The sequence below is a fragment of the Eublepharis macularius genome, chromosome 9 (assembly GCF_028583425.1).
Source record: "Eublepharis macularius isolate TG4126 chromosome 9, MPM_Emac_v1.0, whole genome shotgun sequence".
In the NCBI taxonomy this organism is placed as follows: domain Eukaryota; kingdom Metazoa; phylum Chordata; class Lepidosauria; order Squamata; family Eublepharidae; genus Eublepharis; species Eublepharis macularius.
The window spans coordinates 59,196,160-59,484,517 of record NC_072798.1 but is presented as its reverse complement, the minus strand read 5'-3'; the positions used below and the strand labels follow the sequence as shown (position 1 = coordinate 59,484,517).

Below are 288,358 nucleotides of genomic sequence, written 5' to 3'. Positions count from 1 at the left end.
ATACAGGATTTTTCCTTTTCTGAAATTGGTGTTATGTTGGTCTGTCTGCATCTACATAAAAGCCTAACTTAGCTTATTAGGATCCAAAGAGAAGGAAGGAAAGTCCTGCCTAGAATTACTCTGAGAAGTGATGTTCCCAAGGCTTTCCTTACACTCATGTGTTTCAGATTATGTGTCCAGTCCTTAATTTGAAGAAGATTGTATAAAGCAAAAATAGAAGATCTAGGTCTAGATTACTAGGGAAACAAATCTGTAATTCTCCATCTACTGGTGTTTGAGGGAATAAAGCTAGAGAAGTGAACATCCTATCAGGTTCTAGCAGCTTAGAACTTCTGCCAGCTGAGTACATTTCACACCCCTGTGGTCAAATGAGGTTCCATTCCATACTGTACTCAATTTGAGTAGATAGCATAGGGCAAGTAGTAATGCAGCCCAAAGTAATCCAGCTGCCTCACCTCTTATTGATTCAACAGGTGAGCTTTGCTCAACATACAGACATACCTTCTTGTGAGTCATCATTTTGACATAGTTATAAAGAAGGCAAGTGCTGATTAGGAGTTTGCAAAATGAAACAAACAAGTCAGAAATACACCCAGAAGTCACTGTTTTATTTTGTTAAAGCAGCTTTCAGATCAGTGAACCAAATCCAGGAAACCAAATTATAACAACACCCCCACACCAATAAGTGTGTGTGTTTCGTTTTGGTTCTTACCTTGCTGCTGCAGCAGCAGCATCTTGTTTTTCTTAACGGCATTCACCAATCGGATCCCAAGGGTAAAGAGCCCTTACATTATTAACTAATTCAGTTGGAAGGATGGTGGAATTTGCTCAATGCACACAAATGCATCTTTTTTTCTCTGTTGCTACCCAGGCAACGGCATTGTCTCCCCATCAATTTGATCCTCATTAGGAGAGGTCCCTCCTGCCTACCAGCTTTGGAAATGTTTGGAAGGGTGAATGTCCAGACTTCAATTCAAAAGACACTTCCCTTGCAGTAAAGACTATTTAATAACATGGAACGTGCATCTGAGTAGACCTGTTTGGGGGAAATGTCATCTTTTGTTTTGCAGTGCTATCCAGGCACTGGTCTGTCTTCCCCACCTCCATCAGGGCACTCGGACACTTTGAGGAAAACTGCCGCTGGGGACAGGGTGCAACTAGTCTGTTCAATCAGTCAAACTTGATAAAAGCCCTTGAAGCCTTCAGTCATAGGCTGCAATTCTAAAGATACTTCTCTGGGAGTAAGCAGGGAAGTTCTGCCATTTAAAAAACAATTCTGCCTGCCTACTTATGGATTTGCAGCTGTCCAAAAATGGAAAACTTATGGGGGGGGGGAAACAGGTATTTTTAGGTGAGTGGGGTGGTCAGACAAACACACTGCCTGTCTGCGCCTGGGAGATGGAGACTGGTGGCAATTAATGCAAGAACATCCCCCTCATCATGGGAACAAAACTGCAAAGCACAAGTAAACATGGCTTCAACAAAAACAACAGGTTGCAAAGGTAATAATTTATTGGCACTATAAAAAAGAAAAACATGAACTTAACGCAGGATTGTTTTTAACGCTAATGCTACCCCACTACTCCATCGACAGTCAGATTTCCCGCCATAGTGTGTACCCACTAACAGACACCTTCAGGGTCTGTTGTTGTTGTGCGTGTGTAGTGTAACTGAAGAAAAAGTCAGTGAATCAATGGTTTAGGAGGACTATGTTCTGTGCAACTTTGGCGCCACTAAGTACAGACACAACTGCCCCAAATTGCCTGGAAGCCCCGATTGCAAAGAATGGGGCAAAACTCATAACAAAAAAACGAATGGATTAGATGTGAGCTGGCAACTCCCCAACCTGAAAAAAACCAATAACGGTACATTACCCCAGATCTGAAATGGAAACAGAAATTTTTTCAGTGTACACTTCTAGCACTGGCCGTGCATTAATTAAGACTCCTAGTGAAAACAGAGAAATTAAAATCCTTGTGTTGAGCAGAAAGCAGACTGGATTCCCATGAAGTTAATGGAAATAATCCTTCAGAAGAAAGTGTGAGAGAAGGGAATTGGAAATGATGGTCAGACTCAGAGCTTTCCTGGGTCTCCCTCTAGATAATAATAGCCTGTAGTCTTTAAATTGATTACTGTGAACATGTCACTCTGGTTCCAGTGAGAGGGCTCCAAAAGATGTGTTTTTTAGGACTGCTGCCAACATTAATTGCTGTTGCACAAGAGAGGACCAAAGGTCCTGTAAGCTCTTGTCCTGTGAGGCCTTTTCTGCATTTGGATTTTATGGCAAGTCAGTGCTGATTTGAGCAGTGTTAAAATACACCTGACCTGTATCATCTGCCCAGGGAATCCTTGTAGGCAATGGCTGCTTGGAAAAAATCCTGTTGCACTGATTTGTCTTCTTCTACTTCCAAAATGTGTAAGGGCAACAATGGCCACTTTTACTAACAGAGGCCGTCGTCACACGGCCACTTATTCTGTCAGTTTTGCACCAAATAGCGTCATCATTGCTATCGGCATCATAACAGATTCACCCATCACATCTCGTATGCTTCCGCTTCCAGTTGTTCAGGCAGAAGCACTCTCTGAACCGAAACAGACATGATGAGTTACTAGAGTTCAAAAGTGTAGGCATCCGTGCAGTTTAAAGTTTAACATTTACAGAGTGGCAAGGAGGGAAGTGCAGGTGTAGGGCACCTATCCTGCCGCTCTTCAGGTGGATCGCTGCATTTCCCCTTCTCCCACTCGCGTGGCCAGGAGCTACATAGCCTGCTCGCATGGAGCATCACTTCATCTCCCCCCCTCGTCTGGCCTGGCCCCTCCAGAGCAATGCCAGGCTGCACTGGGAGAGCGGGAGGAAAGGCCAGAGCATCACTGCATCTCCCCCCCACCTTGCTCGCCTGGCCCCTGCCTGAAGCTGTGTAGCCTGGAGCTGCATAGCCCGGCATCACTCTGCGGAGGCTGGGCGAGGGGAGGTGGAGTGACGCTCCATGCGACCGGGGAAAGGCAGAGCATCGGAGGGGGGAGAAGATGCAGCAATGCTCTGGGTGCCTTTCCTCCCACTCTCCCGGTTCAGCCTGGCGTTACTCTGCGGGGGCCAGGCTGGGCAAGGGGGGGGGAAATGAAGCGATGCTCCATGTGAGTGGGCTCTTTTAAATTTTTTTTCCTGTATTTTTTGCTATATCGCAATTTCCTGATATCAACATTGTGATAGTCCAACCTCAAACTCAAGCATGATAGGCAGCCGAGTTTTCCTGCCCATGAAGTGGCGAAAACATTGGTCGAGCCATTTTTTTTTCCAATGCAGATCATACAATAAGAGAATATACATTTACTTTGCATTTTGAATTAGGATGGGGAAAGGGCCTTCGGGCATTTCTTCTAGCATTACACAAGATCGTAATATAGCAATAAGGCTTATTTTTTTAAAAAAAAAATTAATTAGGTGCACGATTGCCGATCACAAAAGGGCTTCTGGGAGCGAGGGGCAGGAAAATCAACTGAAAATGTAGGAAGGATGAGCGGGGAAGTGAGCACTTTGGCATTGCGAAGCGTTCAGAGACAATCCTGGACGTTCACATGGAAGCAGATGAGAAAATGAATAGTGACCCGTTTGGGAAGGAGAATGATGATCTCACAACTGGAATGGAATAAGGTGGGCATTCGGCAGGAGATGTCGCTAGTTTGGCGCGAAATTTATGACCATGTAATGACAGCCAGAGCCTTGCCTTTGCAAAGACATAATGTATCCTGGGTGGCCATATGCAACACAAAGCAATCTTCATTCCAAAGATAAATGCTATATTAAGTAAGTATCCATTAGGGAGAAAGCTTATTGGTTAAAAATATGTATAATGTTTAAAACTGTGGTTTAAAACTTAGGAGGAAAAAGAAAATACACCCCCAACCAGAGATTTTTAATTGGGTGCAAAGCTGATTTTGCAATGTATTTATTAAACTTATAATAACTATTGTTAAGATTCTGTGCTCCAGATTTTTGAAGAGTCATCTTCAATTCCTTATCATCCAAGTGCCTTATTGATTTTGTTTACATTTGAATTGCAGGTTGGGGAATGCCATTTTAATTCCACCCACCGTAAAATCTCTCTTCATTTTTTTAAAAAATCGAACATATCAGATGGATGGATGGATGGATGGATGGATGGATGGATGGATGGATGGATGGATGGATGGATGGATGGATGGATGGATGGATGGATATCTGCGCTTATCCAGATCTTTCCTGTGCTAGTTTTCTGCCAGGAAACAGGGCAGCTGTGGTGGTGGAGGTTATATTGGACAGCAGTGCATTAAAAATATTCCTCCACTTGCAGTCTGAAGTGGCTACAATCCATTGACTTATTTCATCCATCTCAATCCAATGCATGCAGACTTGTTCAATGAACACAATCATCATAAAATATACTGTGGTTAACCTCTTGTGCAAGACCATTAATTATGAGTATGAAGGTAACTATGAATTGAGGGTTGCCAGATCCCCATACCCTCCCAGTGGGAGGGAGGTGCTTGGCACTCACCTCTTTGGAAGTCTTAGGCACTTGAACAAACCCATTTCCTGACACTGGAGGCCCGTGAAGGAGGAGACAGCAGTGGCATCAGCATCTGCAATCATTAAGCCACACTGCCACTCCTTTTCTTATGGGTTTGGATTTCCTGCAATGTGTTAAGCCAAGCCCATAGGACAGAAGAAGTATCACAAATTCCACGTTTGTTACACTAAGAAACTGGCTGAGCTTTCATAGTTCATCTGAATGGTCGACCTCTCCATCATTGTTTTCCAAAACGCTATCTTGCCATGATTCCTCTTTTGTTCCCGTTGCTCAAGACCATTGCTTCTTTTTAAAAAAATAATAAGACGAGAACTCAAGAATATGACAGCTGCAAATGCAAACCAGATTACACCTTAATTAATACCATTCAGGAAGCAATGTGTGCAGCTGTGAAAGGAGCGCTGACTAATCTAGACTGCCTTCATTTTTCTGTCTTCATTTTTCTAATTGCTTTAAAGAGCCATGGAAAGGATGTCACTTTTCAAGATGATGAAACATATTTGTCTTTGAAGGACCTTTCCCCGATGTTATTTGCTGCGCAGTATCTTATTATTATTTTCTAAACAGCAACAACAACAAGCCTGAAGCTATAGATAACATTATTTTCCTCAGAGGAGCTGCAAACAGGCAGTTCAAAATTCTCTTCACTTTGCACCCCAAGCAAATTGACGCTTAACACATTTCTTCTGTAATACAGGAGTTTAGGACCCAAACCCAAACTTTAACCATATTATCAGTTCCTTTTCAAGGTCAAGCCTAACACTATTTGTTTGCTTGCTTTAACTCTCTCCTTTCTACCTTTACTATTCGCTTTCACACATATAGCACCAACCACTGTAGTGCAGAGACCTTGCATGCACTTGTGGCCATTAACAAAACTGGCATTCAAGAAGGGCTAGATGAGGACATGCCTGACATTTTCTAAAATTATTCACAGAGAAACTTAATTAAAACAGAACAGCCACTGTTCTTGAGCTCCCTTCTTCCTTACATCGCAGAGAAAGCATCACGGGTGGAATAATTACAGGCTAGAATATATTACATTCAGTGCAGAGGTGTTATTAAAAGGACACGTCCTTGGAGAGTGATCATATGTTATTCATCCCAGTAGGGTTGCCTGCATTGCCTTGATAAATAATGGGAAGTTTTGAGGATGCAGTTTGGAGAAGATGTGATGTCTCTTCTGGGTAACAGTCTAGGAATTTCCCCTAATCTCTATGGTAAAAACTATAGAGACATGGGGAAATTCCTACAGCATCATTATGGAGACCACTTTCCACCCGTTTTCTTAAGAGTGAGGGGGGGGGGGTTGGCGCTGAGGGCAGGCATTTATTCACCACTTCAGGCAAACATCCCAATCATAATGTGTATATATACTTACAATGTGGTCTCAGCCACCAGACTGCTAAGAAGACTCCCTGAGCAAAAAAACATATAGCAGACAGTTCTGAGTGCCATTTTCTCTAAGGCACAAAAAGCTGTAGTCATCCTACCTTCAAATTGTTTGCTTGTGTGTTTGCTTACTGGAGACTTAGAAAAAACAGTAAAAACAGTTGAAAATTTCACAGGATTTTATTAATGGAACATCACTACTGTGACAAGCCTCTGAAACAATTCTTTCACCTTCTGCATATTGTTTCATAATTAGAAGGACAAGATATGCTTTTATTTTAAATGACAGCATATGTCTTACCAGTCTTCTGGCATATTTTAAAGGTCATCACGTCCTCCAGAGATCCATTTCCATTGTTGAGTTTCTACTGAAAAATTTCTGAAGTTTGCTTTAACTTCCCATAACAGTCCTGTTAGAATATTGCATACAATCTTTTACAGGATAATTTTAAAGGTTGCAAGTGTGACTTTGTGTTACTAAGAAACACAAAGTAAACTAAGAAAAGAGTAATCGGTCTGTGATTGAAATGAGGTTATTTGCACAGCCACCTCAGAAGGCCTGAAACACCACCAGATAAAAGGTCATGTGATTTCTGCTTGCCAGCATTACTCCTGCGACTATCTACAGCACGATTCCCTGAGACTAGCACATAAGTAGTACTAAACAGTACTGAACTGTGAGCGTTTGTATCCTATTTTTGTCATGAACCTGTTATATGACTTGTACAAGTTACTATCTATCAGTTGCTATGTACGTATGCTTCAGTAAAACAGGGCTATTTGCATTTTATTTGAAGGCTGATATTTACATGGCCAGCCACCTATGGTGAATTAAATTGCCTTCAGAGGCCCTGATGTGTCACCAACTCTGTAAGAACAACACCACATATGGAGTCACGGTGCAAGACTGCTGGTGTGGCTCTCTTCTGGTTCCAAGCCTTCAAAAGCCACTGGGTTTTTAACATTAGATATCACATGGGAAGCCAAAGTTCATACGATTTACAGCTGACCATTAAAAAAGCAGCAGAGACAGTGGAGAGGCATTCATAACGTAAACGAACGTTCCAGCCAATGTAGGTTCTGCGATTCCCATCAGAAATACAAAAACTCTTTTAACCCACTTGTGCGAAAAATGCCTGAAGAAATTAGTAATATCGGAGTAAACACTAGGCAATTAGTTGAAGCAAAATAAGTGATGAGTAAATGACGAGACCATTAGTAAACATTCATCAAAGCTCTGAACATCAGTTATGGAACCATGTTTATCTGTGATTTGGGAGTACTGCACAATTGCTGAGCTTTAAAGTGGCTATGATTAGTTTTCATTGAAAAGGCCGCTTCTGCCTACGCTTGACTTTCTCCCTCTAAAATTATTACAAGTGGAGCATTATCTTCATGGCTATTGTTGCAGAGGCATATAATGATAACTGTGAAATGTGGCAATCAAATGGCTCTGTGAGTGCTTCACGAGTTACATTTGGCAGAATGACTTCATTGCCTCAGAGTTTGCTATGAGACTCTGTTGATCTGACTCACAGTCGTGCCAGTTCCATTGGCAAGAGCGAATGAAAAACTACGGCAATCTTATTAGGTAAAATCACTTGGACTATGAACCACGATCACTTAACCCTCTTTGCTTAAAAACCGTATCTTATGAACAGCTATGGGGTATGATAGAGCATAAGTAAATCACAGCTTTAAAAAAAACTAGAAAATGGCTCTAGTATAAATGTTAAAATGTTATTGTTTGTTGAAAAAAATGTAGTTCCAAAGCAAAAGATATTGGAGCCAAAAATCCCAACACAATGTTATTGATGTTGAATTGATCTCCCATTTTTAATCACAACAGCCACATGATGCTCAAAATTTAATGCTAACTTTACAATTACTATGATTAATAAAATAACCCCAAACCAAAATAACCTAAGTACATAACAATTCCAGCAGTCTAATAACAGTCAACAACAATCAATTAATGCAACCATTTGTGCTGAGAGTCACCGTCTACAATATTCTTTTTGTATTTTTGCACTCTAATTACCTGGCTGCAAAACAAACCTTGACTTAATAGCAGGCAGTGTTCAGAGTGACCAATAATCAGCTATTATGATGCATTTATTTATTATTTGTTTAGCATATTTGTATCGTAACTCTCCAGAACTCCTGGTTGAGGTAGCAAGAACTTGTCAGATGCTTTTGATTATGATTCAGGATATATACTTTTATGTACAGTGTTTGCAATTGTATCTAGATATAGACAATGACACAAATAAGCCACTACTAGCATACAAATCTTACAAAAAACCATCTTTTGACACACCAAAACAGCTGTATCTGTTCACTTCTCTGTAATTCACTTCTCTGGTTAGTACTCTGGTTGTAGTTAACTTCTCCGGTTAGTATTCTGTATTTTTACAATTTCCCCAGTAAACAAAAGATCAGACAGGTAACACAGGCTTATATCCAACTGCATTCAGAAAATTGAGGGGCATTTAGAAAGGAGCTGTCTGTTCCCATCTCCCCCCCCCCCCCGCAGACCTCCACCATGTTGTTCTTGAGGGTCCGCCTGCTCCTTCCAGGAACATTCTGGGGCAATGGGAAGGGAGAATCACCAGGCATTGTCACACTCACTTAAGAAAACTTGAGGGTACTTGAATGTTTGAATCCAGGCCATTATTAATGAAATGTCAATTCAAATGCTCATCTAAAAAAAGGCTATTCTTGAAAACATTCCCAATTCTCAGCATTTCTTCTTCCAGAAAGTACTTTCAGAAATCACAGGATTTCACTAAGTTCCTTTAAAACTCAAAGCCAGTAACTTCTACAGCATAATCCCCAAGTTAATGGAATCAAAGACAACAATCTTCCATTGATATGAATAAGATTTATAGCAGCTTATTAAAGATTTCCAAGCCAAGGAAAAAATGCTTTCAGAATGCCCCACAGAATAATATTTTCACGCCACGTCAGCAAAGCATTTCAATAGATACTTCTTTATTTGAAATGGAATGCATATTGAAAAATAAATCACATCTCTCGGAAATCAGTTGAATCATATTTACACACATTTGTTTGATAACACTCATTTCAGCTCACAATAGGATATGCCAGAAAACATTTGGTACAACACTGCAGTTAATTTGTAAAAGCCATTATTTGCATACCATAAACTACAGAAGAGGAACTTCTTCTATAATGTAACAGAGAAATCATTGGGTAGATTCCCACCCCCCTTTTGAATACTAAAGGCATCTTCTTACATGCGCTCCTGGGCTTATTTTTTTTCACTGAATAATCCTTATTGTACAAGTTATATTTTTCACCAATACCCATTTCTAGTGCCAGTATAAAGCTGATTTTTCGCAGGCAAATCACTTGGCAGCCCGTTGGTAAACAGCCATTACATTCTGCTTCATTTATGCACCATTTTTCATGATGGTGAATACCACAAAGAATAAGTAAACTTTAAAAATGTGATTGAACAATCCCTCCAATAGTTATTAAAAGTCATCATTCTTTGATGAATTTTGGCCTTTCCTTATGAGTAGGTTTGTGTACATGATGGCTCCAATCTTTCATGGTGACAGAAAATGCAATCTGCAAACCTCTCTGTCAACTATACTTTGTATAATTGAGTATTTTCCTAATAGGCACAAATGACCAGAAATTTTTCCAAGACAGCTGTAATTGTTACTTGATTTCCAAAACACCTCTCTCAGCCCTACATATCTTATGTCCGTATTCCCTTACTGAGGTTAAATTGCTTATGAACCTCAACTGAGATTTATAGTGTAATCCTAGACATATTTACTGGGAAGTAAATCACCTAGGTTCCTAGTGACTGAGGGTTGGAAGCTAAATCTGTTTCTACATCCGTTCAAATCTCTCTTTTATTATCCAAAATGTACTACAAGAAACTTTATTTAACATCAAAGATTCAGCAGTGTCCTCAGTTACTCCACTGGGAATTGATTTTATAGGTAAAATAAAGCAAAGCCCAATGAGAACTATGTGAAGAAAAATAGCTACAGGCTATTCAAACAGGAAAAATATTTAAGGACCAAAACAAAAATCATTCTAGATGATAGTAAAGTTTGTCCTTTAGATAACCACTCAGCTGAAGACAACGAATAGTGACCCAGAGGTCACAGCGAAAGCCTGATTCCCTCTTATAGCTTTCCTACATCTTGTTCTGGGGTGCTTGCCTGCACAGGGTTTGATCTTTTCCTATAGGTGTTCCCTGTAACCAGTTATACATAGTACATGGCTTGCTCTTCAGGAGATAACATGCTTTGAATTTACAAGAAGATTTGAGCTGGCATGAAAAATTCTCCGAAAAATAAAGGCAGCCATTGCTATGACTGGAGAGTACTTCCCCCTCCCCCAATAGTATTTCATTGTAACAGTATGCATTGGCACCAAGAAACTCACTAAGATTTGAATATTTTGCTCCCAAACCTACTTCTGAAACATTAAATTTCAGTGCAGAAGTGGAAGCTCTAATGTATTTGAGCAGAGAAACCAAGGAGAGTAAAAATTATAATATAAAACCTGTTTCCAACTTCACTGGTGTCTTGGGTGATTATGCAAAAATTTCATTACATTTTGGATAATACCACATAAGGAAGCTAGGAACACTCACATCCTTCAACCAGTCTATACTTGCAATCACTGAGAGCTACAGCTAAAATTTTAAAAAAGAGTCATTCATAACTAGCAAGGATTAGGACTCAGAGGACTGCATTCAAATGCTTAATATTTCAAGGTACACCAGGATTGTCACTAATCTGAGGTTAATGGGGGCAAAATAAGTTTGCTTTTGCAGAATAAGACATGGAAGAAGAAAAGGAAAATCACATGGTATCCTTCAAAAGAAAACAGCTGGACTATCATTGCAAGTGTACCAATCTATGTTTTCTCTTATTCAGTTAAAACATACTGGAAATCTTGTATCTGAATGAACGACTTGACTTTTTAAGGAAGCTATTAGATGCCCTACTTGTACAATATTAAGACTTAAACAGTGCAATCCTATGCAGAGTTACTCCAGTCTAAACTCACTTATTTTAAATAGCTTAGACTGCAGTAACTTTGCATAGGATTACACTGTAAACACTACTGACATAAATATGAAGAGGAGCTAACCTTACTAAGCCAACCAACATACATCTTTTTCCACGGCTGAAATGTTCTATGTCCTTATAGGTTTCATTACGTTTTGTGTTTTTAAACAATCATTTCCAGATTTTTTTTCTTCAGTAGACTTAAAATGATGCAACTTTGCTTAGGATGGCACTGCCAGATGTTTATCCAATGGGAAAAACTGAGTGTGGAATATTAGAGGTTTATAGCAATTGAGCAAATCAAGTACAGTAACTTGGGAACAAAACTAAGCAGGTCTGCTAAGAAGCCCCATTTATTTAATGGGGCATACTCCCAAGAAAGTGTTCTTATGATTGCAACCTTTGAAAAACTTTAGAAGTATGGTCCCAAATTCAGACAAACAGTTCTCACCACTTGTTATACTATTAAAAATGTATTTTTAATTCAAATCCATCCTCCTTTATAGCCAATGGAGTTGAATTTCCTTAACACGCACATGAAATAGAAACCCGAATAAAGTGGCATACCCAAGTGTATTTACAATTAAATACAAAATATAATACTCTTCAGATGGATATGTAATAAAAATAAAAATAACATAGAGATCAAGTTCCAAGTTACTGTTTTCCTTGGAAAAGTGGCTGTTCTTCTGCATTATGATTGTGATAAAGACTTTTAACGCAGTGGGATATACTTCATACGTTGATTTCATGAGTCTTTCAGTTGTGGAAACTAAAACTGACGTCATATATATGAAAAATGAGCTGGAAAGTTCACATTTCAGTAAATTTCTTCATTTCACCTGCATCTTCTCTCTTCAATTTCCTCTAGCCTCCAAGGGTAGCAATATATACAGCCAATACAAGTGTACCCTGCATCTGATACATTTCTCGATGGTTTACATTCAGAAATATTTTGCAAACTTTAAAAAAACCCTAATAAATAAACATAAAAAACCCAAAATACGTTAGAGTTAAAATGACAGTACAATGTACGTCCTTTGGGGCCCAGCAGGTCAAATAATCCTCACGAGTAGTCATAATAACCTAAGGGAGTTGAAATGCTTTCCCAGAGCAGAGATGAACTGTACCCAAAATGGGAAGATTCCGGCAGTTGAATTGATGCTTTCCCATGTCGCTGTGCTATTTTCATCTGTCAACTTTGTGATCAATTGATCAAGGATCCACCTTGTTTGCAGATGCCTTTTGAATTCAACCTGTAACAATACAATACAGTGACTGAGCCATTTTTCACTTTAACAAGAGGCATCCCTCCTGCTTGCTACTTTAAACCCAACAGTGACAGTACAAAGCACAGAGGCTCTTTGCAAAGCATCCGCACAAAAGGCAACAACCTGAAAAAGCTGCTTGCAACACTCATCACACATCCCTTTATCCACCACTACCTCAGGTCCGATTCACCGTTTTCCTGTATAAACAGACAGTTCCAATTGCCCTTGGGCATATGCTTCCAAGAATAACCATAACATATGAAATGGGCAATCTCACATAAAACTGGCAACAATTTTTGAGTTTACAGTTGTCCTTGTGACCATGGGACTGCTATCAGCCATACACACGGTTGCTGGTGTGTATGTTTGGGTTGCCCTCCTGACAATACACTTAGTTGGAAATTGTTCAGAATGATCCCATGAACCAGTAACTAACCTGCTTTAGGATTCTTGGATGGGAGTGGGAGGAGAAAAATCAGAGGAGGCCTGGAAGTGGTGAGCAAGCAAAGACAAACACACTCACACACTTGTACAGCGAAAAAGTGGGTCAATTCTTGGTGTGCTCTAGAGACTTGGCTAGTTGAGACAGAATTCCAGAATTAAAAGATCCAGAGGAGTTAGTCATGTTAGTCTGTAGCAGCAAAATAGAAAAGACTAGACCAACTGCTTTTCTTCCTGAGATTTAATTACACATAATCCATTTCACAGATAAGGAGCAGATACTCTGCAGACAGTCAGTGGTTCACTGTTACTAGCATGGCAAATAAGGGAGCCTGCGTGGGGCAACATACTTCACAATGGAGAAACACCTGCACGTGGGAAAAGGCACGAACGGCCCGAGATCATCAAGCGCCTCCATCGCCCAGAGAAGCAGGCAAGGTGCTTGCGGGCTGAAACGCCCCTGCGATGATCTCCGCCCGCTCCGGCTTTCCCCGCAGAAAAGGCACCCCCTCCGAAGCCCCGCCAGGCAGGCTGCTGGCGAGCGAGGCGCAGCTCCCCAAGGGGTCCTCGCCCGGGGCAGCAGAGGGGCCGAGGCGGAGGCGGCGGGGCTTCCCGCGCGGGCGAGCTCGTACCTGGGGCGGCCGGCTAGGCGGAGTTGGAGGCGCTGCGGAGGCGGGGCCCGTGCTGCTGGACCAGGTGCTGCTGCTTCTGGCGGGTGGACTTGACGGCCAGGATGGCCTGCCGGTTCTTGTACTGCACCAGCTGCAGCGTGATCTCGGCGTTCCAGCCCTGCTCCTGCGGGCACCGAAAGTCGATCTCCTTGCCCTCGGCCATCACCACCGTGAAGTAGACGTACTTGCCCTTGCGCTCCACGCAGTCCACCGTCTTCATGGTGGAGAAGGGCAGCTCCTTGATCTTGGCCGCCTCGGCGCCGGGGGGAGCGGCCGCCGCCGCCGGCTCCTGCGGGGGCTGCTTGGGCGGGATGAGCAGCAGCCCTTCCGGGGTGAGGATGCAGCGCTTCTTCTTCCACAGCTGCAGCAAGCCGTCGCTGCGCTTCTCCAGCACGCCCTCCTTCACCGGCGTGCAGCCGCCCTCCAGCATCCTCCCGCCGCCCGCGGACTTGCGCCAGGCGGACGACGAGCGGCGACGGAGCCCCAGGCGCTTTCCGTGCTCGGCCGGCGGCAGCTGCGCCCGCCCGGCGTCCCTCAGTGCTGCTGAAGGAAGCTGCCCTCCTCGCGCCGCTTTTGAACGCGGCTTTCCCGGCCCAGCGCGACTCCCGGGCGGGGGAGGGGGCGGGCCCAGGGAAGCCCCGCGCTCGGCTCCGGCCTCGGGGCGGGGGCTCGGCGCCTGCCCCGCCTAGATCCCTTCGCTCGAGCCACGGGAGCTGCCGAGAACAAAGCGCTGCTCCGGCATTGGCCGCTCGCTACCCGGGAGCCCCAAGGCGCTTCCTACCGCCACTGCCGGCTCGGAGCTCGCTTTTTACGAGGCACGCAGAGACAGCAGCGGTGGACAATGGGCGCCCCCTCGGGGATTCACCGCCCTCTAGCAGTTGCTCCGCAGGAAAGCTGTGCTGTGCTCCCCCGCGCGCGCCCCCCGTTGCTAGAGATATGCGTAGGGGCTTTACAGCGAAAAGAAAACTGCCCTCCAGATTATCAGGGACCACGCACCGGTGAACGTTTTCCACGCAGGTCGGCAATCACGAACAAGCCCATTCTTACTGTATTTTTTTATTTTGGCAAAGAGTCCAGTAGCACCTTTAAGACTAACCAACTTTACTGTAGCAAGCTTTCGAGAACCACAGTTCTCTTCGTCAGATGCACCGAGGGTACGAAAAAACTGGCGAGATATATATAGGTGGTGAGGGGAGGGGGGAGTAGATGCAAATCAGTTGCTTATGATAATGAAATCAGTTTGCTTCTGATATTAGATTAGTTGCTTCTCATTATCAGAAGCAACTGATTTGCATCTACTCCCCCTTCCCATCCTATACATATCTGGCCAGTTTCTTCATACCTTCCAGGCATCTGACAAAGAGAAGTATGGTTCTCGAAAGCTTATGCTACAGTAAAGTTGGTTGGTCTTAAAGGCGCTACTTCCTTTACATGCTTAAATGGCACTTCCTTCACACGCTAAGCCACTTTCTGTACATCCTGTACCTTAGCTTGTAAGTAAAACACAGCATGAGCATTCATACTGTTACCTGACACAGGCCGACAGCTAAGCTACAGATGCAGGATACAGTAGAATGAACTGTAGCGCTTCAGTCTACAGCTTCCAGTTTGGGAGGTGGTCTTTTCCTAATAAACACCCTGCAAGCAGAAAAGTAGCACAGCACACAAGTTCTTTCTTTGCTGCCTTTGGCCCACGATGGCCAGGAGCTCCTTCTATCAGCTGCATCTGGTACATCAACTCTCTTATTACCAAGACTCAATCTGGTCATGCTGATCCACACTCTATGGATCATTGCAACTCTCTCTACGTTGGGCTGCCCCTGAAGATAACCTGGAAACCACAACTGGTTTAGAATGCAGCCAGCCACTGGAAATACGTTGCCCATTTTGAAGGCAACGTTGGCTACCAGTCTGTTTCTAAGTTCAATTCAAAGGTGCTGGTTCTGACCTTCATGACCTGGGACCTACATATCTGAAGAAGTCTCCTTCCATATGTCCCCGTGAACCAGCTACGGTCTTCTTGCAGCCATTTGTGGGCTACACAATTGCTTAAGGTGGCCCATTCGGCATCAGCCAGAGCCCAGGCTTTCTCCACTGTGGAGAACGTTTTCCACGTGGGTCGGCAATCACGAACAAGCCCATTCTGTGCTCTGTGGAATGGGCTCCCCACATAGGTGAGAGGGGGCATTCCTTGGAGATCATGAAGCACTGCAAAGCTTGCTTTTGCCTGGACTTTGGAGTAGGTGTGAAGGGAGACTTGAAAGTTATTTTATTTTGGTTTTACCTGGAAATATTTTAACTCTTATTGAAAGCTGCCCTGAACCACATGGAAAGGTGTGGTATAGATGTTTTAATAAACTTTCAATATACAGGGGAGATTCCACATTGTTAGGTGAATAGGTGTGTAAGTCTGTCAGGATTTGAGTCCAGCAGCATCTTAGAGAACCCAAGATTTGTGTCTGAAGAAGGGAGCTCTGACTCTCGAAAGCTTACACTCTGAAAATCTTGTTGGTCTCAAAGGCGCCACTGGACTCAAATCCTGCTGTTCCACAACTGTGATCCCCTCTCTGCAATATGAAATGGTAGTGTCTGTTCTGACACTTCATTGTCACATGTGCTAACCAGGCCAGGAAGATCAGCTACAAAGGTCATTGTTCAAAGGATCTGAAATATGTTCACCTACCTTTGCCTGGAATGCTAAGAGTTGGCAAGAAATTGCTTCTGCTTCCCATCCACCAACAGCTGGTTTGGATTTTAGAGCACTAAACTGACCTTACTCTTGTTTCATCACTCCTATTTAGACCATTTCAATTAGCAAGCTTATTATAAATGATTACAATTTAACTTTAAACAAACCTGTCAAAGAGTTCATAGGAGCTCTTCTATAAGGCTTCCTTCTATTACTCAAAGAACATAAAACTGTATTAATAGAAACATGAGAAAACCAGTCACTACAGAGAACGGTATAGAGGATACACCCTTATTACCACATACCACCAGTTTCTGAAATGATTCAGGAAACAGGATCAGTAATTAGGACTTTTTGTAGTATCAGGAAAAAACAGTTCTAGTGAAGTATTAGGTTATTTAAAAATATAAAGATTGTCAGAAGCCAACCAGATTATTTATCCTACACTACCTCACATGAGTAGGTGGGGGTGTAGAAGTGTACCTAGCTAACCATTTTAATCCTCCCCTTGCTCCAAGATCAAGGTGGCATACGTGACTCTGCTCCCATATTACCACAACAGCCCTGCTAGGTAGGTCAGTCTGAAACTGCTGACTATCCCTCAGTTACCCCAGCAAACTTCATGGCTAAATGGGGATTTGCAACCCTACTTCTAATCCAACTTGTTAACCCCTGCATTATGCTGGCTATCACTGGGGCACCTGATTTTTTTCATTAAAATTGAAGGACACATTTAACACAACCCCAAAGGTTTACTGTTCATTTGCAAGAGCAAGGTTTGCCTGCCCTCCAATGAGCGCTGCTCCTTTCATCTCTGTATGAGTCACCAAAGAGCAGCAAGTTATGCAGAGATATAACAGGAATCCTCATGTGAGACTGGCTGTGTTGCAAGGAACCAGTTCCAGCTGAGATGAGTCAGAACTGCTTTCTAAGCAAAGGCTGATTAGAAGGCAAGGGGGAAAAGCGAATTGTGGAGTTTAGCCACAATTCTTTGGAAGAGAGATGTACATGTAATGAACAATAAGGAATCCCCATTACTGGGAAAATTTAAAACCGAGAACTGGCAACTCTATTCTCTCCCTCTGCCTCAGCAGTCAGCCCTTTTCTTCTGACACTTTGCAGAGTTTTTCACATTACCATATCTATTATTTAATACATCAATACATATATAACCCCTTTTAGAGTTAGAAACAAAGATATGTCCACACCTTAGAAGTTTACAGGCTAAAGTTCAACACAGGAGGAGAGAAAGGAAGAGAACTGAAAGGAAAGGGCATTTGGTTTGGTTACATTACACTTAAGTTAAAGGATAAGAAAACAAGTACTTATCTCCCACATTTTACTAAAGGGAGGGGGAGTCACAAGAAGTTCAATTGTAGCACGGCTGATTTAACGGATTTTTTCATCAACCACTTCCCCACTTTGTGGAAAGCAAAGAACTTAGATCTCCTCCCAAAGTGGTACTGGTGCAATCTAATGTGTGTGCGCTCACCCTCTCCCCTCAGTAAAACAAGTTGGAGGCAGATTATTAATCCCCCTTACAGACAGCTTCTCCCTTAGCAGCAGTAAAGGACAACAGTTTTAAGAGATTAAGCCAAAGCTTTTACCAAAAAAAGTTTTTTTGGTTTTTTTAAGAGTCTGAAAACAGACCATGGAAGCATTCTGGGATAGCTGAGGTGTAAAGGGGCTGGGCCACACCGCATGGCTGGCTGGCTGAGTCTAAAGAACTGGTAACTCCATGGTGTACCTGTGGATTCAAACAAAGAGGAATGATATCAGCACTGTCATCCCTACTCCTGATGGATTTGGGAAAGCCTTGGATGCTCAAGGAGATAGGGGGAAGGGTGGGGAAGACTCTTTGAAATTTGTCCAGGGCTTCTGTCGATCTACCTGCTTCATGCTGTACAAGACTGATGTTTCCTTCCTGTAGGTGTAGGTGAATTAGCTGCTCTTGTACAAAATAAACAGACCAGCTGACTTTTGAGCTTCTTAAGAGGTGTCCAAAACCGGAACAAGTCTTACTATGCAGCTGTATGGAACTTCATTGCAATGACTGGTAGAGAGCAGTGTTTCATTGAGAAGTCTTAGTCGTTTGCTACACCTCAGCTACATACCTTCAAGTCAGCTCTTTATGATCTTTTAATATGTGAAAGACTTGAAAGGTACTTAGATGCCTTTTCAAACTTCTATGTAAAGATCTACTACCAAGCAGGGGAACCACATTTATAGTTCCTTTCAACTCTATTAAGTGTTCTTTTGCAACATTTGAGTAGTACAGAGGACTAGTTTTAAGTAATCCTGGCTGAACCTTTACACTCACCTGTGCACACACCATGCAGTTAATTTGTGCTGGGAACTGTGGCACACAGATGCCCTCTAGCGTCAAGCCTAAGTGCTGGCTCCCTTTGTGCTTTGCATAGTAATGTGACACACTGCTGTCTCTCACGCTGCTTGGCCTGTTCGCTTCACTGCTTGGCCTGTTCGCTTCACTGTGTAAAAACACTGTAAACACTTCCCCTAACACCTCATCTATTTTTAGTATATATTAGAATAATATTTCATATATCTGATAAAGTGAGATGTCGCCCACAAAAACTTATTTTTGTTTGCGGTAATACAAGATCAAAGAATCCTCAATTTAAAAGCATACGAAGACAACTTATTTCTCTAGGAAAGAAGAGTATGGAAAATTAGAAATGCCCATTTCTACATTTATCCTGAAAAGGAAATCCTGTGTCTAAAACCACACAGATGGGAAGTTATGCTTGGGATTCACAATGAAAGATTCATGGAAATTTGTTACCATGATAATATCAATAAATAAAACTAATCTATGCTAGATCATAGTGTAAGAAACATTCAGGGAACCTTTAGGACATCTGTTTTCATGCATTTGTAGTAATGAACCAGAGAGTGCATTCACACAACAGATGATCTCTTTTGCTCTTCCTGCTTCCTCTACTTGTCAGGAATCTCCTTCACCCCCACCTCTCGCCCTTAGCGGTTAAAATGAAAATATTTTAAAAACTCCACAAGATAAATATTTATCATGGTATTTATTGTATAATAATCACATTTCAAAGCTTAGTAATTCATATGAACCTAGCATATGAAATGCATTGGAACTGGCCTGATTCAAAGAGAGTTCAAATAACATTGCCAAACTAGTAATCAAGAAATGCTGATGAACCTGAACTGAACTTCAATTTTTAATGGTTTGACTTCCTGCTTTGTTCACCTTTATCTGCATCTTGCCCAGGCTCTTTCTGCAAAAGAACATTGTAAGGACTGTGCAAATTGTTCACATTGGTTGGAATACAGTATTGACTGACCTCAGGCAAAATCTGAAGGAATGCGTTCCTGCATGCAGGACATTTTGCACAATGAACTTAGGGAGAAATTATTGGTGAACTAGAATGAGCTAGTACCTAGAATATTGCCTTTATTTCATGAACTCACCCTCACCTCTTCTCTCATTAAGGCCTTTTCAACTAGTTTGTCTGGTTCAACTGAAGCAGTTTGTGCACCTACTTTTGCTGTTGTATTTCACTCATCCTGGAAACTTTGCTCTTGCTGGACAAAGTTCAGATAGTAACCCTGAGTAGCTCCTCCACAAGCAGGGAGAATTCCGGAAGGAAAGAACTGTTGGTCACAGCAACATCCAAAAATCTGAAATATTCCTGAATGCTTACAAGGACTACATTTAAGGACACATATGAAACCATAACTACTGAGAGAAACAAGACGATTGCTACCAGATAGCTAAAATTATGTTTGCTGCTGCTTCACTGCTTTCTCTATTAAAATATCTGTCTCAATGGTCAAGTATGCGTGACAATTTTAGAGGCTGTGTAAAAACAGCCAGGGCCTAAATACACCATTGCATGTACCCAAACAGTTGTGTACAAACCCCAGGACTTCTGTGATTTTCTCTTCAGATGGCAGCTCTTCACTGTGCATCACATGCCACTCTATACAGTACCCTAACTTTCAGAACCACTTTTTCAGATGGCACTAGAGTTGCTGTAAAAGTAGGGCTTCAAAATCCCCTGAGGGTTCAAAGTCACTTTCCACAACACATCTCTAGTTGTTACAGGTTAGATTCATTTTGAAACTTTGGCCAGATCTTTTTTTTTTTTCAGAATGTCCAATTTTGAAAATGTAAATGCCCCTCTTCCTCTCTGGCTGGATTTTTAAGATACCTTGGAGCTTACTGGGACATATCTGAGCTTGTCAACAGCAAAGATGTTCTAATAAAGGCTGGGCAAGCACATCAACTACATTTTCCCTTGATCCATCATCTGTAGTTCAACAGTTCTTAAAAAGTTCAAAATTGGCCATGCCAAAATTGGAATGTAAAAATAAGTTCTGCTCTTGCCTGTGTTGGTCACTTTATTGCTGGCTGAGGCACTTTTGGGGATTTGGCTGAAATGACCCTTAAACTTTATACACACACTGCTGTGTAAATATAATGTAAAGACTACCAGGAACTCGTTATAAGGAGTTACGCTAAACTCTTACTGCCTGCTCAATATGCACAGAAGCAGAATCCTCATTCTAGTAGAAAAAGACAAGTAAAGATCTTCAAAGAAAAACTGTTCGATGCTTAAGCAGCATGCAGCTGTGTTCCTCTAAGGTTATATAAATGTCAAACATCGTTTTAATCAAGCTGTAAGAGGTTGATAATTAACTTAAAAACCAGAAGCAGAGAAGAAGAAGAGGAGGCAGAGACAGTAGAAATCTTGTGGAAAGCCCCCTGAAATCATTTATGTAGAGTTTATCATCATCAACATGAATTGTGCAAGGACAACACCACTTCAGGCATGTCCATGGCTTGGCTAGGTATTCCTGATGGACTGGACGACTGTTTAGCAAATGCTTCCTATAGCTCTTAAGCCTTTAACAAGTTTTTGTTACTGTTGTTGTTGTAACAAGAAAAATATATTCACCCAGGGACACAACTAATTTCTGAAAATACTAGGTTTATTCACACCCCAGTGATAAACAACCTTATTATGATGTCTCTAGTTTTTTTTTTGTAGATCACTGTCACAAAATACAAAAACCTAGAGCATAAACAAGCAGACAGTTATGAATGTTCAGTGTGGTCTTGATGGAAATTAACAGATTATATGGATGTAATCAAATTCAAAAAATTCATCCATCTCCTAATTAGTACGAGTCACTGCCATTTCTATAACAAAGTAATGAAGGCACAGCTAGTGCAAGCAGACTTACACCCATTTAAACTACTGGGCTGAAAAATACTTTGGTTGGTTCTTCAGGAAAGGATCTTCTCTAAACAAATATTGGTCTCCGTCAACAGTTCTGATAATCTTCACAGCTGCAGTCTAATAGCTACATGACAACATACTTCACAAGAACCAAACTATATATAGCAATGAATTAACTATTCATGCTTTAGGGATTTACTGCATTCTACATATTGGCAGAAAAGTACTATTAAAATGCTAGGTACAAGGAACCTACATTTTGAACTGGTTCTGTCAGTTTGTTTTAACAAAATGTTCACTTAATTCTACCAAGATACAAAACATAAGGCTGTAAGTAACTAATAGTTGTGTTTAGGCTATTACAGTGCAGATAATCCTCAAGGCCACATACACACTGTTTCACTGCTGCTTGCATTCTGCTGGGTTTTGATCCTTCTGTTGGAAGAAAAAGGACATGTAAGTGTGAGCACAGCAAGTGTGCTAACAGGAGCCTGTATATGTCAAAGTTTCTGAATGCTACTGTCAAGGCATATACAAAGTGACCACTTACTTTAGGGTCATAATCCGGATCATTTTCTTCATCCGCTTCTTCTTCCCCCTCCTGAAATATACAAGATATATGAAGCAACTATACTTTTATTTGAGCTTCTGTACTATGTGAAGGAACTTTAGAGGATAGTCCATCATTCATGAGTATATTTGCATCTTATTTTGCCATGAAGTGTATAAATGCTAGACTTAAACCAACTAACAAGCAAATTGAAATGTATGTAGTCACAGCATGAAAGATTTGTCTTGCTCATAATGCTTGCATATGCACCAAGCACCCCCAATCCTTTTAAAATCTCTAAACTGGCTCACAATGTAGCATTATCTAACACAGAGTTAGGTAAAGCTTATTTTTATCTTAGTTGCAGCTCTTAGAGTACTAAATACCAACACCACCTCAAAAAAAAAAAGGTTTTTTCAAGGCAGTCTTAAAGTAGAAAGTAATGCAATTCTTGAGTTTGTCTGATCAATAGTCAATGGTTTATTCTAAATTATTTTTATTACTATGCTCATTGCATTTATTACCTTGAGCTTTTTAGCTTATGGTGAGTTTAAAAAGGTAGTTCCTGAAAGCCTATGTGCAAATACATTCCATGCCACCTTCTGGGAGCAACATTTTATTTTTTAGCTGCAAGGGTAAAGAAAATAATTGGGGGTGGGGGGAGAGATGTCTGAAAACCTCTGTGTAAGTTACTGGCTATTAGGTCAAGAAGTTTTTCAGGGACTAGGGTAATCCTCAAACACCACATTTCTTCCGCCCGCCCAAAGCTTCTCTGAACCTGGCCATTTGTGGAACCTTAAAAATCAGCCTCCAGGGTATCTGTATGAACTGTGTCTGGAATTCAATCAAAGAACAGACTGAAGCCAACAGCACATTTTGGATTTCTACAAAATACTATTTTACATTTGCTTTCAAAATTATTACTATAAAGAGCTTTTAAAGAAATGTTTTACAATGGCGTTATAACTGGAAAGTTGATTGACATTAAAGACTAGGGACAGGGGAGAGAAGAGTTTGTTCACTGCTAATGTTTAAATCTGAAAAGTTTACGACTCACCTCATCATCAGCCTCCTCACCCTCTTCATCATACTGGGAAAGGGGAAAATAGGGAAGGAGTCAGTAGTACAACAGCATACAGGAAGCCACTACACATACCTCTCTCAGGGCTACAGCTGTTTCTTATGTATGCTTAATGCTAATCTTCATACAGTTAATACTTGGCAAGAATACTGGGAGCTTCTACATGTTTGAAGCATATCCTTGACTACTTCAGAGTTGTAATTTCTCTTCTGCATCAGATCTACAAAACCTAGTTCAAGTTTGGACACTAAAAAAAATTCTGTATCAGACAGAAGATTACAGGAGCAGTAGGAAGAACTGAAGAGTTGAACAGCTGTTACAACATACTTAAGCTGTTCTGTGAAAATGGCAGTATTCTGGGCCGAAGCCAGCTCTTGTGTCATCTTGCCAACTCAAAACAACTTGGCACCGTATTTATCAGGGGCAGGTTTCATCACTCAGAGAAAGAGTAGTCTGTCAATTTAAGAATTAAATCTGATTTAGAACTGTTACATAAACAGATGCCATAATGCACTTAATTCAGTTTTCTGCAATCACAATTTGAGTATGTAGTAAGAAACCAATTCAAAGATTAAAGTCTTTAGGATTATGTAGACATATCACTAGGTGAAATGATGATCAATATTGTTTCATGCAAAATACAACACCAGTAGACATAGTAAGTTATTTTAGTCTAAAAATGTTAAAATATTAAGGACCGAGTCTTATACAACCTAAGAGATTTCAAACTGCTACTTGCCAACAAGGTGTGGTATCATATTCAGTTATTTCCAGGTCAGTCCAATGGTTCTGGTCTCTCATTGTCTTTTAAAAGAATGTTACTCATCTTATCTAACTTCCAATTTTTTCCCCATCATGTCTACATTTAAAAGTTGCTTCTTAAGTGCTTGCACCAGAGCACAATGCACACACACAATAGAGAACATCTGAAGGATGAATGCAATAACAAGGTTGTCATCTTCTTGTTTACACACACATGATCCTTTCGTGTACTCCAGCTTCGGCAGCAAATACAAAGTCTTTCACATATACAGTCTATCTCTGAACTCTCCAAATACCTATGACCAAGGAGGAGCAATGTTCCCCTTTTTGTTCAAGGTGAAAATAACATTCAGTTGAACTGTATTCATTAAAGTTCAGCTACCCAAGTTACATTACAATCACCTATACTAAGAGAAAGAACATAGGAATATAATAATGTTTTAATTGAAAACAAGTTCTAAAATTTTATTAATGAATCTGGGAAATCTCTTTATTTGCATAGTTAATTTGCACGGCTAAAAGAAGATTCAGAAGTTAATTTTTAGTTTGAGGTACCAACAGTATCTCATTGGCTCAAATTATGCTCTTTTTAACTTCAAGTTGCTATTGTAAAGGCAATCACTCTAGTAAGCTTATTTTGTTGTTCCCATAACCCTAATAAATCATGTCAATAACTGGAGAAACTGGTAGCTAGCTACAAATTATCTGTCCAAAATTAGCCTCCCCCCTCCTGAAGAAACTGGAAGCCCAAATTCAAGAGACTGAACACAGAATGCTAGAAAACGACTTTAACAGCTTGATTCTGTCTTTTCCCATTTAAAATGCTTTAAATTGAAATGGCTAAACTGGCCTGCAGAATCGGAGTAGACGTGTGCTTCTGAAGAGCCCTGGAATTTCTAAACTGAGCACTGGACAAAAACGTTATACATGATTGTGCTGGGCGGGAGGTGGCAGGGTCCAAAATCTGCCCCAAGATTATGAACTCTAATCCTGAATATTTTTTAAGCCTAATCATTTTGTCTACTAGTCACTAGAAGGAAAAGAACCCTTTGTTCTTTGCCATAACAGTGAAAACATGCTGAAGCTCAGCTCAGGCTCTGATTCAGCACCAGATATAAGATCCAGAACCCAATGCTACCACATTCTCTTGTCTCATTAATTATAATGGAACATAAATGCAAGTTAACTATATGCTGAACTGTGGCTCAGTTTAGGGCTGACACTACCAGTCAAGATAATTTTCAAAAAGTGTAACTTACATCATCATCATCATCTTCAATGGCTTCTCCTGTGAAATACAATACTGATCGTGGGACTATGCGCTCCCGTAGAAAATGACCAATTTCAAAATCAGCTGCAAGAATTGCTTCGGCATCATCATCCTGCATGAGTATATGAATGTCTAGTTCCATAAATCTGTCTCTAGCAAAGTTACATGTTTTACATACATTCCAGTTTAGAACCCAACTTTCCCAATTAGTCTGTACAGTTGATTGCACAAATTCTTGTCTGAAGCCTTCAGCACTCATTTAAAAGCTCGATTTTAGTTCGAAGATTTGCAAGGTGAACTAAATACATTTAAAACAAACCCACAGATGAAAACTGAAAATAGGAGGCTTCAGTTCCCAGGTGATTCAATGTAATTCTCCACCCCATTCAACGGGTCTTGTTCAGGAATATTTCTTATGCTGTAGCTTTGCCCACCAACCATCCTTTGTAGCCTTCTAGCAAGCATTTCTTTAGTCACCATATCATTCTATATTTCATTAAGACTTAAACAATTAAAGGATATACCGCTTTCCAGTTTTTTATTCCTGCTGTACAGGCTGATGGTACTCTAAATTTGACCAACTTACTAACATTGAGTTATAGTTGTGTTATTTGAACATGTATATGGTGACGGAAGGATTCATTAATTTTTATTCACACAAGTGGCTTCAGCTGCCCAAGTATGCTCACATAAAGGGCGAATGTGATCACATTTTTGCTCAGAAGCAGTTTCTGATGGGAGGCATGTTTCCATGAAAGCCCATATAAAGGCAGCTACAGCAACTCACATGAACCATCTTGATGGATCCTTAGATTCGTATTGGCAAGATACAATCTGTGATCTGAAGTGCATAATATTTAATGTTCCTCATTCTACCACTGAATTTAACTGCATCTCAAAGTAAGCCCATGTTTATTAATGTTTTTTCCAATTTTTCAAGAGGAAAATAAACCAAAAAGAACTTACCAAGTCTCCACTTTCTGGAACTGAAAGAATAAAAATAAATAGTGAGATTAGTTTCTTTTTTGAAAAAATTGATGTTATGCTACAATTAAAAAACAAGGCACTATTTACCTTCAGGAGGACTGAAAAAGTTGAAGAAAGAGTCATTGGAAACTGTTTTTGTCACTGTTCTAACTGTTCCACGCCCCTTGTGCTTCTGTTTCTTTTTGATGGTTTTCAAAGTAACATTCTTCCCCTTTTTCCAGTCTATTTGGCACCTAAGGGAAAATTTTATTAGCAAACTGCATATATGCTCATTTTACCTAATTTACTACATTAGTAGATTTAACTTGTGTATCACTGTACAGTTTGAAGTACAAAACAGTAATAATTCAATCATTTCAATAACAAGACCGTCTTAAGCCGGTTTTTACATTACACTCTCTTAACAAGAGTTGTCTAATACAAAGTAGAAAGTAGCATATGAATGAAAAGCATCAAATGAAATCAATACAATTTTTTAAAAATACTGCTTGAGCAGTTTCTCTCTACCTAAAATTCCCAACCTAGGTACAATCAACAAGGTTTCTAGGTGACCCAACTAACAATCCTTCCAATCTGACATCATCACATTAGACTATCAATTTTATACTTATAAACTGGGTATACTTACCCTGTACAGCCCATAATTTCAGGTCCATCGAAGGAGAAAGGATCGGAATCATCAGGTTCTGATCTCATTTTATATGTTTTTGTCAGCACTTCATTTGTGAAATATTCATTAGGTTCAAAGTGAAATTCTAATGTGAACGTCTTAAAAAAAAATAGAATGGCAGCGTTAGAAATGATGCACAGTTAGTCTCAACAGCGGCCAGAAGCCAATTTACTTGATAAAGAAAATACATTGTTTTGCCAATAACAACATTCAAATTACACTCGATTTATTCAATGCCCTTCAGGACAACTTAATGCCCACTCAGAGCAGTTTACAAAGTGTGTTGTTATTATCTTCACAACAATCACCCTGTAATATGGGTGGGGCTGAGAGAAGAGCTGTGACTAACACAAGGTCACCCAGCTGGCTTCAAGCAGAGGAGTGGAGAATCAAACCCAGCTCTCCAGATTAGAGTCCTTCTGCTCTTAATCACTACCTCAAACTGGTGTGTAACATGACATCCTGCTGCTCTTAACCACTACACCAAACTAGTGTGTAACAATGATGTTCGCACTTTTGAAGAAAGTTCCATCTGAATACAATGGATTGGTTTATCTCGCTAAAACCGTGAAGAGATCCTACCAGCTTGTCTGCTAGCATAAGAGGAAGGAGGGGAGATCTTACTAAATTTCTCTTCTCAAGGTAGCTTCATGATTCCCAGCATTGCCTTTTGGGAGTAAAAACTGACTCTTCTCTCCTGCGTGTACCAGTAGGATCCAACCCACAATACATCTCAAAACCCCAAAATATAGCAATCACTTTCTACATTACATCAAGTATCAGACTCCCTACTACCATTCCTTCTTAAAGAATTTGCATTCCTCTATCATCAGTTTTTAGAATAGGCCCACACCTACATGATAACCTGTAGCACTAGACCAGGTTATATACTGCGGTTCGGGAAAGGGTAGTAGGATTACATAAGAGCAGCCCTGCTGGATCAGACCAGAGGTCCATGTAGTCCAGCATGCTATTTTACATAGTAGCCAACCAGGAGCCCTGGTGGGCCAACAAACAAGGATTGCATGGTTTGAAGCAGGAAGAACCTTTTTTAAACAAGAAAACTAGTTAGCCTTCACAAGGTTAATGCTGGAGCCAACTGATGATCCTACTAGACAGTCACTATGCAGATCTTTTAAATAACACCTCAAATAATGCTTTTCAATTGAGACAGTTCACATGTTGAGTTTTCAAGTGGAAATGGACCACAATATAAAGTTTAAGAATACTGCAAGTACAGAACAGACTATATAATTTAAATCAGTCACACGTGATTAGTGCAAGTAAATGATACACAAAGAACACTGTGTTACGCCAATACCTAAAAATACATTTTCACCAAAAGAGCTTACCATTGGCTGCCCAGCCTCTGAAAACTTCACTTTAATATCTTTCAAGTGTTTCAGAATAGGTTCATCATGTTCCTTTAAAATAAAATTGCAGTTAATATTTTCTAGAGTTTATTTAAAAACGAACAAGATCAGAAATACAATGCAAGATAAGAAAACAAATACTTTGCAACAATGTTTGAAATTAAAATTCATATATTCCTATAGCTAGTCCACCGAATGGTAGCAACAGTCACATTTATTGGGTAATAGTTCTCATAATAAATCATGAACATAACTGCGTAGAAAGAAAAGTAGCTGATATCTAATTGTATGCTACATATTAAGGGAAGTGTGCATTTCAATATTCTATGCAAATATAGAATGTGGTACTGGGGGTGTATACTGTTTCCTGAAAAGGTCAATTCTCATTTTGCATTGTGTTTCTTGTACCTGCAACATACACTGAAAATGTGTGAATGTTTAGTGGAATCTCAGAAGTCCAGGTGCAACTAGACAAAATTCAGTGGTAGAGGTGTTGAAAGAAGGAACTCAAATAACAGTAGAATGGACTCAGGGTTTTTTTCTTACAGATATCTACTACTACAATATCCACAGTGTAATCCTAAGGAGCATTATATTCTTTTAAGGCTGTTGAAATTAATGCATTTAGAAGAACGTAGCTTTGCTTACAATTCTCTCCCAGTGAACTGATGAAGTTGTTAAGACAACAGATTTACAACAATCCAAAGGAAGTACTTTTTAGAAACAATGCAATTTCCCTTACAGAACATGACGACAGCCATTAGTTTTGGGGATGAGGGAACGCGTGTTTACGGAACAAACAAATTTTTCCAGCCGTTCAATGGCCAGGTTCATTGTTTCACAGACCCCATGCCAGTTTCAGCTCATCAGCTGAACCCAGCGCAGGGTCTGTGAAACTGACAGCCTCTTTCTCCTGCTGCCCCAGCTGTCAGTTTATCAGTTTCACAGACCCCACGTTGGAACAGTGTGGGGTCTGTAAAACTGACAGCCCGGGAAGCAGGAGAAAGAAGCTGTCATTCCACAGCCCCCGCACCGGTTCCAACGCGGGGTCTGTGAAATGACAGCCCCTTTTCCAGCTGCTCTGGCAGCAGGAGAAAGAAGCTGTCATTCCACAGCCCTCACGCCGGTTCCAACGCAGGGTCTGTGAAATGCCAGCCTCTTTTTCTGCTGCCAGAACAGCAGGAGAAAGAAGCTGTCATTTCACAGACCCTGCGCTGGTTCCAGTGCGGGGTCTGTGAAACTGACAGCTCGTTTCTCCTGCTGCCGGGCTGTCAGTTTTACAGACAGCCCAGGCAGCGGAAGAAAGGGGCTGTCTATTTCAAACGCCTTGCACTGGCTTCAGCAGCTGGTACAGGGCGGTTGAAATGCCACGGAACAACGAACCACGAACTGAGAAAAGGTCTGAAGTTCGTGGTTTGATGTTCTGTGGAATGCTACGAACCACGAATCACGTGGTTCTTTTGGGGGGGGGTTCGTGCCCATCTCTACCTCTATTAGATGGTGAAAACACAATGCTGTATTCATGCCCTCTTTCTAAGCTGACTTCCAAGAGATATCAGGATGGCCACTATAAGCAGGCCATTTCCAAATGAGCAGAGTTATTATATTCTTCTGACATAGAATTTTGATTTTTTTTTTCTTAAGAAAATGGTGCACAATACCCTGTTCACACCTAGAAGGAAAACAAGTAATCCGTTATTTCCGGATACATTCTAGAGTCAGTACTGCTAGAGAATTCTAGAAATTAAAGCTGAATTCCAGCAAAAAACCAAACTTGTAGTAATGACCAATAGCCAAACATTCTAGAAAGTTGAAATTCAGATAACCAGATCTATTTCAAAGTGTTATTACTTTTTTCTTCTCACCTGAACCATATCACTGAGCAAATCAACGTTCTTGAATACAGTCAGCCAAAATTCAGGAATTCCTTTAGGATCATCCTTTTCTTCATCTTTTTTCTCTTCTTCAAGCTTGGCCTTCTCTTTCATTTCCTCCTTGTTAAAATTAAGAAGTTACTCTTTCTAAAACTTGAGTGCATAGGCTAATCAAGATACAGTTTCTTTCCAGCACCCATCATGGAAAAGAAAACCTTTAGCTGTGTCCTACTAGGTCAACTGCTCAACAATATGAGTTTTAAGACAGGCATCTTAATATTGACAACTATTAAGAATCCATTTAAAGGCCCAAAGGGAGATTAAAGTATTTTAACACCTAGGATTTTCTTACTAAAACGCATTTTTTGCCTTCAAAACAGGCAAATCACTAACATGGAACCCACAGCAGTGTACATATATTCCCATTAAGTCACCCACCCTGGCACAGACCAGACCGAGTCTTGACTTAGGCAGAGTCTGCATTATGTGCCTTCTAACTACTTCCTGCTTCTGAATATTAAGGCATAACTTTTGCAAGAGTTTTGAAAATCATGTTCAGGTACTCACTGAAATCTCTTCTTCAACATCTGTTTTCCATTCACATTCTTCTTCAGTAGGTTCATAAACAGCATTGATGATTTCACTCCTCTGGAAGATTAATAGTTTAGTCTTTCAGGTCAACATGATTTTAAGTTTTACTTGAAACATGCAAAACCCATCACAGGACAAGACTACCAAATTACATTTTTACAAATACAAGTTGCAGAAGTACTGATCCAATAAAAAATCTGTCTCATCTGCCACTTGCATGCATGTATCTAGCATTTAAAATTAAGTTTACAAACATAAGCCGTTTAAGCACATACCTTGTCAAACAAAGGCTGATAAAGAGCAGCATATTTTCTTTCCAATTCATGAACTTCTTCATAGAATTTTGCTTCTATCTGTGCACATTTCACTTGAAGATTTTTGAGTGCATTCACACGTCTCTTTACTACTTTCGGCAAGCTGGGGGGAGAAGTTATACTGCACTGTTACACCAGCAGTGATATGTCATGTCCTGTTCAAAATGGGAAGCTTACTTCAAATAAATTGAGTTGAACTGTTTATTATTACTTTTTAATCCCTAAATAAATAGCACAGCCTAGACTGACACAATGACCTGTCAAGACAAAAGTATTATTTCAATGTACTTTTAAATGAAATTTTAGCTCTAAGCCTGAGCTTTCTTATTATTAAAAAGCAAGAAATAATGGTTTATGGTCTTCACACAAGTAACATCCTAAGTGCACACCACACAGATTAACAGTTAACAGCTGCTGCCCTTTCATTCAATTTAAATGGAAGACGACACTTTAGAAGACATTATTCAAAATTCTTTCCCCAAAAGTCCGTGAGCAAACCAAGCACTAAACTTTTGGGAGTTTAAGTGTTCTTCCACATCTAAAACCTCTGTAACCTCTGTAGTAATGCAATACATTCCAAAGCGAGAGTGCACTCTGGTGAAATTGATGTTTGGAAATGTATCAATTATAGTTCTTTGATTATATTTTAATTAGTGGCACAAGAATAACCATTAAAAATATAGCAAACAAATATGTTGGGGCATTGTGGATGGAATCCAGTTTTGTCCTCCTTATCCCTTTTTACTATGCTATCTAGCATTGTGTGTGTGTTATGTGCCATCAAATTACCTCTGACCTATGGCAACCCTGTGAATGAACTCCAAAACATCCTATTGTTAACAGACGTGCTCAGATCATGCAAACTGGAGGACGTGGCTTCCTTTATTGAGTTCCGTCATCTCCTTTTGGGTCTTTCTGTTTTTTTCCTGCCTTCCATGTTTCCTAGTATTGTTTTTTCCAGTGAGTCTTGTCTTATAATGTGACCAAAGTATGATAGCCTGTTAGCTTCTAGGGAGAATTCAGCCTTGATTTAATCTAGAACTTACTTACAGACAGCCATTAAACAACTGCAGATCTGCTCTTTACACACACACAACGTCAAAATTAGTTGGGGCTGTAGTTGCTACTGGTACCACACCAGACAAAGGTGTGTGTGCACGGGGGAGGGGGGATTCCTGTGATCACCTCCTTAGCTATTACAACACTGCTACACTATAAACAGCAGCATACTGGAGCCAAATTCCTATAACTACTTCACAACTCCTGTTTAGGACAAGATTTTCCATTTTTCCAAGGGATACAATTACCTGACAGAAACACACACAGCATACCACCAAAAAAAAAAAAAAAACACAAACCCCAAACATGTATATGCGTAAACTGCATTTGTACTGGTAGACCAAAGTTCTCACACCAACATTTTACTTGAAGTACTGAAACTATACATTTAATCCTCTTTATTCTCCTACAGCTTGATTTTCTTGCTACTTTTTATTTTGATCTCTACCTAGGATGAGCCTAAGGACAACTTAATCTGGTATGTATTTATATGCACAACTGTGAAACAGCCTGAACTGAAAAAGGAAGTGATCATTCTGCAGCTCTCATGTACTTTTAACAGTACAGAAACCAAGGAATATCCACCCTCCCCAAGATCACTGCAGTTACACTTTTTTTTTTGTTTACCAGAATTTTGTTTCTTTTTCTTTTTTTGGTTTGCACAAGTATAATTTTTTTTAAAATCACAGTTACTTAAAAACTGACATACCGGCATAGAAGTGCTTTGGAAAGCAAGCTAGTAAGTGACAAAATCTGTAATAGTGCTGCTGTGCTAACTTACATGTCAGAAAGATGGAAGGGATTTTTAAAATGTTCCACCTCTATTCCAAAACTTAAGTCTTGTAACTTATTATCAGTAAAACTTAAGCTTGGTTTCATTTTATATTTATTAACCACAGAAAAAGAAATCCAAACTACAGTACTGAAGTATGGTAAAACACTATGAGCCTGAAATTGTTATAAAGTGAGAATATTTTTTTTGTTATGAAGACTACTTAGAACTGGGATGAGCAATATTTGAGAACCAATCTAGCTGAAAAACAGGTCATAAAGAGTATTTCTCTACAAACCAGGATTTTAAAAATGCTTCTTACGCACGGCAGTACTACTGAACAAACTAAAAGTCATTAAGCCAACAATCATTAATATACCAACTGGCAATCAAATCCACTGAAACGGGAAATTAACTCATTGAAATCAATAGGACACCAAATTAAACATCTTATAACTGGGCTGCAGCTGACTAAGGATTTGGCCAACCAAGTCCACACGAATGCAGAAAGGAACTAACATCCAATAACAACTTACCAACTAGTACACACCCAAAAAAACTAGAGGAAGAACATCCATTTTCAGTATACCACATATACATTCATTCTCCAAACTTCAGTATTCTCTCACTTTTTGGTCTCAAAGCAATATGGAATAATCTAATGAACAGCATCTTTACAACAGCAATACTCAATCTGACTCACTGTCAGGAGGGGAGCAGGGAGGGAAAGAATGCTTGGGATGGGCATACAGGTCACAAGGACCAAAGAAAGACCTGAACAATTAAAACAAAGCACCAAACTGTGTACCTATATTACTCCTAAGATAAAGAGGAAATCTACTATTTACACAGACCTTTAAGAGAAACTTGTGCTGTTTGACCCATTATGGAACTGTGGTTCAGTAGTGCAATAAGCTAAAATGTTAGTATATTAAATATGACAGTATTATTCAGAAACTCGTTTTATGTTGGAGGACCTGTTGCATTTTCAGTCTTAACAACCACCACCACCAATTTATATACCACTCGTCAGGACAACTTAATGCCCACTCAGAGTGGTTTACAAAGTATGTTATTATCCCCGCAACAAAACACCCTGTGAGGTGGGTGGGGTTGAGAGCTCCAGAGAATTGTGACTAGCCCAAGGTCACCCAGCTGGCTTCAAGTAGAGGAGTGGGGAATCAAACCCGGCTCTCCAGATTAGAGTCATGCACTCTTAACCACTACACAAAACTGGCTCTCCAGTTTGGTGTGGGAGGAGAGTTTCAAACTTTTTTTTTAGAACAAACCCAGAGGATGCCGCCAATCCAAAAAGACTGAGAAACTGCTTGACAACAATGAGAAACTGCATACTATTCATTCATGAGCACAGCATTTCAAGAAGAACTAGCATAGTAGCATTAAATTTAGCACAAGAATTAGCTATCAAAAGTACAGGTAAACTAGGCAACTACTCAAAATGTTTAGTATCACTCAATGCTGATTGAATACTAATACAATGATGTACAATCAACAAAACCTCCACATTCTCAAAGTATTCATAACTTCAGTCCAGTCCATGCCAGTTAGTGAAAAATATAGGCCTCCCTCAAAATTAAGGAATTATGCATTTAACAGTTAATGCAAAGAAATGAGTTCACACACAAACACGTCACAAGAAACTTCCAGTATTTCAATCAGCCTTGAAATATTTCAGATACTTCTTACCTAATTCCCTATGCACTTCTTTGCTTCCCCTTACATCAAGCTATCTTAGAATCTTGGGATAACTGAAGGGCCTCTTAACACCTACAGCAAGAAGATTGAGAAAGCATCCAACGATGGTGCAGTATTTCTGCTGTGGCAAGTGCGTGATTAGGTCATGGTACAGCAAGCAGTAAATGGCAGCTGGCTAGCCCACCTGTTTGCCCAGAGATAATTACAGACCACTGGTAAACAGGAAGTTTTATACCTAAGCAAGAGTATTTTAATTTGATAAACACAGGGCTCTCTTATAAAAGGTTCCATGACCAAACAGTTATCAGTGTGTCAGCACCTAAGTTGTTTAAATTAAAGTAAATGAACAAAGATTAAGAGGAAGACTGACAAAAATAATGACATCTAAGAGAACTCTCAGATGAGATTTTGTTAAACTCTAGGAAGCAGCATAAGAAGTGGGTATGTCTAGCTTATAGGAGTAAGGTAGCATTTAAAGGGGGGGGGAGGTGTCTTTCCTGAGGAGTACCTGCATATTCCATGCATGAGTAGTTCTGTATCAACTCCACCTTATTGTTTATTAGAAAAAAGATCCTTAGATGGTGTTATGATCTTCACTTTCTTTAGGGTGGATTTTGCTTTAATCTTTCCCTTCACACCCTCTGGGTAGTTAGCTGCCACCAGGAATATTAAATTCCAATATATTTTATTTAAGTTTTCCCTTTGGTAACGTGTTTATGCGTCAGGCTCCTTCGTGGTTCTATGTGGCCCTGAGGATAGGAATGGGAGATAACTCTGGGATATAACAAAACAAAATAAAAGTTTATTTTTTAAGAAGCGTATTGGTTACATAAAAGTAGTTCTTAGTTCTTCTAGTTGCTTCATCCAAACTCATTCACACAGATCTCTTGTAAGGCTTCACACACAGTTAGCCTCTTTCTCTAGGCTCTATATTGCTCTCACAGAGAACTCCTCAGACAGCACACAGCTAGCCTGTTTTCTTTTCACTCTCAATCCTTTCTCTCTCAGGCGCACCCACAGTTTGCCTGCTTCAAATAGAATGAATATGTAGTCTCCCAGACACACTCAGTTCAGGCTTCCACTCAGGTTGCCTTTCCCTCACAAATACATGAACACACTCAGACTGCACACAGCTCACCTCTCTTGCCCTAACTGAATCTTTTTCCCTCCCTCAATAACTGAAAACTGCCTTCACTCCGCCCACTCTGTCATCAACCAATCGTATCACTCACTCATCTCTCTCTTTCACCCCCCACTCTTCACCTATCTCACCAAACATTTAAAGACACATGCACCCATTTCTTGAAATCATTACAGATGGTATCAGTTCAGAGAAGAAAAGGAAGCCTAAAAGATGTCTTTAAATCAAGCAAGCATGCAAGTATTAAAACTAAGTTAAAAAAATTATACACATAGCAATGCCAGTTTACATGCTACACAAGCAGCAGGGTAAGTGCATTTGAAGCAATGACAAGCTTTCTGACAATTTTCTTTAAAAGTATAGTATTTCAGTGGAAGTAGCATCATGAAACTCTGTAAGAACTTACTGATCTTGGATCAAGGATACTGCTGATTAGCAGGGGTTACTTAAATATGCTGTGAGAGAAGAAAAAGCAAGTTCACAGTAGATCAGAGGTCAACTATGGCCAGTAATCAGAGGGACGGGGCAAGCTATAGATTACACACAAGTATGTATGTTTTGTACAGAAAAGCAGCTTCTGAAGGCTGATTTTTCTTTTAAGCAAGAACGTGATCTGGAGTGCTTAACCACTTTTCTATGCCGTATGTCCAAGACCAGACCTACTCCTGGTCCCAGTGCCACCCCCAGACTCACCCTGGTTGCAACTGGTGAACATGCCACCGGCTGCAATCTTTAGTATACTAACTGCCCCAACAGCCACCAAAGTCCTCATAAGCTGCCGCTAACTGACTAGGTGAAGTGCTGGCACTGCACTTCATCAAGTAGCCCCTTTAAGGGGCTGTTGTCAGAAGCTGTGGCCAGGCCAGGCCCATCAGCAAAAGACAGGTGCAGGAGGGCAAGACAGACTGTTGGGCTTGCATTTGATTAAGCATGGCTTATATGGGGAGGGGGGGGCGGTTTCAAATAGCAGGCCAGAGAGGAGGCTCTAGGTTCTCTCCAGTCTGCAAAAGAGAGGCCTGGGAAGAGAAGAGGAATAAGATGCAGTCAATCCTTTCGTTCTCAGCATCTGAGTCCTTTTGCTGGCCTAGAGGCTCAGCTAGGGCCACAGGGGCAGAGTACAAGGCAGACTTCATCCTCCTGGATCCTAACACCATGGAGTTCCATTCACGGAAGGTACATATCTGGAACTTCACGAGGGGAAGCAGCTAAGGGACTATTTAGAACAAAACGCTGGATAGGAAAAGAGTCACACAAGCACACAACCCCACTCCCCCCGTCACCATCTCATAAATCTATTTCCGAAAAAATAAACTCAGCAGGACATCATTACTTTGCAGTTACATGTTATGTGGTATGCCTCAAGTTGATGAGATTCCAGGGCACAAGACTTTCAGCAGTTCATGGGGATGTAGGTTATTTTTGCTTTTTTAAAAAAACAAAAAAGCACAGCTCTTTTCCCAAAGACTGAGGCAGTGGTTTGAAATATATGTATTAAATATGAACCTATTTTCTCTTCTATTATTTCCCTGAAGGACAGAATAGCCAAAAACTCGTATCCTATTTGCCAGCTGGAAACAACACAGTCCAGCTAGCACCTATCAGGCCAAACCTATGGATCAGGAGATGGCGAATCTTAGCACTGTCAAGCTAAAGAACCCCTTTTCTAATCATGCAAAGCTACTCCAGTCTAAGCCCACTGAAATCAATGGGCTTACACTGGAGTAATCATGTATATGGCAAATGCCTTATTACAGCAAATGCCTTGTTTTCATTTGAGGCTAGTATTGTAGAAGCGTCTTCATAAACTCCTCAAGCCATGTTAGTGACAGAGGAGAGCTGCCAGCATAGCAGTGAGGATATATCTTACTTTTTATTTTATTTTACTCTCTTTATACCTTGCCTTTCCCCCTCAATGGGGACCCAAAGTGGCTTACATCATTCTCCTCTACTCCACTTTTTCCTCACACAAACCCTGTGAGATAGGTTGGGCTGAGAGTGTATGACACACCCAAGGTCACTCGGTGAGCTTCCGTGGTAGAGGAGGGAATTGAGCCTGGGGTGCCCACATCCTAGTCCATCACTCTAGCTGATACCACTACACTCGCTCTATGAAGCTACAGCTCAGGATCCACAACTTGTACTGTCACAAGGGACTAAAATCATGGCTCTATACTAATAAAGGCAGTAAATGAGACTTTTACAGAGCATGGCTATACCGGCATAGGATGCAGCAATATACTACATAGGATGTGCACTTCTTTCCTGAAATATGCCAATTCGTTTTTTCCTAATGATTCCCATGTTAAGCTTATTTTCTTGATACAAATGTTCTTTCATGCATTTTATTATGAAAGGCCTTGTTTCATGAGAGTGCCATTGCCTGTAAAAAAAAAAATCAACAGGTATAAGAGAGGGGCAAGCAAAGCAAAAGGGATACCAGGTATGTATTGTGAAGTTCAGACCAAGAAGGAAACAAGTACTGGGTTATATTACATGCTTCAAGCATGAAACTAAAAACCTACTACCAAGTAATCTCCTTGTGATGTTATTGTCTATTTTTCCCCAGTAACAGAATAACCCTAAGGTGGGCTCAGGTCTATTCAGTATAGCTTACTACTAGGGAAAGTGTTCCTGGGATTACCCTATAAATACCTTTGTTTTCTGACATCAGTCACTATTAATTCTCAGAAGCCAACTGCTTTTTTCTTGATTTACTTTGCCATCTCATGTTTCAATGTATTTTTATCCTAAAGGTGGCAAGAACCCTCATTATATATAACAAGAGGGAAGGACAGCAGAAAGGCCACAATACAACTAAAGATGCATCAACACTTTACCTTTCTATATATCCCGTAGGTGTTCCAACCAGACCATCAAGTCTTTCCTGAAGAGCTGCAAGAATCTGTGGATTCTGCATCATTTGGACAGTCAGCTGACGAGCTAAACAAATCCAAAAGGAGAGTTTTAAAACTATTCCAGTGCAGTATGTAATTGTTCTAGCCATACATTGAACAGGCTGTTCTTTGTTAATAAAGAGCTGCAAAATGCTAACATGTGTTGCTTTGTTACCTAGAAATCAAACCTGCCAAACAAGTTAATTATCAGGTCTATATAGAATCAGGGATTAAACATTTTACATAGACTGGACAGCCCACTGAAAGGATATATAAGATCCAAAAACTTACATTTCAGGCACAAAACTCTTTCTAACAAACAAAATTACAGCTAGTTTTGTTGGAAGAAGCTTAAGTAATACAGACAAAATAACTGCAATACAAGCTGGAAGACTATATTAGTAATTAATGTGGACAATAATAATATTTATGTTATAAGAACATAAGAAGAATCCAGCTGGATCAGGCAAGTAGCCCATCTAGTACAATTTTACACTGCATTCAACCAACCACTCTGGACAGCCAACAAACACCAGGGAGGCCAACGGTTTCCCCTGATGTTGCCTCCCAGCACTGATATCCTGCAAGTCTTCCTGGAAGAGACCTCTGTCCCGGACTCATACCAGTCCGGTTTCCGTCCGGGCCATGGGACAGAGACAGTGTTGGTTGCCCTCATGGATGACCTCCATAGGCACCTGGATCATGGCGGGTCGGCGCTGCTGATTTTGTTAGACCTTTCAGCGGCGTTTGACACGGTCGACCATGAGTTGTTGGCCCACCGCCTCGCCAACGTGGAGATTCAAGGGACGGCCTTGTGGCGGCTTGTCTCTTTTCTCCATGGTTGGGGACAGAGGGTGGCGCTGGGGGAGAGGTTGTCCACATGCCAGTCTCGGGTGTGTGGTGTCCCTCAGGGGGCAATACTCTCTCCCCTGTTGTTCAATCTTTATATGCGCCCCCTCGCCCAGCTGGTGCGGAGGTTTGGACTGGGTTGTCATCAATATGCAGATGACAGCCAATTGTATCTGCTGATGAGCAATCGAACTGACTCTGCCCCTGATGTCCTGTTGAGAGCTTTGGAGGCCATGTCTGGATGGGTGGCACAGAGCAGGCTGAAGTTGAATCCCGCGAAGACGAAGGTCCTGTACTTGGGCCATAGACTGTCGGAGGCAGGGATCCATCTCCCAGCCTTTGGGAGGGCACCACTTGTGCCCGTACCATCGGTCAGGAGTTTGGATGTGATCTTGGATTCCTCCTTATCTATGGAGGTCCAGATCGCAACGGTTGCCCGGGCTGCTTTTTTCCATCTTCAGCAGGCCAGGCAGCTAGCCTCCTATCTCTCATCCCAGGACCTAACAACAGTGATCCATGCAATGGTCACCTCCAGGTTGGATTACTGTAACTCTACGCAGGGCTGCCCTTGGGTATGATCTGGAGACTACAGCGGGTCCAGAATGCTGCTGCATGTGTTTTGACGGGTGTTCCTTACAGGACACATATTATACCAATTCTGCAGCAGCTCCATTAGCTCCCTGTGGACTTCTGGATTCGGTTCAAGTTGCTGGTTTTGACCTATAAAGCCCTAAACGGACTGGGACCAGCATACCTGAGGGACCGCCTCTCCCCGTATGTACCCCAGAGAACGCTCCAATCTGCTGGAAAACATCTGCTGGTGGTCCCTGGCCCCAGGGAGGCTCAGTTGGCCTTGACCAGGGCCAGGGCCTTTTCAGTCCTGGCCCCAACCTGGTGGAACTCTCTTCTGAGGACACCCGGACCCATCAGGATCTTGTATCATTTTGGCGAGCCTGTAAGACAGAGATGTTCCACCAGGCATATGGTTGAGGCCAGCATGAGATCCTTACTAAGCCAAGCCTCCCACCTGTCTCCCACCAAGTGTGGGTTTATAGAGTGTCCGCTGGCTGGCTGGCCGACGTATGGGTACAGCACGGGGCTATGTAGTGCCCTTCATTAGCTGACCCATGTATGAGTTGCAGTATGCTATCTGTTCGCTTCTCTCCCCCTGTACATTGATGAGCAGAAACCTGGAATTGACCCCGTCCTGAGACAGTTATTATCTGTGGATTTTATGGTATGAACTGTTGTTTTTATGAACTGTTGTTTAATATTTGTATTGTATTTTATAACTGTGGTACCTCGCCCTGAGCCTGCTTGTGGGAAGGGCGGGTTAGAAATGTAATAAATAATAATATCCAGAAGTTTGCTGTTTTGGGATATCTCTTTAATCATCGTGGCTAGTAACCATTAAAGGACCTAAAGGACCATTAAAGGATGCTTGGAAACAGGCTCAATAATGATGAAAGCCAGAATTACTCTCGCCTCACTCAGATACTGGCTCAGCATTAACTTTAACTCTCATGGTTTGGCCCACTTGATCCTATTGGACAGTTTCCAAGCAAACTGGCTGAGAGCAGTCCATAATAAGTTACATCTTCTTGGCCTTCCCCTCCCCCCAAGCTATTTTGGCTATGAATTGGGATCAGGCCAAGGCTGTACTGAAACAAAGACTAACATATAGAGAGAGAATCTGATTTGGCTAGATACCTGGCCTTCGTAGCTTCTGAGCAGACTAGATTTCGCCTGGCTTCCCCTGCCTATCTAACTCATATCAATGACCATGACCTCAGGAGAGCTTTTATATTAGCTAGGTACTCAGCTCTTCCTTCAGCAGTGCTAGAGGGTCAGTACAAGGGATCCCTTTTGTGCAGAGACTTTGCCAGTGTGACACAGGGGAAGTGGAAGCCATAGAGCACATGTTCTTTAGGTGCCCTTAGTACCAGATTGCACGTGCCAAATATATTGTACCTCTAACAAAGGCATTGTCAGGCTGGTCAGAATCAAACTGTATTAATTATTTGCTGTCTGATGAATCTCAGTCTATTACTGCTAATGTAGCCAAATTTTGTGCTGCTTGCTACATTATTCAAAAAGATCAAGTTCCCTCATGGTTGCAAATTGAGGATGTCTGTTTGCAAATTTCTTTCTGGTTTTTTAACAAGTCTACATACATGTACTTACTTTTTATCTATATATAGTTCTTTGTATAATTTTTACCTAATTGTTTATAGCCTGTTTACCTTTCGATGTATTTTATACTGGCACAGTGCCGTAATAATAAACTTTCACTTTGATATTAACCTAACTTGACTTTCATTGAAGTGGACTTCCACCTAGCACATCATTCAAGTGAATGCTCAGTTTTTGCATTTTTCTTCTGTTCTCAACTTTTCAAGCTATCTACATGTTCTGTCTGATGAAGAGAACCCATTTGATCAATGGCTGGTTTTTATATTTTCAACTGGAGGGTATCACTTTTCCTTCTTTCTAGAAAACTACTAGCCCCTCTAATCTATTCTAGTCTGCTGGGCCTTCTAAACAGGACATAGACAGGAGGCCTTAAGATCAGAACCCTCTTTTTAAAAATACACATCCAGCCTGATGAAGAATGCTGGAGAAATCAGGAGCCTGAGCACTGCTGTGTGTTATTTTGGCAGGTAACAAAAGGTATTAACATGGCAATCAATTGTTGTTACGCCTTTGCAAGAGCAGATGAAAGTGAACATTCCGCCAAGCGGTTTCACATTAAATTGAAAAAGCATCTCTTGAATAAATGATACAAAACAACTAAATAAGTTCAGCCTGGTTTGGGTTTTTTTTGCCATTACCCTTGCTGTTAGCATCCTCTCCAGTTTCTTCTTCTTCTACTTCTTCAACATCTTCCATATCTTGCTGGTCAAGTTCAGCCTGTTCTTTGCTATTAAAATCCAAGTCAAAAAAGAAAATTAATTTTTTTCAAAGGGTTTCAGCATTTGAGTTTCTTTAAAAAGTTACCAAATCAGATACAATCTGACAACCTTACAGTTAGGAAAACACTCCAAAAATACAAGTTTTTGAAACTGCTGCTCTATTTTGAAACTGCTGCCCTTGGGTGCACTTTCCCTGTTGCAGTGATATTGTTATAAATATTGAGCCTGGGGCTCTCATAGCATAAACACCTAAACCTGTAAAAAGCCACCACAGCTAAGGACAAATGCTTTCATAGTTCTATCCATGTTAACACTAAGTAACATTGTTGGGTATAAATAAGTTTCTTCCAGTATTATGCTTTCAATTGTGGATATGTGCAGATTCAAACATATACAGCTTGAGACCAGCATACCAGAAGGATCACCAACTCATTTATGAATCTACCCATCAATCCTCATAATCTTTGGAAGTCCTGCTTTTGGGGCATTAAAGCAGCATTTAAAATATATTTTATTCTACATGCTATTTTAATGTCTCAAATGCTTTACCACTGAAATGTTTTAATATTCTGACGTTTACTGCCTTGAGGATCCTACTGGAGTGGAAAGGTGGTAGAGAAACGTTAAAAATAAATAAAATGCAGTGAACTGCAGTTGGTGTTTGCACAGACTTCTGCCTTTTTAAAAAAAAAATAAGCTGCACTTAGTTAACAAGCGAATGAGATCTTAACAGGAACTGATTACATTCCATAACCGAAAATCAACTAAAAGCTGAAGGAAGCAGATAGCATGCCAAACCTCTGTATCAGAGGGAACAATATATCTGTATTCTTTATCAAAACTGCAGGATACAAATATATATTATAACCACAACACCAATGCTTCTGCAGAAGATCATAATAAAGGTTCTTAGAACACACTCCAAGAATGATAAATGATACTGGAATCTGACTTCTACAAGTTGACAGTTTGATTTTTATCTTCTTAATGTATTAAAAAACCAGTGAACAGTATACATATAGAATTTGCAATCTGGGTTCTACTTGGCTTCCACTGATTGATGATGCATCTTCTTCAAATAAATTTTCCCCTTACATTTTTTTCCAAATGCATATTACCTTGCTTTCGGCACCAAAAGCATAGTAACTGACATTGGGAGGAAGAAGTAAGACAATACAGTCTTTCTAATTTTACATCACCAACCAAGATCAAAAGAAAGGAGACAGGTTAAAACATAACACTATTGGGTTTAGATACATTTAACTATATCCCAAACATTCACTAGATCCAGAGTCTGACTCACATCCTGTACTCACTATGACAGGACTTAAGGGCATGTAATGTTCGTTAGTTTGCAATTTGTATGCAAGAGGGAAAACATGCTTGCATGTGACACCTCCACTTTTCCATATCTAGATATGACTAGGGTGTGCACACCGAAAATACTTGGATTTTCTGCTTCGGGTTTACCCAAAGCAGGAAAAACATTTGGAAATACCCCAAACCCGAAGCGGCAAGCCGCTTCGGATTTGAGTATCTGAATCGCTTTGGAATGCTACATAAAGATTCGGAGCATTCCAAAGTGATTCAGGGGCTGGGTTTTCCCCCCTGCAGCCTGCCAGCTGATAGTTTAAAGGGCGGGTGCTGCAGGGCTGCTCCCTCTGACACCTGGCAGAAGAAGCCTGGCGGTGACTTGATCTTCCCGGTGAGAGAGAGGGGGGAGATTTCCTCTCTCTCTTTTTCACCAGGAGGGCCAGCATGCTGGGCTGTTTCTCCATGGTCAATTTCAAATCTCTGACATGGAGGGGAAGCAGCCTGGCAGCACAGACCTTCCCAGTGAGAGAGAGAGGGAGGGGAAATTTCCTCTCTCTCTCTCTCTCACCGGGAGGGCCAGCGCGCTGGGCTGCTTCTCCCGTGCCCGGAGGGGAGGTGCAGGCTTATGCCTGCTTCCTCGTTGCCCCTTTCACCTGCCACTGATAGGACTGGGGATTTCCCCGGCCCCGTCAGTGGCGGGTGAATGGAGCACCTGGCGGGGACTCGCAGGCATTTGCCTGCATTCCCCCCGCCACTGTCATCCGCCACAGACAGGGCCAGGGAAGTCTCCACTCTCTGGCCCCGTCCGCGGCGGCTGACAGCGAGCGCCCGGCGGGGGCTCACAGGCATTTGCCTGCATTCCCACCGCCACTGTCATCCACTGCAGATGGGGCCGGGGAAGTCTCTGGTCCCATCCGCTGCGGCTGATAGCGAGCGCCTGACAGGGGCTCGCAGGCATTTGCCTGCGTTCCTACCGCCGCTGACATCCGCCACAGACGGGGCCAGGGAAGTCTCCGCTCTCTGGCCCCGTCCGCGGAGGCTGTCAGCGAGCGCCCGGCAGCAGTGGCTCGCAGGCATTTGTCTGGGGGCCTCGATGGACGGGAGCAGGGAATGGAGAGCAAACGGAGCGCCAGGCGGGGGGGTGCAGGCTTATGCCTGCATCCCCGTTGCCTCCTTCGCCCGCCGGTGTCGGGGCCGAGGAGTCCTGGCCCCGACAGCAGCGCCGGCACTCAGCCGCTCCTTGGGGATGCCCCCGACGAGCAGCTGATTCAGGGGGTTTATATGCCACTTTCCCTGCTTCTCGCAGCCACAGGGAAATGGGCGTTTAAACCCGAAGCTTCCCAAAGCATTACGAATGCTTCAGGAAGCTTTGCTTCGGGATTCTGGATTGGGGCCAGCATGCTGGCCCTGATTCGGAAATCCCTAAGCTTTCTGGATCGGGTTCGATTCAGATATTTTACCCGAATCGGATTCCCGAAGCACACACTCTTAGATCTGACCAGTATTTTTTCCTCCTGTGGAATCCATTATTATTATGAGCTGATTAAAAATATATGTATTTTTTCCCAGTGGGCACTGAAGCCACATCCTGTCCACCATAAATCCTGCTTAGCCATAAGTCTTAACCACCATAAAACCTGTTTTAAAGGCTCAGTTCCAAGAATAATTCAACTCCTACTATGCAGTAGCATTAAAATTTCCTAAATAAATAATTACAGCACTATAAAAATACAATGGTTATTTACCAAAAATTAAGAGAACATACTTACTTGTCAATGTCTGCCATTTTTCTAGATTTTTCCAACTCTTGATGGGGTGGAGAGAGAAGGGGGGAGAGAGAATATTACTTTACATTTAACTGATGAAACACCCTTTAGCAATTTTGGGCTGATTCCGCACACGTTGGATAATGCACTTTCAATGCACTTTATCAATCGTTTGAGGTGGATTTTATGTTCCGCACACAAAAAAATCCATTCCAAATGATCTATAAAGAGGATTGGAAGTGCATTATCCAACGTGTGCGGAATCAGCCACTCTGAGACCAACTTTTTTCTGCATATTTAAAAAAATGCTAACCGACTGAAAAAACTTTATTTCTTCAGTCTGATGTAGTTGTGCTTCGTACTCCCATCAAAAAACAATGCCTAAGACTAACTTGATCTTATTACCAGAACTTGACAGTCAAGCTGCTAACATTCAGGACTGATTCTCCCATTGTAGTAACAATCTAGGGGACTGCGTGAAACACTTTTGCGGGGCAGTCCCTTCACACAGTGGGATTGAGGTGTCTCATACTATTATCTGGATCATTCTTGTTTTTGTAGGAAAAGAGTCCATGTTGCCAATTCTTTTTTCCCCCCAACATCTCAATAACATGTCACATTTAACTTCTCTGCCATCCCCAAGTCTTATTATTTTGGCATCTCTTTGCTTCTGTGTCTTCCTAGGTGTTCCTTCCAAATCACAACATTTTTAAAAACTTTTTCCAACATACCTCACCTACCCATAAATATACAGTCATACATTAAAGAAACTCCATCCCCAAAAGCCTAAGGCTACCAAGTGCAAATCCTGTAAGATATGTAGGTTGTTTCACACCTCAATTACAAAGCCTCTTGAATAGAAATAATGTTTCATTTAACAAGCACAACATGAAATACTGTCCATGTAACCAAGTCTATGTAACATCTGAAGAGCGCATGGTAAGAATAAGGCAAAATAAAGTGACAAACTGATGTGTAGTAGCTCTGGAAATGTAAAGTCTTATTTTTTCAGTGAACAATGTCAATAACTCATTCAGTTACATGTCATAAAAGGAAGAAATCTGAACATGACTATAAGGCCCTGACTAGAAATGTGCACGCACAAAAACCTGAGTAAATCCACTGGAGATGCTGAACCAGAGGAAAAATTTGGTGTCCCTTGAACACCAAATTGATTCTCCAGTTTAGTAATATAGCAGAAATCGGTCAATTTCAACCATGATTTTCTATGGGTAACTCAATCCAGGGGCTATCTGGTGGGCCATTTCCACACCAGAGAATCACACATATTCCACTCAATCCAAATTGAAGCAAGGGACACTGCTGCAACTTAGCCAAACCGAACCAGTGTCATTCACATCACAGCAGCCAGGCTCTGGGTTCAGCCGGTGGTGGAACACCACAGAACAGAACCAAACAGTACCCAAGACAAACACAAGGTATTCCCTTGCTTCAGTTTGCTTCTGTTGGGCTAAGTTACAACAGCGTCCTATCCTTCAGTTAGGTTTGGGTGGAATGGCTGTGACTGTCTGGTGTGACGTTCGTCTCCTTGCTTCACACTCAGCTTGAATTTGGGAGTGCGTCTTGGCCATGGCAGCCTTGCCCTAGTGTGTTTCTGCAGTGGGAGTCTCTTTGAATTTTTTCCCATAGGAAACAATGGAATGGCTGGGGGAACCCGGTCCTGCCTTTTGCCCACCCCTTTATTCCCCTGTACCTGATTGGTTGAACAGCAACCAATCAAGTTTTTTTTCTGAATTGAAAAAAAATTAACTGGCAATGTCGCAACCTTGTTATCATAAGCCATCCTTCCTAAGTTTCCTCAGCTATCTACTGTGGAAACTGATCAGTTCTCAACCTATGGACTGAGGAAACTGACCATACCTCAAAGACTGCAGCAGAATTGGGGGATTTTTCTAGTGTAGAAATAAAAAACAGACACCACTTCAGTTCAACTCCCTCAACGTGTAGACTTAAAGAACTGAAGCAGGACAGGGCCAGAACTGATGGATAAAGCAGATCCAATCCTCAAACGTTGAATATATAGAAAGCCCAATGTAAAGTTCACCATGCAGAAGAGGCCAACATCACATTGGTCTAAAAAATAAATTCTTTCATTGTATTAGAAATAGAAAAAAGTCTAGAAACCTAGAAAATTGAGGCTCACATCCTCAAATCCATATACTTATAGCACAGGAAAAGATATCTGTTTCTGGCAGGAATTTAAGATATATTCCAGACCTGTACCATGTGCTTTGAAAAATATTCTTAACATCTGCCATTTACATTTCTGGGAGAGTTAATATTTATTACTATTACTGATTAAAATAACATATTTTGTAGCCAATTTCAGAGACAGACTGAAAATGCTCTTTAAAATCTTGGATCCCAAATTGGTGAGTCACTACAGAACACTATTTCAGAGAAATATTCTTTTTCATTTTTACTGTATTCCTCTAACTAAGTATTACTTAGGAGCAGTTATATAAACACATATGGAGAAATGCAAGTGTGCTCTAGATGGTTACAGCTACAGCTATTCCTGAACCATGATGGCTGCAAGTATTGCTCTAGATCACAGAAGTTGCAACTGGCAATTTCATGCACTGCCATTGTCCTTCGGTGCATCCTTCACCCTCAGCTAGGGTTGTGCACGGGGGGGGGGGGGAATTCAATTTTCCCACTTCGAGTTTACCTGAAGGAAGGTAAGAAGACGACCAGCCAGGAGACTCCCCCCGTAGGCCAGTTGAAGGCCGGGAAAGGCCCTGAAGCTTCCCAAAGTGACCTGAATCGCTTCAGGAACTTTTGATTTGAGGTTTCCAATTAGGAACCCCTGAATCTTTATGGAACAGGTCCAATTCAGGCATTTTTCCAAATCGGATACCCAAAGTGCACACCCCTAGCCTCAGCTAGCCTAGAACTGTTCAAAGCCAGCTGTAGTAGGATTCCAGGCAGCTAGCCCACATCTGCCTTTGGGTAGGATAGATATTTGGCTTCGGGGGGGGGGGGAGGATTCTACTAGGCAGGGAAGGAGGTTGCCATCGAGTTCTCAATGGGTTGTAGTATGGTTGCTCCAGATTCTTCTAGGTAAAGGGCAGGGCAGAGAAGTAAGTCTGAGCATCCATCACATTAGATTAACCAGCAAACCCCATGCCCATGACTGCTGGAAAACAAAACTTTTACCATACCACCTTACTCCAAAGTTATAACTTTGGACTTCTAAAGTGTCAGATTATTTTCTAGCCAGCCCTAACTAAACCAGGGGACCAATACTTTTATTACAATCTAAGCCCAGAGGAACATTACTGTCCCTTTACAGGACATATCATAGTGCATTAGTTTCTTATGGTCAAGAGCCATAAAAGGGTAGAATCTCAAAGACAATAAAGAAGACAAATATATAAAGTAAGTAGTTAAAAGGGCTGAAGGTTGGGTTCTGAAAGTGGGTTTTAAATCAGTTTAGAAGTTTACTAAAAATGATACATTGCATAGCTAATGATTTATGATGGAGAAGCAATAGTATATTCACGAGGAACATGGGACAGTTTTACCACCTGATAAAGTTCATACCAGCACACATCAGGAATCAGATACTGTAGATAAATGCTAGCTCCACCCTCCAAAACCTCCAAATACAGCAACCAACACCACATTTCAATAACCAGTTTCTCTGTCCCATCCATTCAAGCTTTCTGCACTGCACAGCAAGTCATTTAATATCTCACCGGAATTCTCTATCAAGCACTTTCATCTGAACACTAGGACAGTAAAAGTAGTGGCGTTCAAGAGACCTTCACCTGAGATTCTAAAAATCTTTCTGCCCTGCCAGAGTTGTTGGCACCAAGAAATAAGACTTGCTGACAGTGCCAAGGCTCACTCTGAAGTATCTTTTGGTAGCAACATTAAATTTCACATAAAAGTAAATGCCAAAATTCAAACTCTTGAATTTTTTAAAGTAAAATTCAGCAAAGGTTACTCTTCCATAAATGGCCATGGAATCTAAGAAACTCTAATCATCCTACATTTGAGGTTACATTAAATAAATTAAATGTACACCTTTCAAAATTCAGAAGTGACAAACAGAATTTTTTTATTGTTGTTCTGAAGCCCATTTATACCTCTGGGAATAAGTGAAATACCGATATAAAGGCATTTGCCACCTTGCAGTAGTGAGAATGTTTACATTATGTTGAGTGCTTTACATTTACTGTGCAGTGCCTTTATTTGCAGCTATTTTTTTCCATTTTCAGCAGATTCTTTTTTGTACCTCTTCTTTTAATGCTGCAAACTACGCCCCCTTTTAATTTCAATCTCCCTCTCATTATTTCCTCAGCCATAAAGGGGAATAGAGTGCATCCACTGCTATAAAAAGTAGCTTACGCCCCTGCATCTGTGTGATCTAGCAGAGAGGAACAGAGAATTTTTTTAACACTCAAGTAAGACTTGCTATTTATTTCTACGAAAAGTTTTTTGAAACCCAGTGGACAAGGAGCTTGTGTTATGTTCAGTCTAATTTTATACACACATACACTTTCTGCATGAAACATGAAATTTGGAGAGAACATTCTTTTCATGATGTAAACACCAACTAAGGAGGATTTTAAGAAATTCGCCCCCTAATGGGGTAAAATGTATTTTCCCATAGGGATACAGCTTCCCTGTGTGGCTGGCAGGCTGTTGCCTGCTTCCCCGCCCCCCGCCCACCCCACCCTCAACTGCCAGCTTGGCCACTCTTCCCTGATTGGGCCAGTCTTTCAAGGTCATTTGCATAAGCAGCCTGACTGGTCCTCATCCCAACATTTTAAACAGTATGCAGTTGCTATTGGGAGTCATTGAATGTGTCCTGAGGTAAAATGCACCTCCCAGTCTTCCCCTTAAAGTTCAAGAGGGCCACCAATCTCCCTGTGGGGCCTGGCTTTCCTGTGTGGCTGGCAGGCTGCTGCCTGCTTGCACTCCCCTTTCTCTGATTGGTCAGCTGTGGAATTCTGTGTTCTGAGGTAAAAATCAGGCCAAGAAAACTGCAGACAGTTGAAGAAAGATGGTACAAGATTCCTGAATAGGGATTTTATATAAAAGTCAGTATGGCAACTGAGTTTTTAAATGTTCATGGGGAGATGGTGCATAACCTTTCTAGGGCCATTTTGATGCAAACCTCTCACATGAACCTGCCAAAGTGCCCACCACACCATCCCTCCTTCAGTCCAACTCCACCTCACACCTCTCACAGCCATCACCTCTTATTGCCCCCAAGAAGCCTCCTGGCAGACGTCTTGTAAGATACACCAACGCTAAAAGAAGGAAGCAACTTAGAGATGTGGCAAAGAAATATCCACATCTTACTCCTGTAGTGCACCGAGCAGCAGTGGCCAAGTACCAGCAAGATCACCCCGAGGTGCACAGAGCGGCAGGGTCTCTCTATGAGCAAAGCAATCCTGGAAGACGTGCTCACTTCCATGGAAGGTCAAGGCTCACTCAGGCATGGAATATGATCCTTCACTACCTTCAAACTGCCTCTTAATCTCATCCATGCAGAAACACCCCTATTCAGCATCTCAAAACATGGAAGACGTGCTCACTTCCATGGAAGGTCAAGGCTCACTCAGGCATGGAATATGATCCTTCACTACCTTCAAACTGCCTCTTAATCTCATCCATGCAGAAACACCCCTATTCAGCATCTCAAAACAAAGCAACATGCCCAAGTGCACAACGGGTGTTTTGAGTCACAGAGTATAACCCTCAAAAATGTCAGGGGCAATGAGAGAGTGATGGGGGGAGTCATCATGTTGTTGGCTGGAGACTTCCGGCAGACTCTGCCAGTAGTCCCAAGGAGAATGCGAGTTGATGAGGTTATTGTGTGTGTCAAGGCATTGTATCTGTGTCCCCTCATCAGGTAACTCTCACTGAGAAAGAATATGAGGGTCCACTTGAGAGGCGTGGTGTCCGCTGGGGAATTCTCTCAACTCCTACTAAAAATAGGGGATGGAGAGTATCCCGAGTCCAAGGGAAAGGTAACCATCCCTGCAGACCTGGGCACAGTAGTGACGACCCTAGCAGACCTAACAGCCACTATATACCCTGATATCACCACTATCACAGAGAAATCCATGGACTGCCTGTGCAAGCATGTCATTCTGACCTCAAGAACGACAAGGCTGCTATCATTAATGAAACATAACTTCCTTGAAGGGGCAGAAATGAAGTACAGATCTGTGGACTCAGTGGTGTAAATGGATGACATGGTCCACTATCTTGTAGAGTTCCTCAGCATGCTCAACCCTCCTGGCTTCCCAACTCACAAGCTTCTCCTCAAAGTGAGGGCTCCAGTGATGCTACTCTGGAACCTCAACTCACCCAAATTCTGCAATGGCACCAGACTACGAGTGAAAGCTCTCCACAGGAACGTCATCAAGGCCACACTGTTCACTGGCAGTGCTCAGGGGGAGTCAGTGTTCATACTACCCATACCACTCATACCATCAGAGAACCCCTTTGAGTTTAAGAGACTGCAGTTCCCCCTCAAGGCCTGCTTTGCTATGACCATCAACAAGTCCCAGGGGCAGACATTGAAGGTGGCAGGAATTGACTTGAGGGAGGACTGCTTCTCATATGGGCAGTTCTACATGGCCTGCTGCAGACTGAGCTCACCCAGCAACCTGGTGATCCTAGCACCTGAGGGGAAAACCACCAATGTGGTCTACAAAGAGGTCCTTCAGTAGAAAAAAAAACGATTGTACATATTTTTCACTTTATTGCACTACAATCTTTTCCTTTTAAAAATCTCTTCAATAAATGTTAGATTTCAAAATTCACTTCATCAGCTTCGCTTTATTCAAACATCTTTGTGAAGCTCAGGTACTATGCTATTATACTACAAAACCAACTAAAAAAAACCCCGCAAACCAAAAAATGTTACATACCCATAAATGTAACTGGATTTAAAGCAGTTAAATACTGTAGAGAAGCACGGGTACACACACATACTAACTCAAAAGTACATTTCTACTGGGTTTAATGGGGATTACTGTGATGTAAAAGAGCATAGGATTGAAGCTAGGAAACTTCCTTATACAAAGTCAATCCAGTGGTCTATACAGCACAGCACTATCAGAGGACTGCATCCCCAGCTTTTCGCCTAGAAATACACAAATGTCCCCATTTTTTCCACTGCAAAATGGGGAAAGTATACACTTTTAGTGAGAAAAAAATGCCTTAAGAAGCATTTCATCCATTCAAAGGAGGGAGGGGAGACTTCATAGATTTTTTTTAATGATCTCAAAAAAAATTCAATTTTGCCTTCAAAAACATAGGAGTCCTCAAGAAAAAACATCCCCCTGCCTCCCCAGGTTTTTCCGGTGGGGGGGGGAGAGGTCTGGGCTTTTGACATCTCTACAAGAGAATTATTGGAGGGTGGACAATGTCCTTGACACTGTATGGAAATGTCCTTGATATTGATTGTAATAATTTCACACTACATAATCCATCTTGAATCTCAGTGAGAAACGTGGACTGTAAATGACATAAAATAAATAAAACAGACACTGACATATTGTGCTATAACAAAGATCCAGAGGAATTAGCCATGTTAGTGTGCAGTAGCAAAATAGTAAAGAGTCCAGTAGCACCTTTAAGACTAACCAACTTTATTGTAGCATAAGCTTTCAAGAGCCACAGCTCTCTTTGTGAGATGCATAGAGGGTATGACGAACTGACCAGAGATGTAAAGGTAGTGAGGGGAGGGGGGAGAGGGTGCAGGGACTGAGGGTCATGTAAATATAAATAAGTTACTAGAAGTCATGAAACAGGCAGAATGCCTGGATTATGCTATGACAGATTCCCAGCAGGATTCTTTAAATTCTGTTAATGAGAAAATCCAAATGTTGCAGAGGTATCAATTTTCCCAAGAATGGCTGCAAATGTGGGTCTGTTTTCATCTTTTCAGCCATCCCTGGAAGTTAAAAGAGTGCTGCTGGGTCAGTCCCAAAAGTCAATGCTCACCAACCCCCCCGACGTTGGCTTCTTAGGGGTATTAGAGCATGGCCACTAAGGCTAACCACAATCGATGCTTCTCTTTCACCTAGGAAAGGATACAAAGGGTTGACCTGAGCAGTCTCAACAGAGGGAAAATTCCTCCCTCCCTATCTGTTCCTCACTTCCTCTCTTCACCTCTTTGCTGCTATTCCTCCACCTCCTTCCCCCACCCTACTATTTTTATTGCCACCACCTCCTCTCCCATCTCTTCTCCTGTCATTGCCATATTCTCCTCCTGTCCTTAGGCGATCATTTTAAAATGTCCAGTAGAGATGCCAATCATGATCTTGAGGAATTGCAATATTGCGCCAGTAGCTACCCTGCCAAGCCTGCTGGAGGTGGTGGTGGACTGGGCCTTGGAGCACTCCAGGTTATTGGTCCTGGATGACTTGTGTCCATGTTGATGATGCCGCCTCTGTGCAGGCTTCAGACCTGGTGTCATCCATAGAAGCACTGGGACTTTCCCAAATTGCTTCAGTTCCCACACATCAAGCAGGCCACATGCTAGATTTGATCTTTGGGATGGGGATACAGGTGGACCTAGATGCCGTTGAAGCAGTGCCATAGTCGGACCATTTTGTCCTGAAGGCTTGTTTGGGAGCACCAACCCCCTCCTGCATAGGCAGCGAGCTAATTTATGCTCGCACACAGAGACTAATGGATCCAATTGGTTTCCAGGATGCTCTGCAGGATCTGATGCCTACTGGTGGTTCGTTGGATGAGCTGGTAGGGGGTTGGTATGACCGTCTCTCTGAAGCCATCGACGAAATTGTTCCCCATCACCCTCTCCGTTCCTGCGCTACACTGGCTCCCTGGTATACGGAGGAGCTACGTCAGATGAAGCAAGATGGCTTGAGCAAGTGTGGCAGCGGAATCGGAGCGAAGAGACAAGATCATCTTATAGAGCGTTTACAAAAGCCTATGAGGTGGCCATGAAGGTGGCAAAGAAGGATTTCTATGCTGCCTTCATAGCGTCTGCAAGCTCACGCCCGGCAAAATTTTTTCAAGTGATTCGGTCTTTGGTCTCCTTTCTCAGGGAGACCTCCAAATTAAAAATTCGGCTATTAACTGTGAGGCTTTGGGGAGCTTCTTTGCAGATAAAATTTTGTCTCTCCACCATGATCTGCCAGCCACAGTTGATACAGTAAGGGAACCGGAGGCCCCTTGGCCATCTTCCGGCCCTTATTTAGATCACTTCAGTCTGGTGTCCCGGGAGGAAGTTGACAGGATCCTGCAGCAGGTGAGGCCCAACGCATGCTCCCTGGACCCCTGCCCTTCGTGGCTGGTAAAGGCCAGTGCAGACAGGTTGGAGGCCCAATTGGAGACTATTATCAATCAATCACTGAGCTCCAGGGGTTTCCCTGCAGCGCAGAAGAAAGATGTGGTGAGGCCTCTCCTGAAAAAAAATCTTTGGATCCCACCAGTCCATCCAGTTACCAACCAGTCTCGAACCTCCTGTTTCTGGGGAAGGTGACTGAACAAGCGATGGCAGAACAATTGCAGATTTTCCTAAATCCAGAGGAGTTAGCTGTGTTAGTCTGTAGTAGCAAAATCAAAAAGAGTCCAGTAGCACCTTTAAGACTAACCAATTTTATTTTATTGTAGCATAAGCTTTCGAGAATCAAGCTCTCTTCATCAGATGCCTGATCCGAACTGATCTTTTCCTAAAAGATTCTTCCATCCTGGACTCATTCCTGTCCAGTTTCTGTCTGGGACACAGGACAGAGACAGTACTGGTCGCCCTCACAGACAAACTATGCAGACATCTGGATCGAGGCGGGTCAGCGCTGCTGATTTTGTTGGATCTTTCAGCAGCATTTGACACAGTCGACTATGAACTGTTGACCCACTGCCTCACCAAGCTGGCGATCCAAGGGATGGCCTTGTAGTGACTCGTCTCATTTCTCCACAGTCAGGGACAGAGGGTGGCGCTTAGGGAGAGCTTATGTGCACGCCAGCCTTTCATGTGTGGTGTTCCACAAGGGGCGATACTCGCCCCTTTGTTATTCAACCTGTTCATGCACCTCCTTGCCCAGCTGGTGCGAAGTTTCGGACTGGGTTGTCACCAATATGCGGATGACACCTAGTTGTATCTGTTGATGGGTGGCTGGCCTGACTTTGCCCCTGATGTCCTAGAAAAAGCTTTGGAAGCTGCAGATGGATGGGTAAAGCAGAGCCAGCTGAAGCTGAACCTGGTAAAGACGGAGGTCCTGTACTTGGGCCAAGGGCTGCCTGATTTGGGAATCCAGCTCCTGACCTTTGATGGGGCACCATTAGCACCTGTCTCATTGGTCTGGAGTCTTGTGAGTGATACTGGATTCCTCCTTATCGATGGAGGGCAAGGTCACGGCAACTGCCCAGTCTACGTTCTTCCATCTTCAACAGGCCTGGCAGCTTGCGCCCTATCTGGCAACCCACGATCTAACTACAGTGATTCATGAAATGGTCACCTTCAGAATAGACTACTGTAACTCGCTCTATGCAGGGCTTCCCTTGGGTTTAACCCGAAAATTACAGGGGGTCCAGAACGCTGCTGCGCATGTCCTGATGGACACACCTTACAGGGTACATATTACTCCCATCCTACAGCAGCTGCACTGGCTCCCCACTGAATTCCAGATTAGATTCAAGGTTTTGATTTTAATCTTAAAAGCCCTAAACAGACTGGGGCCAGCATACTTGCAGGACCATCTCTCCCTCTATGTACCCCAGAGAGCATTAAGATCAGCAAATAAGAACCCACTGGTGGTCCCTGGCCCCAGGAGGCCCAGCTTGCTTCAACCAGGGCCAGGACATTTTCAGTCCTAGCCCCAACCTAGTGGAACTCTGTGTCAGAGGACACCCGGGCCCGCCAAGATCTTATACCCTTTTGGCAGGCCTGTAAGACAGAGATGTCCCGCCAGGCGTATGGTTGAGGCCAGTCTTTGATTGTTTAGGAGCCTCCCTACTGGTTTCCCACCAGGGGGGCAACGAAATCATCTGCCCCCTATAAGCGCAGTGACCAGATTATAAACTGTGCCCGTCCTACCCCTTCTGTTCTGTTCTGCTTATTTACATAATGATTGGGGAATTGGAAGGGAGCCGCCATCCGAAATGCTGTTTGCATGTATTTATGGTTGTTTTTTGGTTTTAACTGTATTAATATGTCTTAATACCTATTGGACATTTTATTGTAACCCGCCCTGAGCCCATTCGCAGGGAGGGCAGGCTATAAATCGAATCAATAAATCTATCAATCTATACAGACATTACTTCTCGGGTTTTAATTCTCTTTTTCTAAAACTTTTTAAAAAAACCTTTAGTTTTATGTCAACCTAGGGGTTCCCCTTGGTTTGTAGAAAAATGCCTCCTGTCTGCACTTGGGTTTTTGATCCACCCTCTGGTATCATGTTTCGAATTAGTTATAAAGATTCATCTCTGGGTGATAGTACTTTATCAACAGCAAGTGTCTCTAACTGATCTAAGCAGGAACCAGAGTTTGGAGGCAGAAGGATCATTTTAGAACTATGGGCAATAAAGCATCACAGCACTCACGGCTGTATTTTGGCAGAGGGATACAACCATCATGCATCATGGGAAGAACCTGCGAACAAAGTTTTATTTCTTCTTTCAACAGATGTTGACCACATGGTGAAGTAACCAGGACTACATCTAGGTTTATAATATTGGCTTATGTTCCTTTTCCCATTCAGCTGGTGACAGGGACGGTATTATTAAATCCCAGTTACTCAAAACACAGACTGAATGCTATTCAAGTATTCTGACCTGCAACATCCTTTAAGAACCACTTCTGTTGAGCTTTTCTTTTATGACCCTTTACACACAGCCTCCCAACATAACCCTCTCTTCCCAGGCTTAGGGCCATAGGTAGGTAAGGCAGTCAAATTGCCACCTGTCTTGTTTTTCTTTAACACTGGGTCTACTCTTTCCCAGACATGTCACCACACAGAGTAGCCCAGTTCCCTTTGTCACCCTTCACCCCGCTACTGCACAAAGATATCGGAGTCAGGGAACCAAACACTTCTTTCACTTATATGCTGCCACCACGTAGTTAACTAAATTCACTGGTCATAGCCAGAAAGGTTGGTATGTATGTATATTTATGCAATTTTCCGAGATACTAGGCTTCCAGTCAACAGGGTTTAAACAAAGAAAAGGAGTTTACTTACAACTTCAACAGCATTTGTATGACTCAAACACAGAAACATTAACTGTCTTCAACTGTTAAGTCTTGTCCCAACATTCTGTCAGCTCCCACTGGCTGCCTCTGGGAGAGGTAGAACTGGACATGTCCATGACACTACATATTAAAATATAATTATCTCAATTCTGGTAAAGAATAGAGATGCTGGCAAAATTTGTGCTCCTAGAATTTGGAGTACAAGCTCAGAATGTCAGTCTTCAAAGTGAGACAAAATTCCCAGCCGCTGGATTCTTCTACAGCTCAATGATAAATCCATTCTAGAAAACACGTTCACCTCTCTTCTTTGACCCCATCTGACATCAGTCCTCCAGATGGACAATAACTGGTGGTAATGGAAGTCAGTTGAGACAGAAGGGAAAGTTCTTGTAGCATCTCTACATTTTTCTTGTCCTCTTCCATCTCCCAAATGGAATGAATGTGACGTAGCCAGTGGGACCAGAGCAAGGACAGGAAGAATGAAGGGACGCTGTAAGAATTCTCCATACTCTCAACCACTTGCCACTGCCATCACTTCCACCCACCCACTCCAATCAGGTTATATACAGGGACTGAAAGGTAGAATTCTGGAAGGGGCACCTAGAACCCCACAGCACTCCTGTAGGGTTCTAGGTGTTTTGTCTAAGCTGCAATCTGAGATGAGATGCAGGGACCTTGCCCATCTCTAGTTAAGCATTCCCAGTCCTCCTAAGGCAACCCAAGCAACCACACATCGACAGGTTTTCCCAATGTAGAAATGTGCGTTGCCTGAGAACCCAAGTACAAGTATACTAGCACACAGGAAACAAGACAGTCAACCAAAGGCATCACAGAGTCCTGATTTTCACCCCAAAGCATGTGTGCTGGAGTCATTATAGGGAAGGGACAATCTGTCTTTATTTCATACATCCTCATCTAGGCCCCCCTCTTCTGTTCAGTCAAGGAACTACTGGGGGGGGGGAATAATGAAATGCACAAAACCCCACCCCCGTTTCCCATTACAGCCTAACATACTGAAAACTCATGCATGCTCTTGGCTCTGGGTATGCCCTATGGATCAACTTAGTTGCACAGTGGGCATTGTGCCTATGGTGGATTAATTTAGGGCAATATATATGCAGCATGCATAGACATTTAAGAACAAGCTGCTATGTGATGCTGCCTAGGAAGGCTAACTGAAAGTTTCACTTAGTACACAGCACAGTAGCCTCATATAAGGAAGAAATCTTTGCATTTCTAAAAACTGGACTACCTGCTTAGTCACTTTGGGACCAAACAAAGTTGTGCCCTCCCTGTCCTACATACCTCCTATCAAAGATATTAGTTTTATAACATACTTATGCTGCCTACTTATTCTGCATTTGTTGTGACTAGCTAGATCCTCTAGTTTTAAGTTATTTTATGAACTCACTTTTATCATGCATTTATTACTTTCATCCATGGGTGGTGTTTTTTAAAGGTTTCTTTTTGTGGTCTTTTTACATTTTCAACCATTTTATTTGTTCACTGTATTTTTATTATTATTGTTAACTACCTTGAGAATCTAGGTAGATGTGTAGAGTACAAATGCTCAAAATAAATGTAATTTTAAAAAAGACACAAATATAAGCACATCTTCAGGTAGTTAAGTCTGAAGATACAAGCAGTACCCTACTTGTGAAAGATGTACAAATAGTACAGCTCCACTCAATTTAATGGGGCACAAGTATAAATACACAGGACTAGACTGTACCATAAAACTCTTATATTGACTAAATTGTTTATCCGTCTAAACTACAGTAATAAGTGGAGCATCTGAAGTCCTCACCACAACCTGTAATTTATCCATAACTTGATGGGGCATAAATTGCATAGATACATTCTGTACATGCATCCTCAATCACCTGAATATTATTCCCATTATACAAAGGAGGAACCAAAGATGAAAACAGTATGCAATTCCTTCTCCTTGGACCAATTCAATTCACAAATTGGTGGACAAACTTTTGAACTCTCTAGAGTTCTTCATCATTCTGAATGTTAAACATAAAAAACCCACAAAGCTTAGCTATCAGAGAGAAGTAAATCCTATTGTCTTTTATCACCTAACAATGGGGCTTTGATTATGGGCTACATGCCCTCTAATCACTACATAACACTACCTGATATTGCTGGGGTATACCTTGCATACCACATCCAGCATTTTTAATGTTAAAAAAGTACTCTGCCTTACAAGGGATAATAGTCCTAGACATCTTCATAAGTGCTGGTGAAAGATCCAAATTACATCTAGCTTTTATATTTTCAAAATGACAGCAATACTTTAACATAACTAGAGACTTGTCTCTAATGACAGTCATTGTGAATGGTCACTATACTTATCCTATACTTTTGAGTTTTGCAGATGTGCCAGAGTGTACTTCTTGTATTTCACAGCCATTTGTTCATATTTTCATTTATCTATCTACATTTATTTTATACATCCATCTTGGGACTCCAGCCCAAGAAATCTTATGCTTCAATAAATCTATAAATCCTTAAGTGCCGCTGGACTAGGTACAACATGGGGGTTTTTTTGCACCTAGTAATGAATGATTAACTTATGTGCTCCATCTGAAGATGGTTGCAATCCAGAGTAGCTCTTCATCATCATATCTTTTTCTCCACACCTTCCATTATTTGGCTGTGCAGAACATTCAGTCAACTGAAGGATATCTTGAAAACTTGCTCACTAATTTGTGATGTTTTGAGCAATCCTAAGTAGTCGTATTTGTCTACACCACTGTTTGGATTGTTTGCAACAGACCACTGCTGCAAATTGTGATTTTTGAAACTGAAAGTGACTTGCCCAAAAGGATCCATCAAACCTTCAGCACATCTTTACAGTGCTGTATGTTTGGTGTCTGGCTGAAGAATATTAAAATTTCTTCCAGTTTAAAAGCAATACATCTATTTTGTGACATAAGCTTTTGCAGGTAAGAACCCACTTCAGCAGAAATGACCTCTAATTCTTATGTTATTATAAAGTCTTATAGTACCACAAAGCTCATCATTTTGTCTAAAGCAAACTAATGCATTACCAATGCGGAATTTACTTAAATGTATCTAGAAATGGGGACAGTTGTTAAGAGTTGGTCCTCCAATGGCTCTGTTCAAGTAATAAAGCTCAGAAGAAAGGAAGAATGCAAGAGGGGCAGACTGAAGTAGCAGTTTTGAGTTTTATACTAGAAAGAAAAGAGCAACATACACTGCTGTGAGCTCACTGAAGAACTTTGTAGTAGAGGATCTCCGTCTCACAGGGTTTAATGCAGGACAGTGAATCTACTACCCCACATGAGTACTTGTTTTCCTCCATCTGTGCTCTGCTTGCCCATTTACAAAAACATCAGGACTCCACAGCCCTCTTCTCCAAAGTGAACAAACCAACTCAGGTATGCATTGCCCCTGGAACTTCTCGCTGCCGAGAAATGAACAGAACATACAATAGCAATGTACTGCTGCACGCTGCAGCAATTCCGTTTGAGGCCTAAATACATCAGGTTTATCATTGCTAGGCAAACAATAAGCAGCCTAGAAGATATTCTTCCATCACTATTTATGTGAAGATCTCTGAACAAATGGGTCATTAAAATAAGACTCTCAGTACCCTGAGACCCACTTCTTAAGAGTTGTGAACAAGTTCTTAAAATCTTGATATGCTTAGTACTAACTATCGATTCCAGCTCATTTTGCCAGAGGTCTTGGGCCTTAGCACAGTTCTCTGAGCATGTGCATCCTTGCTGGATAAGAGTAAAGTTTGCAGAAAGCAATCATGACTTGAAGACTTCAATTCCTCAAAAAGATCTTTCTCTTACCAGACTATTACAGAAGTCAGTAACTTACTATTTTTGCTCCAGACACAAAGTTCACCTTTAACCTACAATAGGACAGCCTCATTTAATTTTAAACCTTATGCATCCTGGCTACTTCTGACTCCACAAATGTTAGGAAAAAACGGTAGCAGGGACTGGGTTGGACTGAACCTAGTGATACAGATATAAGAAAACTTTGCCTTAAATTGCCTGCTTCAAGTCTCTAGCTAGCATCAAGTACGGCCTTATGGTTAAAGAGCAACGGTAATCTAGTGTCAGTACATTTGCAGTGACTTCAAAATTACCAAGTCTACCCTATGAGCCACAAACTGTACAACTGCTGTGCATATTGAATCCTGGAAAAAAAAAGTGAAACGCAAGGGTTCCCCCCCCCCCCCCACACACACACACCTTTTTAATGACTATCTGCCCCAACTCTTTAAATCTCGGGGGGGGGGAAGCATGCCCGAGAAGGGAAATGGAGGGCAGGCAGGGATCATTACCTGGCGAAGGCGGCCCAAGACTTTTTCACCGGGGGAAGAGGGCTGGCCTCTCAGAACCGACTGCATCGGTCTTGCCGCTCAACCAAAGACCCTGGTGGAGCACCAGCAGCCGGGAAAACCCAGGCACCTTCCTGCCACAACACGCGCCCCCTGGGCCCTGTCCAGATAGGCTGTCTCCCGGGGCTCGCCGCAGCGCCGATCGGGTTTCTCTCTCCGTGGGCTGCCATGGCCGCCCCCCGCGGCGGATTTCATTCAGGGCTCCCTTCGACAACTGCGCGTCAGAGGCATTTCCTGAACGCCTCCGACGCTGTTTACGCTGTACCGACCGCGGAGAGGGGAAGGAGCGGGGGCCGCCCAGCCCTGTCCCCACGTGCGCGCTTGAGCCCCGGACTAGGCCCGGCCGAGCCAAGGCAGAGTGGGCCGCCTGGCCGCTGCCCCGAGGCGGGGCGACCCTACGAGTCCCCCCACCCTTCCCGCCTTCCCCTCAGACCGCGGCCGCCCTCCACCGGCAGCGGACCCGGGGAGGGCGCCGCCTCTGCTCCTCCGCCGCCGCCTCGCTTCATCCTCCCCCACGCTGGCCCACCGCGGGGCTCCCCAGCGGCCTCCTGCCGACCATCGTCCCCGCCCCGGCCCTGCGGGCAGCACGGGCCCCCCAGCCGCCGGCCACGCGCCACGGGTACCTGCACGAGGCCGGGTCTCGCAGTGACTCAGGAGCGAGAAGAAGCACCGCGCGGCTGGCGGCAAAAAGACCCAGGCTCCCGCCGCTCGCGCTCATATAGAATTAACGTCACCACGTAGCACTCCCCCCCTTCCTCCTCCTCCCCGCGCGCCCCTGTCTCCAGGCAACGTCGTGCGCGCCCGCCCGCCCCTTGCTGCCTAGTGACAGGCAACGGTCTTTCCTCGCGCCTGCCCATCGCTCCGCCAACCAAGCTCCGGCCCAGCCTCGACCCAGGCGGGCCGGCCAGGCTTACCGCGGGCAGGCCACGTGCGCTCGGATCCCGCGAGGGGGAGGGCAAAGGCAGAAACTGACCAGACGAGCCCGGTGAGGTGCCCTCCGCCAGCCTCAGGAGTCGCGGCGCGTCGGGCGTTGCCGGCGACTGTCCTTCCACCCAGACTGAGTAGGCCCTTGTGCATACACACAGCGGTGCGACACACGCACACAACATCCCCCTCTGCCCCCGACCTCTGTTGCCAGCAGCCTCTGGGGACTCCCGATCGTGCTTGGCTTGGCTTGTTCTCTCCTGTATGGAGAAAATCCAATACCTTCTGCTCATAATCTATTAGATGTAAAATTTATTTTTTTAAATGTTGCTTCATTTATACCCCACCGTTCTCCCCAAAGCCGTTTACAGCATTCTCGTGTCTGAAGAAGGGAGCTCTGGAAAGCTTATATCCTGAAAATCTTACCCGGAAAATCTCAGAGGTGCCACCGGACTCACATCCAGCATTCTCCTGGTAGCTGAAGTGGCCTTGGCTATGTGTATTAGTATTAAATTTCAGCTTTCAGTCTGCTGAAGGGATATTGTCAAAGAGTTATACACTTTTTTTGATATCTTACAATGGATGCTTTTGAGCATGGACAGAGTGCCTTCAACACAGCCAGCGGCTTTACACCTAGGAAGCAGGCAGAATGGCTGCCAGGTATGGTTTAAGCCTCACCATCCATTAAATGCTGCATACATTTCAGGGTTTAGTTTTAAACAGGGCTCCCTAAAGCTCAGCACTAGAAACGGCTTTCAGTATTTAGGCTTATCCCTGGGGTCTGTGGTGCAGTAGTTAAGAAAAGTTCCCTGGATCCATGCTGGCCTGAGTCAGCTTGGGGGAGTGGTTTAGACAATCATCTTCCAGAAAACTCCCCCAAAAACAGAGAGGAAGGGGGCATATGTAATTTGGGTAGTAAAACTGCATTCACCTCCAATTTCACATTTATTATTGAATTACCTTCATGGCTTGGTTGTGAGCTTTCCAAAAGCAACTGTTGTGCAGGAAACAGTACTGTTGGTATAGAAGAACCCTTGGCCTGATCCAGCAGGGCTTTCTTCTCATGTTCTTATCTCTCACAGCAGAAAGAGAGAGACTGAGGTAGACATTGCAAGGTCCTTAAAACCAGAGCATTGCTTCCAGTGGAACACTTCATTTGTGAGATGTACACACACATATAAACCTAGATGGCATGCAATCAAGATTACCCCGGAATATGAACGTTCCCAATATCATAAAACTGCAAATACCTGAAATTTTTCACAATTTCAACCATACTCGTTATCATGATGGCAGTCACTTCTGTATCTGTGCATTTGTGAAGCCTTCTCATAGGATTTTACATTTTGGTATTTCATTTTTGAAAATTAGATCTAGCTGTACTATGCTAGGCCCACCTCAAACCTAACTTGCAGTTTAACAGAAATTGAATTGGCCAGTTTTCTACTTGCGTTAATGGAATCCCGCCTTCTGTTTGGTTAACCAAATGGTCTCCTCCACTCCTCCTTATAATGGAGGAGATAACAGCAAAACCAGTTTTAAATTTTTTGTTCATTATTTGTTTCCATCTTGGAACTACTTTGATGGCTTCTGGTGAACTTGAAGAGTCCTCTCCAATTTCAGCTAAAATCACCCAAGTTGTCATGAGGGAAACATGCAGGGACAAAAGGGATTTACCTTGATTTTGCTCCTTGCTTGGCCTCTCCTGCTGCCTTCACTTCTCCCTTCAATGTAGTTACAACATTGCCCCCTTGGTTTTCCAGCACATACATGGTAGGCAGTCAATCACTGTGTTTGGCCCTAGTATATTTTTAAATGAATGTTATGTACTATTTATGTTTTTAATGGTAATGTTGATTAATTGTGCAGTGTGTTTTGTTGTGATCCGCCCTGAGCCCACTAGTGTGGGGAGGGCGGACTATAAATTGAATAAATTAAGTTAAATTAGTCCGTGCCAGGTTTGCATCTTCTGAGTATTGGCAGCTCTAACAGGTGCACTAGATCTTATTCATATTTACTCAGAAGTAAATACTACTTTGATCAATGAAACTTACTGTCAAAGGGTTGTAGCTAAGATATATATTTTAACAGGATGGGCTTATCAATAGAATTAACTATATAACCCATAATGTTATTAACTGTAATATTCACAATTGGGCCATACCTCTGAGTCCTGCTCCTTCCTGACACACTTCCAGCACTGCCCATTTCTGACCCATATGTCAGTGCAGCAAGTTTATACCAGCAGAACGTTGGAAGGCACTACATTGGTGTCTTTGAGTTATGCAGGTATGTCTCCGCTTTACACCAGCATGGAGCTCAACTGCCAATTTACGTAGTTTACAGACAAGCCTTAGAACTGTGCTGCCAGACTTTCAGAGGACCTAAACAACACATGGCAGTATAAAATCTGAAAGCTATGGAAAAGAAGCAGTGAAGACCAATGGTTTCTTCAAAGAAGACTGCAGCCATAAGATTCTATAGCTATTGTGAATACATTCTTTGCTTAATTCCACGATTCATGGTTTACTAATGTAGACATTACGATTCTTTGATGCCTTACGTTTTGAAACTCAGGTCCTATTACAAAAACTTAATTAAGTTAAAGAAAAGGGACTATGCTAAATCTCAATGGACTGAGCTAGAATTAGCCGTATTAAAGAATACTGAAGCTCGTTTTGGGGACATTGTCTCTCGTGGTATAAGTGGCCCCTCTTGGCAGATTGATGCGCATATCCCTCCCAAAGTTTGGGTTCAGCATTTTAGCAAGGTCTTTGGGTCATGTGCACTGCTTTTTACGGCCACTACACCTCAGCCACAGAGCCTTACCCTAGATATTATAGACCTGCCTGAATGGGACCCTGTCTCAGAGAAAGAAATTAAAGGCTTAATCTGTTCATTGGCTTCTGGAAAATCGCCTGGAGAAGATTTGATTCCCCCAGAATTTCATAAAGCCTTTCCTGAGTGGTGGTGGTCTGTGCTAGCTTCAGTTTTTACACAAATTAATAATACTGGCATAATACCTCATGGTTGGAAGCTAAGTATTATTTTTCCTGTCTATAAGAAAGGAAATAAAGCAGACCCCCCCCCCCAGAATTATAGACCAATAAGCCTACTTGACAAAGCAGCAAAGGTATGTAGTAGATACTTACTGCTTAAGCTCGAGGATTGGGTCATTGAGAACTCTATTATCCATCCTCATCAAGCAGGCTTTAGGAAAGATCTTTGCACTGTCGATCATTGCCAAACTCTGTATCAATTGGCTTATGCTGGCTTAACCGGACCCAGAAAATACATGTAACGTTTGTGGATCTGGCCACTGCTATTGACAGGAGTAGACTGGCAAAAACTAGCAGAATTAAACATCGATAAATGGCTGCTGTTTCTGCTATGTGAATTGCATTCAGACATCTGGGCTCAAATCAGAGTGGGTGTGTTGGGATCTCAAACTAACAAAATCCCAATTCTCAAGGGTGTGAAGCAGGAATGTGTGTTGGCCCCACTATTGTTTAACTTATATATGAATAATATAGTTGACAGGTTATCGGGCCCACAATTTTTTCCACCCTCTCTTGGCGAGCAAAAAATTTCAATTCTACTATACGCCGATGACATGGCATTGATATCTCTTACCAAAATTGGGATGAGAAGGCTACTTCAGCAATTAGGATCGTATTGCAAGGAAGAAACCCTTAATTTTGAAAAAACTAAAGTCATGGTTTTCAGGAAAAGGGCCCAAATTTCCTCCTGGAATATACTGGACAACCCAATAAATCAGTGTAGCTTCTTTAAATACAACAAGGTGCACCTTGCTGTATTAAAATTCTGGAAAAAAAACAAAACCGCCAGATTGGATACATTCAGACATCTGGCATTCAAATTAATGCTTTCTAAGGACTTGGTGCGCCATCGCTTTTTTTCCAACTGATTAGGCAGATACTCCATCCCTGATGATCTCAACTCCTCAGCAAATAACTTACACCTTTGAGATTGTGTTTACGTGGGTGATGCTCTGATAGATAGACAGGCGATCTTGAATTCACAGTCAGCCCCTTGGTTTAAATTGCTTAAGTGTAATCATTTTAGATCTTCTTACCTAGTCAATATTGCAAACTACAGTCTTAGAGCAGCCTTTACATCCCTTCACTTTGAATCAATGCCAACCGTAGTTTTAGCAGGTCGCTACAGTAAAATACCCAAGGATCAGCGTTATTGTCCCTGTGGAACACCCGCAATTGAGGACTTACCCCATTATATTCTTAACGGCCATTATATGTTCATCCCAGGACTAAATTTCTTTCTGAGATCTTGTCCGACCTTTGTGCCTACTCAGACTCTGAGAAGATTGTAATTTTATTAGCCGATTCTGATGTTAATATATCTTAGAAAATGGCCTCATATGCCCTGGCTGCAAAAAAAATAAGGGCTAATGCTGTTCTTAGGGGATTTACTCAACACTGAATATCGAGGATACTTATTGCTGCTACTAACTGTGTATATATTTGTTCTACCCAAATTTGACAACTGAAAACAGTCCATTGGCTGTATTTAATTTTAAATTTTATTTCTTTTAATCATGTTATATTAATTTTAGTTAATTCTATGTCTCTTTGATTTTACTCCCTGTTATCTGTGATTTGTAATGGCCTATGGCTAAATACAAATAATTTTTTTTTAAACTAATGTAGACAATCATCTAACCATGCAAGAAATCTGGAAAAGCCTACTGTTTGGTAGACTCCAACCATTGCCCCATGTGTGTAACAGAAAAAAAGCCATGTTTACTATAATACTGATGACTGAAGAGCCACATAGTAGAAAGCCCTACCAATGCAGTAAGATGTCTCTCAATATTGGCTTATTTCTCTATGACTGTTGTGAGACATCAGACAAGGTGTGCTAGTTTTTCCTGGGTCCTTAAAATGCTGCATAGGTAATCAAGATAATAATTCAGTTAAGTATTCTCGGTATATTCTCCATTGTTTCCTTCCTGAATGACCATATTTTCAAAGAGGCACGTCAGGAACTCATCAGGAAACAGATTAAGAAGCATCAATGAAGCTATACTAACCTATGATTTGTTAGGGAATTCATCTCTACATGTGTTTAAATGACGTTCCCTCCCTTCTTTTTCTTTGCACTTCTTTTGTGTTGGTGAAAACCAAGTGGATTTCCTCACATAGCACACAAAGCAAAACACAGAAATTTAATATATAAAACATTTGAAACATGCTGCAGGTGGACATAGTGAGACAGAGCAACTACAGGACTGGTTGACACTCCTTCATCTCTGGGACCCTAGGCAAATGCCTAGGTGCACCTAGTGGGTGGGCCAGCCCTGCCTCAGAGGCCCCTAGGTGATCTCCCATTTTCTGGAAGAGAGTGCTGGGAGGAAACAGGGGGATACACCTTTTTCACATTATTTGTAAACTTGCTGGTGTCAGGAGTGCATAAATGTTACTGTGCTCCATTCCCTCCTCCAAGAAGAAGGTGTGTACGCTAACAAGAGAGGAGGGCATGCTTCATGGATTGGGTGATAGAAAACATCTTCCTAAGACTCCTTATATCTGGAACCAGTCCTAATCAGCACAGTCAGCAGTACAACTCTGTGTGCCACTTAGGATTTCCCATCTTTTTGCTCTTGAAGTCCTGCCTTGTTCACATTTCTGTTAATCAATGTGGTTACTACAGGACTGCACTGTGAAGGCAAGTGATTCTATACCTACTGCCAGCTGGGAAGATGAATGGTAACTGGACGTTGTAGAGGGAAGGAAACAGAGGGATAGATGGGCTACAAAGACCCTGGAGTTGCTCAGCAGTTATTTACAAAGCTGCTACAATGTGTTAATTTATGCCTGTCATGAAAATGGTCTTGAAAGAGTTCCATGTTTCACTTGAAGATGAGTTGCAGTTATGGATGACAAAATACTGACTCGGGGAAAAAAGCAACTGCGCAAATTTGTTTTGACCATGTCTAGAACACATTCACCTTGAAATAAAATGGGCTCAAGCTAAGTCATACTGTGAAAAATAATGTTTACATTGTAGCAGGATCAATAACTATATCATCTTAGTGCAGTCCAATTGACTGCAGTTGAAACTACAGATATTATTCCACTATTAAACTGAAAACAACTTTTCAAAATATCCTTTCTGTGTTTGTGAAGTAGCCATAATTCAGTAACTGGAACAAAGTGGGTTCCTACATATAATTAGGATAGCAAAAAAGTGACTGGAATGTCATCTCACATCTTACCACCAAGGCTATTTCCATATGTCCTTAAAGGGACAGTCTACTCACTGAAAGCTGGTGGCTTTTCTCCTTCACTCCACACATTTCCAATTTCACAACAGTAACAGGCTGTTTTGCTTCTGTTTTTTCAGTGCCTTTTCTGAGAACACAATTTCCCACACTTTCCTGCATCCTCAAAAAGACAGAAGCCAAACAACCTGCTACCATTTTAAAATCAGAGACGTGAAGGAGAAAAGTGACCAGTGTTCGATGAGTGGGCCATCCCTCTAAAGAAGTGTGGAAATGGCCCAAGTGTTGAACAATTGTGTCTCTTGAGAAGAGAGAAGGATGATGTAATAACTGATCCATAACAACCGTTCTACATATTAAGTGTTAAGTTACTTCCAGTACCATCCTAAACAAGGTTAATAATGTACTAACAGTGTGCTTATATACTGCTCTTCTAGATAGATTAGTGCCCACTCAGAGTGATGGACATAATATTATCCTCACAATGCAGCTGGGGAGCTGGGACTGAGAGAAGTGACTTACCCAAGGTCACCTATTGAGCCCATGGCAGTAATAGGATTTGAACCAGCAGAGTGCTGACTCATAAGTGCAATATCTCTGCAATAGTAGAACAATCTTGAAGAAAAACATGTAAATTATGCACTGTGAATGCGCGTGTGTAGGGCTGAGCTCTAATCATATAGAAAGACTGATGAGCCATAGGAATACCTAGGAAAAAATTATGTTCAAATATCACCAGCATATTTCCATTAGTTGGTAATGTCCCACCAAGCAAAATCTTGGAGGGGGTAACTTTTGAGAAGAAAAATGTATTTGAAAATCTTTCTCATATAAAATGGTACTTGTTTTATTCTGAAGCAGATTAGCAGCACAATCTTAAACAGATCCACCTTTCTAAGTCTATTGAAGTTAATGGGTTTAAGCATTGCAATGTAAAACAATGTTTCATGGAGGCTATTGATATCTTACCTTGTACTATTAATTGAACAGAAGTGAAATAGGATGTGCAATTTATAAACAAAATCAGAAAAAATATATAATAAATGATAAAACCCAGCTTCCACACTGTCACTGAGTCTTTCACACCCAAGAGATAAGGAAATATATAAACTGATAGCTGTAGCTATCTACTACCAATGATGTTCTCCTAAGACTTTAGGGGGAAGGAAAGTGGTGTTTCTAAAGGAGCACTTATCCATCCTTTCTCCTGGTAACACTGTCCTTGGTGTGAACAGTTGCATCAACTTCAGTTCAGACTAGGGTTGAGAAATTCATAGAGATTTGAACCTGGGGAGGGTGGATTTGGGGAATGAACCTCAGAAGAGATGTGATACCATAGAGTTTGCCCTCTGAAGAGGCCATTTCCTCCAGCAGAACTGATCTCTGTAGTTTGGAGATCTGTTGTAATTCTGGGAGAACTTAAGGCCCCAGCTGAAGGCTGGCAACCCCAATTGAGATATCAGACAATGAATTCTGCAACTTTCCCTTCACTGAAAACAATAGGTAAATCATAGCACTGTGAGTCTGCATTCACACATGGCACCCAAAACACTTGGCTGGTGTGCATGGGGGGAAACAGAAAGGCAGTTCTAAATGCACTTGTACTGGCTTTGTGGATAAATGGTTGGCCATGCAGGAATGTTGATTTATAATATTTCAAGTTTCTTGTGTTTTAATAATGGAGTAACAGAGTAGTAACTTCATTGCTAAAGTACTGAGTACCTACTTTTCACTTGTATACTTCCTACTTTCTTGGTTGAATGATGTACAGGAAGCCCAACAAACTAGTAAATCCTTAAGATTATACTATTTGCTCAAGGTTAGGAAGAAAGACAAAATTCTTTGATTGTGTGAAAGGTTCACCTTTTCACACTTAATGGATCTTTAGCCAACACTGATCAAATGCCTCTTCTTTTTCTTGCTTTCCGTGATCTGGGAACTCATATCCTCTGATGTACTGCTGGGATAAATTATTAATTGCTATTATAATGAAGCAGGCTCTATTTTTGAAGTGTGCTTAATTTTACTGCCTTTTTACTTTGTTCTTTCAACTACTATGTTAAGAGGAATTCTTATCACTGACATCTCAACCCTCTAGTTTCTAGTTTTTGCATGGGTCACATAGATTTTTCTATTCAGATTAATATTATGTTTGTTTCTTATCAGTAGAAAGTATTTTTGCATAGCCTGGACCTATATATTCATAATGCAACTTTAGATGAAAATATCCCAATTGCATCTTGCAAGGAAGCTGATGTTAGAGTTAATTTTAATGTTTGCTCAAATGTTTCATCTTGCATAATTTTCATGCTTATTTCTTTTTCTTCTGGTAAGCTGCTTGTAAATTATTCATTCTGTTACATTGGATCTTTTCCATATTGAAGGTTATTCACAAATGATGGCTTCCTATCAAAGTGGAATTTAATTATACATCATTCATAGGAAGAAAAGATTCTTTGTGCTTAGCTTTTGGCCTATTTGCAGTGCCATCATAAGCAGAATTATACCCAAGTTCACTGAAGTCAATGGACTTGGAAGTGTTTAAGTTTGCTTAGGATTGCACTGTTGGAATGAAAAAGTGAGTGGCTGAATGGGAGCTTCCAAGGCAAAGTGGAAATGTACATAATTCTGTTAGCATAATAGTGGACACCTGTGTTAGTGGCAGTTGCTGACAGACTTGGGGCAGAAATCCAACAAATTATGAGAATCAGTAAAAATACAAAAAGGAAGCACCTGTCCCTTACCTTGTGTGACAGGATGGCTAAATTTAATTATGTGCGGGAGTTGTAAGGCTGTTGAGCCACTTTAGGAACCATGTACAGGGATTGGTACATACCTGGGGATTCTGATCATTACTGCAATGGAATGTGCTGATTAGGCTGACGTTGATGGCTGGTTATGTTGTTACTGGAGGAATACATGATTGCTAATAACGGAAATATTCTGAATAGGCTGTTGCTGGGACAACCAACTAACTAGCCAAGCATATTAGTGACAAATAAAAGAAAGAATAGAAAAGGCAAACATCTGTGCAGGAGTTGATCAGAGAGAACTGAACTGAGAAGAAAAGGAAGAACTCCAACAGACAATATCAATTGTGCAAAATGCAACGGAAAGGCAGTTTCCCTGGTTAAGTATCCATCACACTGTAAGCAGATAAACACAGTGTTTTGCTTCTGCAGCCCCATAAAAAAAGGAGTACAAGTACTAACTGGAGTAGAAGATGATGATGAGAGAGACTGGTGAGATTAAGTTTGTAGACTATGTTAAACTTGCATGCTTTGTTGCTGTATAAAACGGAAAGTATCCTTCCTAGTTGTGTTCTGAGGGCTACATGCCTTAAGGGGACTACATTACCATTCAGTTTTCTGTAACATTCAACTGCAACAATCCAGGGAAGACACATGGCTGATCCAGAACTTCACCCTATTAAGGTATGTCATACGTTACTGCTTGAATCAGTAGTGTTTTTCTCTGTTTGTCAATTACATTGAATGAAATTGCTGTTACATGAAGAGAGAGAGAGAGAGAGAGAGAGAGAGAGAGAGAGAGAGATTCATGCTGCTTATGTGGAGATATCTATGCAATACACGCACACAAAGACATATCTTGTCCTCTGCATTGTTAAAGCTTTGGAATACAGCTGACTGGGTGTTACTCAGCAGCAGTATCCAGTGCATCAGAAATGTCAAGGAAAGCATTTCTTTCTGACTTACTCTGGCTATCAGATGTCTGTGCTGATAGCAAATATCCAGCTGAAATGATTTTTACAGCCTTGGAAAACATCCATACAGAAAAAGTAGTCAAGTATTCCAAAACCTGATGGGTTGTGAGAATGCTTGTAGAAAGTTAGCCAGGTTGGTTTTCAATTTATCAAAACCCTATCCCTGATCAAACTGATCAACAAAAGAATGAATAAAAAAATGGTTCTTTCCCAAATCCTCAAAGAATACTCTTGGAAATAAGAGCCATTGATTTCAGTAGAATAACTTGGTAACATATATGTTGGCTCTCCTATGGAGATATACAGGATCATGTGGAAGGGCTAGTATGCCAGCTCATCATCAGAACAAGCGAAACACTCCAGAACTACATCAGGCAACACATTGTAGACTCTGCTACCATCACCTGCTAGAGCATAATAGCAGCATGCAAAAGTGAAGTCCTTGCTTCCTGGGTTCCCAGCAGCTGTTGACATTGAAAAACAGACAACAAGCTCCTTTTAAAATGGCAGTGGATTGTTTCTTTGGTAACAAAGCCAGGAAAAAGCAATGTTCTGGTTGCTCACGAAGGTGTTTCCTGTACACATATCCTTTCTTTGGCTCCTAGACTTAGGACTGTTGGACTAGAAGTGTTTTAACATTCCCAAAGACAAAAAGTGAGGTGACATCAGAAGTTTGTATCTAAGTATCCACATAATATTCCTGTCAGTCGTGTGTGTGTGTACATTATTTCTAAGTTCAGGTTCTGGTGTTTGTATTGTCATGGCCTTTGATCTGAATGAGCAGTTTTGCTATTCAAGTGAGTTTATAATCACAGTCTTATCCTATTCACATGTATTCAAAGTTAGTCCTACTGAATTCAGCAAGATCCCATCTAACTATGCATAGAATAACAACTTTAGAGCAAGAGAATAAAGATGAAAACAATTGTATATAATTTTTAAAATGTCGTTTTTTTAAAAAAAACTATAAATATGTCTTTATATAAAAGTTATTTATAATTTATATTACTGTTACAATTTCATCAATGGGTTACTTTTTTAGTTTGTTTTCATATTATGTATTTTTTTAAAGTCTGAAAGCAAAGCAGCACAAGTACTTCTGAGATGGGTCAGACCAAGAATCTTCATGACCTGAGAAAGATGAATTAACAACTGCAAAAGAATTACAAGGATATGTCATCTCATATTGAAATTCCCTCTTAAATGTGATTATATAACTCAAACTAAGAATCTTACATAAGTTTCTTTTTGACAAATGTCTGAAGACAGGCAAAAAGATTTTATTTTCTGAAAATCTACAGTTTTGAAATCCTAAGCTTTATCTTAAAGTTGTGATGAAAATCAAACAGAAAAGGGGGATCGATCAACAAGGAAGACTGAGGTGGCTAGTAGAAGCAGGCAATGGCAAACCAACTGTTAATCTCTTTCCTTGGAAACCCTATGGGGTCTCTGTAAGTTTGCTGCAACTTTACGGCACTTTATTCATACACCTGAGACTGTAACAGGACCCCAAGATTTATAGACACCACCTAGAATATGGGGGGTCTTGGTCCCCTGGGACTGAAATGAGAATAACATGTTATCCTCCATTCCGCATTAGGGCTACCTGGCCAGTTTAATCCTTTGTTGACAATGGTCAAGTGGCTTGGATCCGATTCCGTTTTTGTCATGGAAGTGTGGGACCATCCTGTAATAATTTTCTGATTGTAGCAATAGTTTCTGACATCAGAAATGGAGCTCTGCTGGGGATCCACAATCTCACTGAGGAGGTCAGACTCCATAGCCCATAAATAACCGAGAGCTCTGGATTGTCCCCACTTTGGAACTGCATACCATCTGGAGACCTCAAGACCAGTGAGCCAGAGGTCAAGGACTCCTCCACTATTTTGTTACTGCAAGGACCTCTATATACTCTGAGGAACCTATTACAACCTCAGTAAAGTGTACTTAGCAAAGTTAGTGTACTGGTGTGCTCTTTCTTGTGTTTTATATTTTGCCCCCCTTTCCTACCCCTTTTGCATCCACCCACCATTTCTCCATTTTTCTATAGTAAACCTTCTTTCCATAAAGGCATTTTTGGCTTTCTTAGTACATTTATCAAGGATATTTCTCTGAAGCTCTTCCATATGGACCAGACCATTTGTTATAAGGTATTTTCCAGGATTTCCACCCTTTTACTTTGTTATTGTGCCAGAACTGAGCTGGAAAGGCACCTTCTCAGTGAGTCAGTCTAGATGTTCTCAGGAGGCACTTGAGGGCCAGCTGCCTGTTAGGAAGGTGCTTTCCAGGGAATCCATGGTCTAGGGAAGATTCCCAGCAGGGAAAGTCACCTTTCTCCCCTTTCTATCTGTAACATGGACCAGTCCAGCAAAACTAACCATATCCACTGTGACAGGGTATCTCCACCACCACCATGCAGTATTCACATAAGGGAGAAGAACAAGGCCTTAGCTGAAGATGTCAAAGATGTCACCCACATCATAGAGAGTTTTGGGAGGGACTAGTAGTATCCCAAATCAGACTGACTATAAAGTGAAATGCTGGACAGAACATCTCATCATGATGATGTCATTACCAAAGTGAGATTTTCTCTAGATTGTGCCTCATCGGAGACATCCTTTCCTTTCAACCTGAGGTAATTCACTGCACACAAATTGCAGGGAATTTGCAAGACACAGGAGAGGGTGTATAAGATGGAACTCCCAGCATCTTTTCTGGCTTGACTCCGAGTAGACCACTCTTCACACTGAATGGGGCTTAGAAGGGCCCCATGAAAGAGCTGCAGTGTGTGACAGGCCTGAAAATGACCATAGAGGCAGTTTTTGTAATATATCTGCAGGCCCATCTCCCCCTCCCAACAAGATTATCATAAGCATACTGGTCAGACTAAAATAAAATTTGTGTGTAACCCTTTATGCTCAAGATAGCTTATATTTATTATTGCATCCACAATATAACTACAGAAGAGAAAGAGGCAGTCCTGTGTTGGGCTAGGGCTGAACAAATACCCCAGCAAAGATAAAGATGGAGAGGCCATGAAGGCAGGGGCTAGGACTGGGAAGATAATGGTCCAAAGCCCTGCCTAGTCAGGAAGCTCACCTTGGCCAGGCCCTTTCCTAACCTACTTTGCTGGATTGGTGTGAGGATAAAATGGAGAAGAGGAGAATTATGCATGTCACCCTGAGCACCTCAGGGGAAGAAAGGGATACAAATGGATTTAGTGAATATAACAGTAGTTGTAAGACATTGTGCCGGGTGTGTGGAGAAGAAAAGGTAGTGGATGGAGGAAAAGAGGGGCTGGTGATGTGTGTTGTTGTTACACAGGCAGATCATTGCAGGATTTGTGGCAAATTTTCAGGAAGTGCTGCAGGTAAATCCTACAAAAGCACCATTTAATTAAGTGATTGCAGCAAGTCATTATGCCCTAAAAGAAGTTTTCTGCATTTAAAACAGATGTTACATCTTTAATGCTTAGGAACTGAACATGTAATCCCTCATTACACGAACACTGCCTTTAGTTACTCACGTTTTAAAATTTAATTTTGGTATAAAATCCTTCATTATTGATTTGCAAAGAGATATCTGCTTAATTAGAGAGAGAGAGCTGGTTCAGTCCCAGCACATTTCAGAATTTGACTGAAAGACTTTCAGACTAGCCACCAATAGTTTCAGTCTCTCCATATTTCATGGCTGAGGAAGCAGAATTCATTTGCTTATGCTGCACACCATTCTGCTGTCCAATGAAAAGTGACATGGGAGATCAGAGTTCAGATTCAGAGGCTCAAAACTATGAGGAACAAGAGTTGTTCCAAACAGTAGCCTGGCATCTTACCAACCACACTTCCCCAGTACTCTTTCGTTTGAAGAAGATATGCAGTGGGATGCTGTTATACTCCTGCCAGCAGCATCCAGAGCAGAAGTGTGAGGAAGCCAGAAGTAGTAACATCATGCCATGGTCCATTTTGAAGAAAATATTGCAGAGGAAACATGGAGAGGCAACCTAGGACTGTGGTGGCCACACACTGGTCCTAATGCCTGGCTTGGTCTTGAGCAATGTGTGCAGAACCAGAACATCCCCCTTTTGCCATGTACGGCTAGCAGGGCCATCCTAACCAGAGTTACACCTTTCTAAGCCCTTTGACTTCAGTGGATTTATGACAGTAACTCTGCTTAGGAGTGCACTGTTAACTGCTAGCACCTTTCTTGGGCTGGGCAACTCTTCTTTTCAAGGCAGAACAAGAGACAAACTGCCCCCCATCCCCTACCTACAGTACTGCTTTGACTCTTGGAGGGCAACAACCAGCAGGAATTTCCAGACAATCATTTACAAAGCCATCTAGACAAAATCAGTCTTTCCCAACTTAAAATCTATGGCACATCCTCATTGCTTAATTGCCTATTAATTGAGACTCATTAGTGCTAGTGGGAACAAGGTATGCCTAATTCTGATGATACAGATTAACTCAGGAGATGTGCTTCTCCAAGTCTGCCTTTGCAGAAGTAACAAATGGAAGGACAGTGGGGATATTTGCAGGAGATAATCTATGGATGGAATGGAGCAGCTTTAATTGCTCCTGTGCCTGCTGTTTCTCTCTTGTCAATGTATTTCCAGGCAATTTTCACCTCAGCCAGGAGAATTCTGGTCACTGGCTGTGAGGGGGAAAAATTAAACAGCCTGTAGTGCATTTGCAGAGAAGGACACCCCATTCTGCCTGCTCATTGTGGCACACAGATGACACTCGCCCTCACATTGTGTGTATATGTGTAAGTTTCTCATTTGCAAGGCATTTCAAAGCAAAGTTACACACTAAGTTTGCAAGTAAAATAATTTCAAATACCATTGGACTCTTCAGTCTGGATGAATGGCGCATGGGAATGAGGTAGGTTTCTTTGTGTTTAAAAGAGCTGGAGAAATGGATGTAGAAAGCAACAGCTTCCACATCCCACATTTCCATCCATAAATGAAGCACTTACATAATCTGCTGCGAAATGTCTCCCCTCTCCACCCCTCCCCTCCCCTCTTCCAAATGTCTGGAGCTTGCAGATAAAAAATGACAAGCTGGGCAGAAATTATTCAGGCTTCAGAAAGTACTACATCAAGTGTGATATGACAAAGCAGAATAAACTTGTTTCCTAAACAAAAAGAAATTGTACTTGATGAATCTCTGTATGGCCTTGACAATGATGTCTGCTTAATACATCACACTTTAGCAGAAGACATGCTCCAGATTTAACACATACTTGTACCTTGTAAAGTGATGCAGTCTGACATGTTGCACTGCACGTACATTATGGAAACACTGGATCTTTCTAATAAAGCCAGCATGGTTTCCTGCCTCAGTTGTTGGGACCCTGAGGGAACACACTAAATTTTTAACATTGTGCTAAAGGTGAAGTATAACGTAAATTTTAAATTAATAACAATGGAATTTATAAGAGTATTTTCAGCCTTTTTCTAATTCTAGTTCTAGTCTTTGAATCTGAAATGTATGAATTATTTTCTCTATTTCTTCCTATTCTGGTGGCTATATTTGACTTTTTAGATAGTCGCAAAAGACAGGTACTCAAATACATGCAACAGTAGTTTAGATACCCTATAAGGGTTTTTAATGCAAGGAACCATACATTCAAAACCCTGAGGAGGTAAAAGTTGTGTGTGGGGACTGGAGAGGGGAAATGGTAGGCAAGGTGAGGATAAAGCACCCATACTTCCCTCACCACCTTTACTCTCCTTGGAAACAGCTTTTTTCCCATCTAAACTGGAAATTTGAGCTATGATTGGATATATTTACATTGTGTGTGTGTTTTGGGGCCATGCAGTAATAATACATATCCAAGGGCATAGCAATAGTAGTGCCTAGCAGTGTCCTTGCCCTAACAAGTTTACTGTGTGCCCACCAATCACAACTGGCCCTACCCATCATATTGTGAAATCTTTTTTAAAAAAATGGCTTCTGAGATCACCCCCAGATTAGGGAGCAATCAAAGTATTTCCTAAATCAAACTGGAGGGGAAAGCATGTAATACTCTCTTATTTGGTCTCTTGTTCCTGTGTTTTGTATCTAAACCCTGCACTGAACATCAAAGCTGTCTCTGATTAATGGTAGCCAGGTCAGAAGGTAAGAGCATCCACCTAAAAACTATATATCCTCTTCCCTTTTTGTTTTTTGTAATGTTTCTGTTTTACAATGTTTTTGTTACAATGCAACAGAAAGCTTTTTGGTGCATAACTAACGTAAGCAGTCATCCTATACCCATGCGTGCAGCTGTGAAAAACAGATATCTTTACTGAAAGACTCTTTCATAGTGCTGTGTAATGTGGAGTGGATTCTGGTTTGAATGAGGCTATTGCTCTCAGCTTCCCCCTACCCCGCCTTCCTTCTTAAACAGCAATCAGAGGTGGTGGGTCACACTCTCTGCAAACCCAAGTGAACAATGAAAAAGACAATGCAGCCTTTAGAATTGACTATTGTGTATGAGTTGAGATATATTGTATGGCTGCTTGTGGTCATCAGAACTAAGTGCTTGAGGTTAAAAAAGAAAATGTTTTGAATACTAACTGAATTATGTGTCACAATTTTGTCCTGCTGTAGTGGTTTGGGGGGAAATGTACTATGGAAGCTTGTTAAACTGAGAAACTAGAAAATCTGATCTGGTCAGCACCTTTTCAGAAGGCCTTAGCTATCCCATTATCAGTGATGGGAGTACAGGGGGGTGAAGAGAGAAAGGATCCCACACCTTCCACTGAAAACTGCTCTTCTGATAGCAAAGTAGGGAAAGTTGCAGCTCCAGTTTGAGAATCACAGTTCTAGTATACATAATGTCTTCCTAACATACGAAGCCTTTATTTCCTCTCATCAGGATTACCCTTTTGGGTTTATGAACTGGTTCGTCCTGTGAAATATGTATTTTAAAAGGCCTCTTCCATCATCAGAATTATGAAGAGCTATTCAAAAATATTATACATTAATCTTCCTTTTATCTCTTTGGAAATGCATTTAGGCTGTGCCAGCTGTACAGCCCCACCTCCAACTGTTAAAGTTAAAAGATTTTGATAGGGCCCTGTCAGGGTTCCAGCCCAGCCTGCAGCGGCTTTCAGCAGGCACATCATCTCAGGATTTATGCAAAACATTTGCACAGTTTTTCTGGTGGAGAAAAATCAGTTCCACTTCATTCTTACTAGAAGTGTTGTGTCAATATTCCCTAGCAGAGATCGGGGCCTACGTAGCTCAGTGCATCAAAACCAGGTCTTATTCTTTCCTTTCTTATTTTAGTGCCTATAAATAGTGCATCAGGTATAATCAACATGACGCAGCATGCTGTGACAGAGGTTTATTTTTATAGACTGTGGATTTATGCTTTTTAAAAATTTGCTGTGATTCAATAGCTTTTTTTCCCTGAACATTTGCCTGAGATCTTGGCAGTTTGCATGAACGATGCTTTGTGATCTTATTTTTTTAAGAAACAAATGGTGAGAATGTCACAAGCCATTTCTTTTCAGCTTTTGTTCAATCATAAGAATAGAAGGGAGTTCTTTCTTATATCTACTGCTGTGCTAAAGCTATTTATCTCTGATTTACAGTGCAATCCTAAACAGAGTTATACCTTTGTAAGCACATTAACTTCCGTGGGCATAGAAGTGTAAATGTCTGCTTAAGACTGCACTGATAGACTACCAGCGGTTAATTTTTTAGAGAGGTGCTGGAGCTCTCCAGGATCATGTGAGAGAGTTCTTTCTAATATACAGAGGATTTTTTTATGATGCTATCTATATACCGCCTTTCTTAAAATTCAGGTAATTTATGTGATATATTTGCTGTTGCCAGCACGTGAATGCTAGTGTTTTTAATATTATCTTTGCACGTTATGAATAATTGCAAGCACTTTTAATACAGCCTTCTTGAGCTGAACAATCCCCCTCCTTTTCAGTGGCAGAACTTATATAACACCATAAATTGAGTTTGCCAAGGTGAATAACAGAAGAGAGCAAAGAAGGTTATTATTTGCTTGAATTCTCACATTTAATCGAAATGTTGTTAGGATCTGCCTCTGACTTCGAGGAGATGCATAAGAAAGTACATTTCCATAGTGTCCTATGTAAAGACTGACTGTCCGAACAAAATAAATACTGGATGTACAGGAATGTCCATGCATTGTCTGATCACTCTATTTAACCAGAAGCTGGAATTCCTTGCTAGTCAACGTCCTATGTACTCTGAGCTTATATTCAGAGGTGTGAGTGCTTTTCTAATCAACTCTGTTTGCTCAGCTATATCTTTGGAATTCAGCGATCAGACTGGGTGGTGCATCATGACAAGGTCTCACTTCCTGCATTAACATACCCGCACATCTCAGGGGCAAAATACATGTTACATGCAAATGCGTGTATGGAACCCCTGGCCATGAAAACAGGTTCAAGAGAGTGCAGTTCTGAGCAGGAGAGTTGGATATGGGGAGGTTTTTTCTTATGTGCCATTTTCACTTTAATTTACTATCCAAAGCTGTTTTTTCTCCTCCTTAAGAGAAATCTAAGTGCATCTTTGAAAGGATAGACATATATGTGGAACCTTTCGGGGTAAAACAAAGTAGCTTGGGGAAGAGGGGTGGCCTTTTCTCTGTAAATCTGACTAACATCCCTCTAAGGGTATGCCTAGAGATTGTGAGATTAAGCTGCATTAATCAATGTGTAAACAAAGGATTGCTTAAAGTGAAATGTTCACTTAACAGATGTACTCTTTCCCCCACATCACCAACACAGGCTGGAGATTAGAGCTCATTTAGGCCAGCAAGCAGGCAACCTTAGCTCACAGTGGGGTACTTGAGGATAATCTACAAATAGGAAAAGAACATGTACACACAATACACATACGCACACCTCAGGTATGAATGTGTGCAAGTGTTGATTTTGTCATGCATTGGAAGTGTATCAGTTGTGGGCATCGTAGTACATGTTCCTGTGACAAAAGACATTTGGTGATTTTCCATGCATGATTGTAATACATTTTGTAATATTTGTTCTACATGGAGTTTATCCAAGCAGCTTGCCTAAATCATGCATACATCCCAGCAGTATATTTCCATGTGTGCTTCACTACTGGCAGGATGTGTCCCTGTGGAAACTCCTGCACTTGTTTGATTATAGGGTCGGCCAGATCCAAACAATTTTTGATGACATGGGAAGGAAGCCTAATAGCATTAGACCATAGATAACTGAGTACTACATGCAAGAAGCATTGATCCCAGCAGTACTGAGATAAGAGAGCTGCTGTAGCATAGTGGTTAAGTGGTTGGGTTGTGATTGAATCAGCACTCTGCTAGTTTGAATCCCACTATTGCCAAGACCTCTGTAAGTGGAATGAGAGCCAGTTTGGTGTAGAGGTTAAGAGAGGGATTCTAATCTGGAGAACCAGGTTTGATACCCCACTCCTCCACTTGAAGCCAGCTGGGTGACCTTGGGTCAGTCACAGAGTGATTGTTGTGGGGATAATAATGACAAACCTCTCTGAGTAGGTGTTAAGTCATCCTGAAGGGTGGCATATAAATCGAATGTTTATTATTATTGTTGTTGTTGTTATTTAAATTATTCAAAATACAATCAACAATAAGCAGAGGTCACATATTATTGATTGGCCTTGCTAAGCTAATACAAGTTTCTACCAGAGATCTAAGTATCAACCAGATATTGGTGTAATATGTACGCTGTTCCAAGTAGTGCCATCTTTTGCAGTTCTGTAGGTGTTATGTCAGAAAACTGCAGTTTTTCCATATGAATTGCAAAGTTTTTCGAGATGGTTCCAAGTGCCCCGATGACAATGGGGACTACTGTTGCATTGTTCTTCCATAGTCGGGTGGTTTCTATTGCCAGATCTCTATATTTAATCATTTCTTCTTCTTCTTCTTTTTCTTTGACTCTGGCATCCCCAGGAATTGCAATGATTATCCAGACTTTTTTGATTTTCCATGACTGTTATGTCTGATGTATTACATTCAAGGTGCCGATCAGTTTGATGATGACGACGACAATGACTTATGTGGCCTTAGGTAAACCACTCTTCCCAGCCCAAGCTCCCCAGCTGTATTGTGGGAATAATAATAATGCTGAATCTGTTCATTGCTCTTGGTGGGCACTAATGTGTCTAGAAGACTGGTATATAAGTACAGGGGTGTTGTTGTTGTTAAGCATAGAGGCAGAACTCACAAGAAAACCAAGGCAAACCTTAGGAAACAGGCCTTACAAACCATAGCAGAAGAGAATAAATACAGAGGCAGACTCTATCCCAGGATGTTCCAATTGAATCAGGCTAAAATAGGCTTGCAAAGGAATGGCTGAAACAACCTGGTTAGTAGTTTTACCAAGAAGCATGTATAGCTGGGATCCTGTAAATTTTGTCAGGAATGTGTTCAAAGTTGAACTTACCTGTGACAATCAGATTTGAGCTGATAACCCCATCTATTCAGTTTGATACCTAATACCTGCTAAACAGTTAGGTGTGTAGCCATGTTGGGCTGCAGTAGAAAGCAGGACTTTAGTCCAGTGGCACCTTAACAACATTTTCAGAATGTAAGCTTTCAAGAGAGAGACTTCCCTTCTGTAGACACCTGCTTATTTGCATTGGGTAATTTCAAAACTGTGCATGCAGGAAAACACCGCCAGTCCAAACAGATCAGTAGCCATTAATGTTGCTAAGGACTACTTAGACACAAACAAAATATAGATTTTTTTAAAAAACAGTGTTTATTCATTACTGATTTATATGAATTGTGATTGATTTGTTAAAACAAATTTCTGCTGACTGAAGCACTGGCACAGCAAAAGAGGATAGGAGTAGAATTCGATCAAGCTTTGTGAGAATGCATATGCATGAAAAGCCAATTATACTGTGTAGCATTGTTAAAAAGGGATACAGTGAAGAAACCTGCAAAAAACCCATGAAACATGTCAATAAACAGATAAATAGTGTGACAAAAATTGTCTCCATGTTTGCAACTGGTGAGCAGGACGTAAGCACCAATTGGTGGGTGTTGAAGCATTGCTAATGTATAGTCTTCCTGAGTAACAAAGACCCAATGGGCTTTGGAAAGACAGTGATGTCAGTGGGGTTCAACCAGTCCAGAGTCTGAGAAACACACACACATTTGTACGGAAGCTCTTGAATGGCTCACCAGAAAGTGTGTACTGGGAGCTGTAACTTACACTCTTGAATCAATCCATTGATTCCTGAGGCAGCTAAGAAACCAACTTGGGGGCTCTTAATTCACATCCCAACTGTTCTGGCACCATACAACTAGCAGAATCATTATCTATCTTTCAGTACAACTGCATCATAACTAGAGATGGGCACGAACAGAAAAAAACCTGAACATTATGTTTGTTGTTCATTGCCATCCATGAACAGGGACTCACGAACAACCACAAACATGGCCCTGTTTACGAACATGTTCATGGTTGGCTGTTCATGGGGGCTAGCAGGCTCTCCTCCAGCCATCATCCAAGTCAAGATCCCTACTGCACCACTCCCAGAAACCTGATCTGAGCAGGCAGCAGGAAAGGTACCAATAATAAATAATAGCTTGGCCCCAGAGCCTGGCAGCAGCCCTGGAACTTGAAGGGGTAGATCCCTACCGCACCACTCCCAGAAACCTTACCTGAGCAGGCAGCAGGAAAGGTACCAATAATAAATAACTTGGTCCAGATCCTGGCAACAGCCCTGGAACTTGAAGGGGTAGATCCCTATCCCACCACACACAAAGAAAATTCAAGCTCCAATGCACTCTCTCTATCAAAATGCCAACAGCAGCTGTCTCTCCCTCTCCAAAGCCAGAGCTGGGAGCCCCCGCCCCTGGTCTTTGTTCCCTTGTAACAAATTTGGAGCTCCACACTTGAAAGGAAGACCTTCCTATCAAGCTAAATTGGGCTTAGATTGGGGTTTCCAGGGCAACAGCAGAAGTTCAAACAGAGTTCAGACAATCCTTGCCTAAGTTACCAAGGGAATTGATTGCAGGTGCCAGACTGTCTGGCTTGATGAACAGCAACAAATGAGGCTTGCAACGACCACCTGTTCGTTTAGAATCGGGCCTCACTAACAGCAGATTGGGCTGTTCGTAGGTTTTTTTAGTTCATATTGCTGCTCGTGCCCATCTCTAATCATAACCCAGAAAAACATAGAGAGCTGCTGTAGCATATTGATTAAGTGGTTGGTCTACATATCAACACTCTGCTGGTTTGAAGCCCACTAATGCTATGCGCTTAGAAGGTGGCCTTGGGTAAGCTACTCCTCTTAGTCCCAGCTCCCCAGCTGTATTATGGGGATAATAGTACCGCTGACTTTGTTCACCACTCAGAGTGGGGTACTAACCTGTCTAGAAGAGCAGTATATGTGCAGTTATTATTATTGTTGTTGTTATTGTTTATCCTGTTTCCTAGGAAGAGTTTTAACATTATAAACACAGATGTACGAGCTAATGCTAATTCCATCCTTGAAGTGGTGGAAGTGCCACATATGGTCTGTGAATCCATATGTGCTTTAAGCGCTGTCACGTTGCTCTTTATAGTGCAACTACTATTGTGCTGGAGGTCTGCAAAATCTTTTGATGTTAAGAGGGGTCTTCATACTTTAAAAAAGGCTGGGAACCCACTATCCTACTGTATGAATTCTGGAGATAGACACAGCTCCAAAGTAACTGGTGGTCAAACACATTGCTTGCTTTCCTGGCACACAAACATAGAAACTGGAGCCCTCTAGAGGTTTGGCATGGACCATACACAACAAACTCTAGGCTAGTTCCAACAGTGTCGGAGACCATCAATTAGTTTATTCAATTACATCTTTGAATTGATTAATCAGTTCCTTAAATATAAGTTGATATTTAATAAAACGTCCATGAAAATATGTTTTTAAGGAACTTGGAAGGGACTGTTTCTATTAGGTGAGAGCTATACAATTTAACTAATAAACCTGTTCACTGACTTGCTCATTAAAAAAGCTTAGTGTCACTGGATACCACCATCAGCACTGCATCTAACTTCTATAGCACAACACAGACAATACTGGGATTTTTAGTATATATGAAATGAAATGTCATGCATGCACTTTTCTGGAATCGTATATAAAACTGATCTTTAAAATCCTTGCAAAAAGATATTCCCTTGCCACTGTTGTTGTTATGTTCATGGGAATGACAAATGGTTGCCATAGCATAAGCCAAGAGGTGTGTGCACCTCAAGCACAATTCTACTATTTTAAAGAAAAGGTTATAGAGTGGAGGCAGAACAACTCCAGGAGTTCCTTAATGACTCATCTACCCTTGATTTATTCTAGTTTGGCTTCAGGCCTGACTGTGGAACAGAGATAGCTTTAATTGCTCTGTTGGAAATGTCTGTTTACAAGCTGGCAAAGGGTATGCTTTTTAATTATTGCCATATTTGTCAGCAATGCAGTTGGCCACTTGATTTTATTGGAACACTTGGAAGTAGGCAGGAAAGATCTGTCCAACTGTCTGAAGGTCATGTTAAGATATTCAGATGCCTTGGAATTTGGTCTGTGTAGTGCCACAGAGATCTGTGCTATTTCCCGTATTATTTGTATGATGTTTATATGAAATTGTTCACAGCTTTGGAACTGGATGGCATCAGTGTGCTAATGACATCTAACTGTGATACCATTATCTAAGCCTCCAATAGCAGCTGTCTCTGTCCTGAGCCAGTGCCTAGCCACTAAGGTTGTGGCTAAGGGACAGAAGGCTAACATGACACTCAGTCCAGACAAGATAGACGTAATGCTGGGTGGCAAGGCTGAGGTGATTTTACTGCCTATTTTTAATATGGTAAACTTGTTCCCATTGGACTCAACTGAGCTCAATTAGCTTGGAGGTGATTTCAGGTCCATTTCCTTTATTAAAGAAACAGATTGAGGTGGTAACAAAAAGAATCTTCTATCATGTATTGTCGAAGGCTTTCACGGCCGGAGAACGATGGTTGTTGGGGGTTTTCCGGGCTGTATTGCCGTGGTCTAGACCACGGCAATACAGCCCGTGGTCTAGACCACGGCAATACAGCCCGGAAAACCCCCAACAACCAATCTTCTATCAATTGCATCTAGTTTTAAGATGGCATCCTTCTTGAATGACTGCAAAGGGATAGCTATGTAAGTCTGTTATAACAAAAAAAAAAATTAAAAGTCCAGTGGCATCTTAAATAAAGACCAACAACATTTATTCCAATATGAGCTTTTGTGAGGAAACAGTTCACTTCAGATTTGTGAAAGGAAATCATACTGAGAATCCTGCTTAAGGAGAAGGTTACAAGGGGCGGGGTTAAAGCAGAGGCTGAATTATGCCATGAATCTTTCAAGTGTAGATTTTTTGTGGGGAAAAGAGGTAAAAAGGTTAAAATCATCACTTGAAAGATTCATAGCATAATTCAGTCTCTGCCTTAACTTTGCCACCTCTTACAATCTTCCCCTTAAGTAGGATTCCCAATATGATTTCCTTTCACATATCTGAAGTGAGCTGTTACTCTCAAAAGCTCATATTGGAATGAATGTTTTTAGTCTTTAAAATTCCACTGGACTTTTCTTTTACCCTTTTTGAACCCAGCAAAGCTGTCATAGTACATGATAGTAATCTGGAGGCTGGACTATTGTTAACATGCTCTATATGGTGCTGCCCTTATAAACAGTTTAGAAACTTCACTAGTGCAAACTACGGTAGCCCAAAATATGGAGCTGGCCATTTTGCTTATGTATGTTTTGAAAATTTTGCATGGCTTGTTGGTGAGATTCCAAGTTCAATTCAAGGTACTGGTGATTTCCTTTAAAGCTCAGTCTGTTATATACTTGCAAGACTCACTATCTGTCCCACTATCAACCCATATGAAAACATCATTTCTCAGATCAAAATCTATTGATCATTCATTCCTTCTGGTAGGTTGTTAAGTTGGCCATTTACAAATCAAAGAGTAACAGAGGTCAGGAAGGTGCCTGTGTTGTTGAGATTCCACAAACTGGATAAGATAAAAAAAAATACTTGTAACTATTTTATGGAATTTTAATTATATTCTGTCTTATTCTCATTGTAACCCCCTGAGCCCAGTTTTCAGATAAAGTTTTTTAAAAAGTGCTCTACATAAATAAATTCTGAAGCTATTAATGTAGATGCTGAGCATTAACATAGGAAGCAACCAAACACAAGAGGCTACCCCCAGTGGTAACAGTCCCAATACACAAAATACAGGGGGAAAGAAAGTCAATCACATGAAAATATTATGTGTACAAATACAAAATCTTTTTATACAAGTGTTTTGACATCAACAAAAATAAATAAATGCAATTGAAATTAGTACTCAGTACACCTTATACAGAAAACGAACAGCTCAGTCTACAGCGTCCTCCAAGATAAAGTCTCAAAGTTCTGTGTCAGTTTCACCTAGACGCTGAAGGTATTGACAAATAACCACCTCCTGAATGAACCCTCTATATCCAGGGATGGAACCAATTTGTCAAGAACTGTCCCTTACTGACCAAATGGACCCGACAGTCACAGGTAAGTATATTCAATAGTGATCCTCAAATACTCCTTCTTTAATTGTATTTTTTCTTTTCTATTGCAGATGGGTGGAACCACGAAGATGTCATGGGTCCCCCAAAGGGGTTCCCCCACCCTACAAGCGGCCAGCAAAGTTGGCTTGTTTCGTGCTCTATCCACTTCCTCAGGGGCCAGATATTACTCCACCAATGAAACACTTTTCTGCAAATAAACATAATTACAAAATACAATAATAACTGCTCTCTCTTCATAAATATCAAATACATACTTGGTAAACATAGCATAGCAGTCAATGACTCACCAAAGAATCACCAAAGTCAATCTCTCGTGCATACCTATTCAGCACACAGCAAGATGGTCAGAGTAACCACCACACCCTTAAATACCTAATAGCCAACACTATTTTAAAGTGACAGTTTCGCTCCAGTAAGGACAATTATTGCATCAGATTAAAATGACAGTACCACAATACATACAATTATTGCATGTAATAATTGTATGTCACTTTAAAATAGTGTTCAATTGCATTTATTTATTTTTGTTGATGTCAAAACACTTGTATAAAAAGATTTTGTATTTGTACATATAATATTTTCATGTGATTGACTTTCTTTCCCCCTGTATATTTTGTGTATTGGGAGCATTAAAATAGGACAAATCATGACTCTGCTTTTTTTGTTGTCAAAGTGGTTGCTTTGCTTTCAACTTGATAGATGTGAAAGTAGATCAAACTTTACTGATTCATCTTCCTGAAAGCAGCAAGACTGATGGGCCACATTGTTTTCTGATACTAAACTGATTAGCTTATTTTTCCCTCCTTGCTGCAAGCTGTTCCTTTGATTTAGAAATGCAGCATTCTCAAAACTGGCATCTGCCAGGAAGTCCTTGCCACAGTAGCTGAAAGCACTCTCCAAAAAGTTGTCTGACTAAAAGCACGAGCGATAATAATGCTTTGAAGTCAACTCCCAGACTTTGTCCTCTGCAGCAGTATGAATTAAAAGCGCAATCCAAGATCCTGGCTATAGCCTGGTTTTAAAATGCCCTATGCCCTTGGATCAATTTTATCTTTTGAAACATCATTGTGCCTCTAATTCAGCTCAACCCCAATTGATTGGCTCAAATGTGTGAATAATATTTAATGTTGTAACAGTGAGTCTTTCAAGCACTTCACATAAATTGTAACAGTAATTCTTACAATAACCATGTAAAGTAGACTGGTATTATCCCCATATTGCAAATGCAGAGGTGAAGATTTTGAGGCTGAGAAATAGAGATTTGAAAAAAGCTATCTAGTGGTTCAGGGTTCATGTGAGATTTCAGTTGGGGCTCTGTAGTTCACAGTTTTAGACAGTCTCTGGCTTCTAGTGGCTTTCTTTTCTGAAGGAATCTGGTAATCTTGGTGTTAAAGCTCAACTATGAAGTACTAGGGTGATGCAAACCTAAGAGCATGTCTGTACTAGCACCTGGACACTGGACAGCCAGCACTGGCAGCCAGCACTGCACAGATTTTTCCCAGGAAGAGGCTGCCGGGGGAGGGAAAAATGGATAACTGAAGATGGGGGCGGGAGGAGCAGATAAAAGCTAGTTGGCTGGTGAGTAATGTGACATCACAGCATCCACCTCATATGAATATCAAGCTGTTTCAAATATAAGCCAAAGAAAAAGAAAAAGGCAACCTTTCAGAACAACCAATATAAAGTGTAACCACTAGACATGGGCACGAACCACATTACGAACCAAAAAAATCCCACGAACCGCCTGATTGTCTGTTCACGAACCAGCGGTTTGTGAGGATCCATGGCCAATGAACCAGTGTTCATTGGAAGCCCGGTTTGTTGCGTTCGCCCGCAGTTCGTGAAGCCAGACAATCAGGCACCATCAATCAATTCCCTTGGAAACGGAGCTGGGGGAATGCCTGAACTCTGTGTGCACTCCTTCTGTCACCCTGGAAACCCGAATTGAAGCCCAGCTTACCTTGATTGGCAGGTCTTCCTTCCAACCATGGAGCTGCAAATTGGTTACAATTGGTTACATGGGAGAAGACACCCGGGGGGAAGGGGGGGTGTACTGTAGCCATGAGCACTCCAATCTCATCCCTGCAAACCCTGATAGGCAGTTCTGGCGGCCAACCCCTTGTACACTGGGCCAACGTCAACTGGTGGCTCTAACTGTATCGAATGGGAGTTTCCTGGGGGCCTTGGATTGGAGAGGATATAACTCCAAGATCCCTATTGCAATCTTGACCAAACTTGGGTGCTGGCTGGAGGAGAGCCTGCTAAACACTCCCTAGGAATATGGGCTCTCTAAGTCCAACGGGGGCTGTTCCGATGCCCACGAACCACAAACCTCGAACTGGTTCATCAGTGGGAAATGTTCGTTGAGGTTCACTGGTTTGGGTTCGTCATCGGCACCAAAACATGAACCACTGGTTTGTTAAATTTTTTGGGTTTGTGCCCATGTCTAGTAACCACACAGAAGGGAGAAACCTGACACCCACAAATAATGAAAAATAATTACAAAATCTATTTGGAAATATACAAAGATACCCCAGAATATAAATAAAGTTAATGACTACTCCTGAGAATACATGAATAGAAAAAATACACAAGATCTGAATTACATAAAAGAGCCACAATTTGAAAAGCTGGCGCCCTAATGAATAACGTATATGATGGCTGCTAGCAGAGTGTTTCAAATGATAAATAAATGTTATTCTTATCTTCAAAAATGTGGAATATGCTGTTTTTTTCTCATAATGCCACCACTGAAATACAAAGCTGAAATTCACCAGGCACTATCATATTTGTGCACAATGCAAGCTCCCAGTATGCCTGGAACAGCCCCCAAGCTGCCCCTGAAACTGAATTCAAAGCATCCGCAGAGGAATTCAGCGCTCCAGCAGCAGAGAGTTGGAGAAGCATCCATACACACCCCGCCCTCCTCCACCAAGTGCATGTGCCAAAAGGAGACTTCACTAAAGATGTGGTTGCTCACTTGCAGCGCCGGATCTAGGGTTGCCTGCACCCGGGGCAACCCTAGGTTGACCACCTTGCGTGCGCGTACAGTGCGCTCATGCTCCCCGCGCTGCATGATGATGTCGTCATCACACAGGGCGGAACAGCGGAGGCAGCGTGCGGGGCTGGGAAGCTGCCCGCGCCATTTGCCTCCTCGCAGACGAATGGCGCGGATGGCCTCGCAGCCCCCCGCACTGCTTTCACCTGCCCTGCAGGACAGGGGGTGGCCAGCTTGCTGCGCACCCCCTGCCCTGAAGGGCAGGCAAAAGGCAGCGTGGCCACCTGTGCCATTCACCTGCTCTGCAGGACAATGGGCGGCTGGCTTGCTGCACACCCCCCTGCCCTGCAGGGCAGGCAAAAGGCAGCGCAGCCACCCGCGCCATTTGCCTGCCCCACAACTTCCAACCCTAGCCTGAATTACCTCAGGACACCCAACTGACACAGAGATGTGTACAGTGCCCATATTACATGACCTCATTTAAATGGTATATGGGTTGTCCAGGTATAAAGGTAACCTCTATAGTAGGTTTTACCTTCACTGGCTACCTTATTCATCCAAATCACTACATTTGGGGATCCTTTCTCGAGTCTCACAGGGAAGAGCATCCTAACTGCGTTCCCTCAGGACAGGTCATATAGTTTTCTTTTGCACACATATTAAACACAATAGAGAAACTTAAAGTTCACAGTCTTATTTTAACTTAGGTTGTTGCCATGCACAAGTGAAGCTATCTCTTTTTCTTATGGAACGTGTGCTGGTCAACATTCCTTCCTTAGCGTATATTTGCTCTGTTGTAGTTTTTCTAGCGTTTGCATTAGTAACTCTTCCTTTGCTTCTGTATGTAATTTTGTCAAAGCCTCGCATTGAGTTAGAGACTGGCATTTACCTCTGCCTTGCTGATGAAAAGCTGGAAGCCTTGGTTGTTGTGGGTTTTCCAGGCTGTATTGCCGTGGTCTTAGCATTGTAGTTCCTGACGTTTCGCCAGCAGCTGTGGCTGGCATCTTCAGAGGTGTAGCACCAAAAGACAGAGATCTCTCAGTGTCACAGTCACTGTGTCACTGTGACACTGAGAGATCTCTGTCTTTTGGTGCTACACCTCTGAAGATGCCAGCCACAGCTGCTGGCGAAACGTCAGGAACTACAATGCCAAGACCACAGCAATACAGCCCGGAAAACCCACAACAACCATCGTTCTCTGGCCATGAAAGCCTTCGACAATACTGGAAGCCTTGTTGATTTACTGTAGTTGAAGTAGTCCAGGCATTAATTGTTACATTTGTGGCCCTTCATTTGCATGTTTACCTGACTCTAGTAAATCCTTTTTAATCATTGTTAAATGAATTGACTCAGTGATTTGTTGTTGGTCAGGTGATGTTGATTCCCCATCAGATAGGTTGTAACAGAGGAAGGTCAAGAATAGACATGGGCACGAACCGCATTACGAACTTCAAAAACCCACGAAATTGGCGATTGCGCGATCGTGATCCAGCAGTTTATGATTGTCCTCAGCCATTGAACCAGCGTTCGGAAGAAGCATGGTTCAGTGCGTTTGGCCACGGTTCGGGAAGCCAGACAGTCAGGCGCCATCAATCAATTCCCCTGGAAACGGAGCCGGAGGAATGCCTGAACTCTGTCTGCACTCCTTCTGTTGCCCTGGAAACCTGAATGGAAGCCCAGCTTACCTTGATCGGCAGGTCTTCCTTCCAACCATGGAGCTGCAAAGCGGTTACAAGTTGTGAGAAGACACCCAGGGGAGGGAGGGGGTGTTCTGTAGCCACGGGCACTCCAATCTCATCTCCACAAACCCTGATAGGCAGCTCTGATGGCCAAACACAGACCTCCTGCATTGCTCTATGGGACCTCAGCTTATAAAAAGCACTGCGATCACAGTTCTGGTTTCACTTTCAGCAAGTAGTGGAGTGGGATGGAGCTCTTGCTTGTATTTGCTAGCTTTTGGGGAGAGACAGAGAGAGTATAATTGAGCTGGGATTTTTGGGATAGGCATCTATCTCCTCTGGTGCTATCAGGTCCTGGGGCCAAGCTCAGTGGGCTCCCTCCCATCCTCCCTCGGGTGAGGACCCACGGTTGCTCGGGGATCTTCCCCCTCCCCCTCCTCATGATGACAGGTCCTCTCTCTCCCATCCTTCCCGGCAAGGCAGGAAGGTGGGTACTGTTGGCTGCCGCCGCACTGTTCCTTAGTGGGACCCTCGGGTGAGGACCTGTGGTTGCTGGGTGATCAGGCCCCCGTCTGAATGACATGTCCTCTCCCTCCCACGTCGGGAATACCAGCGTGTTCCTCTTTGGCCTGGCGGGAGGGTACATGGGGGGTGCCGCTGGCGAGCTGTATGAGGAAAGGTAATATTATAATAATGATATGAAATCTGCCTGCAGATGGCTTCTTTGAACAACCTCCTCGTGTAGCTGGATGGTGTTTGTCTGCAGTTAGAATCTTGGGAGATCATCCCACATGAGTCATCTCATTAATAACAATTATAACAATAACAACAACAACATTCAATTTATATACCACCCTTCAGGACAACTTAATGCCCACTCAGAGCAGTTTACAAAGTATGTTGTTATTATCCCAACAACAAACACCCTGTGGGGTGGGTGGGGCTGAGAGAGCTCCAGAGAGCTGTGACTAGCCCAAGGTCACCCAGCTGGCTTCAAGTGGAGGGGTGGGGAATCAAACCCGGCTCTTCAGATTAGAGTCTCACGCTTTTAACCACTACACCAAACTGGCTCATCAATACAATGTGCCATTTCAACATGTCATATTGGCGATTTTGCAGATGTAACCCACTAGTCTTAAGGTTACTTTCCGTGTTATAAACAGAAATCAGAGGTACAGAATGTATCTCTTAAAATGTATGGAAGTATAATGTGCAAAGGCTATAATGTGTATCTTTTTTTAGAAAGAAGGCATACACCTTCTGATGTTTTACCCCATGTGAATTTGCTGTGGGATATAGAAATATTTTGTGTTTCATTCTTCAGATCTTAAGACATTGTCCTACTTCTAAAAGTAAATGAGAAGCAACCTTTTACTACTAGAAATCCAGGAGACTGAATGAAGTTATTGAAAGAAGATAGAGTTGCTTTCTTTTAATATGTTCAAGGACAGATCAAATGCAAACATGTGTATGTGTAAAGCGTTGCCAAGTTGTAGCCAACTTATGATGACCTTATAGGGTACGTAAAGGCAAGAGACTAACAGAAGAGGTTTGTCATTGCCTGCAACTGCTTAGCAAACCCTGAACTTCTTTGATGGTTTCCCATCCAAGTACTAACCAGGGCCATCCCTGACAAGATCTGGCTAGCCTGGACCATCCAGGTCAGGACTAAGATTGCCAGGTCATGCATGACATTAATTGGTATGTGTGTGATGACATCACTTCCCAGGAAAACTCAGAAGTGACAGTAGGTAGCTCCAGGAATCACCATTTGGAGCAGCATCAGGCAATGGGAGCTCGGAGCTTGGCCGCTCCGGCCAGGGCAAATGTAAACATACCAAAGAGCAAATTACTTTGGTCTTTTGAGAGCTCCCTTTATATGGAGGTATCATAGAAGTAGCAAACATAAATTACACAGTTGCTAGAGATGACTGATTCATGGGACTTCTTATCAAAGTTGTGGGCAGGAACATAAGACTCATGGTTACCGCTTTATTGGGACAACCAGTTGTGTGCAGCCATGTCTTCTATATTTGTGCCAGTATTGTGAAACTGCTCTTTTGTATGTACTTGAGCAGAAGATGGCTAAAATAATCAAGAGTCATGTAGGCACAGCTTCAAATAAGCAGCTAACCATACATAGTACTGCCTGGGTATTAGGGATTTCTACCATCTAGGCCATCAGAAAAAAATATATTCATTGGGGTTTCTGGCATACTGAATCCTACCTCAGTGCAGGAGACAAAATGTTTTGGGAGGTACTCTCTAGACCTTTGTCTAGTGCAGGGAATGTAATTGCTGCTAAATTAGGTCTTTCCTTTGCTGCAGACTGAAAACAGGAATCATTTTTCTGCTGGATCAGACAAGAGAAGTCCAATTACATTCATCTTGCTGAAAAGTTTCCTTTGTCCTCAGGAGCAACAAGGTGACAAGAGACTAAACCTGGACATGAAGTCAAAATAATATATTTCATATAATTGAAGTTGCATCTGATAACAGGACGCACACAGTTCCTATCAGGCTAATGCACAATCAGTGAAGCCCTTTAAATAAGTGAACATCCAGTAAAAACAATTAAGGGAACTTACTGAGAATATTAGCTGAACAGCATCAGTTTCTTAAGAATCTGGAAGTTTTCACTTACGCAGCAATGCAAAGCAGGTTTCTCTTCCACAAGTCTGTTAAAATCTATTCTTTAATTACACACACACAAACTCCTCTATCTCTGTCTCGGGACTGGGAAAGAACCATTTTACAAAGCTGCTTTTTCCTTCCCTTCTATATCACTTTCCCCTCTCTGGTGCCCACTCATGCCGTTTTAATATTTTCAGTCAACCCAAGGCACTTAACCCTATGAGAATAATGCTAATAGTATGCATCCTACCACTGTGTGTATGGAACACCTGCATTTTCCTGCATTCCCCTCTCTTCCAGCAGTCCCTTGAAGCGCCCCAAAGGTTCATTCCCAGAGCTGTGGCAGAGTAATGGCTGTGCAAGTTGAGGAAAGGGGGCTGGAATAAAGAAAGGCAAGAAGGTGAAATAGACTCTCTCCTTCATCTGCAAACACAGCTCTGCTGAGGAAAAGGGTTGATTGCATTCCCTTATCCATCCTAACTCCAGCTCACCAACCCACATGGCTGGTTCTCTGCACAGATCCCATGACCCCAGAGTAGGAAGGGGCTGCAGGAATGGAAAGACAAAAAAAAAAGCCCACTGTGTGCCTTCTGAGTACACCCATAATTTTATGTGCTGATGTTACAATTAGAGATGGGCATGAACCGGAAAAAACCGAACCATGCGGTTCGTGGTTCGTCAAATTTCATGAACTATGAATCACAAACTTTCACAAACTTGGTTCGTTTGGTTCATGAAAACGTCACATCCAGGTCAGAAAATCTTCACTTCCGGGCCAGCAGAAGGTCTGCAGGAAGTCCATCCCCTGTTGCCTAGGAAACTGATTGATTGGCACCAGGCTGTCTGCAGTCACGAACCAAAAAATGAACCAAACGAACCAGCCTAAAGTTCATGGTGGTTCATCAGAAATGGGATCTGATGAACCGCGGTTCGCGAACCATGAACCAGCCTGGTTTGTGCTTAATTTTGGTTCGTATTTCGGTTTGTGCCCATCTCTAGTTACAATACTACATACACCAAAATCTCCCTACTAGGATCAGACAAAAGCAAACCCTGTAGCATAGCATAGATTGGGCTGTAAAATCTGCATTTTGTCACAGAAAAGACACAGCTGCAGAGGGGGTGTGGAATAAGTCACTGCAATCCTTTTCAATACTTTTTAAAAAGTTGCTTGCAATGGAAGCCAGGCTGCTTAGTACTTGGAGGTGGAAGCAAAGGTAGAATAAAGGTGGGAGGAGGGAGGAAAGAAAGACGAGGGATGGACTTGGCTGACCCTTGTGAGTCACCTCCCTTGCCCAAAAGAGCAAGCTGATCTTTTGCCCAAGTAGATAACTCTGGCTTAGCATGTGACAATTGGTGGGGCTGGTGCCTGAGCATCTGGTGTGACCTTTTGGCACTTGGGGAGTGGCCGCAGGACTCTTCATTGTCTCCGTTAGTGTTGAACTGAGAGAGAGTGAGCATGACAGCTCTCCTCCATTGCAACTGGGGAAGTAGTTCAAGTGGTGGAGTATTTGCTCTGCATACAAGAGGAAAGGGAATGTCTGTATTGTCTACACCTGGTGTTAGAGTGCAGTCACAATTTTTTCTCTCACTCAGCAGAAAAGTAAAAAATGAAGTCTAGTGTAGGTAAGGATAAAGTATTGGACACTGGAACAAAAAATCCCAAATTCAAATATATGCTAATGGAGACTGAACTTGCTGAAACTGAGAGGGAACTTGGGATCATAGTAGTAGCTCAATGACAGTGTCTATCAGTATGCTACAACTGAGAAAAAGGCAAACTATATGCTGAGGATTATTAGTAAAGGGACTGAAAATAAAACATCCAATATTGTTATGACTTGTATAGATCTATGGTGTGGTCTCACTTAGAATACTGTGTGCAGTTCTGGTCACCATATCTTTAAAAGCTGCAGAGCTGTAAAAAGTAGAGAAGAGGGTGACCAAGATGATTATGGGGTTTTGGAGCACCTTCCCCAAGAGGAAAGACTGAAGAGTCTGAGGCTTTTCAGTTTATATAAGAGATGACTAAGGGGGGGGGGCATGATAGAGGTTTATAAAATTATGCATGAGATAGAGTGGGCAAAGAGAACTAGTTCTCCATCTCCAAAAAGAATAGAAGTTGAAGAATGAAGTTGATGAACAGAAGATTCAGGACAAACAAAGGAAATACTTTACACAGGGAGTGATTAAAATGTGGAGTTCTCTGCCAGACCTTCCTTGCCATGGTAACTAGAGGGAACCTCCACATTCAGGGGCATAAACCTCTGAATATCAGTTCCAGATGTCAAGGGAAGGAAACATCAAGTCTGTATGTCTTGTTGTTGGCCTGCCAGAGTAAGTGGTTAGCCACTGTGTGAGACAGGATGCTGGACTGGATGGACACTGATCTAGGGATGCCATTCCCCCACTGGGGGTGGGGCATCCCCCACCCACCCTCCACCCCCTGCTTCTACTCACCTGGCCAGTGGAAGAGGAAAGGTGGGGGAACACCATCCTGGGCACACTCCTGGGGTGGCACAACGACATCACCTCTGGGAGTGACATCATCACATTGCTCCTGGGAGAGCTCCGGCACTTCTTATTAGACTGATTTTGACTACAAATGGGCTGAATTGGACTCATTTGGGGCCCCAATCAGCCCGCTGAGAAGTGCATGTGTGCTCCTGCACCTGTGCGATAATGTCGCTTCCTGCTGAAAGTGTAGGGGGACCTGGCACCCCTACACTTATCTCATCCAGCAGAGCTATTCTTATGTTCTTAACAGCAACCAGATTACCATGGAAAATCACCCTGATGTGGCAGCAGCCCTGCTTATAGTAAAGGATACTAAAGGTAAAGGTAGTCACCTGTGCAAACACCGAGTCATGATACTAAACCTGAAAAAATAAAAAAGAGTTTTGTGGCTCCTTAAAACTCAACACATTTTTCTTCTAGCAGAAATTTTTGTGGACTACAGCCCACTTGTGGTTAGTCCTTAAGCTGCCACAAAACTTTTTTGTTTTCGCTGCAGCAGACAAACATAGCCCTTGGGAATTGTGGAATTTCAAAGGAAATTAAACATTCTTAGCTGCTGCACTTTTGGCTGCTGCTGGTACCTTTTATGCTTTTTTAGATTTGGAGTGCAGAGAAGCATACTGTTAAAATTGCTAGAGAGCTACATTTTAGCATGAGGTCCAGGTTACATAATGGGTTTATGATAGGGATAATCATGTGAGAAACCTTGTGAGTGCAAAGTTCATGCATTTGATTTGGGCAAATCTTATGATTCAAAAGTCATACAGGCTATACATATTCACCACAGTTAATTTTCTGGCAGAGAGAATCTGATTCCCTTTAAAAAAAAATGCAAGCACTGAATAAAATAAAGCAGATATGTTACGATAAATAACAGAGGAAGCTGTGGGTTGGTTCCAGCTCAGCATTTATTTGGCACTTGGACTTCCTTCCAACTTTCTTGGAAGAGAACTGGGGGGTATTTCAGGGCGCTTGCGGGGGGCTAAGACAGTCACATTGTGCAGGCAGAAGCCTCTGTGCTTTCTGGGGTAGGGGAAAGGCACATTATAACTCATGAAGGTATGCAGGTAGGATACCTGCCCACTCACTTGGAGTTGCTGTACCAACTATAACAAGGGTCCCTTATCATTTAAGAATTCATTTATTTGCTTACATTTGCAGTTTTACAGGAGCAAGAAAATGGCTCATGAGATCACATGGCATTCAATCTCAAGCCAAGCTGAAAGGCAGAGTTGAAGAGGACAGTTCCTAGTTCAACCAAAGGGGGGTGGAATATTGATAATAGATTTCATTGATGTTTGGGGGCATGATGTCTTATATACAATTTCTTTAGGTTAAAGATTGCAAGTGCTGAACAATATTTGAATATTTAATAATAATTACAAAATCCAGAGCATTTGAATATTTAATCATAATTACAAAATCCAGAGCCTCTTTACCAAAAGCCTAGCAGTTTAGTTAAAATTCCTCATATTAGCACTACCATAGTGGAGTTCTCTCATTCAGCAATTTAGCTAAATCACGCTTAGCAGTGAAACGGATGTCTCATACATTAATTAAGCAATATAAAATCAGATCAGGAAGGATGGAGTTAGAGATGCATCTCCCTGGAACTTGTCTTACATACTATCCAATTATTAGCATTTCAAAGTTAATCTGCCAAGCAACTCTCAAAAGACTTCTCTGCAGGCAATAAAAGAACTTTATTGAAAAGTGTCTAGTTATCATGAGATTACACCATCTTTGCCAGGAATAATGTTCACATGCAAGCACCAAACGTATATAGGCTTTCAAAGCACAGGCAAATTCTAAAATCCTCTCCACCCAGTCTAACAGTCAGCTAAACTCAGTGGGAAAGCATCAAAGCGGGGAAAACAACCAAACTGATGTATGGGATTTTCAAGGTCATGGTGTTTGGTGCAGTTCAGAGGAGCATACAGATAACAGCAGGAACAAACACCTCCCTTGCATAGTTTCACATCATGGGTCTGAAAGACAAGTTGAGTAACATTTGCAGTCCAGTCAAAGAATAGTCTCAGCATTTAGCCATAACTATAACATAAAGCATTAGACTACAATCATAACAGCAGGAGGTTGCTGGGTATGACAGGTGATGCTAAGCACCTGACACTGATTCCCCATTTTAGCCCCATTGGAGAAATTCTCTGTATATTAATTTCTATCTGTCGTTTTGGGACCTGCCAGCAGCAGCATTGATGCGCCTCCTGCTGGGACTGGAAAACATGGATGCTCTTTCAAAATGGCTTTAGGTTCTCACATACAATTAAGCCTATATTAGGTTAAAAAAACAAGAAAATCACAAAATGAGTAAGGCAGAGAAAGCTTGGAAGATTCACTTTTCGATTTTAACATATTATCATGTAACCCTGAAATGCAGATAGATGCTCATATTCATCTGCAGCTGTAGATTAAAGCTTCCTAAAAATAGAAACAAAGAAAAGATATCCCTGGCTCAGTGTTAAATGCTATTGATGCAATCAGTGCTGTTATGCATGCTCACACACAACTGATGATTCAAAGGATGTGTCTATATGGAAGTCTGCCACATTGCCAGTCTTCTGTCTTCACATGCAGATATGGTAGACATACAACAATAGAACACGCTATACATGTGCAGTGTTCTGGGTGCTTCCCCAATCCGGGCTAAGGAATGTGCTTAAAGAAAGATGCGGTTTGTTTGATGTGGTTAACCCTTCCATATAGCTAAATAGTTGTTTGTGTGCTTGTAGCCATCAGGATGGTTTCAGCAAGAAATTGGAAGATGTGTTTTAAACTGAATATTGAATTGGTTGTGTGGTTGAATTGCCAAGTGCTTGGATAAGAAATTTTTGTCACAGCCTGAGATCTTTAGGAGGAAAAAAGATTGTAGGAGCACAGAAGCACAGGAAGCTACTTTCAGAACATTAGCAGGAATGTTATAGAAGATAATATAAAAGAAACAACACCAAGGGCTAAGTAAGTTGTACAAGTCATTGGGTTCACTTTGACATTTCTTTCCAAGGAATGGACACAAGCCAAACTGGAACTTTGAAACAGAGGGTGGCCAATGCATTTCTCCCCATTCCCTGGGCCTTGGCTTGCCTCTCTCTCTCTCTCTCTCTCTCTCTCTCTCTCTGTTTTAAAGCTTTTAACTCTTTCTTTTCCAGCTGGGTTTTTATTTGACTGATCCTGACATTTGAGTTCTCATGTGTGCTGTCTTGCACCTTTAACCGATCACAAGGTGGTTGTTGTGGGTTTTCCGGGCTGTATTGCCGTGGTCTTGGCATTGTAGTTCCTGACGTTTCGCCAGCAGCTGTGGCTGGCATGTTCAGAGGTGTAGCACCGAAAGACAGGGATCTCTTGGTGTCACACCGAGGTGCATGCCCTCTTGATCACAAGGCGCATGCCCTCTTCCCGGGCCAGTGTCTGCAGTGTTCTGAATCAACGTTCTGCATCATAACAAGGGCAACGTCAGTTTTTGCTTTGTCTTGTTTTACTTCTTCCTCCATATTTACTGCTCTGCTCTTTGGTGGCTACAGGGACTGTCACCACTGAGAGAAGCCAGCAAGTCAAAAGGCAGTCTTGAGCCATACCTTTATTCATCAGTGAGCTGAACTAGTGATTTTAGTTCTGTGGTCCAAAGAAAGCTGAAACTTTTGTTCTGGAGAAAAAGGTGAACATTAAGGTGGACTGATCCAAAGTTTAGATTGAATTATGCAGATCAGCAAACATTGCAACTTGTCAGAAAGCCAATTCAGTGTATTCGGTTCCTACACAGACTGAAACCTCAGAACTACAAATGACTCAGGCTTGGGTATAAGCATACACAAGCTATTATTCACTGCTGAACAGCATTTTAAAATAGAAACCCTGTACAAAGATCAATGCTCCTCCATTTCCTAAGTTAATTTAAATCCACACCCAATATTAATGAAAATGTGCTGGATCTAAGAAAAATTACACCTGATATGGTTTTTCCTTCTATAGGAAGAACACTTTCATCAAAGCAGAGAGACTCTGGAAAAACAAAAAAGGGACTTACAACTCTTAAAATCTACCCAATTTATTTTCACATATTTTTGTTGTCTAGATCCCAACCGACCGACTGACCGATCAACCCACCAACCTATCAACCAACAGCTAAAAATGTAGAGTGAGGCTAAAAGGCCATGAAATGTAAGTGGTACCGTCTATATTCTTCTTTATACAATGCTCAAATGTGCAAATAATAAGTATACTTATCATTTATACCTGAAGGAATAGGTATCAGTCTTCCTCCACTTGCCAAGCTAATTCTGAGAGGAAAACATCCTGAGACCTAATCAAACTTCCTAATAAATTCAAATTCACCAATTTTATGCAGAAGTGTGACTCCATGTTTTATCTCCTGTTACTGTTGCTGTGAAAGGTTCCTATGCTTAGCGTGAGCATACTTGAATTTTGCACAGAAATTTCAGACTGCGCATCTTTCAATTCATGGCCTTTTGATCCTATTGTTTACATTTTCTTCTCTAGACCCCATGAAAAGCTGTTTATGAAAAGCTGACAGCAAACCTTATTAAATAGCACCTTAAAGACCAACTAGATTTCCAACATATGATCTTTTAAGAGTCAAAGCTGACAAAGGTCACTTTGACTCTTGAAAGCTCATGCCTTGGAAATTTAGGCCCTTTCCACACATCCTTAAAGGAATGACCCACTCATCGAACACTGACAGCTTTCCCCCTTGACTCCAGACATCTCCTTTTTCAAAATGGTTGCAGGCTGTTTGGCTTCTGTTTTTTTGGGCACATTTCTGGAAGTGCACTTTCCCACAGTCCCAGAAAAGGCACTGAAAAATGGAAGCCAAACAGCTTGCAATCGTTTTGAAAACAGAGACATCTGGAGTCAGGGGGAAAGCCGTGAGTGAGCTGTCCCTTTAAGGACGTGTGGAAAGGGCCTTAGTAAGGTGCTATTGGACCCAGATCTTGCTCTTTGACTGCAGATCAAAATGGCTACCCAACTCAAACAAACCTTATGTATCTGATAAAGTGGGTCCAACAAAAGCTTATACCATAATAAACCTGTCAGTCTTTAAGGTGCATGTGAGTGAGAGGGAAAATGGTTTCAGAACTCTAACCTAGGTTCCATCATGTTGTTTTATCAAGCTCCAAGTATCCCACTTGACTGGCACCCATCTCTTTCTATGTAGACCAGCTTCCAAGGGATCTTCTCATCTCTTTCTGGTAGCCTCTAAACAACAACAGTCAGATCTGTGCAGCAATGATTCGACAATGTATGTTATCACCAAGCCTAAATTAACCTCTGTTATTCATAGGCAGGCTGGTCAAGATGACCTTATTTAAAGGGCAAGAGGGGGACTTCTGTTGTTCTGGAATCATCAGTTGCCTACTGAAAATATATCTTTGGAGTCTTTATCAATGCTGTAGGTTATTTAATGAGGGAACTGTTTTCTATTACTGTTTAATAACTTTGTTTGATATCATTACTAGTGATTATTTATTCTTGTGATTATTTCAAGAAAAAGGTATATAAAAGATGTATTTTAAAAGCCAGAAACAACTGAGAACTATTAAAAGTATTCCGATTCTAGCTTCTTCCCTGAATCTGTTGGTTCAGTGGCTTTGAGGTAGAGCTGAGAATAAACGTTCTTCTTCCATGCCCTCCAGACATTTTTGGAATGCTTAGCAGCATATCAGCAACTACAAAGGACTGATATGTTTGATAATTGGCACTATTTTGCATAGCAAAGCTAAGAGTAATATAATGGCATCTCAAAGATACCCCCTGCAGGTAAAATGGATCTTCTCTTTAGGCACCAGATGAAATTATTGTAGATCTTGCTTTTATGACAGATGACAAATCCTCATACTTAAGTGAAGCTCCACGACATTGTCCATTCCATCCATTTTTCTTAGGTGTATAAATGCTGAGGTACATTTAGAACTGGTGCTTTTCGTTACTATTTGGACATGGTGATGATTTTCAAGTAGCTCATTCTCATTCATTTCTGCCATCTTAGCTAGACACACTTTGGATCTCTTAAGCACTGTCAGTTGCAGTTAATACTAAGGACACAGGACAGGACCACACTGTAAGCTGCCAAGGGCACAGCAATGCAGAGGCTCTTTGCAGATTTGTGTTAAATAAATTCATGTTAACGTGTTGTTTCTCCTGCTTAAAATCGCAGGGGTGATTCACACATTTCACGTCCTTGTGATAATCATGAGAGTTTACAGTCAGACATGTTCAGGGAGTTCCTTGTGACTACAATGCACAGTGGAAAAGGGCTTAGGCCTTCCTCCTTGTGCTGTTTCCCAACCTGAAATAGCTCCTGGAAGCCACCATTTGCCCTGTTGAGGAAACTTACATATATTGATGGCTACGTATAAATTTCCCCAATGGGATACTGGCTCCCCAGGATATTTCAGGCCAGGAAAATGGCAGGGAGTTAGAAGCTTAAGTCCTCTCTTCCCATGTATCATGATCCACGTCCAAATCAGGACCGGATGGACCTAGGAAATAAGTTTCAAGCATAGAAAAACAGGGTTGTACATACCTGTAACTACTGTTCATCGAGTTCTTCTGTGCAGACACACATTGGGACTGCACATGTGCAGGTCTGTCAACGGAGAAACTTATTAGCTTTTTTAGAGCTCCGTTAGGGGCCGCTTCTCCCTGATCACATAGACTAACCATTTTTCCTGCCAAAAATGGGTCCCGTGACCTAGGAGGAGCGACCCCCTCTCCCTCAGTTCTCCTCAGCTGCCGCGAACGCAACTAGTTACCACCAGACAGTTCACAGTGGGGCAGGAGGGAGGGATGTGTGTCTGCACAGAAGAACTTGACGAACAATAGTTACAGGTATGTACAACCCTGTTTTCATCTTCATTCTTCTGTGCATCCTCACACTGGGAAGTTTACCAAGCAATACACAATAAGGAGCGGAGTGAAACTCTCCAACTCAATTTTGTTTACATCATAAGAATATCACTGAAAAACATTCTCAGCATATTAAACTATTAATAAATACCTCAAGAACATTCTTAACTCACCCCCCTTTTTAGGCTGTTCAACACAAACAGCAAAGTCGAACCATCAAGCAGTTATATACATACAGATGTATTGAAAATATAAGCATAATAAAATACTCTACAATGGTAATGTAACACCTTGTGTTCATCTGATTTCATTACCCTTACACATACACCATAAAATACAAATATTGGCTTGTATATCATACAAACAAGTTCAACACAGCCCTTGTCACTGCAACGTCCTGTGTGACATCCATGTCCGTTGCATAGTGCCCAGCAAAGACCAGGTTGCAGCCCTACAGACATGAGCTACTAGCACCCCCCGCAGAAAAGCAGCAGAAGCCGCTTGCACCCTGGTAGAGTGGGCTCTGAGCTGTAGCAGACATTCTACGCCCACCTGTTGGTACGCTCTCTAGATTGCTGATACAATCCACTGTGATAAGGTTTGGACTGAAGCCCGCTTCCCTTTATTAAGCTCACCAAAAAAAAAAGATGTGTGTCTGCGCAAAACTCATTACTATTCAAATAAAAGGATACTATTCAAATAAAAGGATAAGGCTCTTTTTAAATCCAAGGAGTGCAATGCCCTCTCTGCTCCCAACTCTGGAGAAGGATAGAAAACAGGAAGGATAATCTCCTGGGAAACATGGAATGGTGAGACCACTTTAGGTAAAAACTGTAAACTAGGCCTAAGTACCACTTGTCAGGATAGATTCTTAAGAAGGGGGGGGGTCTGCCCTGAGTACAGAAAGCTCACTCACCCTCCATGCAGAAGTTATAGCTACCATGAAGCACACCTTCCAAGACAACAATTCTAAAGGACATGTAGCCAAAGTCTCAAAAAGTTTTAGCATAACTTGTGAGAGCACCAATGATAGTGACCACTGGGGAACAGGGGGTGTGACAGGTGGATGAAGATTAAACATCCCTTTCAGGATTTTTTTAGAAGTTGGGTGAAAGAACACTGTATGCCCTTTAAATTGTTAATGACTGGCTGAAATAGCTACCAGGTGAACTTTCAAAGAAGAGGTGGCCAAACCTGTGGATTTCAACGAATACAAATAAACCAAGATGTCATATAATGAACATGTAGATGGTGACAGGCATTTCTTGTCAGCCCAATACACAAAGCGTGTCCACTTTGATGAATAGGACCTCCTAGTAGAAGGCTTCTTGGCATTCAAGATCACATTTTGCACCTCTTGAGAGCAAGTTAGGATTGGGGTATATACGCTAGGATGTCAAGTGGAGTTTCTCTGGGTTGTGGTGAAACAAGTCTCTCCATGTTAGGATGTCTGGGACCACAGGTAGTGTAATGTAAATCCGTTTGGACAGATCTAGTAACTTTGGCCACAAACAATAAACTTACCTTACCTTACCAATTTTGGCAACCAGATTTGTCTTGGCCAAAAGGGAATTACTAGAATGCAGTCCATGTTGAATCTTGCACAACACTCTTGCAATCAGGGGGAATGGTGGGACAGTACATTCGACCTGACCATGCGTGCTGAAAAGCATCCCCCATTGAGTTGGGGTCACTTCCTGCTAGGGAGAAAAACCGGGGTGCCTTTGCGTTGGCTGCAGGGCAAAAAGATCTACCTCTGGTATCCCCCACTGAGCAAGCACAGGCTTCAGATATTGGTTGCTTAAAGACCACTCATGATTGGTATTCAGTTGTCTGCTTAGCACATCCACTTTGGCATTGTCTGTACCAGCAATGTGTATGGCATGTACAGTAATTCTGTTGGCAATAGCCCATTCCCAGATGGCCACGGCTTCCGCACAAAGAGTGAATGATGCAGTTCTGCCCTGTTTGTTTAAATAATACATTGCTGTGGTGTTATCCGCCTGTACTTGAACTACCCTTCATTGAAGGAGAGCTGCAAAAGAGACAAGAGCAAAGCGGATTGCCTTCAGTTCTAAGACATTAATTTGCAGAGACTGTTCTTTAAGTGACCATTGGTCCTATACAGACCAGGACCCACAATGAGCACCCCAACCATAAGTAGAAGCACCAGTAGTTACTGCCCTATCACACTGTTTGGTTCCAAAGGGAACTCCCTAAAAAAGATTAGCTCCTACCAACCACCAATTTAGATAATTTACAACTCGTCCTGGAATAGAGAATTTGTGACTAGGAGAATGCACCCTAGCATCAAACCTCTTCATGAACCAATTTTGCAGTGGCTGCATATTTAAGCAAAAGGCACCACTGCAGCCATATGACCTAGTAATTTCTAGATCCTTCCTACCAATTGAAAGCGATTTCTAACAAACATGGAGACTGAATAACCTTTGACCTTTCAGGTGGAAGGGTAGCACTACCCCATGTGGCATCCAAAACAGCACCAATGTAGGCCACTGTCGTACCGGGTTCCAGTTTAGACTTGGCAAAGTTGATCACCAGTAGACATGGGCATGAAACGGAAAAAAACTGAAATGAGAATTTCGTGTTTCGTCACAATCCATGAATTACGAAATTTCACGAAATTAACATGTTTGCCGAAATGATTCATTAGTTTTGTGATTTGTCAGTACCTGGGGCATTTCAATGTCCCCCTTCATACCCGGAGATGCCAAACTCTCAGGGAGACTTCAGCAGGCTCTCCTCCACCCACCCTCCCAGTTTGCAATACGATGATCAGGAAGGTCAATGGGAAGGGTGGGAAGGGAAGTGCTGCCAGAGGCCTTAGAATCAAGCTAGGCCCCAGAGCAAAGCAAAGGCCTGAGAAAGGGGGGGTGGAGGAAAAAAGGCACACTCACCCAAAAGACCTTCCCAGCAAACTCCCAAATCCACTCTCTCTTCTCAAAAAGCTCCCAAATGTTTCCTAAAAGATCTCCACTCTTTCCAAAAGCTCCCAATTCCACTCCCTCACTCCCAAATTCCAGCAACAACAGATCCTCCCTCTCCTCTGTCTGTGCTGAAACTGAAAGCACGAGGCAGAGTTGTGCCTTAAATAAGAAATACTCACATAGAGCAGAACAGGAGCTCTCTTGTTGGCAGACAGACCTGCCCATCAGTTTGGAGGGAAGAGATTGGTGTTTCCATGGCTACAGAAGGCCCATCTCCTCAGTTGCCTAATCCGCTGCCCCTTGCTGTATAGGGCAAACTAGGAGATCTCCAGTTGGCAGGGAGATCTCTGCCTATCAGAGTTTTAACAACAACAACATTTGATTTATATACCGCCCTTCAGGACAACTTAAGGCCCACTCAGAGCGGTTTACAAAGTAAGTCATTATTATCCCCACAACAAAACACCCTGTGAGGCAGGTGGGGCTGAGAGAGCTCCAGAGAACTGTGACTAGCCCAAGGTCACCCAGCTGGCTTCAAGTGGAGGAGTGGGGAATCAAACCCGGCTCTCCAGATTAGAGTCCTGTGCTCTTTTGAGAGCTAAGATTGGGATTTCCAGGGCAACAAAAGGTCTGCAGACTTTCCTGGCCTCTGTTGCCTAGAGAATCAATAGATTGGCGCCAGCCTGTCTGGCATTACGAATCAACCACAAAAAAGTCGTGAATTTCATGAAAAACGGCCCCACAAATCACGTTTTTGCAAAGCATGAAATGACCCAATTTGTCACAAAATTTGAGTTCTATTTCAATTTGTGCCCATGTCTAATTTTGATGTGTAATTGTTATACTGTTTGTTGATGCACATTAGACAATATTGTAGCATAGGGCAAAATGGGAGCTCTCTCCAGTTGGTAGAGAGAGATGTCTATCAGGGTTTTGAGGGCTAAGACTGGGCAATGGAAGATCTGCAGACTTTTCTGCCCTTGGTTGCCTAGGGAATCAATAGATTGGCGCCGGCCTGTCTGGTGTTATGACTTGATCATGAAACACATGAAATAGCCCAAACGATTGTGGATTTCGTGAAACCTTGGCCCCCACGAAACACATTTCTCAAAGTGTGAGAGGACCAGTTTTGTCATGATATTTGTTTCATATTTTGATTCGTGCCCATGTCTAATTACCAGATCTTGTCTGAGACATGTGTCCACCAGAAGTGCTACATCTTGCACCAGCTTTTCCCTTGATGGGGCTGTAACTAACCAGTCATCTAGATACAGAAAGACAGAGCCACCTTGAGCCCTGAAATGTACCACCACCAGTGCCATACATTTAGTAAATACCCTTGGAGCAGTAGATAACCCAAAGGGTAATGCAGCATATTGAAAACCTCTGTAATGATATTTGAAGCAGAGATACTTCCTATTGTCCCTTCTGATTTCAACATGAAAGTATGCATCTTTAAGGTCCAGTACTGCAAACCTAACATTCTCATCCAACAAAGGGAATATAGCAGAGAGAGTTAACATTTTGAATTTAGAAATCGGGGAGTAAAAATTGTTGGAGGAAATGTGGAGAATTGGGAACGTTTAGTCACATGTGGTGGGATTGTCCTTTAGTAAAAAAGTTCTGGGATCAAATTGGTATGGAAATGTCGAGGATAGTGAGAAGAAGGGTAAGAATATCTAAAGCAATGGCACTTATTAATTTGGATGGAATAGGGCTAAGGTTAAGAGAGGAATCTAAGTGGATAAATTGGATGTTAGTAGCAGCAAGACAGGTTATAGTAAGGAATTGGAAAGAAGCTGAGGAACTGACGATTAATCACTGGAGGGGAAATATGAATAATATAATAGTTTTAGAGTACCTTACGATGAAGATACGTAGAATGAATGGGTTAAAGGTTAGGGAACAAGAGGAGAATTGGTTTAGAAGGATGGTGGGGTATTTAGAAACGTTTAAACAATTTGGGATGATTAGTTGGTTAATAGGAAATTGAGAGGTTAATTTAATTATAAGGCTAAGTGGAATGATCTGTAGAGCAATAGAGTTGTACCGGGAGTAATTGTGAATATGAAATAATATTGTATGGAATAATATTTATGTATCTACTGCCTGGAGGTCCCTACACGGGTGATGTTGGTGATGGGTTGTTATATTCAGAATAAAACAATAAAGTATTTTATTTAAAAAAAACATTTTGAATTTAGATACCTGAAGAAACCAATTAAGCCCTCTAAGATCTAAAATAGGCAGTAGGCCACCATCCTTCTTAGGGACCAAGAAAAACCTTGAGAAAAAAATTTGGATATGTTCAATCTCTTGGACTGCACCTTTTCCTAACAATTAAGCAATTTCAGTCTCAAGTTCCTTTAAAGTATTGTTCACAGCAGCAGAAGGCATAATGCAATCAGGAATCGCCACAAATTCCAGCCCATAACCACACTTAACAATGGTTAAGACTCAAGAGTCAGTTGTTATAGACTCCCACTGAGAACAGTAGGTGGACAGTCTCTCAGTGATACACGGGCTTTGGTCGGGTGTGGCTGGAACACGTCAGAAATGCTTTGCAGGCCCTTGGTTGTCCTTGCATTGAGAAGCCTGCTGAGAAAGTTTCTGTTTGTATTGTCCCTTCCTTCTGTACTGTTGGGATGATTGGTAGGGTTGTGAGAACTGACCCTGTGGTTGCTGATATTGCCTATACAGCCTGTCATACCTCTGGTAGGGATACTGATGTCTAGGAAAATACCTAGGCTTATATGTCAGTTGGTCTTGGACTACTCCTAGAGACTTTGCTGTTTGACGATTTTTCTTCTTTTGAGACAAAGTCTCATCTGTGGCCACAGCAAACAAGGTAGACCCTTCAAAGGGCATCTCCTCGACCTTGGTTCTGGTCTCAGGTGGTAAGGCCATGGATCTGAGCTATGAATGGCATCGGATTAATATGGCACCAGCATATGGCATACCCTTTGCAGATATTTCCACTGCATGGCAGTTAGCATTCATCTGCTGCTTTGATGCTCTTATGGCCTCAGTCTACAGTAGGGCAAACATTGCTTTCTTGTCTTCTGGGAGAGTAGTGACATATTCCGCAACCTTCTCCCGCAGATATAATTGGTAGCCATCCATAATAACTTGGTGGTTGCCGATCTACAAGTTCAGAGCTGAAATCGAGTATTGTTTTCTCCCATAAGTATCTATCTTCTTCCTTTCCTCGTCATCTGGGACAGAATGGGAGCCTTGTCTCTGTTTCTGAAACTTCTCTGTAACTAGAGACGAAGGAACCGGATGCTTAAAAAGGTAGGGCCATGTATCATGCTTCACTTTATACATGGCTTCAACTCTCTTAGAGGTGGCAGGGAGTTCAGCTGGTTTCTCCCAAGTCTTTAGAATTACCTCATCCAAGCCCTCCACAATAGGAAACCCAACAGTGGCTGGGGCATCACTGTAAAGTCTACCCAATAACTTGCCAGATAACTTGGGTGCTGACGAAGAGATATCTAGGTCTAATGCTTGAGCCATCCTGGCCATCTGCTCAGCATATAATCACAGGTCTTCATATGGAGACTCCAAAGACGGCACCACATTCTCATCGGGTGATGGTTCCAATACTTCGGATCCATGATCAGATGGTTCTAGAAGGTAATTGCCATCTTCTTCATCAGAATCATAGGAGTACTGGAGCTGAGCAGGAGACAGTGACGGGAGCCAAGCCTTTCCCAATGATGTAGACAGTCTTGGAACCAATGCATCAAAACTACAAGGCCCCCCTGTCCAGTGACAGTAGTGAGGAGGAGGAATACCACAAGACAAGTGATGTTTATGTTGAATCGACCCTCTTGGCTCCGAAGCACAAACACGCTTGGATCCATGCTCACTGTGATGACTTGGAGTCAGGGATCTCTCTACTGGAGTAGTACTTTGAACCCATCCTAATGATTCACCCACCGGAGCTGGCTCTGTGAACGATGTAGACTCAAAACCAAGCTCAGCGGTCCACAAATCGGAGTCAGTTGCCACTGGTGTCGGATCCAGCTATCTCAACTCCCCTTCTGATGTTGAGTGCTCTGAGGAATGAAGAAGGGGCGACGGAGTCCTGGGAGGAAGTGAGATGACATCGTCCTCCGACTGCTGCTCTCTGGATCGACTCCGATGATCATGGCCCCATTCTCAGTTCCAACTAGTCTTAGATGAATGCTTCATCTTTTTAAGCCTCTGCACAGGTGGCTCTGACGAGGGCCTCGGTTCCAATGAAGTGGGCGGAGCTGAAGTTTTTGCCTCTGTTGGATCCACCCTCAGAGTTGACTGCACAGAAGCCATGGATCCCGCTCTGGAACATCAATCCAGCGTGGCCGCGGGCTTGTCAGCTCTCTTAGCAGAACCAGCTGAGTGCCCCTCAAAACCCGAGTTCTGACCTGATACAGGGTCGGGTCTCGCAAAGACTTTATTCCACAAAGCAGCTTTAAGATGCTGGGCCCTCTCATTTCTGGCCTTGGTGGTAAATTGTTGGCAAAAGGAGCATGCACTCACTTTATGCCCTTCTCCCAGACACAGGAGACATGTCATGTTGATCCAACCTGGTCATCTTAGTACCACACTGGGTACATTGCTTAAATAATGATTTCTCTGACATCATGGAGAACTCACTGCAACTGCCCTCAACACGATAAACTTGAGGGAAAGGCACGTGGTCCAAAGTAACCAAAACCAGAGTCAAAATTCGTAAGCCAAAATCCAAGTCCAGTCCAAAGATCAGTTTGTCTGAAAATTTCCATTAGACAATCGATAAAGCACAAGAAATACTAGCGAGCTCGATTCCTCTCTTTGCAGTGGCTAAGAGAGAACTGAGGGAGAGGGGGTTGTTCCTCCTAGGTCACAGGACCCGTTTTTGGTGGGAAAAATGGTTAATCTATGTGACCAAGGAGAAGCGGCCCCTAACAGAGCTCTAAAGTAGTTAGTAAGTTTCTCCATCAGCAGGCCCATGCATGCGCAGTCCCAATGTGGGGATACACAGAAGAACAAAGATGGACTTGTAGCACGTGCCTGATCAAAAGTCTTCACGGTGGCCATGTGGACTTCATAAACTGTGAATTGGCCCCACAGTGTGAGTCAGTTTTTGGTTACATACTTGCACCCTACTATGAGAGATGTACCCACCCACACATAATCACAAACGTATTATTATGTACTACTTTTTACTTTCAGATATTATTTCACAGCATTCAGTTATCTTTTAAACTTCTGTTGCAGCATTTTGAAGCCTCTCTGAAAAAAACAAGTTTGTTGCTAAATAATATCAGAGTAATGGGTCAGTGAAAATTACAGAGTGAAGCTGAATTCCACAAGTCCTAGTGAAGCTAATATAAACATTCATTTTATCAGCAGGCAGGGAAGATTGGCAAAGTATTGCTATAATTGTTCCAAGAACTTCATTGTAAATATATTTTTAAAAATTTGAGTATCATTTCAAGAATGTTTAAATAGTGAAATTGCTCTGGCACTTCAAAAAAAGAGATGTTTACTCTGCTGACATACTGCAGGGGACATGCCACTTTCTTTTGCAGATTATTTAACAATTTGTTGTTGTTTCACACTTCACAGCAACATTTTCATATTTGTACTGCTGTTTTTTTTGCAATTCAAGGTTGCTTCTATATGGGGACTATTCCCAGTTCTGGACTCATTGCCTTTAGGAATGCAGAGGTATTTGCAGTGGCAATGGTATGTCCACACTGGGTTGTTATCGGGTTTACCCTCCCCATTGCTGTCATTCTCCTCTCCCCCATGTCACTAGAGGACATTTTTGCCAAGGAGAAATCTTAGGCATGAGAGAACAGGGAAGGGGGAAAGCATTGGATGTGGGCAGGGAGGTGTAGAAATCCACATTTACCCAGTGCTGCAGGAAACCTCATTTTAACCCCAATGTTCCCCTAAACTTTGGGTCAATGCAGGTTCTGGAAACAACAGCGCACAGGAGGAGAAACCATGCTATGGCGACAGGAGGATGACATTGTCTAGATGCGCTGAAAAACCGTGCTGCAGTGAGTGCAGGGTGAAGCAAATCATTTGTGGGAACCAGTACAAATTTCCAAAGTCTGGTAATGACTTTCAGTACTTTTGACAAATTCTACACCTACATCTGAAAGAGAAGAGCTGGCCGATATTTATAATTACTGCATGACAATACACAGTGGCCTTAGTGAAGAATAACCTCATCTAGAGCTCATAAGCTTGAAACAAAGAAGTGGACTACCACATAGTAACTTATAATGTGTACAGAATTTACAGTCTCATTGGATTAGATAAATATTTTATTTTCTATTTTCCAACACACACCCAAGAGTCTGCAGAGTCCCCTATCACTACACAGCAGCTGCAGAATGTTAAGGAGTGGTGGAACAAAATTTGTACCAAAAAGAGTGCTTAGTCCTTTCCTTACCCACTTGTTGCTTGCACCCCTCCGTTTTTCTCTTAACAGCTGGTTTCCAAAGGGGTTTGCCACATCTGGAGGAAAAATAATGAGGAGGAGGGGATGGCTGGGAAGTCGCAGAGAGGAGTCATGGAGCTGGAAGCCCACCCCCTCTTGCACACTGCAGGAGATTCAAAGCTAGAGCATTCTCAACAGATGGCAATCCGTCCTCCGCTTGGAATCCTTCAACAAAGGAGAATTGACTAATCCCCCAGGTAATGTGTTCCTTTGTTAAACCAGTTTTATAGTTAATGTTCAGTCAGTCTAACTTCCTGCAATTTGGTTAATTTGTTTATTTATACCTCGCTTTTTTCTCCAGTGGGCAGCTTTTTTGATTGAAGAGGGCTCCGATCGACAGAACTTTCTAATACTACTGGTTTCTGATTGCAGGGTGTAGATTCCTCTAGGAATGGTCGCAGTTCATAGAAACATATGTAAAAATGCAAATAAAACAAGCAAGGATAGTAGCTCCACACTTGCATAAAGCTGTCTTATACTGAATCAGACAATTGGTCCATGAAAGTCAGTATTTTCTACTCAGCCTCTCCAAGATCTCAGGTCTTTCACACCACTTACTGCCTAATCCATCTAACTGGTGATGCCAGGGATTTAGAATCCGAGACCTTCTGCATACAAAGCAGCAGCTCTTCTACTGAGCTACAGCCCTTCCCCTTTAATTATAGTGTTTTGAAATAATCTCACTTTCTACTGTACCCTAAAATTAGAAGGTAAACACAGAGGTTTACAGAGATGTCACTCATTCAAAGCAGATCCATAAAGCCTGCTAACAGGCAGAAAGTCAAGAGACGATAAATACTTCCCTTAGTTCTGAAGATTCCAGCTGTGTTAGTAACAGCAAAATGAAACAAAAGACCACTGGCATCTTAAAGATTACCATAATTTATTTTGAAGCGATCAACCCAGGAAAGTTTATGCTGGAATAAATTTGGTTAGTTGTTAAGGTGCCACTGGACTCCTGTTCTAAATTTCCCTGCACATAATCTAGATTTAAAAGCAAGAGCTCCATAGACCCTTTTGTTGCTACATTTTGAAAACATATTATGCATGTGTGGAAATGTCCTTGGTTAGTCTTAAAAGGTGCTACTGGACTCTTTACTATTTTGGAAATGTCCTTGATACTGATTGTACTAATCTCACACTATGTAATCTGCCTTGAGTCTCAGTGAGAAAGGCGGGCTATAAATGACATAAATAATAATAGCAATAGCAATCATAATAATAAATGTAAAACAAACTTCGTAGGGTGAGGGGGGCAGAATGCAGGCAGAAACTCGGCACGTGCAGCCTCACCCCGTGGAGATACACACATGAGAAAAGCCTCACCCTGTTGAATTGCTGCCTGGCATACTTCTGAAAGGCATAGCCCGACGCTGTAATTATAATGCACGCTTCCTCGCTGGGATCGGGCAGCCATATTCTCAAGCGGAGCCTCAAAGAAATCAGAGATTTCCTTGCGAAAACAAACACACACCCCGAAACTCAGTCGCAGCCCCAAGAGTTTCTGGGTGTCCTTTACTAGCTGCTATGAATTGTTAGCGTCAGAATGTCGAGAAACTTATCAAGATCTTTTCGAGACATTCATGGACAGCCGCTTAGCTTTAACAGCCCTTCCGACTTAGAAAGCCCACAACACCCTTTCGGGCCCAGCCGGAACCATTCGTACTTCCCCGGAAGTGACGCTACGCTGCCATGGCAACGACGACTCGAGCGACGTATGAGGGTGGGACGAGGGCGCCGCGTAAGCAAAATGACCGGCTTACTCGCCGTGGATTTCTTTTCCCGTTTATTTACTTTTTAAATCCCGGTGCAGAGGTGCCGGACACAACGAACCCGCCTTGCTGCCCGAAAGGGGCTGAGCGAAAGGGCGAGACAGGCAGGAGCCCGCCTGTATAAACAGGAATCCTGTTTGCCTTTTGCAGGTGCCTTATCAGCACGTAAAATTCAACGCCTCTCCATTATCCATAGAAGGGGCCTGCCGCTCAAAGGCCGTTCTCCCGCTTGCACGCCGGGGCGCGTCTCTTCAAGCTCCCCAGTCCACTGGCCTCAATGAAGCGCCGCCCTCCACGACTTCCTCTCGGAGGCGGAGGGGGCCCTTTGAACGGAGGGATGGACTGGCCCTTTCCTGCGACTGATCTGGGTACGGATAAAGGGGGGGGCGGGAACGAGGAGGGCAGGCTCTGCTGCACCTGCCACCTCCTCCTTTGTCTAAGGTAGAAACAGCCGTGGTTTAGATACAAGTTATATGGGGACAGAGTCAACTCTGTTCAGAGCAAGCAGGCAGGATCGTGTTCCTCCACCTGTATTAATACCCTGAAATACATCCAACGAAGGGACGTGTATACTTAGGCGGGCTTAAGTGAGGATAGGTACCGGGAAAGTTGCACCGTAGCTGCCGGAGTATGTCTCTGAATAAGTGCCACCTCACTGAATTTAACTAATGAAACGCAAAATGGAGAATTAAAAAAACCCTCTTATGGCAGGCATCAATGTACATCTCCTACCAGTTAAATCAATCAGCAGTCTTAGTGTGTCTTAAAGAGGAGGGCAGAGGGCTCCCCCCACCTCACTTCACCAGATGCATGAAGTTACCATTTTGTAGACAGCTTTATAGTCAAAGAAAAAAAGGGGGGGGGGGCTGCAACAGAAACCTGTCATAAGTCTAAGTCGAAAAACTCACCCTTGAACAGCAGCAATATTCTAACTAGCACATGAACCAATTTGATGATTTCTATGCTAGACATTGGTAAGAATATGCAGCACCTTGGATGTGAAAAAAAAAATTCATTTCAAAATTCCCCCACCATAATTTACTGGCTGCAGGAATACCTACTTTTTATTCTTTTGTATACACTACTGTGATGCTTCAGTGATGACAAAAGCTGTTCAGCACCCATGGAAGATGCAGCATACAATGCCAGTTTAATTTCCAATTAAGGAAAAACAGGCAGAGAGAAAGGATCTCCCAACTAGTGTGTATAAAAATTGTCATTCTGTTACTTAAAAACACATTTCATGGTTCTTTTAAAAAATGGAATCAGTTTCCTTTTAAACATACGATTGTTCAGTTGCAGAATGAGTAATATGTACATGGCAGAGTGAAATTCACTTCCTAGACACATTTTTCATTCACTTTTTATTTGTGAATGCCTTACATTACTTCTGAATAGCAGAACTATTTGAGAAAGAATATAGAAGAAACCCACAAGCAGTTTTGCCCTAAACATACCCCTTCACTCTGAAATTGACAGTATTACAGTTCCATCTTTACATATCTATGCTTCTTGAGACATTAGTGGCCCTCCCTAAGAGGCAGGAAGGGAAAATGTAGGTAGAGAAGAAAATTCAGCTGAGAATGACTAGAATGGCAAGCAGAATTAAAAACCAACGAGATAAATCCTTTGAATTAAAGCAAGACCCAAAGGTACAGCAGATCAGGACCAAGATGTTTGGAGCTGCATGTCCAAAAAGTTTGGTACTAGAATAGGAAAGAAAACTGGTTTGATAATGAGCAGGCAATCTGAATAACCCATCAGAAGAGTTTTGTACAAATGAGAAGAAATCAAATCAAGGCAATCAAGTGAGACCAGAGGAAAAAGCAAGACAGAATATTGGAATCATGGGGAAAGTAGCAAGAGTTTTTACAATTAACAATTTTGGGTACACAAACAACTCCATACATGTTTTAATCACAGCTCTTTATTTTTTTAATTGTACAAAACTATGACCAGTAAAATTTACAAATGGCCTTTTAGATAAGTTGTTGAACTTAGCTGTACAATTAAGCATGCAACACACAATTTCCAGTTCTTTCAAATAAATTACTGGTTTCTCTTATCATACTGCAGGCAGCATGATTTAAAAAACACACACACTACAGTGCAATAATGTGACAATCGATGCTATTTTACATGATATGCAGACACAAATAGGAATTAGTTTTCCAACATATATTTAATAAGTGCATTCACATTCTTTTTCTGTCATAACTTCTGACTTTTACATATATTATATGCATTGAACACTGGTCCTGTACAGCTTTAGTACAACAGCCCATTTTCAGTTAAAAAATATGTAACAGTACAAAACTCTAAGGAAAAGGGTTTTTTTTTAAAAGGGGGGTGGGGATAAAAATGTTTGAGGGGACTTTGTGACCTTCAATAACATGGAGTTCAAGAATAGTGAGAGAGTATGCATTTTAAAAAGTGCTTTCCAAGTTTTAGCCAAAGGTATAGAAAATTTAAATTCACTAAATGTGCCTCTTGGTTCAAGGAAGCCATTTGATTAGGGTTGAAGTAGTATTCCCCCCCCCCAAGTTTTATCAGTAGTTGAACAACTTTATTGTCTTTTATTCTTCTGAGTAATTCTTCTCCCCTCATCCCCCCCCCACACTTTTATTCACAATGGATTTTCTTAGGTTTACTCAGAAAGCAAAATAACCTGTCTGTGATGTTATGGTTTTATTATGGCTATTTCTGTAGTATCACAAACAAAGCATTGCAGCTTCATTGTACAATAATACACACTCCAAAATTGAGAGATCATGTTAAGCCATTACTAATAACTGGAAAAACCCTACCGTATCTTTTGGGAAAAGTTTAACAGATAATATTGGAAATAACAGTTTCCACTGAGGTTCATGAACAGAATTGGCACAAGCTTGACAGCATCTTTATATATACACACATCTTCTGTGTGAGTTCCATCAAGGCACTGTTACAATACTCAATCTTATGGCCTGACTCTCCAAAGATGCCCCAGAACTGAGGGTATAAGTTGAAACACAGTAATCATTCTTATAAGAGTACAGCAGTTAGGTATTTTATTTACAACAGGATAAAAACCATGAAGGAGCAAGAGCCTTGAAAAGCAAAAGGCTACTATCAAGGTAGACAAGACAAACGTATTTTAACTCTCATTTTATTTCATTAACCTTGAATTGGCAAGAAGATTTTCCCAAAGGCACAGGAGGATAGTGAACTGTAAAACTGTTTGATACATTGTAGAGGTACGCTTTCAGAATGAACTTTTCACGAAAAAACAAGCATGCTGTACCCTTATAAGGGATGTCTAACAGTTAAACCAAACCAACACATGGAATAGAGGAAATGTTACGTATTGCCTAGAAGTCTATTTTCTACTTTATACACAACATACTTAAATTTCCTTTTAGGTATGTTAATGGTTACATGGCATATTAAAGGCTTATAGTGCATTTCTTTTAAATATATAGCCATAAACATGGCAACAACAAGCAGTTCTGAGTATTTTCTATTTATATACAAGGAAGAACAAAAATTACTAGAGAAGAAGCAAGTGCTTTTAAATACTAAGGGTCAGCAGGGAAGCTACTGCCCTCAGTTCTACAAACTGTACAATCACAGTTTTTTAAACAACTATGCAGAAAACAGTCTACCTGAAAGAATTTAAGATCATATACACACATGGCTAAATATTATATATGAAGGAACATTTCATAAAATAGACCCATAATCAACCATCTCATATAAAAAGTACTCAGGCAATAAATTCCTTTTTTCCTGCTTGCACGGGAAATCAATATAAAAGAGCAAAGTAGTAATTCAGACTTTTAAGAGCTGTGCTTTTCCATATCAGAGACAGAACTAGATTAGACTACTATGATTTAACTCTGACTAAAAAGATTCCTAAAATAGAAACACCTGAAAGAAAGCCAATGAATACATTTTGTAGCTTCATCTCACACAGTTAAGGAAAACATATGAACAAGCACACAGAAAGAGAATGTAGCATGCCTGTACATTTGCAAATGGGGCCAAAGTCCTTTGCAATTGTTCAAGTGTTTACAAATCAGTATGACATTGAAACACAGATCTATTCATCTTATAGTTATTTGTTGGTGCTAGTGTTGCTTACTGACTTAATATGTCATCCCTTATTTTTCGACTACCAAGTAGAGACAGCATCCCAGCCTATCTGCAAAATTTCTGGATCATGGCTGCATAGACTCAAGTGTAGAACCATGTTAAATCTCTACTTGCACAGCACCTTGGAAACCACATCATAACCTGGCATGTTGAAAGTTAGTTGCTCTGTGTATTGATGGATAATCCTTAAAGAGAAAGATTTGGCAAGATGTCTAAAGGCAGTACAAATGGGTAAAATTAGAATACAGGCTTGAGATAGGCAAACATGAAACAGAAAGACACATCTAACTACGTTATTTCTATTGCTATCTTACTCTGCTTAAATAACTTTAGGCTGTATATCCTTTTTCTAAAAAAGTTGGTTAAAATAATCGATAACCTGTACAACATACACATGAGTTAGTGACAAGAATTATGTATACTCTGAAAGTACATTAATTACAAAAGATGTGAATTTCCTCTTATTTTGCCATGCATCAAAAGTAATATGTGTGTGCCATGCAGACACACAGTGAATACAGGAATAGCACTTGGGTTTACACTGATTTATCTTGTAGAATTTTTAAACAATTCAACTGGATTTTCAAAGATGTGCTATCACTTACAGAAATGTCCAGAATAGCAAATCTGTATTTCAGCCTATTAAAAAAAGGCTACTTTACTATGACTTCGGGTATCTCAAAGCAAATAGGCATACAATGATGGACTAACTGCCATTGAAAGCCATTCTTGAAATTATGTTATAATATTAACAGCATAACAATCTAGAAACAATTATATTCAATGGCTGCTGCTGGCCTGATAAGCCCCTCATTCATACTGAATGCATAATGCTTACTGTTAGCAAGAGATCTCATGTGCTATCCAAGAAGCTCTGTGTATCACCCAACAGGTCTTATCCTTTCTCCATATGAACTGAAGACACCACATCCATGTTCCCGCATTTAATATTAAACTTTCTCTGAAGGTACCTGGAGTATTTTTTTAAAGTTTTTAATTTATCACAAGGGGCTAATGTTGGGAAAGAAGTGGATAAAAGTGCTGCTGCACTCACAAACCTATCAGTGAGCTTTTCCAAACTGTCATCTTGCTATATTCTCTTATCTGGCCAGTGCTACCAATGGAACTTAATTTTCATAATCAAAGGATAACCACAGCTAAAAAGCAAGTCACTGAAATGTCATAGGATTAATGAAATGCTGTTGGACTAGTAATTTACCTCCATTTAATGGCAATGAACATATGAATAATTTATTCTTTGTAAGACTGAATTTCTCAAGTTGGCATCACTGTAAGTTTCCAAATGAACTGGGATCACAGTTTCTATTAAACTTGTGTTGTCAACATCACCAGTGAAGATTACTTTGTTATAACAAAAATGTTTCTTTGAATAACCAATCTGACATTTTCTGTACTTGTTTATATCACTGTAACATACAACACACTGGAATATGCAAGGCAGGTAGCTGGCATTTAAAAGTCACAACGAGTAAGGTACTGGCACATCTGTATTGTCCATGGTCATCTGGCTAGGACGGAATATCACAGACGTTGCTCCATGTGAGCACAAGTGTTTGAAGCAAAGGCCTAAATCTTACCCGCTGGTCTCTTGTCTTTCAGATAATATTGCATTATTTGAAGTCAACTCAAGCATAAAATATGGTCCCAGAAGAATATAATTTTTCCCATTTCATATATTCTTCTCCTCAGGCATTCTATTTAAACCAATAATTGATGATAAGCTGTAGGAGAATCATTAGCAAAATGAAGACATAGTGCTTGAACTGAAAAAAATTATCTTGAGTAGGTGGGTTTGAAGTCATTCGGGTTCGCAAAGCCATGATGTCCCTACAAAACATAAGAAAAAAGAGTAAGTTCATAATCTACTGATTCTGAAGTTGGCATTATAGAAGCTGCAATAATCTAGATACTGATAAAGGGTGGATTTTCAACTCTCCGCAGAGCTGGGGGGAATAAGGAGGGAGTGTGGCTTTCCACCTCCCTGTGATGCCAAGGGCTGCAAGGAACAGGTGAGGCTGAGGCCTGGACTTGGGCACACTCCAGCACTTCACCTTTTAAGGCTTTTGGCTGGCTTCAGAATGTAGAGAGGAAGGGAAGAGTTACTTTGGTCATGGCCTCCTCTGTACTCTCACACACTTCTCTCCAAGGCTCAGGGAGCTCATTAGCATCCCTCCCTCTCTTACAAGCCTACCTCCAGATCTTTTATAAGAGAATGTAGGACATGCACTGGCCCAGTTGGGGCTTCCTGACTACTTATGATGAGGAATGTTCCCCTCACAACCCTCCAGCCTTCTCCTGCTATAGCTGGAAGTGCCTGTGTCTCAAGTGGAGGTATGGAATGTAAGGAGCCATGGAGTCGGTCCGTGGTTCTCTTGCAGGACTGCCTGTTGCCCTGTCCAGCATTTCCCCCACCTCCACCAATCTGTGAAGGCCAGGAACCACACTGGACTGCTGCTGATGTGGTGTCTTCACTCCTCCCTTCTGTGCCTGACTCGTTAAATGTGAGGGTGGTGTGTTCACCCCTAGACGGATGAGGAGGGCAGGTGGTGGCTTCCCCACACTTTGTGGAGACAGGTGCCATACAACACAGGATGGGGCAACAAATTCATTCACTGCCTTGGGCACTTAAAATTGTGGGGTTGGCCCTGCTAACTGTCCTATGAAGTTGCTATTTAATTCAAAAGGCTTTAATGAGAAATTGGAGTATATCCTTATTGGAGTACATCCAATAAGGATATTGGAGTACATCCAATAAGGACATTTGACAAAGATGTTTAGGGCTGCAACTTTAACCAATTAGTAGTTTAATCACCTAAATCTTTAGGGCTGAGCCCTACAAAACATTTCTGCTAACTGTAGGTTTTCTTCCAATGTTGTACCCACAAAAATGCTAACATCTGTGGGAAAACTTTTGTCGGATCCAGTCCTAACCATGCAATCCTATGCAGAGTTACTCTATTCAAAACCTATTGATTTCAATGGGCTTAGGCCAGAGTAACTTCGTATAGGAAAGTTCTGTTTGGCAGTAACCCTAAGGGCACTTTCCTGGGTACTGTTGAATAGCATACTTGCTTCTGAGTAGACATGCATAGGATTTCTCCCTGAGTCATTTAACTTCAAGTCTCTGTGTTAAGGGGACACTTTCTAAACTTTTGAGATCATTTTTGTTTGGGTATGTTACTGCAATGGGTAAAGACGAAAACAAACACTGGTCTTTCCTTCTAATGGTGACTGCTTTTTTTTCCAAGTCATGCACATCCTGATACCTCAAAAGAGGCCAGTTTTTAGCTCATAAGCTGTCCCTCCCTGAACACACAACCGGGTACCCGCCTTTGCTCTCCCTTTTCTCAAGCTACCATTTCCCCTCCCCCTAATAACCGAGGATGGAATCCTTCCACAGAATGCTCAAAGAGTACCCCTGTATTGTTAGCTGTTGGATCCATATGACATGGTTCTCCTTTTTCCCTTTTAGGTTTTTCTGTTGCCCAGCTACCCCTGCATCAGATTCTTGGGCTGGCCCTCCAGAACAGATATCGCGTACTCCTGTCTTCTTTCCCCTGCACTTTTTCCTGCCTGTTTCTCACCCAAGTGGTACAGTTTTCCGAGACTCTTGGTACTTGATTGATTTCACATCCAGCTAGATAATTCCTCAGATTTGATGCAATCTACAAAGCTTCAACAGACTTGAGTTTTCATTTTTATCCTATTTGGGCTCCCTGTATATTTTTTTACAGTTTCCAAATTTAAGTTACTGCTTCAACACCAAGTTACAAAGATCCTTAACACTGGCATCTCAGTCACTGTTCTAATTGTTGTCTTTAAGGTCATTGGGTGTGGGGAAACATGTAAGAGTACTGTTCCTTGCAACATTTTTGTTGCAAGCCCGGAAAACCCACAACAGCCCGGAAAACCCACAACAACCATTTTTGTTTCAACTCATGGTAATGTATAAGCCAATGCCACTGAAAGTGAGAGGCTGTGAGGGGCAGGGAGAAAGTCTGGTTTATGACTATTGGTTCCAAAGGCCACCTTCACATGGACATGGACATGTGTCCAAAGAACATGTGTTCCTAACCACATGCAGTAATAAGCAGGAGGAGAGAGCAGCCAAGTATCCCTCCATTGTGCTTGTAAAGAAAAAAAAATGCCTCACCTTCACAGACTGATAATAACTGGTTGTTGAGCTAAGTATGGCAAACTATTAAAGGGGAAGGAGGGGAAGAGGTATTTTTATCAGTGGACAATATACTTTGATGGACAGCCAAAAGCAGCAGTGGCTGGAAGATGTTGAGGTCTGGAGACAGGATACTAAAACATTTGTACTCCAATGAAGTAATTTTGATGGGATTTTTTTTTACCTTAATGGTAAGAGACAAAAATCTCCGATGAAATAAGCTTACCTCCAAAAGTTACACAATCTCTTTCAAAACTGCTAGAAACTCCACCACAGTGGCATTAAAAATGCAATTTATCCACAGATTATCCAGTGTGGGACACATGCCTGTAATACTGTTCACTTACTATAAATTAAGAACCTGGAATACTGAACAGACAAGACCCATCTATATAGTCTTAACTAACTAAAATTATTGTACTTTCTAGTTATGACAAATGCTATTCTGCTAATAGCACATTCCTTTGCTTTTACCAAGCACAAAAAAAGATAAAGAGAAGAATCATACCAATCCAAAACATACAGTAAAGCTTCTGAAATAGAAACCCCAAGAAGTCAACAGTTTGGTCTTTTCACTGCGCTGTAGCTATGTTGGTAAAAAGAGTCATGAAGAAGAAACAATGTAGCCCATACATTCCTGGCCCGATCTTCAAATACAACACGCACAGGTGATTCTGTATCCTTTGTAACAACTGCTCAATCATGCCTCAGAGAGAAGGCATTCACACTTTGATGATTTAAGAGAACATTTTGGTACAACTTATTTAGTAAGTCCCTGACTCAAATAAGCAGTGTTGGTTTAAATTCAACAGGGCACCTATCTTTTAAGAAGTCACATACCGAGTGTCCTCCTACCTTCTAATTTCTTCCTGAGTTTCCCGTATAGATTCAATGGCACTTTGCAGTTCTCCAAGGTCTACCATCTTCTTCCGGATTCTTGTACTGTGCTTTAGTTGTGCTTGAAAAATCATTAAAAGCATGTAAAGTAAGTTAAAAATGTAAATCCCCCCAAAAGTATGTTAATACATCAAAAGTAACAGGTAACGCCTGTATTTTGTTATATATCAGGACAGCATAAAATAAATTTGTTATACTACAATACCCTCAATCTAAGGCAGAAGAAAATAAAGACTTGAGTATTAAGTATTAACATTACTATTAAACAATCAAGAAAGGAGCCACAGTACAACTTACCTTCACTTCCAGAAGAGTCCTGATTATCAGGTTCTGGTGAGGAGAAGCCACACTCTCCTTTTTTTGATGTAGCAGACCTCTTGATTTTTGCAACAGTAACCTGAAATTCATAACATTTATTTACTTTTTTTTTTAATTATATTTTATTCAACGTTTTCAATAATTTTTTTAAAACAACAAGAACCAATTAACAACATGGTATATTACATACAACAATCAGAAAAGTACACCTCCTGTTACATGGATCAATACTCAATATTCAGTTATTTGAGTGGCTGTTGTGTAACAAAAATATATAGGAAAAGCTCTGTTAAACAAAATTTTTCCAGGGTTGGTTACTGCTTAGTGGTGATCCTATTAATGTGCCAACTGGTATCATAAATATGCTAGGGAATAGTAGAGGTCATGTTTCCTGCTTGCATTTGTCATATTTTCATCTTTTGTTAAGTAATCTAGAATTGGGGACCATTGCTCCAGAAGGTGGGATTTATAGTTTTGGTTTTCCCTTTGGGCAAGTTGATCCGAAAGTTTTTCCATTATAAAATGGCCCCAAATTCGGGCTTGCCCATTAGAGATTGTCAGTGTGGATTTTTGTTTCCAATTAGAAGCTATAATTAGTTTTGCAATCGCTAATAATGTGAGCATTAGATTTATTCTGATTTTTGGAATCCGCTGTGGTACAACACATATATTTATTGCAATATACTTTCATCTTTGAAATACCAGGCAATTCAAAAGAACAGACACCCCCAGGACTGGGATTTTTTTCTGCCCAGGGCTTTTTTTGTTGGTTCTGGCCCCATACTACATTGATTTCTCTCCGGAGTTCTCCATGCACAGCCAAAATACCCTGATTCCATCTCCAAACTGCTTCCCAGACTTGCATTCCACATTCTGCATCTGTCGCAGAATTGATCTTTCTCTGGCCTTTCTGCAACTTTTCTTCCTGCACACATACCCCAATGTTGTTGTTTTTTCAACCAAGTCAAAACGGGCCTTTTTTTTTTTTGTAAAATAGTTTTTATTGGATGGGTCAATATAATACTTTTTTGAAGTGCAGAATGCTTTCTTCAGTGTGAGGCCTGGCCCAGGCTCTGCCTTTTCCCCGCCCCTTTATTCCCTTTATTGCATCCTGATTGGTTGTACAGATAAAATAAAATGGATAAATAAAACAGATCCGATCCTCAAAAACTGAACACACAGAAAGCCCAATGTAAAGTTCACCATGTGGAAGAGGCCTGACAGAAGTTATTTTGTGGGATTTATAACAAAGTTGATATAAATTTTAGTAGAATTATATTGATTTTGTTACATGATACAGCTTACCTGTTTGTAAGATGAGGAAAAAAGTGCAATTAAGATTTCACTATTTCCAAGTTAACAGACTGAAATCTTTTTTTTTTACAAAAAAAAATCAAATCATGAAGGAAATTTGGATTCTTTTAGCTCCATATCTGTATCTGATAAAAAGAAACTCCACCAAAACATACCATTGGTGTCCGATGTCTGACTTTTGTTTGGATGGCACCATCTTTTTCAAATTGTATCATATCATTTAATGGATCCCATGGTCTTGTACTATGGGTACAGGATGGATACAGTAGTAGTTAGAAAAAATAATTCCAAGAGAAGAAAGGAGATATCAACTGGTTACCCAGTTCAAAGAGAAGGATGCTGGCATCTCATACAAAAGGTCATTCATGCTGGTCAATTCTTCCCATGTTTCAGATGAAAATGGCCTCTATTATGTTAAAGTGTTCTTCAAGAACTATCAAATGTATCTTGAGAACATATGAGAATATGTAACATACATTCTTCATGATCTGAGAAGCCAATCTCAAAGAAGCTTACAAAAGTCAGCCATGATAAATTTTGTTACTGAACTGAGAAGAAGGGAGTAAATCTCAAGAGTAAGACTGAAATTAAAAGCACATTACAACTCATGCTTCTTTATGTGTGCAAGTGCATTGTGCACACATATATAAACATGTAAATAATTTCATCATTTCTCATCTCTAGTCACTGGACAAAACCTGCAGTATATCTTCAGAAAGGGCATAGGGTGAGACTAGCTGGTATCAGATTGCACACTTGGTATGCTGAGAAGAAAATGGACGCATCCCAATGAAAAGTAAAAAAAGAAGAGGTGGTAAAATATCTTTCACGTTTTAAATAATTTCTGTTAGTCTTAATAAAAGGTATTGCATGGCTTTCGTTTTGGCCAACATTGCTGCTTGCAACCTCTTTCTATATTGAGAATACCTGATGGATCTGATAATGAGAGGAACATATCAACTAAGGAAAAATAAACCTGAAAAAATGATTTTGTTTATAGCTTTTCCCCACAACACAAGGTAATATGATCAAATTTGGCTTCCATTGTCTTTCTATTTATGTACTAAGGGATATTAATTCCCACCATTGTTAATACCATGCTCTTCTACTGACCTCAGCCTTTAAGAGGATCTGGACATAAGACACACATTTAGCAAACTGTTCATTTTTAATGGGCTACTTCCATTTTCTGTTTCTTCTTCCCAGCATACCAGGGGTGCAATCTGATACCAACATGCCATGTGCTGTGCCCATTTTATTATTATTTTATTTACAATATTTATACCCTACTTTTCTGTCCTTATCAAGGCCACCGAGGTAGCTAACAGATTAAAAACATATATAATAGGAAAATATCTTAAAAACCATTAAACCCAAGAAAAAACCACATCACTCAAACAAAACCAACTTAAATACATACTTGCATCCTACCGACATCCTACAGGATGCCCAGACAAACATCATGGGTTGAAAGCTGTCCCCCCACCCCCACTGCTTCGTCCTGCCTGATGAAGTGTTCTGGAAAATTCAAAAAACTTGTACAGAGTTTTGTGTTATTTTGGTCTTAATAAAAGGTATTACCTGGCTTTGCTTCTGTATTTTGCTTTGCATTAATGCTGTTACCTGCAACTTCTTTCTGCTTCCTTAATAGTAGAATGGGAAAATCTCAGCCCTCACTGCTCTGGGGATGTACAATTTGTATCTGCCCCATTGGCCCTTTCAATCATTCATATTTACAATGTTATCAAAGAGACCATCATTTCAGCCTGAACAATGGAGCATTATAGAATGTTTGATATGTGAGTCTCTGTGTGAGTTAAATTTGTGCTGAATGCACGTGTAAACCATAATCAGGTAGTATTCAGACACACTAAACACACTACCAGCAGCTTGGGGACTGAAGCATTTAGGATATATCATCATGCACAAAGTGGTGGCAACACAGATTAACAAATTGAGCTATTTGGAACTGTCCTGCCCCTTACACAAAGCCACGTTTAATTACAGGAAGAAAACTGAATGAGGCCCTCCAGAAATTGGTCAGTGTTCAGCCATAAGGCGAAATTTAGCAGAACATAAAACCTTATTACACATTATGGTGTTTATTACAATCCCATGCTAAGCGTTCTTAAGTCTGTGCCAGACTGTGGCCTCAGCAAAATGCAACAAGTTCTTTCAGATTGGTTTGTTACTATCCCAAGCACCAAAAAGAAAACCTCAGTTCCCCAACTCACTCTGCAAATCTGTAATTCCATTCTCCTGTGAGTACATCTTGCTCAAATAGTCTACATATCCACTCTTCATCATGAGCTTTCCTTTCTTTGGCAGCTTTTCTCTGAGCGTCCTCCAAAATACATTTCTCCTGTGTTGCTTCTGCTTGGTCTTTGTTGATTATAGCACGAGTCACATGCTGCCAAAGTCTAATGGACAGACATAAATATGGAAAATTTAGAATTTGATCAAAAGATATTAAGCTTATTGCAAGCTTATATCTGTTGTATTAATACTAAAGAATTCTGCTAAGTTTCCCACATTTACCATTTTCTCCATTGTTATTTCCCTGCGTTAAGAATTTTCTCCCCGATGTGTAGAAAAGAGTTGCTCAAGTTCCTATATTCTGTTGCAGGTTAAACAAAGGCATGATTCCCACTCTCCGCCCTCTCTGTTTCAGCCATCAGCTGCTTTCCTGCATATTAATTTAGAAGAACACAAGCTCAGAGTAAACTTACTTCTCCGATTCAAAGTCACTTTGCTCCTCAAACTTCACTGTGAATCTTCTTAATCTGTGCTGTCTGATTTCAGGTGTTGGATTCCAGAATGTCTCTGAAACAGCTGTCTTTTTATCCCTAATAATAACTTCACTGTCCTGTAAAGTTTAATGTATTATATTACTTTAAGTAGCCAAAGAGTAAACAACTTAAAGTCAATATGAACAGAGTCCCTTTGAAAGTCACTTTTTGCAACCATGGGGTTTGTTATACCAGTTTGGCACATATGGCTGGGGACAGCTGAAAGTCACAGCTGAAAATAGATCTCCTTATTTCAGCACCAACAACATCATTTAAGGGCATGAATCTATTCACTTTCAGTCAGATTCTGACCTACTGAGTAGTATAGGAGTTTGTGTAACCTAATTCTAGGTAATCCATGAGTAGAATGTGATTTTTGTGATTTCAGATCAGCTTCAACATTTAGAAATAAAATCTTTTAGCCCACTAATGATGACCTGGTGACCCAGCAACAAGGTAACAGACATTCACTTGTGAGTTGATCTATTGCTAGGCCTATTACAATACGTCTACTGACTTAAGAATTGAAAGAAATAGTTTCAGTTGGAACATTAAATCTATTTAAAACAAAGAATTGTGTTATTGTATAATATGGCACGCTCTGAACTGGATAGCCCAGGCTAGCCTGAACTTGTCAGATTTTAGAAGCTAAGTTGGGTCAGCCCTGATTAGTACTTTGATGGGAAACCATCACATCATTCTAGGATCGCTACACAGACAGGCAATGGCAAACCACCTCTGAACATCTTTTGCCTTAAAAACCCTATGGGATCACTGTACGTTAGCTGCAACTTGATGGCAACCACCCCCAAACAGTATTGCATAATCACGTCTATAAAAGCATTCATATGGTGCTGAAAAAGCAAATATCTTGCTATTATATACAAGCACTAGCCACTGGGAACCGAGGAAGAATAAGTTTAGCATCAGTTAGTGTGTGTGAGCATATGGATTCAGGCTGGTCCAGCAATACTTTTTTTGCACAAGTTGTTACCCAGTTTCATCTGAGGCATAACCATGCGTTGTTTCTTGCAAGTAAACTTTCATTAGCCAGCAAAGATTTCAAGAAAAATCTAAGATACTTTGAGCTGAGTGGAACAAAAGCTGAATACAAACTTTTAAGTCCTTGACCTCCCTATTCCATGTTTATCTTACCAGCTTCTTCTGACAGAATCCTACTGAATCAAGTCTCCCTCATATCTTGTCTATCCTCTCAAATCCAGCACCAATTTGTTTTCCCTTGTAACAAAAGTCCTGTATGTTACCAGAATCTAAAAAAAAATCATACAGGATTTTTGTTAAGAATTTGTGTTGAGTCTCGTTTTGTCTCACAAATAATGATGAGCATTAGTTTGTATGGGGAAATAAGACTACATCTTATAAGAAAACAAAGCTACTACCAAACAGTACCCATATCCTCTAGGGAACATGCAAACATCCTGTTGTGCCATGACAAGATTTTTGCTTCTCTCTGTCTTGCAACTATGAAATCCAGTCTAATCAGTTTTAATTATTCAGTAGAGATTTTCTGTGACAAATTCCTCCCAATTTGCCAAAATCAATGGCAAAATTTTTGCTGGCTGTTCAAATTGAGGCAAAAGTTTCTAATAGTATGTAGTAGATAGTAAATATATCTATTTAAACAACGCCTTTGAGTTTACTCTTGTTTGATATTTTTATGTCATTTTGATTTTCTGGTTAAACAAACTGACTCTTCTTTAGATCTACTTTATACAGAGCTATATAGGAATGCAATAGAATAAGGAAGCTGGCAAAAATGAGCATTCCGCACATTCTATAAGGCTGGAAATGTACAGTGGACTACATAATTGAATCAGGAAACAGAAGGCTGGAGAGTGATTGAAGTGGATACTAAGGGACTGTGCAATGGTTCATGATATTTTATCTAAATAATCAAGCACCTTTGATATAACTGGAATATAATTATGGTACTTACCCAATGGCCTTCTAGAGTAGCCAAAACTTCTTTGCCCAGTTTAATTTTGCCCAATATTTGATTAACATTGTCATTGTTGCCTAAAAATGGCTATTAAAGAAGAGAGATTAAGAAGTCTAAGGAAGCTGTGCAACATTCAGTTATGTTATAAAACATTGAACTGTGTCTGAGGGTACCTCCAGGATACCTTTTTTTCCCCACTCCATTTCCGCCCAGATACTTCTCATGAAAGGAGGCATTGTACATATTTCTGTCATGTCATTCTAAATTCTTTCAAATACAATGCCTGTCAGTCATGCCCCTTTCAAGGGAAGTATCTGAAAAGAAACACTGTGCAACAAAAGAGTTATGTTAGAGGCACCCGACTCTTCTAAAAAAAAAAAAAAAACAGAAAGAGTAAAGCAACATGACCACTAATGTGTAACTTCATGTGGCAGCTACTATAAATTACTACAGTATTAAATTTAGCAAACTGGAATTTTCCCTACAGAAATATAACATGAGCTTTGTTTAAATGAACTGATTTCATTTCCTATAGTAGCTTGCAGCACTTTATACTGGTTCCTTCTCAATCCCCCAACCTCAGAAGTCCCCGTAGACCTTAAAACACAGATGGCTGGATGTTGGCATGGGGCTTCTGGGGGCTGCAATGAGGAAGGAGAAGCAGATGAAATGGCCCTCCAGTTCCTCTTCTGTTAGCGAAAATTCCTTCCATTCCACCAGTTGCTCAGAGCAGCACCAAGACCACATGTTTTTTTTTGTCTGCTTCTAGATGAAGAATAAGGGTGGTAAAGAACTGAATCTACATGTCTTGATGATTGTGCTCCACAGGATCCAACCCTATTGTTTCTGTTGCAATATAGTGGTTTTTATTTATTACTAATATTTATTGCTAATATAAATTGAAGAGGCATATGATTAATCAACTAAATTCTTTACTTGGTGAAATGTTGACTTTTTGAGTCAGAACTTTTCTTTAGGCTAGGGCTATAAAGAATTTTCACGGGTGAAAGGTCCTTTGTAGCATTTTAGATACTACGTGGTTCAATAAAAGTAGGTGCAATATGTTGTCAAAAGGCTACTAAGACTCTGAACCAACAGAAATGCTGCATTACTACATATAGATTACAGCCCAGATTCTAGAGGACCTAGTTATGACTGAGGCCTTTATAGCAAGCGAGTATATTGTCTATGGGAATTACTATTCATATGATTAAGCAAAAGCTTTGGTTACTAGTAAGAACTGCAACATAACACTAATTAGCTCATCCCTCATACCTTTAACAATAAAATGGTTAAGAAATCCAAGCTCACCCACCTTCAGTTTGAATTCAAGTGCAGCACTATATCCAGTTTTTTCACATGCAATGCTGACTGTTCCCCCAAGTTCTAGAGTCATTGTTCCATACAGAATTCCTGTAAGAAACAGAATTAGTTTTATCTCTAAGTTTTGGAATATGCATTTCTATCCTCTGGGTTTCCACACATAACTGAACTTCAAATTTTAAAGTTCAAGTCTGTTGTTAAAACAAAAGAAGGTTTAACTGAGAAGGGTTGGTTGGTTTATTTTTTTCTGATCCTCTAAGTGCAAGATGTCATCTTAGATCAAGAAAAGCAATCAAGTCAAGACTTTAAAAGCTGGAGTTTTTATTCCATTCAGGAAGCAAGGAACTTACTTACAATTCAACAGAAAAGAAATATGTAAGTTGATTAAATTATTTAAAAACTGACAATGGAAGGAGGGGGCAATTTTCACTGATACCTCTTACTTGCTGCAGGGCCTGTTCCTCCTCTCTCGTGCTATTCCTAGGATTCCCCTATCTCCCCCCAGGTGCAGCATTTCAAAAGGACATTTGGGGCTAGCAGCAGAAGGGGGGAAGTGAAGAGGGACTGCTCTGTTGATGGAAGGGATTTCTGTCATCAGATATTTTCTACAGGATCCAAGCCATATGATCAAGTATTCAGCGGACAATATTACTTCTAAATAAGCTGCTAAGTTCTGATGACCAATTTATTCTACCATTTTGTTCTCTTTGCAGTTAATTTTTAAAATTATTTTCAGATCAACTTAAGTACTGGGTTGGATCCAGACTAAATTTGTAATTTCTACCAGTTCTTTCTTTCTGCCGCAGACCCCTCCCATGTGATTCCTCAAGGTCTCCTAATCCTCCAACAGCAGCATCTCATGACGATCAGTGGGCTGGGGGAGGGTCCAATTTGTCAACTCTTGTACTTAATATTATCTTCTCTCCTACCTCCACAGGCCTCAGCCTCCATGCCCTGTTGGGCTTCCAGAGTAAATGACTGGCCACTGTGTGAGACAGGATGCTACACTAGATGGACCACTTATCTCATCCAGCAGAGCTCTTCTTATGTTCTTAAGTCTTGTTCTGTTGCAACTTCTTAGATATATCACGAATTCTCTCAAGTCCCACAGCTATGCAATCCCTTTCTGTTGGAGGCTCAAAGCCTATGTTTCTTTTAGAAATGGTACAAATTAATTGGGTTGGATCTTATGGCTAAGGTTAAACTTTTAATTTGGGTATAAGGTTTTTAGCATTTAAAGTTCAAATATCATGTACACCCCACATTAGTCAGTGTTAGAACACAAACAGAATACAGTTGAAGAAAAAGGCAGTCTTAGTGTAACAGAACCATATTTTTAAAAATACGTTTTTCAGAGTTCAAGATCAAATGGTATACACCAACCACACCATGACTCAGTGTGAAGGCAAGGGCTCTGGATTTATCTAGAGGTAGGAAAAAAAGTTCCACTGAAATGTGGGTTGAACTGCTCTTAGGAAGTGACTTGAGTCATTCTAAAATCCTGTTTGAAATCAGCTTTGTATAACATTTATAATTTCTAAACAGAAAAAACAATACCTTTACAATGTGCATATGGCATTGTCATTACATATTCCTCTCCTCTATTTAGAAACATCAGTCGACCTTCACCCTCCAGAATGGCAGACAAAGAATTCCCTGGAAACAAACAACAAAACTGATTGATTGATTGAACAGAACAGGACATTTCCCCAAAAGTAAATATATTTATTAGATTAAATCATTTCTATACAGCAAATAGTTTACACTGAATACCAATATTAAATTTAGAAAGAATCATACATGGGTCTTGACCACGGCTATATAGCCCAGAAAATCCACAACCACCATCGTTCTCCGGCCGTGAAAGCCTTCGACAATACATAGAATCATACATCATTAATTTTAATGTATTTAATAACAACAACAACAAGCACAATTTAATGCCACGCTCACAGCAATTTTCAAAGTGTTTTATTATTATCCTCACAACAATCACCCTGTGAGGTGGGGTGAGGCTGAGAGAGCTCTGAGAGAGCTGTGACTGACAAGGTCACCAAGCTGGTTTCAAGTGGAGGAGTGGGGAATCAAACCTGGTTCGCCAGATTAGAGTCCTGCCACTCTTAACCACTACGCCAAACAGGTTTATCACTTTCTTTTCTATGCACATTTACTTTACAAAACTAAAAAAGTAATTTTACACAGACGTATTGAAAAATAAATAGAAAGGATGCTAGCAGGTGCTTACCATAAAACTTGGATTTGGCCAAAATATTACCACTAAGGCAAAATCCATCTTTTCGGTTGCTTACATAGAAGGCAGATATTGGAGGATGATGAGACACCTGTTGAATGTAATATAAGTTAGTGACGTGTTGTGAAAATAAATGGAAGGAAAGGCAACAGAAAAAGTTATAATTTGAAATCTTAATCATTTCAGTTTTAGTTTGCCAAACAGTTTGTTAAACAGATTAAAACACCATCTTATAACTACTGGTACTTGATCTTACACAATCTTAATCATAACTATCAGAAATGGTCGATAGATTAAATATCTGGTTAGCATATAGATGGAAATTACTCGGCCATTAAAGGAAAAGCAATAGACACCTTGTGTTGTTCCAAGTGGAATACATCTCACTTCAGGTTTTTTCATTAGATTAAGCTTTGACTATCTATTGCAACAGTCCTCTGTAAGTATTTTCTTAGAAATGAGAATGAATACTTTTATTGTGCAGCAGTACAGTATAAATTATATCTTGGGAAATCTTTTGCCCAACTGTAGACTGTACTATGTTAGTCACATTTGAGCTTGTCAGCTTGAAAGCTCCATTTAAACATGTCTAATTCCCCAATGTATTTCAGTGCTTTAAATATGCAATTTGGCTTATACACAGAATTAATGCTTCAGAGTAAGTTCTTTCAACCATCGTTTGGACTTGTACACTTTAAGAGAATATGCTTGCTGTACCTAGATAGATCAGAGTGGTCTTTTTTGAGAAATACATTGCAAGATATTAAATGTGAGGTTTCAGTGCTCGCTCTGCTCCAAATAGGTCAATCATAATTGTCTTGGGAGATTGTCATCTTGCACCTTTCATGTCTCCTCTAATGTAAGGAAGATTTCCAAGCCTACAATGATTACTATATCTAACCTGAATCCCTAATACTGGATAAGGAAACAGATGAAATAAAACACTCTGCTAAACTGGAAATATTATGATAGTTATGTATTTTTCTTTGAGTATCTTAATCCATTTGGTGACCCAAAATTGAATTAATATCAGCACTCCTTCAAAGAAAATATTTAGCCACCTCTTTAATAATACCTGTTCAGCAATATAAAAAGTCTTGCTATTAGTCCTTGGATGAATCCACATGCAACGAAACGTCTCACCAAGTATAGGATTATAGGGCTTTTTTAATCCCTTAAAAAAAAAGAAACATTTTAATCAGTAAAAAATAGGTTTCAATTCCAAAAGCAAGTGCAGAAACATTTCCAAGAATCTACAATGAAAGGCCTACAGTGACATTGCCTCTTAGAATAAAATAAGATGCTTCAAGCTTTCGTTTTAGTGATGAATCAAAATTTACTTTAATTAAGCAAAATAGCATGCAGAGCATTACCTTTGGCTTTTTGTAGAATCCTGATAAATACCATTTCACAACTTGCTTCATACGCTGGTAAGCATTCTCTTCAAGGGCAGCTCTAGAAAAAAAGATCCACCAGATCTGTTACACAAATTTGAAAAAATGGTTGCCATCAACCCTTCAGCATACCCTGGATTTACAAATTGCTGTACATGGCTGAGATGGACAAAATGACAAGAAAACTTAAAGATGTTGATCCATGAGAACATATTGCAGACTGGGAGAAATTGAAACAATATCTAGAAAAAAATGGGATGTGAAAGGAGGATTGTGGCAGTTTGAGAATTATTAATATGTGACTTTATAAAGGGGAGAGAGAAGTAACTTTACCATTAATGGGGAAACTTAGCTATTAATTAATCTAAGCTAATATTAGTAATAAGGAGATTGTATTAAAAAAAAGATAGTTTAAACAGTGAAATGTAGATTGATATATTAGAAAATTGGAGATATAGAAGAATTTGAACATGCTTAGAATAAGTGATATAACATATATAGGATTTAGAAAAATTATGGTTAAGAGTAATTTGAGTAATAAGAGGGGCTTGGGGTTGGAAAGCTGTTGGAAGTCAGTAAGGAGGGGGGAAAGGGGGGGCTGATATAATTTAGATAAGACAGGGAATTTGTGTATTGAATAACATTGTATGTACTCACCAATAAAAATTAAAAAAAAAACCCTTCAGCATACCCTAAAACAGCTTGATCTTCCAGTTAGTTTTTAAACAACATTGCTGGGAAATGCCCAAGAAATTGAAATCAAACCTAAGCTTAAAAATACTGACACTTGTGACAGACTAAACTAGATTGTGGAAGATCAGCAATAATATCTCTTGTTTTTAACTGGGCTGAGGAAATGGCAAGTGGTTTAACCTTTCTCCCCCAATTTCTTAATCAATTTCTTAATTTAAAATTGGACACAGCTCTAAAACCACTATGGCTTGCAGAAGGAAAACATACATGGTACCAGGAGAGAGGAAACCAGCTGCCTTTTTACCTTTTGCAGTTGTGAGAAAAGTCCCACATTAAGGGCAGCTTCTTCCCAAAGCCTGTATAATCATTTTAAACAAAACGCTGAGATAAAGTTTGTTGTTGCAGAGGAATAATTAACTCACTCAGATAAGAAGTCTGCATGATAGTAATAGTCAGAGAGTTTGTCCAAGAAAGAACGCGTTTCCAAAATAAATGTAGGCAGCACCACTTTGGAGAGGTCCATTCCTGGGCGTACTTGTTTTAGTAATGTCCAGATCAAACTCTTGTTCTCTTCTGATACAGTTTCAGTTTGAGATGCTTCCCCTGCCTTGAACAAATGAACAAAAGTAAAGCCGAGTATTGACTGAGAAATCAGAACATTATTCATTTGGTGTAGTGGATGTAGAGCAACTACACTATTTGGTATAGTGGTGTAGAGCCAGTTTGGTGTAGTGGATAAGAGCATGGAACTCTAATCTGGAGAACTGGGTTTGATTCCCCACTCCTCCATTTGAACCCAGCTGGGTTACCTTGGGTCAGTCATAGCTTCTAGGAGCTCTCTCAGTCCCACCCACCTCACAGGATGACGGTTGTGAGGATAATAATAACACACTTTGTAAACCGCTCTGAGTGGGCATTAAGTAGACCACAGCAGTTAATTCCTTCATCCTGCATCAAAGGAGTTCAGAGGTTTTCCTTCCTTTGACAATGAAGCCATGTTGTCAACACCTTTATTGCACCCACCTATCTTATAATTTTATATTTAGCCTCAGACAAGATTAGAGAAGGAAGCACACCAGTACATGCAGGCTTGAGCTCCATTCAGACATCATACAAATTATTGTTCTTACTGACTGTCCAGATGTGGGCCAATCCGCTAACCGTGGTCAGCTAGGGTACATCAAACTAGGATAGGTAACCAGGTTTGAAGTTATTTTACTAACCACAGTTAGAGGCATATATATATCTATGGACATCCTAGCTTAATCTTGGCTTTTTTCCTGGAACTACTCTTGCTGCAAAGCAATCTGGGATACCAGTTAGGTTGCTGCAGAGAAGAACAAAAGACAGAAGGTGATGAAACCAGCATTTGTTGAGGCAAACCAAGATTTGAATTCTTGTATCCTGGTTTCACACTCAAGACCCTGAAAATGACTGAAAGACAGCAATCCTGTTTTCAAAGTCAAGAGCCCCTGGGAGAGAATATACCCCTAGAGTCTAATCAATCTACTTTGGTATACAGCTCTGATTAAGCCAAAGCAAAATCTCTCTCTCCCTCCCTCTCTCTTACAAACACATGTGCACAAATATTAGTTATTTTTAAGCCAGGTTAGAAGACTGGAGGTAGCCTGCAATAACTAGATTTTAGCTCAATGGCACTGATCACTGGCCTGTTGCCTATACTCTTGCTGCTCACTTCACATGCAATTACAGGTAAGCATTTGTTACCCTTATCAGTTCAGATCAACGACTGGATCAGATCTGCCTCTTAGCACTCTGATTTCTTTTTAAGCTCTGTATTAGCTCCCTGACTGGGTAATAAGTTACATCTGTTTTTATTGCACCCCTTTATGGGCACACTGAAACATTTTATCAGTGCTTCAGGAGTCAGGAAAAAGAAAGTTCTTCAATTTAAATATTTTCAGGTCTACAAAATCTGCTGACCTCTAACTTTTCTTTCCAGATTCAACATCAATAAAACACTACTTAAAAATAAAGCAGCTATTGTATAATATGTATTGTCGAAGGCTTTCACGGCCGGAGAACGATGGTTGTTGTGGGTTTTCTGGGCGATATTGCCGTGGTCTTGGCATTGTAGTTCCTGACGTTTCGCCAGCAGCTGTGGCTGGCATCTTCAGAGGTGTAGCACCAAAAGACAGAGATCTCTCAGTGTCACAGTGTGGAAAAGATGTTGGCAGGTCATTTATATCTACTCAGGAGGGGTGGGGTTGAGCTGAGTCATCCTGTAAGAGTTTCCCAGGGTGTGGAATGCTAATGGCGGGAGGCTTCACTGTATCCTGAGGAGGTTCTTTTTGCATATGGATTGGTGCTTGATGTGCTAATCTTCTCTGCAGGGCTATTGTCAGGTATAGAGTGTTTTGTTAGCCTGGTGTTTTTCAGAACTGGAAACCATGCTCTGTTCATTCTTAAGGTTTCTTCTTTCCTGTTGAAGTTTTGCTTATGCTTGTGAATTTCAATGGCTTCCCTGTGCAGTCTGACAAAGTAGTTGGAAGTGTTGTCCAGTATTTTGGTGTCCTGGAATAAGATACTGTGCCCTGTTTGAGTTAGGCTATGTTCAGCCACTGCTGATTTTTCAGGCTATGTGGCTGAATACAGTGAAGCCTCCCGCCATTAGCATTCCACACCCTGGGAAACACTTACAGGATGACTCAGCTCAACCCCACCCCTCCTGAGTAGCTATAAATGACCTGCCAACATCTTTTCCACACTGTGACACTGAGAGATCTCTGTCTTTTGGTGCTACACCTCTGAAGATGCCAGCCACAGCTGCTGGCGAAACGTCAGGAACTACAATGCCAAGACCACGGCAATACAGCCCGGAAAACCCACAACAACCATCTATTGTATAATAATTTTTTTACCTCCCCAAGCTCTTCATGAATCTCTTCCAAATAAGTTGTTTCCTTGACATGATCAGGTTCTGGGTCAATGTACGAGTCATCCTGTCGCTCTGATGTGTCAGAGTCACTTTCGCCCAAGCCATCATTGTCTGACTCATCACGATCATGATCATTTTCCTTATCTGATTTATCAGAATACATATCTGGATCTTTAAAATGATGCCTTTCCATTTCACTATCATTTAACCTAAAAAAAAAAAGAGAGAATTCAAACTGCTTTAGTTTATACAATTAAATAAGAAATTGTAGTACATGCCATTATATTCCACTGCTGTGTTTTTCAAATTATAATCCAAGTTAATTTACATTAGGCATGAACTAAGAATGCTTAAAGGAGTCATGCCCTTTGCGTTTGAATTTCTGAGATGTTTGTAAAGCTAACTAGTTGAGCTTTTTCTTTTGTGCTATCATAACTTCAGTATCTAAGTTAAGAAATCTGAATATAAAAATGGGTTGCAAATTTTATTGCAACCATACCTCTTTTTTATTTCTTACATGTACAGTCTACTTTATCCTTTAGACTCAGGGAAACCATCCCTGTTTCCAGGTGATTGAATTTGCATTTTTTACAAAAATAATTAACATACATAATGAGAACAAGAATTTAGAGCAAATATTTGCTCTTATTTTATAGGTGCAGACATATATATATGCAGAGATTTAATTTAGAATGCACTTAATTATTCAGTTATAACTAAGATAAGTTCTTTGATATATAAAAAATAGAAACATTTCTTCCAAATTCCATAAGTTAATTCAGAAATTTTCATATAAACATAACAGAGCATTTTAAGAAAGCACTCTGATAAGTTATCTTTGGATTGACTGCTACAACCATAGTGAGGGCTGTCAGTAGTAAAGTTTTTAGTAAGTGGTGGCATTGAGACACACAATTAACTCAACCAATCACCACTCTCTCTGTAGATCTTTCAGTATTCCAACTGTGCTGACTGAAGCAGGGGGATGTGTCAAGACATTCAGTGAGTAGTGAGCTAGCTCACTCGTAGGTAAAGTGGTAATTAATTGATTGATTGATTAGATTTTTAGCCCGCTCTCCCTGCAAGCAAGCTCTGGGAGGGTTACAATAATAAATAAATTATAATGGATAAAAACAATAAAATGAGATCTAAGTACAACATAAACTTCAATATTCCAGATGGGGCACCCTTCCCCTGCCCACCATACACAAAGGAAAAAAAGGAAGAGAAGGGTGGAGATGTGGTTTGGTGAAACTCTAACTCCCCAAGCATGGGGGGGGGGCAGATTGACCATATTCCCCCCCCCTGCACTGGTAGGAGACTGGCAGGGAGGCTAATGAGATGGATCCCGTGCTGGCCTCAATCATATGCCTGGCGGAACAACTCCTACAGGCCTGCCGAAAAGAATTGGCTCTGTACTTCAGTTATACTCTAGGGATCCAGTCTGGTGTAGTGGTTAAGAGCGGCAGGACTCTAACCTGTAGAACCAGGTCTGATTCTCCACTCCTACACTTGAAGCCAGCTGGGTAACCTTGGGCTAGTCACAGCTTCTTGGAGCTCTCAGCCCCACCCACCTCACAGGGTGATTGTCATGATGATAACAACACACTTTGTAAACTGCTCTGAGTGGGCGTTAAATTGTCCTGAAGGGTATATACAAATCAAATGTTATTATTATTAGATTCCTTGAGTAGGTACTCTGGTGAGGAGGGATAGATATTTTCTAAATAAATGATTAAGATAATTAAGAGAAAAATGTATTTTCTATGAGTTTTCTTAATTACAGCCTTTCTTCCAGTTCCCACACTTATTTGTTGTATGGTTATAACACTTGATTAAGATTGCTTACAAACAGTCGCAGATGTTTTAACTTTAATTCCAAGGGAAAAGAATTAATGAAAATGTTCTTAAAGCAGGGACCAGTGATAATATGTAGTGGAGGGCAGATTAGATGGAAGAAGCACACTTTGTCTGTTTGTCCAAAAGCCTTTCACCAAATCTTCCACAGAAAAGTGATACGTAGAGTGGGTAAGTACATTGGGGAAAGGGAGAAAAGACACAAAGGAATGAAAAGTTCCCTCTCGCCATCTTGCCTATCTCTACTACACAATAAAAGCACAAATTAATTCATAACTGTGCATACACTTAAAAGTATGCATCCATTTAGATATACTCATCAACACTATTGCAAATCTTCATACATGAATTCTTGAGGATGCTACAAATTAGAGTTTTAGATGCCATACATGGCTTATTTTTACTGTTAACTATTCTTCTGACACTTTAGACAGAATGGTTCTGAAAACAAAACAAATAGCTGAACCCATGTATTGTTCCCCAAATTTTTGGCAACAGGGAAACTAGCTTCCACAAAAATCAGAATCTTAACATGCATGTAAGTTATGAGAAGGTATGAGATCTCACAACCTGGCTTTTCCAAAATAAAGATGTTCAGATCTCAGTAACTACATAAAAGAACTTAGTAGTATTTATATATTGTTGCCACCACAAGACTGTATGATTGGGTTTCTCTTAGAAACAGAGGAGCACAAAAATATCTTGCTACAAAAACATTGAAGCAAAATACTGAAGAACAAATACGATGGCTTTTTAAAGGTGAAAAATTGTAAGTATGCATACCACTCCTAACATTGCAACGTTGAGGACAAAAAGAGTTCTACAATGCTAAAAGACTTATACAAAATGCCAGTTCTACTCTGAACAGGCTTCAGGATAATTTTGAAAAGAATAAAAAGTTTTGACTACTTACGGGAAGTTTTCACCACTATGTACATTGTTTGCACGGAGGAGGCCATAAAGAGAGACATGCGCAACATCTGTTGATGAGTTCAGGTCATGTTCTTTGCCTTCTCTAATCATAGTACGCTTGAGCAAACTTGAACATTTCAAAGCCAATTCCAGTGCATCCATCCAACACCTACCTAAAAACCAATATGTTTCAATAATACTTAATATTACTGTTTTCAGAACTGGGAGATGATACTTCAGGATATGCATTTCCAATGTCTGTGCTTTTAAAATCAAATTCAAATCCAGTAATATGTTAAGCAATGCGGGTCTGCGCAAGTTTGCCTAGGAACTGTAGTCAGAGACTCCTTCCCCTTTCTGTTTCCCTTCTCCATTTTTAAGAATGGGATGGTGGAGTAGCAGTGGCAGAGGCAGCCTCAGCAGCTCCTTCTGCCACTGCTCGCTGCTTGCCAGTTTCAGGAACCCTTCCCTGACTCTCTACCTCCTGTCCTCCTCCTGCTCTGACATGCCCCCCACCCCCGCCCCAAGCTCCCCAGAGTGGATCTTGAGCAGATCCGCTCTGCTCAGCTTTTCCTTCAAGAACTTGGGAGGCGGGGGGGGGGGCATGTCAGAGCAGCGGAAGGATGGAAAGACGGGAAGAAAAAGTCAACAAAGAGAACCTGAAGAGAGGAAAACCCAAGCAGATCTGCTCCGCTTGGCTTTTCTTCCAGCAGTGGCAGAAAGCAGGAGGCCAGGAGGATGGGAGGGAAAAGTCAGAAAAGAGAGCCTGAAGAGAGCTACTTGGAGGGTGGCTGGAGGAGAGCCTGCTGAAGTCTCCCTGCAAGTTTGGCATCTCTGGGTATGAAGGGGGCTGTTGTAGGGCCCCGGGATCTGATGAATCGCAAACCTAATGAATCATTTCGTGAAACAGGACAATTTCGTGAAAGTTGGTGGTTCGTGTTTTGTGGAATGCGACAAACCACGAAACTCAGGTTTCTTTTTTACCGTTTCGTGCCCATCTCTAAGAGTGAACATATCTTTTCATACACTTTAATCCATATATGCCATATGGTGAATATTTTGAACATTACAAGGGAAAAAATGAAGTGGGAGGAGGGTCAGAAAGATCTAGATTATAAGCAAGGTACAGGAAATGCATGGTGCCATAATTAAAAAAATTCTCTGAAGCTGCTTAGATCACCTTTCTGGCATATTTGTGGTTCCACCTTCCATGTTCATGATTTCTAATAAACTCTGAATTCAGGAACAGGGGCTCATGATTCCTTCCACTGTGTTTCAATACAGTACAGTGTTTAGCAGAATTATGAGATAACATTTATAATATGTAATATGACATACTTCACCTATAGTTCAAAACTCTCACATGCCTCATTCATCTGTGATATGAGCTTCAAAAAATACAATTAAGACTTGTAACTACTTTCAAAAGACAAAATATAAAATGTAATTTACCATCTGATTCTGAAGCTGCTCGGATAATCAAGTAACTGCTGGGTAATGGCTGTGTTATAGAGCCAACAGCTTCACCTTTAGGTCCCTTAAAATATAAACAAATAAAATACCGTAAGACTAAACTGTCCTTTAACAAGAAAAACATGCTTTGTCAGAAACAGCTAAAGAAGATGATTCACTGAGAGTTCTCTAACTGGAAAATGATTGTTACACTAAATATCAATTGAGGTTTCCATAAGAGCTGCTGTAGCACAGTGGTCAAGTGGTTTGGCTGCGAATCAGCACTCTACTGGTTTGAACCCCACTACTGCCATAAGCTCAGGAGGTGGCCTTGAGTAAGCCACTCCTCTCAGCCCCAGCACCCCAACTGTATTGTGGGGATAATAACAACACTAACTTGTTCACCACTCTGGGAAAGGCACTAAACTGTCTAGAAGAGTAGTATATAAGCACAGTTATTAGGTCGGCCCCTAGTTTACAAACAGAAGTCTTTAGGATTAAAATTTCAATTTGATTTCTTTAAACAGAAAAGTACCACACATGCAAATACCTTAAAAATGCCATTCCCATTTGTAAGGGGCAGTACTTTGGTGTAACTCATATTTATGGATTGCCTCAGAGTTTAAACATGTATTAATCATAATATTATTAATAATAAATAGTAGTTATTTTGTGCATTTCAAGCAAGGTACTTCAATGTAACACCCACTGATTTCCACTCATAAAAATCTGGGTTCAGGTTCCTCAGCTAGCCATTCCCCACTACTGCTGTGCGGCTGCAGGGAACCTGAGTTGGATCTGGAGAACCTGGACCCAACTCTTTAAAAACCTGTACACCTAGTTTGACCCTTAAACTCATACTAAACTGAAGTTACATCACAGTTAAGAAATTCTAGACTAGAAAGTCCTCCACATGTTAATGGTTTTGTGTTCCTGCTGCAGCAGCCAACTCAGCACCTCAGAGGACTTAACAGATCACTGTAATGCTCTAGCACATCAGCAATCTAGGTACTGTCAATTTTTAAAAAGCCCTGATGATGTGGGTGAGGAAATGGTGGCTGTAGGGGAAAACAGCAGTGAAAGGGACACCTAAGAGGGTAGCATCTTGCAAAGCACAGCATGCCTTCCATATGGAAGACAAACATTTTCTGGCTGCATACTGGCAGGAAACATTCAATCAGAGGTGGTTTAAGAATGTATAGAAAAAACAGGGAAACTAATGGCAGACAGTGGATGGGCACTGCTATTGTGTGGAACTTGGAAACAATCTGCAGCAGTTGGGAACCCAAACTGGAGCAAAAAGCCCGTGTAGGCATCATGTCAGAATAAATTAGCATAAATATTTCTACAGGAATTACTGAGTAACCTCATTTGAGTAGATTACAAGGATCTGATATAGAGACTCAACAGAATGAAGATCTCTATTTTGTTTTTCCCCCTTCTATTTATGCATATATTGTCTGAGCATATATTGCTCAGACAGCTTTTATGCAGTCCTTCATGTAAGTATTACAAAAATGTCTAGTCCACTGTACCTATCATCAAGGTAGTTAATAGAAATTTTTAAACTACTAAATGGAGTCACTGTGCTTCTTGAACCCACCACTAAGGAAATGGAATCATAGTACAGAGGATTCAATGATGTTTACAAAAAGGTTTTTAGTGCTAGTGTACAAAATTGCATTTTAATCTTGCTCTTCAAAACTCTACCATAAAACTCGACCCTCCAAAAAGTACCATGAAAGCAGTTTACTTTCATTCTCTGGTACAACCATAACACCAATTATTAGTCTGCCACTTTTTCTTACCTAACAGTATTTTTAGAGTTAATGAAATCTTTAAAAGTTCCTTCTAAAGATGAAGAATTTCCAGCTGATTCCTTTCAGTGCTGTGTTTTACAATGTCTATTCAATGTTTTATTCATCTTATCTTTCTTAACGTTGCAATTGCAATAAAGATTCCGCAACGCCACATCATTGCATGTGTTTCTTTGATACACCATGTAAGATAATACTCTAGGCAAATTAATATCAAACAACCACATATTCCAAACATCTATTTTTCAAAGCCAAAATGACTCCAATGGAAGTATCTTTACACTTCCAATAAAATGCAGGTTGCACTAACTCATGCTATAATTAGATGAAAGCAGACAGTTACTCACAAGCAACACTGGAGAGTAGAATATATTGAAACCAGATCACCTTTTCCAATGCAAAGCAACTGAACACTTAATTTTATCAAGGACACTAAAATGTCAGTAAGAGGAAAGGTAATATCATCATCTGAAAATACTTTGAGATCCTCAATATTTAACCATGTAGAAAGGTTTAGTGTGTCTTTGGTATAACATAACCATCTGCATTAAGAATATAGATTCACTTACCTTAACAGCCCAGATGGATTGCTCCAAAGGATGGAAAAGTTTGAAACAAAATCCATCCTTTTTCGAAGGCCGTTCAATGAGTTCACAAGCATTCAGAAGTACTGTTCCCACCCACTGGCCATTTTTAGGAGTTTTATAAATGAGCAATACTCCTGGTTTCAACACACACCAAAGTTTGGTCCAGCTTTTCAGTGTACCACGGATCTTTAAAAACAAAAGCAGCTTTTACTTCAGTTATTCTTTAATATTACAATTGTATACCATTGCTTTCCCACCTCAGGCAAAGAAAATCAGTTTTAAGATATAAGCAACCACATTGATTAAATTGAGGAAGAGAAATTTCTAAGTAACCATCAACATTTTATTGACCAGAATACATCTTATCGCCTACATATTTCTGAACTGCACTTCCATGGGGCCATTTTAGTCAGAAAAAAGGCTGGGGGCAGTGATGGGACACAAGCCCCCTGTACCTAGTCTGTCTGCACTGAAAATCTAAGTTTGAACCAGGAACTTTCACTGCATGTCTGCTTGTCAGAAGAACCCAAAAAAAGACCTGAGAACAGTGTACTATGTAGTCAGAATTACAATGTGCCAAATAAAGGTTGTACACATTCATGTAAACTGATGCAGAAAGCATCTCAACAGAAAATCATTGTGGTCTACTGCACGATTAGGCTAGAAAGGTTAATTTCTTCACTCAGCAGTGAAGCTCATCGGGTGGCCATGGATAAATCAGAGGATAAAATTGTTGTTGCAAGTTCACTGAAGGAAGGGTAGCATACAAATATAACAAGTAGATTAAAAATGTTAATCAGACCAGCCTATATAGGCAAATAGAGTCCAAGAAGCAACATCCCAGGCATTGTTTTACAGTTCAGGAAGAGTTACTTAATTGTTTTGTTGTCCACAACAGACATTGTCATAAACCAGCTTATGTTGACACCTATTGTACTTCTATGTCTTCTTACTAGAGGGAGATATAACACCACTGAAATTCACACTTATTCAACACCCCCACAATTTTATGCCTTTGCACATAAGGACGGGGAATATCTACAAAAGGGAACCTGGGTTAAAATACCAGTACTTTAATAATGTTGAGTTTGCTTTCATTAGTGGAACAGCTTGTAATTCACAACATATCTAATACAAACTGATCACCAACCCAGTTAGTCTCCTCAGATAGATGTGGCCATGGCAACCACAAATAAAGCAGCTATGCAACCCCCTGGTTCCCTATGCTTCAAGAATGGAACTTATGGAGTACAATTCTCTGTTAACGGAAAAGAGAACTCAGCGCCCAACTAGGATTTTAATTATCTTCAGCTCTGGAAGACGAACATTACACTGCAGCCACAACTTTCACTCATGTAGTACACAGGCTCTGACCTTCAACCAGTCAGCCATAACAATAACTGATGGGTCTGTAATTGTGCTCAGTAATTCTTTTGTGGCTCTTTTCTTCTCTTCCCTGTAATTTTTCTTTTGAACCTATAAAGAATAAAAGGTAAAAATCAGTGGACAGAATGTAGATTTGAATCAACAAGTGATAGGCTTACAAAAGTAAAAGTCAAAAAGCAACCAGAACTGCAAGAAGACTAGTGCAGCTTTTAAGAGTCCATTAAAGGCTACGCAGTTGTAGAATAGCTGTTAACATAAGCATTGTCATAAAAATACTCCCTTCTGATTTAATCAACCATCTACACAGACACAGGGTTTTTCTGCTGGGTTAACAACATCCCTTACCAAGAATGAAGGCGGTTACTGACATATTGGTCGCTTCCATACATCCTTAATGGAATGGCCTGCCAACAGAACTCTGGCGGGTTATCTCATTACACACATCATTGTTTCTCAGGTACGAGCAGGTCATGATGATCATGGTTTTTAAGCATTTTTTTGTGAGACCTGTTTTGGTCCGTCTTTAATTTTGATGCCACTTCTCCCATGCAATTATCTACCATATCAATGCATGTGGAGGCTTTTTTGCTCTTTTGAAGTGCCCTCCCACAAATCTCCAACCCCTTCTCTTGCCATTACCTTTCCCACACATGCATCTGGTTCTCATGCATGATTGTATAATCCCCCCACTTTCTTTACTTTTTTAAATGGTCCTTGTGATTATTACGATATCTATATATACAAAGGGAATCATACTGCAGTGCTTGTATTGGATCACTCAGCAATCAAACTGCCAGTTTAGGAACAACAGTGCGAACAGAATGCCATTTCTGATTTTATTTTAAACTAGTAATAATGCCCGTTGTATGGGAAAATACAACGGGCCCTAGCAGCACTTCCCCCTGTGCCTCCCCCCATGGCATCATCAGGGGGGGGATTGGGGAAGAGAGCAGGGGCTCCCTCCTCCAACCCCTCGGATGCTGCTTGGCTTGTGTGCGGCCCTCCCAAGGCCCCGCAGAGGCAGTGAGAACGCCAACCCCACTGCTGTGGTACCTTGGGAGGGCCTCGCCATGCTGAGCCTTCCCACAGCTGCACTGGGCCCTTCCAGGCCTCTGGATACCACAAGGAGACAGTGGGGAAACAAACCATTTTGCCCCTGCACTCACTTCTTATGCCTGAGTACTGCACCTCTGCAGGGATAAGGAGTGAATGGCGAGGGACACAGCTTGCCTTTTATATAGTAGGATATGGAATCACGCGATTGCACTACTGTACAGTTCACCTACTTATTAAACACCTTTGCATTTAAAACTTTGAGCGGGAGTACTATGCATGCCCACTTTCTACAGATACTGAAAGACAGGACAACAGTATAGCACAATCCCCCATACACTCAACAAAAGAAAAAGAAAACAGGAAAATTGGACGGGAATGCGCCTACGTCATTTGTGATGAGACACAGATAAAGAACGCATTTTCTGTTTTGGGACCTTTTTCTTTTCCGTGACAAACACCCACAAAACAACCATATGGACTAGGGATGTGCGCTTCGGGTATCTGATTTGTGTTTTTTACCTGAATCGGGCCCAATTTGGAAAGATTTGGTATTTCTGAATCGGGGCCAGCGATTCAGAAATACTGAAGCAAAGCTTTCCGAAGCAATCTGGATCGCTTCAGAAAGCTTCGGGACAGCCGGGAGCAGTACTTTGCTGGCTGTTTGCATTTGCAAACAGCGACAAAGTTCTGAGGCTAAATCAAGCTTCCCGTGCTTTCTTAGGAGAGGGGAGGGGGAGAAGGAGTGAGTGACTCACTACAACCTCCTCCTTACCCCTCCCATCTTGTAAAAAAAGGCGAGAAGCTTGAACAGCTTGCTGGCTGTTTGCAATGTATTGCAATGCAAGCAGGCAGCCAGCAAAGTTTGCAGAGATTCCCGCCTAATTTACAGGATGGGAGGGGTGAGGAGGGATGAGTGAGTACAAGGGGGAGGAGGGAGGGGGAGTTTGGAATGTCCAATCCCACTGCTGCATCCTCCTTCCAGCCAATGGATTCTCTGGAAGGAGATGCAACAGGGGATTTAAATTGGAGGCTTGCCTTTTGGCCAGCCCACAATTTTCCTTGGCCTACATAGAGACTTGAAAGTATTTCCACTGGGACTCCATTGTTGGATGGCCTGCTGGTGCTGGAGGACTTCACTGAGGAGGAGATGACTTCACCTGGAGGATTCCTGCCTGCCTGCCTGATCATTACTGAACTGCAGGACTGGTGAGAGAGTCAGTGACTCACAGGGTTTTCTCTGAGGGGGATTTTTTTTGGTTGTCTGGGTGGGGGGGGGAAAGAGGAGGGATTGTTTTTAAAAAGTTAATTTAAATTAATTTTTATTTTGAGGGGGGATTCTTGCATCTTTTGCGTGTGGGGGGAGGGCCTTTATTTAAAGGTTTATAGTTTAGTTGGGGATTTTATTTTCCAGTTGTTGCTGGGGGGGGGGGTTAAAGGTTTAAAGGGTTAGGGGCTTGACTGGCGGGAGGGAAACTGTTCCTGTTTAGTGTGTTTTAAAAGTTTGCTGTTGGGGGAGTTTGAGGGTTTTTTTACTGTTTTTGGTGGTGGTGGTGGGGAACTGTTCCTGCTTTGATTTGGTTTTAAACTTCACTGTTGGGGGTTTGAGTTCTGTTCCAGCTGTTGGTTGGAGGGGGGAACAGGTATTGTTGTGTGTGTGTGTGTGTGTGTGTGTGTGTGTGTGTGTGTGTGTGTGTGTGTGTGTATTTGGAAGTTGCATGTAGGGTTCAGGTGGGGGCTTGCTTGTGGGTTCTGATTTTATTTGCTGTGTGTTTAAGTGGTTGGGCCTGAGTTTTTAATTTCAATTTAATTTGGTTATTGCTTCTTTGCTCTTTGTGTATGTGTGTAAGTGTCTGTGTGGAGGAGTTGGGGTTCAGAGGGGGCTGGCTTGGGGTTTTAGGTCATTTTTACTGGTGTTAGTTGTTGTATTGCAGATTTTACAGTTGTTGTTTGAGTTGGTGTTCCTTATAGTTGGTGTTTTACAGTTAAGGTTTGTTGTTTGCTCATTGTCACTGTTGTTGTTCTGTTTGTTGGGTGGTTGTGTTTGCAGTTATAGCAGTGTTTGGTAAGTACTTTGGGTTTCTCAGAGAAATTAGTTTTGATTTAAATAGTGGACTTGTGAGTTAGGTAGGCTAGTGGTAGGCTTCTCTCATTGATTAATATTTGCCCTCTAAAATAGTTAGGGAACAAAGACTAGTTTTCCCCATTAAATAGGCTTCTGTAGGAGAAGAATCAGTAAGAGGTAGGTTGGGTTCTGTTCAAATATAAATAGGCTGTCCAATGGTAGTCCCTTAAGTAGGGTTTCCCTGCCCATGTCTGGCATCCTTGGAGCCAGGTCGGGCACATTTTTTGTACTGGGCTTTCCTTTATATTGGGATTTAGGGCCACTTTGATTTCTGAAGAAGAATTCAGCTGTTTGGTGTGCAGAGCTGTTTAAAAAGATATTTAACCGACCATCTCCAGTAGTAACAGAGCCACAAGAAACAGACTTAGAAACAGGTAGATAGGTTGTGAAACTAAATTGTAAATTTGGGGTTTTCTTTATAAAAACTTAACAACAGGTAGTTAGTGTAGGTTCAAGGAGGGGACAGAATTGCTGATAGAAAAGCTGAGAGGGGCCCCGGGAGAAAGGCCAGCGGTAAGTCTAGAGGGATGGAGGGGAGGGGGAATGCTGCAGCTATCCCCCCATCTGAGCAGAGGAGGCCCTCCCCTGCACTGCTGCCATTCACCAGGCTAGCTTCTGGTGACAGGAAAAGGGTTCACAAGGCCCTCTTTCCTGAGGCAGCTGCTGGAGGGCCACCCCCAACCCAGGTGTCTGAGGCAGCAGCCGGCACTGGGTGGGGGCCTGCTGCTGAGGCTCCCCCTTCTCCAGCTGTTGAGACCCAGCAGCTGGAGGAGGAACAGCATGTGGTGTCTCCTGGGTTGGACATGGGACACGTGACTTTTCCTGCGTTCCTGCTCACCCCAGGGACTCATCAGATGTTGGAGGAACTGCGGGAGGAACCCCTGATGGGCGGTCCTCCCCTGTTTTCTCTGAGGCCAGCAGCAGGCCTCTCACGGCTGTGTAGGAGGAGAGGGTGCTGGAGGAAGAGGAAGAGACTGTGGTGGAAGAACCCACATCTCTGCCCCTTCCTCCTCATCCATCTCCAACTGCCCAGCCGAGAGTGAGACATGGTGTGTCTCCCCCGAGCACCTCACAGGACGTGTCTCCTGGGGGGCCTGTAAGCGCCTCCCCTGTGCGGCGTAGGGCCCCCATTACCTCTGATATATGGAGTCATTTCCAGAGAACAGAGGACCCCCAGTTTGCCCAGTGCTGGCATTGTAGGCAACAGATCATCATGGGAGGGATGTGAAACATCTCTCCACATCTGGAATGCAGAAACACCTGAAGAGGCAACAACAGGTGGTGCTTCTTCGGGGGGACAGCTCAAGTGGCACCACATGGATGCCAGCTAGCCAGAAAGAGGCAGGCTCCTCTGGTACTCTCTCCCCACAGGTTCCTGTAGGGCAGGGATGCCAAGCCTCTCTGATGGAGACGCTTGGTACACAGGGCGCTATTGTGCCCAGAGGGGGGATCCAGAAGGTGACCCGGCATGTCACGTGCCACATTGTCAACATGATAGCGGTAGATGGTGAGCCGTTCTCCTTAGCTGACCACTTCGGCTTCCAGGGGCTGCTCTGTGATGCCTATCCCTGGTACATGATCACTGCTCACACGACGTCGAGTAGGACCGTGGTGCCCTCGTTTTTCAGGGCTGCCAGGGACCATGTGAAGGCACAGTTGTCCCGCGCTGCCGGGAGAACTGTGTACTTCACGTCTGACACGTGGACCTGCGCTAGTGTGCAGCATGCATACCTCTCACTTACTACCCACTGGTGGCAACCCGAAGACCTTCAGGGTGGGGGTGAGGTGTCCAGTGTTAGGCAGGGATGGATGGGAAACTGCCGGGCCAACTACCGCAAGGCCTTGCTCCATGCCGAGGTTCTCAACGTGTCGCACATGGCGGAGAACATCGCAGCCACCTTGAGGAGGGATTGGACAGCTGTATAAGTGAGGGCACCGTCACCATGGGATTCATGGTGATGCATGGCGGCCAAAACATGAGGGCAGTGGCGCAGCAGGTGAGCCATGAGCACATTTACTGTGTGGCTCACAAACTTCACCTAGTGGTAAAAGCTGCTCTTGCCCGAAACCCCAGGACCCCGCAACTCATGACCTCCAGTATCTCCTGCAGAAATGTCAGAGGCTCACAGGTCACTTCGCATGCAGTGTGAAATCCACTCACGAACTGCGCCAGAAGCAGGCCAGGGCAGGCGTGCCGGAGCATGTCCTGATCTCTGACATAGTCACTCGCTGGAACTCCACTTGCGCCATTCTAGAGCACCTGGTGGAGCAGAAGGCTGCCCTCAAGGTGTGGCTCTCAGAAAGCGATGCTTGGAGGCAGGAGGGTGAATTCAGCCAGGAGGATTGGCTCATCATCTCCCAGACAGTGGAGGTCCTGAAGCACTTCAAGGACTTCACTGTAACAGTCTTGTCTGGCACAGTGACCCTGGGTCTGGTCATTCCTCTGGTGCATACGCTCCAGAGTTCATTGGCCTCCTTTGTGGACCTAGGTGCACCATGTGCAGACATTGTTCCAGCGGTGCGCATGCTCATGAGAAGGCTGCAGCAGGGCATAGCTGCCAGGCTAACGCTTCTCACGCAGAAGGAGTCGTACATGTTGGCAACCATGTGCAATCCACACATTAAGGGCACTTTCGCCGAGTGGGACGGGAACCTCACCCAAGCCAGAACTGCCCTCTGTGTGCAGGTGAGGCATAGGTAGGCCAAGACGGGCTGCCTGTCATCAGAGGGGACGGGCAAGTGGCCCAGCCCTGTGGGTCCCTCTAACGCCCCTTCTGAACAGGTTCCCCCTGCGGCCACCACCAGAATGTCTATGCAGATGGAGATGCTCCGGCGGGTCCTCAGCCCCTCTGGGATTGTGAGTCGTGTGAGAGAGGATTCGGTGGAGGCAGTGGTCAGGGACTACCTTGTGGAGCCCTGCGAGTTGCTGTCCACCAATCCACTGAGCTACTGGGCCAAGAAGGAGGCAGTCTGGCTGGACCTGTCCCTCGAGGCGCAGCAGCTCCTCTCATGCCCTCTGATGAGTGTGGAGAGTGAGCACATCTTTTCTTAAGCGGGTGACATTGTCAGCCCACATCGCTCTCGCCTTCTCCCATGGAGAGCTGAGCAGTTGGTCTTCCTGAAGGTCAACTCTCAGCTCTTTGATTTCTCAGGAGTGAACTTCCACAGTGAATGAGGTGAGTCCTCCTTGTGGCCTGCATCCTCTGCGAGTCCAGGACCTGGGGAATCGCGCTCTTCTCTACAATAAACTTAGAAGTAGAAAGAAATCCAGCAGGAGGGTGGAATTCAGTGTCAAAGGGAATGCATCCTGCTATTTGCTCCCCCCCCCCCCGCAACAGGAAAAAAAATCCAAAATTGTCACAGACCCTGTGGGCACAAATTTATTCTGATAATTGATAACAGGCTCCAGAAATGTTGACTGCCACTGGAGGGAGAGACAGGTTAGATAGGGAATGGTTAGGTTAGGGACACACAGCAGGAAACTCAGAGTAGCAGCCGAACTTAGTTATGCTGCTGAAAAGAATGTTGTTTAATGTTGTTTAACGTTGTAAAACATTCTTGCTGTTAAAGTTAAAATGTTCATACATATTGACGGGGTGGGAGGTGTGGGGTTAGTAGGAATGGTGTGGGTGGGTGCCAGCTGATGATAAAGGCTACATCCCAACACTGCGTCACAGGTAGTTTCCAGTTCAGCCTGAAGCTGGTGGGGGTGGGGGGACCTCTGCAACCGTGCTCTGCAAACACCATTGTGTTGTGCTTGTGGATAGGTACTGTTCTGCTCTGTGGTGTTTCCCCACTGGCTGAACTGAGAGCCCAGCTGCAGGAAATGACAATGGTTCTGCTGGACTAAGTTGCAAGAGTTTCCCCCAGTTCAGTTTAATTTGGGTGGAATGGATGTGTGACACTATGGTTTGGTTCCCTTGGAATCACTATGGTTATGTTGGGGGGGGGGGCGTTATAAATGTTGTACTGCTGTAGTTGTATGCTGTCTCCTGCCCTCAGCCCAGGAACACCAAGAAATAAATTGTTTTTGCAAGCAATTGTGTATGTGTTTGATTCTCTGGTGTGAAGATAGTTTTGGTAGTACTGTCTAGGAGACTGCTGTGATATGTTGTGATGTGCCTTCCATGCTGTGTAACTTAAAGCCAAGAAATAAAATCTTTTTGCAAGTAATTAAATGGGTGTATGTTTGATTCTCTGTTGTGAGGATAGTTGTGGTACTACTGTCTAAGAGACTGTTGTGATGTGCCTTCCATGCTGTGTAACTTAAAGCCAAGAAATAAAATGTTTTTGCTAGTAATTCTTTTTTTTTTATATAAAATTTTTATTGGATTAGATTATATAGTCATAAAATACAAACATTCCCCCTTTATTAATATCTGCTTCTAACCCCCTCCCTTTCCTCCCCCCTTTTATTTGACTTCCAACAGTTTTCCAACCCTTTATCTATCTTATTGCTTACTTACATAATACCTCATGTAATCTATTAAACATACACTTAAACTCTCTTCTAAGCTTGTTCTTTTTTAAAAAAAAAAAACACAGAGCTACCATTAACCCCTCCTTTACTAAATCTTATATTCTAAATAACACATTGCTAGCATATATTAATAACCTTTATATTATTAGTATAACATTTTATCCATTTTCTATTCCCTTACCTAATCTCTTTACTCTCCCTCATATAAGTTAATCAATTTAACTTATAGTCTATATATTTCTTTAAACATTTCTTATTCTTATTCTCAATCTATTTTAATTATATAAAATATCTGTTATACTAAGAACTTAATTACAATAAAAATACCTAGCTAGCATGCTCATATATATTCATAATATCTATTCATAATAATACGTCTGCTATTTGGTACTGTGTGTAATAAAACAAAATTTTCATCTTAACCCTAATAATAGCTTAGAATTTGATATTTAAATCCCCCTTTCCCAGTAAAGCCACTTCTCTCTTCTTTTATAAAGTCTCAGTAATTTTCAAACTGCCACAGTTTCCCTTCCACATCCCATTTTTTCTCCAATTATTGCTTCAGTTTCTCCCAATCCATATTAAACTGTCCTGGATCAAGGTCTCTGAGCTTCCTTGTCATTTTGTCCATCTCTGCCATGTACAGCAATTTATTAATCCAACCTTCAATAGTTGGTACTTCTTGCTATTTCCATTTCTGCGCATATAAAAGTCTAGCCGCTGTTGTCATGTAAAATAACAATGTTCTATGTTGTGCTGGAATGTCTTCCATTCCCAAATTCAGTAGCAGCAATTCTGGGTTTCTATTAACTTGAAATTGTAAAATCTCATTAATCACTTCTATTATTCCTCCCCAGTATTGCTTAGCTACCTCACAGGTCCGCCACATGCGGTACAAAGATCCTTCATGTTTTTTACATTTCCAGCATTAATTTGACATGTTAGTGTTCCCTAACGCAATTTTCTTTGGTGTCAAATACCAGCGATATATCATTTTATAAACGTTCTCTTTAATATTTGTGCAAGTCGTTATCTTCAAAGTCGTTTTCCACAGGTATTCCCACGCCTCCATTGTTATCTCTTTATGAAAGTTTATCGCCCACTTCACCATTTGAACTTTAACTGTCTCATCTTCTGTATACCATTTTAAAAGTACTTTGTAAATCCTTGAAATTTCCTTTTTGCCCTCTTGAAATAACATCTCTTCTAATTCTGAATTCTCCATTCTCAGTCCTCCTTTCACGCAGTCCGAATTATAAAGATCTCTTATCTGTCTATATTGAAACCATCCATAACTTGAGGACAGTTCCTCTTGCGTCTTTATTCTTAATTTAGAGAATTCCAATAACGTTATCTCCTTATATGTTAAACACTGTTGTTCATTTCCAACAGTTCTTGGGTCTATTACTTCAAACGGAACCACCCACAAGGGGATTCCGTCCTTCATATAGTTTTTGTATTTCTTCCAAACAGCAAAAAGGCTTCTCCGAATATAGTGGTGCAAAAACATAGAGTCAGCTTTAACTTTATCATACCACAGGTATGCATGCCATCCGAATGTTTTTTTATATCCCTCCAAAGCCAGTAGCTTGCAGTCCTTCAACATCATCCACTCTTTTATCCAAGACAGGCAAATTGCTTCATGATATAGTCTTAAATTGGGCAGCTGCATTCCACCTCTTTCTTTAGCGTCCTGTAATACTTTCATTTTCACCCTAGGTTTCTTGCCTGCCCACACAAAGTCCGATAATTTCCTTTGCCATTTTTCAAATTGTTTAGTGTCACGAATAATTGGAATTGTTTGTAGCAGGAACATCACTCTCGGCAATACATTCATCTTTACTGCTGCAATTCTTCCCAACCATGACAAATTCAGCCTATTCCATTTAATCAGATCTTGCTCTATTTGAGTCCACAATTTCTCATAATTATTCTTAAATAGGTCTATATTCTTCGCAGTCAGTTCAACTCCCAAATATTTTACCTTATTCGTTACTTCACAGTCTGTTATCTCCTCTAGTTCCTGCTGTTTCTGTTTAGTCATATTCTTGCATACTATCTTGGACTTCTTTTTGTTTACATAAAATCCAGCCAAATCTCCAAATTCCTTAATTTTCTCCATCACCTTTGGCATATTCTCAATTGGATCGTCCACAATTAACATTATATCGTCCGCAAACGCTCTGACCTTGTAGGAATGCTCTCTTATTTTTATTCCTCGGATTGCATCATCTTCCCGAATTTGAATCATCAATATTTCCAATACTAAAATGAACAACAATGGTGACAACGGGCAACCCTGTCTCGTACCTTTACCTATTGTCAATTTCTTAGTTACATCTTCATTCACCACAATTGCTGCACTCTGGTCTCTATAGATTTCTTTCACAGCACGAATGAACTTTTCTCCCATTTGCAGCTTCTCCATAGTGGCAAACATAAAGTCCCAGTTCAAATTATCAAAAGCTTTTTCAGCATCCACGAAGAAAAAACCAACTTCTCTATCACAACGTTTATCATAGTATTCAATAGCATTTATAACTGTCCTTAGGTTATCTTTAATCTGTCTGTCTGGCAGAAATCCAGCTTGCTCCTCTGCAATAAATTCAGACATCCATCCTTTTATTATCTTCGCAAAAATTTTATAGTCATTATTCAGCAACGAAATTGGCCTATAGTTTTTTACATTGGTCAAGTCTTGTCCCTCTTTAGGAATCAATGAAATATTGGCTTCACTCCAAGTAACTGGAATCCTTTGATCTTACATAACTCCATTGATCACCTCTTTCAGAAAAGGCGCCAGTTCATTTGCCAGTACTTTATAAAATTTAGCTGTAAGTCCATCCGGGCCTGGTGCCTTTCCTAATTTTGTCGACCGTATTGCCTCTTTTATTTCTTCCTCCATCACTTCTCTATTCAATTTTTCTCTCCATCCCTCAGAGATTGCAGGGAGCCTCATCTTTCCCAGATAGTTCGCTATTGAATCATTATTAACTTCTTTATTTTGGTACAACTTTGCATAAAATTTATAAAAGGCTCTACTAATGGCTGACTGCTCCAGATAAGTTTTATTCTCCTCACAAATTTTATTTATAGTTCTTTTCTCCTTTCTTTTCTTCAATTGCCATGCCAAATATTTCCCAGGTTTATTTGCACCCTCAAACGACTTTTGATTCAGTCTCTTAAGATTCCATTCCATTTCTTTATTATTCATTGCCGTCAACTGTTCTTGAAGGATTTTAATATCCTGATATAGCTTCTTTTTCCCTGGTCTCTTCTTTAATTGACTCTCTTTGGCTTTTATTTTCTCCATAATCTCCAATCTCTTCTCCTCTCTTTTCTTCCTAGCTCTAGCATTTAAGTCCATTAGTATGCCTCTAGTCACCGCCTTGTAAGTGTCCCATACCTTATTTGTTGATACTTCATTGTTCATGTTATGCTGTATAAAGAACTTAGTCTCTCTTTGCAGCAGTTCCATATTTGCCCCTTCTTGCAATATATCTTCATTTATTCTCCAACCTCTCCTTTTTACTCTTTTCCCAAACCTCCACATGATTGGATTGTGATCTGAGCCTACCATTGGCATTATTTCAACGTCCTTAGTCCAAAGCACTAAATCTTTGGAGGCCCAGATCATATCAATTCGTGATAAAGTGGAGTGTCTTGCAGAATAAAATGTATATTGTCTACCTTTAGGGTTATGGCTCCTCCATACATCTTCTAAGGTTTCTTGTTCTTTTATTGCAAAAAAAGACTTTGGTAATAGTCCTCTTTTCTTTTGTGCAGTTACAGATTTTTTATCTTCGTCCAAGTTAGTAACTCCATTGAAGTCTCCAGATAAAATCATCTGATCATAAGATAATTCATCAAGTTGTTTCCCCAAATCCTCAAAAAAACTTTCTTTTGCTCCATTAGGTGCATATATTCCAATCACCAACAGTTTCTTTAAATTCCACGTAATTTCCACAGCTAAATATCTAGCTTCCACATCACTCACCACTAATTTTGGCTGCAATTCCTCTTTTATATACAACACCACACCTTTTTTCTTTTTTTTTGAAGCAGCCACAAATTCAGTTCCCAATTTTGCAAATTTTAAGTATTTAACATCCTGCTTTTTAATATGGGTTTCTTGCAAACAAACAATGTCACATTTTTGTTTTAATAGCCAATGAAAAATATTTTTTCTCTTATTGGGTGAATTAAGTCCATTTACATTCCATGATAAAGTTTTACACTCCATATTCATGATCTTGCTGTTGGTAAGTCCTTTTCATTGTCCCTAATAAACTTTTCCATCTCCAATTCAGATCTGATGCGTTTTTTAGCGCCACCAAATTCAAAGGATAGTCCTTCAGGCATTTCCCATCTGTATCTTATTTTCATATCCTTCAGAATCTGGCCTAGGTTTTTGTACTTTTTCCGGTCTAGCAGCACCGATCTGGGCAATTCCTTCATGATAATAACAGTCTTGCCGTCAACCTCTAATGGATCTTGAAATTGTTTACTTACAATCATTTTTCTTGTGTTTCTGGTCGTAAACTGCACAATTAAATCTCTTGGTAGTTTCCTCTGGGTCGCAAATCTTGAGTTTATTCTGTAAACCACATCTAGGATAGCCGCAACTTCCCCCTCCTCCTTCCCCAGGTACTCAGCCAGCACTTCTGTAATCTGTTCTTGGGCAGTCTTTCCTTCGGTTTCCGGCAAACCACGAAACCTTAACTGCTTCTCCATGTGTTTACTTTCTGCAACTGCCATTCTACCTCTCATCATCCTCATCTCAGTTCGTTGCGTGTCTGCTAGAGTGTCCACCGCGTTTTCTACCACATTAACTCTTTGCTGCGTGGCTTGCAAGTCGTTTTGTATCTTTTCCATACCTTTCGTCACTTCTGCCAATTCTTTTCTGAGTGTCTCTTTAAACTCTTTCGCCATCTCAGGTATCATGTCTTTAAGCTCCTTAATTCCTTCTGAAACTTTTTTATCTAAACTTTCAATTGCCGCCTGCCACTCCTTTTTCGACATTGTGGGGCTAGTTTTGCCTCGCTCCCACGTGTCTGCCCTTTTCCTCAGCTCCGTGGCGTTTTACTTTCCATACTTTTACTTTTAAAAGTCCCAAAATCACTTTGTTTCTTTAAAAAACCAATTACAAAGTCCAAAATGTCGGGCATCTTTTCTCTATGGTTCCTCTATGATTATTCCCTTTATTTGTAATCCAAGATGGCCTACTTCCTGTTCCGCTGAAGCCGCGACCCTTCCCCTTTCCAAAATGGCGTTCTTCTACTTCCTGTAGCACGGAGACGGCCGCTTCTCTCCAGCCTCTCTATCGTTGTGACGTACTTCCTGTTCCTCAGCCACACACAGCAGTTCTCGCGATGTTAAAACTTTCTCACAGTCCACTATCTCTTTGTCACCGCAGGTATGTAAAACAATAGTCAAATTTCTTTGATAACTTCATTATACTTAGTCCTTCTTTAAAAAATTTTCTTGCCGGGATTTCCCCTCCTTATACTCAGTCTGTCGCAGTTTTAAAATTAACTTTAATAGTTCATTTGTTAAGTTAATCTGTCCCGTTTCAAGAGATAGTGATCTTTACCTTCTTAGTCGATTTCTCGGGTTGTAATCACTGTTCCAATCTTCCATTCACATCAGTTCCCTTTGCCCCTGTTTGAAGCTTGGGCATGTAGGTCTTATGCCAACCGAATTGGCTCCGGAGCTACTGCAGAGATCTTGGCAAAACCTGTCTTTGGGTGGGACCTCAAGGGACGGGAGAGAGTCCGTTGCGCAGGACCCCCCTTCGCCCGAGATCAACGCGCCCTGAGGTTCTTGAGCGTACTAAGCCTGTTCTCCGCCTGAGAGCAGTTGGCTGCAGGCGATTTCGGCCCCTCCAGCCCTCAAAACAGCAGTCCGGACAGCTCATCTTTAAGAGCTGCGTTAGACCTTCATGGATCCCAAACCGGAAGTCTTTTTGCTAGTAATTCAATGGGTGTGTTTGTGATTCTCTAGTGTGAGGATAGTTGTGGTACTGTCTAGGAGACTTGTTGTGTGATGTGACACTAGTGTCATATGCCTTTAATGCTGTAACTGAAAGCTAAAAAATATTTTTTGTAATTAATTCAAAGTGTGTATGTGTGTGTGTGTGTGTGTGTGTGTGTTATTCTCTAGTATGAAGGTAAGTTCCCATCATAGGGAACAATGGGGAGTGGCTGGCCAGCCTGCTCTGGGGGTGGTGGGGAAATTGGGGGTGCATGTCTGTGGTTCAGGTGTGCTTTCCCAGGGACGAGTTTGCACTCAGGAGTGTGCCCCCTGCTGAGGCACCCCTGGCCTGTGCATAATTGCCCTGGGAAGGACAGTTTAAAAGTTCTCATCATAGAGATCAGTGTGTGTGTGTGTGTATTCTCTGGTGTGAAGGTAAGTTTCCATCTAAGGGAACAATGGAGAGTGGCTAGCCAGCCTGCTCTGGGGGTGGTGGGGAACTTGGGTGTGTGTGTCTGTGGTTCAGTTGTGCTTTCCCAGGGATGAGCTTGCACTAAGGAGTGTGTCCTCCACTGTGGCACCCCTGGCCTGTGCATAATTTCCCTGGGAAAGAGAGTTTAAAAGTTCTTGTCATAGAGAACAATGGGGAGTGGCTGGCCAGCCTGCTCTGGGGGTGGTGTGGAACTTGAAGGTGCGTGTCTTTGGGGCTGTGGGCCTGCTGGGGGGTAGATTGAAAGGGGGATTATGCCTGTGGCCATGGATACCACATTCCATGTGTTCCTGCTGTGGGCGTCTGTATTTTCCTACAACAGGAACCAATGGAGAGTGGCTGGCCAGTTACTGCAGGGGTGGTTAGTTTTTGGGGGGGGGGGGTTCTGAGGGGCTGCTTGGGGTGTGCAGTAGCTGGACTGTGGCTGCGGCCATTGGCAGCCACAATCCATGTGTTTCTGCTGTGTGGGAGTCTTCCCCACAGTAGAAATAAAATGGTGTGGTGGGAAAACCACCTTTGGGGAGAGCATGGTAGGACAGATAGGAACAGGTCCCCTGAAAATTGGGTTGCATTTTGCTTGCAAAATGCCACCCCAAGCCACCTAGAAAGCCCCTTTGTTTTTCCCCATAGGGAGAGCAGAGGAGGATAGGGGCACCTTCTTTGGAAGGCCATAAAATGGCCCCTCAAAGTGCAATCTCCCTGAAATGTGGGGGAGCGTGGGAGGAGAGGTAGGAGCCAGTCCCCTAAAAATTGGGTGCATTTTGCTTGCAAAATGCCACCCCAAGCCACCTAGAAAGCCTCCTTGTTTTCCCCATAGGGAATAATGGAGGATGGGGCACCTTCTTTGGGGGGGCCATAACATGGCCCTCCGAAGTCCAATCGTTCTGAAACTTGGGGGGTTGTTAGAGGAGAGTTAGGAGAAGGTCCCCACCAAGTTTAGTTTGCTTTGTAAAGTAAATGCCCCCCCCAGACTTCCGGAATGGCACAGTGCTGTCTCGGCAGCTGAGTTATGAGCTCAGTGCTGTGATCTTCCCGACTCCTTGGGACTCAAGAATTTGGGCCCCCAAGACCCCCCCCCCAGAGAGGGGGGTAGGCCAGAGCAAGGTGGGAGAGCTCAAGGGGACTGGCAACCCCCTGTGTAGCCCCCACACCAGCTCAAAGGCAAGGGCCGCGGAAGAAGCCCTATGGCTCTCAAACTGCGAACTCGGGGACTTTGAATAAGCGAAAATAAAGCAAAGATTCCTGACAAGATGATAAGTAAAGACAACTGAAGGACCGAAAAAGAGTGATTCTACTTGACATCTCTCCAGTAAGATAATTGTTTATGGCTTTATGAGGGCTATTCAGCTTGAGGAGGGGGGTTTCATTATCCTCCGGAGAAGCAGCTGTTTTATGACCCAGAGGAATGTCATTGAAGACATTGCAAAAAGTGTTTTCCTGGGAGAGAGCTGGGTAGCAAAAATCTTCTGAATTATAAGCAGCAAGAGCAAAGTAGCTTTTTATCTGTTTTAATAGATCTTTGGTGACTATCTGAAAGTGAGTGAATAAAATGGTGCTCCCTAAAGAAATATTATCAAAGCTGCAGCAAATCTCTAAGCTGTTGGATGACATATTAAGAAAAGCAGACGAGACACTTGGATTGAAATCAGATAAAGACAATGTGATAGATGCCAAATTAGAAGAAAACCTTGATGGGGCAGATTTATTTGAAAGAAAATTGGAGGAGAAACGACAACAAAGGTGAACAGAAAACCAGTCTCTTTCTGTGAAAGTACAAAAGCTGGAGAAGAAGGGGGAAGGGCATGGACAGAAGGCTGTGAGGAAGAGATCTAGTATATCACCTCTGTACGAAGCAAAAAGCACACAACGCACTTCACCTAAGAAATACATCACAAAGAGGAAGAAAGACAATCAAAGACATAGTAATGTATCCATCGACATCTTGCAAAAATGCTTGGAAGGCAAGAAGAGCTGTTTACGGTTGATTGTTGGAAAGAAAGGTTGCAACATTATTTTAGAGGGAGAAGGAAGAAGAAAAAAGATGGAACTTAAATCATGAACCTGGGCCTTTGACAACTGGATCAGAGGGAGTGGAGTAGAAGGGTTCTTGGAGGGAGAAGAGGAACAAAAATGAAATTCAAAGTATGACCCGGTAAACGGGTCTTGGGGGGTCTCTTATTTCCCCTCTTATTTCTTATTGATTTTTTTTATTTCTAGAAGATGGAATTTAAATTATGATCCTGGGGCTTTGATAATTGGATTAGAGGGAGTGGGGCAGAGGGGCTCTTGGAGTCCTCTGCTCCCCTTCTTATTTTTCTTTTTACTTTCCTTCTGTTGGAGCTCTTTTCTTTTCCTTAAATAAAAGTATTGTAGGAAAGAAGGAGCCGTAATACTGTTTTGGAGGGAGGGATAAGAGGAACAAAAATGAAATTCAAAGTATGACCCGGTAAACAGGTCTTGGGTGTCTCTTATTTCCTCTCTTATTTCTTATGTTTTTTATTGGAAATCTTTTTATTCCTTTAAATAAGGGGATGAGAATGATTTTGATATAAGATAGTTGGTAGGTTTAACAGGGGAAACACTAGGGAACTAGAGGGAACTTTATAACTGTGTGAATTTTTAAATTTAAATTATAGGTTAAGCTAAGTCTGCCTATATATTTGCTTTGTTTTTCTTCTGCCTTTATATAATGAAAATACAAGTAGTAAATCTTAGATGGCTTGAGATTTGATATATTAAAGATCGAGGGTAGGCTGTTATAAAAACTTTATTGTATAATTCTCTCCTTTAAGAAAATATTTAGTTAATGATATATACAAATAATGGGACTAATAATAGAATGTAATGATGTTCACTTCTACTTTCTGGGGTTTTTTTTCTTTTCTCCTTTCTGCTTTATTTCTGGAAAGACTAAGGGCTTAATACCCTGTGCTCAAGAATTAAAGGATTGAAATGTGCCTTAAAATGATGCTCACTTAAAATATAAATAATTGTTAGAAATGAGAAAGGAAATGGAATAGGTGGGTTAAAAAGCAAGAAAATTAAAAAGTGCTTGGAGAGATTTAAATGGACTGTGCATTATATAAAGAGAGAAAGAAGGGTGTGTGTGGTTATTCAGTGTCCTTTTCTATGGACTGATGTCTATATTGCAATTTTTTCTGAAATACTGATCATATAATGGATTATCCTGTACACGAATCTGAGACAAAAAAGTTCTCTTTTCTTTTTTTGTATTTTTTGAAAACTTAGTAAAACCTATATTATAAAGAAAATGCCTCCCCCCCAGGCTCCCGGAAAGCCGGGAGCATGTTCCCCATTGAAAATAATGGCCGAATCTTTACGAAGCAAACCTGAATCTTTCCGAATCGGGTAGCCACTTTGGAATTCCCTTTATTCCAAATTTTTTTCCCAAACCACCCTGGCCCTGCACACCCCTAATAAGGACGATGTATGTGAAAAGGGGAGTTCTTGAAGTGGATCGGGCAGACATGGCTTTGGGACAGGAAAAACCTGAAAAAATTGGAACACGTAGAAGCGGCCATTGTTGCCAAAGTATGAAAGATGTAAAGTAACAAAGATCAGTGAAGCTGTGTAACGTTCCAAATTTCACATCTATAAAACTTGGATGCTTGTATGTTCCTATACCACCACTAGATCAATAAATGCACAAGTTTTATACACACTGCATGTCTAACGTACAACTTGGCAAATTTCTTTAATGTATATTTTTTATTATTAGTTTTATGTTATTTTGAAGTCTCTTTAAAATTCGACTTCACAATCTCACAGAAGTCTGAGCTAGAAAAAAAGATGCCTTCTGTTATGATCTTCACTTTCTTTAGGGTGGATTTTGCTTTAATCTTTCCCTTCACACCCTCTGGGTAGTTAGCTGCCACCAGGAATATTAAATTCCAATATATTTTATTTAAGTTTTCCCTTTGGTAACGTGTTTATGCGTCAGGCTCCTTCGTGGTTCTATGTGGCCCTGAGGATAGGAATGGGAGATAACAATGACTGCTACTCTGGGATATAACCAAACAAAATAAAAGTTTATTTTTTAAGAAGCGTATTGGTTACATAAAAGTAGTTCTTAGTTCTTCTAGTTGCTTCATCCAAACTCATTCACACAGATCTCTTGTAGGGCTTCACACACAGTTAGCCTCTTTCTCTAGGCTCTATATTTCTCTCACACAGAACTCCTCAGACAGCACACAGCTAGCCTGTTTTCTTTTCACTCTCAATTCTTTCTCTCTCAGGCGCACACACAGTTTGCCTGCTTCAAATAGAATGAATATATAGTCTCACAGACACACTCAGTTCAGGCTTCCACTCAGGTTGCCTTTCCCTCACAAATACATGAACACACTCAGGCTGCACACAGATCACCTCTCTTGCCCTAACTGAATCTTTTTCTCTCCCTCAATAACTGAAAACTGCCTTCACTCTGCCCACTCTCTGTCATCAACCAATCATATCACTCACTCATCTCTCTCCTTCACCCCACTCTTCACCTATCTCACCAAACATTTAAAGACACATGCACCCACTTCTTGAAATCATTATACCTTCTCTTTTTTTCAGACAAATTTTAAAATATCTGTATACCCTACTTAAACAAAAGCAGACATCCATTAAGATCAAATATTATTCATGTGGACCTGAAATATTTCCATCGAAGATGAAGATGCAACTGACTGGTAACACATTTAGTTCAAGTTTTCCAGCAGAACTTGTTTTCAGAGTGGTGGACTATTTCAGTGCAAGTAACCACTTCTCATGTCTAGCAGCCATACCTGCTAGACATCTGCTTCCTCTATGGCAGAACTCACACTGAGATGGCAAACTTCAGTTTGGCCTGTATCATTTCACATGATCAAACATTTCACCATACAAAAACAGTGTAATCCAGTCTTAGGTTTACATACTTAGTGATATGTAGGTCTGTATGACAAAACAGGGTTAACATACCTGTAACTTATGTTCATCGAGTTCTTCTGTGCTGACACACATGGGGACTGCGCAGGCGCAGGCCAGCCGCCGGAGAATTTTCTATAGCTTCTATGGCTCCGAAGGGGCCGTTTGTCGCGCGCCTCAGGGACCGTTTTCCCGCCCAAACGGTCACATGCTCCTCCAGCGACCAACGGCCCCCTTCCCTCAGTTCTCCTTGCCGCCGCTTGACCAATACACTTTAGCCATAACACATTAAAAACACCAATTCCCGTTACAGCCATCACATTGTCGTGCATTGGAATTCACAGCGGGGTAGGAGGGAGGGTTGTGTGTCAGCACAGAAGAACTCAATGAACATAAGTTACAGGTATGTTAACCCTGTTTTCATCTTCGTTCTTCTGTGCCTCCACACATGGGAGTGTACCAAGCTTCACACAATAAGGAAGGTGGGGTGAAATCCAACACAATTTTATTAAAGAACAACAACAACAACAATGCATACATACATATATACATGTCTACAAGCTGTGCAGCAATATATACGCACCCAGTATTTACATATACACACACATAAACATATATGTATATACATATATCCACATAAACAGCATACCACCCAAGGGTACCCAGCAGGTACGCAAGGAACCCCATCCAAGACTCCCCTAGGAAAAAAGGGAGTGCAGGACAGCTTTGGCCAAAGCTACATCCTGCTCCGCATTGACATCTATGGCATAATGCCTTACAAAGGTGTCTGCGGAGGACCATGTGGCCGCTTTACAAATGTTAGCTAGAGGCACACCCCTGAGGAGTGCCGAGGAGGATGCTTGGGACCGCGTGGAGTGAGCCCTGACATGAAGTGGGCAAGTCACCCCAGCTAGGGAATAGGCCTTGCTAATGGCCGTTACAATCCACCTAGACAGGGTCTGTGAAGAAGCCCTGTTACCCTTGTCCTTGGCCCCAAAGCACACAAACAGGTGAGGACTCGACCGGAATCCTCTTGTCCTATCTAGATAATAGGCTATGGCCCTCTTCAGGTCTAGGGAATGGAGGGCCTTCTCCCCTTTCGAGGAAGGGTGAGGAAAAAACGCAGGCAACGCAATATCCTGCGAGAGGTGGAAAGCGGACACCACCTTAGGCAGGAAACCCAGGCAGGGACGCAGGACCACCTTGTTGGGATGAAACACCAGGAAGGGAGGGTCAGACCGCAATGCAGACAGCTCACTGACCCTTCTGGCCGATGTGACGGCCACCAGGAATGCCACCCTGTACGATAACATGTCCAAGGGGCAGGTAGCCAGAGGTTCGAATGGAGGCAACATAAGACGTGAAAGAACCAGGGACAGTGACCATTGAGGCACCGGCGCCGACACAGGCGGGTAAAGGTTGAACATGCCCTTAAGGAATTGGCGAGATTGTGGGTGAGAAAAAACTGTACCACCATCAACCCGGGTGTGAGCAGCAGATATAGCTGCCAGGTGGACCTTGAGAGAGGAAACCTTCAAGCCCAGGTCCCGCAGGTGGCACAAGTAATCGAATACAACCCCTAGGGGGCTGCTGGCAGGCACCACTCCTTTAGCAAATGCCCAAATTTCAAACCTGCGCCACTTGGCCGCATAAGAGCGCCTAGTGGATGGTCGACGAGCATTCAGGATGACCCTCTATACCTCGTCCATAAAGACTACAGGGGAGGAACGATCCGCCAAGCCGCCAGGTGCAGCTTCCTGGGGTCGTGATGGACTAAACTCCCGTTCAGGAGAAGGTCTTGCCGAGGGGGCAGACTCACATATGTCCGTTGGGACATCCGCAGGAGCTTCGGGAACCAAACCTGCCGTGGCCAAAAGGGGGCCACCAGGATGCAATCTGTCCCGTCCTCCTCCACTTTGCATAGGACCCTGGGAATCAAAGGGAACGGAGGAAACATATAATGCAAGCCCTGCGTCCACGTATACTGGAAGGCATCCCCAATAGAGAGGGGGTCGCTCCCTGCCCTTGAACAGAATGTCCGGGCCTTGGTATTCACCGCAGTTGCGAACACGTCTATCACCGGATGTCCCCACATCCGAAAGATCAGCCCAACGCACTCTACGTTCAGTTCCCACTCGTGGTCCAGCAGAAGGACCCTGCTGAGGGCATCCGCGCGGGCATTGTCCGACCCTGCCACGTGTATAGCACGAATTGTCACGCCATTCCTGATTGCCCACTGCCAAGTGAGCGTGGCTTCCCGGCACAGAGCCATGGACACTGTGCCCCCCTGGTGATTTACGTAGTACATGGCAGTCGTGTTGTCCGTCTGCACCAACACCTGGCGATTTTTCAAGAGTGCTGTAAGGGACACAAGTGCGAAACGAATGGCTCTTAGTTCAAGCACATTAATATGGAGGGTCTTTTCCCTCTCAGACCAGACATCTTGCACACACACATCACCACAATAAGCCCCCCATCCCAATAGAGAGGCATCAGTGGTAACTGTGACGTCAGGATGCTGATAACCAAAAGGGGTCCCTTTAAATAAGTGGTCATCAGCCAGCCACCAGTCCAAGGAGGATAGGATGACCCTCGGGACAGAGAACTTAAGGGACGGAGGATGCTGCTGAGCATCGTACCTCTGCACAAACCAGTTCTGGAGAGGGCGCATACGCAGCCTTGCGTAGGGCACAACCGAGGTGGCCGCTGCCATATGACCTAATAAGCACTGGATAGCGCGCACGGACTGGAAACGGTTCCTCTTAAACATGGACACAAGACCCCTTAGGGACCTAGCTCTCTCCAAGGAGAGCAGAGCCTTACCCTCCACAGAGTCCAACAGTGCACCAATGTAGGAAACTTTGCAGCAGGGCACCAGTTTGGATTTTTCAAAGTTTACCAAGAGACCCAGGCGTTGACAAGTGCTAAGTACCAAGCCAATGTCCTGCCCCAGCCTAGACTCTGAGTCAGCCACGATGAGCCAGTCATCGAGGTACGGAAAGATGGTACAGCCCTCCTCCCGAAGGAAGGAGACCACAGGGGCCACACATTTCGTGAACACTCGTGGGGCAGTGGATAAGCCAAAGGGGAGCACCTTATACCGGAAAACCCTTTGCCGGTAAACGAAGCTCAGGTATTTCCTGTGCTCTTCCCGTATTCCCACGTGAAAATATGCGTCCTTTAAATCAAGGACCGCAAACCAATGCCCCTGTTTCAGCAAGGCGATCACAGCCGCCAATGTAACCATTTTGAATTTGGTCACCTTGAGGAAGGCATTAAGGCCCCTCAGATCTAAAATGGGACGTAAGCCCCCATCCTTCTTGGGGACCAGGAAGAACCTAGAGAAGAACCCCCTTACAGAGTCCTCATAGGGCAATTCTTCCACAGCACCCTTGGCCAAGAGCGACACGATCTCCGCATCCAGCTCGGCCATAGTATTATTGACAGCTGTCAGGGGTGAACTGCATCTAGGCAGCTCAACGAACTCCAGCCCGTATCCCTTATCAACAATAGTTAAGACCCATGAGTCAGATGTTATTGACTCCCACTCAACGAGGAGTGGACTCAGTCTGTCCGAGAAATTCGGGGATACGGCTGGCGTGACCCGTCAGTACTGCCTCCCAACGCCCTGCTGATCTCTCTGCTGGGCCAGCGGCTGCGACGGGCGAGGTTTGAAGGGTCTACGCCTCCTCTGTTGCTGCGCAGGAGGGTAGGTCCGCTGCGGGTAGGCAGGATGTTGCTGGTAACCCGGCCGCTGCTGCTGGTATCTGCCCTGGTAGTGGTAAGGGCCGTACCGAGGAGCGTACCGTGGCTTAGAGGTGGGCTTGTCCGCAGGAGCCAGCCCCAAGGACCGCGCCGTCTGCCTGTCCTCTTTCTTCTTTTTAAGGGTCTCGTCGGTGGACTTCGAGAACAGCGAGTCCCCTTCAAAGGGCATGCTCTCCACCCTGGAACGCACCTCCTGGGAAAGGGCAGTAGACCGTAACCAGGAGTGGCGCCTGAGGACCACCGCCGAGGCCATTCCCCGAGCCGCAGTGTCGGCAGCGTGGCTCCCTGCATTCATCTGCTGCTTAGACAGCCTGACAGCCTCAGTCTGCAGCAGGGATACCACCGCCTTCTGCTCAGGTGGGAGGTCTCGAACATAGGATGCCAACTTCTCCCAGAGGTAGAGCTGGTAACCAGCCATAATCATTTGATAGTTGGCGATCCTCAGGCCCAACGAAGCAACTGTGTACTGGCGCCTGCCAAGCGAGTCAAGCTTCCTGCTCTCTTTATCGGCCGGCACAGATGTATGGCCCGACCACCGGGGGTTGAATTCCTCCGTGACCAAAGAGGAAGGTGGAGGGTGCTTCACCAACGCCTGCCAGGTGCCCTGCTTAATTTTATAAAGCTGCTCGATCCATTTGGACGTTGGAGGCTGGTCACAGGGCACCTTCCACACCCTTTCCACTATCTCCTCTATACCCTCGAGCATGGGGAAGCCGATGGACACCGGATTGTCCCCGTAGATCCTCTTCAGGAGCTTGTCCTTGGTCTGGGGGGCTGCTGAAGAGATGTCCATCTCCAGCGCCTGAGCCATCCGTGCCATCTGGTCCGAGTATATTCGCAGGTCTTCGTATGGCGAACCGGTGGCTGGTACCACATCGTCAGCTGGCGAAGGCTCGGACCAGGACTCTGACTGGTAGTCTCCTAGGCTCTCCACGTCTCCCTCGTCGGAACCGAGCTGGGATTCATCACCCTGGACTGGTGGGGGGAACCACGGTCGCCTCGATGTCGAAGGCCTCAGTTCCGATCCGGAGAAACCGGTGGGCGCCCCTTCCCACTGGCAGTGGTACGGCGGGGGAAGGCAGGAGGCCCGGTGATGTCGGGACGCAGTGGAACGGCCGGAGCCGACACTCTCCCCAGACCGACGCCGCTCACGGCCGGTACCAGAGGGGGAACGACGGGTAGGCGATGGTCGACTCCGACTCGGTGGCAGGCTCGGTTCCGGCCCCGGGGAACGACGGGCAGGTGATGGCTGACTCAGACGTGGCCGCGGGCTCGGCTCCGGCCCCGAGGAAAACTCGGCCTGCACCGTCTCAAAGGCCATCGGATCCGGCACCGGTTCCGAGACCCCCTCCGGTTCCGGGGAACCCAGATGAGGGGAAGGCGTGTGAGGAAGCACGATGACCTCCTCCTGCGGAGCGGGACGCGGCGACCGGTGATGCTTGGTCTTCTTCTTCTTCTTGGCTGGCTCCGAAGAAGACCTCGGAACCGATGCACTCCTCGACTTCGAAGGGGACCTCTGCTTCGACCGCTTCACCTTGATCGGAATCGAGCCGGTCGTCGGTTCCGACCAGGGACTCGGCACCAGGATCCTCGGTTCCGAAGCCGGTCTCGGATCCGACCTGGTGGAAGACGCGCTTCGGGGCAGCCGCGCCGAACCCTGCGCTGGTGAGGCCGTTCTCGACGCCGAGGCACTCGGGTCGGGGGACGCGATTTCGACCCCGACCTCGCGGAAGCCACTGAGCCAGCTCTAGATTGCCGTCCGGCAGAGGGGCTAGGGCCGGCCTTGGGGGGAGGTAACGGGGTGCCCTCGGACATGACCGTCTGCCACAGCGAGGAATTTAATCGGGCCTTGCGATCCTGCCGGGCCTTGTTGGTGAAACCCTGGCAAATCTTACAGGCCGACACATTGTGGGTCTCCCCCAAACAAAAGAGGCACAGTTCATGGCCATCGGTCTTGGCCATTTTCGTGTGGCATTGGAGGCAATGCTTAAAGAGAGCCTTTGAGGCCATCTTCAGGGGCACGCTAGAGAGAGGTCAAACAGTCCGGGTCGTATTTACCGAGTCCAGCCAAAGTCCAAATCAGTAAGCCGAAGAATAGTCGAGGTCCGAAGTCCGAAGTCAAAAAACCAAAGATCAATCAGAAGTCAGAAAAAGCACAAAGCACAGAGCAACGAAGCTCACGTTCTCTCCAAGCGGCGGCAAGAAGAGAACTGAGAGAAGGGGGCCGTTGGTTGCTGGAGGAGCATGTGACCGTTTGGGCGGGAAAACAGTCGCTGAGGCGCGCGACAAACGGGCCCCTTCGGAGCCATAGAAGCTATAGAAAATTCTCCGGTGGCTGGCCTGCGCCTGCGCAGTCCCCATGTGTGGAGGCACAGAAGAACGAAGATGAACAAGAAGTTGCATAGCTTCTTTTGCTGTTTTCCAAATCAGCACTAAAGGACTATCATTATGCTAGAAAAACTCTCGGTATCCTAAAGATTTAACATATCTGGGAAATCTTTTATGGTGGAAATTATGACGTGAGTTGAAACAGCAGTAGCACATCTTACAACTGTGAGTTATATCCTCTCATTTTGTGTGTTTGACCTTGCTTAATTTCCCTCATCACTGCAGTCTCCACCCCATATGACTTTTGTTCCACATGAGTCCTACTATTACTTTTTGAATGGTGAAGAAACTTCATGTTCCTCTTTCCATTCACAATAAAACCAGTAGGACATAGCACAGTGTTTCTTTGAAGCTCTAATCATCTTCCTATTTACTTTCACAGTCTATTGGAAGGTGAGATACTGAAAAGTTATGATTTGGAGACTTGTTGAAATGTTGTCTTGGAAAGAAACTCACCTTAAGGGACTCTTTCTTTGTGAGTTTGATCGTAGAGGAGGAGGTGGTGGTGGCGGCGGCAGCAGCAATCTCCTTCTCAGAGCCATTATAAAGCTTAGATTCTGACTGAAAGAATCAAAAGGAAATAACGAAATAAGTCAATTTTAAAGATCTTAAGCTGCATCTCTATACCTTACATCAATACAGACTGGAAGTATCTTCTAATGAAAGTAGGTTTGTTTTTCCATATGACAGTCTGAAGGAAAAGGAACACAAGTTTGAGAAAACACAGCAACTGAGCTTTACAAATACAAACAGAAATAGCTTTTTTGCCTAATACTCCAAGACAACTTACCCCTTGCCCCATGAAAACAAATACAAGACTTCTCCAGACTAATGTAATATTTTATCCTTGAATATAGTATACTGCTGTTATTCAAAACCACTATGACATCTAGCAACCCCTCAACCAATGCTAAGCTTCTAGCGTTCCATGTTCACCCCAGTAAGACACTTGAAACCTATACCTTAAAAAAACCCTGTATTAAAACCTAAGCCTTAATTTGTAGCTAGGCAATGCGCTACTGTGAAACTGCATGCTTTTTATTGATTCTGTCTTGAAAGGTCTAAAAATGGGTTCACTACTCAACAGGTGGAAAAAAACTGGATGAGAAGCGCAAATGAACTCCGTAAAGTTGCAGAACTATTATAGCAGCCAAGCTGTCACTAGGAATTCCGCAGTAAGCATCTGCTACTGACTAAAAATAAATTTTGGATCAATTACAAGATATTTATTTCTCTGTACCAAAACATTAGTTCTCCTAGCAAGACTTGCTTAATAGCAGGGCTTCCAGGAACCAAAAAGTCTGTTAAATGCATGAAAGCCTAATTGTTTCTCAAAACTCACAGATCTAAGTTTTTCAGCAAAAGATTCTGGTATAAGGCTAGCACACACAAATTCCCCAATTTATCAAACCCGATTACAGGTACACACATGTTTCATGCTCTTTTTCTCAAGAAAAGCACACATACTTATGCCTGGTGATGCTTCAGAAGTTGCTTTTCAGGAACCTCAACATCTGTTTCCAGAAAAGCACTGAAATACGGAAAATGTTTCCAAACTAAGCATCACTGTGCATACAAATGTTTTAGCATGTTTTTTAAGATTAGGGCCAAACTCGATGTACAGTGTACAAACAATCCAAGCCTCACGCATCTTCGGATAAAGCATAAGTGACAAACCTACAGCAATTCTTCTAGTTAAAGTTGCAAACTGCAAGATATGTCTCCCAACAGATTAGCTTAAAAGTGAACAGAATTCACTAGAGACACACCAAACAATCTTAAGTTTTTGAATAATCAATAGATTTAAACAAATATCACTTAATATTAATTTATAATAAAAACATCATTTTCTTTGATAACCCTGTATTACATGTAGAGGAGACACCTCCTGATAGTCTTAAATATCCTAAAAAACAAAATATATGCTATATAAACACTTCCTCATTCACCTTAGTGTCATCTGAGGTCACTATCATGGGTTTCATGAATGGCAGTCTAGGCTATGCGTGAAAAGGTTATAAGGTCATGACACAAATAGGACATGGCTCCTCTTCACAGCATAGTATTATTGGTAATAGTAGACCCAGCATCAACATATTGTACATGAATGATTTAAGTTAAAAAATGCCAACTTAAGTTGCAAAGCATGCATTTTTCTTAATTTAAACAGACATAGTACTAAGGAAAAAAAACTACTGCTAAACACACACTGAAATTTTATTAATTTATTGAGCCCAACTGGCAAATTTATGTATATGTAGCAAACTATTGTGCTTTTAATAGCCTCAATGTGCTGATACACTTACCTTGCTTTTTGACATAGACTGCAGGGAATCATCTTTACTCTGCGATGTGTCATCCTTTCCTTTGTCGAAACCTTCAAGAAAATTTAGATAGCTGCAATAAATCCACAGACTCCATACATCACTATTGGAAGTGGATTTCATGCATCATTAAATACACAAAACATATTTGCTTGTAATTCTCACTAAACATTTTCCCACCAATTAGAATGTTCCAGTGTTTTTAAATTAGAAATATATTGTTTAAAATTATGTTCCAGGGTAAAGAAGAGATTTCTTCCCAAATCAGGTACTCACAGCTCATTTTCTAAAGCAAATAAACACAAAGCTTCACAAAAATTGTAGTTAGCAACTTTCATCACTTCAAGTGCACTTTAAGAATTTGGAAATGCCTCAATTCAATTCTCATTTAGAGCCAAAAAAAATCAATTTCAAGCTGCATATAGCACAGTAAATTATTTAGGTAAGCTCAAACACAAGAAATTAGGTCACTTGAAATTCAAGGCACTAAAGAAAATAAGGCATTTTAAAATCAGTGTAAAGAGACCTTTTCTCATCAGTTACACAGTTTTGAAAAGTCCTTGTTTGGACTTTTTCAAATATAAGCATGGTATGTCATTACCAGGCCACCTCCAGTTTGGGACAGCTACAGCAAAGTAGTATCTTCTTAGGAGCCAAAAAGAAGAAAAAATGTTCCCAGATGTTTTGAAGTATCTTTAAAAACCAACCCATCCATATTGAGCAACAGGGTATTCAGGTATTACCATGTACACACAGGGATTGTAACTGACTGCAATCAAATCCTGATCTTCCCCCTCAGACTGCTCTTCAGATTGAAATCAGATCTATGGGAGATGAGCAGCCTGCCAAAGATCCACTCTTCTAGGTTCATATTTCTTCAGTCTACCAAGACTTGAAAAAAACCATGTTTTCAGTCCCATATATGTGTGCTTCTGCAACCCCAAGACTGAGAGTCCATGCAAAAAATAAACAATTATTCACTGAAAAAAGAACTTGTCTCTTCAACATGGGGAATTGATGCAGCAGATACATCAAGCAAATCCTTAGGGGGATACGTAATTATCTCCCACAACAATCATCTCCCTGTAATTATCATCTCCCCGTAATTATCTCCCACAACAACAGTCATGTATACATATATTCTCATCAGCATAAGCTAGTTCAATACAAGTTGCTATGTTCCCTATTAAGAACTTTCCACTGGCAGATCTCATTTAATCTACATCTCAAACTAATGTTTCTCAGCTGTCTCTTTTGCAAAATGACATTAAGCTCATCTAGAATGTTTTTTCACCGGAGACTTCCGGTTTGGGATCATGGTGGTCTGACACAGCTCAGGGAGCTGAGCTGTCCAAGCTGCTGTTTGTTTGGGCTGGTGGGGTGCAAGATCGCCCGCGGCCCCCTGCTCTCAGGCGGAGAGCAGGCTAGAACGCTCGAGACCCCGAGAGTGCGCAGTTCTTGGCTGAGGGGGGGTTCTACGCAACGAACTCCCTCCCAGCCTTGAGGTCCCACTCTAAGAAGGGTGGCAGAAATCTCTGCAGCGGCTTTGGAGTCATCGATTTGGCATAGGATCACCGTACCCAAGCTTTGGCAACTAAATTTGACTAATTTGAACAATCGAAACAGTGATTACAACCCATAAAAAGACTTGGCAAGGTAAAGATTGATATCTCTCTTACGAAATTAAAAATCGAGCAGAAGAGTTAAATTTAAGAGGAAAACAAAAGCGGAAAGATTTTAAAGACTAATTAACTGCATTCCGGCAAAAGAAGTGTCAGAAAAGAAGTTTTTATAAAAGAACTAGATCAGGAAAAAGATTATTGTTTACATACCTGCGGTCTAAAGAGATAGTGAACTGTGGGAAACGAGAAACATCGCGAGAGAATAGCTGTGTCAAGAAGGGGAAACAGGAAGTGCGTTAAAAACAATAGAGCTGCGGGCTTAAAGCGGCCCTGAAAGACGAGACGGAAAAGGAAGTGCGCCATCTTGGAAGAGGGTAAGGGCACGGCCTCTTCACAAATGGAAGTGTGCCATCTTTGAAAAGGGTAAGGGCAAAATTACGGACTAAAAACCATAGAGAAAAGACGCCCGCCATTTTGAACAGTTAAAGTGTAAAACTGTGAAGAAAACTTGGAAAGTAAGCGTTTAAACGTTAGAAATAAAATACCTAAGCCACGGAGTTGCGGAAGAGAGTGGACTCGTGGGAGCAAAGTAAATCAAGCCCCACGATGTCAAAAAAAGATTGGCAGTTGGCGCTTGACAGCCTTGATAAAAAAAGTGGTGGAAGGTAATAAGGAAATTAAGGACGTTATACAAGAGATGGTGAAAGATCTTAAAGAGACAATTAAATCCGAAGTGGCGGAGCTAACTAAAAGTATTGATGAGGTCAAGAAGGAGCTACAGACAACACAGCAGAAAGTTAATGAAGTGGAAGACAGATAAATTAACCACCTCATTTAAGACAGAAACCACAGGCTTAAAGGAAAGAGTGGCGGTGATGGAATGTAAATACATGGAGAGACAACTTAGATTTTGAGGCGTCCCGGAGGAGGAGGGGAAGTCAGCCCAAGAACAGATATCGGAAATACTTGCGGGATTTTTGAATAGAACGGTGGAAGACTACATGTTACTTGGATGTGGCGTACAGAATAAATTCAAGGTATGCAGCCCAAAAGAATCTACCAAGAGATATGACTGTGCAGCTTACTACAAGAAGAATGAAAGAAGACATCATTAGCAGGCAATTCCAAAATCCACTGGTAATTGGCGGAAAAAGGGTGAGAATAATGAAAGAGCTACCCAGAAGAACTTTGTTGGAGAGAAAGAAATATAGAGAATTGGTGCAAATTTTGAAGCAATTAAATATAAGATACAGATGGGAGATCCCAGAGGGTCTGAGTTTTGAATTTCAAACAGTCAGGAAAACTATTAGATCGCAACATGAGATGGAGATGAAAAAGACTTACCTAAAAGACCTAGAATTTGATTATGGCGTGCAAAGTGATATCTTGGAATGTAAGCGGACTAAATTCACCCTCTGAACGCAAAACTATTTTTCATTGGCTATCTAAGCAGCATTGCAACATAATTTGTTTACAAGAGACTCATGTTAAGAAACAAGATATAAAATATTTTAAAAATATTAAATTGGGAAAAGAATTTGTTGCTGCATCGAAACAGAAAAAAAGGGGAGTTGTTTTGTACGTTAAGGAGGAGCTGCAACCTAAAATGATATTTAGTGACTCAGAAGCTAGATATGTTGCGGTGGAAATTATTTGGAATTCCCAAAAAATACTAATGGTAGGAATTTATGCACCAAATGGAGCTAAAGACAATTTTTTCAAAGAGTTACAGAAACAATTAGACGGAGTAATTTACTCACAAATAATCTTGGCAGGTGATTTTAATGGAGTTGTGAACATACAGGATGATAAAAAAGAAGGGTACTAAAAAAAAAAGAGGACTATTGCCAAAATCTTTTTTTGAAATACAAAACCAGGAAAATTTGGAAGATGTTTGGAGAAGAAGTAACCCTAAAGTTAAGCAATATACCTATTATTCGGCAAGACATTCATCGTTGTCAAGAATTGATACGATCTGGACCTCTAAGGATTTGGCAATATGGTCTAAGGACGTAGAAATAATGCCTAAAATAGGATCAGATCATAATCCAGTTATGTGGAAATTTGGAAAGCGTATTAAAGAACAAAGATGGAGAATAAATGAAGACCTGATGCAACAAGAGGGTAATATAGAGCTGTTGCAGAAAGAGACCAGATTTTTTATACAGTATAATTTATGAAAAGAGGAAAGAAATTCAGGAAAAAATAAAAATCAAGGAGATAAAACTGGAAAAAAGACCAGGGAAAAAGACTTACCATGACTGGGTTGTATGCTATTATTGTGTGGTCTATGACCGTAATAAAGATTGACTGACCAGGGAAAAAGAAATTGTATCAAGAGATAAAGATCTTGCAAGAGCAATTAAAAGCAATGGAGAATAAAGAACTGGAATGGGAATTGAAGAAACTAAATCAAAAAACATTTGAAGGTGCTAATAAACCCAGGAAGTATTTAGCATGGCAACTGAAAAAGAAAGAGAAAAAAGGGTGATAACTAAAATTCAAGAAGAAAAAATGATAAATGGACCAACCAACCATAAGCAGAGCATTTTATAAATTTTATGCTAAATTGTATCAAAGTAAAGAGGTAAATTCAGACATCATTGACCAATACCTGAGTAAAATTAATTTACCCAAGTTATCAGAGAAATGGAAGGAAAGATTAAATGCTGAAGTAACAGAGACAGAGATAAAAGAGGCAATACAGTCGACTAAATTAGGGAAGGCGCCAGGTCCAGATGGAATAACGGCAAAATTTTATAAAACAATGGCAAAGGAAGTGGTGCCTTTCCTGAAAGTAGTGATGAATGAGATTTTAAAAGGGCAAAAAATTCCTGAAACTTGGAATGAGGCAAATATATCATTGATTCCAAAAGAAGATCAGGATTTATGTAATGTTAAAAATTATCGACCTATTTCGTTGTTAAATAATGACTATAAGATATTTGCGAAAATATTGGCGGAGAGGCTGAAAGAATGGCTGGTTGAATTCATTGCAGAAGAGCAAGCAGGATTTTTGCCAAATAGACAGATCAAGGATAACTTAAGGACTGTAATAAACGCAATAGAGTATTATGTTTGACACTGTGAGAAAGAAGTTGGCTTCTTTTTTGTTGACGCAGAGAAGGCTTTCGACAATTTAAATTGGAATTTTATGTTCACCACAATGAAAAAGTTACAGATGGGAAAAGAATTCATTCAAGCAGTGAGAGCGATATATAAAGACCAATGTGCAGCAATTGTAGTAAATGATGAATTAACTAAAAAATTAGAAATAAGGAAAGGTACAAGACAAGGCTGCCCACTGTCTCCACTGTTGTTTATTATGATTCTGGAAATTCTATTGATGCAGATACGAGAAGATGATGCCATAAAAGGTATAAAAATCAAGGAATTTACTTATAAAGTTAGAGCTTTTTCTCTAACTGCAGATGATGTAATGGTTATTGTAGAAGACCCAATTCAAAATATGCCGAGATTGATGGACAAGATAAAAGAATTCAGTGATTCTTTGTTAACAAAAGAAAATCAAAGATACTATGCAAGAACATGGTGAAACAAAGACAACAAGAATTAATGGAAATTATCAACTGTGAAGTAACACAAAGTATTTAGGAATAGAACTTACCGCAAAAAAATATCGATTTATTTAAGAACAACTATGAAAAGCTATGGCAGCAAATAGACAGAGACTTAATTAAATGGAACAAATTAAATCTGTCATGGCTGGGAAGAATAGCTGCAATCAAGATGAATGTGTTACCATGGATTATGTTTTTGTTGCAAACAATACTGATAAGAGATAATAAACAATTTGAAAAATGGCAAAGGAAAATTTCGGACTTTGTACGGGCAGGCAAGAAACCTCGAGTGAAGATGTAAGTTTTATGTGATGCTAAAGATAGAGGAGGACTGCAATTACCAAATATCAGATTATACCATGAAGCAGTATGTTTGGTGTGGTTAAGAGATTGGATGTTCTTGGAAAATTGTAAGCTCCTAACTCTTGAAGGATACAAGAAACTATTTGGTTGGCATGCGTATTTATGGCACGACAAATTAAAAGCAGATTCTATGTTTCTGCATCATTACATCAGACGAAGCCTCTTCACAATCTGGAAAAAATATAAAAAGTATTTGGGCGAGGGTATCCCCATGTGGGTGGTACCATTTGAAGTTAATCCGAGAACTATATATAATAAAGAACAGTGTTTGCCATATAAAGAGATTTTGAAAATGGAGCAAAATATGACAAAGATTAAAACAGAAGAAGAACTCTCTTCTCACTATGGATGGTTCCAATACAGACAGATTAAAGATTTATATGACTCGGACTGTCTAAAACGGGGGCTTAAATGGAAAAATTCAGAATTGGAAGAAAATATACTTCAAGAAGGCAAGAAAATGATATCTAAAGTTTATAAGATATTGCTAAAGTGGTATACAGAAGATGAAATTGTTAAAAGTTCAGATGGTGAAGTGGGCCATCAATTGCAACAGAGATGGAATCGTGGGAATGCTTGTGGAAAAATACATTGAAGATTTCAACCTGTACCAATATTAGAGAGAATGTATATAAGATGATATATAGGTGGTACTTAACGCCGAAGAAAATAGCATATGGGAATTCCAAAATGTCAGATAAATGTTGAAAGTGTAATAATCATGAAGGATCATTGTATCATATGTGGTGGACCTGTGAGGTAGCTAAACTGTTCTGGGGAGATATTATAGAAGTTATTAATGAAATTTTACAATTTTCAATAAAAAAGAACCCAGAACTGTTGCTGCTGAACTTGAACATGGAAGAAATCCCTATGCAATACAGAATATTATTATTCTACATGACAACAGCGGCAAGAATTTTATATGCACAGAAGTGGAAAACACAAGAAGTACCATCGATTGAAAATTGGATACAAAAATTGCTGCACATGGCAGAAATGGACAAAATGACGAGAAGGTTGAGAGATCAGAATCCAGAAGAATTTTTTAATGACTGGGGGAGACTAAAACAGTATTTAGAGAAAAAGTGGGACGTAAAGGAGAAATTATGGTTGTTAGAAAATTATTAATTTTGTAGACTGGAAGAGATATAGATCTTTACTAGAGAAGAAGAAAGATATACTATAATTGTTATTGTTAGATTGAGATTAAGGTATATCGAAATTATTAACATATTATCCAGTATAATAATATATTAGGATATGTAATAAAAGAATAGAGAAGTAGGTAATAGAATCTAACAGAGGGTTGGAAAACTGTTGGAAGTCCCAGATAAAGGGGGGAGGGAAAGGGTGGGGGGTATCAGAAATAAGGGTATTAATGAAAAAATTGTAATTGCAATTTATACACACCCAATACAAATTTTAACAAAAAAAAATAGAATGTTTTTTCACCAAGTTGCAATAGACTAACAAAACACATATACCAAGAAATTTTAAGTTTTGTGCGTGTTAGGCACAGGTTCTGCCCCCCCACCCCCGGAAATTTAATGTTTAAATGTTCAAATCTTTACAATATAAAACCATACAAATGAGTATCCTACTTATTTGAGACAATGCAGTACAGAAAGCAAAAATTATATGTTCCTTTAAGTCATTATTTCTCTAAATTCAATCATGTTTCATTGTTTCCTAATGAAGTCACATGCTGAGTTCTAATTAACTAGTTCGATTCTAGTTTAAGTCAGACAGCCATCACTAGTTCCAGTTCAAGCAAATAAAGATTTGATAGACATTGCAGTTCTGATTCAACTTGGAAAATTTCAATTATTTTTAGATGACGACACTGATCTTCATGTATAATATACACTAGGGTTGCCAGGTCCCCTTCCCTTTCCCCTCCTAGTTGGGGGGTTCAAAGCACTTACCTTATGAACTTCCCACATGCGCACAAAGCATGCACGTACTTCCAGGAATGACATCATCGTGCAGGCCCTGAGGGCACTTCCGTACTTCACACCAGGTCAATTTGACCCATTTGGGGCCCAAACTAGCCCAGCAAGAAGCAGGGAAGCACTCCAAGGGCCTGCACAATGATGTCACTCCTAGGAGTGACATCATCACACTGTGCCAGGAGCACTGTGCCAGGAGTCCTAGGAGTGACATCATCACACTGTGCCAGGAGCACACCCAGGGAGGTCCCTTCCCTTGCCTTTCCCCCCTGCTGGCCAGGTGAGTGGTGGCGGGGGGGGGTGGCGACTGGGAGCAGGGATCCTCCCCCACCGGGGGATCAGCAAGCCTAATATACACTATGTGAGTTTCTTGGTACTGAACAGTTAACCATACTATAAAGAAAAACTTATCATGTATAGAAAATGCTGAAACACAAAGAGCAGCTAACAGGAAAATAATATACTTGATACTGAAAAACGTTAAAATATTTATAATCCCACTTTCTCCAAAAAGTGTCCAAGAGGGTGAACAGTACAAAAACAATTCAATAAAAATGCAGTGTAAATGCATACAAATAGATAAAAAGTAGATAGAAGCATATGAATCACATTTAAGAAAACCTTTATGAACCACAAACACATCTATTTGCCAAACGTCTCCCTTCCTGAAGAGCACAGTTCATGGTGCCTTAAAATTTTATGTAGGTCTCCTGTTTGAAGTTCCCAGTTTCACATGTCCAAACTTAAGTTTCAACTTCCTTATTTTTCATATCACCTCTCCCCATAGTAATTAGGAAACTATAGCAAGGCACATACTTGGGGAACAAAGTGAACATAGGCAACAAAAGATGACCACACACACCTCCCCTGCATGGGAGTCTGCTGTTGCATACATTATCTACTCATACACTCAATCCCTACCCACAGTTGAAGCTTAAGCAAGCAGCCACTGGAACACAAGGCTCTTGAATGTGTTGAGCAGGGGGAAAAGAGAGTCTTCCCAGTCTTTTGTCCTTTCAGTGCCTGGAGCCAACTCTCTCCACAGTTAAAGGTGTTTAGCTCTAGTCCAGCAGGCAAGGAAGTTGTGTCAAGAAACGGACTTTACCTAATGTCAAGCTCTGCCTGGGGATTCTCCTAGACTACTTCACTTCATCAGACCAGGCTGGATGAATAAAAGGTCTTTATTATGAGATTACCACCATTAGAGCACAGTACAAAGCAATTGCCAGGAATACCAGGGTGAGGTACAGTGGGTTAGTTATATTCTCCCCATCCTCCCTTTTTTAATCAGAAGGCTTGGCGCGGGTTTCCTAGTGGGAAAGCTGGAAAGGGGAAGAGATGCAAACACCGAGGCTCCAAGGTCATTTGGCTGGTTCCCAGGCACCTCAAGCTCCATATCCCCCCACACCTACAGATAAGACAGTTGAGTGCAGAACAGAAGCAGCAGAGAAAATAGCAAAAGAACAGCAAAGCAATTATAAATTATCCATCCCCCACCGTAAAAGACATCACTGAGTATGGCAGGCAGGTCACAGGTCTGCCTGACTTTCCGTCTCCCCCAAAATAATTCAAAATCAAGCTTCTCTTGTTTTCTCAGTGTAACGTTTGTGAAAAGCATTGACCAGTTTGCGAGCCCTAACATCCTCCGCTTTGAACCACTCTTTGTGACTTTGGTTAAAGTGTTTCCACAGAATGAGATAAAAGAAGCTCCCCTTTTTTCCATTTTGAGTCCAAAATCACTTCAACTTCATGATGAGGCTGGCTGTCCACTATCGGGGGGGGGGGGAGTGACTCCTTGGTCTGGGTGCCACATGTCTGGATCTGGAGCTTTCTTCAAGAGGCTGAGATTGAAAAGAGGATATATATGTCTGAGATTCTTTGGTAGTTCCAGCCTGACGATTACTCCATTAATCACTTTCAGTATTTTAAATGGCCCCACAAATTTCCAACCAAGATTTTTGCTGGGTTGCTCTCCTTTCAGATTTTTTTGTTGACACATATACTTGGTCTCCAGGCTTTAGATCCCATGGGGAGAACGTTTTTGGTCTGCCTGTTTTCTATAATCCTCTTTGGGTTTTTCTAGAGTCCTTTTAATCAAGTCTCATTGTTCTATTATTGCCTTCCACCAGCTGCTAAGATCCTCCCCTTCTCCTTTCCCTTTCTCTTGAGGAGGGTCTTTAAGGAAAGGCATCGCTTTGCTGTCAAACCATTGGGTGACTTGAAAGGGAGATGCTCCTGTAGAGCTGTGGATGCTGTTGTTGTAGCAATACTCAGCAAATGCAAGTCCAATCATCCTGCTGGTAACTGATGTAACATCTTAAAAATTGTTCCAAAATCTGATTATTTCAGACTGCCCATCTGACTCTGGATGATATCCAGATGATAATCCCCAGGGTTATCCCCATTAGTTCCCTCCAGAATCTGGCAACAAACTGAGGGCCCCGATCTGAGATTACCTTATCAGGAAATGAATGGTGCCTTACTACATGCTGCATGAATAACACCAGCCCAGCACACCCAGACACTGCCTGGGAGTTTCCCTCACAGCTACAACATTTGAGGTGGAAGTGGGGCACATTGCTTCCCTTCCAATTCAGCAGCCCCCTGGCTAGGGCCCATCTGGTCTTGGAGGGGCCTTCATGGCTCTTCTGGTGGTTGCAGGGCTCTCCTGCCTCCGCTCTGCCTGGCTCCTTAGGCTCACGTGAGCCTGGCATCGCTCCTCCTGCCAGACTTGCTGCAACCAGATCCCCAGATGCGATCCACAGTCAGGCGGCCTGTTGCCGGGCAACCTCGTATGGGGCTGTTCTCACCGCAGCAGTGGCATTTTCTGGCCTCCCTCCTGTTGGAGCCATTCCTGTGGCAGCGGCTTTCTCCAACCTTCAGCTGGTTGCAGCAGTGGTACTGACAGTGGCTCCAGCTTCATCAGGGGCTCCTGCGTGTCCAGGCTGCTCCCTGGCAGGTGATGAGGGTAAATCCGGGGGGTGGGGGCTTGGCCGCTGGCCCCATATAGTTTGTATTCTTTTGAACTCTTCTAATAAACTTTATTAATTATACTATTACCACTGTGGTGTTATTTGGGTTTGGGGCTTCAACGTGTATCCAGTTCTTTGGCCTATTTTGGCTACAGCTACCTAAGTAATTGTTTTGTGGAACTCAATCTGCTAGTGTCCTACCATGCAGGACTGATCTTGTTAATACCCGGTAGGGCTGTGGACTTGTCTCTCAGTCTCACAGCTTAGGGCTATCAGAGAGATTGGTGGTGGCACATTATCCGAGGTAGTGAGGATTCACTGCCTATTGAATAGGCAGTGACCAGCACTCCAGCCCTCTTGTGGAAGAGGGGGATTGTGACAAGTTGCAGGCTCTAAGTGATCCAAGAAACCTTACCTGCAGGGAAGTTGCAGGTAAGGGTTGCTGGAGTCACTTAAGACCTTCCCCTTACTGGGATGAGAATGGAGCAACCTGGTGAATCAGAAGGATCATTGGAACTGCAGAGAAGGGCAAAGCTATGTCTGTGAAAATTTCCCAGTTCATCAAGGAGCTGTTAAAGGCACAGGAACTCTATTCTTGGGGGTGGGGTGAGGGGAATGGTAACTGGGTGCCACAATGCATTTTCAAGGCTCATTTGGAACCTCGAATCTGGGTTTGTCAAGACCTAAGAGAGTAAAAAATGAGAAGAAAACTGAATAATTGAACAGGAGAAGCAGCTAAACATCACAGGCCTTAAATGAAGCAAGAATATCTTTGCCTCGTGGTGAAATGACAAGAAAGACAGCATCAGTTGAATCCCTTGAGAAAGTCATGGTAACATCATGGAAACAATCTTATCTTGACCACCCACTTCTACTCAGTGGGTGAGGGAACCCCAAAAGAGACCTCTGTCACTCACTGAATGTTCAGGCAATATGGAAACTGGGAAGACTTCAAACATCCTGGTCTAAAATGATAAAGAGCTTTATACAGGTCAAAACCAGCACCATGATTTACACTTATCTTATGTATGTTGTTACTAACTATTCATTCCCCCAGTAGAAGTTTCGATCACTATAGTATCCTTGAATTATTTATCCAAAGTAGTGATAGCCTCTCAGTGACTTGGGAGCCATATGTTGGTTCCTTGCAGATAAGCCACATGATCCCAACTCAAAATCTTCCAGATAGCGACATGATGTCTCATTCCCAGATCCGTTTACTTTGGCAGGCTGATGAGTAAAGATGTATTCTCTAGGCTGGGAACACTTGCTATCCATGGGGAAAGCCCCTGGGGGTTTAGATGGGGTAAGAGGTGGCAAAGCTGGAGTAGGCCTTAGTATAACCACTTCTGCATCAACCACTGCAGGAGGAAGAGTCTGAGGTGATGGTGTAGGGCTGCCATCTTTGATTCCCAGGAGTCTAGATCTCAGTTGTTCTAATCTATCAGTGATCTCCACTTAATCTGAGGCTGGAAGGCTGCAAAAGAGCTAATCAAATCCTCCTCAAAAGTGTCTTCAGAGAGAAGATGCTTAGCATTTGTTTCAGTAGAGATGAGAGGATCAGCCCAACTAATTAAATCTTGGTGAGAGGCCCTAGCTGGAGATCCTTTGGAAGGATTAATCGCAGCTACTGGGCCAGGGTGGTGAGAGTTTTTCATGCTGAGAAGTGGAGTTAGTGTCATATTAGCGAAGACCTGTGTAGGGAAGATTCCTTTGGGTGTCAAAAGTCTTTTCTGCCAAAGAAGTACTAAGGAAATAGATAGACTGTCAAAAATTAATATCAGCTTACGTGCCTAATAAGTATCACTGAGAGTCTCTATTGATCTCAGGTCCAGTGGGCTAATTCTGTTGCCAACTAGCCTTCTCAGATGTTGTAACACATTACATTTTGTATTCCAGGGAGGGATAGGTCCATTACAGCAGCAAATGGTCAGGCAAATCTTGTGAGGCTGTAGAACTAGCTGGTAAGAGTTATCTGCTGTGCTAGACTGGAGGGAGTGGAGACCCATATAACTCCTTGATGCCTCTCCCAGACATGTCTTCTGAGCACTGGTCCCCATGCCACACACCCTACATTCCAGGAAAGTGGGCAACTTCTTTAGAAATTGAGATGATTTAAACATTATTATAGCCACAAGATAAAACCAATGGCTTCATTTTTAAAATACAGCACAAATTGTCCATGATGATTGTATCAAGATTGTAGATTCTGTGTATAAGACTGAACGAGACACACCACTGTTGAATACTAACCCACCAAACAGTATCTTGCAAGTAGAAAACTTAGCATGAAGAGACTTCAACCACTGTTTCTCCCGCAGAACTAGAGTGAACTTTTAACAGAAAGGTGTTTATTTTATAACATCCAGTCTAATAAAGAGTTCTGGAGAACTTGAAAGTTTCCACGCAGTTTTGCATCATAACTCAGACTTGCAAGCCTTTCCTGTCATTCCCGATATATAAGGGCTGGCTAATGTTTAACAGTAGTGGGGAGAAACTACGTTACACACTCTGAGGTATTAAAAGGGTTACAGTAGTTATAAGTTATTGTTTCAAGTGGTGTGCAGGACATATAGTAATTGACAGTTGGTACAAAATGCACTATTAAGTGATCTAGCGATGCAAAATTTAGGCTGCCCAGATTTGGAGACTCAAAATGCGACAACAACTAGGTGCTTAAAACAAACTGAAGTCAGAATACAAACTTGAACTAATTTGATTTCCAGATATCACAAGATATTTGTGCATAATTTTAAAGCAATCATCTACTCATCTTAAGTAGTTAAAATACACCATTACTGATAAACAGTGCACTGAAAGAAGATAGTTGCCTAAAGTCACTCAATGAGCTCATGGGCCAGCTGAGGAACTTCTGGCCCACTGCTGATCTTCTTCATCACTATATGATATCTGATTCAAACACTGACACGGAAAAAGGGAATCAGTATCCGGTCCAGATATTTTAAACCAATTTAGCTGCAGTTCATGAAGAATAATGTCAAAATCTTTTGCTTGTAATCTAACCCTATAAATGAATATAACTGCTTAACTTGAAAAAAAAGTTACTGTTCTAAATGGTTTCCTTTTCACATATAGTTATGAGATGATTAAAGTATCATACAGCTAGGGCACAGAGGGGGAAAGGTTTAAGTCCAGCCACCCAGAAAGGCTTTATAGTAAAGAAGTGATTTATGTTATGAAACATGCCCCCCTCCCAAACACACTATTTTACTCCTATTCAACCTCTTAGTATTCTTTCCTTTTAAAATATAATTAGTTCTATGCTTAACTACAAAGGGCTTTCTTTCACAAAGCTCCAAGAATTTAAGCCAAAAAGAAAACCACTTACCCTGTTTAAGAAGAATGGAAAGAATGGCAACAAGGACAACTGCAATGCCAAGGAAACCCAAAAAACTTCTAAGCTCACTTCAAGAGTATGCAGACTCTTCAACTCTGAAGCTAATTCATCTCCAAGTACTTAATATTAACGTTTTATTAGTTATAACAGCAACAACTTTCACATTTACAGTGTATTTCCATTGTGTCAAGACTGATTAAGTCCACTAGAACTGATGCAAACCCAATCCCCTTTCACATAAGGAGTTCAAAGTTATTAAAACAAGCAAAAATGAAAGAAGATAAATTTAGAGTAATCCATTTAACACTTTTAGAAATTGATAAATGTACAAAGGAACAGAAAAAGTAGTGAAAAAATTATCTAGTCCAGATTTCAAAATATCTATACAGAATCAGTTTTTGTATAATTTATTTAAAATATTTTTGTGGATATCTAAGTGTTTAGTGAATTCTTTTCAGCTGAAAAGTAATATACTAAAATTCCTGTCAAGTACCTTTCTGTTTATCAAGGACAAATCAGTGTCTCAGTCTGTAGTGGATCAGCTACATTTATATAAAAACCTGCAGCAAGTGCTTTGTAAGAAGACCACCTTACCAAATTGATGTTTAAAAGGCTGCATTTGGAAACAAAGATGAAAAGCATTTTTGTGACAATGTACAACACAAATAAGCGAGACAAAACAAACCTCGAAAGACTGGAGTAAGTTCATTGTATCCTCCGAATGAAGCATTCCGGACAAGTTTTCGACCATCAGCTCGCGGAGGAAGTGAAGCCCCAGCATATGAAGAAAACCTACGACGCAGCGGACCCTCTTCCTTCATGAGTAAGATGTTTTCTATAATGATTACTGTCATTCAGAAGGCTGGTTAGCATTAGCTGGATAGAACAAGAATGTTGCAAAGACAGCCTTTCCCCTCACATTCTGATTAGCAACATGAAAGAAGGAGACACACAAATGCAGTGCCATGTGCATACTTGGAATGAGGAGACCAGAGGGTGTTGAAGCCAACAGTAAAATTAAGAGAAGTTTACAACTTTAATTCAAACTGCTGTCAGAGTCTTAATAAGCTTAAAATGGCACTGCTTCTATCCCTTTATCACTGGCATTCTGAGTATACCTCAAATCAAACTTATTTCATATGTTCTGTAAGCACCTGCCAAGTATCTTGACAAAGTCTTTCAGAATTAAGAGGAAATTCTTTCAATGCCTGATCTTTCAAACCCTATTTAACTGCACACAGAGAAGCCAATGAACTAAAATGGTGAGATTTCTAAAATTACAAAAAACAATGAAAAGCATCACTAAGAATCTGAAAACGGGTTTCTTATTAAAAGGGATCCCTTATATTTGCAATATTTTTTGTTGAGATATGATGAGGTGTATTTGTTAACTGTAATTTCTATTAATTCTAAATCTATATAAACCTCTTCTGAAGAAATAAATTGTGTTACTGAATGAAGCATTACTGCAGACTGCCTCCATAATTGTTTTAAAGAATATCACCAAATGTTAAACCTTCTAAAATCATGTTCAATATTAAAACATCTATCTTTTAGCATAATTAGTGCTAAGAAACAACACAATTTCACTGATGACTTAGCTTAAGAGAAAAAGAGCATTTACAGTGCCATCCTAAACAGAGTTATTACTCTTCAAAGCCCACTAACTTTAATATTCTTGAAAGGGTGTGAGTGTGACTGACTACTTAAGACAACAGTGCTCGTCATTGAAAAGTTTGATACATTTGAGCATATGATAAATACAAGTCACAATAGTTTGCTTTATGCTGCACAACAGCAAGGCTCAATAAATTAAAATCAAATGCATCTTTTTGAATCCACAAGCTAATACTTTCCTCTAACAAAATTGGAACAGAATGAGTTTTTAAAACCTCTTTCTAAAATTGTACAACTATCTGGCATGCTCATATACAAATTATTTCTCTCATCAATTAGGCAGTCAGTTCTTCCAGCTTTACATTCCAAACATTCAATTTCATACAGTATATCTATCTTCATATGTAAGTGCTTTTTTCTTACAGTTTTCCACCAGTATTAATATTTCAATTTTGGGACCAAATGGCTTTTTTAAAAAACAGAAATCATTTCACCTGAATTCACAAAATCAAAGTTTCATTAAAAAAGATCATCAACTGCAAACAAATTACAGCATGACTTTATATCAGCCAGAATCTAATAAAATTAAATAGGCTGAAATGTAAGTTTGGATTCAACCACTTTCTCGACACATTTGTGGATATCCTGGTAAAAAATTCTCCTGAAAACCTGGCAAGTGTCAAGTTTGAGCTCCACTATAAGAGATTCTATTAATAGTATTCACTTGTTTGATTCATGTTTTTCATTACTACAGATCAAATGTTTTGAGGCAACACACAATATGATGTGCTCCTCCACAACCATATGGATAATTCAAATTCTGCCATGTCACACTATAGGACTAGAGTTTAGCTTCTCTCTCTCTCTAACTCCTGCTTTTCCAGCCAGAATGAAACCAGACTTGTGCAAAAATCTCCAAACAAGGAGAGACTCGCGATTGTGCATCTCCCATCAGATCTCATTTTGTACACACCATGATACCATTTCTTATGCATACAAGGGCACTAAGTTGTAGTACGGCAGTTTCAACAATGAAAAATAATGGAGATATGATTTTAGTTAATTAAATACTTAACCTTGTTTGTTCTGCTTCTGTATGTCTTGTGGGACATAATAAAGACTGACTGACTGACTGACTGGCAAGTGCCCTATTACACAGAAAACAATACTTGTAGCTTTGCAATTAATTATAATGATGCACATTAACACACACACAGATCTCAACTCTAAGGGTTGAACATACAAGGGAAGTATAGGGTTTCCTGGTAACACTAATACAGGGATTGGAAACATGTGAAAACCACTGGGTGGCAGATGCTTTCTCCCTACCATCACCACACATACCAATTTTCTCATACAAATTCTCCCAAGACATTTTTAGTTTATTTCTTCTTGTTAGCAGACTTTGAATCGAGACCTGGCACAGCATTTGCAGGAGAAAACGGGAACAAGAGGACTCTTTCTCTTGACATCCAATCTTCTACAAATGCTTCTGCCCCGCATTTTTATTAGAATGAGAAACACACATTTATTCAGGAAACATTCAAGAAGAGTTTATCTAAAATAAACATACTGCATGATATTTGAACCCAAAATATGGGATAAGTAGATTAATGGGAATGATTCTGTTAATGTTTCTAGTTAGGATATTTAAAGAAGATATGCAAGTGAAATGGCATAATTAATAGATTACATTTCTCAGTGTTTGAATCAGATTATAATTGATAATGCTATAACAACAACAACGTTCGATTTATATACCCGTATGGAATGAAAGTGTATGAAGTTTCTGAATGAATTAATTTATCTTGTTCCTGTCTAGTGGTCGGCAACCATAATACTGGGTTTCAGGCAAACTTATGAAGGCTTTTGAAGAAGCGTTGTTGCAGCGAAACGGGGGGTACCAACGTAGCCTGGCAAACCCATTGCCATTCTCCCGCCAGGAGCAATCCCTGGTTGTGCCTGTAAATGAAGTATTAAGTATTTGAAGTTTATAAAAGGACTCTAATTTGCAGTATAACGGTCTGTGTGGCTGGCCTTCTTGCTTCCTTTTTCCTCATTATTATCCCCACAACAAAACACCCTGTGAGGTGGGTGGGGCTGAGAGAGCTAGAAGCTGTTACTGACCCAATGTCACCCAGCTGGCTTCATGGAGGAGTGAGGAATCAAACCCGGTTCTCCAGTCCTGTGCTCTTAACCACTACACCAAACTGGCTCTCTCACCAAACTGGCTCTCTCTGATGTTGACTAATTGGAATATGCTACAATATTGTCTAATGTGCATCACCAAACACTGTAACAATTACACATCATAATTAGACATGGGCACAAATCAAAATACGACTCAAATTTTGTGACGAATCGGGCTGGTTCATGCTGCGCAAAAACGTGATTTTTCACAAAATCCATGACTTTTTTGGCCGATTCGTAAGCTTCATGGTTGATGCATAACGCCAGACAGGCTGGCGCCAATCTATTGATTCCCTAGGCAACAGAGACAAGGAAAGTCTGCAGACCTTTCGCTGCCCTGGAAACCCTAATTTTAGCTCTCAAAACCCTGATAGGCAGCTCTCCCTGCCAACTGCAGATCTCCTAGTTTGCCCTATACAGCAAGGTGCAGGGGATTAGGCAATTGAGGCGATAGGCTTCTGTAGCCATGAGAACACCAATCTCTTCCCTCCAAACCCTGATGGCCAGGTCAATTTGCCAACCACTAGAGTGCCTGTTCTGCTCTATGTGAGCATTTCTTATATTTAAGGCACAGCTCTCTCTGCCTCGTGGTTCAGTTCCAATAGACAGAGGGAGAGGGAGGAATTGTTGCTGGAATTGGGAGAGTGGATTTGGGAGCTTTTGGGAAGAGAGAGTGGAGTGGAGAGTTTTGGGGAAGCATTTGGCTTTTTGGGAAGAGAGGAGAGTAGATTTTGGAACTTCCTGGAAAGGTCTTTTGGGTGAGGGTGCCGTTTTTCCTCCAAGTTCCAACCCAACCCTCCCCATCTTCAGGCCTGTGCCTGGCTCTGTGGCCTAGCTTGACTTGAGACCTCCCTTATTTATTCTTTGCTTGTCTTTCTCTGGCATCTCTGAGTGAAGTGGGCTGTTGAAATGCCCCTGGTTCTGACGAATCACAAAACTAATGAATCATTTTGTGAAACGGGTCAATTTCATGAAAATTCATGGTTCATGATTCGTGAAACATGATGAAACACAAACCTCTCATTTGGGTTTTTTTCCATTTCGTGCCCATGTCTAATCACAATGTGAATCATTATACAGTATTTTTTCTCATCTCCACTGTTGATGCTTATTTCTGTTTTAAATTTCTGTTGTAAAGTAGTTTTTGGCTTGATTGGATAATGCAGTGCAACCTCATGCTCAGGCCTTGTTCTCAGTAAGGTAGTAAATCTCTGGCTGGACTGCATCTCTTCAAATGGCGTATTACATGAATAATATTCCCTCTCTCTTTCTCTCATGCACAGGTTTCTACACATAGCCTTGTGCTAAAGAAGCAAAGCTGCATGGTAATGGTTCGGCTCAGGAGATGAATGTTATTAGGGATAAACATCCTTACCCTGTGTGTATGTGCCCCTGGGAAAGAACTTGTAAAAGTTCTCATCATTGGGAACAATGGAGTGTGGCTGGTGAGCCTGTTCAGGGGGCGTTGTGGTTTTTTTTTAGGGGGGCGTGAGTTTGGTTCTCTGGGACTGTCTGGGGAGGAGCGTGTATTTGAGAGTGTGTCTCTGGTCATGGCACCCTTAGTCCATGTGTATCTGCAGTGAGAGTCAGCTTCGGAGTTTTTCCCCACAACAAGAACAAATGGAGTGGCTGAGGGCACCTTGTTCAGGGGCCCACAGAATTGGACCCTTAGGTTCAATCTCCCTGAAACTTGGGGGGGGGGGGAATCAGGAGTAGATCCCCTACAAATTTGGTGGATTTTGCTTGCAAAATGCCACCCCAGTCCCCTGGATAGCCCCAGATAGTTTTCCCCATAGGGAATAATGGAGATTTGAGTTTGCTGGGGGCACCTTCTTGGGGGGGTGTTATAAGGTGCTCTGTAATGATTTCAAGTAAATGTGTGCATGTATCTTTATATGCTTGGTATGAGATAGGTGAAGAGTGGGGGTGAAAGAGAGAGATGAGTGCGTGATATGATTGGTTGATGACTGAGAGTGTAGGCAGAGTGAATGCAGTTTATGTGGGAATTAGCAAGTGTTTTCTTTTCAGTCATGAAAGAGTTAAACTGTGTTACCTACTTCAGCACAGTAACCTTTATTGACATAAATAATACAGACGGAACAGAAGAGATGTTGTAGAATCAGTTCATAGGGCAGCACAATCGTGTCCCCAGACAGCAAAATTATCTCAAGATACAGCACAGTCGTAGGGGGCTTTATAAAATATTACCCTTGACTTCCACACATAAGCCAAGAATTCAGCAATGGATAGAGTTATTGCTGGACTCTTGTCTGCTTAGAAAAATTTTAGATCCTTATCCAAAAAATCCCTCTGCCCAGGTAAAAGAGGACAAATCAATAAACTACGCATAACAGAATATTTGGGGCAGCGAAAAAGAATATGTAAGATTGAGTCAGGTTCTCTCAGAGTACAGTCACACAGCCTATCCCTATATGGAATACCCCCGTATCTGCCTGTGACCACTGCTGAGGGAAAGAGATTGAACCTCGCTACCATAAAAGCCCTCCTAAACACTGGGTTTATCAGATCAGCAATATACGCCGCTATGGTGGCATGCGAGGAATAGAGGGACAGTGAATGAGGGGAGCAGACTCCGGAGCTACCGGCATTAATAGTCTGTGCCTCAATATTCCAAATTCTCCTCTAAATCACCTGCAGAATTGCCACCTCACCACTATTATATAAAGGCTCCAAGTTGATTCCTAAGGAACCAATCTTTTCCACTACAGCCTGTGACCAATCCGAAATAAAGGGATCAGTTAGAAGTTGAGCCATTAGACTGGTAGGGGAGGATCGAAAATGAAGACGGAGCCAAAATTTAATTGTAGTGATCCAGGCCCGAGATTCTATCAGGTGCAGATCCAATTCCTTACAGAGGGTAAACAACGACACTGAGTTGGATAAACCAAGGATCCTACGCAGGAAGACAGAGTAAATACGCTCGATTCTTTTAGTAAAGGACTGTATCCAAATAGGAATTCCGTACAACAGTCGAGAAATAACTGTTGCTTAAAAAATCTTAAGCACTGCTGGGACAAATTGATTGCCCTTTTGAAAAAAGAAACGAATCAAGGCTGCAGTCTTATTCTTGGCTAAACTTAGAGAGTGCTCTCTATGTGGGCACCAACTCAGGTTGTAATGGAATAGCACTCCTAAGTAGCGGAAAGATTTTACCTGCTGTATTTCTTTTTTCGCTATTAGCCAGTGGTTGCATTTCCAAGATTTAGAGAAAACCAAAATTTTTGTCTTGTCAAAATTAATAGAAAGAAAGTTCCGAGAGCAGTATGCATTAAACTCGGATAAGAGACGAATAAGGCCAATTCTTGTAAAGGAAAGGATAACCGCATCATACCTACTTAATTAGTAAACATACTTTGAATGTAACCATTAGAGCTTCGAATAAGATTCCCGCCACAGAAAGGGGAGTCATTAAGCATAATGAAGTAGGCTTAGGATTTTCTATTGGGCAGTTTGTTTATTGGGGGCAATTAATTGATGCTATGTACTGAAGTTTTATTGCTCTTTGTTCACTTCCACTTCTTCACTTCTTCTTGTCTCTTCTCTAAGTCATCTAGCAAGATGTAGTCAGCTTAGCAATTTATTATTTTCTCCAAATGTAACCCTAATTTTATCCTTTAGTAAAGTAATTTTACACAGCTACACTGGAGTGTGTTTGTGAATCTATTCTCATTATTTCTAATGCTCAATCTTTGCACAATCTCTGCTATATTTTCCTACAGTTTAGACTGAGAGTGAAGAGCAAAAGTCAGTCAGAAGAAAGTAGGCTAGCTGTGTGCTGCCTGAGTATGTCGAAGTATGTATGGAGCCTGAACTGAGTATGTTTGTGAAAGAACACTCAGTCAGGGAAAGAAAGGCCAGCTGTGTGCTGCCTGAGCAGGTTTAATATTTCTATGAATAATAGTCAGAGGAAAGCAGGCAAGCTGTGTGCAGCCTGAGTAACTTTAAGCACGTCTGTGAGAAATATAGAGTCATAGAAAGAGGCTAACTGTGTGTGAAGCCTTAGAAGAGATCTGTGTGAATGAGTTTAAATGAAGTGACTTTAAGAACCAAGAATTACTTTTATGAAACCGATACACTTCTTGAAAAAATAAAAGTTTATTTTGTTTTTGTTATAACCCGGAGTAGCTGTCATTGCTATATCTCATTCCTATCCTCAGGGCCACATAGAACCACGAAGGAGCCTGACGCTTATGCACGCTGCAAAAGGGAAAACTTAAATAAAATATCTTGGAATATAATATTCCTGGTGGCAGCAAACTACCCAGAGTGTGTTAAGGGAAAGATTAAAGGCAAAATCTACCCGAGAGAAAGTAAAGGGTCATAACATGCTCCCTGTAGTCCAATCTCACTGAAACTTGCAGGAGGGTCTTTAGAGGATAGTCAAGGTCTCCTGCACATTTGGTGAAATTCGGTCAAAGAATGCCCCCCCCCGGCACCGGGTAAAAGCCCAAATAGGGTTTCCCATAGGAATCAATGGCTGAATTTTACTGAATTTGCTCTGTAATAGCAAACTGAACTCGAGAATGAATTCTGTATTCAGGGAATATTGAATTATTTTTACAGTTCCGTATTACAAAACTGAATGTACCATTTTTTTTCCTGTGTACACCCCCAATAAATCCTTTCCTTCATTGACCATCTTGTTGCATTCAACAGATATGTTTGCATGCATTGTTTTGCCTCCTCTGCTTCCCATAACAGCAGCCCAACTACATTATTTTGTCTTATGGGGAATTTTTGCTGTTACATTCAACTGTTATTATATCTTCTAATATGCTTACTGGTTGACTGACAGCTTTTTCCATACTGGTAATTTGCCTTGGATTCTTGTGCGAAAGGCATTATCATCAACTGGGTTAAAGCCCTTCTTACTGACAAATAATTTTCCATACGCAGATCCTTTGGGGGGGGGGGGTAGGAAAGAACATTCACAATGAGAGTTCCCAGCTATAAACTGAAGTGGTACAGCCCAGGCACAGTTTTACAGTCTTAATGACAATTAGACTCAGGATGGGATCCTATCCTTGTTTTCCATTTATAGAAGGCATGCTTATCTGTGAAATGGGGCAGGTGGATTTTTGACAACCCATTCTCCCATTGCAGACCCCCACTTGATTGCTCCTGGAGGACTACTGACTCCAGGGATACAGAAGATTACAATTACCCTTCATCTAACACCTGCTAGATAGGATGAACACTTTAGTAATAGGATTCGTGGAAGAACACTATAGTATCTTTCACATATTATCTTTCTTATATTAGTTTTCAAATGAAGATAGATTTTCCCTATTAGCCATTCCCCCCACTCCTAGTTTTCCCCATGTTTCTCACCCTTTTCTCATAACAATTATATGTCTCTTTGTTTCTTCATCATGGGGACATAAACAAGGAAAAGAAGATGGATCAATCAAGACATCAGAGAAAGAAAAAAAAGTAAGGGCTGAGAAAGAGGGTTTGAGAGTGATTTTTGTCTTTCCTTCTCACCCCCATTCCATACACTCCTTCTTTCACACTTAGTGTTCTCCAATTTCCTTTCTGTCTTTTGTCTCACTTCATCCCCACTGTTGCAGCTTCTTTTACTGCCACATCACTCTACAAAATCAATATAATAGAAAAGAAAGGCTATTCAAATATAGCTTAGTTTCCATGTTCTATTCCTATTCAAATTTGGGAGTTCTCTTTGCATGCTCATTGTTGCAAAGTAAACTGAGCCCTAACAGTTTTTAAAATCACTCTTTATATTTTCTTCAGAGACAATTGCTTCCCACATTATTGATTACTATTTGTTTTACAAAGACTCATACTCAGTATTTGCTGTTCATTCATATTTCTTATTCAAACATATATTGAGCTGAGTACTATAAACTTCATACATTAATGCTTCTAAAACAGAAACTCAATCAGAATTCTTTAACAGTGCGCACACACACATTTTAAAACTGGAGTTTAATTCAGTGCTACAGAGAAAGGTCTCCAACAATAAATATAAGCTTCTCGGCCTTTTGGCTAAGATCAAGTGTGAAATACAAGCTGTAGTAACAGCAAAAAAGAACATGGTTTAGGAATAAGATCAACTACAAACACAAGGCACCTGAAGTTGATGCTGCACTATAAACAGCAAAAATCATCTTTTTGCTCTGGTAACAGTAGCAGACATTGAAAACATGGCCGATATGGTTCCCAAAACAAATTAACTCTATAGAAGGAATTGTGTGAATGTTTAGAGGAGGGGGAGGTTTGTTAATATGCTAATATGTGATGATACTTTGATAGTAATCTGATCAGACAGTAACCCTATACAATTTTGCTAAATCAACAAAACTACCTAAAAGACAGCTGTAAATAACTTCCCATTTCCCCACATGAATTGGCAACATGTGCTCCTCCTTACAGAATGTATTTGTCTGGAAAACAAAATGAGCTGCTAGCTGTCAAGCTGCAGCTGCATAATATGCAATTTATACAGCACGAATTGCTAAACCCATTTCTCTCCTCTGAAATCAACATCTGTTAGAGGTATACTTGCCTTCAGAGACGTGTCCAATTCCCAGAATGAAAATCCAAACCACAAAAAATTTATATTACAACAACAGCTAATGTTTTACAAACCACAAATTAATATTCTCCAGTTTGGTCATTTGACAGTATGAAAACAGGCTCAGTTTTGGACGAGGTACAATCCCTTTCGGTACATCAGGTTACAGTTCAAGCACTTTAATAAAGGCAGCCCACAGTTTATTACGTCTCACTTGGCTGTAGACTTGCATCTCAGCTGTTCTGTTTGCTAGCTCCTCCCATACACTTGTTGACTACTCAGATTTCAGTTATTTTAGCCCAAGCACCTTCTCTGAATTGCCAAGGACAACAGACTAGACTCAAGTCAGGCCAACCTAATCAAGGTTCTTTATCAAAAAAAGCTTGCATAGAAAAAATAGACTTTCAACTATTAACCACTACAATAAGCATATTAATACTATATACTGATTACAGTTTAAGATGTGTTACTTTTGAATGTGGTTGCTCTTTAAGAGTTCTTGTAATGTTTATCACAGAGAACCACAGGATACACCAATCTCAGAGTTAAAAAAAATGTTTTCTACAAAATGCTTTAAGCATTTATTATATTAGGAGGATCAAGATATCTAATTCTCAACTCAGCCAAGTCTGAGGATACTTAAAAGTTTGAAACTGCAGATGTGGACAAGAGAAATCTTCCTACGAACCTGAAAAACACAATAGCTTTGCAGAAAAACCTGAAATCGAATAAAACAAAATAAAATAAAATGGGAGGGTTAAAAGACCCCAAAATGATAAAAGGAGCATCTGTAGCTTTAAGAAATAGATGTCCTCAACAGCTGTTGCTAGGCAACTGCAAATGTTTTGCCAGCACTCCATGCTTGATTTCTGCCAGCATAAGATAGGGAGAGGGACAAGATCCTTTCTGTTTTGGCTTTTGAGAAAGGGCTCATCGTGTCTAAGCCCAGCAACTATCACTGGGCAACTTGCTATCACCTGACTTTCATGACTCAACCCAGGCCCAGCTGGCTGCTACCATTCAACAGCAGCCACTCCATGAAAGACAGTGTAGTGTTAACATTTCAGACTAGAACCTTGAATCTCCATTCTGCCTTGGAAACTCAGTTAATGACCTTGGGCCAGTCAGACACTCTCAGCCTAACTTACTTCACTGGCAGGAGCAAACATTGGGATACTTCACATAGGCCAATGGCATCCCCTCCCACACGTGGACCAGGCCAGCCTAGAAACAGAAGGACTAAGCCAGGCCCGCTCTCTGGCAAGATGAGGGAGGCAACTCCCAGCCTGTCGTCTACTCAAAACCAGAGAATCAGTGTCCAGCCTGCTTAAGGTATGGGAAGGGGTACCTGGCCCATCCAAGCCTCATTTGAGGCAAGGAAAGCAGAGCCCAACCAATAGGCTAGGCAGGCTCTTCCTCCTTCCCTCCCCCCTTTCGGAGGACAGGGGATGATCAGGCAGATTCTCTCTTCCTCTCTGCCTCTCTAGTGGAGGAGGAAATGTGATGCTTCCCTCGAGCCGTTCTGGGTTCACACTTGTAATATACAGACTAACATTCACTTTTGTATGCTACATGAACCTCCCTTATACTGAATCAGCCCCTTGGTCCATCAAGTTCTGTACTGTCTACTTAGATTGGCAGTGGCTCTCCAGGATATCAGGTTGAGGTCCTTCACATCTCCTATCCCTGGATCCTTTCAATTGGAGATGATAGGGTTTGAATCTAGGATCTGCACACCAAGCAGTTGTTCTAGCAGTGAGCTATGCCCATTCTGGACCTTGTCTGAACAATAACTAGCCATTGCATAACTTAATTATAGATCATTTGCAAAAAATCCTATTTTGATATATATATATATATATATCAAAAGTCAGTCTATCCCAAGCATCATTAGATATAAGGGAAATCATGCTTACCATATACATCTGGCATGTTTATGATGGTTAAAAGTACATATGCCTTAGCTTTCTACAAAAACTGTGAGTATACTGCAGTCTATGTTACTATGTATCTTAATTTTTGTAAACTGAAATGTAGCTGGGAAGGTCACAAATAGAACACAAATTTTGTAACAAATGAAAAATTGTTTTGGACAGAAACAGTCTCAAAATCACAATAGTTTTAGCTGCCTACTTAAACAGAGTTAAATTCCAACAATGAACACATCTAGCATATTAATTGTGGACAAGATTAGTCACTTTTAAGCAATTTATACTTGAAAATACTTTGTTTAACCACTTCAATACTATAGTTCATGTTGCGCATTTAGACAGAGAAAAACCTACTGAAAAAGATCATTTTACTCATTCCAAAGTTTTTTACTCACTAAAGTTTTCAGTGCTTCATGTAATTTTCAATTTTTCCATTGCAAAAAATAAATATTCTTTGGGGGAGAAATGTAGTTTTTTCCTCTTCTGACTTGGGCTTTCACATTGGTAATCAATATGTTTCTAAATGCCACTGCAAAAATCCATTCTTGCTGAGACATTATGTTGGTATCCTTTATATGGAGACATTGGACAGATGCAGCATCTGAATTGGCCCTCTCAAGCTCAGTAAATAAAATTAAATTTCATTCTTTTAAAAAACAGGTTATACTATGAGATCTTTTTTTCAAGATAGCATATTTTAAAAAGAGAAGGTGAAACAATCTTCTGGAGCTGAAGAGGAAATAAACAAACCCTCTGAGACCAATCTTTGCTGGCTCTGTAGAGAGGGGAAATTGACAAAGCATTCTGATCTGTCTTTTAAAACTGCTTCCTGGCTAACATTGTGATTCCCTTCACGTTAGTGTCCTCGTGTAATTCATCTCTTGTAGTTTAGCTCTTAGAAACTGCTACAGAAAACACAAAATCCAATCTCTGACCCTAACATTAGCCTTTCTTGAAAATATCCACAGAATCAAGTTCTACAGTTTTCTTTACTCCTTTAGGAGGCTACTCCAATAGGCAGTAAATTCTTCTTAATCTGCTGCAGAAGGCAACCAGGGAATTTAGTTAAATTCTTAAACCCAGGCAGGATAAACACAGCAAGGAAAAATAGGGTTGCCCTTACCTGTAACTGTTGTTCATCAAGTGGTCTTCTGTGCAAGCACACATTAGGACTGCACACATGCAGGCCAGCCAGGGAGATTTTCAGAACCTTCAAGAAAACTAGGAGCGCCCCTCCTCCCTTTGGTGCTTTCCTGCCAAAAACATCACATGACCAGGAAGAGGAGCGCTATTCCCTCCGTTCTCTCCGTGCCACCACCAGAGACCTCTCAGAAACTAAGGTTCTAGACAGTTCACAGCAGGAAGGAGGGATGTGTAGCTACACAGAAGACCACCTGATAAACAACAGTAACAGATAAGTGCAACCCTGTTTTCATCTTCATGGCTTCTGTGCAGTCCCGCATTGCCCGAGTTGCAAGCTCAGTTACTGAAGGAGGTCGGTGTGAAGCTCTCAAAGTAAGAGACTATAGAGGACCACCTTCCCAACAGATGCTTAGCATCTCATCGACATTCCCTCAGAGGTCCTTCTAAAGAAGCAGGACGCTCTCTAAAAGTGTCACTGCTAGAGAACAAGCAGGAATGCAGCAAGGGAAAAACAGCGCTCTAATGGGAGGATCCATGCAAGGTAACGGATGTTGAACAGACAGGCTCGAGAGAGAGAGTGTGATAGCCTCTACCAACCCACAAAGGAAGGGTTATGTGAGGATACTGCCAAGTCTCTCTTGGAGCTTGAATGACTAACAACAACTGATAATGTTGCGAGACATTAGGAATGAAAACCAATCCCTAGTAGGGAATCCTGACCAGGGCACTGCACACATTAATGCTGTGAAATGATATGAATTGGCGGGGGCATAGTTTAGAACCCACCATGTCCTCATTCCAAAGGTGGAAGTGCTGTACACTAAAAATGAAGCACTGGGGAGATGCAAGAGGTTATACTTCCTACTTTGGAGAGGAAGAGAAAAATGGACCTTTGGACACTTACTGTGAAGGGTCCTTCTCCTCTGAGGAAAGGAGGTCATCTTGGGTGATTCCCACTGTCCAATCAGGGAGGCAGGAACTAATTTTCTTCCTCTTCCTTTCTGGCATGTGGAATCACCTCTTCAGTTGAGGTGACTCCACAAAGTAATAACATTGAATTTATCATTCAGCAACTATCAATACTGAGAGAAAAAACACCTGTTGTGTTAACATGTACTGTAAATAAAGCATAACCCGGAGGAGGTAGAAGAATGAGGCAGCAGGGTAGAGGAGGACGAAGACCCAGGGAGGGCAAGATGTCCTCCTTTCCTCAGAGGAGAAGGACCCTTCACGGTAAGTGTTCAAAGGTCTGTTCTCCCTCTGAGGCGGAGGACATCTTGGGTGCTTCCAAAGCAGTTTCTACTTTCTGGGTGGGATGTGGTCTTCGTCCGAGATCATGTGCTGCAGTACTTTTCTACCGCAGGTGGTGTCCGCAGAATAATATAATTTAATTTCTAGCATCTCACCAAGGTCGAGATTGACGACCATGTTGCTGCCTTGCAGACTTCTTCTACAGAAGTGTTCCTCTGTAATGCTGCATTGGAAGCAGTGCTCCTCACAGAGTGAGCTGTTATTCCATTAGGAACCTCTACGATGAGAGCTTTGTGAACTTTGATAGTGTATGTTTTGTTATTGGCACCTACGGCTGCTGAAGGTATTACACGTAGAGGAGGCGTAATGGCCACTGTGATGTCAGGGCATCTGCTTGTGAGTGGAACAAACCTTGTCATGTACCTTGGTAGTTGATGGTTGTGTTGGGATGCAAACAGGTCCATGAAAGGTGTTGCGGAGTGCGATGTTATCCATTAGATGAGATCTTTCTTTCTTAAGGGACTATTCCACTTGCTGAATGGTCTACCTCCTCAGCCAGTCTGCCTGGACGTTGGATATGCCTTTGATCAAGACTAGGTGACCTTCCTCCCAGGTAAGTATCCTTGTCGCCTCCTTGTGCCACCTCGAGGTCTTATATCCTCCCTGCTTGTTTACATATGTCTTGTCTGCGGCCTCGTCCACACAGATCAGGATGTGTGAATTCACTATCTGATCTCTGAACAAGGTCAGACAAATTGCTCACATTTCCAAGACATTGATGTTGTTCTCAAGGGGTCATGGATCTTTTGATCTGAAGTGGTACCTGAATGGGAAGATCTGTCTTCTCCATGATCTGTTGTTAATAAGATCTGAGAAAGGTCTGAAGCAGTTTTGCATGTAGACAACCCCAAGGTATCGCCTTGTTGATGGCCACTAGCAAACCCATCAGTTTGGGTAGTGTCATGAGAAGTGATTTTCACTCTGATGACAGTCTCAGCCAGCTGTTTGGTCTTCCTGACCTCTTCTTTGGTGAGGGATAGACAACACTCTTTTGATGATTATACCCAGGTGTTCCAGCTTGTAAGAACTGAATGGAGAACTGAGTGTCATGGTGAGGTTTTTCTTTTGAACGTGATCTGATCAGGAGACCGTCTGGGTGCAAATGAACATGAACACCACTGTCTCTGAGACATATGATGGGGTTGATCAGGAGCTTTGTGAACACTCTTGGCGCGGTGGACAGGCTGAAAGGGATGGCTAAGAACTGCCAATTGATTTTTCTTCTGTACAAAATCTTAGGTATTGTTGATGGACTGTCAGAATTGGTACATGGAGGTATGCTTCTGTGAGATCTGTAGATAACATGTATTCTTCTGGTTGAATGGTCTCTGTGACTGAGCGAAGTTTCCATTCAGAAGTGATGCAACTTGATAAACTTGTTCAAAAAGTTGAGGTCTAACAACGCCCTCCAGTCCCCATTCTTTTTAGGGACTATGAAGAAGGTTGAGTAGACTCCCCCATCCTCTTTCATTGTGGGGAACATGCTCCACAACTTGAATGCCCAGGTGTTGGATTACAGTTGGAGTTAAGATTTTACATAGGGGAGAGATGACAAAATGTTCTGGTGGATAGCTTTCAAATTGTATGGAATAGCCTTGTGACACTATTTCTAAGGTCCAGCCATCTGCCTGCGTGTCAACCCAGGCTCACAGGGATGGCTTGCGAGTCCTGTCTTAGACAGCTTGGTATCAAGGTCGGATCTCTTGCCACGTATGAAGAACTGTCTGTTTGATCTTGGGACAAAGTAAGCATTAGCCTCATGATACAGCTGGGGAGCTGGGCCTGAGAGGAATGGTTTACCCAAGACCATGTGGTAAGTTCATGGCAGCAGTGAGCTTTGAACCAGCAGAGTACTGCAACACAGTTCAGTTACTTAACCACTATACTACAAGTGGGTTCTTGAAAGGACCCCCCCCTTATTAAAGGGATATCTAGATTAACCCCAGGATGGTCGCTTAGAATCCTGTCTGGACCTTAGTAGAGTGTGTTGTTAATAAAATGGCTGAAGGCCAAGGGATCGCCTCTCAGATTATTTGAAGGGGTTTTTTGGGCAACTGTGAGGATCCTCCCTCACTGGCGCCCTCTCCTGATGGCCTGCCATCCTACCAGCTCTCCAGGCAGGTGTCCTCTGGCCTCAGATGGGCAGAGAAGTGGGTTGCACCACCTTGTTCCTTCTCCTGCCCTGGGAGTAGCAGCACGCTCCAGCTGTCTCTCCCTGCAAAATTCTCCTCGGCCTTCATGGGAACCTGAATTTAAAGGCCTCCCCTGGCCCCACCTCCCTGGCTCTGCCCCCAATCACCACCCCATCTCCCTGACTGGCCCTGCTCCCAGCCTATCTGATAGGAGGGCTGAGTAGACTCTGCAGTCTCCTGGCCCCACCCACTCTATCCCCACCTAGGGTGGGGCATTTGGTCTGCTCTCTGCCTAGCTCACCCCTGCTGCTTCTGAACCCTCCCCAGTGGCTCCCTTGGCATTTGGGGGCCTGCGCCTGCCTGATGGCAACCTCCTGTGAGCCTGGATGGAGCCATCTGGGCAACTGCAGGAGACAGGTGAGTCTGCTGAGTGGCTGCAGGCTGTTCCCCAGAGTTGTGCCTGGGCGTCAGCTGCAACTGGCCTAAGGGTGAGAGAGGCCTGGAGGGGCTTCTGCAACTGAGGTACTGCCAGAGGCTGTGCTGCAGGGCTTAAAGGGGGTGTCTGCTGCTGCAGGGCTGGTGGTGAGGGTGGACAAAAGGCTGGCGTCACCAGACAGCAACACTTCATTTTGTTCTGGGTCTCAACCCAGATCTTTCCCAGGGCATCCGCAAATAGCTTATCTCTCTGAAAGTGGTATGCCAGGATGATATTTTTAGAGTGTAAAACTGCTGGCCAAGCTCTTAGTCAAGGGTGCCTACTTGTTACTGCTGCCGAGACCACAGTCCTGGAAGAAAAGGTAACTGCATCCAGGATGGTGTCTGCCTTGAAGGTACTGGCCTTTAAAATTCTGTTTGCCCCTTCAAGGGGGGCATCTATTGTTGTATCGGAGAAGTGGGATCAGTTTTCTGATCCATACTCCTGATGCTCTGGAGGCAATGGCTGTAGCCTTTATAGTCATGGCCATAACCTCGTGAGCTCTCTTCAGCATGACCTCTCTCTCCTTGTCTAAGATGGTCTCTGACTGATCATTGCTCATCCTCTGACAAGAGCCCAGATGACTGAAGTGTAGCCACTAGAGAGTCGATTGCAGGTACCTGCAACATCTCATAGCGAAGAAAGTTAGTGAGTACAGGGGCGGGGGGGGGGGGGGTTAACCACATTAGGGAATTGCTTATTGGCTGATGGTTTAGACCACTCAGCCTTGAGCTGTCTCCTAAAATATTCTGAAAATGGGAGGACCTTTTCTGGGGAATCTTCCCAAAGAAGAGAGACTTGTTTTCCTGGGGTCTGGATTAGTATTCTCTGTCTCTAAGAGTCCTCCTCCCCCGAGGGTAATTCCTGCAGCCCGAAGGCTGAGAATGTCTAGGTAGTAAATACTGGTAAAACCTCAGATTCCGACAGCTGGGCTGACTGTTCTGGCAGGGATATTTCCTCATCCTCCTCCACATCTGAAGGAATTCTTCCTTCTCCTTGCCATTACAGATGCTCTCTGAGGACGATCCCCCTATTCAGTGGGGATCCCTGTCTGTTAAACATTACAAGCTGCCTTATTCTGACTCAGACCATCGGTCCATCAAGGTCAGTGTTGTCTACTCAGACTGGCAGCAGGTCTGCAGGGTCTCAGGAAGAAGTTTTTCCCGTCATTTACCTGACCTTTTTAACTTGAGTTAGTGAGGAAAAAACCTGGATCCTTCTGCAGGCAAAGCAGAAGTTCTTTCACTGAGCCTCAGCCTCACCCATGAAGGAAGGAGGAGGAGGAGGTAGACACCACATCAATATTAACAGAGGTTTCAGCCCGGCAGAGATTATATATTTCTTCCCTCATGGTTAGTCTTGGGAAGTTAAAAAGTTCAATGACACAGTCAAGTTTGGGCCCTTCATACGTTATCCATCTGATGGGAGGAGTCCTGTTGTAAAGGCAGGGCTAGATCTGAAGAGAAAAAGCCTGCTGTGGAATCTCCAGCCAGGAGGCTGGCATGGGCACATTCACTGTGGTGCCAGAGCTGAGGAGATTCCTGTTGTCTTTTCCCACCAAAAGCCTGGGCTGAGGTAACAAGCCAACTCCAGCTGCAGAGCAGCACGCAGCTGCAGCCATCTCCCGATCAGTGGGACGGGCCTTTTGAAACTCTTCTGTGGCTCTGAGGCTGACTTGTAGCCAGGAGATCACACAAGCCACAGAGGCATGTTGGTGCTGACTCACTGCTGGGAGCACGTACAAGCCAGGAGGCATGTCGGCACCAGATTCATCATCGCATTCGATGTGAATACTGGGGAGTATTCCTCTCTGTTATCTAGGAAGCTGTCCTCAGAATCCCTGACGTCCATCTTGTAGGCAGCTGCCCCGTGATCCTCTCAGTCAGCCAGGGAGAGTAGTAAGAGACAGGAGAGGACAGCAAAAAGATAGGAAGGAACTATGAAAGTTTTAAGTCAACAGAGTTTGAAAGACAAAGGAAAGATTAAAAGAAAAGCAAAGGAGTAGGAATGGGACAGTGAAAGCGAAACTGAAGTCTTAATAAGAAAGTAGCAGAGCTAGTCTGCTACTAGACTGCTCTCCCTGGAGGCAGGAACAGAACTGAAGAGAGAGGGTGTCCCACATGCCAGACAGGAAGAGGAAGAAAATTAGTTCCTGCCTCCCAGATTGGATGGTGGGAATCACCCAAGATGTCCTCTTCCTCAGAGGGAGAATTTAGAATTTTGAGTCCCAAACATAATCAATAGCACAGGAAGAAGGGTCCAAGTCCTGCTATTGTCTCAGTAGAGACTCTTATCCACTTAGAAGTACAAGATTATAATAGTCTAGGAGCAGCAGTTGCTGCTCAGAAAAAACTGAGTCTACTATTATAGTGTAGGAAAAGGAGCTGACCAAAACTGCCAAAGCCATCAGCAGGAGTGAAAACATAGCAGAAATGCACCAGAATAATGAGAACAGTGAAGCAGGAGTGATGGGGCCAAAGTGCAAACAGTATGCACCATCAATAAACCTTGTGCTGCTTGCAGAACAATCTGCACAGCAAAAAAACCCAGGAGATAAAACATAAAAACCTTGCCAGTGGATTAGCAAGGGCATTCCTCAAATTGCAGGCCATGGACCATCATAGTGGGTCACAAGGTCAAATAGCCCATGCCTCCATCTAGGAGTTGATGCCAGTTAGTTGAGGAAACATTATTGCAATGCATTGCAATGACATGGAGCATTTACAGTAAAACAAGACAAAGAAAGGTAAGGTATGTCTAGTACTCCTGGTGAAAGTAGTAATAGTAGTATGACAAAGTCATTTAGCTGAAGACTAGGAGCTACCCGGAGGCACAACCTCATAGTAGGACCCCCCTACCCCAGGGGCAGCCCATGAGATGGCACTAAATCTGAGACACAGCATCATAAGAGTGCCCTGGAAAGAACAGAGCACTGAAAGCTTGTGAATGGTGCACATATGCTCTGTCTAGAAAAGAAGAAAACATATTTAGGTATCCCATGAATTGTGAAACTTAAACTGAAAACCACATTCTGCCAAGGTGACACATACAGGTATATAAGAACACAGAACTGCATTGTGAAGGTTAAAACACTGAACAAACTTAGTGAAATGTGGATCAAGTAAGACTGAAAAGGCAAAGGAAACTCTTCAATACAGAAAGCAGATTACAACATATAAGACAGCACAGTAACAGCAGGTATACTCAGCCATTTCAAGGTAAAGTGCCATCTTCTGGTCTAAATGAAAGTGATAGAATGCCCTTTTTTGCACTGATCATGCTTTGTAAAAAGTACATCTTTTACAAGAGCTCAAGCACAACTGAGTAATTTTCAGCTCATCACAACATTTCTAATGCAGAATCTCAGTGCAGAGAATTCAGATTGCAGATCTACCAACAGGCATCAACAGCAAAACTGATTTGAAGCATATAGGTATTGCATATGCTTGGAAGTTCCCTGCTGTCAAGCAAGGGTTTCAACATAGGGTATCAGGTCATGTGTCAATCTAATTAAGTCCACATTGCAAATGTGCTGTAAGTAAAAGCAGGTACCAAAAATGTATAACTTAATAAGCTCAACTGCACACTAAACCATATGAAAATATATGCAGTATATTACAGGAGTGAGCACTTAGAAAAAATGCTGAAAAACTCTGATTGACTACATAAATGGGAAACGCCAAGGTTGAGCATATTCCCAAGTACAATCTGTAAATTCATGGAAGATATTTCAAAATACAAGCAGTGCAGATCACCTAAGAAAGTGAAATAAGCCACAAACAATAAATCAAGTTGCATGAGCAACTTATACACATATAGACAGAAAACACTGTTCAGTAAAGAAATGGAGGAAAACAAAAGGAATAAGCAGTTTGGTTGGGGTAACAAGACAACATACAATGTATAAGATACCTGGGCACTGCAAGGAACTCACTGGCACCTACTGTGGCTTATCCACCAACTTTCTTGCCAGCTTCACTCCTCTGCATCTTCTGCTTCCTGTACACTAAAAGTGACTGTCTATGCTATTAAGAGAACCAATAGAAGCAAACTACAGCCTGCTGCCGCCACTGCCATCAGTGATACCGTCATCTGGTTGGGCTATGCCAGCCAGCCCAAGGCTGAGAACACTATCTGCCTGCCCAGGCACTTTCCTTGTATTCTCCCCATCACTGCTACTGAGCTGCTTGCCTCACCATTCCACAGGGGAAGGCTGAAAGCAATCTATGTTTTGTGATTTTTACCACTTCAGTCCAAAATTGCACAGTGCATTATTCCTAGATACACAGCCAATACTATTCTTAAAAGATGATGAACAGCACTTCTCTAATAGTCTAAGCTAGAGATACTCTCCTTCATTCATCGGGAAGAGCTTCCCAATAGTCTTTCTGTACCCCAGAGAGAATACCTATTTACATAAAGTGATTTTTTCCTTATTTATATTGATTTTTCCCACTCACTCCCCTCAAGCCATATGTCATCCTGCTTTTCAAAAAACATGTTCTTGGAATTCTTAAGAGTTACTAATTATGTAAAGATGACCCATGTTAATACAACCAAGAAATATGGGTTTTTTCCATTACTGAGAGTCCTTATAATTATTTCTAGAGTGAATTACGAGAAAATGTTCATAAACAGAGACATGAACTCCAGTTAGTTCAAAGTAAAATTCAGAGTTATCAATCTATTGAAGTGGAAAAGAGCAAGAGTCAAGTAGCACCTATAAGACTAACAAAATTAGTGGTAGGGTATGAGCTTTCGTGAGCCACAGCTCACTTCTTTAGATCTTCAATCTATTGTAGCATCAAAAACTTTAACAGAAAAACCCACATAGAAACATGAAATTTAAGACACTTAGGAAATGTTTTTACCACATCTAACTGAATACAAATGCAAACTGAAGAAGTGAGATTACAATGGCAAATCTCCAAACAGCTACTTCAGGAATATAAATTTATTCCTGGTGGGTTTTACAAACAAACAAAAAAAGAAGATGACACACTTTATATTTTTCATAACACAGAATACACTAATCAAGCCAAACGCACTTGCTTCTTACCATGGCTATGGGCAGTTCCTGGACTGAACGAAGGCTGGAATAGTTCTTTGGTTGGGGTAAGATATCCTTCTTTTCCCTGACGCTGGCTCATTTTTCCTGGAGTAAGTACATGAGACTCATCATTGTTTGTTACCACCGCTGAAAAACAAAGAAAATGCTCCCTCAGCATAAAAGCACAGAAAGTAGTAAAACAGCAGTAAGGTCCCGTCCCCCCCCTCATTCAATGAGTGAAACCATTGGCCAAGGGTATATCTCACAGACATGCCATGGATGCTTTATTTCTAAATTCAGTTCCTCCTCCTCATCTTCACTTGGCTAAGAGACAGATAAGCCTCTACAGGAGAGACAGACTTCTTCCTTCATAATGTACATACATAACCTCTCTTTCTTCCCTCAAAGCATACCAAGCTGCTACTACATTGCTAAAGTGACAAGGGTCTCTTCTGTTGCATTTACAATATCAAGGGAACTACAGTAGCACATGCCCTTCTTACGCTGCTTCAACAATATTAGAAGGTTTATATCATAATGGAAACAGTTACAGGGCAGCCTACTTCCCATTCCAGCACTGCGCTGACTCTTAAGGTGATGCTGGCATGGAAAGGAGGCACTTCTCATAACATCTAGATTTTCCATTGTTACTGAGTCTGACAGAGAGAGACTGCATTGATATGCACAACATTAAAGTTATATGGGAGGAGCAGTTTTCATAAAACTCCAAGTTCTGTGAAATTGGTGAAATTGGACAACCAAGTTTACTTTTAAAAAATCAAACACTGATTTCTCAACACAGCACTTTAGAGTCTTTATTATAACCTTAAAACATAGCTTTCCCCAACACTTTAAAAACAGAATAACTTCTAATTTACAAAATAACTGTACCTTTTCAGCTGTCAAAGATGCAGCAATATGTATGCGTTTTTAAAAGTCTTTCTACAGCTATAAGCCTCTTGATAAATGACCCAGCTAAGAGAACTTCCTAGAACCCAATCACAGTTACAATACAATAAAAGTACAAACTTTACAGAGCAGTAAGTGCTTCTGCGTAAGCTATGATTTGCTCCATTTTAATAGAGAACTCAGGTAACTTTGCAACAAGTGCATTCCTGTGTTTCCCCCTGATTTGTGCCTCAATATAAAAAAACCAAAGAGCGATTGAAGATTCTCAGTCAATGCTCCTCTTAATCCTTTACATTTTCCTCCTTCTTCCAGATTAATTTGGGTGATGCAAAATAAAAACAGAACCTCATTGGCACTTTAGACATTAGCTTATTCCAACATGAGCATTTATGAGTCAGAACTCACTTCCTCTAGAATTATATGGAGAGGCAGCCTATAAATCTCCTATTAAATAAATAGTCTCCTGTTGTCTCCCTCAGCCAGCCAACGTATCCTTGAATCAATGGTTAATTATCAGAAGGTTTTGCTTTCAGATGGTAGCACCGCTTTTCAGGTAAGGCAAAGCCATTCTCATTTGTTTAACTTTACTTGTATTACTGTTCTAGTAGTATTATGACATAAAGTGAATGGTAGCATTTCCTGAAAAGTTAATAGCAGAACCTAATACCCATCCCCACACAAAACACACACACTGATGATTAATAACTTATGAATGTCACAACCAGCCCAGGAAAGGACAGGAAGTAATCAGCTCGGAAAACAAAGGAATAGCAGGAAAGTTTCAAGAACAAATAGAACTTCTGCTAAACAATGTTCATGTGGTATATTAAGCATAGTGTTTCAATCCTGCTTCCAGAAAATTACAGAAGAGTGTAATAAGCCTTACAAGGGTTCCTTGAATCTAATTCAGGCCTATATACACATACCTGCAGTTTGAGACAATGCTATTTTTAACCCCATATCACACTGGTGAGGATTACACGTCCCAATATGCCAATAATAGATGTTTTGATGGTTGTTTTTTCCACTTCTGATCTTTCACACTACAGGGACTCATGTCATCTTCCACAGTATAATAGTGCCCTCCAGAGGTTTCATTAGGAACTGTACATTTCCTCAAGTTCCAGAGAGAAAGCATTAGGACAGATTTATACATGTAGGAGAATACTATTCTTCTACCTCAGTCTTATGCATGTGTAAATTAGGACAATCTTTTAAGCTACCATAAGACTCCTGTGGTATGCTGCAATAGGCCAACAGGCTGTGAGCCCCCCCCCCCCTTTGCTTTACTTAAACAACTTAAATGGTGCTAAGGTAAAATCAGTACATGCATAGACTTAAGGTCTAATATTTCAGACTAATGAGCGTTTCTTAATCTCTTCACACTTACTTAAATCTTTATGTTGGGAGGCTTTTGTTCCAGTGTTTCCCCAAATACTCTAATTTGACTGGATAGGGAAATTCTCCTCTCACTAGATCTATTACCTTTCTTTGGCCCGATTGGGAGTCTGTGCCAACTTCCCAAACTTCCTTGCCAACTTTCCCTCTGTTCTCCTGTCTGTGTTAAACTGCTCTCAGTCAGGACTGATTCTTGCAACTGTTAGTACCTGACTCCTCTCAGCTACGGCTGAAATCCGACTCCCTTCTCCCCAGCATCCAGTTCAGAAGTCTTTCTCTGTTCAGCTCATGCTATCCAGGCTCCTTGGAGTGGCCTGTTGCTCAAGGCTCTGTTTCTGTGAAGAATTAACCCTTCACAGTCCTTCAGCTGCTTGTACAGCTGTGAACAGTAAGGCCATAAATCACAAGTACAGTCAGATTTTCTTTTCAATGTCAGCTCATGTATATATAAGATGTATGTTAAGATAAGCATAGCGACCATTCACAACTGAACTTCGTATAGAAGTGTCACTGAATACACTTTTTGCATTTTAGAGTCTTTTGACTCCAGTGTTAGCAAATATTTTCTATGCTCACTTATATACATCATGCAAGGATACACTTCATGCATCTGTTGAAACAGATTCTAGTCTAAAAAAAAACAATGTCAAGATCTATTTTAAGTTGTCCAAAAGCATAATTCTACTTTGCCCCTTTGTAAACATTATGGCTATCTATATTATAAAAGTCTGATACAACACAGCACACTCAATAACTAGAGAAAATATTACTGCTTCCCCACAAAGAAACAACGTAAATCTGCCTGGAGTCTGGAAGTTTGAATCACCAATATGTACAGTGCCCCTATATGATGACTGCAACCAATGTGGGGATGTCCAATAAGGACCTGTAGCCTGGGAACTTTTATTTTGCTACTATTTTCATCCCAAGTTACAACAAACATACAAAGCAATACTAACTCCATGATTTTTGGGATCCTCAGACATGATCAACAGTGAACTAAAGAGGAGCACACAAACTGAGGGATGAGTTACTTGCCTCATCCTCATCCTTCCCCAGAATAGGGTAGCCAGCTCCAAGTTGGGAAATTCCTGGAGATCTGGGGAGTGAAAACTGGAGAAAGTGGGGTTTGGGGAGCGAAAGGACCTTGGCATGGCATAATTCCATAAGTCCACCCACCAAAGTAGCCATTTTCTCCAGGTGAACTGATCTCTGAGGCCTGGAGACCAGTTGTAATTCTGGGAGATCTCCAGAATTATGGAGAGTGCAGATTCCTCCACTGACCACTATCCTCGTAACTGGCTCAAGTTGGAGTGCGCTTCCCAATCAGACAGGCTTGCATGTGTGTTTATGGCTAATTCAGCTTTTGGCTAGGCACTCTGGCCCTTCAACAGGTTTAGTGGTTTCATCTACCACTCCATAGTGATCCAAAGCTATAGGTCTATTAGGGTTTGGAGGTGATGTTTGGCAGTTGTGGCATTTTGAAATGGAAGTAAGGTCCATTATAGTATTCTGGAGTGAGGCCTTATCCACAAGTATTTCTAAGGTAGCTATCATTTGGCCTTGAGGTTGGGTCAATGTCAAAGTATGCTGTTTATATCAGATTCTGCGCTCTGTGTGGTGGGAGGAACATCATCTTCTGAACAGCATCTGTCATGACTCCCAGGTGAAGTAGGTCGCCGAGAGAGTGCCAGATGGCTTTTGGACAAGTTGACTAGGAACATGTGTAGTGGTAGAAAGGACAGACCTATACAGATGAAGCTCTTAAGAGTAAGTTATCCAGAAATAGATAGACAAGAATCCTTCTGCAGTGGACTGCAGATGGCTACCAGAAATACTATGATTTTTGTCAACACTCTCAGGGTTGCCAATAAGCTGAAGGCTATCAGTTTGAACAGGATGTGCTGGTTTCTGATTGTGAACCTTAAGAAGTGATGGTGGTTTGGAAGGATTGGTATGAGCAGGTATGCTTTCATGAAATCTATAGAAGCCGAATAATCCCCCGAGCTGGAAAGCTTCTGCTATAGTCTTCAAAGTTTCCATCTAGAAATTTTTGTGCTGAGCAAAGTGTCTTCTGGTGCCCGAAGGAGGGAGTGCTGGTTCTCAAAACTTTAAACAATGAAAATCTTGTTTATCTCTAAGGTACAGCTGGACTCAGATTGTGCTGTTCTACATGGCTACCTACTATCAAGGGGTTCAGCCCCCTGCTTTGGCTACTGTTACAAGTGTTACCACAGCCCTCAAGCTCTGGCCACTCCTGGAGAAGGCTGAACACCCTTATTTGCTTGGGTTCTCAGTCTGGAGGATTTTGCACACGAATCGTCAGGCACTCAGACACAAGACTTTATACAAACAGATGTTTTATTAACTCAGAGGAGTGTATGCAAATAGCAGGAACCACTCCCTTTAAGGCACAAGCAAGAGGTATAAAAACAACAAACAGCTAGACTACTCTACTACAGCTGACTGACTAAAAACAAACTTGCTAACTTGCATTTCTGAAGAGGCTTGAGGCTCATACTCACAATCCATAACCCATGCCAGGCAGGTATTTGTCTCAGGCCTGACCTGGAGCAAAGTCTCTCACATGCTAACATAGCATGGAATAGTTCATGAACATCTCAGTGTGTGTGGGGGGGGGGCGTGGTTGCACGTCGTTTGAACAGCGAGGAGCTATCCTTTTCTAAGACTGCCAGCCAATCAGAGGCACCTTGTAATCAGCGTTGCTAGGCTGAGAAGGCGTACATGCAGAGCCCAAACTCCCTTGTCTCTCAAGGACACCAGCTCCAGGTGTAATTAATTACTGAGCTGCACATTCCACTCCTAGGGTGCCAGGCCAAACTGGGCCTGTAAGAACTTAGAAACTTAAACCATTTGCCTATGCAAATAGGCTCACTATGGCTCTGCTAGACACCTACCTAAAATTATTCTTGTATCAAATGACACTATTGATGGATTTCATGTCCAGAATGCCCCTCCAAGTCCCCAGTGTTTTGGGGAACCATAACAAAAACTGAATGTACACCACTGCCCATTTGCGACAGGTACAGCTTCTATAGCACCTACATGTAGAAGGTGATACACTACCTAATGTGTTCATTAGATATTTTGACGGAGGGAGAATGGAAATGATAGAAAGGAGAGGAACTCTATGTAGTATTCCCTGTTTTGAATTAATAGGTTCCCAGAGGACTCTGTCCACCTCTTTGCAGACTTCCTACTGCAATCCACCCTGTGTCAGGCAGGCAAGCCAGCCTGCCTGCCATAAATGTGAATGCATATCTACTGGGGGGATGGGCTTTCTTCTTGTAGTGTAGCTTTCTTCTTTCACTGTATCTTGGTTACACTTTGCAGAGAGGTGTTATCAGTCTGGGAAACGACTTTGGGAAATTAAGCTTTGCATCTTTTTCAGGACTTTCGCTGACTTCAACTGACTTGTTTGAACTAGGAGGAGGGGACGAGGGGTATAACCTCTCGGGGAAGACTTTGCTTCAGCATTCCAGGCAATCACTATGTATCAGTGCACTTCTAGGGAGTTTATCTGAATAAAGATCATTACTTCATACAGCCGTGTTGGATTAAGTGGGGAGTCTGAGAGAATCCCCTAGCCAGGCCTGACACCCTGTGCAAAGGCTTCCTAGCATGTATTTAAAAACCTAGGGAATATATCCTCGTATGCGAAGGATGCTTCATCCCCTCCCTCTTTGAGGGTGTTTTTTTTCCCAATTGGCACACTGAGTTCTATAATTTTCACTGCCCTGAGCGGTGGGAAGAGTTATCAGGGACAAATAGCCTCCTGTTTTGGGACTCTAGGTCAATGGAATGCTCATCAGAGGCTTCACTCTCCTATCTGTATGAATCCTCATTCATATCCTCGTATCACTTTGAAAAGGCCAAAGGCCTATAAGGGGAACCCTCCGGGGAGGGTAGCCTAGGAGCAACAGGACTCTTGCAAGCCACTTTAGTTGGCCAGGATCTGCCTGAGGGGGAGTGAGAGGGGCATACTCACTGTCAATACATGCTACAGTGAAAAGCGGAGGGGCAATTTCGATAGAGATGTTTTTTCCACACCACCACCACCACCACCACCTGCGTGTTTCCAACAGACCAGGTCCTTATCCATATAATGCCTCATCCAACATCTAATGGAGACAAGAACTTGTCTCTCTTCTGACTTCTGAATTAGTTCAGGTAAGCAAGGTGTATCCTGTCTTGCTCCTACCACATGCTGTGATAATGGCCCCAAAAGGTTTCTGCGTGGGGGGGGGGGGTGTCTCAAAAGGGCTGTTTCCACTCTATTCAGAGCCCAAATTAGACAGGCTGCAGCTGGTGATGCAGCTCATGTTCTCTGCTACATCTTCTGCAGAGGGAGCATTCAAGCAGGCGGTTCTTCTGTCCTGCAGTCTCAGGAGGATAGGAATCAAATCCTTAGTAGTTTGTGCCAGTGCTCCAGGGGCTTCCAACACTGTAGGCTAGCTAGCCACAGCCTGTTTTGTGCTGGTGTCAGTGGGCAAAGATGACAGCAGGTAGGAAGAAAAGGAGAATAGAGTTTTTGTTTTCTAAAGAAAATGAGTGTAAATAAAAAGATTGCAACGGGAAAGCTAGAGAAAATGTAGGATGAGAAAAAAGTGCAGTAGGAAAATGAAACAGACCTCTCAACAGAGGCAGGAAATGAACTGAGTAGGAGCAGCAGTGAGAAGAGGGGGTGAAGGATTGCAACTTGTTTCCTGCCTCAAAAGATGATGAGAACATCTCCCAAATATCAAAGTTATGTCCTCAGTTCCAGATGAGAACAACAGATTCTCCAAGTCTAAGTTAAAGGCACACCTAGAGAGCACCACTTTGAGAACAACAATTCCTTCATACTGCTAAGTTTGAACTTAGTTTTCCCATTCAACTAAAATGGTGGAAAACAGTAAAAACCTCTCATGCCTCCATTCTTTAAATTGATGTACCTCCACTATTCACATTATTTCAAAAGATCATAGGCCTGCTTTTCTGGCCTCATCTCAAAAATACCCCAAATAAAAAAAAATTCTGATACTAGAATCCAAGTTCTCTCATCTCTCACTTTCAGTAACTGAAAGCCCCACATGCCACACCAAAACTAGTTTGAGAAGTTGTTTCTGCTTCAAATGCATTTTGTTAATTGGTATGTATTTCTTCTGCTTGAAAAACACAAGCTTAAAGCTGCCTTGGGAACCCAAACTGAAAACTAGTTATATCCAACTCGGAACCTCAGCTTATATTGATGATAGCTTAAGATAAGTGTCTTATATAAACTAACATATCACTAAAGACCTCATCCACCAGCAATGCTAACTATAGTAACATATTTCAATTAGGTAAGAGAAGAGATCTTTAGAAGAACCGTGTCAGTTATCAGAGAAGGCTGTAACATGCCCCTTAATCTTCCGGCATTGTTTATTTATGGCACCAAGAAAAAAGTTGCCTATATATTTCAACTGCACTCTTCAGAGAGCTTACAGTATTTTCTCTATTAAAACATAAACACTAGATCAACATAGTTTTATAAATAAACTAAGGTCTATTATTTTTCAGCAATATGAAACTTTTTAAATGTAATAAATCCATATGGCTTGAAGGACAAGCTGGTTGCATTTCTGCTTTTAGAAAGTGAAAAAAGAGAAAAGACGGCAGGTCTGTAGATAGAACACAACTAATGCCACATCGTTTCAAAATTATAATTGGAATATCAAGATAATTTTTCTTAGAGTCACTGAATGCATCCTAAACTACCACACATTGGAATTTTGATCATCACAGTACTTTGCAAACATTCTGATGTAGGGAGGAGAGTTGTATATTTTTCAGATAATTGACAGCACAAAACATGTGTGCTTGAAAGTATTACAATGAAACGTAGTGGTTAAAATTACAACTAGTAGGCAATTTAACATAATTTGTTGCCAGATCTACTTACACGCAGGAGATATTGGGCATGGAAATCCCTGAAAATGTAAATAATTTCCTATAGATATTTCTCCATCAGTAATTGTTACATTACTGCTAATTTGGGCACACGATGTTTTTGAGGACTTAATGACTGTTTTAGGCAGAATAAATCTCATTCTGAGGTAACATTAACAACATATTTTATGGGAAACATGATTTCAAGCACATTTTTGAAGGGCCTTGCTGTCCAGTGATTTTTTTAAAATTAAAATTCTGGCTGTAGATACTTGTAAACACCCATCATTATGAAGCAACCCATTTGTTTTGGCACAAAATGCCCTAAATTTACAGTATTATGGTCTGAGTCAGAGCCCATTTTGTCAGCTACATGAACTGTTACACAATCTAGCCAAGTAGGTTCTGCTTCATGACAGCTTATGTCACAATACATGTCTTGGCAAAAGATACTCTGTTTCAGTTGTACTCAGTTAATATGGTTACACAGAATAATTTACCATTATTCTATGTGTACCCCTGAAAAAAAGCTATTTTAAATCATAGCAGCCTTTACAATTAGGCATACACACACTATGTACTGATATCCTTAAGCAGCTCATAAGAGTTTTTCCCCAGTTACTAGTGGGGAAACTAGCAGGTGTGTGTGTGGGGGGTAACAGCCACTTACCCCTGTTTGCAAGCTTTTTGATGACATCACTTCCACTGCAACCAGAAGTGGCAGCCCAAAACACAGTGTTTTCACACCAGACATGACATCAGCCAGGGAAGTGGACATGTTCATGCCCATTTCCCCAGCCTGCTAGCTGATGGTGGGTGATCTCCAGGTGGCCTGCCTTCTCTCACTGATCACCATCAATCAGCAGGAAGAAGCAGGAATCATCAGGGTATTGCTCACTACCAGCAGGCACCTGGGAACTCTATTAATGAATCCAAAATCTTGACACTGCAAGAAAGTATCCCTTCACAGGGATGTGTAGGGGGAAAAACCATTCACTTACTTGAGGGTCCCTGGGAGTCTTTGATCTCACCGTGATGCTGGAAGTGCAGTGCAATTGAGTACGCAGAACAGCAAACGAAAAAGCCCAGGCCAAAACACACACATTAAAAAAAAAATAAACCCAAAGGAGGCAGCCACAACAAAAGGAAAGAAGAGGAACAAGGGAAACAGTGTGTTAGTTAATAACTAAAAATACAGCATGTAACAGTTTTCATAAGTTCTACACGGCTTCAGATAGAGGAACTGAAGCAAAATAAAAACCCACAGAGACAAATATGCTTGAACAAGGTTATTAACAGATTTGCTATTGTTAGCGAAAGGCAGATTTCTCTCCACAAAGTTTATTACATATAGCTATGTACTACAAGATTCAAAATTAAAAATTAGGTTGCTGAGCTCATATACAGTTTATAAACAACAGCAATGCTGTTCCTGCAGCAGAATCATAAATTAAATACTTTACCTTCAGGCCAATACTGGCTAAATAAATGTTGCAGGATAGTAAGATTTCTGAAGCCAGATTATTGCACTGAGAAGGAAAAATAGAATCTTTTTGGGAAACACATGGATTTTGCTGGGTAAATATTATACAAAAGAGTTAAGAAAATCCAGCTTCATCCCTGGTTAATTTTTTCTTCAAAGCTTTTCATAAGCCATTACCTACTACAAGTGCTAGTGGAACAACAAGTTAGGGAAATCTTATTTCTATAGAGTGCAACACTGCCACATTTGAAGAGTTTTAGGAACTGTATAATACACATTTTTGAACTTTAATTTATACAGAAAATCATGCTACTATATACTATAACTGCTCCCTCTACTATTTTTGCATCCAGAAAAGCCATATGTCACAAATTCTTCCAATAAACTGCACATTTAAAAAGCAAGTACATCACCCCATTCATAGTGCATTTAAATTCTGATACCACCACTCCAAACAAAAACAAAAACTTTTATAGCACTTTGGAATTTATAGTGTGGGTGGCTGTGGGAGCCTATCAGTCCGAATGGAAGAACAGTGGTTGCTCAATCTGAAGTAGATTTCTAGTGCTTTCCTCCTTTTGTTAAAGCTGCAGAAATGCTACCTAGTTTAAACATGGTGTGTGATTTCAACATTTTAACAGTCACCAATGTAGCATAGTGGACAGAGTGCCCGGCCACGATCTGAGAGGCTCCAGCTTCAAAAACCACTGTTGTTAAGGAAGCTTGCTGGGTGATCCTGGGCCAGTCACACACCCTCAGCCACACACCACACAGGACTGTTGTGAGGATAAAATGGGAGACAGGAGAATGGTGTAAGCTGCTTTGGGTCTCCATTGGGAAGTAAATACATTCTCCCCTGGTAGTTGTATTGTTTTGGTTGAATGACCACTGAAGAGGATCTACAACTTGTCTTAGGACACTGTGACACATTGGTAAACAATGGCCATATCCAACCATCTGAGGACTGCATGGAATGTGACCTTCCTGCTTCCCTCACTTCTACAGTACTTTGACCCCCCCCTTTTGTTCCAGAGGGGCAACAGATCTTTAAAATCATCAGGGAGGGGAATAAGGAACTGCACTGGGAGCAGCAGAACTGCCACTTCAGAGAAGAAACTGCATGGTTAGATGTTCAACCATTCACCACTCAGTTTTCTTTTTGTAAATGAAAAGCACCTGCAGCATAAAACATAACCCCATCTACTGATTTTTCCACTACAGCACTTTTTTGACCCAGCCAATCTGACATAATGATTTTAAAAGTCTCATCAGTTTTGCACAGGAAAAGTGATGCAGAATGACCCCAAACAAAATATATGGACAACAGTTTGATACAAAATATGGGCTTGGAGACGATTTATCCAAAGAGATATGTTCTTGGAATAGTAAAATAATGCAGAATATCAAAAGTTTTTGTGATTAATAATAATGCTTTTCTTCACAATTAGTGAGCTAAGAGCTTGAGTTCAAAATAGTTTGTTACTAAATTAAAATAGCATCTTTATAAAGGAACAAAACGGGTGTTAATCAACTTGCAAACGAGGTAGCAAACATCTCAAAAAACACCCCACATTTCATTTCTTGTCAAGCTCTTCATATTCAAGCTCTCAGCATTTGAGTACTGTACAATACCATAGGCATAAACTTGCTTACTGATATTTTACTACCCCAAGATAGGCTGGAATTTGTGTACATACTGGTTGAGGAAAAGCTTTCAATAAACAGTTGCCTTAACAGCTATACATGAACATATCAACAGGGTCTTTGAAACAATGAAAATATATACCAGGTCATTTATGCCATCATACAAAAATATTATGGTAATATTTTTCTAAGGAATAAGATACTATACTTCAACTTCTATCATTTAAATTAAATCCTACCCCAATCTGTTGAAGTATGACTTGCCTCTGAATTTAGAGATCTCAAGCTTTCAAAATTGTTCCTTGAGAAACAGACAGCATGGATTTCAAATAAATCCTACCTGTCCAGGAAAGCTGTGTTTGAAAGACTTAAAATAATCTCAAACAGTAAGAGAGAAAATGCATTACTGAAGCATCCACAACAACGTTGGCCACCAGTGTTGTCCCTGTGTGAAGTGGGTTGCACTACAAGCAACAATTTTCTTTTTAGATTAAAAGATCAGACGGATGTTATCAGGAAAAATATCAGAAGCAGGTTCCATGTTGTTCGACAGGAGGTTTAGTTTTGTTTTTAAGGAGCCTATTTTTAGGTTCCTTCTTAATTCTTAACTATAAAGTAACCAGCGCCATTTTTGAAAATGCAAAAAAATTTAGAGGCTGAGAAGAAAGCTATCACAGATTACATGGGCCAGGTTGAAATTGGTATCACGTATTTGAGGGCAACATGGCATGTTTCTAAAAGAGACTGTTTAGTTAACAATTATAGCCGGGGGGGGGGGGGGAGGCAGCATGAAACAAAACTCTTTCCAAGTCCATGACCAAAATGAGATTATCATCTCTCATATTTAAGGGAAAAGATTATAAAAAGTACAGTATCTTAAACACAAATGGTGCAAATAAGTTTTACAATGCAACTATTACTAGATTAACTGGTACTTACCTAATAAAACATAGCCGCAAGAGAGTCTAGCCACTAATATCTCAATCAAGCTTATACAATGGAACAAATGCCAGCAAGAGAAACACTGAAGCAGGAAAGATGAGCGAAGCAGATAGAACCCAAGATTATTGCAATGGCAAGTATGTAAATATTTCAGCACTGCATAGCTAATCACTTTCAAGGTGCTCCTAAAGCAATAGGCTAACACACAAGCCTACTGAAGTTGGCTTTTGTTATCTTAAGTTCATTGATAAATAGTTTTTTTAATATTGACAGTTGTACATATTTTTAACACTGGGCTTGAAGAGATAAACAAGAAGCTAGTCTACAATTTGACTTATGAAACTATAACTTCTTTTTCACTCAGGTTACAGGTAAGATTTATTTTTTATTGTTACAGTTTACTCTTTATGATAAAGTTTATCACTAGAACTTTATCAATTAAGCAAAATATACAAACTACAAAATAAGGAGTTAGGCATATTCATGCATACATCTCTATGCACTGCAAGAAATGCCCTCCTGCCAATTCAGTCAATATGGCTGAAATGGACTGTCTCCATGTCAGGGCATATAAATAAGACATTAAAATTACCAGTGATGGAACATTTCAGTCTTGCTGGACATTCTATAATTTGGAAAGTTTCCATTCTTTAGCAAAGATGGTGGAGGGGGGGATCCCTTCAAAGAGACACTCCAGTGCAGACCTTGACAGATTTTCTTTGGCTCTGGGAGCCAGTAAAAAAAAAATTAGAAACAAGGCTCCTTTTTAGCCATCAGGGACTTGTATTTTAATGAACATTCTTAAAAATTGTTACCATAGAACCTAATATTAAACTATTCATAATTTTATGTAATTTTATTAAAGCTTTGACAAGAGTATATAAATAAATAGGGGATAACCCTACTTTTCCTCACTACAACTAAGGTAATTTCTCCCCAAGTTCTCATAATTATTGCTTTAAAACGCTCTACAACTGAATATTGGAGCCAGCATTGAAAGCAGCTAGTTAAGAAATGAACTCATCTGCCATCACTGAATAGTGTAAAGTTAACTAAACAAGAAGTGAAAAGAACTTGATGCACATGCATTATGTCATACAAACATTCTCTGATGTGAAAGGATACATTTGTAGATGCTACAATAAAATCACTGCTGAATATACTAGGAGCCACAACAAAATTTCTAGCTGCCAGGGATTTGTCAGCTTTGCTCCAGGGTGCAGCTAGTCATCTGAACAGGATCCTTTCAGATTTGATACTATCAAACTTCGGCTCAAGGGGCTGCTGGCTTTTTCACTGTAGAAAATATCTGAGTTTATATACTCTATTCAGAGTTTATATACTCTATTCAGCCTGCTCATCACCAGCTGAGAGTAAGTATGACTTACTCCAACTGGCTCTTCTACTCTTACATCTTCTTACAGTGCTGGGTAATCTTGCACCACTGTCATAGTATTTCCCTCTACAGAATTTGTATGCATGTAGCTATGTATGCCAACACTTTGTAAGAAGTTCTGGTCATACAAAATCTTATGACAATAGATTTATTAGCCTTTTAAGAGGTCATCAGGATTTGTTTCAACAAACTAAGAAGACTATCCCTCTTAAACTATGCAGTTGTTTGTCCGAGATGCCCCCTATAATCTCCACAAGACTTCAAGTGCAACAGAGCTTTAGCACAGAAGTACATTCATACATGATAATATTCTCTCTTACTTTCCACATACTTCAAGACAGGAAACCAGATTTTCAGGAAGGCACAGAGGTTGGATTCAAAGTGGTGTAGTGGTTAAGAGTAGAGATGGGCACGAATCGAATTACGACCCCAAAAAACACACAAACCAGGCTGGTTCGTGGTTCACAAACCAGTGGTTCGTGGAAGCTCGTTTCCACGAACTTCCACGAACTCGTCTACTGGTTCGTTTGGGTCATAAAGGGGCAGTTTAAATGGCCATTTCCCCAGGGAAATGGCCATATAAACTTTTCCTGAGGCTTGCAAGCAGCAGGTCCTTTTAAACTATCAGCTGACAGGCAGCAGGGGGGATTCCCCCCCTTGACGCCTGCCAGCTGATAGTTTAAAGGGACCTGCCGCTTGCAAGCCGCAGGGCCCTTTAAACTGCCCAAACCCCGCAGCATCCTCCCCATCCTCCCGCAGGGCAGAAGAGGAGGCCGAAAACGGCCGCAGCCGCAGCGGCGGCCATTTGAGGGGCGAGAAGGCCATTTTCAGCCTCCTCCGCCACCCTGTGGGCCCACACAGCAGCAGAAGAGGCCAAAAATGGCCTTCCCTCGTAGGAGGAGGGGAAGGATGCCACGGGCCCGCAGGGCAAGGTAAGTGTGGGGCTGGGAGCTGGGGTTTGGGCAGTTTAAAGGGCCCTGCCACTTGCAAGCGGCAGGTCCCTTTATCAGCTGGCAGGCGGCGAGGGGAGATCCCCCCACAGCCTACCAGCTGATAGTTTAAAGGAGCCTGCCACTTGCAAGGCAAGAAAAGGCCCTTTAAACTGTCAAATGCCCGTTTCCCTGCCATGGTTAAGTGGCCGGAAAGGGCATTAAAACCCCATGAACCACAAACTGGTTTGTAAACTTGCCCCAGTTCATGCCAGTTCATGATTCCTGGTTTGTGAAAACCCATGAACCACGAACCTCATGGTCTGTTTTTTGTGTGATTCATGCCCATCTCTAGTTAAGAGCGTGGGACTCTGATCTGGAGAACTGGGTTTGATTCCCCACTCCTCCACTTGAAGCCAGCTGAGTGACCCTGGGCGACTCACAGCTTCTAGGAGCTCTCTCAGCCCCTCTCACCTCACAGGATGTTGGTTGTGGGGATAATAATAGCATACTTTGTAAACCGCTCTGAGAGGGTGTTAAGTTGTCCTGAAGGACGGTATATAAATTGGTGGTGGTGGTGGTGGTGGTGGTGGTTACAGCATATAGTGCTATCTTTTATTGGGTCAGGTCACTGGTCCATCAAAACCAGTACTGTTTTACTGGCTAGATCTTTTCAACCCCAAAATTCTTTTAGCTCAAGACTGATCCCAGGTAAAATTATACAAAGTATGTCTCTACCACTGACCCGTAGGTTCTCCATTAACAAATTCTCTAGCAAGCCACAAACGCAACACAAGCTTCTCTGAACACTGGTATGCTTGTAGTTACTGAGAACAGGGATTATATAAATGATCTTAATGGAGCATTTGTACATAAATATAGGCATGTGATGCATGAGTACCCAAAATAATCTCATCTGAGCTTTTACTTGTCACACAATTGCCTACTACACCCTTCTTCACAGCAATCTGTGATGTGCAGGCCTGTTTGTAGCATATATGACAACTGCTCTTGCTGGATCAGGACACAAGGCTATTTTTTAAAAAATCTGGTTCATTTGAAATTTTCTATGCTGTGATTTTACACAAAAACTCATGGCAGCTCAATCTGTTATGAACTATTTCAAGGGAAAATATTCTAGTTGTGCAAGATTCTCTATTTCACAAACACTATTACTCAACTGCAGAAAATCCTCAGGTTCAAACTAAACTGATTTTTTAAAAAAAGAATATTGAGATCAAAACACACCAGTAAAAACACTAGTCCTTCATAGAAAGACAAAGAATTTCAAAAGACATAGACAAAACAGGCCTCTGGTCCCATGCCTGTGTGTGCAAAGTACCTTCCTTCATAACATCACTGGGATAAGCTCAATAGAGAGAACAGAACACTATATCTTGTCCCCGATCTAGCATTCCCTAACAGAAAAAAAAAAATTCTTAATAGCTTTTTGTTAGCTTTCATGAAAACTGACAAGGAAAACTTAGTGCTACAAAGTTTTACACAAGAATCTTCTTTAGCTAAGATATGCTATACGTAGGGCTTAAATATTTTCCTAACGCAAGTCTTTATAATTTACAACCCATCGAGCCAAACCACTTTATTGACAGAGGGGAGATCTATTGAGCCCTTGGTAGGCTAACCTGGGCCATTTCCACATGTCTTACCTTCCTGCAGAACATTGCGCAAAAGACCCGGAAGACAGCATCTTCTTGCGAGAAATCGCACCAGGAAGACGCTGTTACCCGGGAGTTTTGTGCGAAATCGTGCAAAACTCCCAGATAATGGCATCTTCCTGGAGTGATTTCGCACGAGAAGAAGCTATCTTCCGGGTCTTTCGCGCAATGTTCCGCAGGCAGGTAAGACGTGTGGAAACGGCCCTGAAGGTACAATTAGCAGGGTGGGTCACAAATTGCACAGCACAACAGGTTAACTGATAATGAGAAAAGAAAATATCTCCTATTCCTTTGTTCCTCTTTTAGAAAGGCTTCAGAAGTAATTCCTAATACGTGTTAACAGTATCAAAATACATACACTGGAGCAGTACTTTTCCATCTGAGTTAATACTAATTTGATCTTTGTAGAGATATATGTGACTTGCAGTAAATCATTCACTTGTTTATTTTAAAGTCACTTTCCAAAGTCAATGGTGACCATCTTTCACTAACTCATAAATCTGGTGTCATGAAAACAAAAGCAGACAAGCAGCTCTAAACTAAGGCTTAGCTGTTGTACATTCAGAAATTATATCACAGTTTAGATTATAAACTATGATTAACACAAACCATGATTTAGCATGATGTCTACACAACTACTGTTTTAATCCACTCGAGCAAACTACTACGGGGTGCAGACAATCAAATCAATTTGCACTTTTTACATTAGCCAGAGAAAAGTTGCAATTGCTTCACAGAAAGCAATACAACTTGCCTTTTTCCTTCACTGAATACTTGATGCTTGTAAAGGAAATACTCTGCTGAAAGTCCCCACGTCCTATGTAGCATGTAAGCCAGTTCCTGCCCATCTGCCTTTCTTTTCCACCTTCCCTACAGTAATCATGGCTTGGCCATTTAACTCACTAGGAAGGTTCCCAATGGGCTGCCAATTTCACTTAGCCAGCAGATGGGAGGAAAGTGTTGGTTCGCCTCTTAGTTCTATGAGACTGAGCGCAACAATTTGCTGTGTGGAAGGGGGGCATTCTGTATCGCGCAAGCCGTGTCTGAATGAGCAGCTCTTCCTGCAGTAGAGGTGTAAGTGCTTCATCCATCACAGGGGATGATGAGCTTGGATTCAGCTGGGTGAGAGGCAGGAAAAAGTGATGGCTGACCATGTGCCTGCTGTCACAGTCATCACTAGAGTGCAATTCCTTCCTGGGCAAGTTTAATGGCTCAATCCACCCTATCCTAAATACAACCTAATCTAAGCACAGGCAATCTTGAATAACCAAAGGAAAGAGAAAAGGGCGACCTGGCGGCAAAAGGGGTTAAAGAAGAGAAGTGACCAAAATCTTTAAGAAGTTAGTCAGACTCCAAATTGTCTTAAATTCCCTATGTTTGGTTAAAACATACAGAGGATATAGTACTTCTTAATTTTCTTTACACATGCTTATGAATCATTACCATGGATGTTTCTTACATCTCAGCAGTAACATCATGCAGAGGTTTTGGCATAACCACTATATACTGAGGAGAACAAAGAAAGCTGGCTGACAGTTTTTTCTCCTTACTTCACATGCGCTATTAAGGTATATTCTGGATACAGAATGTTCATCTTCGTTCTTCTGTGCCTCCACACATGGGGACTGCGCAGGCGCAGGCCAGCCGCCGGAGAATTTTCTAGAGCTTCCATGGCTCCAAAGGGGCCGTTTGTCGCGCGCCTCAGCGACCGTTTTCCCGCCCAAACGGTCACGTGATCCTCCAGCGACCAACGGCCCCTTCCCTCAGTTCTCTTCTTGCCGCCGCTTGGAGAGAACGTGAGCTTCGTTGCTCTGTGCTTTTTTGTGCTTCGTGCTTTATTCTGACTGATTGCTTGGCTTTTGACTTCGGACTTCGTGACCTCGACTATTCTTCGGATCTCGTTTCGGACTTTGTCGTGGACTCGGTAATTTGACTCGGACTGTTTTTGACCTTCCTTTCGCGTGCCCCTGAAGATGGCCTCAAAGGCTCTCTTTAAGCATTGCCTCCAATGCCACACGAAAATGGCCAAGACCGATGGCCATGAACTGTGCCTGTTTTGTTTGGGGGAGACCCATAACGTGTCGGCCTGTAAGATTTGCCAGGGCTTCACCAGCAAGGCCCGGCAGGAGCGCAAGGCCCGACTGAACTCCTCCCTGTGGCAGAAGGTCATGTCCGGAGGCGCTCCGTTGCCCTCCCCCAAAGCCGGCCCTAGCCCCTCTGCCGAACGGCATTCAAGAGCTGGCTCAGTGGCCTCCGCGAGGTCGGGGTCGAAACCGCGTCCCCCGAGTACCTCGGCGTCGAGAGCGGCCTCTCCAGCGCAGGGACCGGTGCGGCCGCCCCGTAGCGCGTCATCTACCAGGTCGGATCCGAGACCTACGTCGGAACCAAGGATCCTGGTACCAAGTCCCCGGTCGGAACCGACGTCCGGATCGGTTCCGATGAAGCCTAAGAGGTCGAAGCCGAGGTCCCCTTCGAAGGTGAGGAGCGCGTCGGTTCCGAGGTCTTCTTCGGAACCGGCGAAGAAGAAGAAGAAGGCCAAGCATCATCGGTCGCCGCATCCCGCTCCCCAGGAGGAGGTCATCGTGCTTCCTCACACGCCTTCCCCTCATCTGGGTTCCCCTGAGCCAGAAGGCATCTCCGTGCCGGTGCCGGATCCGATGGCCTTCGAGACGGTGCCCGCAGAGTTCTCGTCGGGGCCGGAGCCGAGCCCGCGCCGTCGGAGCCGACCATCTCCTGCCCTTCGGTCGCCGAGGCTGGAACCGAGCCCGTCTCCTCGTCGGAGTCATCCGTCGCCTATCCGTCCGTCTCCACCTCCGGTCGGTCGTGAGCGGCATGGTTCCGGGGACAGTGTCCGATCAGTCCGGTCCACTGCGTCCCGGCATCGACAGGCTTCCTACCTCCCCTCGCCATACCGTTGCCAATGGGAAGGGGCACCTGCGGGCTTCTTCGTGTCGGAACCGAGGCCTTCAACATCGAGGTCGGCGTGGGCTCCCCCTCCACTCCGGGCTCAGGAATCCGAGCTCGGTTCCGATGAGGAGGAAGTGGAGAGTTTTGGCTACCAGTCGGAGTCCTGGTCCGAACCGTCGCCAGCTGAGGAGCTAGTGCCATCTGCGGACTCGCCATTCGAGGATCTCCGCATCTACGCCGACCAGATGGCAAGGATGGCCCAGGCTCTAGAGATGGATATCTCTTCAGCAGTCCCCCAGACCAAGGACAAGCTCCTCAAGCGTATTTACGGGGATAATCCGGCGTACGTTGGGTTTCCAATGCTCGAGGGTATTGAGGAGATCGTGGAGAAGGTGTGGCAGGTGCCCTGTGATCAGCCTCCAACATCCAAGAGGATTGAGCAGCTCTACAAAATCAAGCAGGGCACCTGGCCGGCGTTGGTGAAGCACCCTCCACCTTCCTCCTTAGTCACGGAGGAATTCAACCCCCGACGGTCGGGTCACTCCTCGGTGCCTGCCGATAAGGAGGGCAAGAAGCTGGATGCCATGGGCAGGCGCCAGTACATTGTCTCTTCACTGGGTCTGAGGATCGCCAACTACCAGACCATCATGGCAGGGTACCAACTGTACCTCTGGGAGAAGTTGGCGTCCTATACCCGAGACCTCCCGCCTGAGCAGAAGGCTGTCGTCTCCCTGTTGCAGACAGAGGCTGTTAGGCTGTCTAAGCAGCAGATGAATGCTGGGAGCCACGCTGCTGACACTGCTGCTCGGGGAATGGCTTCGGCGGTGGTCCTCAGGCGCCACTCCTGGTTACGGTCGACGGCCCTGTCCCAAGAGGTGCGTTCCAGGGTGGAGAGCATGCCCTTTGAGGGGGACTCGCTGTTCTCCAAGTCCACCGATGAAACCTTGAAAAAGAAGAAGGAGGACAGGCAGACGGCGCGGTCCTTGGGTCTGGCTCCAGCGGACAAGCCCTCCTCCAGGTCACGGTACGCTCCCCGGTTCGGCCCTTACCACTACCAGGGCAGATACCAACAGCAGCGGCCGGGCTACCAGCAGTATCCTGCCTACCAGCAGCGGCCTTACCCTCCCGCACACCAGCAGAGGAGGCGTCGGCCTTTCAAGCCTCGTCCTGCACAACAACCGGCCCAGCAAAAAGATCAGCAGGGCGCCGGGAGGCAGTACTGACGGGTCACGCCAGCCGTATCCACGAACTTTTCGGACAGACTGAGTCCACTCCTCTCTGAGTGGGAGTCGATAACATCTGACTCATGGGTCTTAACTATTGTTGAACTGGGATACGGGCTGGAGTTCGTTGAGCTGCCTAGATGCAGTTCACCCCTGACAGCTGTCGATAACACTATGGCCGAGCTGGATGCGGAGATCGTGTCGCTCTTGGCCAAGGGTGCTGTGGAAGAATTGCCCTATGAGGACTCTGTAAAGGGATTCTTCTCTAGATTCTTCTTGGTCCCCAAGAAGGATGGGGGCTTACGCCCCATTTTAGATCTGAGGGGCCTTAATGCCTTCCTCAAGGTGACCAAATTCAAAATGGTTACGTTGGCGGCTGTGATCGCCTTGCTGAAACAGGGTGACTGGTTTGCGGTTCTTGACTTAAAGGACGCATACTTTCACGTGGGGATACGGAAGGAGCACAGAAAGTACCTGAGCTTTGTTTACCGGCAGAGGGTTTTCCGGTACAAGGTGCTCCCCTTTGGCCTATCCACTGCCCCACGAGTGTTCACTAAATGTGTGGCCCCTGTGGTTTCCTTCCTACGGGAGGAAGGCTGTACCATCTTTCCGTACCTCGATGACTGGCTCATCGTAGCTGACTCAGAGTCTAGGCTGGTGCAGGACGTTGGCTTGGTACTTAGCACTTGCCGACGCCTGGGGCTCCTGGTGATCTTTGAGAAATCCAAACTGGTGCCCAACTGCAAGGTGTCCTATATTGGGGCACTGTTAGACTCTGTGGAGGGTAAGGCCCTGCTCCCCTTGGAGAGGGCTCGGTCCCTAAGGGGTCTGGTGTCCATGTTTAAGAGGAACCGATTCCAGTCTGTGCGCACTATCCAGTGCTTACTAGGGCATATGGCAGCGGCCACCTCTGTGGTGCCCTTTGCTAGGCTGCGTATGCGCCCTCTCCAGAACTGGTTTGTGCGGAGGTACGATGCTCTGCTGCACCCTCCGTCCCTTAAATTCTCTATCCCGAGGGTCATCCTCTCCTCCTTGGAATGGTGGATGTCTGATGACAACTTGTTTAAAGGGACCCCCTTTGGGTATCAGCACCATGACATCACGGTTACCACTGATGCCTCTCTATTGGGATGGGGGGCTTACTGTGGTGATGTGTCTGTGGTGATGTGTCTGTGCAGGATGTCTGGACTGACAGGGAAAAGACCCTCCATATTAATGTGCTTGAACTAAGGGCCATTCGTTTTGCACTTGTGTCTCTTACAGCACTGCTGAGAAATCGTCAGGTCTTGGTGCAGACGGACAACACGACTGCCATGTACTACGTGAATCAGCAGGGGGGCACAGTGTCCATGGCCCTGTGCCGGGAAGCCACGCTCACTTGGCAGTGGGCTATCAGGAACGGCGTGTCGCTCCGTGCTATTCACGTGGCTGGGTCAGACAATGCCCGGGCAGATGCCCTCAGCAGGGTCCCATTGCTGGATCACGAGTGGGAACTGAACGAAGAGTGCGTTGGGCCGATCTTCCAGATGTGGGGTCATCCAGTGATAGACGTGTTCGCCACTGCGGCGACCACCAAGGCCCACACGTTCTGTTCCAGGGCAGGGAGCGACCCCCTCTCTATTGGGGATGCCTTCCAGTTTACGTGGACGCAGGGCTTGCACTACATGTTTCCTCCATTTCCCTTGATCCCCAGGGTCCTGTGCAAGATAGAGGAGGACGGGACAGATTGCATCCTGGTGGCCCCCTTCTGGCCCCGGCAGGTTTGGTTCCCGAAGCTCCTGCGGATGTCCCAACGGACATATGTGAGTCTGCCCCCTCGGCAAGACCTTCTCCTGAACGGGAGCCTAGTCCACCACGATCCCAGGAAGCTGCACCTAACGGCTTGGCGGATCGTTCCTCCCCGATAGGCTTTACTGACGAGGTACATAGGGTCCTCCTGAATGCTCGTCGGCCATCCACTAGGCGCGCTTATGCGGCCAAGTGGCGCAGGTTTGAGCTCTGGGCACTTGCCAGAGGAGTGGTGCCTGACAGCAGTCCCTTGGGGGTTGTGTTCGAGTATTTGTGCCACTTGCGTGGCCTGGGCTTGAAGGTGTCCTCCCTCAAGGTCCACCTGGCAGCGATATCAGCTGCTCACACCCGAGTTGAGGGTGCTACGGTGTTTTCTCATCAACAATCCCGCCAGTTCCTTAAGGGCATGTACAATCTTTACCCACCTGTGTCGGCTCCAGTGCCTCAGTGGTCGCTGTCCTTGGTGCTCTCACGTCTCATGTTGCCTCCGTTTGAGCCTATGGCTACATGCCCCTTGGATATGCTATCCTACAAGGTAGCATTCTTGGTGGCCGTCACATCGGCCAGAAGAGTCAGTGAGCTGTCTGCACTACGGTCTGACCCTCCCTTTCTTGTGTTTCATCCCAACAAGGTGGTCCTGCGTCCCTGCCTCGGGTTTCTGCCCAAGGTGGTGTCCGCCTTCCACCTCTCGCAGGATATCTCACTGCCTGCGTTCTTTCCTCACCCTTCCTCTAGGGGGGAAAAGGCCCTCCATTCCCTAGACTTGAAGAGGGCCCTAGCCTATTACCTGGATAGGACGAAGGGATTCCGCTCCAGTCCTCACCTGTTTGTATGTTTTGGGGCCAAGGACAAAGGTAACAGGGCTTCTTCACAGACCCTGTCTAGGTGGATTGTGACGGCTATAAGCAAAGCCTATTCCCTGGCAGGGGTGGCTTGTCCGCTTCATGTCAGAGCCCACTCCACGCGGTCCCAAGCATCCTCTTCGGCACTCCTCAGGGGGGTGCCCCTGGTTAATATTTGCGAAGCAGCCACATGGTCCTCTGCAGACACTTTTGTCAGGCATTACGCCGTCGATGTCAATGCAGAGCAGGATGTATCTGTGGCTAAGGCTGTCCTACACTCCCTTTTTTCCTGAGGGAGTCTTGGGAATGCTTTCTTGGCGTACCTGTTAGGTGCCTTTGAGTGAATGTGTGTATATATGTACCTTGGGGTGTATACTTATGTAAATATTGAGTATTTATGTGTCCTTACACAGTTTTTTACATAGATGTGTATATGCATATCTGTTTGTTGTTGTTCTTGTTTGTTCAATAAAATTGTGTTGGACTTCACCCCCGCCTTCCTTATTGTGTGAAGCTTGGTACACTCCCATGTGTGGAGGCACAGAAGAACGAAGATGAAAACAGGGTTAACATACCTGTAACTTATGTTCATCGAGTTCTTCTGTGCTGACACACAACCCTCCCTCCTACCCCGCTGTGAACTCCAGTGCACGATAATGTGATGGCTGTAACGGAAATTGGTGTTTTTAAGGTGTTATGGCTGAAGTGTGTTGGTCAAGCGGCGGCAAGGGAGAACTGAGGGAAGGGGCCGTTGGTCGCTGGAGGATCACGTGACCGTTTGGGCGGGAAAACGGTCGCTGAGGCGCGCGACAAACGGCCCCTTCGGAGCCATGGAAGCTCTAGAAAATTCTCCGGCGGCTCTCCTGCGCCTGCGCAGTCCCCATGTGTGTCAGCACAGAAGAACTCGATGAACATAAGTTACAGGTATGTTAACCCTGTTTATTAATGACAGACGTTTTTCCAACAATAAACTATGCAAATTTATGACACAACCAATAAAAATATATTAATGTTTAGTAAAAGTACAATTTTAAGAACACACTGAATGTTGGGTATCCTTACTTTCTTATTCACAGCAAGCAATTCCTTAGAGAAATCCTTCGCCACATGATTAGAAAAGTCAAAAAAGTCAGCATGAAGATACTGACAACACTAGCAATTGTGGAAGATTGTATTTATACTTCAGTTTACTGAACTTTACAGAAATTCTCAAGTCAACCATCAGATTTTTTTGCACCATTGCTACATGTTGAGACAATTCTTTAAAGAAATTTACAGAATACTTGTTTAAGTATTTGTTTACAAATATTAGAACAGGAGAGACTACAATCATGTATATTGGATACGGGGCTCCCATGTTGTAATAATTATGTTTTTTAAAAACAGGGCAATCACTCTCACTTATACTTCTTCCACACTACCATAAAGTAATTTTTTTTCTTTCTTAACTAACTAATGCAGCGGCACAGCTCTTGACCAGGATGCCGTTCTGGGCTCATATGACACCTGTCTTGTGCCAGCTGCACTGGCTCCCAATGAAGTTCCAGATCAAGTTCAAGGTGCTGGTCTTGACCTTTAAGGCCTTTAGTGGGCTGGGACCAGTATACCTTTGGGACCAGTCTCACCCTATATACCCCAGAGGACACTTCGTTCAGAAGAGAAACATCTTCTGGAGATCCCTGGCCCCAAGGAGATCCGCCTTGCCTCGACCAAGGCCCAGGCCTTCTTGGCCTTGGCCCCAACCTGGTGGAATTCTCTATCTGAGACAACTCAGGCCCAGCAGGATCTTTTAGCATTTCGCCGGGCCTGTAAGATAGAGATGTTCCACCAGGCTTTTGGTGGTTGAGGCAGGCAGGCCTCCTCTCGGCCCGCCTGCCTCAACCACAATAGCTCATTGCTATGCATTAGCCTCCGTAGACCCAATGATCTTGCAGGACTATGAAATCCGCTGTCTGTTTAAATTTGCTGCCAGTTTTAAATTGCTTTTAGCTATATGTTATTTATTGTATATTTTATTGTGTTTTAATCGGATTGTGATCTGCTCTGAGCCTGCATTGCGGGGAGAGCGGACTATAAGTCTAATAAATAAATAAATATTTAGTTATTATGCATACAAAGGAAAAAATTGGTTAGCATTTTTTCCAGGTAAAACTGATTAAAACTGCTTCTCCAAATAACCGTATGCTGATGTATACAGTGTCAATTGTCTGAGCCAATGCAGTTTCATAACATGCATTTTCTCTTTAAGACCAGAAATGATACAAAAAATGCTCACTATAAGAATTTCACATTTGGGTTTTATTCTGTTTTATTTCTGATATTGATTGTTTTACAGGAGGGGCTGTGGCTCAGTGGAAAAGCATCTGCTTTGAATGCAGAAGGTCCCAGGTTCAATCCTTGGCATATCCAGTTAAACTAGGAAGTAAGTGATGTGAAAGACCTCTACCTAAAACTCTAGCACGCTGCTGCCAATCTGAATAGACAATATTTACCTTGATGTACCAATGGTCTGATTCAGTATAAGGCAGCCATGTTTGCGTGTGTGTTTCTGAAGCTAGAAAACCAAACTAAAATGTCATATTACACAAACCAGATAGCTTTAGGAAAGTAATAAAATATTAATTTAAAAATTAAAGTGTTGATAATACACACTATTTTAGCTTTCCTTGATAAAAAGGAAGAACTATAAAGTTCTTAGCAAGCCCTGTAGCTTCTGTTCCTTGGAAGTAGGGGGAGGGAGAGAGAAGGGGGAAAGAGTTCCTTACTCTAGATTCACTAGCTGAGGAAACTGCTATGTACATACTCACCGAAGCTTTATCAGTCTCCCCATCAGCCATAACCGCATCCATGCTGAAGCAGAGCTTGTTTGTCTTTCATTCAAAGTTATTCCATTCTGCAAACTGTGGGGGAAGAACATTAACAGAGATACTAGTTATAACCAACACTTTCCAACTATCTTTTGAAGAGCAATAGAGTAAGGCAAGTAATATTATTTAAAATAGCAATTTACTAGACAATAAAAGATGTAATATAACAATGGACAGCTAACAATTAAAGCAAGTCAATTAAATTAAAAATTACATTTCTTTTTAAAAAGCAAAAAAAGAAAGGATATCTTTTATGCAAAAGAACCCTACAAGTCAATGAGTAAGACCTAGGGCTGTGCTATTCGGGTTTCGCTTCGGGTAAAGATACCCGAAGCAGACCCAATTCGGCAAGCTTCAGTATTCCCAAAGCGGGGCCAGCATGCTGGCCCCGCTTTGGAATACCAAAGCAAAACTTTCTGGAGCATTCGGAAATGCTTTGGAAAACTTCAGAGCTTGTTTAAAGGTCCCCGCCGCTGCTTGCAAGCAGCGGCAGGGGCCTTTAAACATCAACCCCCCCACCTCCCCCCACCTACCTTGTGGTGGCTCTGGGCCAGCTTCTCTGCCGCTGCCGCACTGCAGCCTGAGCCTGTGGGGTGGTGGGGAAGGCAAGAGCTGCCTCCTCTAGCCCGTCCTGCCCCTCAAATGGCCACGGAGCGGCAGCGGCAGCACAGCGGCCATTTGAGAGGCAGGAAGGGCCGGAGGTGGCAGAGAAACCCCTTCCTGCCCCTCAAATGGCCGGCGTGCCACGGCCATTTGAGGGGCAGGAAGGACCAGAGGAGGTGGCTCCGGCCTTCCCCACCACCCTGCAGGTTCGGTCAGCAGCAGGGCGGTGGCAGAGGAGCCGGCTGGCTCCAGGCCACACTGCCTTGTGCTGCTGCCACTGCTGCCACAGCAGCAGCAGCCCGCCGCCCAGCTGATGACCCTCCCGCCACCAGGTAAGTGGATGGGGGTTGGATGGGTCTCCCCAGGTTTGGTGGGGGTGGAGGGGTCTCCCCTGGGTTGGGTGGGGGGTGGAGGGGTCTCTCCAGGGGGGTGGGGGGTAGAGGGGTTGCCCCAGGGAGGGTGGGGTGGTGGTGGTAGGGAGTTCCCCCCCCTCACTTCAGTATGCTCCGAATCTTCATGGAGCATACCGAAGCAATTCCCGAACCCCGAATCGGTTTCCTGCTTCGGGTAAACCTGAAGCGGGAATACCGAATCTTCCCACCCGTGCACAGCCCTAGCTAGACCCTATGAAGCTAGAGCACAACAGTGGTCATGGATATGGAACCTTTTCCCCTCTCCCCCTTCCTGCAGCAATCCGCCACCCCTCCCCCCATCAAATCTATGAAGAGCTGATGCTAGAAATCAATACAGCCATGCTGTCCAGGATTCGGTCACATAGACAAAACTGACATCATTTTCCTTCTGTGAGGGTTCTGTTAATACAACACCAAAGGGCAACTTTGCATGGCTTCCAATCCTAACAGCAGCCTTCCTCCCTCCCCTTCAGCCACATCAATTTTTGCCCAAGCAGGTCCTGTGATTTTGAATATCAGCTTTTCAGAAGTCTCATCAGGAGATACTGGAGAAGGGTGTTGTAGGAAAAATCCTTGACCATGAGTGCTTTTTTGCTAGCGTATTTTACAGGATCCCCCCCAATACAAATAATCAAATGTCGCTCATTTCAGTAACTTGTAGCACACAAAAAATATAATGTGACTTGCAATTTATAGTAATGGCTATAGTAAATATGAGAGGGAAATGCTTGGTTATTTAAATAGAAGAGAATTCTGACAGTAATATAGTAGGCCTGAATGATTTTCATGATTCTTAGCTGATGTTACTAATTTTTAACAAATCCAAGGGGGGAGGGCAGAGAAAGCATACAAGGTGGAGATTCTGCAAGAAAATGGCAAGCAGCTGGTTTTGAAGAAACAATTTGCTGCCTGCCTTAGAATCTTGTTTAGGAGACAGCACAGAAATGTTTTAAATACCTACATACATACAGTAATTGTTTCATATATCACATGCACATTATCCTAAAGTGTTCTTTATTGATAAGTCACAAAGGAGAGTGTGACAGAACATAAGATTATACCTAGAACAGGGTAAATCTCATCTAAATTACTTCCATGTGTTCCCTTGTTACATACTGCATGTCATATTCAAGGCATTGTCCCTATGTTTCAAACTTGAGAGCTAAAATGAAGGTACTCTCATCTCATCATGTAAATAAACTTCACATAAACACTCTTGTGTGGAAAGTTCCACGGCATCAGTTTATCATCAACATCACCAGCTCAATTTTGAACATCCTATTTACTAAATTCGGCAGCAGAGCTACTTGAATTTCTGCCATACATAAAACAGCTTGCAAAAGCCTGTGGCATCCTGTTAAACAGAGCCAGGGACTGCTTCTTCATCCCATGTTCTATCCGCCTCACCAAGGTTTTATGATCTGTGATCCAACATCACAGAATTGCTGGGATTCTACTTTAACTACCTAAATTACTAAAAAGAACAAGCTCCTACACTTAACCGCCACAATTTAGCCAGGAAGCCCATTTACCACCCATCTCCTCAACCTAGTTCAACCAAGGTTTTAAGGTAGCACCTAAGTTGTCTTACTGCTGCACCCTTACTTCAATGTTATGCCATGAAGCAGCTAGCCCGCTAGTGTTACAAGTGATTCAGCCAGCAGGGATGCCATACCCCTAGTCCACAGGAGGATATAGTCCCTCCAGACTGCAGGGAACCCAGGCCTTGCTGGCTGCTCTCCTTTCCAGCTATGTCAGCCAGCAGACTCCTCCCCTACTTCCTCAACATCCATTTCTTGACACCTTCCCAAGCTTACCCCTGAGGACTTTACTCTAGAGAAAGCTAGTGCTGGCTGTTATTCCCCCTGTTTGTTCCTTAGTCATCCCTGAGGGCCTTCTCTGTCCTTCCTTCTGCTCTGAGCTGTGCTGTTGCTTCTTTTAGGGCTGCACCTATGTTCTCTCCAGACAGAGTATAAACACAGCTCTAGAATTCTCTGTAATAGATCTAAACAGTATTATCTAATTGCATTCAATGCACTACAATCCTATTTTTGCCATGATACACTGAGAATGACTAATATCAGAAAAAGAATACCATCTGAAATCTTTTCTTAGAGTCCACAGGAGGATATAGTCATCAAAACATTATCTTCAATACACAAAAGAAATATCAAAGAAATTGTATACTCATTGAGGTTAAAGAACCACGGAAGGAGGAGAAAAGCATTCCAACAAGAAATTCTCTGCTTGTGGAAAGCATACATGCTAGTGAAATACATCAAAATCCCATTGCATATCAATATATTTCTAGGCCATAAAGGCTATACATGTTTACTTACTAGCAGGATGCTGCAAATTGTGCCACAAATGTGTTTGACTGCCAAATTTATTCTGTTTGAAGGTATCGAACAGATGCGATCTAACTACCCAGTTTGTTTGGCTTGTGTCAAACATCAGCAAATGCCTGCCAAACAGGTTTGATGGGCATGTGTGTGTTTTGCAAAACTGCATGTACAAAGGCTCTGATGATTCAAACAACTTATCTACTTAGATGAGCACGAAGGAGTAGGATTTTATTAAAATGCAGCATTTATTTATGACTGATTTGTCTATTTAAATCACTGCCTGCTGACTGGAGCAGTCATGCAGGAAGAATGGGGGGTGGGGTTTAAGTAGAATTCAAACTGGCCAGTGTGGGAATGCACAAAAAGCCAACTGAGGTGTACTGCATAGTTAGGAAGGACTATAGCGAAGTAACCGGTCAAACTGTCATTAAAGGGTAGATGAACAGTCAAACCAATCACTGAAAAATCATCTCCTGGTTATGAACAGTGTGTGAGCTGAACTGGCAGGCGTTCAAGCAGCCCTATTCACTACTAAGTTTACTGTACTCATTGGATTTTGCTCTTAAGAATGCGTCTATAGGATTTAACTCTAGAGAGCTGCCAAAGTTTCATCTGAAATGACACTTGAGATGAATGACTTTAAACCTATCCCTGTTAGAATCTATAGCTTAAAACCCTGGCAGCTTTCTCAAGCCAATGGCAGGCAGCATACATATGTCTATAAACAAACCAAAAGTGGAACAGTATGGTGATTTTATAGCACAGTGGAAACACAGCTTGCAGCCAAAACCAGGGCCGGATTGAGGGGGGCAGGGGGGGTAGTCTGCCCCCAACACTGCCAAGGAGGGGGCACCAGGTGCAGCTGCTAGCTGCTGGGAGCGTGCGGGCAGCAGCACGGGCGGCCTCCCAGCCCCCCATGCTGCCTTCCGCCTGCCCTGCAGGACAGGGGGCAGCCAGCTTGCGAGGCAGGTGAATGGCACGGGCAGCCTCCCAGCCCCCCGCGCTCCCTCCGCCAACTCCGCGGCACGCCAGGGTACCCAGCTTGCCGCGTGAGCAGCACGCTCCACCCTGCATGATGACATCACGAAAGTGACGTCATCAAACAGTGCTGGGAGCGCATGCGCGAGGGGCCAGACTTGGGTTGCCCTGGGCACCGGCAACCCTAGATCCAGCCCTGGCCCAAAAGGCATACACTTGTAGCATCAGGTAGCTACACTTGTTGTTATAATACCATGACAGTTTAGATCACACCCATACTGTTAAGATGCAGATGTTATCTCCTACCCCATCCTCACAAGTTCAATGTAGAAACAAACAGGGAAAGAAAGTTTATAAATCGAGGATTTCTGCAAACTAACGATAAAGACCGGTTGCTAGAATGTAATCAGAATCTACAAGTAAGGAAAATACAACTACCTGTTCATAACGTAGCATTTCCACATCTGGGGATGAAAAAGGCACTAATAGTTTCATATTATAGTAGGTAGCTCCTTTCATATGCAATCAAAAATAGAGAACCGTGTAGGATAGGAATGCAGAATATAAACTGGTAAACTAAAGGGGACTCTAAAAATATAGAATGCATATCACTATACTTTGTTCACTGAACATATTTACTTAACCTCATCGAGATTAAAGAGCATATAAACAAAAGACCATTAATTTAGCTATACCAATCATTCATCTAACAGAAGGGTATTTATACATGTGTAGCAATTAGGCTTAAGTGAAAAGAAAACCAAGCAACACCTCCTACACTTTCAATATGCAACTACCATCTGTTTTTAATACTGTTTATAGCCAGTTTTCATAATCCACTGACCCTCCCCCCAAAATAATAAATCCAAATATTTAATGTAAAGTAAACAGCACACATTGAATCCTGGAGAAGAGCAAAGGAGGAGACAGCTCCCACACCCAACGACAGGCAGACTTCCACTGATACAGTAAATAAGTTACTTGTCAAGTGGAAAATGCAATATTTAGCAAGAATTGTGAAGTCTAATGCAACAAAAGCTTGCGACACTTCAAAACTTGCACTTTCATCTTGGACCTCTCTTACCAAGACAAAACAATTGCATTTTCTTTCTGAACCACAGGGATAAAACGTAGCAGCCTTTTAAAAGGCAAGAGTGCCTCCCTCCTGTTTCTCCACAGATTTAGAAAACCGAGCAAATAAACCATCTAACAGGTAGCACCCAACATTAATGTTTAGTTAAAAAACTAAAGGGAATTCATTTTCCTTTAGCTGCTGCAGATTAGACATACATGTAGAAACCTGAACACACACACACAAACACAAATCTCAGTAGGTTACTGGCAACTGCTTGATTTAAACAGGTGGGTTTCATTTCCTTTTGCACAATTCACCCAACTGTTTGATAAACAAAAGTGTTTTCTGCTTATCATTGTTTATAAACAAAGCATGTTTCTTTAGCATTCAGAATAATAAAGGCTCTGGTTCAAGCAGGATTTGCTGGACAGCCCCACCCTATTTCTAAGAACAGTTTTCAACTGTAGCATTACACTAAAAAAATATGGATTTAATCCAACATAATAACAAAGAAAATGCTCTGGGGTGCTGAGCAAAACATGATTCCTAAACTGCTGTCAACTCCAGAAAATATTTTCATGGTTCAATCTGTGAATCTGAACTTCCAAAAGGTACTCTCATTTCATGCCATACTTCACTGGAGTGTGCAAGATCTACAAATACATTTTCAGCTTGACATGGTAACCTTCTCCAAAACCAACATATTAAGATGTTTAAAATGTCACCAGACATCCAAAAGTCAATCCATGTTTTGTATACTATAGACATTTAGCTATAAAACCTAAACTCTCAGCTATAAATTGAGGTCACTAGTTCTGAAGGCAATAATTGTTCAAGGCACCCCAAATGCACTAATCAGCAACAATCATACTTTTTAACTTGGTAAATGTATTTGTGAAAAGTGCAAGGAAGAAAGGAAGGCTTATTTGACATTCTACAGGTTTTTGTAGATGCTACGAAATGGTGAAGTCTCTCATTTCCCAATTGTTGCTAAAGCACAGTTCAAGAGAGATAGTACCCCATCCTCTGGAAAAGCAGGAGTAATGCTGGAGGCCCCCATAAATTTGGGGTGATTTTGCATGGTGAGCAAAAGTTCATAGTAAACATGACACCTCCCTTTTTTAAGTATAAAAAGACAATAGAGAATCTTCCTTCAATGAGAGTAGTTCCTGAATGGAACCAAAATATCATGAAAATTTATTTTTGAGGGGTAGGGTGTACTCTAGTTTATACATTATATGCAGCCTGGCTTTTGCTTTAACGCACCTCTCTACAGCTTTCAATCATGCATGCAAATACTTTTCATTTATTTTTTACAGTGACTTCTTCTTCCACCATCTTTGCAAAACATAAAATCTAAAACAACCAATCAGTTCCAAATTAATAAAAATCATAAAACCATTCACACAGAATATAGTCTCAGAGGTCCTACAGTATTATTTTCAGCAGGAAATAATTATATAGATCTGTGTGTTAGGTAAGCATTAGTTAAAAATCATGCTATATTCATCTTTCTCTGCAGAACCAAGAAATTATTTATGGAGATAAAAATGTTATTGTATTATGTATTTAAAATATTAACATTTACCTTTTTGAAAAGCTTGAGGCTGCTTACAATTAACACATCTTAAAACAAAATACAACAAAACAGCCACAGAATACATAAATAACACCAGCAGAAATGTATTACCAGCAGATAACAAAAATAAAACTAATTACCAACTAGCAAGCCTCATTAGAACGAAGGCAATATACAACTGACAGGCAGGCCAACTAAAAGCCATCAGCAAAAGGCTCTACAAAAAGAGTTTCAGGCAGGTAGCCATGCTAGTCTGCAGTAGAACAGAAATATTCTAATCTAGTAGGGCCTTAAAAGACCAACAAAATTTTCAAGGTATAAGCTTTTGAAAGTCGAAGTTCCCTTTGCCACTTTTCTAAAGGCTGGGAGGGAGCAAAGGTGTTTGACTGTGCAATCCTATGCAGAATTAGAGATGTAAATGTTTGGAAATTTTAGAGCAAAAAAGTTATCTTCCTTTTTTGGGAAAAACCAAATTGAAACATATGCAATACTTCCCTATCAAACCTACATCTAACTGTGGCTTTACCATAAAATGCATCTTTCACAACTTAAGTTAGCAAATAAAGTTGTATTAATTAGCATATTTATGGAATGTAAAAGTATTAATTCCTTTGTTTTTTACAAGCAAAACTTCAAATACATCCAATGCTAAAAAAGATAGCTACAAACTGTGTTACCCTATGATCTCTTAGCACATTTTACTCATAATAATAGACCTGCTTTTATAAGTTTTTTCAATGCTCCAAGATTTCTAAAATTTTGCAAAGGGAAAAAGCAGTTTTTCCCAGAATTTTTCCAAGATTTTTTTCCTGAGCCTTCAAATCTTAACGCAGAATTACTCTAGCCTGCGCAGGATTACACTGTTGCTCATCTCTATCAAGCTAGTCCAAAGAATCTGAGCTGCGACAGAAAAAGCTCAATAACACATTCCAGGGGAGCACAGGACAAATAAGCACTGCTGTGCCGGAAGAGGTGGCCTTGTGCATGTAAGGGTCACAAAGAGTTTGAACTAGCACTTTGAACTGAGTCAGAAGCACACGATAATCAGTTTAGTGGTTTTATTAACTACAGAAATAAGCTCCACAACAGCTCAATCCAAAAGATGAAAATTCTGTATCACTTGAAGCTTCCAAGTACAGCACATTACTATAATCCAACACGTAGTGGCAGTTTTAACACAGGAACCTGAAAACAGTGATCTGTGAAAGACTTTTTATTTGAGAACAGGAGCAAGCTCCAAATAAACAAAGATACACAGATAAATAAACAAAGATACACAGAGACAAGGTGACACAGCTATGGATCTAGCATAACAAGCAATATACATGAGGGCAACACAGTGAAAAAATAGTATAAAGTGTTATTGAAAAAGTTATTGAAAAAGTCAAAACATCTTCCTCAGGAGTTGCAACACAGATAACACCTGAAAATAATAAATCACCACCATGAAGCTCTTTGGTGGAAAAGCAAGCACCTCCAAAGGTGTGTTGCAACTCCTGAGGAAGACGTTTTGAAACTAGTTCTTTGCCTGGCTCCTTGTAGAGTCGCTGGGGTCTTGTGCCCCCAGGCTTTCTTCCTGACACCTGTAAAAAAGAATGCAAGTACCTTTAATATGAAAACAATTTTATGACTTTATATGTAAGCATTCACCTTGTACTCCATTACTTTGGTTGGTTGTATTGGTTGCCGCTGCCTGCTCTGATTGTATTACTATGGTACTGTAGCATGTTACAGTTTAATTGACTATACATTTGTTGTTACTTTTTCAATAACACTTTATACTATTTTTTCACTGTGTTGACCTCATATATACTGCTTGTTTTGGTACTCCCTTGAGGGTTGCTCCTGTTGCTTTTATGGATCTAGCATAGGCAAGACGATGCTAAAGCACTTATGGGCTGTACCAGAACATCTTATACACCTTTACAGACAAAGAAATTCTGATGTAAAGGAGAGATAAACCACATGGTTATACTCTTATCTCTTGTGCTCAGACAGAACTTCAAGTTCACTGTTCCTGGCTTTATCTATCCACACTGTCTGTTTGATTTATCTTATGTTCCTTATTAGGACAGAACATGAAATTTGCAATCTCTGGTGTCATATGTGACAAGCATTTTTACAAAACAAAGGACATGTTAAAAACAAAGAGGAATGCATTTTAATAAAGTGGCTACATTAAACATTATAGGATACAGAAGCCAAATTTGGAGAGAAGGGTAACCTTCACACCAGATGTAAGACAGCACTCCTAACTGAAAGCCAGTTTGGAGTAGTGGTTAAGAGTGGCAGGACTCTAATCTGGAGTGGGGTTTGATTCCCCACAACAAACGTAAAGAACAGAATATTGCATGTCTGTTTCCCGATGACCAGCCTCAATAAAATGGGGAACATTTGTAAATACAGAGACCCCAATTTTGTCAAATGGGACCTTTTTAGGAAAGAATCTTGGTGGATTCATAAATTAAATAGTGTATGCCCATTTGGGTTCAATATAAATTATCTTTTCTGTTATGTGTGATGGCTTTCCCCTTGTATTACTGGCCCTTTAAATTGTACAGTTCATTCTTCTATAATAAATTCATGGCGTTTGAGAACAGAAACACACACCCAACAGCCTTGGAAACTTATAGGAACTGTCTGTTTACTATGTTTGTGAGTATATTTCCAGGTTGCTTTTTTGATTTACTGTTTTGAGAATACTGTTTAAATTTCATTGTCATTATTTACAGCATATAACTGCTGTGGTGAAGAAAGACTGAAACAGGAAGATTTGCTAGCCCCACTCTTCTTGCATGGATGGAAAAAACTTTGGGAGAAAGGCAGAAGTTCTCCCTTCCCCAGCGGCAGCTTTCCAAGCCCATTTGGGCTCTCCTTTTTTATACGAGCCATTCCCCAAAGCTGCTGTGTGTCTGCGCAAGCCCTGATTGGCTCCATGGAGAATTCATGAAGGAAGTAACATTTAGAGTGACCCTAAGGTAAGATGAAAAGGAAGCAAAAAGATTAAAAGGAAATCAGATACAGGAAAGAGGGAAAGAGAGAGGATAACTATGTAACTTAGAACAGAGGTCAGAGTGCACACCACACTACAATTGCTGCTGATCTGGGGAAATACCGTCCTACTCAAAATACTTCAGAAAGGCATCCAGTATACATTTAATATATGAGTTACTCTCAATAAGCCAGTTCCACCATAAGCCACTTCCAAGTCATTGGTATCTATTGGACCTTTATGACCAATCACTTAGCAACCAAGTTTCATGAGGACATTCATTTTTTTTCCTCTAAGAAGCACCCTCTCTTCAAGTGTCTAGATTCCTAGATATCATTTATTTTCATATTAAGTTATTTATTTACAAACGGTCCTCCAGAAAAATAACAATGGCAAATTACTCACTTGGGATTCCTCAGCAGCATAGCAAGTTCTTTAGATTCCAACAGCTGAGAAAGAAGTGCAGTTCAGGAGAGCTCATAACCTTTATCCTAATGTACAGTTATTTTGGATAGGTTAAAATATTTCTGATATCTAGATAAGGCACGCTATTTCTCCCTTTACTCTTCATCAAAAAAGCTATCTTGGAATAGGAGAATGGGCATACTGATCAGCTGCAAGGCAAGTGCTTAAATCAAAAAAGATTTGCAACATAAGAATTACCCCACTGGATCAGAACAAGGAGCCACCTAGTCCAGAACTTGAACTTGTCAAATACTCCTGAAAAGCTGGTGAAGACTGTCATATCTTACAGATTGCACCCAGCATTTGTTGTCCAGGTAGTAAAATCTAGAAGCCAAATGTTGCACAACATTTTGTAAGGGCGCATCATACCACTGGAAGAACAAGACTGCCAGGGAGCTGAACTGGAAACTTCTTGTATACAAATGAAAAAAATGTACCCCTAAGCACCAGGACTTTACTTTAGAAATTAAAGGTCATTGTAGACACACAAAGAACCTGAATAACCTTTGCTCCTGCTCGTTCCTAGAAATATGTAGCTGTGGGCAAACCAGTCATTAAGTCATAGCCTTACAATTCCTTTTTAACGGAAACTGAATACCACCAGCCAAAAATACACTGGATGGATATAACCATACTGCCAGCTCTCTCTTTGCCATGATCAGAGTGCCAGCACACTCCCTCTCCCTTGCATCTCTCCTTCAAATGAAAACACCAGCCCATCCTAGACAAGAGTTCTATCAGCATTAGCAATCCTCTGTTTCCTCTGAAACAGGATAAGAAGTTGGGAACTCTGGGAATTATAAAGTATTGATAGCAGTAATTATGATTAATGTCACTTCCAGTGTGACTTTTAGCTATAAAGAAAGGAAGGGGGAAATTCATGCACAGAAGGGTAAAGAAATGCACGGTCCCATGGCCGATTTCCAGTCTTTCAGCCTTGAGACCACGGAAGAAATGACTATATTCACTGGGGTTAATGCATGCCTAGGCCCCTCCAAACTTCCCACAAACACCAAATCAAAAGGCACAGTGAACAAGGACAGAACAAAAAAGGCAGCAAGTACAGAGCAAAGCATTATCAACTGCTAGGCAAAAACAAAGTTTAAAAGCAAAATATAGATACAACTGCTCACAAAAACCATGTCAGCAACTACACAGTACAAGGGGTACTCTGCGCACTTCCATATGCTCTGCTGACAAATTCTTTTATCAGAACTGAAGCCCATTCAATCTCCTCAGGATGTGGGAAAAGGAAAGGAAGAAGCACAATGCAGAAACACCAGAACTATATTTAGCACAGAGGCCACCAGTAGTTTATTGTTACTCATTTCTCAGTCTATGAGGACAAGAAAACTAGAAGAATATCAATAGTGATATACCCATTGTTTGATATGTGTAAATGTAAAATACACTTTTTTTAGCAAATGCACTGTGAGTTTTAAGCAATATTTTCTTCCAGATACTGCTTCCTCTTTTGTTCCAAATTCTCAACTAATTGGAATTGATTTGTATTTGATGTGTTTTACAATTGCTGCTCTAAATTTGCTTATTAACATTCTTGAAAGAGTGGTTTTTTATTCTATTTCTAAGCCATTTCAAGAACCATTATTCCATTTCTAAACCAGTTTATGGTGGGGCACTAATTTTTAAAAGGCCAACAGTTTGTTTGCATAACATATTGTTAGCAACTGTATTTATGGTGTACAGAAGCCAGTTTTTGAATTGTCTAGAGCTCATAATTATTTTTTTTAAATCTGACTGCACTTTCACAAGCAAATGCTTCTCAAACATCAAAAGTTCACAACAAGCTTTCTTGCTACTCGGTCAACAAGATTAGTGCAAGATACTTAATAACAGAAAACCATATTCCAGAATTCTCTACTTATATGCCAACAGTTCTTTCCACTGAACATTAAAAGTTTGAAATAAGTTTAACCAGGAATAAATTAACCAGTTTCAATGTAATTTCCAAGAACAAGCAGCAAAAATAAAATAAAATAATGAAAAATGTAACTATTTCCAAAATGCACATTCACAGTTAAGATTAATAGAATTTACTTCCATATAAATCAAACTTTATCTTACAGCTTTCCAAAGACAACTTCTAGTGTTAAACTGATAAAATGTTAACTTTCACAGTAAGTACTTACAGACTAATGTCAGCATTTCTCATTTTTTTCTAGAGGAATAAAGAAAAATTAAAGTAATAATTTTCAGTGTAACTTTTGGAAGGCTTGATATTTGTGAAACAAGAACAAAGTAATGCTTCCAAAGTTTCCTCAGGATGAACATTTTTGTTAAGACTACTTTCCTTTCACAGAATGGCTACTGCATCAGTTCTATACAAAGCACCACCATGGCACATTACCATTCAACCAGTGTCAGGGGGCAGGACAATCCCTGTACATGGGGACAACCAAGAAGAATTCATTGTCTTGGAGTTGCTCCCCTTTAAAAGAACACTACCACCTTGCCTAATTGATTGGTGGCAAGCTGGGAGGGCTCAAAAGGGAGAGAGGCCAGGATGGAGACAGAGAGCTGACAGACACCATTCCCAAACTTACAAGTGGCCAGAGATGATCCGGGGCTAAAGAGGATGCTGTCAACTTCTCTTCTCTGCCTGTGTCAGAGAAAGACAGGAAAAAATAGGAGGTTGAGAAACCCTTCCCTTCTTAGTTTTGAGGCCTTACAGGCACCCAAAAGACACCTCCTTCTCCAGTCAGGCAGGATGAGCCTATTTAGAAGCCTCACGATCAGAAACTGCACTGGACCATGACTAGGTAAGCAGCCTCCACAAACAGTTATATCTACTCTTTTAAAAAAATCTTAGTGACATAATAGAAATGTAAGCAATCAAGATTCTAATCCAGTAGCACCTTAAAAATCAACAAGATTTTCCATGTATAAGCTTTCAAGAGTCAAAGCTCCCTTCTTCAGAATGTTTATTTATTATTAAAACTAGCTTGATACCTGTGCTTCGCTATGGTATTTAACTACTTTAAATCCAGTTATAATACTTATGGGTATGTAACAATATGTGAACTTTTAGGGGAAGACTTGGAGGTGCATTTTACCTCAGGGCACATTCAATGACTTTCAACAGCTGCTGCATACTGTTTAGAATGTGGGGGGTGAGGACCAATCAGCCCGCATACACAAATGAACTCTTGTGTTCCAACTGTCTCTGAGGGGGGATAAGGTGTGGAATGTTGTGAGCCCCAATCAGCCCGCATATGCAAATGACCTTAAAGGCTGGCCCAAGCAGGGAAGAGTGGCCGAGCCGGCAGTGGGTAGGGGCACAAGCAGGCAGCAGCCCGACACACAGGGAAAACACATTTTACCCATTTCTACCCCCTTAGGGGACAAATTTCTTAAAATCCCTTCTTAGTGGGTGTTTACATCATGAAAGGAATGTTCTCCCCAAATTTCATGTTTCTAGGTTCAGGGGTTTGGGCTGGGCATTGATGAGTCAGTCAGGACACTTGTCTTTATATATATATGGGAACTGGCAGACAATATTAAGCGTATCAGTGGGGAGCGAGGGCAAGGGGGTTTTCAATCCTCAACAGGAGACCAGCAGAGGAGCCCGCCTCTGCCACGACATCAACTATATGCCTGGCGGAAGGATAGCAAATCTTGCTGGGTCCTAACATCAACAGACAAGAGTTCTTCCAGGTCGGTACTAGGACCAAAAAGGTCTTGGCCCTGGTCGAGGCCAAGTGAGCATCCTTGGAACCAGGGATCACCAAAAGCTGTTTCTTGGCCAAATGAAGTGCCCTTCAGGGAACATATGATGAGAGGCGGTCCTGCAGATATGCTGGTCCCAGTCAGCTAAGGTATTGTGGGCAGGGTGGCCAGGTGCAGGTGGTCTTGCCTGGCATGGAGCAAGGTGGTCAGGTGCACAGGTTGTGGGAGAGTTGGTCTGAAGTCAAGGCACAGAAATCCAGCTGATAGGCATGTTGTTTCAGGGCAAGTCCGTTAAGCAAGGTCAGGGGGGTTCAGAGGGTCTGATAACAGTAAGTCCAAACAATCAGACAAGAGCTAGGTCTACACGGTCCAAGGTCACTACAATTCAGGCAAGGTTTCAGGCAGTAGTTGCAGTGTCAAGAGTATAGACTTGTTGCTTCCACACCCTGCAGCTCTCTTGTGCTGCCCTTCATAGTCAATGTGCTGATCATAGCCAGCTGAGTGAGAGCTCATTGCTTGCACATCATCACTCCCTAGAAGCAGCTGGTGCTGGCTCAGGAGGTGAGCTCTTCATCGCCTTTCCTACAGTTTCATCCTCTGCTGCTGCCTGCGGCTTCCCCTAGGTGGGGCTGAGCTAGAAGAGTGGGAAGACCTGGGCCAGGTTTCACCAGTGGCGTGTGAGCTTGAGGGTGCTGGTACTTCAGCTGTTGCCAGTGAGCTCTGCTGGCAGCTGTTCTTCCTGATTGCTGGTGTTGGGGTTGCTTGCCTGGGATTTCCCTCCTCCCGAGTAGTCTGTGGCTACACTCGGCTCTACTTCTTCTGAGGAGTCCTCACTGGCTATACTAGGCCCCATTGCTCCTGCATAGTCCTCACTGGAACTCAGTTCTGGCTCTGGGTCAGGCTGACCTGTGACACCAGGTCTTTGTAGGTTAACTCCAAAATCTTGAACCTGATCTGGAACTTCACTGGGAGCCAATGCAGCTGGTGCAGAACCATTGTTATGTGTGCCCTATATGGTGTTCTCATAAGGACATGCAGAGCGTCATTCTAGACCAGTTGTAATTTCCAGACCAGACCCAAGGGAAACTCTGCGCAGAGCAAGTTATAGTAATCTAATCTGGAGGTGACCATTGCCTAGATCACTTTAATTAGTTCATCAGTTGAGAGGTAAGGGACAAGCTGCCTGGCCTGACACAGATGGAAAAAGGAGACCTGGCAACCACTGTGACTTGGGTCTCTATCAACAAGGAGGCATCCAGGATCACCCCCAGGCACCTAACCATTGGAGTGGGGTGCAAGCAGTAACTGGTTGAGTTGGTGGATCCAAGGATGTTTTTTTCAGGAGAGGCCTCACCACGGCTTCCTTTAATATTCCAGGAAAACTCTGGAGCTCAAGGACAGATTGACAATGGCCTCCAATTGGTCCCATAGCCCATCAACACTGGTCTTCACCAGCCAAGATGGGCAGGTCCAAAGGGCATGCGGTGGGCCACATTGATACACCCTGAAAATATTGTTAGGCTTTGAGATGCTACTGGACTTGAACCTTGCTGTTCTACTGCAAGACCAGTACAGCCACCTATCTTAAACTATAAATATCCAAGTTACATATCCACAAGAAATAAGGCACATTAGCTTACAAGTGCAAAATAGCCAAGTGATAGGAGATTTTTTTTAAATTTTATGATATTTTAATTTTCAGGCATTATAGCGATAGAACAATAAAAAAATTAATTAGAAAGCAGTATAACACTGTCAAATTTCAGAAACCCTTTTAACAGCCAGCATGAACTTTTGCTCATTCCATAACAATAATGGTACAGTCAGCAGGCAGAGTGTCTCTACCTCCTCCACACATACAGCAAATAGTAGACCAACACAGGGAATACCAATCCAGAAATGTTGTTGTGCGTCTTCAAATATTAAAATAGACTTCAGTGTAACCCACATTCCAAGAAAGTAATTATCAGACTTTCTAACATCTGAATTAAACCAAACCAGTTTTTAAAACTGTTGGAAGTAAAATAATTCAAATAAAGCTAGATAAAACAAAGCCAGTTCACAATCATTCCTCAAATCTCACAAAGATCAAATCCCACATGAAAGTAAAGCCTGTTTGTATGCTGTTGAGACTAGATACAATCCCAGAAGGGAATTGGGGAGGGGGATGGAAATTCAAGTCAGGACAATTAATGTAACTTTCCTACCAGTCAAGTGCTTTGGACTCCACATATGAAAATGGAAAAACAGTGTAGCCATGAAAGCATCAATGTGTCATTTCTGTAAAATATGACATTTTAGGCATGTAAAATTTTAAGTATGATTTTAAATATAAAACTGGAGTCTTCTCACATTCAAGTAACAGCTCCTACTTCCTGTACACAGGAAAAGAAACATCTTAAATATTTAAGTTTCACCACAAGAAGATCATATCACTTCAAATAACACAAGTATTTCTCTGAACTTCAGAAAGAACACTCATTTGAAAATATGCCAGTTTTCTTCCTAAGGAAACTAGTAGAAAAACTGGGTGATGATTAATTTTTAAATAAGCAGTTGTACTTTGTATATCAGAACACTCTGGAGGTACAAATCTTTTTCAGTTTTTAAAGTTTTTAACGCAAAATTAACAAAGTAATAAGTGCTAAGTGCAAAGAGCTAATTTGCGCAAGTCAATATCGTTATACAAAATTCATAGATATATGAAGGTAACACATCTAGCAAAAATCAATTTAGCTCATTCAGGAATAGTCCAACTGGTGAAAAATCCATATGAATAATCTATTTCTTTTGCAGATGTTATTTTCAAAGCGTCAGCCATCATTCAGGTGAAAACAACCTGGCGCTGAATCTCTCTTCAAAGAACAGCCTACAGGTTCAAGCCAGCAGATTTTCAATCCCTGTTTCGTACTTAGACTTCCTCACGGGCATAATTTTATAGATGGCCCTCAGCAAACCTCAAACGCATCACTCAGTTGGTGAAATCCGGCACTGTGCCTCCAGAGTGTTTTGGTAGTAGTAGCCAAGTGTATTGGAGATGTCCCGGTTGGTTAGCTAGTGCTTTGTATATCATACAGGAACCAATATAGAAAAAATATTTTGATAACAATAGTGCCTATCTGAACAACACTTGATGTCCGAGCTCCAGTATTAAGTAGTAATACATTCTCTTTTGCCTTCCAGAGACACTACAAATAAGTGAAACAAATCAATATTTATTTTTGGTTTTGAGCTTCACATAGCAGAGAACTAAGTTATTGTCTCCCTGTGAGTTCGTATGAAGAGAGTTTGTAAGGAGACCAAATAAAATATACTATATGTGGGCCACATAAGCTACTGTCAAGTGACAAGTATTTAAGATTTAAGGACTTTTTTTAAAAAGCTAACAAATGGAAATAGTTAGAAGAAATGTTTTAACAATATGATGGTATCTCCAAAAGCACTGTCTAATTAAAATAGAAATAACCAAAACATATAATGTAACCCCACACACACCCTGAACCCCTTTTAAAATGTGTTTCAGGCCAGTAGTATAGCGTATATATGCAAATATCATCAGGCATAACATCTGATCACCACAAATTTACTCTGCCATACTTGAAAAGCGTTAACACAATGAAGGTACTGAGGAAATAAAAACAAAGTAGAGATAACGTCACTGGCTAAATCATACTTAATTATCCAAATCTACAAAGAAAATCATATGCTTGTTCTCAAAGGTGGATCACCATAAAAAGGATGAACATGTACATACAATGTTTATCTTGTTATTAAAGAAACAAGATGGAATTATATTGCTATGTTTATATTTATATGTATTTTAAATTGTGTAATTTTGGATGTTTTTATGGTTTTTAACTTATATTAATTGTTTTACGTATTTTAACTTGTATGTGTTTGTAATCCGCCCTGAGCCTGCTGGTGTGGGGAGGGTGGAATATAAATTGAAAATAAATTTTAAAAGATTTTAAAAAACGATGACAAGGGGAAAAAAAGATATGCCCATACAATGAAGGGCACCTTATTCTTCTGAGCATGAACCAAATCATATCTGGACAGTAACAGGAATGGGCACTATATAATAGTCAAACAAGATTATTTTCTGTCCTATAAACATAGTGAATCCCCTTTGAACTCAATTGCTGACAGAACACAAGCAGTAAACTTTTACTAGATCAACTTGTGTGGGTATGGAAACACATGTTTGGGGGGATTTTTAAAGTTAGGCAGAACTTTATGAGACAGAATGGGAAGCATCTAAATCTTAAGTATGTAAAATATTTTCAATCACTTCAGGGTGGCCAGTTTAAACTAACTATTTCAACAGTCCATAAAATTCTCATATAAACAATACTACCTTTTACATTCATAGCACCTAAGTATTAGAACATGAGAATTAACTACATCTATATCTGACACAAGATAGTAATTAATCCCACATGAAGTACAGAGGATGGTAATAAGCCGTCTAAAGAAAAAGCTACTCCAGCTCCCAAAGGCAACTTTGGCTAGTCAGCAGTGACCGAGTCATCAACACTAACAGTATCTTGGAGCATTCCTATGCACTGAATAGTGATTCAGGGCTGGAATGATCACCTGGTCACAAAACTCAAATCCATCCAAAATCTCTTTTTAAAGAGAATTCTAGCCCTGCCCAGAGGCACCCCAGCCACTCTGATATGGGTGGAACTTGTTGCCTCCACTCAGGGTCTGTATATTTATTTCTTTACATTATTTATAGTCTGCCTTTCTCAGTGAGACTCAATGTGGATTACATAGCACAAGTCAGTACAGTCAATTTCAACGACATTTTAATGAACAAGTAATAGAGCATACACATGCAAATCAGAGCATAAGCAATTCTAGGAACAACATACTAAATAACAGAGGAACTACTTAGTACAATCATACTTACAGCAATAGTAGTAGAGTCTATGGTCCCTCTCTATCCCTTTACTTGATGGATCTCATTGAGACCACTTCCTCACAGTACAGCCCACTTATCTGAGTAAAAAGAACTCTTGAATAATTCAGTTTGCATAGGTTGCAAAAAGCAAGGAGAGTGGGAGCCTTCCTAATCTCTTCAGGTAGACATTCCATAAAGTGGAGGTGACCATGGAGAATGCACATGTACAGACAGTGCTGATTTTGCCCATATGCGAGGTGGCACCTGCAGAAGGTCCTGTTTAGACAAGCAAAGCTGCCATGGAGAAACACAGGGAGAGAGGCAGTCTCATAGATATGATGGACCAAGGCCGTGAAGAGCTTTGTATGTGATAAGCAAAACCTTGAATTGAACCCAGTAACTGATAGGTAGCCAACAGGAGTAATATTCATGCTCCTCCCAGCTCCCTATAATAGCCAAACTGCAGAGTTCTGCACCAACTGGAGTCTCCAAGTTAACTTAAAGGGGAGACCTTTGTATAGTGCATTACAGTAGTCATGTCACGATGTTACCATGGCATGGATCCATGAAGCATCTTCAAGGCTACAGTGAGTTAGTGGAAAGTATTTTTTGCAGCTGCCTTGCTTTTCTAGCAGTAGCACTGGATCTAGTATAACCCATTAACTGAGTCTGCAAGGATCAGACAAACTTGTTACCATGCTTAGATTCTGAAAAAAGCAAAGGAATGACACTACTAGTCTACTCTGCAGGCAATATGTCAAGATGATGCAGAAAGATGCTGTCTGGGTAAGCACACTACAACAATATTCTCCACAACTAATCCATATCCGATGATACCAGGGTGTCCCTACGGCAGATATCAATATTCAGGGCTGGGTATTCAAGTATGATGCAATTAGAGACAGTCTACAGCTCCAAATTTCCCCTCTGGTTTAAACTGATTAAGAGGGACCATGTCAGAGGTTTCTACCTATCTAGCATTACTTGCTATAATATCAGAATAGCCTTTACTTCTATTCTGTTGCAAACCATGGCAACAGTTTTGTTTGATGGCCACTTCCCTCAAAAAAACTATTTGCCTAATGTTTATGTATTTGTGGAGCTCCAGAGTATTTACCCCACTATATTATATCCTGCTCTCTTTACACACAGCCTGGAACCAAATTTCTTGCAGAGGCTTCGAAAAGCTTTAACTCTTCCTCCAAAGAAGAGAATCTGATTTTTCTTCTCATATACTGACTTGCTTGTTTGATACAGGGTGTTGTGTCTTGGCAGCCAAGAAAATTTGGTAGAAAGTCATACTTGAAGGATGAAATGTTTTTACATGGAAAGCAATCCAAGCTCAAAGTTTGCTAGCATCACTTCTCTTTTTCTAATGTTTCAAAACATTGATGAGTTCTACTCTGCTCATTCTCTTCCCATAATTAACCTTCCCTTACATTCCACATCATTCCTTTATTATAAAACAGTTTACAATTGGTAGCACCCAAGAACAAGGTTTTCATGGGGCTTAAGCTTATAATGAGCTCCTAGTACTGCACAGTCTCCATTCCAAGAGGTCTGCTAGCTGGTACAACATTGCCTTAGAAAACAGACCTCTCTCTAAGGTGCTGTTTAAAGGAAAGCATGTTAATTACCATTTCCTTGGAGGTAATATGTTACATCTGCCAAAAGAAAAGTTCCTTCTGCACTTGCAGCACATAAAATAGACTTAGCCTAGTAGAGGCAGCATTAAGACATGGGGTCCATTTAAACAGCACTAACACAAGCTCCAAGTATGGCATTTCTGGGCATCAGAAAATATCCAAATTTGTTTATTATTTGTGCAGGCATGCCCAGGAACTGCTGGATCCCAGTTTAATGTTCTGGCTCTTCTACAAGACATGTCCAATACCTCAGTTATTTCATATATCACACATTCCATCTGTTTTAGAGCTAACAAGATGAATACAACACAGAAGAAATGAGAGCACCACATTGTAGGGTATATCAAATAGACTCAGGATGCAAGGACAAAAGCCATCCAGAATACACAAATGAATGCTTCCCAGCAGCCTGAACATTTTGACAGAAACTGTGAAACTGACCAGTCTACTTACATTACAGAAGGTTGACTAACAGGGAGGAGAAAGACAAGTACTTTAAAGTTACATGACTACCAATTATCTCAGGTTTTGGCACTGACAGCAACAAGATGTACTGCTTTGCTGCAACTGTCTTGACACAACCCATGCTTTCCTTCCTGCCTAGTCTGCTTGCTTAAACTTTTTGCTGTACATTCCAAATTCACTCCCAATTCCTTACACTTTTATTCCTCAGCAGCTTCAAGACAGCATAGGCCAGATGATGTTCGTTTTTTCCTCTGGGGGCGGGGGGGGGGGGACAGCAACAGAAACTGCTTAGCTCACACAGTATAATTAGCAATTGTAACATTCCATGTTTAAAGGACATTGCAGAAAACTGGAACATGCTCTGTAGCAGCCAAATATATAAATGTTATAGTTTCAAGTTAGGTATGACATATTAACTAATGTATAGTTTGGGATAGCTCTGGACAATGCACTTTCCTTTGCTCTCTAATATATCACTTACTGAGCTCTCATCCCAGGTTAACTAATAAGGGTATGGGTATAAATGTTTTTTTAAAGAGGCAGGCAGCCAATAGTTATAGATCTGTATGGCCCTGAAGGCCACAGCAACTTCATCACTAGACAAAACAACAGTAATAATACCCGTGCTTATATCCCACTTTTCTAGACAGATTAGTGCCCACTCAGAGCAGTGAACAAGGTCAGTGTTATATTCCCACAATACAACTGGGGCGATACTATATGATAGGGCGAACCTTCCGCCAGGGACAGCCCAATCCTACACATGCCTCTTCGGAGGAAGCCCGAACGCATTCAATGGGATTTTGCCCAGGTGAACACGCAGAGGACTCCCGCCTGCCTAACAGTGAAATCCTAGGCAGTTACTCAAGTCTAAGCCATTGATTTGGATCTCACTGTAAATGACGCGCCCAAGGTCGCACGGCACGGCACGGCGCCCGAGTAAACCCTATCACTACAGACCCACCGAAGGGCGTCGGAGGGGAGAGTCTCACCGCGAGGGCGGCCCACCACGGCGCATCCTCGCAACCGCCAGCCCCGCCAACGGGACCAGAGCTTCGACGCAGTTCCCCCTTCCAACACCCCTCCTCGCAGCTCGCCTGGCTGGGTGGCAGCTCCTCTCCTTCCCGCCTTCTCGCTTACCTCTCCCGGGGTCCACGAGCAAAGGGGCGGGGACGGACCCTCTGGACCCGCCACCTCCGGAAAGGGGCCGGGCCAGAGCGCCGAGATGCTGAGGGGAACGGCGGCCCCGAGCCCGCCCGCTCGCGCCGCTAAAGCTCGCCGCTGCCTCTCGCGGGCTGCCGTTGCGGCTCCCAGTCGCCGTTCGATTCTCTCATCAACGACCGCCGCGCTGCACCTCTGCTCGGCCGCCGCCGCCACCTCTTTCTCGGCCAGCCTGGTTCGGGACTGGGAGGAACGGCCGTCGCGCGTGACCACGCCCCTCTAGCGTCACGTGGCAAGGGATCCTTCGCTCTGTGTGGAGGCCTCTGCTCAAACTCCGCCCCCAGCGCGGCCGGGTGATTCCGCAGCGCTGCGAGCAGAAGGTCTCGCGCCCGCCCGGCTGCTTTCCTCTCAGAGAGCCCCTCACGGTCCCTGCGCGGCCTCTACTGGCAGCCCGCCGCTTTACCTGTGACTGGAGCCCACCGCTGGGCTCAGCAGTCAGCACGGTAGATGTCCTCAGGCCTTCCTAATATACATGTGGCGTACTGGAGTGTTTTGAGATAGAGTTAACGTAGAACGTTCCCCTTCAGTAGTAATTATAAATTATAAATAAACTAGTAATTATAAAAATTGATACCCCACAACTTTTGCTCCTTGAAACAATGATGTCTGTATTAAGCCCATTAACATTATTCCGTGCGTCGTCTTTAATACTGCTGGGTTATGAAGACATTCAAACATTTCACAACAAACATTTCATTTCTATATAGACATCATATTGTGCAGCTTGTTAAAATGCTGAGGCCCAACAATCAGCAGACCATTCCCATGTGCTTCCATCAAGGACCATAACAGAGTTTTGTATTCCCTCGCCAGTTATTAGCATGTCCAAGTCTAAGTGTGCCCATGGAACCTCAGTTCTATTTATTAGGCATCTAGTTGATACTTGCAATACATATAAATGAGATTCCACTGTATATCATCCAGCTGGTGCAGCTGACATTTTTCTGGGAAAGTACTCAGATACCAATTCCATGTACCAGACATCCACATTAATATTAAAATCCTCTTTCAGCATATGAAAAGGCCAGGCTGTTCCCTTCCTAGACTGGTCTTCAGATTAATTGCCAAAGACGCTTCTTTAAGATGCTTATGTAAGGATATGCAAAGTTAGGCATCCATAAACCCATTTATTTTCATAGGCATAGGGAAGGTTGGCAACTTCAGGTTGGGAAATTCCTGGTGATTTGAGAGTGGAGCCTGGAGAGGGTGGAGTTTGTGGAAGAGGTGGGCTTGATGGCACAGATATCTGTGCCATCTATCTCACCCTCCAAAGCTGACATTTTCTACTGAGGAATCTCTAATCTGGAGATTGTTGTTAATTCTGAGAAGAATTCAGGCCCCACATACAGGCTAGCAATCTTAGCATAGGGACCCCTAATTTCTTAAGTCTGAATTGTGCACCATCATTGTTAACTGCTAGCTACTGGGCCACACCTATTTGAGGAGGAGCTGAAAAGAAAAGTTTGGCAGCTGAATTGTGGCTCATGAATTTTTGCGTCTGCTCAAAATGAGGGAGGGTGTAGTGAAACTCCAGGGGCATGCCATTTGCTTTTTGATTTTTTACTGAATAATTTGATAACTCATTTTCAAAAACAAAAGCCATATAATATCTTTTATGAAAGACTAACTAAAAGAAATATGTTATTTTATGTACAGCTATTTTAAATACTATTGATGGGCTAAACCTAGATTTGTCTCATTATGTTTTTGTAAGCTGCCTTGAGTCTCCTTGTGGAGAAAAAGGTGAGACATAATAACAAATAAATAGGGCAGAATAAATGCGCTTTCTTGAGATAATAGCTCCTTTTTGTTGCTTCAGTGGAAAACTGAACGAACCTTTTAGAGGATTCTTAGCAAATGGACATTCATGTATGCTTCTGAGATCAATGGTCTCTTTCATAAATATATAGTGCAATCCTAAGGGGGGCAGGGAAAGTGAATAGGAACCTAACCAAGGCTTGTGACGGTGGAACTGGCTCCTACGTGGGCGTAAATGGCCTTCCGTCGGCGGTGGCACGAGGCGCACTACCGCTGCCAGGCCGGCACCAGCACGAGCGAGAAGCGGTCAGGCGGAGGCAGAGAAGCGGTGTAGGGCCCCGCGTCGGTGCAGAAGGGGGCGGGGCAGAGGGCGGGGCCAGAGTTAGTTCGCTCCCTAAGCCCTTCCAGAAGCGGGAATGCCCACAGTGGCGCAAAAGAGCTACGCCACAAAAAAACAAGGCGTAGCCCATAGGCGCCCATTGAACGGCAAAAGCTCGGCCCCCTCTCCGAGCACCCAGCCCCGCCCCCATGGCCCAAAGGACCATAGGATGGGAACTGTCATGGGGGCCAATCCATGAGTGCTCCCGGAATAGATAAGCCCTCCCCCTTGCACCCAATCACTTGCAGATGCACCCTACAAAACATCCAGCCGGCGCTGCCCGCACTCTCAGGTAAGTGAGCACATGGCTGAAAGCTCTGCCCGTTTGCCATGTGCTGTGGGCACTTTGAACATGAGGCGGGAGAGAGGGTGTCCACAGTGGCACGCACTGAGTGCACTTTGGGGACTTTGCGAGAAAAGTGGGAGAACTTTGCACTCCCGCAAGGGAAGAAGGGCAAAGTCCAGAATGTCTAGCTAACTAACAACAGCCACTCATGTTTCCTTGCAGGTTATCTGACTCTGAAGTTCCAGCTCAGTAAGCTGCAAGGGAGCACTGACGGGTAAGGAGGAGATGGGGTGACGGCTAACCCCTCTCACTGATTAGTGCTAACTGCCCCATCACCTGAACTCACCTGACCACTAGCCTCTTCAGGTGAGGCTCGGCAGGGGAGGGGGCGATGGCAGCAGCCCCTGCCTGCCACAGAGGCAGTTGCCCAGAAAACTACTCTTGACCAGGTGTTTGTAACTACCTGCTCGTTTCCTCCTTTAAAGGTAAAAGCACCCCAAGGCAGAGTGCATCCTCGCCAGACGGTCTTGCATCAGTTGGTCACTGCCGCTGCCGCTCTCTACTATGTGCATCTCCTCAGACGTTGGAGTGTGGGCTTTGCCTCAGCCATGGACCGAGGCAAAGCCCACATGTGTGTCTTTCTCTTGCAGGCACGTCCTGAGCATGCCTGCTGCCTCCCTGCTCCCCCGTAATCCTCTGTGAGTGACATTCGGATCCAGCCCAGGAAGCAATATCTCACAGCAGTCTGCATTTCAGCCTTGCCCCTGGGAGCGAGAAGGAGGGCTGCGCAAAATGCCTTGGCTCGCTTTCCAGCCTAGAAACAATGGCACTTTTTCCAGTTTAATAAAACGAGTTGAAAAACAACAAACTTCTGTGTTTGCATGCCTGACTGACATTGTCATTAGCCCTTCCCTCAACACCCTGTCACACATTTCCACTCGCACAAATGTATCAAGCAGACCCCGTTCAGCCTCCCTGCCCTCCTTCCTCCCACCAATGTAGAGAGGTGGGAATTGAACTGTGGCCCATGAATGTCTGCGGGGAGGGGGGAGGCACTGAGGACTTTCATTCTCTGATAGGCTGAGCGGCTGGCATCTGATAAGCCAGGAAGATGGGGTGCAAGTGGAAAGCTGTTGCCAGGGGGTGGGGGTTGTGTTTGCAGAAGCAGGGATGGGCTTGGCATGGGGAGGGTCTGTCAGTTCACTCTGGGAGGTCATCTCCCCAGTACTGGGACATGGTTATCAAGGTTCGGCCCCTGCTCTCACTTTGTAGAGATGCAGTGATGTGTTCCCGTTGTGCGGCAGCAAGTCTGAGCGCGCTTTTCATTCCCCTCATTTCCAAATGGCCTCCTGGCCTCCCACATGGTTCCCAATGGGCGTTCCTGTCACTCATTGCTGGCCCCGCCTCCCCCCCACCTGCTTCTCCGGAACCTGGGGACTAATTAGGGTTGCCAGTCTCCAGGTGGTAGCTGGAGATCCCCCAAAATTACAACTGCTCTCCAGGCAACAGAGATCAGCTCCCTACTGTCTGGTCCTACGTTTTGGGGGGGGGGGGGAACCTTTTTCTTTTGGTGGTGGCAGCAGCAGCGGGTATGTGCAGGCGCACTGTGCTGCAGCCACCAGCCTGGCCCTCATTGGAAATGGGGGCTGGACGGGCGAGGGGGGTGTTTGATCTGGACCTTCACTGTCACCTCTGCCCTCCTCCCTGGCAGCGATTCCTGCCCTCTGATGGGGGCCTATTGGCAGCGGCGGGGATCACGGCCTCCCCGTTGGCTGTGCCGCTGCTTTTCCCTTGCCTGGATGTGAGGGGAGGGGTGTGGCCATTGGCTGGTGTGAGCAGGGTTGTCAGGGGAATGGTGGGTGGGACCTCCCAGGGGCTGCTGCATTTCGCCTTGTCACGCTCGGGCGACAGCGGGACTATCCTGCAAAAGTCAATAGGGTGCCATCCAGCATCACCCCATTTACACCAGCGCATGAGCGATGGCGCTGCCTGGGGGCTTTGGATTGCACTGATAGTCTGCTTTTCCTCACTAATATGGCAGCAGCACATAACTTCATTCTCTCATACTATTTTTTTTTTATACCTGATCCTTGAATAAACAGGTGTTTTTCTGTCTTCAGTACCTTTTATTTTTGTATCTGCCAGTCTAAAAACCCTCTAAATCTAACTTTTAAATACAAAAGAAATACTCTCGAGAAAGGGAAAGACCAAACAGTAGATTTGCTAACCTCTTCATCCTAAAGGCAAGAGGTTAGCAAATCTACTTGTTTATGACTCTGTAGAATTCAGAAGATGATGGTCAATGAATCCAACTTACCTGCCCTGTGATCTATGGCAAAACTATCTTGTCATTTCTTGTCTGTCACATGGAAATGGAATTCTGTTTTCTACAGTGGCTGGGCGAAGAGGATAGACTACAAGCTTACGAAAATAAAGTCATCTGTAGGGGGGTTTATTGCTGTTTTGATAATTTTTAAAGTTTAACTTTGGTTAACCAATTTATATAGAATAAGGTTACAGAAGAGTTGTCAGTAAGCTATGGGCTGTGGCTGACAAACACAAATACCATAATAAATGTGTTAGTCTTTAATGTTCCACAGGACTCTTGGTTGTGTTGCTTTCACCTAGCAATTCAGCTGATGCAATGCTAATCTTCTAATTGCCAATAATAATGTTTATGAAACTTCACTGGACGCATAAATGCTGGAGCATGCTAAGGTGAAACTGACAAGCAAAACTAAGCTACGGCTTGGTAGCTACAATTTAAAAAATAGGTAGGAAGGCCTGAGCTTTTGCTGTACAGGGTACCTTCATTAAATCTGCCACAAAATAAATGCTGCTGTTCTGTAACATCATAATGCTAGGTCCCATAGGTACATAAAATAAAGAATCCAATAATAACTATTAAAAGAATCATAATGGGGAAGTGTAAGGTTTGTTTCATGTGAGTTGTGAACTAATTACCTAAAACTAGGTGGTGTCGTTTCATCCTTTGTTTTATTACCATGGACATATTATAAAATCAGAGGGCTGGATCCTACCAACAGTTCCACTGATTCAGTATCTTGGAGGGAAAGCTTCACTCAATTCCCTTTCTTACTGCAGCCCCCAATTCTGTGTGGATTTTTGAAGAGAAGCTGTGAAATGGTATGATTGAGCCAAGATGAAGAAATTGACAGCTTTCCTAAAATCAGAAGCAAAAGCATCTCAGCAATGGTTTGCAAGCTTTAAAGAACCTTAAGATAAGAACAATTTTAAAGGAAAATTTGGAGATATATAGAAGGATATAAGAGCCTTACACTACAGAGTTGCACTGTTGTCTGATCAGTAATAGCTTGAAGGTGCTTCTGAAGCCCAGCTGCATAGTACCCAGTCAGAAGTGGATAAGGATAGAGCTGTGGAAACCATATGTAATATTTTCCCTTTGGTACGAGTTATATGCCTTTTAAGCAGGATTTGAGTCTAGTAATACCTTAGAGACCAATAAGATTTTCAGGATATAAGCTTTCGAGAGTCAAAGCTCCCTTCTTCAGAACGAGCTTTGACTCTCAAAAGCTTATACCCTGAAAATCTTGTTGGTCTCTAAGGTGCCACTAGACTCAAATCTGGCCATTCTACTGCAGACCAACATTGCTTCTCACTTGAAGACACCTTTTAAGAACTGTGTAATATGAAAATTTTTATAGAAAAGTGGGGGGGGGGCTACATACACTGGTACCCAAATAGGCAGTCTCCTAATTAGTTGGGGAGAATTAGCTTAAAGCAGACAAGTGAGAGGGGGTAACTGGGATTCTCCACCTATGTTTATGGAGATTATTCTCTTAGAGAACTCTTGAAATGAACCAGGCAGATGTTCAACTGGAAAGGTTATTTTAATTAAAAGAGAAATAAAAGGGCAAACATACAAACGTAAGAGAAAATCAGGGAGGAAAAGGAAGAAAGCAGTTTTGGGGAAGGCGATAGTTACCAGTATCGGGGATAGAGGTCTGATGAGGCAGCAGCAAAACAACCAGCATGTCATAGAAAAGAGAAGAGGCCCAAGAGAGTGGCCTCCACTTGAAGCCAGCTGGGTGACCTTGAGTCAGTCACAGCCCTAGGAGCTCTCTCAGCCCCACCCTCCTCACAGGATGTTTGTTCTGAGGATAATAATAACATACTTTGTAAACCGCTCTGGGTGAGTGTTAAGTTGTCCCATAGGGTGGTATATAAATCAAATATTATTATTATATCTATAACCTGCTCCTCAGCAGGAGGAGGGGTTTGACTGCTAACAACCCACCTCACCCCTTCCATCATAATATAAACTGGGGCCATGTACTGATTAATTTAAAGAAAAAAATGCAGGGAGCTTGCACAGAATTTCCTGCATCTCATCTGGTTTGGTCTCAAAGATGACAGTTGTAAGGAGATGGGACCTCTGTCTTTGCCAGGTGCACATGACAAGTAGAAATTGGTAGTATGAAGCTTTTCTCTTCATTACATCTTTACAATAGGAAAACTGTTGCCTTCTCTTTTTGGTCATTATACACCTATCTACTAAGGGCAGAGAGGAGACATCACATCCAGTAAACACACACAGCTGTGTGAGTGGAGAAGGAGGTGAAAAGTGAGCTAGCAATTCTTTTATGTGCAATGACTAAATAGTAGGGTTGGGAACAGACTGCTTCTGTGAAGAAGTTTGATGTTTCAGAAATCAAACTGTAAACTCTTCATGAACATGATCAGCTACACATTTCTGCAGAGAAAGTGATGTTAAAGGACAAAAGTTGGAAACCTTGCTATATCTCAGGGGACTGGTGGAAACTGCTTAGCAACCATGCATGCATGTTTACTTAGAAATAAGTCCCATAGAGCACACAGAGTTTATTTCTAAGTAAGTGTGCTTAGGTCTGCAACCATTTTCCTCATTAAGGTTTATTTATTTATTTATTTGGTAAAGATTTCTGAAGGGTAAAAGATTATTTCATTTTGTCTTTATCTTTTCCTGCGCAGTATAAATATGTTAGCCAATGTTAGCAAGCAAATATTATTACCAAAATTTCAAGAGTGTCAAAACACGCTGATAGTGGCTTTCAATATGACAGAAATTAATACTAATCTCAATTAAACTGAAAATCCTGGTTACCTTAGAAAGCTACTCTCTTGCCCTAAACTAGTAGCTTTCAACCCATGGGTTGAGACTAGACATGGGCATGAACCACATTACAAACCAAAAAAAACCACGAACCGCCTGATTGTCTATTCACGATCTGGCGGTTTGTGAGGGTCCATGGCCAACAAACCAGCGTTCATTGGAAGCCCGGTTCATTGCGTTCGCCCACGGTTCGTGAAGCCAGACAGTCAAGCACCATCAATCAATTCCCTTGGAAACGGACCTGGGGGAATGCCTGAACTCTGTCTGCACTCCTTCTGTCGCCCTGGAAACCCGAATCGAAGTCCAGCTTACCTTGATCGGCAGGTCTTCCTTCCAACCATAGAGCTGCAAATTGGTTACAATTGGTTACATGGGAGAAGACACCCGGGGGGAGGGAGGGGAAGGGGGGTGTTCTGTAGCCATGGGCACTCCAATCTCATCCCTGCAAACCCTGATAGGCAGTTCTGACAGCCAACCCCTTGTACACTGGGCCAACATCAACTGGTGGCTCTAATTGTATCGAGTGGGAGTTTCCTGGGGGCCTCGGACTGGAGAGAGTATAACTCCAAGATCCCTATTGTAATCTTGACCAAACTTGGATGCTTGCTGGAGGAGAGCCTGCTAAACACTCCCTGTGAATATGGGCTCTCTAAGTGCAACAAGGGCCATTCCAATGCCCACGAACCATGAACCGCGAACCGGTTCAGTAACGGGAAATGTTAGTTACGGTTCATTTGTTTGGGTTCGTCAGCGGCACCAAACCACGAACCACAGGTTCGTTAATTTTTTTTTGTTCGTGCCCATGTCTAGTTGAGACCACATCTCAGATGGGTCATGAGATCCTATCAGTACCACTTTTTGTTGCTTTTCAGAAGAACATGATGCTAGTGTGCATACAGAGAAAACAAAGGCACCAGGCCTTTGCCTTGCACTCATGAAGAAAAACAGCAGGACAGAAGTGATGGAGAGAATACTTTTTAGCACAGGCAAGTTCAGAAACCCACTCGGCACAAAATTTTCCCTTGTTTTTTTCTTATCTCCCAACATACTCCTTCCACCCATGCTCATGCAGCAACGAGTCCCCGTTCCCACTGGCCTCCCTCCTCTTCCTGTAACATGTGTCATATTACCTCCTGTTGTGCTTGAAGCTTAGTGTGTTCTATGCTGCCACCTGGACATTAAAGCTGAGTCAGAGATTGGATCACTGTCTTAAATGTGCATAAAATAAGAGTGATATAATGTAAATCATCAAGAGCCCTAGAAATATAGTGGAAGAGAGTGTAAATAAATTTGAATAGGTGGTGGTACCAGCTGTTAGTCTGGAGCTGCATTCTCTAGGGAAAAGGCAGAAGTTTATTTCTTGTGCTAATCAGAGATTTGGAAAGACGTGCTTCTGATTTTTGATGGGGTTCCGTTAACCCTAGCTGACTCAGTTAAGAGACTAGGAGTTACACTAGATCCAGCACTGCCACCAGAGAAACAAGTAAATGCAGCTGCAAAAATGGCCTTCTCACAACTCAGTGAATATTGATTATATTGTATTTTCACAAGCATGTGTAATCCTCCTTGGATCTTAGTGAGAAAGGTGGACTATAAATACATACATACAAACATACATACATACATAATCTTCCTCATTGTGCTAGTGGGCCTATAAACACCACCAATTGCCCTGTTTTATTTTCTCAATTTCCTAGCTTACCCAGGTCCTTTTGGAAGCTTAACACCACCTATTTCTATACCTTCTGCAGTGAAACGAGATCACTTTGGAATGCTGCCACTAGTCATTGCCTTTCTGAATTCACACATTTGGAAAACAGGAGCAACGGATTTCCTGAAAAGAAGTTTGCTGAAGTAAAAATACCAAAGAATACAAATACAAAAGAATACAAATACAAACTGTTCTACTGGGATTTGAGATTTTGTATGCAAAAGCCTATTGCATCAGAATTATCAAATGGATCAAGAATGTGATGGTTATTCATACAAGTGGTTGAGCAACCATGAAGAATAAATAAAGTTCATGTGAGAACAGTTGATAATATCAATGCAAAAATACATCCCTGCTAGAGTATGTCCCAACCCAAGCCTTTTAAAATTGCCATTTAGTATTTACTAAAGTGAAAAGCAGGACACAAGATGGCCCAGGGTAGCCTGGAATAATCACATTTTGGAAGCTAAGGGGGGGGGTCATCCATGATTAGTAATGGATGAGAGACACCAAGGAACACAAGTGTTATTATAGAGGCAGGCAATGGCAAACTTTGAAAACCCTACAGGATCACTGTAAGAGTCCTGCGCCTTCATGGTGCTTAAAAAATGTTTGGAAAGGCTATTTTCTGGGTCGAAAGACAATTCCTTTGGCTTTTAACACCTGCTCTTTTCTGAACACATAAATCCATAAATTAATGGATCATAGACTTGCGTTAATGCTACTTTATACACTACATGTTAGGTAAAATGATTTGCATGTATAAGGTAATGGATCATTATGACAAACACATATTTACCAAACTGTATTATACTGATTAACTCATCAGGGGATGTAGATTAGCCCTGGCTATCTAACACAGAAAAATATGTAACTGGTTAAGTGGTAGTCAGCTGACTGAATCCATGGGGTTCTTTTATCTATTGGGTCTGGTCATGAAGGTCTGGAAGCAGAATTTGTGTGATGGAGGAGTGCAAAAAGCTCCTCTCCATGAAATGTCACTTGAAAGCTCAGCATTTCATCTGAATGCCTGGTCTTTGGGAGAGAGTATGACACTTCCAACACGACCACCCCCAACACCTTTGGGAGCAAATCCTATTTTACTGATTGATTGACTGACTGATTGATTGATTGATTCTATTTCTAGCCCGCCCTCCCAGCACACGGGCTTAGGGTGGGTTACAATAAAATGCTCAATGAGCATTAAAATATATAAATTACATTTAAAACCAAAAAATGCCACAAATACATATAAAAACAGATGGCGGGCCCCCTCCAATTTCCCCAATCATGATATAAACAAAGCAGAACAAAGGGGTGGGGTGGGGCACAGTTTATAATAAACTGGTGACTGCACTTATAGGGAGGCAGATGGTTATGTTGCCTCCCTGGCGGGAGACCAGTAGGAAGGTTCCTAAACAATCCAAGACTGGCCTCAACCGTACGCCTGGCAGAACATCTCTGTCTTACAGGCCGCCGAAAGGATATAAGATCCTGGTGGGCCCAGGTGTCCTCCAACAGAGAGTTCCACCAGGTTGCGGCCAGGACTGAAAATGCCCTTGCCCTGGTCAAGGCCAGCCGGGCCTCCTTGGGGCCAGGGACCACCAGTACATTCTTGTTTGCTGATCTTAAGGCTCTCCGGGATACATGCGGGGAGAGATGGTCCTGCAGGTATGCTAGTCCCAGTCCGTTTAGGGCTTTAAAGCTTAAAACCAAAACCTTGAACCTAATCCGGAACTTGATGGGAGCCAGTGCAGCTGCTGCAGGATGGGAGTAATATGTGCCCTGTATGGTGTGCCCATCAAGACACATGCAGCAGTGTTCTGGACCCGCTGTAATTTCCGGGTTAGACCCAAGGAAAATGAGCAGACTACGGTCTCTGTGTGATCATATGGAGCATCCAGCTTATGCTAGCTGCATGGAGAAGCAGAAGGTTGGACTTGATACTACTTTATCATGTGAAGCTGTTGCCAGCTCAAGATATGAGTGAATCAGTCCTTAGGGTTCTAATCGATTATGCTGGCAATCAGTTAGGCATTGTTCTGTCTAATTTACAAATCAGCTAGTTTCTGAGCTTAAAGGCTTTTCTTTCTTATAAGAATGGCACATAATACTAGGCTGCATGTTTGAAAAGCAATGTTCAGTGCTGCTCAATATAAAACGTGTATGTTGGTTATTACTATTTCTGATGATAATCAGACACCTCTAGAGGTTTCCAGTTGCCCTCTGCAGGGCATTCAGAGAATAACTCTGTATATAATGCACTTCTTTTATGTACGAGTTTTACATTTCCTGACCTGGATAGGCCAGTCAAGTCCAATCTTGTCAGATCTCAAAAGATAATCAGGGTTGGCCCTGGTTAGTAATTGGATGAGAAACCTCCAGAGAAGACTATGGTCATTAATTTAAATATTTTATAATGTTAAGGATTTTAATATTTAATAATTTGGTCTTAGGCACTCAGGTTTTAAGGTTTTAAATATTTAAGACTCTGTACCCTGAAATTTTAGTGAATAGATTTGTAAATAATATGACTTACCATGACTGGGTTGTATGCTATTATTGTGTGGTCTATGACCGTAATAAAGATTGACTGACTGACTATGGTCATTATGCAGAGGCAAGCATTTGCAAACCACCTCTGGTAGTCTCTTACCTTGAAAACACCAGCAGGGGTTGCCATAAATTGGGTACAACTTGATGGCACTTTTCACCACCACCAGAGCTTAGCATAGAGGCTTTACTACGTCTTTGTGGCCTAGTTCCCTAGCGGTGGTGGTGGTGAGTGCTGTGAAGTCACAGGCAACTTATGGTGGTCCTAGAGGGTTTTCAAGGTAAGCGACATACAGAGGCTGTTTGCCATTGCCCATATCTGCGTAATGACTCTGGATTTCCTTGGTGATCTCCAAGCCAAGTACTAATCAGGGCCAACCCTACTTAATTTCCAAGCTCAGACAAGCTTGGTGTGTGTGAGAGAAAGTAGGAGTGGGAATGGGGGGGGGGAGGTGGAGAGGGGGGTATTTTTTGCTTCTCCAAAAAATTAAGATGCAATTAAGTATTTGCTGCAGTGATTTTAACAGATTATAATCCAGAAAAGAATTACATGTTCTTAAATTTTACTGATGTCAATGGGATTTAAGTTGTCCAATTTGCTGTGGATTATGCTCAGTGTCAGCAGTACCAATAGGGAATCTTAATAATCTTCCTTAGTCTTGCTGTTGGGAACTCTTAAATTAAGCTTAAAAAGCCATGCTGGGAACTGCTACTGGGGAAGATAGAAGAGGGGGATATCCATACAGGGAGTTCCACAGTTCATGAGTAAGCTCAATATTCACTCCATAGTTTTAGTCCCTGTAAGCCATGTGCAATCCACATTAATCAAATAGCTTCCACGCAGCATACACAAAGAAGCACAAACAGTCCACCGGTGGTGATGTCCACATGACATGGAGGATTTTTTGTGTAATAAAACTCATGCCATGTTGTTTTGTCTCCTCCCCCCCCCCCCAACTCCCAAAACTGCTTTCTGTTCTATGGTAAAATGTGGAAAGTATTGAAAGTTTCTGCACCATTCTTTTGTCTGTGTTGATTTGTGACCTTGAAACTGCAGCCAGTGTTTGCCCACTAGTGACACTACTAAAGGCTTTATTATTCCAACCTGTAACTATACAATACATTTTTAAAGGATTTCACTAAGAAATAATTACACACTCATCATTGCATAATTGTACATCATAAGAGTATGTAATCTAAAAGTGTTAATAGTGAAGAGAACAGTAATTAATACAAATACACACAGGTAATTAATAATAAGACCCCCAACCATTTTTCATTTTCTTTAAAACCTATCACAAGCACAGGTTTGGGATTGTGGCTACAGACTGGCTGGAGTATAAAATTCCCACCACCACAACCCTGTTGTTTCCTCAAAAAGTCCTTCTCTTATCATTGTTGCTTTTAAAGAAAACTAAATACATCTGGAGAGCCAATTATAAATCCATTCTTATGATAATTTACAAAGATTGAAGCCACTGTAGCCGGCAAATGTTCCAGAATCCTCCTCCACTAGCAAAGTGAAAGGCAGGACAGACTCTGGAGGTATTCATGATTGTGACCCTCCAGTCCCACTGTCACCCACTGGGCTACTCATGCAGTTCAGGGCAGTCACAGTTTGCCACCTTTCTAGCTTTTATTTGTCAGGTAGATAAATACACACAGTGTCCCCTCTCTCCTCTTCCCAGAGACTCCACCAGACAGGCAGTAGTTTCCCTCAATTCATTACTTCTCATCCAGCTAAATGTCCAGAACTGTTGGAATCAGGGAACACAGTGGCCGAATCCACACTTCCTTTTTGTTTCCACGCCTTTTTTGCAAGCACGGCTCTGTTCAAGCAGATACTCACACGCTTTCCCATTCCGCATGTTCCCCGCCATCACCGCGCCACAATTGCGCCTCCTTTCCATACCACATGATAATGGCGGAAATCTGGTTTTGCCCTTTCATAGCGCATTTGCACAATAAAGAAAGATCGGTCTACCGCAAAACCTACTTTAGTGAGCAGCGGTTTGCACGGGAAAAGAAACAGATGATGGTCCTTTATGATGATCCATCAGTTACTTTCTGCTCTCGGCTTTGAATAGAACCTGGTTCCCCCCCCTATAAATACTCTGACTTTTCCCTGGCTCTGCCTACATAAGAGTCAGAATATTGGTATAGAGCAATAACTTTTTTTTTTTAAGGGAAGTGACGTGCGCCGTCAACGCTGACGATGGAGGAGGGAACCGCCCACTATAACGCTTTACTCAGTGGTGTGTGGAGAACTGATTGCACCACGAAGATGCACTGGGAGGGTAAATGTGATGATGCCCTTGTTCCTCAGTGGTTGACTAGAGCCAGCATGCTATTCAGACGGGGGCTGAATCCACATTACCTCCGCGCGTCCTGGTGTTGCACTAAATGTTCGCTAAACACCCGGAAGTATAGCGTCTTTCTAGCACGATTCAGAAATCGTGCTTGAAAAACGCTATACTTCCGGGTGTTTAGCGAACATTTAGTGCAACACCGGGACGCGCGGAGGTAATGTGGATTCAGCCCTGATCTCATAATTTTTTATGATTTGTAATGCCTTTCAAAAACTGTCCCATCCCTGAAAAAATAATCAGTTTACTTTGTGAGATGGTTCCCTTTTGCTTTCATATAACTGAGGCCTGATTTTTGCACCTGCAAGAAAAATGTTGTGGTAATGAGAGCTTCAGTGCATAATAAAATCTTTTCCTGTTAGAATATCATATGCAAATACTTATTCTTTCATATTTGGTTGCTCTAAACATTTATAATAAGAGAGAGGTTGGCTATTATGTTTCATTTATTTTATTTGTTTCTAAAAATTGAACACAAGGTTGTTCCTTATTTATACCATTTTTTTAAAAAAAGAATTCAGATACCATTTCCAATGGTCCCCAAACTACTTAACATACTTAGGAATTAACATCACCCCTAGTTTGAATAATCTTATAAAACTGAACCATCATAAAATTATAAATCAAATTAAACTAGAGATAATCAATTGGGACAAATTAAGACTGACCTGGTATGACAGATTCCACTTAATAAAAGCATTTGTACTCCCAAAAATTCTCTTTGTCTTTAGGGCAATCCCACTTACCATAAATAGGACTCAATTAGTTCAATGGCAAGCTATGGTTAATAGTTTTTTATGGCAAAACAAGCACCCAAGAATTGCATTTACCACTTTGAGAAAGAAAACAGTGAATGGCGGCTTTAACTATCCAGATCTCTATCTATACCACTCAGCTACAAGACTAGTTAATCTGTTACAATTAAATTCGAGCCCATCCTCACCAGACTGGGCCTTGATTATACATCCCCCACTGAAACAAAGTACCCTTAAGGATATAATTTGGAACAAACAGGGTAGCAGACCACAGAACATAAAAAAAAAACAGCTTATTTATATCCTCTATTCTAAAGTTATGGGACCAAGTCAAAGGAAAAATTGTACCAAAACTATCCAGACTCTCTTCCTTCCTTAACCAAGAGTGGTTTGAACCAGGTAATGATCCAACATTTAACTCAATATTCAAACAAACCAACGCAACCAGATTAGTAGACATTGCAGCATGGACAGGTCTATTAGGAAAAGCTGAATTGGAAAATAAACTGAAACAGAAAATTCACTGGTTCAGATATTTACAGATCTCGCATATAGCAAACCAGATAAATCTAAAATCGATTATGAAGGAACCACTAACGGAATTTGAACAAATACTAAACTCCCCCACTCATCAAAAGAAAGGGATGATAGCCAAAATATATAACACCCTGTTGAACACATCCAATAAAAAACAATTAAGCTGCCAAACAAGTTGGTACCAAGAGTGTGAAATCGATCAATCGCAGGGTAATTGGTAAAAAAATATGGTCAACTGGAATATTTACATCAAATGTCATTGTAACTAAATTGCAAACGTTCAAAATCGTCCATAGGTGGTACTTGACATCCCCAAAAATATCATTAATTACGGGCAAAGCATCTCCAAAATGCTGGAAAAAATGTAGTGAGGTGGGAACTTTTGCTCACTGTTGGTGGGACTGCAAAATAATCAGACTATTTTGGAAGGATGTCTTGGGAGCAATAAAAGACATCACTAACTATGATCTTTCCTTCAATCCAAAACTAATCTTTTTGGACCTGTGGGAGAATATACTTATCCCTAAAATTAGAAATGAGCTTATTGCATCACTCTTTATAGCAGCCAAAAGCACCATTGCGACAGTTTGGAAATCAGAAAGACCACCAACACTTGAGACCTGGTTTGCCAAAGTTTGGAATCATTTTATTTTTGAAAAAATAAGTAATGACTTACAAAATGCAGAGCAATTTACAGAAAGTAACAGTTTTATCGAAAAATGGCTTCCGTTTTTGAACTATATTGAAAAGAACAATTTACAACCTACATTGAAAGTTTTACAGTCTATAACAAATAATGGATACTTCGCTCTATATTAAGGTAATGGATCAATTGTGAACAGTAATGGAATTCCTCTTGATACATGAAGAAGATACTATGTTAATTTTGTATTGTTTAAAGTGTAATATGTTGTTTATGTAATGGTTATCGTTTATTTGTTATCTGTTAATAAAATTATTTTTTTAAAAAAAAATTCAGCTTTGGCCTTGTAACTCTTCTGATATTTTTCATAAGCAATATAAATTTGGCTGCAATACAGACAACTAGGAAGGCACCAAGGAGTTCTCCCCCTCCAAACATTCTTGTTCTTAATTTCTTCACTGATGGTCTAATTTAGTCTCAAATATAAACATAAAATCTTCTGTTTCAACCGCAATGGTTACTATATTCTCTACTGTCCCACTCAAATATGGTTAGCTTCAAAAGAATAGCCCCACATGCGTGTGCGAAGCCTTGCTTATTGTGTGCCACATTTCCATCAAATTATATTTAGCTCTTGCAGCAGGTTATTAATTTGAGAACCTTGATGAGCAGAAGGGCTCGGCAAAAAAGATGCCGAGCGCATCTGCTGCTCCTGCTGTTCCACTGTTGGACTCCAGTGTCAATGCTTTAAGGCTGGATTTTATCTGAATTTATCCAGTATTTGTTGAAAAGGGGATTACCTGTATCTTCATTTATCTACAATAATGAATTGTGAATTAGAGTTAGTCATATGCTGGATTAGATCTCATATGGGACAAGCGTCTTTTGTAGTATTTTTATGACCCAAAGTTCACTCATTGTTTGTGCCTCTCTTCATGCATGCTAACACGTGTTACCAGGAAACTTGCATATTTCAAAAGCCAATTTGATCAGCAATGCTGACATTAGCTTGGGGGTGCTAGCATTTTTGTCCTGTGTAAATGGCATACATCTTATGTTGATACAGTCTCAAACGAGCTGAGCTTTTATATCAGTATCATTAAATATAGGGAGCTGGTTTGTTTAAGAAAATGTTTTTTTCAAATCCATTGTAGGCCTGAATGATAAGGAAAGTTTGCTCAGTGACTGCTTTTTAAAGTGGCAAATGTCAGCTGGTGCTAACTGGTAGACCCAGCGGTGACAGAACAATCCTAAAATTCTTTTTGTGGTCAAATTGCTGGTTTACATAGCCTTGTTCCCAGTTCCATTGTATGTGATCATATTTGCAGAGAGCAAGCTGCACATGGTATACAACTGTGTGCTCTTTTCCCCAGGGTTATTTTTTAACCAAAAGTAGCCTCTGGAGACTGAGGGTATCAATGGAGAAACATCAAAGGAAAGGAAGCTTGCAAGCTTTTTCTAGCATTTTTCCCTGCTCCTCACAGGTTTTACACCCTATAAGGCAAAAGACACACAAGACAGTCAAACTGCACTCTCCCTGCAATTCATTTTATTCTTGCAACCTCCAGAGGGGCTGCTTTAGGTTTGGGGAGGGGGGTGGAATGGGTCAGAGAAACGATGTGTAGAACTCCATATAATATGGGGCTTGGTCTCAAGAAAACAAGTGATACAAAGTCAGATTGATGACCTCAGTACGATGTAATTTGGTAAAGATGGCTTAATAAAGAAACTTTTCCCATAATCAACAAATTTTGTTTAAGATTTAAAAAGAAGATTAATTATCCAGAACCGTTGCGATGTGCTCTGTGTTGGGATTAAACAAGAACAGAACTAGTTTCTCTAGCACTGGGAAGAATACAGGTTGTAATACAGGATTTGTGCAGCATATAATCACTGGTTTATTTACATTGTTCAGACAAATAGATGCACCAGAGTTGATGGGTTTAAAAGGGGGTAACTCTGGATAGAATGGCTCTGTAAATTGCTACAGCCATTTAGAAGTATGAGGCTTCCACACTGCTGACATTTAGCCTAAGTAGAAATGGTCAGTTGTACTTAGATTCAGGCTACTCTGTACACACTAACCTCCTATTGATTTTGGAAGGGCTTTGTTGGTTTCCATGAAACTTAGGTTGTGGCTCAGTGGCAGAACACCTGTTTAGCATACAAAAGGTCCCCAGTTCAATTCTGGGCAACTCCCTCAGAAGGATCAGGTGGAATGGGTTGGGGAAAAACAGACATCATGGCCTTGATGGGCCAATAGTTTGATTCTGTGTAAGGCAGCTTCATAAGTGTGAGTAGCTTTTACAATCTTACTCAAAATTCAGAGGAGTTAGCCATGTTAGTCTGTAGTAGCAAAATCAAAAAGAGTCCAGTAGCACCTTTAAGACTAACCAATTTTATTGTAGCATAAGCTTTCGAGAATCACAGTTCTCTTCGTCAGATGCATGGAGGGCCAAAAGAAACTGGTCAGATATAGAGGAGGGGAGGGGAGGGCGGGGTAGATGCAAACATCTTCTTCTGATATGCAGATGCAAACAGCTCTTTCTGATATGGAGATCAGTTTGCTTCTGTAAAGGTTCAGAGGAGTTAGCCGTGTTAGTCTGTAGTAGCGCTACTACAGACTAACATGGCTAACTCCTCTGAACCTCCTCTGTAGCGCTACTACAGACTAACACGGTTAACTCCTCTGAACCTTTACAGAAGCAAACTGATCTCCATATCAGAAGGAGCTGTTTGTATCTGCATATCAGAAGGAGACGTTTACATCTACCCCTCCCCTCTCCTCCTCTATATCTGACCAGTTTCTTTTGGCCCTCCATGCATCTGACTCTGACCAGTTTCTTTTGGCCCTCCATGCATCTGACGAAGAGAACTGTGATTCTCGAAAGCTTATGCTACAATAAAATTGGTTAGTCTTAAAGGTGCTACTGGACTCTTTTTGATTTTACTAAAATTAAATCTTATCCATTTAAATGCAGTTTTCAAATAAGTATACATAGTATTGCAGTGTTAAACACTTTGAATGTCTTCCGGCCACACAAAGTAATATGGAGTCTAACTCTTTTTCTGCAACTACAAAATTCAAGATGCGTATATGGAAGTTGTTTTCAAACTGAGGACAAAATTACAGCTTAGTAGATGGAGTTTATCACACACACACATATACCTTGATGTCTCAGAGTTAATGCTTGTAAAAACTAATATTTGGGCTGGTCTTTGGAACTCAAGATTAAGTAGAGAAAGAGAGAGGTTATTGGTGAATATGTATTCTGAGGTATTGGAAGGTTTTGCATTGGTTTGTTATACTGAATCTTGCATCTAAATAAGTGCAATTATGGATCAGTTATAAGAAAACTTTACTTCCCCCTCTCCTCCTGAAAGTGCAAGTCCAGTTATTATGAATGAAATTGTATTCTACAACAACTGAGTACATTATAACTGACATGATATTAACTGTTTATAATTCTCACAATGGAAGAATAGGATTAGATAATACCATCTGGGCCATATCAGCACACAACATAATTGGCTGGGGGAGCCACAATTTGAGGAGGGCAGCAGAGAGGAGATGACAGATTGTGTGGTTTAATCACATCAATCTCTTTCCAACCTGCCCGGCCACTGAGGCCCACATTCTCCTGGCTGCTGGTGGCATGCCTCAGTGAGGTGACAAGTGCATGCTGCTTCCCACCCCACCTGGATGGAAGGGCAGTTCCAGCTGATTTCCCTTTCTCCTGTATCACCTGCTCCTACTTGGGGTGGTAAAATACCTTGATTCAGTCCTAGACACCTTTTAGTGCTTTCTCCACTGACATTCCAAGGCACAGTGCTCCATCCCCCAACCACCTCCCATTGTTTTCTTAGAATTGTTCTCTAAGATCTCATTCAGGTGTCAATGCATGTATCAACTTCCCTGATAATACCAAGGGATAGGGGTTTCTTTTACAACTTGGCGTCTCTAAACCTAGACTTTCCTCTTACTGATTTTATCCAGCTCAAGTCTGATGGTGATCTAATAGGCATTCTCAAAAATCAATTAGAAAATAAGCCATCACCTCTGAAGAACTACTGCGTGGAAACTTCTACTTTTAGCAGGTGAACTTAGTAAGTTCCAATTTAAATAGATTGGTGGGGATTGCCATTACTGTAAAGTTCAGTATTAAACTATATTACACAACTGGTTAAGCTCTTTGGTTTCTATCTTTGCCTTTAATTTGTATGGTTTTTCTCAAAAAGTAATTAGTATTAAAGTTGGGAGCTGCTGTAGCATAATTGTTTATGTAGTTGTGCTGTAAATAAGCACTCTGTCGGTTTGGAGCCCTCTACTGTTGTGAGCTCAGTAAGTGGCCTTAGGTAAGCCATTCCTCTCAGCCTCAGCTCTCCAGCTGTATTGTGGGGAGAATAACAGTGACTATGTTCACTGCTCTGAGTGGGGCACTAATTTGTCTAGAAGAGTAGTATGTAAGCACAGCTATTGTTGTTATTACTATGTTTGGAAGATCAACTAAGGTTTTATTCAGTTGTTAGTTATATTAGTGCTGCATCAGATTTTTGTGACATTTGGGGTTTTTTTTCAGCTTAAAACTGCATTTTGGGGGAGCAGTTATTGTTTTCCAATCTCCTGTTGCTTTGGTGCCATTATTTCAAAAGAATTTCTTCACTATGCAATCTCAGTTAATTGGGAGTTACAAGTATCAGAATATGGTGATGCAACTGTACTACTTAGCCAAAAACATTTGGCTATGTGGAGGGAAAATTCCACATTTTAATGAGTAAAGTTGATTTCTGTTCACAGAAATCAACTAGGCCTATATTAATAAATTATAACAGGCTTGAAGTGCCACGGAATTTAATTGTGTGGAGTGTTTCATAAGCTAGAGAGTGGTATTAGGTGGCTGGGAGGTTGTATTAAATTAAATTATAGTTTCCCTGATATTAATTAGATTATATTTCCTCTTATATTGCAGCTTCAATTTTAAAAAATTAGAAATATATATATAAATAATTTAGCTGCAAATCAAATTATATTTGGGAATTGGATGGAAATTGGATTGTTTACATTCCGAGGAATTGATGGGGTAGTACTGAATGGGATGGGAAACGATTTATTGGGTGGGGGTGGTTGGTTTTTACTTTGCCCATAGGATAAATTGTGATTTTTTTTTATTGGTACTGGCCACTAGGATTAGTATGGATTTTGGATGGATAGCTTATTTATGGAGATTTATGTATTCAACCTTGATTGATTGTTTACTGGCCCAAACGATTAACTGTATGTCAGTTAATCAGAGGGTGGTGGACAAAGAGAGTGGCCGGTATGGGGTCAGGGATCTCAGTCCTCTGGGGATGAGGGAGGTATGGTGGTGGGACGCAGGATAGGATGAGAAGGACACGGAGATATAGTACGGCTCAGTGTCCTTCCAACCTTCATCCCATCCTGAGAAATGCTGGATGTGGAGTTAAGATATTTAACCCCCCTTCGACACTGATATTGTGCAACATCAGGTCCATAAATAATAAAACCAGAATGCTGCATGATTATTTTGCAGCAAATGATATGGATCTGGTGTGCATGACTGAGACCTGGGTAAGGGAGGGTGAAACAGTTGCCTTGAAAGAACTGATCCCCTCCGGGTTCTCAGTCCTCCATCAGTCCCAAACGGGAGGCCAGGGGGAGGAGGGGTGGCGATTCTTTTCTGAAAGTTGTTTTCCTTCAAGCTGCTTCCCGTCCCGAAGATCTCTGGCATTGATTGTGTGGGCCTAGTGTGCGGTGCCGAGGAGAGTTTGGCTATCTGTGTGGTGTATCGACTGCCTAGCGCACCAGCAGATACCCTGTCGCACTTACTGGAGGCGGTAGCGGGGTGGGCTTTCAGTACCCAAGACAGGTGGTGTTGAGAGACTTCAATGTACACGCTGACGATGCTGCTTCTATTCAGGCTGCAGACGTAGTGTTTTCCATGGCCGCACTGGGACTCTCCCAGTTTGTTTCAACTCCTAAACACCAAGCAGGACACATGCTAGATTTGATCTTTGGGATGGGGATAAATGGAAATAGTTGAGCAGGTGCCATGGTCAGACCACTTGGTTTTGAAGGCCCAGCAGGATATCCCATCCCCCCCTGGCAAGGGCAGCGAGCTTATTTATGCTCACTTGCAGAGACTCATGGATCCTATTGGTTTCCAGAATGCTCTGCGGGATCCAATACTCCCTGGCGGCTCATTAGATGAGCTGGTGGAAGACTGGCAAGTCCGTCTCTCTGAAGCCATTGACAAAATCGCCCCCCATCGCCCTCTTTGCCTCTCACACCAGACTGGCTCCCTGGTACACTGAGGAGCTACGATGGATGAAGTGGGAACTAAGATGGCTTGAGTGAGTGTGGCGACGATCTCGCGATGAAGAAGCAAGAACGTCTTATAGGATGTTTATGAAAGCCTATGAGATGGTGGTGAAAGCTACAAAGAAGGATTTCTACGCAGCTTCCATTGTGTCAGCTAGCTCATGCCCAGCAAAATTATTTGATGTGGTTCGGTCTTTGGTCTCCCTGTCGGGGGGAGACTCTCAAATTTTAAATTTGAATATTAGCTGTGAGGCTTTTGCAAGCTTTTTTGCTGACAAAATCTTGTCTCTCCGCTGTGACTTGCCAGCCACAGTTGATACAGTATGTGAACTAGAGGCTCCTTAGCCGTCTACTGGGCTGATATTAGATCAATTCAACCCACTGTCTGGAGATGAGATTGACAGGACCCTGCAAGCACGTGCTCCTTGGACCTGTGCCCGTCATGGCTGGTGAAGGCCAGTGTGGATGGGCTACAGACTGCCTTGCAGGCCATTGTCAATATGTCCTTGAACTCTGGGGTCTTTTCTGGAGCATTAAAGGAAGCTGTGGTTAGGCCTCTACTGAAGAAACCATCTTTGGACCCCACTGACCCAATCAACTACCACCCAGTTTTAAATCTCCCGTTTCAGGGTAAGGTGATTGAGCGGCCAGTGGTGGAGCAGCTACAGGGTTTCCTGACTGATTCCTCATCCCTAGATCCCTTCCAGTCCAGCTTCCACCCAGGTCACGGGACGGAGACATTGCTGGTCGCCCTCACTGACGTTCTCCTCAGGCAACTGGATCGTGGTGGATTGGCACGGCTGATATTGTTGGATTTGTCAGCAGCGTTTGATACGGTTGATCATGATCTATTGACCCACCACCTCGCCAATGTGGGGATACGAGGGACTGCCTTGTAGGCCGGAGCAGGCATGCCACACAGCCTCCATTAATTGCTCTTTTACATTTCTACGTTCCTGATCTCCTGGTCAGTTGGCATGCCACACGGGAAGACTCAGGGAGTAGTTTAAATGTGTAACAATAAGTCTCTCACCATTCACAGAGCACAATATTCCCATACACTCTAAGTAACATTCTTCTATGCTCAGAAGCTCATGATGTACCTTTCATTCTGTTATGCTTTCTAGATAAGACAAAAGTCTGAACACAGCATATTGTGCTTAGTTGGCTGAGAATGGAATGTGTAACTTGTAACTGTTGTAATAGCCATATTTGGGCATCCGGGAGTTCCTGAATACAAGTCAATAAAACTCTCGCCTCCATGTTTGGAGGGGCAGACTTTGCATCCAGACCCTGTCTCGTGTCGTTACTACACTGCCTTACAATGGCTTATCTCTTTTCTCCATGGTCGGGGACAGAGGGTGGCGCTTGGGGAGAAATTGTCATCCTGCCACCCATTGGTGTGCGGTGTCCCTCAGGGGGTAATACTCTCTCCACTATTGTTTAATGTTTATATGTGCCCCCTCGCCCAGTTGGTGTAGAGTTTCGGACTTGGGTGTCATCAATATGCCAATGATACCCAATTATATCTGATGATGGACGGCCAGCCCAACTCTGCCCCAGATGTCTTGGAGCGTGCCTTCGAAGCTGTGACTGGGTGGTTGAAACAGAGTAGGTTGAAACTAAATCCCACAAAGACAGAGGTACTGCATGTGGGTCTGGGGTCCATGGGTATGGGACTCAGGCTCCCCGCTCTTGATAGAGCGCTGCTTGCACCGTTTGCGAGAGTGAGGAACCTAGGGGTGATCTTGGATGCCTCCTTGACTATGGAGGCCCAAATCGCAGCAGTTGTCCAGTCTTCATTTTTCCATCTGAGACAAGCCCAGCAGCTTGTCCCCTACCTGTCGACCCATGACCTAACAGCAGTGATCCAAGCAACGGTTACCTCTAGATTAGACTACTGCAACTCGCTCTACACAGGGCTATATAAAGCCCTATGTGGACTGGGTCCAGCATATCTGTGGTACCGCCTCTCCCTATATATACCCCAGAGGACACTTCGTTCTACACACAAAAAACTTTTGGTGGTCCCCGGTCCTAGGGAGGCTCACCTGGCCTCAACCAGAGCCAGGGCCTTTTCGGTCCTGGCACCGGCCTGGTGGAACTCTCTGTCTGATGAAACTAGAGCCCGGCAGGATTTATTATCCTTCTGCCGGGCCTGTAAGACAGAGATGTTCCACCAGGCATATGGCGGAGGCTAGGCTGGGCCTCCGCTGGCCATACTTGACTTGACTTGAAAAGATCTGTCCACTACCCTATATATATCTATAGATATGGATATATGGGCCATGTCTGAAATGAAGTAACTCTTCCATTGCCATCTGAGGAGAAGTTTTTATTGTATGTAGTGTTTTAAATGTTATTGTGATATTTTTATGTATTTTTATGTAAATTAAAATGTGCTCCGCCCTGAGCCTGCCCGGTGAGGAGGGTGGACTAAAAATCCAATACAATAATAAATAAATAAATAAATAAATAATAAAGGAGAATTGGATGCCATGTATGAGAATGGATGAATGGTTGAAGAATGGATGCATGTATGAGAGGGGGCTGCACTGAACTATATTATATTGGTTTGCATGCCTAACAATATGCATTTAGTTACTCACTCAATGCTGGTAGCCATGCCATATTGTTAGTTCTCTTAAGCCTGTGAGAGCCTTTGTTATTTCAGACTGTTTCATTTTCCTTATCTGATCAGCTGTTGACAAAGCCATCCTAAGCAGAGTTACTCCCTTCAAAGTCCAGTTAAGTAATTATGCTTAGTATTTAGGTTGAGGATGGCACAGTTAATCTCTGAACTATTCTTCTGTCACTTTCTTCTTTTGTGTTTGATGGGGCTGTCCCACAAAAGAGCAAGAAACAGATCCTCATTTGAAAATACATCCTGATCCCATCCATGTTTATTAGGAAGAAAGTTCCTCAGAGTTCAATGAAACAAATTCCCAGTTAACTGTGCATAGAACTGTAACCTTAGGAGCATCTTTTGCAGTCATCATTCCTTTAGATAAAGGAAATATATGAACTGACATCTCTGGGAATGTTAGGTCTCAAATCTCTTATTTGTTTTTAGGTAGAAGTGGCTGCATCTTGAGTATTACCAAGATTGTCACATTTCTCCAACTGGAGATTGTCTCCAGGCCCCAACTAGAGGTCAGAGCCTAGCAAAGGAAAAGGCAAAAGCCTGCCGGAAGGACGAAACTAAATCTGAATATTTTATTATTTTTTATATTTTTAAAGATTTGATAAAGTGCAATGTGCCAAAACTGCTCAGTGAATACAATAAATATTATAAATATAATCAAAGCAATAAATATAAAGAATCCAATAAATAAAGACTGAAGTTCACTATATGAAATCCTAGGAGAGGGTAAATATCTATAGTAACCATGAACAATGCAAACCAATGCAACTAGAGGTCAGCAACTCTAGATGTCACAGCCAGGGACTTTTCACAATATCAAAAAGCCACGCAATGATGTTCTTGGCCAGACACTGGGACCTCTTCTCCATTTAGAACTGGGATCCTACATAAGAGATCAGTTCTACTAAGGTGTTGTGCATCCTGAACTCTTTTGGTGTCTTCTTGTGAGGAAAATAATCCCACACATAATGCAATCCTAAACAGGGTTAAAGACTTCTGAATCAATTGAAGTTTATGGGTTTATACAGGTGTAGCTCTGTTTAGGATTGCACTAACAATTAGGCAACTTGGATTCATTTGAGGAAAAGGCAAATGTTCCTTTTAGAAGCTATAGGAAACTAAGTTCTATTAAACTGAGGACTATGTCAAGGAGAAGTATTTGAATAGCAAGAATAAACTGACATGGGGATCTTCTACATCCATCAACATTTTTGCTGAGTATTTGTATACATCACAAATTTTGTCTGTAAACTGTAGAGCTGCCCCTACTATTAGGCATATGATGAGAATTCTATTAATTACTTGGATCTGACTGTGTTCAGATCAGACACTAATACAATAGCTGTTCATCCTTACCATAAAGCCACAGATAAAAATGCATATTTACTATACCAATCGTTTTACCCTTTGCATTTGAAAAATAATCTTCCATATAGTCAGTTTTTAAGAATCAAACAGAATTCTACAGAGCCTATGGATTTTTGTAGTAAAAGGGCACATTTGGAGAAAAAAATCCTAATTAGGGGTTATCCAGAACAGATCATATCTAGTTGTAAATCTAGAGCCATTACCAGAGCTAGGGGAGATATTTTGCAGTCTACCTCTAGAGTTCAAACCAATAGAATTATTTTTGCATTGGATTTTACTCCGCTGTCCAATGTAATTAGGAGGACTGTTTTGAAATACCGGCCGTTGGTGGAAGATTTACCGGGCTGCAGTTTACCACCATGAATTGCCTTCAGGAGAACACGTAATCTTAAAGATATATTAGTGCATTCTGATATTCGGTTGCCCCCTCTGTCGAAAATCCTCCCGTGGGGTTGTTTTCCCTGTGGACACTGTTCATTTTGTAATTTAATTTTGGACAGACAGGAGATTACCAATCTGGACATTCCCCGTAGCAGTTTTTCCACGTGTAATACAGAATATGTTGTCTATCTTATTCAATGTCCATGTGGTTTATTATATGTTGGAAACCCTACATGTGTGGTCAGACTAAAAATACAAGAACATCTCTCACGTATTTGGTGTGGTGTTATTGAAGCACCTTTGGTACTTCATTTCTTACAAGTAGGACATCGTGATAGGGACTTATGTTTTACCATCTTACATGTCAGTAAACTTACTAACCCTGAATGTATTAGAAGGGAGCTACTTAGGCAAGAGGCTTGGTGGATTTTTAAATTGAATACAGTTTTCCTTGCAGGACTAAATATAAACATGGTTTTATCTTGTTATTTAACTTAGAGTACTTTTTTGGTTGGGCGCGCTGCTCTGTTCCTTTAAAATGTGTGATGTAGGGTTTCCCCCACAGCTGTTTTTCTTTAAATTCTGAGTATCATTGTTATACATCATGGCTGCCTAAATGCTTGCTTGGGATGGACTGGGAATGTTCTTCACTTTTGAATTGTGATTTCTGATGTAAGTTTATTTCAAGTATTTGTAATTATTTTTATTGTGTTTATTTTATATTATTTATTATATGAACATTTTCTTGTAGTGCAGTATCTGCCAAGAAGAAGGATTACAGAACCAGGACAGAAATACTAGTGCCCCTGTTGCAGTTACTCCTTCAACAACCATGTTGGACTGACAGACATTTCCATATATATTTTGCTGTGATTAGCATATTTGCTTTTTCAAAAATCCCCCCCAAAATCTGTAAAATTTATTTGAATTCTTGTAACTCAAGGCACTGTTACTTTATATTTATTGCATTGGTCACTTTGTATTAGTTGTATAGCACTTTGCACTTTGTAATGCAGATGGTTATTTGTATGTGACCTCATTGTCATATTC

At 42.0% G+C, this 288,358-nt stretch overlaps 3 protein-coding genes across 6 annotated transcripts; all 3 read right to left on the bottom strand.

The window, feature by feature from the left end:
• Positions 1 to 8,947: 8,947 nt before the first annotated feature.
• On the bottom strand, positions 8,948 to 13,930 carry PHLDA1 (pleckstrin homology like domain family A member 1). The gene is made up of 2 exons (XM_054988714.1): positions 13,368 to 13,930; positions 8,948 to 12,279 (listed from the first exon to the last, which is right to left on the bottom strand). Exon 1 carries the CDS (start codon positions 13,834 to 13,836, stop codon positions 13,381 to 13,383), a length of 456 nt encoding a protein of 151 aa, XP_054844689.1. The 5' UTR covers positions 13,837 to 13,930; the 3' UTR covers positions 8,948 to 12,279; positions 13,368 to 13,380.
• Positions 13,931 to 19,134: 5,204 nt separating this feature from the next.
• On the bottom strand, positions 19,135 to 62,550 carry NAP1L1 (nucleosome assembly protein 1 like 1). 2 transcript variants are annotated; one of them, XM_054988036.1, is made up of 15 exons: positions 62,446 to 62,550; positions 45,228 to 45,264; positions 42,064 to 42,152; positions 38,327 to 38,429; positions 30,763 to 30,904; positions 30,464 to 30,544; positions 29,888 to 30,016; positions 28,002 to 28,073; positions 26,608 to 26,747; positions 26,067 to 26,212; positions 25,959 to 25,978; positions 24,982 to 25,104; positions 22,937 to 22,969; positions 21,880 to 21,930; positions 19,135 to 21,764 (listed from the first exon to the last, which is right to left on the bottom strand). In XM_054988036.1, the coding sequence occupies exons 2-15, from the start codon at positions 45,242 to 45,244 to the stop codon at positions 21,729 to 21,731; spliced, it is 1,182 nt and encodes a 393-aa protein (XP_054844011.1). In that variant the 5' UTR covers positions 45,245 to 45,264; positions 62,446 to 62,550; the 3' UTR covers positions 19,135 to 21,728. The 2 variants fall into 2 exon arrangements, with proteins under 2 accessions (XP_054844011.1, XP_054844012.1); XM_054988037.1 differs by having other exon boundaries at positions 29,888 to 30,013.
• Positions 62,551 to 118,115: 55,565 nt separating this feature from the next.
• OSBPL8 (oxysterol binding protein like 8) lies at positions 118,116 to 260,629 on the bottom strand. Of its 3 annotated transcripts, XM_054988231.1 has the most exons (24): positions 260,373 to 260,629; positions 238,019 to 238,111; positions 221,383 to 221,419; positions 212,153 to 212,290; positions 175,873 to 175,943; positions 174,023 to 174,127; positions 148,367 to 148,468; positions 146,975 to 147,178; positions 144,589 to 144,673; positions 143,138 to 143,309; positions 140,351 to 140,576; positions 137,891 to 138,075; positions 136,755 to 136,836; positions 136,457 to 136,555; positions 135,376 to 135,472; positions 134,688 to 134,786; positions 133,123 to 133,220; positions 131,805 to 131,894; positions 129,788 to 129,924; positions 129,293 to 129,478; positions 127,214 to 127,301; positions 125,724 to 125,823; positions 125,385 to 125,487; positions 118,116 to 122,182 (listed from the first exon to the last, which is right to left on the bottom strand). In XM_054988231.1, exons 2-24 carry the CDS (start codon positions 238,058 to 238,060, stop codon positions 122,050 to 122,052), a joined length of 2,679 nt encoding a protein of 892 aa, XP_054844206.1. In that variant the 5' UTR covers positions 238,061 to 238,111; positions 260,373 to 260,629; the 3' UTR covers positions 118,116 to 122,049. The 3 variants fall into 3 exon arrangements, with proteins under 3 accessions (XP_054844206.1, XP_054844208.1, XP_054844207.1); XM_054988233.1 differs by lacking the exon at positions 221,383 to 221,419; XM_054988232.1 differs by lacking the exons at positions 212,153 to 212,290; positions 221,383 to 221,419; positions 238,019 to 238,111; positions 260,373 to 260,629 and adding an exon at positions 190,424 to 190,559.
• Positions 260,630 to 288,358: the final 27,729 nt, after the last annotated feature.

What these genes read in the sequence shown, in the direction of transcription:
- PHLDA1 (XM_054988714.1), bottom strand. Translation starts at nt 13,836, where the DNA reads ATGCTGGAGGGCGGCTGCACGCCGGTGAAGGAGGGCGTGCTGGAGAAG.
- NAP1L1 (XM_054988036.1), bottom strand. An exon ending in ATGTTGAAGAAGAGATTTCA is followed by an intron (nt 30,017 to 30,463) that starts GTGAGTACCTGA and finishes AATTTTAACAAG; the next exon opens with GAGGAAATGAAAGAGAAGGC. An exon ending in TTGAAGATGATGATGATGAT is followed by an intron (nt 22,970 to 24,981) that starts GTAAGTTACACT and finishes CCCCTTTCCCAG; the next exon opens with TATGATGAAGAGGGTGAGGA.
- OSBPL8 (XM_054988231.1), bottom strand. Translation starts at nt 238,060, where the DNA reads ATGGATGCGGTTATGGCTGATGGGGAGACTGATAAAGCTTCG. An exon ending in CAAAGAAAGAGTCCCTTAAG is followed by an intron (nt 148,469 to 174,022) that starts GTGAGTTTCTTT and finishes TATTCTTTATAG; the next exon opens with GTTCAAAAGAAAAATTACAG. An exon ending in GATTCTACAAAAAGCCAAAG is followed by an intron (nt 136,556 to 136,754) that starts GTAATGCTCTGC and finishes TTTTTTTTTAAG; the next exon opens with GGATTAAAAAAGCCCTATAA.